The 247,670-nt window shown below is 48.3% G+C and overlaps 4 protein-coding genes and 2 long non-coding RNA genes across 15 annotated transcripts; 3 read left to right on the top strand and 3 right to left on the bottom strand.

Annotated features, from left to right (window-relative positions):
- Positions 1-36,733: 36,733 nt before the first annotated feature.
- LOC309634070 lies at positions 36,734-44,971 on the bottom strand. The gene is made up of 2 exons (XR_014247832.1): positions 37,525-44,971; positions 36,734-36,950 (listed from the first exon to the last, which is right to left on the bottom strand). It is a non-coding gene; the product is annotated as an uncharacterized lncRNA (long non-coding RNA).
- Positions 44,972-79,782: 34,811 nt separating this feature from the next.
- On the top strand, positions 79,783-164,962 carry GATA4 (GATA binding protein 4). Of its 5 annotated transcripts, none has more exons than XM_082403584.1 (7): positions 79,783-81,958; positions 112,108-113,207; positions 147,725-147,894; positions 148,911-149,036; positions 155,530-155,617; positions 157,183-157,310; positions 158,380-164,962. In XM_082403584.1, the coding sequence occupies exons 2-7, from the start codon at positions 112,592-112,594 to the stop codon at positions 158,560-158,562; spliced, it is 1,311 nt and encodes a 436-aa protein (XP_082259710.1). In that variant the 5' UTR covers positions 79,783-81,958; positions 112,108-112,591; the 3' UTR covers positions 158,563-164,962. The 5 variants fall into 5 exon arrangements, with proteins under 5 accessions (XP_082259710.1, XP_082259711.1, XP_082259712.1 ...); XM_082403585.1 differs by lacking the exon at positions 79,783-81,958 and adding an exon at positions 96,876-96,917; XM_082403586.1 differs by lacking the exon at positions 79,783-81,958 and adding an exon at positions 106,416-106,928.
- Positions 164,963-168,571: 3,609 nt separating this feature from the next.
- NEIL2 (nei like DNA glycosylase 2) lies at positions 168,572-183,170 on the top strand. 2 transcript variants are annotated; one of them, XM_082403598.1, is made up of 7 exons: positions 168,572-168,723; positions 170,620-170,759; positions 176,081-176,415; positions 180,464-180,663; positions 182,121-182,419; positions 182,678-182,782; positions 183,066-183,170. In XM_082403598.1, exons 2-7 carry the CDS (start codon positions 170,622-170,624, stop codon positions 183,078-183,080), a joined length of 1,092 nt encoding a protein of 363 aa, XP_082259724.1. In that variant the 5' UTR covers positions 168,572-168,723; positions 170,620-170,621; the 3' UTR covers positions 183,081-183,170. The 2 variants fall into 2 exon arrangements, with proteins under 2 accessions (XP_082259724.1, XP_082259723.1); XM_082403597.1 differs by having other exon boundaries at positions 168,574-168,723; positions 182,678-183,170.
- Positions 170,866-176,071, bottom strand: LOC309634074. The gene is made up of 2 exons (XR_014247836.1): positions 172,251-176,071; positions 170,866-172,195 (listed from the first exon to the last, which is right to left on the bottom strand). It is a non-coding gene; the product is annotated as an uncharacterized lncRNA (long non-coding RNA).
- A 5,274-nt stretch (positions 183,171-188,444) lies between the features above and the next one.
- On the top strand, positions 188,445-224,362 carry FDFT1 (farnesyl-diphosphate farnesyltransferase 1). Of its 5 annotated transcripts, XM_082403578.1 has the most exons (8): positions 188,446-188,638; positions 199,251-199,348; positions 200,157-200,340; positions 206,004-206,132; positions 210,191-210,382; positions 215,334-215,510; positions 216,630-216,782; positions 223,470-224,362. In XM_082403578.1, exons 1-8 carry the CDS (start codon positions 188,540-188,542, stop codon positions 223,689-223,691), a joined length of 1,254 nt encoding a protein of 417 aa, XP_082259704.1. In that variant the 5' UTR covers positions 188,446-188,539; the 3' UTR covers positions 223,692-224,362. The 5 variants fall into 5 exon arrangements, with proteins under 5 accessions (XP_082259707.1, XP_082259704.1, XP_082259703.1 ...); XM_082403577.1 differs by lacking the exon at positions 188,446-188,638 and having other exon boundaries at positions 198,850-199,348; XM_082403581.1 differs by lacking the exons at positions 199,251-199,348; positions 200,157-200,340 and having other exon boundaries at positions 188,445-188,638.
- Positions 224,363-227,623: 3,261 nt separating this feature from the next.
- Positions 227,624-247,280, bottom strand: CTSB (cathepsin B). Its single transcript, XM_082403599.1, has 10 exons — positions 247,129-247,280; positions 235,937-236,087; positions 234,870-234,955; positions 233,825-233,939; positions 232,096-232,214; positions 231,264-231,349; positions 230,812-230,955; positions 230,320-230,436; positions 229,043-229,171; positions 227,624-228,716 (listed from the first exon to the last, which is right to left on the bottom strand). Exons 2-10 carry the CDS (start codon positions 236,060-236,062, stop codon positions 228,631-228,633), a joined length of 1,008 nt encoding a protein of 335 aa, XP_082259725.1. The 5' UTR covers positions 236,063-236,087; positions 247,129-247,280; the 3' UTR covers positions 227,624-228,630.
- Between the last annotated feature and the right edge of the window lie 390 nt (positions 247,281-247,670).

Below are 247,670 nucleotides of genomic sequence, written 5' to 3'. Positions count from 1 at the left end.
GGGAAAAGGGGAATTCATGTTTAGTGGACACAGAGTTCCAGTTTGGAATGATGGGCAAGTTCTGGAGATGGATGGCAGTGATGGTTGCACAACATTGTGACTGTTCTGAATACCATTGAATTGTATGCCCCAAAACAGTTAAAATGGGAACTGTTCTGTTATGCATATTTTACCACAATTAAAAACCAAAAGGATAGGTATATTTGGAGGCTGGCAGGGACAGCATTGCAGAAGGTGGGGCAGCTGGAGTAGTGGCGTGGAGGGGCTCTATTCAGGATCGGAAGTAGAGTTTGAACTCCTCAGCACAGTCATTTATCTGGAAAAAGTCACCCTCCATCTCTGAGCCTGTCTCCTCCTCGAAGGAAGTGTGACAGTACTAACCCCAGCCCAGTCTCTCTCATAAAGGATGGATGAGGAACAGCCTCTGTCAAATCCTTTATAAACCACAGGAGCATCGAGATTTTTAACTGGGCACTTCAGGCCTAAACGTATTGAGGCAATGGATCTCCACTTTAGTCAAAGATGGGGTAGAATCTCCTTGAAGAAAGATCTGGAGACCCAGGTACTACAGGCATCCTTCAGCATCTCGAGGACCCTTACCCACAAACACTCACTCAGACCTGGCTGAATCTGCTTTCTTGGTTGCCTGGATTCCCCAGTACTAACTGGGACCATACCATCTGCCCCCTCCCCGCTCTGCCCTCATCATTCCCTCTCGGGACCAATCACGCTCCCAGGAACCCCTTCCCTCCCTGCACTGGGAGCGTCCTTCCCCCACCACGATGGCTCGCCAGGCTGAGATGTGCTCCAAGTGGGAATTTGAACTGAGCCGTCTGTCCCCTGGAAGCTGCACCCACGTCCATCGTTGGGGACCACCAGGCCACCCCAGGCATCTGCCTGTGCGGCTCCTCTGTGGGGTGGACTGCTTTGGAGGCCAGCCCCCGGATTCAGAACTAGAAGACCTGGATTTGAGTCCCAGCTGCAAAGCTGGGTGTTCTTAGAATGTCACCAACTTCTTGGAGCTGGGGTTTCCTCGTATGTGACCTGTGACGTGGGAAGGTGTACCTGTCTTGCCTTTTTCACCAGATTGTTTCAGAGACCCAAAGGGGATAATAAATGCAACAGGGCATTGCTGATTATAAGTGGACTGGCAAATATGAGGGGATACATTACGGTCCTGAGTGCTTGAGCAGTGTCTATACTGTCCTCAGTAAAGGAAAGTTCAAGTTCCAGACAAACACCTCACAACTCTCCCTCCCCGTAGACACCTCTAGGCCTAGCTGGTTGACAGTCTCCATCCACAGGCACAGGAATGAATTAGGAGGGGCCTTCAGATGCCACGGATTCTTTAAAAGATGTCTATTTCAGTGGCTGAATTACTGTTTCAAATTTCTGAAATGCCGGAGAAGCAAAAGCTGCCTCTGACCACGTGTTGCTGCCTCCCAGCCTGTCTCCCGAGCCGTCCTCCCCAGGGGCCCCTCCCGGGTGAAGGGCAGAGCACAGTCTCCCCCTGAAGCCCCACACTGCACAGCTCCAGCTCCTCGGGCTGGAGCTTGGACCTGGTCCAGCCCCGGAGCCAGGATAAAACCTCCACTCTCCTCCGAGCATTTGAGCCAATTAAAAAGACAAACGACCACTGGCTTATCTTTCCTTCTTCTCTGCCCCTCCATCCCTTTCCACCCCCATGGCCCCCTCCCCTCCAGGGAATGGGGCTAGGGACCTCCGGGCTGTGCTTCCCTTCTGTAACAAGGCTCCCCCATCCCTCTCTGCTGCCCCCCAAACCTGCCCTGGGCCTTTCAAGGTCTTGAGGGATGGATCAGCTCTGGGCTCCTCCTGGACCTTCTGAGTGTCCCCAGGCCCTCGGGCTGGAGGATGGACAGTGGAGGCATAGGAGTGAACTAGGAGAAAGTAAAGCAGAAAGGCCACAGGCTCAGATGACTTTTTTTTTTTTTTAAATGAGAAGGCCTTAGAGTTTAGTTTCAAGCTCTTGCCTTGGAGCCTGGAGCTTTAACAGAAGGCTCTATTTCTGGAGGGGCATTTAATTCATTTGTTTTATGGTTAAGATGACCGGGTCCCCTGCCTTGAAGGAGGGCCAGCCTGCCCAGGAAATAACAGTAGCTTTGGAGGTGGAAAGCCCTAGGTCTATTCCAGTCTCCAACCCCAGCAAGCTCTGAGACCCAGAGCAACTTACTGAAGCCTCTAAACCTGCACGCCCATTTGTCAAATGCCTCTCTGATAGGAGGGTTAGAAGGAATAAGATATCATGCATTAAGTGCCTGGCACAGCATCAGGCACACACAAGGCATGCCATTAATATCCATCAATTCTCTTCCCTGCTGTGGAAACCTCAAGACATTTATTCTTCCTCTGTGACTCATACCTTCACCTCCTATCATAGCTTATTTAAGGTCTCATAAGTATCATCAACAGAAAGTTTATCTTGAAATCTAACTGAAGAAAAAAAGAATCTTTGATACAGTCTCTCCCTGATGAACTCCTATTCATCCTTCAAAACCCAGTCCAATTGTCACCACTCTGGCATTAACCTTCTCCACCATTCTCCCAGCACCTTGATTACACTTCCATCTTTACTCTGCAATATTGCAATTGTTCCACTAAGTTAATGAGTATTTATTGAGTGTCTGCCACACGTGAGGCACACTTGCCAGTTCCAGGGACACCTTGGTGAACAGGATGAAGGAAATCCCCGCTGTCCTGCAGCTTATATTCCAGTTAGAAGAAACAGACATTTTTTTTTTTTTAATTCTAAAAAATAAGCAACTTGTCTGTCTCCTAGACAGTGGACTCTTTGTCTTCTTCCCCTTTGTATCCTGAGAAACTGCACAGTGCCGACAGAGTGGGAAGCTCGGCAAATGTCCATTCTCTTCTCCAGCTTCATTTTCGATGTTTCTCTCCTCTGGGAAGATGACTAAGGCCTGTTCACAGGCCCTTTTGGAGGTCAAGGTCCATTGCTCCTTAGGTCTGAGCAGCTATGAGCACCCCCATTTCACGGCCACACCAGCAGACTCAACAGCCCGCCTGATATGGACAAAGTTCCCTCAGACTCGCTGCTGCGAGACAGAGTGCGTGGCAGAGAGGCTGGACCTGCCTGTCACCACCAGGCTGGACCTGCCTGTCACCACCAGGCTGGGCCCAGGAGGGCTGCGTGTGCAGGCTGGGGGCGGCCCGGCTGACGACCAGGCACCGTCTGCTGAGTCCTGGAGCCGCTTCTGAGAAGCCCCCAAGAGGCAGGGACCAGCAGAGGCTGAACTCCTTCCTGTTCCCTGCTGCAGCCAACTCTCCGGAGAGGAGCATTTTGGATAATGTTTGGCTCAGCCAAGGCAGAGAGTCACTGGGGTCCTAGAATAATGGCGCCAAAAAGGAATTCAGAGATCAGCCAGCCCAAGTCCCTCACTGATGGAGAAGACAACTAAGACCCAAAGTAGGAAAGAGTCATGCTTTAGATGAACAGGATCGTGGCGACCATCTGCTTCAGGAAGGGAAACTTGTGGATTTTATGCTCCTCATCCACTTTTAGCACACATCACTGACCAGTTATGGCACTCTCTCTGTTAAGTGAGACAAAGCCCCCCAGTCCTTTCAACATGGACCTCCAGGCACAGACGGCTGAGCTGGCACACGGAACAATGAAGACGATAGTGATAATTCTATGATATATAGGAAGCCTGTTCTGTGTCGAGTCTCCACATGCATGGCCTCATTTGACTCTTATAAGCCTGTGAGGAAGGCACTTTTATTATTATTCCCATCTTGCCGACGGAGTAAAGGAGACTTAGCTGAAGTAATCGGTCCAAGATTTCACAGCTAGTGACCCTCACGCTTGCGCAGCCCTGGGTCCAAGGTCCGCAGGCAGGGAGGATAGATGTGCAGAGACACACACGTCACCCCAAGAGCTTGTTCTGAGCCTCAGGACTGTCCATGGGGCTGCCTGACCTCACATGCTGGTCATCGTCACGTTAGCCGCCACTTACTAAGCGTCTCCCCGGCCTCAGGGACAGTGCCGGACGACCGACATGCATTGTCTCACTTTCATCTCGAAAGCAGTCCTACAAGGTAGGCATCACCGCCCTCATCACGCAGGTGGGAAGGCTGAGGCTCACGCAGGTGGGAAGGCTGAGGCTCACGCAGGTGGGAAGGCTGAGGCTCAGGGGAACTAACCGGTGCGTGCAAGGTCGTGCGGTTCATCCACGGCAACGTCTGCATTTGAACTCAGGTTGTCTGACTCCCGGCCCAAGCTCTCTTTTTCCGTGACACCGTGCCTCCCCCCAGAGGTGTTGGTGGAAGGCAAGATGCTCTATGTTTGTGGGCCAGGAACTGATGCCAGCACGGTCCCCTGGCTCATCGAGGAGATGCAACACCCGACGCAAAGGATGCACGACCCCGTCCCGCAGCCAGTGGGTACGCTCCCACCTGCACCCCCGTCCTTCCAGCCGCCACTCGTCTCAAGCAGCCAGAGCACATGGAGGGCAGGGCTCGGTCCCCCAACCTACTGGGCCCCACCTGTCCAGGTATGGTGCTGTGGTGGAGAAGAAAGTACCCAAGATCAGAAGTCATCAGCGTTGGCTCTGGCTCCATGACCTTGGGCACTTACGTAACCCCCAAGCATCTTCTCCACCAGGGAAATGAGGAGCCCCAGCCCTTCCCGTCGGGATTGTCGAGGGAGTCAAATGAGCTCACACAGGCAGAGGACCAGTCACAGGAGCCGGGGGGGGCTTGTTCCCAGAGACGAACACCAGCCCCTCCCAGCTGGGCAACCCTAAGCCAGTCACGCCACTTTGCTGAGCCCTAAGTTTCCTGTCCTGCACGATGGGAATGGGGACAGTCAGACCTGTGCAGATCAAACGGAGAGCTCTCTGTGAGGCCACTCGGTCGACAGGTAAGCACCGTGCAGATGGTATTTGCCACATACTCAAAAAATAGCCACCGCCTGACAAAACAAACCCTTACTCCCCAAGTAGCAACGTTGATGGCACAGAACCAGCAGTTACGAAACGTTGCCAGCTGCCCCTGTCCTTGTGCATTCCCAAGGTCTTAGATGACTGGGACCTCAGGGACGGGGCTCGCAGGACCCTCCCCAGAGCGGGCTGTCCGTCAGGACGACCCCCTTCAATGCATGAGAAGCCACTGACGCTTCCTGGCTCTCCCTGGGCAGCTGCAGCTGCTGCCTGAGACATCACGTGCCCTTGAGAAGGTAGCTCACCAGCACAAGTTTAGTCTGAGATTCCATTCCGGGCCTCCCCCAGCCCGGAGCACAAGGCCTTGAAGATGTTGCGTGCTGTGTGGTCGGACCGGGCGAAAGGAACAGCGCGAGAGAAAGAGGAGCGAGAGGGAGACCGTGAGCACAGCGATAGCGGGGTCAAGGCCAGAAAGCACAGTGCAGACCAAAGCCTTTGGATCCTCTTTCAGCTGAAGCAGTTGTTAGTGGTGATGCATAAAAACGAGCATCTTCGTAGCTCCTTCATCTCACAACCTCAGATCATTTTCCAAATACAAGTCCCTCCCACATCCTTTGTCCTGGAACAGCAGCAATGCCCTCGTGACCCCAGCCTAGAAATGTTCAGGCCTTTGCCCACATGTCACCTGCGTCTTTTAAATGGCGGACCCTTGCGGCGGCTTCCCCGCCACCCTCCAACCCCGCAGCCTGCCCGGGCTTCCTTATGGACAGAGTTGTGTCCCCTCCAAATCCCAATGGTGAAGTCCTCATTCCAGGATCCCAGAATGTGACTGTGTTTGGAGACAGGGTCTTTAATGAGGAAATTAAGTTACATGAGGTCGTTAGGCTGGGCCTTAATCCGATACGACTGGTGTCCTTATAAGGAGAGGAGATTAGGACACAGACACACACAGAGGGACAACCGTGTGAGGACACAGGGAGAAGACGGCCATCTACAAGCCAAGGAGAGAGGCCTCAGGAGAAACCAACCCTGGCCACACCTTGATCTCAGACTCCCAGCCTCCAGAACTGTGTGAGGATAAATTTCGGTTGTTTAAGCCTCCAGTCTGTGGTACTTTGTCAGCCCGAGAAGATTAACACTATTTCATATTAGCTTCAGTTCAATTCAAGAGATTGCCCAGCCGGGGCTGGCCAGGCACCGGGCCAGACTACAGATTCAAAGAGGAAAAAGACACCAACCCAGCCCTCAAGTTGCTCACGGTCCAATGTGAGGTCAGATAAGTCAAGGAGAGAATTCATTCTGGGAGGTTCAGAAAGAGCACTGAGTATGGGGTGATTAATTACATGAGAACATCCAGGAAGACTTCTCAGAGGAGGTGAAATCTGAGGACATTCTCAAAGGATGGAAAAGGCTGGCCAATTTATCAGGCAGAAAAGAAGAGGGAGTGAGTGCTTGGCAAAGACACTGACGCACAAAGAGACAAGGCAAGTTTGGGAAATTACCAGATTACAGGAGCAAATAAAGCACCAACTTGGGCGGGTGGTGGGAAGTCATGTAACCTCGGGAAGCCATGTAACCTCTCTGAGCTTGGTTTCTCCATCTGTAAAATGGGAATAATAATATCTCACGCAGTTGACATAAAGGTCAACTCTTACAGTGGGGAAGAACGTTTATGGCAAAGTACTCATAAACCTTACTTCAAATAAACTCATCATAAACCCCCTAAACTTTGAATTCTACTCACCCCCCCCCCCCACCGCCCACTACCACTTGTAACCTTCATTTGGCATGGGCACCGGTTAAACCAGGCCAGGCCTGATTTTTTTATAATTTTTTAATTTATTTTTTGGCTGCAGTGGGTCTTTGTTGCTGCGCATGGGCTTTCTCTAGTTGCAGCGAGCGGGGCTACTCTTCATTGCGGTGCGCGGGCTTCTCGTTGCGTTGGCTTCTCTTGTTGCAGAGCACGGGCTCTGGGTGTGCGGGCTTCAGTAGTTGTGGCACACGGGCTTAGTTGCTCTGCAGCATGTGGGATCTTCCCGGACCAGGGCTCGAACCCGTGTTCCCTGCACTGACAGGCAGATTCTTAACCACTGGGCCACCAGTGAAGTCCCTCTGATTTTTTTTTAACAAAAAAATAAATTAAAATTTTAGAATAGATTCAGATTTGCAGAAAGGTTGCTAAGATAGTACAGAGAGTTCCCACATACCCCCTCCCAGTTTCCCCTATTGTTAACATCTTACATTAATATGACACACTTGGTACAATTAAAGAACCAATACTGGTGCATTATTATTCACTGAAGTCCACAGTTTATTCAGATTTCCTCAGTTTTCACCTAATGTCCTTTTTCTGTTCCAGGATCCCATCCAAGATACCACATTACATTTAGTCATCAGGTTTCCTTAGGCTCCTCTTGGCTGGGACAGTTCTGGACTGATTTTTTTTTTTTTTTTTTTTTTTTTTTTTTTTTTTATTCTGAGGATGCAGCATTTGCTGGGAAAAGTACTAATGCACAGAAGTAGGAAGGGTGGCAAGGAATGTGATTTTCTCAGCATTGTATCATTTGGCTTACCAACAATATTGGTTACAAATGAGATTTACCTGTTCCCTGAGGAGCCCTAAAGAGTCTGTGTTTTGTGTTTTTTTAACATCTTTATTGGAGTAGAGCCTGTGTTTTATAGTCTCAGTTCATTTTGTCCTTTGCATTAAAAAATAACTAATTTACATGAGTAAACACACAGTTTTAGGATTATCCCCCTGTGCGACAGCCCGGGCCCTTTTTCCCTTCCCAGTAGGCGTCTTCTGGTCCCAGGTGTCCTGGGCTCTTGGAACCACCTGAGTCCCCAAGGTCCTGTCTCTCAGAGAGGTGAAAGGCTGCCTCCTTTCCTGGGCCCTGGGGCTGGGGCTGGGGGAGGGACAAGGACGGCGCATGCCCAGTGGCGTCTGTTCCCTCCGAGGACGTCTGCAGCGGCTCTGGCGTCCACGTCCACCAGCGCACGGTCGGACGGGAGGCTTCCGCGCGGCACCCGCATGGCCTGGGAGGTGGGCTGGGCCGCGTGGGGCTGTTACTGGCTGGGACAAGCTGGAGGAAGGCACCGCAGGCTCTGCCTCTGGTCTGCGGGAGTGGCGATAAAGGCACACGTGCCACTGCTCTGCCAGCCCAGCGCTCTCTGTCTGGAACCCTAGGTTGGAGGGCTGTGTCTGTTCACAGATTTCACATCAAGGCCCCGTCAGGATGACGAGGAACCAAAGAGAAACACTCGCAGTCGAAGCAGCGTGTACGCACCTGGAGCGGCAGAGAACCGCAGACCCCACCCCCTCCGCCCGCGGGCTGCAAGGCCCCAGTGACCCCAAAGTCACACTCACAGCTGAGCTCGTTCCTTCTCATCTTTTTTTACGTAAAGAAAAGAACTTTTTAAATGGCTCAAGTCACTGTAAAAAGAGTGAAACAAGCAGATGGAGTGAAAATCCCCCAGAACACCACTCAATCAAGTGTCCTCCCCAAGGGTAACCAAGGCCAGCAGCTGAGCTTGTGTCCTGAGAGGTCTTTTCAGCGGATTTCCATGCTTCTATGGGTACATCTAGAAATGAGTAGGTTCTAATATACTGCACTAATCCAGTAGATGGGCTCACATACTATCCTCATACACTAGAGGATTTACATAGGGCTTCTACAAGTAAGGAGGTAGTGTGGTTTATATAACAATTTACTTACAGAAATTTGGACCCCTTGTTCTTTTCTGTTCCAAACCATGCTGTAATTAAAATGCATCCCCTTTTTTATTTTGCAGGCAAAGCTGGTAGGCGTCCATATCCCACTGGGACCAGATGGTCACACGTCTTCCTCTTCATCCTGGGAAGAGACCACCCCCTTGCTCTGCACATTTGCCCTGCACGGTGTATAAGGAGTGATCTACAGCACCCAATGTCCTTCCCAAGTTGTGTCTATTTCCACAAATACAGCTGATGAATCTTTGAAAATGTTGGCATTGTTGAATGATATTCTCAGCCCTAACTCTTCTTTAGGTTTCAGACTGTTTGGCCTGAAGATGACCAGAGGAACAATATAGAGATTGCATCGTGTGCTGTGGCTGCCATAACACATGATCACAAATGTGGTGGCTTAAAACAACAGAAACTTATTCTCTCAGGGTTGTAGAGGCCAGAAGTCTGAAATCAAGGTGTTGGCAGGGCCCTGCTCCCTCCGAAGTCTCTAGGAGAGCGGCCTTCCCAGCCTCTTCCAGCTTCCTTGGCTGGTGTCTGCATCACTCCGGTCTCTGCCCCCGTCTTCAAGTGGCCTTCTCCTCTGTGTGTCTGTGTCTCCTCTTCTGTCTCTTATAAGGACACTTGTCATTAAATTTAGAGTCCTCCCAGGTAATCCAGGATAACCTCCTCTCAAGATCCTTAACTTAAGTACGTCTGCAAAGACCCTTTTTCCAAATAAGGTCACGTTCGCAGGTTCTGGGGCTAGGATATGAACATATGTTTTGGGACCACCATTCAACTCACTACTGGGATCATTAGTGCAATCCTCCACTTCACAGATGGGCGTATTCTTCCCAGCCAGGGAATGATAAGTACTATGGAAAAAAAAACAAAGCAGAAGAGAGACACTGGGAGGTGCCAGGCCAGGGGCGGGCTTCCTATTTCAAATAGGGTGGTCAGGGAAGGCCTCCCTGATAACATGACATGGACCAAAGAACTACAGAACTGAGGATGTGAGTCATATGAGTGTCTGGGGGAAAAGCCTTCCAAGCAGAGGGAACGGCAAGGGCAGATCCGGCCTCTGTGTACCCTCGGCACTTTGCTCCTATTGTTGTAATAATTTACTGCACTACTTTTATTTTAACCATGTGCATATTGGTCTCCTGGATTAGACTGTAAGTTCCTTGAAGACAGAAACTGTATCTTTCTCCTTGGAACCTCCCCAGCACCTAGCCTAAGGCATGATGCCTGATGCACGGTAAGTAAATACTTGACGAGAAAGCAAATGAATGACAGCAGATATGAAGGGATGCATGGCTTAAATGATTTGCCCAAGGTCATACAGCTGGTCAAGGGCAGTGCTGAGAACACCAGAGCTCTGGTTCTCATGAGAAAGCAAAGTGGCACATTTCAATGGAAGCTCATTCTCTAGTCAATTCTCTCTAAAGAATCCATTTGCTGTATTGAGATACATAGAGTAGATGTAACCACATCGTAAGACAGAGCCACAGGTCTCCTCAAGTCATGGGCCTTATTGAATGAGAATATCCCCACTGCTTTAAGCCCAGGAAACATTTCATGAATGTCTGGTTATGGGGCCAGGAAAGCAGAATGGGCAAAATCAATAAATTGAGTATCTCTTGGAAGTAGACCAGATTCCAAGGAACAACCACCCAAGAAACCAAGTGGCTATGGGAAGAGGTAAGGGACAGAGTGACATGCAGTGCTGGACAGTTGGGTCAGCTGATTATCAGCAGGGACAGTGGTAGTTAAGGGGGAGCCCTGGACTGACTTCGAGGCTGACCCTCAAGGCCATCATGGACTGGGTCCAGTGAGCTGAGGTCAGCAGGACCTAGAAAGTGAGGGAAAGGGCACGGCACTGTAAATCAGACAGGCAAAGTCTGGTGGGGTCCAGAGCCAGGGAAGGCCAGAGGCCAAGGCCCCAGGTAGAAAGATGCGGGGGGGGGGGGGTCAGTTGATTACAGGGAACACAGGGCAAAGCACTTGCAGGACCTTGGATAGCTCCACAGGAGGCTCTGCTGAGGGGACTGAGGGTCTTTCCAGCTCCAAGTCCCAAGGGTGAACAATTGGATCCACCTCTCAGACGAAACTCTGAGATTTAAAGACCTCCTACGGTCACAGTGGCTCTCACCCTCTGGCTGTGAGGAACAAAAGGGCTTCTACACTCTGAGCACATTTCCCGAAAGTAGTGGCTCTTTCAGCATTTTTAAGGTGTTGTGTTGATGTGACCGATGGTTGCCAAAGCCACAATGAAGCAGGAGAGATCGGTGTTCAAAGGAGGAGCCTTAGCTGTGTTCCAGATCTCCCACCCCCAGTGCAGACCCCATCCCTGGCCTGGCTTGCCTGCTCCAGATAGCGGACCCTGGCTATGCCTTGGGCAAGGGGTAATCGTCACCTATGCAGGAATCCCCAGGCATCTCCAGGCCATGCCAGTGCATCTGTGATGTGTCAGAACAAGCATGCAGTTTGGAGGCATTTTAGCAGCACAGCAAGGTATTTCACTTCTTTGAGCCTCCATTTTGTCACCTGTAAAGTGGGGACAAAGGATACCTTTCAGAATGATTGTAAAGACTAGTCAAGCTACGCAAAGCACCTGGCACACAGCACAGGTTCCATGAGTGACTGCTGTTAGGATTGAGACCACTCCCTGTTAGGATTGAGACCACTCCCCGTCCTCCTTAGGGTCACGCTGGGGGTCTAGTGCACACCCCTCAGAGGTGGCATTGTCCCTCTCCCAGAATGTTTAATCCCCTGCCACATCCCAACCAAGTTTGAAGCTTGTGTCCAGGCAGGATCTTAAGACACGGTAGAAACAGACAGCCAGGAGATTGGAGAAGGATTTTCAAAAGCCAGTGGAAGAAGAACTCAGCAGCTTAAGAATTGCTTCACATACTAATAAAACATAACATTTTTGGCCTGGTCAGACTTTCTGCCCACAGAATCAGGCCAGTACAGTGGGCGCCTACTTCTGACCAACATAAAAATGCTTGTGGAATTATTTATGACAAGGAAGAGAAGCCAGGACTGGATCATACAGATCTGGATTCAAACCCTCTGTCTAGCTCTCACTAACTCCTTGGCCTTGGGCAAGTTACATATCCTCACGAGCCTTGGTTTCCTCATCTGCGAAGTGGGGGGCTAACATCTCCCTCAAAGAGCTGGTGAAAAATAAATGAGGAAACACGTCTACAATTCCTGACAGACAGTAAGCACCCAACAACCATTAACTCCCTACCCTTCCTCCCATAGGAGTGAATATCAAGATCTTGAGGGGAAAAAAGTCTAGCTTTTAGGTTTTGTTGTAAGATTTCCTTTTTTTCTTTAATTTTTGAATTAAAAATTTTTTTAATTGTTGTAAGTTTTCTAAGTGAGCTGGACCACGTTTCCTTGCTTCTCATAGGCATAAATAGACTCACAGAGCTGGGAGAGCTTTAGCAATCACCTATTCCAATATCTTCATTTTAATGAATAAAATGAGTCAGTGAGGCCCTAGAAGTGAAGTGGCCTTCTGTATTGCAATTCCTTTCGTTGCAAGTGAGCAAAATCCAACTCAGACCAGGTTAAGAATCAGTGAAATGTTTGGGACATCAGACACTGCTGGGTCCTGAGACTCAAAGGACGTTACCAAAGCTTCTCTCTCTCCTTTCCCATGTCTTAGTTCTCATTCTGCTTGAGGCTTGCCCTCATTGTCTCTACAGCTGGCAAACTTTCTCCATACAGAGGGGAAAGGGGATTGATAACAGCTCTAGACTTGTAATGTCAGTTCAGCAACCTCAATAAGAACTTCAGTCTCCCAATAGCCTATATACATCCCAGGGAAGGACACAAATGGTCCTATTTGCATCATGTGCCAACCACTGTATCAGAGGGTAGAGGTCAATGATTGGCTAAGCATGTGATGGGGTGGGTGATACAAGACCTTATGGGGGGAGGCTGGGCAGAGAACACCCTTCTATCCACTCTGTCTGCCGAGTCATCCAGCTGATTAGTGGCACTGCCGGGGTGAGCACTCAAGTTTTCTGATTCCTAATCCAGTGTTTCTTCCCCTCTATCAGCTCACATTCCTAGACCCAATGGTAGACCTTATTTACCCAGTGGTGGGAATGGATTTGTGCTATTTCAATCCTTTAGGAAATGTGAGGGCCCACAGCTCACATCTGGGGACCAGTCAACCAGAGTTTGTGATGAGATCAGGCTGCAGCCACGGTCAAGACTGTAAGGATCTGGGAACACTCGCCCGTGACCGGCTAGGGCAGTACTGTTTTCAGTCTCCTGGTTAGCAGAGGTGTCAACACTAGGCTACATCGCCTGTCAGGAATTCAGGGGCCTCTAACATACACTCCCACTGTCAGAAAAAGGTTTCTTAACTGCTGCGAATCTGGCTGTACTGCTCTAAGAAAATATATCAGGTTGCTTCTTCTTCTTTTTTTTTTTTTTTTTTTTTGGCCTCGCCATGGGGGCTCTTAGTTCCCCTACCAGGGATGGAACCCGTGCCCCCTGCAGTGGAAGCAGTGTCTTAACCACTGGACCGCCAGGGAAGTCCCTCAGGTTGCTTCTTTAAAGCAATTGTTCATGCATCTGGTGCTATCTGCACGGTTTATAGACATTCCAGAAGGGTCTATCCAATCCACCACTCCAACTGAAACAGCCAAAAAAACCTTAGCACCAGCTGATTTCACCGTGCATGCAATCCACGTGGAGCATGGTATGTTAGTGTCACGGAATGTTAGAGCTAGAGATGGCCCAGGCTTTCTTCCACTTTACAGATGAGGAAGTTGGGGAATAGAGAGACCCATGTTACTTCAAGGCAGAGTTTTACAACATTTATCTAAGAAATCTTGAGCCTGGGCATGGCCAAGTGCTGACCTAAGGGCAGATCAGCCGCCACAAACAGGCCATGGAGGCCACAGCCCACTCTTGGGCTCCCCAGGTCCCCCTCCACAGCCATCCAAGTCCTCAGGGACGCGGGGCCTGGAGTCCTGCTGTCTCACAGGGACCAGCAGTGGGGGAGTTGCTGGCCCTGGAGGGAAGTCTGGGCAGAGTCCTGGCATCTGGGTCCCCTGTCCTCTGGGGCATCCCCTCCTGCTTCCCAGAACAAACTGCTGGAGCCCTCGGGAGACCCAGCTCGGCCAGCTGTTCCATGTCTAATCTGAGGAGCCGAAATTCTAATAGGGATGATTAATGCGTTTCTGGGCGAGGGGAATGGGAGCCGCACTTTCCTCTGACACAGAGCCTGGTCCCGCGGGTGCCGGGATGAGTGATGCTCTTCCGTGGGGCAAAGGGCTGTTGTCTGAGTCAAGGGATGATTTAACTCCTCAGGGAGCCAGCAATCCCTCCAATAACTCACCCTCCTTGAGAAAGGGAGTGGCGTCCCCCGTCCTGTCGGCGTCTCTGCCCACTCAGGGGCAGGAGGGGCCCCAGGAGCAGTCAGCAAGGAAACCCCATGTCAGCATCCGGCAGGGCAAGGTGGGAGCCAACAGGCACGGGAGTGGGTCAATGTACTGACCGCTGGGCAGGGGCTGCCCCAGGCTGCCGAAGGGACCCCCCAGGGAAGAAGGGACAGACTTAGACAGGCTGGGTCCCAGGGCCAGCCCAGGACAGGTGTAAAGGGTACTAGAGGGTTTGAACTTGGGATAAAAAGAACTTCCCACCAATCAGATTTACACCCACACCCGTAAGGAATACGCTGTTTCCTGAGGTGTTTGCTGAGGATGGGGAGAAATCGGGACCCTTGTGCGTTGCTGGTAGAGTGTGAAATGGTGGAAACCAGTATGGCGGTTCCTCAAAAAATTAAACCTAAAATTACCATTTGACCCAGCAACAGATATTTGTATACCATGTTTATAGCAGCATTATTCACAGGAGCCAAAAGGTGGAAACAGCCCAATTGTCCATCAGCAGATGAATGGATAAACAAAATGCGGTCTGTGCATACAGTGGAATAGTATTCAGTCTCAAGAAGGAAGGGAATTCTGACATATGTGACAACATGGATGAACCTTGAGGACATTATGCTGAGTGAAACAAGCCAGACATAAAAGGACAAATACTTTATGATTCCACTTATATGAGGCACTTTGAGTTTCCAAATTCATAGAGACAGAAAGGAGAGCGCCAGGGGTCAGGGGGCTGGAGGGAGGAGGAGATAATATTTAATGGAGACAGACTTTCAGTATGTGATGATGAAAAAGTTCTGGAGATGGATGGTGGTGACGGTTGCACAGCAATGTGAATGTATAAAATGCCACTGAGCTGTACACTTAAAAATGGTTAAAACGGTAAATTTTTTGTTATGTATATTTTACCATAATAAAAAAAAGAAAAAATGAAGCTCAGTAAACACAAGAGAAGGGGCTCAGGCTTTTGAAGGACCCGGATGATTTTGAAATTAACAGGTTGTTTGAGCATCAGGGAGACTTAGGGTAAACTTGAGAGAAAATGGGAAACTCTGGACAAACCCTGGGGCTCTGTCCAGTCCAGATCCTCTCAGTCTGAGATAATGATGCCCAGGGCATCTGCCCTTGGAAAACAGATGCAAAATTTATCTCAACCCTGACAATCCACTTTCTAAGTCAGTCTCCTGCCTCTCCTGGTACCTTTTCTGTATTAGCAATAAGAATTACCAAACACAGATCAGCGTGCCAGTGCCTGTGATAAGCGCACTATACACACTGCTCCTCTAAAACCCACAGCAAACCTAACAGGCGGGTACTGTCATCACCCCTTTTTGCAGATGAGGAAAACTGAGCCTTGACGCTATTTAATATCTTGACCAGAGATTTCTCCAGCACTCACTCTCCCACCAGCATGTGCTGTAGACCAAGGGGCATGAGAAGCAGGATGAAGATGGTACAAAGCTCTGTCTTCAAGGAAGACGGGGCTCTAGCTGTGAACCTGGCTGTTGCACTCACTAGCCATGGTTTAGCCAGCTAAGCCTCAGTCTCTCGTCTGCAGATCGCGGATGATCATCACACCTGCCCCAGGGGTTTGTCACGAGGACGAGGGTGCAACCAGTCAACAACGCAAGAGCTTAGCGCAGCGCCTGGTGCGGGAGAGGCGCCGGCAAGCATCTACTCTCCTTGTTAGCGTCCATCTCTCCCCCTCTGAACTTTCCGAGTGCTCGGCTGCACTTGGCAACTTCTACCAGGCATTGGATGGAGCACTTTAACTCAGTCCAGCAACCTCCCTGCTCTCCACCCTATTTGAGGGCAGAGGTCTCATCTTGCACCTCTCTGGGTGTCCAACAGCAGCCTAGGAAGTGGGCAGTGAATGTCTGAGTGAATGGTGACATAATAAGCAGATTCATGATGCTCTTTGTCCAAAAAAAAAAAATCCTCCTGTGGCTACAATCAGAGCCACAGTCACGCGGTCCATGAGGCAGGCCAGAGCACCGTCCCGCCCCATCCTCGCAGACGGCCAGTCAGCCACTTCGACTGATCTCAGAAAGGATCAGGGGAGCGGGCGGCTTTGGGAGGGGACAGCCCTGGGCCGGCCGTGCGCCTCCCGGCAGACAGGCGGGAGGGAGTGACAGCCCTGGGGCTGCGGTAGAAAGTCGAGGCTGTGAAAAAATGAGTGGGAAATGAAGTCAAGGAGCCGAGGGAAATGGCAGATCTGTTAACAGGCTGTTTTTGCTTTTGTCTCTGGAGGAGGAAGAGGATGGAAAGTAGAGAGGACAGTCACAGCCGGCTTCCTGCCCTGCCCGCCGGGTGGGATTGTGCTAGATAGCCGCTGATAGCGGTGGAAACCGGGGAAGACAAGATAAAGGGGCGGCACACAGGCAGCAGACCCTCGGAGCCAGAGCCGGGGAGGCGCAGGAGGGGAGAGAAAGAGGGTGAGGAAGCTGGGAGGACGGCCTCACCAAAAAGGACCCGGCAGAGCTGCCCCACGGGCCAGGGCCTCTGTCTGGGGAGGAGATGCTGCGCTCTCGCTCAGGCCCGGGGCAAATCCCACCTTCTCCAGGATTCCTACCCGTCCTGAGCGCTGGGGCTGCAGAGGGCGGCCACGTGGAAACCCAGCTCCCTCCAGGGGTGTTTGCCGCAGGTTGGATGGCTGTTACAAGTGGCAACTCAGCTAAAAGGCTGATTCCTCATCTGCCCGGTCCATGGAGGCTTCGGTTCCTCCCTGTGACCCCCGGCCTCTGGGGCGGCCGCAGGGGGTCTCTGGTGACTAGGGCAGCAGCCACTCTGCCGAGAAGGCTTGGGTGGTACGCGCTTGGTTCCAGGGCCTCTTCTGGCTTCGGGCATCAGAGGGCACGTGGGGAGCCTGCGTGAGCAGCGCTTGTGTGTGTGTGTGTGTGTGTGTGTGTGTCCACAGCGCTGCGCACACGGCTCCGCCCTCTGCTCTCCCTGCCGACGAGGAGCCCGGAGCTGCCATCCACGCAGGGCGCAGTCTTTGTGCAGACGCCTGGGCCGTCTGACCTGGTCACCCTGCGGCCTGACACTCCCGCCACTGCTTCCTCACAGGGCCAGGCGAGGCACGGACCCAAGAGACGGCGCGGAGCTGGCGTCAGGAAGAGCCCGGAGGCGGCTGCCCATGTCCCCGCGGCTGACCCTGGACGGTCATCTTCCCTCTGAACCTCCGCTTCCTGCTCTGTCCTCAGCCTCCAGCGTCGCTCCTGGCTCCTGCTCTAGGAGGCTGAGGTCTGGGATGGCCTTGCCGTCACTCACCCACGCGGCCGTCCTGCCTCGGAAGCTCAGGACACAGCCCATCCCCCCTTCCCCCCCCCCCACAGAATCCTGCTCTCTGCACAGCACCCCTTCCTCAGCTCGTTCACTGACTCGGCCCGTATTTCCTGAACACCTTCTGTGTGCCAGCCCCGGGCTGAGGCTTGGGGACACAGTGGGGACAGGAGCGACCTGCTCCCACCCCCATGGGGCTCTCGGTTGAGAGGTGATGACGAGAAATGAACGGCTGATCATTGCCAAGCACAGGGAGTGCTGTTAAGGGTTCTGTGAGAGATAAAGGTTGGGGAAGAGGTATGTGTCAAGGAAGAATACATCACTTCCTCATCCAGGCCACGGACTTCTTGTGTGAGTAGGTATTTCAATGGCAAAGTTGCAGATCTCACGGGAGAAAGGACAGAAAGGTGAAAGGCGAAGGACAGAGGCAGAAGGCAGAAAAGAGAAAGGGACTAGCTTACAGAGATGAGCCGGGCATTGTGTGCTAACACGGTATTTATAGAGCTCTGATAACTCCCTAAACTTGATTATTTATCTGGGCAGGGAGGAGGCACTTCGATGTCTGTAAGAATCTTCCAAGAAACCCAGCCAGGCCTCCTAACTTCTAGAAAATTACACTCTGAGATCATCAAAGCTTAAGGAGCATAAGTGCTTGGTTGAGCAAAGGGACACCCAGGAAATGCTGCCTTGAACCAAAGGAACATGTGTTCCAAATGTGAAACTGGAAGGGAAAAGATATCCTACTCCATGCAATAATATCAATAATAATAAAAGCCAAGTCTGGATAAACTGTGCAGCAGATGCTTGTCTTCTGTTTCCATGCCCCTTTCCTCCTGCACTGGCCCTTCTCCCCTCAGTGTTTTCCGCGGGCACCCAGCACTCTCAGAAGACAGCATGTGAGTTACTCATTCACACTAAGGTGTTCATGACTTACTCGCACCTTAAAATGGGACAGATGGAAGAATTGTTGGTGCAATTTTACCCAGTCCATGGAGGAGAAATTTGAGACCTGTAGGAATCCTACAAAGCCCTCACAGAAAGAGAATTTACTTTGCCTAAAGCTGCCCTTGAAAACACCACCTCCTATCCACGTGGTACTTTATTTCTGCCTCCGTCTCATTCTAGTATTCAACTTTTGGAACTTCCAAAAGAAAGTCCTATCAAGAAAGAAGTGGATCCCATGTGGCCTGGAATTGGGCCCAAGGAAGTACAACCCTGTCCTGGACTTCTGGTCCCCTTGGTCCCCTTAGCCCTGGCCTCTGGGCCAAGATCCCCAGGGATGGCAGAGAATGTGGCAAGATGAAAGAAGATCACCCAGTAAACACCATGACAAAGCAGACAGTCCCTGCCCCTATTCTCTAAGCTTCTTTTTGTCCCAGGAATGTGTGTTTGACAGGCAAAGCCAAGGGCTTTATCTGCTGCCACTGGATGTCCTGGAAAAGGCCTGGATTTGGACTCGGAAGACCCAGGTTTGACTTCCGGCTCTCCGTGATCCTGGAGTCCTCATGGTATGGAGACTAACATGGGTGTAGAGACTCGCCAGCGTGCCTCACTGGGTCTGGTGAGAACCTATTGGGATGGGGTTCCCGTGTGGACCCCGGCCTTTAGAGGCTGTGCTTATTATCAGCCTGGAGGTCTGGACCCCCAGGGAGGGGGACAGATGGATGGCAAGGGTCTCCGCCGTTCTCGGTGTCATCCGCAGGCCTCGAGCCCCTCACCCTCTTGAAGGAGCAAGACCCGCCTGCGGGGTTTGTGTGTGTGTTAAGTTAGGTTCACGAGGCCACTTTGCACGGTAAAAACTGCCTTCAAATGGAGTTTGAAATTAAATTTCGCCAGGAGCACTACAAAACAGACCCATGAGATATTAAGTTTGACTCCATAGAGAAGTCTCCAAATGCTCACCGTATGCATTTATTTTCTTTTTAAAGTTGAGGCAAAAACTTGAGGCCTGATGGTCTCATTTTCCCTCTGGCAGCCAACACAGGCTGGCCTAGCCCACCACGGCCCACCTCCTCCCCTCTGCCCCAGCTCTCCGAGGAGGGGGCCCGGAGGACGAGCTCTAAGCCCCACTGGCACCTCTCCTCTGCCCTGCTCACCAGGGGCCCAGACCAGGCTCTGTGCCAAGCCACAAACAGCTATACCCACAGCAGGCACGCCTTACTGCGTGGGACTACAGGCCACGCATCCAGCCGGCCACCTTAATTGTTTCAATTCTGGCCTCAGGACAATCCCTTGAGAAGCTCCCTTATTGGACCTGTTTAATGAATGAGGAAGCTGAGTCTTGGAAAGGTTAAGTAATTCATCCAAGCAAATGGCAGGGGGGCAACGCACCACTTGCTTTCTTAAGCACATTCTCTGAGGGGCTTTATAACAATGGCAGCTGCACAACACACACACACACACACACACACTCTCCTGTACTCAGACCTCCACTATGAGCAAACAGCATCCGTGAAGGACTGAGCACGGGAAGGACTGAGCACCATAGGGAGAGCACAGGCCATATTTTTAAGACTTTCCTTAGGGGCTGGCACAGTTTGGGTGCGGGGCGTTCAGGGGTGCGGTGTAACAGAAATGAAGGTGGGTCTTCGAGTCTTCTACCTGCTCTCGGGCTGGACCTTCCCAGCTGGTTGCCCTTGGGTTTCATCCCTTATATTCTTACTGAGCTCCTACCAAGAACAGGCTCTGGTGAGGCCTTCCGGGGCTGCAAGAGAGTCAGAGAAGGAAGAGCCCGTGCCCTCCCCAGCCAGAGCTCACCAGAGGGACGACAGGTCTCCAAAAGCCCAGAGCCCAGGGGGGCAACCCCCCCCCCCCCAGTATCCTCCACCCTCCCCGGCATTTCAGCTCCGAGGCAGGCCAGCAGCGTTGAGAGCCAGGGACAGAGAGAAAGGCCAGGAATGGTGGCGGGGAACCACCCCACTGCGGCGCCCTCGGCGGCCCCGCTGAGGGGAGGAAAGGGGTGCATTCTCGTGAGAATTCTGATAAATGGGCTCCTCCACCCCTCCCCCTCCCCCAATTAAAGCGAAGCCGTCCGAGCGGAGATGCAGAAACCACTTCCAAGCCAGGCATGACATCAACATTTCAGCGATAAGCGGTGGACAATGGGGTGTTAGACTAATAGAAAAACACCGCTGGATAAGGCCGGCTCCTGATACCCAGGCTGATGGGAAATACCATTGTCTGTCCGCTGTCAGCTGAGTCCCGGGGCGACAGGGATTCCAGCGGCCGCAGGCAGCAGCCGGGGGAGGGGCGGCGGCCGGTGGGGCTGGGGGAGGGCGCCCCGGGGGGGTGGGGGGGAGCGGGTGGGGGGAGGGGCGGGGGAGCGGGTGGGGGGAGGGGCGGGGGAGCGGGTGGGGGGAGGGGCGGGGGAGGGGGGAGGGGCGGAGGCGGGGGGAGAGGGTGCTCAGAGGCTCCAGGACGGGAGGCGGACGGTGCTCTGGGCGTGGCAAATAGAGGACGCCCTGCTCTGTCCCCGCCTAGTCTGTTGGGGAAAGTGTCTCCCTCGCCCGGCCTCCTAGAAGCCTGCGACAGCGACGTGGAGACAGCTGTTCCCAAGCTCGGGGGCCCGCGGCAGCCCGGAGAAACCCGAGGGCTGGGCAGAAACGGAAGAACCGCACTTCTCTCCACGCCCCTGGGACTGTGCTGCTTGACCGTGTTCCTTGCTCACACGTGAACTTGATGCTTTGAGTCTCCGAATTTTTGAAAATTTTTATTAAAGTAATATGTGCACAGTTTTTATATTTTAAATCAATTAGTAATAAAAGAAGGTTTAACAACAAAACTGGTTTCCTGCAGTCCGCCTCCCCATCGCCCTTCCCATCCTGTCCCCTGCCCTGTTCTGCTCCCCAGGGGCGACCAAACCACTGTCAACCTCTGGTGCTGCTTCTGGTAGTTGCCTCTCTGTTTCCGCATAATGTACTTATGTTGCCATGTCTTTGTTTATCAGTTTTAGACATCATCTAATGGCTTCTTCATATGGCACGTGAGAACTTAGTAACTTTACACTACTCCCCTTTTTACTTTTTCTCTCTCATCCTTCCAATATAATTATAATACTTGAGTAAAATAATAATAGGTGACTATTTCTGACAATAAAAATATTGCTGTAACCCTGTTTCATAGATCCTGTGTTCTCTACTTTCTTGATTTATTTTGTCTTACTGGAACACCTCCTTCAGTACCTTCCCAAGAAATGGTACATTTTTCATTTGCTAAGTTACTGAATTCTAAATTGGAAGGTTTTTTGTGGGTTTTTTTAAGGATTTTAAAACAATTTAAAAAGTATTTTAAAAAGATTGCTCCTTTGTCTTCTAGAAGCTGTCAGACTTCTCAAGACACCATTCTGATTCCTGAGTCTTTGTATGGGACCTTGTCTTATTGTTTTGGACAATCAATCAATAGGCTATCGATCTGGAAACTCACCTCCTTTAATTCTGGGGGAAAATTGTGTATTATTTCTTGGCTAATTTCCACCCTTTCCCATTTTCTCTATTCCCTTCTTCTAGAACTTCTATTAATTGGGCATTAGATATCCTAAATTGACAGTCTAAATGTCTCATCTCTTATCTCGCATCTTCTATTTCTTTATCTTTTTGTTCTACTTCTGGGAAGATGTCTTCAACTTTATCTTCACACCCTCTTATAAAATCCTTTTTTTCCTATTATATTTTGATTTTCAAGAGATCTTTCTTGCTTTTTGATTGTTGCTTTTTCATAACTTCTTGTCTTATTCCATTAAGGCAAAATCTTATCGTCCAAAATATTTTAATTACGATTAATTATTTTTAAGTTTTCTTCTGCTCCTTGCATTGTGTGTTACCTTCAGGTTCCTTTTATCTGTTTGTCTTGATTTCTCTCTTTGATATATTTTCCTCAAATGCGTGGTGACCTTTTGGCTGTGTCACTAAAGGGCCCACTGGAAGTTCTGTGTGCACGAGGGGCTTGTGCCCGGTGGGGCTTCACTCTGGTGATGGGGCGGGGGAGAGAACTTGGTCATTTACTTGGACTGGTTGGTTTCTAGAGTTCCTATCTTGGGGACAAGCACAAGGTCCCCTGCATTCTGCGATCAAGGCAGGGGAAGGTGCTGGTGTAGGTCTGATGGTTCCATTTACCAACTGTTCCTTATCCTCATGGTCAAGGTCATGCCTCAGCCCCACTCTCCACTCTGCCAGATGCTCCTGGGTCAGGAGCCTCCCCAGTTCAGGTTCCATCCGAAGACAGTTTACTTAGCACCTACCACCTGCCAAGCCCTAGGATTATGCTGGAGAGCTCATGGAACCCCTTCCTTTGGCAGAGAAGAATGGTGAACTCAGTGAGAAACGACTTGCCCTACATCCTATGGGAGATGAGAGCAGTGCTGGACCAGGCAAGCCCAGCCCATGACCTCGACCTCGACCTCCACCACCACAGAGGACACAACTGACAGGTGGCCAGGTCTCCCTCCCTGCTCACCTCTCTGTGTACCCCTTCCTCTCCCTCCCTCTGTTTTTCTTTGCCCCTCCGATGACAGATCACGATAGGGTAAAGACATTTAGTATGAATTGCACAAATGGCACAAAAGAGAGCCTTGGATATTCTATGCATAATTTTTAAGTGAAGAAACAGACATTTAAAAATTTTATATAAATAGGTCTGTCAAGTATCCAACTAAATGGAAAACAAAAACAAAATGTGATACTAGCGATAAGAGGGGTTAGGTCTCAGGAACTTAATTTGGATGAGACAAGAAGCTGCCAGAGCGGCCAATCTTTGGCTTTGGGCTGAAGCGTGTTGAATGAACCTGGCTGGTGTTTAGTTGTGAAGGAATATGGCATAGCTAGAGAACAAGGTTTCATTGGAGAGTTTACAGTCTTTTTTAGATCTCTGCCGGAGACCATGTGTCAGATCTCGTGAGAGGATTCTGATTGGTTCTGCTCAGGTCACGCATCTGAACCAATCACTATGGGGAAGGGAGTAAACGATTAGAATTGGACCAGGCCAGGTCATAGGCCACCCATGGGGCCTCTGTGTTTGATACCCCGTCAGACCCATGTGAGGTTCATGTCATGCTCCCCCAGTGAAAGCTTCCTGTCCCTTAAAATCCTCCACACGATAGACATCTCATCAGTGCCCTCTCAGAATAAAGCACTGTATTAGGCTTTGTGGGAGAAAACAAAGATTAGTCAGGCTCATCTGGCCAAAAGGGGCTTAGAGCCAGTAAGAGATTTAGTTATGTCCGTAAACATCTACAAGAGAATGCAGTTGGGCCCTAAAGGCACAAACAGAGTGCTCTTAGAAGCCACAGAAGGGAGATATCTGAGGGGTCACCCGTGGGAACCAGGGCGGAAGAATAATCCTATAACCTTGGTGGTTCGTTGGATGGAAGCACCAAGGTGAGGGAACGTCAGTCCTGTTTACCCAGAGCTGGCGGGATGCCTGGGCACAGCTTCTTGACGTCTTTCCAGGCATTCAAGGTGCTGTTTTCTCTTTCAGGTCCAACCTCCCATTCTTCCGCTCTCTGTCTCAGCTCACGCCAGGACCCTGATTCCTCCCTTTCTCATCTACCGGGCTGGTCCATCCGGTGTTTACCTGCATCCTGCCAGCATTTCTACTTCTGATTCCTGAGCTCCATCAAGGAACCTGGCTGGTGATGGCTTTAGGTCAGATTTGGCCCCAGACTTTGTTCTAAGGGTCTCTTTAACCAAATGCTTCAGCCTCTAACCCCTGGACTTCTAAGTGATCCTCAGTCAGTTGACAAGAACCCTCTCTCCAATCACAGCCAACCTGCTACATGGGGAAGCTCAGTCTTTTAGACTATCCCCCTTTTCATCCCATCATACCCCCCCACCCAGGATCCCATTGGAAGGTTGAATTTTCATAAAAGAGGGAAAGTGGATGCGGCTAGATGGAAAGGAGGCAATGCTGCTTGGAGGTAGGGACACGTCTGGTTAGAAGGGAAATCTCAGCCAGCCAGCTAGATTGGCCTCTGGGGTCCCATCAGTTCATAATTTCAGTTTACTCAGTACGTGGGTTTCACAATTTTACATGCTCCAGAAAATACATGCGGTTTTTTTCCCCACACTGGCTAGAATGTGAAAAGTTGTCAGTCACATAGTTATTTGCTGCATGAGAAGCACACAGTGAGTTAAATATTTTCCTTTCTTAATGACTCTCTGAGTGAATTAACTCCTTTTTTAAAAAAATTGAGGTAAAGTTCACATAACATAAAATTAATCATTTTAAGGTGTATATTTGGTACCATTTAGTACGTTCACAATGTGCTGCAACCACAGCTATCACTACTATCAAGTTCCAAAACATGTTCATCACCCTAAAAGAAAACCCCATATCCATTAAGCAGTCACTTCCCATTCCCCCCTTGCCTAAAGTCCTGGCAAACACCAGCCTGCTTTCTGTCTTTATAGATTTACCTGTTCTGGATATTTCATATAATTGGAATCATACAGTATGTGATTTTTTTGTGCCTGGCTTGTTTCACCCAGCATAATGTTTTCAAGGTTCATCCACATTGTAGCGTGTGTCAACACGTCATTCCTTTTTTTATAACTGAATAAATTTCAGTTGTCTGTATAACCACATTTGTTTAGCCATTCATCTGTTGATGGATATTTGGGTTGTTCTCACCTTTTGTCTATTGTGAATATGCTGCTGTGGATGTTCATGTATAAGTGTTTTGTGTACCTGTTTTCTATTATTTTGGGCACAGACCTAGAAGTGGAATTTCTGGATCATATGGCAATTCTATGTTTAATTTTTTGAGAAACCACCATACTATCTTCCACAGCAACTGAACTATTTTACATTCCCACCAGTGATGTATAATGGATCCAATTTCTCCACATCCTCTCCAACACTTGCTATTTTCAGAGTTTTTGTTTTTTCTTAATAGCCATCCTAGTGGGTGTAAAGTGGTAGCTCATTGTGGTTTTTATTCGCATTTCCCTAAGCACTAATGATGTAGAGAGTATTTTCATGTGCTTTTTAGCCATTTGTATATCTTCTTTGGAGAAATGTCTTTTAGACATTTGCCCGTTTTTAAATTGAGATTTCTGTCATTTTGTTGTTGAGTTGTAAGAGTTTTTTTGTATATATTCTGGATATTAGATGTTTATCAGATATATGATTTACAAATACTTTCTACCATTCTGCAAGTTCTCTTTTCACTTGCTTAATGCATGAAAGTTTTTAATAAGCCCAACTTATCTATTTTTTTGCCACTCATGCTTTTGGTGTAATCGCTAAGAAAACATTGCTAAATCCAAGTTCATTATGATTTATCCCTATCTTTTCTTCTGAGTTTTATAGTTTTAGCTCTTATATATAGGTTGTAGATCCCTTTTGACTTATTATTGTATATGGTGTGAGGAAGGGGTCCAACTTCATTTTTTGGCATGTAGATATCCAGTTGCCCCAGCACCATTGTTGAAGAGACTATTCTTTCCCCATTGAATGTTCTTGGCCCCGTTGTTGAAAATCAATTGGCCATGGATGTATGAATTTATTTCTGGGTTATTTTAGTTAAATTCTATTCCATTGGTCTATATGTTTATGCTTATACCAATACCACACTGTTTTGATTACTGTGAGTTTGGAGTAAGTTTTAAAATTGGGAAGTGTGAGCTCTCCAATTCTGCTCTTCTATTTTGATATTGCTTTGGTGAATTAAAAGCAATTTTAATTACATGAAGGTCTCCTGTGATTGGTGAAACTCACCCAAGTCATCCCAGGAGGCAACTTGTTATAGTAGAGGGATCCTTGGAGACCTGAGTTCTGGTTCTGACTTTGCCACCAACTCTCTAGGTGTCCTTTGTAAACCACACCTCCTCTTTAGGTTTTTACTCCTTTGCAAAATGGAGACAAGGGGTCTCAAACTTACATTTTCTCCTTGGAGTGGGACCTGCAGCTTTTTAATAAGCTCACCCTGAAAAATGCTTGGAATTCTCAAATTGAGGAGCCAGGTACCAGAGAAGTGAATGTCAGCCAGCTCCCCTCCCACAAACCCCACAACTATAGCTACCTGGCTTCTGCCTGCTCCTTCCTGGGTCATCAGTAAAGGTGTTATTCTAGCAAGCACTAAACTGGCAGAGGGGTGAGAAGTCTGGGCCAAGGAGAAAGTCAGATTTTGGGTCACCTTTAGTTCTTCCTCTAACTGTCACTGAATTATGCTTGATATTCTCTAGAACTTGACTGATGAATAAAGAGTGAAGTCTCATATATTTTAGATGGCACACACTCATTCATTGTTTCAAAAACATTTATAGGGAACTATTATGTACGAGGCAAGTTGGGTACTATGGGCTATACAAGGATAAATTAGCTATGAGTCCCACCCTCTGGTTTCACATTTGAATAATATCAAGGGGAATTTTAATTGTTTTGAAAGTCCCTAATTTTTTCATTGATTTGGGTATTGCTTTCAATTTTTTAAATTGCTACTGCACGTATTAATGACCTTACAGGAAATCAAAGCCCCAGGCATAAAAGGTCAACTACAACACACCTGAAGCCACTTTCCATACCAAGCAGTTTAGTACAGTTGGGGTTACATGCTGAAATCAGGGTGCACTTTCTACCACAGCTGGCTTTCTTAACTTGATCTAATTTCACTGAATTATTTTCTTGCAGAGATATAGTCCAAATTGCAGAATGTGTGCTAGAATGCCACCATCTCAATAGTCAGTTTGCTTTTGCCTCTCGTCCCCATTTCTGCATCAACTGCCCCCTATCTCATGTTCTAATGTTGGAGTGTGGACGAATCATCAGGAGGCTACTACAGAGGTGACAGTGGCTTGTACAAGGTGGTGGACTACACACGGCGGGGGAGAGAGAGAAACAGGTATCAAGAATGACTCCTAGATTCTGGCTTGCAACACTGTCTGGCTGGCCCTATTCACTGCGTTCAGGAGCACAAAGAGGACTAAGTCTGGAGAGATGAACAGGACACCGCTTTGCTCAATGGTGCCCAGCAGGGTTGAACAACACAGAAGTCTTGGGAAGATCACGGGTTCAGTTTTAGACAAGTTTGAGGTAGCTCTGAGGCACCCAAATGACATCAGTGAGGAGACAGACGGAGCACAAAGAAGAGGTCAGGGCTGGAGACGAGCGGGTGGTGGGAGAAACAGGGGGTCTGGATGCGACTGCAGAGTGGGGAGGAAACCTAGACCCTGAGGGGCACCAACTTTATAGGCTGGAGGGACGGTTTCCTGCAATGGACACTAAGAAGTGACCAGAGTAGTCAGAGGAGACAAGGAGCTGCAGAAGCACCAGAATCAAAGGAACCGAGGGCTTCAAGGTGGAGGAGGGAATCGTCGACAAAGTCAAATGCTGCTGAAAGGTCAAGATGAATAGAGAAAACGTTCATCGGATTTAGTGACACTGAGATCACTCGTGACCCTAGAGCTGTTCCAGTGGCCTCATGGGGGTGGCGTGGTTGAAGTGGACCATGGAGCAAGTGAGGAAGCAGAGAAAGTAGAGGCAGCTCCTTTGGGAAGCTTGGTTTCCAAACAGTCTATTCCAGCCCTTCCCCATCCCCACTGAGTGCTGTGTGACTTTAGGAAAATCTCCTTACCTCTCTGGATCTCATTCCTGAAGGAAGCCGGAGGGAGTGATACTGTATCTCCAAGCACATGCATAATCTCCTGCACCAAAGTCAGCATATATAACCTGAAAAAGAAAACAGGGCACGTGCGAGGACAATGAATCGAAAGAGAGTTGGGTAGTGTCACTTTTCTAGGGTCCCCGTTTTCCTTAAGAGGGGCACGGAGCCCTTTAGGGAATGGAGGGTCCTGAACTACCTCCAGGGTCTAGTGGGGCCTGAGTCTGCCCAAGGACGACGCAAGAAGGGGGCAGAGGGGGCGACAGGAGGAGAGAGTGGCCTGATTCAGGGCCAGTTTATTCTTCCCAGAAGGTGCATCCACTGCGGCCTGGGGGTGGGGCAGGGATGAGGAGGGCAGAGAGGAAGGACGGCAGGAATAATTGCTTGCACTGGCAGCCGCCAGCTGGAGGGACCCCCTGGGACCCCAGGGTAGAAAAGACTGTGGTTCCTCTAATGGCCACAGGTGTTGGAGTAGAAAATTTTTCATGAAAAGGGGGCTGTTCCACATGATTAAAATAACCACTTGGCCCGCTTGGCAAGCGTGGGCCTTGTTTTTTTCACACTTCACAGCGTGTCCTTCAACTCCCTTTGGAGACTGTTCCAAGGATAAATGGCTAAAGGAATTCCTTTTCTTTTTACTCACTAATAAGGAAGGAGTGGGAGAAACCGGGCCCCCAAGGGCAGGCTGGGCAGGCAGAGGCAGGGCGCTGGGTCTTGCTGAAGACGGAGCAGACCGAGGCGGGGGACGCGGATGAGCTGACTGGGCAACTGGGAAACCTTGCGGCGGGGGGAGCTCTGCAGAGACATTGTCTGGTTGGAGGCTGCTTGGCAGGAAAAGCTGGCGGCACAGTGACAGGGACTGAAGTCCCATCCAAGACAGAGAGCTCAGGACCTGGTGCTCGCGGTGGTCGCAGCGGGGAGTGTTGTGAGCGAGGCCGGGGAGAAAGATACGCGTGCACGCCCTGGGGTGTTTCGAGGCTGCGCCTCGGCAGGGAGAAGCCAAGACCCGAGGCAGCCTGAGCGCATGCGTGCGCTCCACTGCCGCTTTCCCTCACGGTTACTGGGTGGCTCGTCGAGTCGCCGGCCTCTCTGTAAAATGGGGCTGCTTGAGGATTGAATAGGGCTCATTTCGAGGACAGCACGTGAACAGCAGATAGTGTTAGTGATGGTGGGGATCCTTTCTCAGTCCCCACCCAACCTGAGTCTCCAGGGTTCTCACCCATTCTCTCCACCCGGGTTCTAATTGCACTTGTGTTTTCTTTGTTTCCCTGTCCTGGATCAGGTGGCAGATACCACCTCCCTCGCCTTCATAATGTCCACTTTACCCCTGGGAATGAACCCCTGGGGTTATCCCCTTCCACTGAAGCAAAGGAGGTGACACTTTTCTTGTTGTTGCCATTGTGACATTACCATTATTGGGTGAAAGCTAACCATGGTGTTTTCCTACCACCTTGCTTCCTGCAAACGCCCTCTGTCCCCCGTGGGCATGGCCCTCACTATCACGGGAAAGTGCTGGGCCCCCACCCGGGCTGCCCCCCACCCTGGGCTGTTCTCCCCCATCCCACCCCATCTCCTAAGGTTCCCCCGGCCCTCTCAGAGGATGTCGGAGTGCCCGGCCTTGACCCCAGATGTCCTTCCTTCACCATCTCAGGCCTCACTGACACTCCCCTCTTCTGAACAACACTCTCCAAACAGCTGGTTTCCAGCGTGCAATCTGAGAGTCACCTACATCAGACTTTCCTGGAGAACTTAGAAAAGCAGATTCCTGAGCCCCTCCCCCATTCTGAATTATAATAGCATTCCTGAGCCAGGGCTGAGGAATCCGCATTTGTAATGACGCCTACAGGGGAATCTTAAGAGACACACACAGTGTGACATCCCATCATCTGCCATCCCTCATCATCTGCGCCAAACTAGCAGGCCTGAAACACTGCAGTGCTTGTCCTAGTGCCCTGCACGTGGCAGGGCTCAATAAACTGTGTGTGAGAGAGAGAGAGATAGACAGACAATGGATGAATAGATAGATGATGGATGGATAGATAGATGATAGATGGATAGATAAATGATGGATAGGTAGATAGATAGATGCTGGATGGATAGGTAGGGAGATGACGGATGGATAGATAGATAGACAGACAGATAGATAGATAGATAGATAGATGATAGAGCAAAACCTTGTTACTGTTTTGATCCCAGTTACGGTATCTCCCGGAACTGAAGTGTGGGATGTAGAGCAAGGGCTCACAAAAGACAGGGCCTGGATCTACGAAGCTGTTTAGAGCAAAGATAGCTAGAGGGTTACGCTTGGATTCGGTAGCCTGGCAGGACAGCGTTCAAGTCTGCTCCTTACTGGCTGAGTGTGGCTGGAAGAGTCGCTGGCTCTCCAGGCCTGACTCGCCCCATCAGTAACGGGCTCTCGGGAGCGCTTGAGCGCTGACTTACGCGGTGCAGGCAGCACACACGTGCTCCCAGTCCTGGCCTCTCCCTTCCTTCTCTCTCTCGCTACCTCGCTTCCCGGCTCCCCCCTGCAAACAGCCAGCTCTTAGCTGCTTTACACCTCCTCAGAGGCAACACTGCAGAGAAGAGGCGCATATCTCTCAGTCTTGAACCCAGGTCTCCAGAGAAGAGACTCCGGAGGGCCCTTCAGGCTCCATCGCAACCTTAACCCCCTCCAATGAGGGCTCCAGTCATGCAAATGAAGATGCAGCTCCATCCCCTCAGCTTCCACCAAGAAAAGGAACAGTTCTCTGGTTTCCCTGGTGGTGCAGTGGTTGAGAATTCGCCTGCCAATGCAGGGGACACGGGTTCGAGCCCGGGTCTGGGAAGATCCCACATGCCGCGGAGCAGCTGGGCCCGTGAGCCACAACTACTGAGCCTGCGCGTCTGGAGCCTGTGCTCCGCAACAAGAGAGGCCATGATAGTGAGAGGCCCGCACGCCGTGATGAAGAGTGGCCCCTGCTTGCCACAACTGGAGAAAGCCCTCGCACAGAAACGAAGACCCAACACAGCCAAAAATAAAGAAAGAAAGAAAGAATTATTAAAAAAAAAAAAAAGAAATGTTGATGTATGAATATTTTTTTTAAAAAAAGAACAAGAAACAGTTCTCAGTGGAGGCTGGTGACGGGCTGGGCAGCTACACCACCCCCAGGTATTCACTGTGGCTCCCCAGAAATGAGCACCCTCCCCAGCCCTAACCCCGTGCTGTCTTTCATCTCCAAGAGCCTGCCCTCCGCAGCTTCCTGGCAATGAGTCCTTCAGCCTCAGAGCTCCTCACCTCTACCCTGATCCATCCCCTATCCCCTCAAGCCCTCCCCGCTGGTATGATCTTCCCAAAGCTTCCAGTGTGCCCTCCACTGGGGGGTGGGGAGTGGTCCCAGAATGTGAGTCCTACCCTCAGGGTGCTGACAGTCCAGCTGATGACAGCAAGGCAACACACGCAAACTGATTGGAGAAGCATCGGATACTAAGCCATGAGCCGTGACTCTGAGGGCTCCAGGGGTCCAGAGAAGGGAGAGTCCCATGTCGGCTGCAGTGATCAGGGAAAACTTCCTGGAGGAGGAGGAACCAGGGCAGGCGTTTGAAGACTCTGGGGGTTGGGAAGAATGTTCTAGGCAGGCACTAGAGGAATGGAGAGAGCCCTACGGATAAGCTGCCCAGGTGGGAATAAAGGCAGGGGAAGGAGAGGAGGAGAAGGCCAGCTCTGCAGGAGCTGTAACTGGGGTGGGCCTCGTTGGCCAAGCATGGGCCTTCAGACTGGGTGCTGGAGGCCGGTGAGCCACGGCCTCCCTCCCACCCCGCCCAGGCAGGCTGGCTGTTGGGCCTCCCAGGCCCAGGGGCTGCCCCATTGATTGGCCTGTGAAAGGCCACTTGGTGGGCTGGTTGCCGAGAGACGGCCCCAGAGGCCAGGGCTAGGATTAGTGAGTGGCCCTGTTTGCTCTCATTGCTGGGAGGAAAGAGGACTTTGGTCTCAGCTTATCAAACTGCCCTGGGTTTGAAAGCCCAGGAATGCAGCCTTGGGCAAATGTGCAGGTTCACAGGACACCCATTAATCAAACAGTTCCCTTCCCTCTACCCCAATAACCTGGGCCCCACTCCACACACACACACACACACACACACACACACACACACTCTGCCACTGCACTTTCATATGGGCCGGGCCCCACTGGAGGTGTGTCAGGCTGGCCCGCAAGTTGTGTCTTTCCCCTAGTTTGCCTGGGAGACCGAGCAGAGGCAGGTGAGCTCCACGAAGGAGAAGAAGCCAGCCCACCACCCAGCTGCCTCTTGGCACCATTCAGGTGGCAACACGTTGTTCCCTCAAGATGGAAAGAAAAATATTCTGAGTAGTAACTTTGTAAAGTTTTTAAAGTTTTTAAAAGTTTTAAGTAGTAAGCTTTTTAGAGCAAACTTTTTTAAAAACCATAAACTTCTTCTTACACAGTGGAGGAAAGTCATATATCAACCCAGAGGCCAAGCTTTGCAGCTTCTAACCCAGGGCTTCTGCCTCTTGGGGGCAAAGGGGTGGAGGTGGAAGCACTGAATCTAAGAAAATTGAATTTCTTGGGAATAAATGTAAATAAAAACAATAAATGTGTGTTCCTGTTAATAGGTTCTAGAAACCAGCTGCCCAAGTTCCAAATGGGGGAGCGTAGCTTGGAGCTATCCAGAGCGAAGGTTAACGGCCGTGAGAAGACAGTGTGAGTTTCGATGAGCAACCGTGCGCTCCAGCTACCAGACCTCGGAGGTCAACCTTGGTGGCAGAAAGGACAGAGACTACCAGGAGGGAGATAAAGGGCTGAGATATTCCACACTGCCCAGACGGCAGCTGGAATCCTGTGTTCCGCCCTGGGTACCACGCTTGAAGTTTACCTAAATTGTAAATGGGGGCCCAACGCGAGGGGCTGAGCGCTTCAAAATTATGTCCAGTGAGTTCGTGCAGACTCTGGAGATGCACGTGCAGGGAAGGTTGCCAGCCCCGCCTTGGACCCACATGCTACCATCTCTCAACTCTGCCCACTGCCCTCCACCCACGGCTGCCACCTTAGCCCAAGCAACCCGCGCCTCCAGCCAGGCTTCCTCCAGGGGCCCCTCCTGGACTCTCTCTGCTCCAGCCAGAGGACACCCTGGAAACGCCTTCTCCACCTGGCAGCTGGCTCAGCCTCGCTGAAATCCACACCTGATCCTGCCGTGCCCACTTAAAACTCTGTGGTCTGCACCCACCCTCACCCCTGCCAGGGCCTCAGTATGAGGTCCGGCTGATGCCCTGCCTGGGTTAAGCTGTCTGTGACCCGCACATTCTGAGTCACCTGCAGTGCAAGCGTCATGCTGCACCCCCCGCCTCCCTTGTCGCAGCTCCTCTGTCTGGAGCACATATAGTCCTGGCACCCCAACTGAGTAACCCTCGTGTGCCCTCCAGCACGTGGCTTGCTGCCCTCTCCTCCGGGCAGTGCAGCCCCCCCAGGCTCCCCCAGCCTGCAGGCCATCACCCTACGGGGCCACCTCTCCTCTCCTGTCTGCCCCTCCACCAGACCACCAAGCACACGTCTGTCCTCGGCTCCCAGCCCTGGGCCCGGCACCCAGCAGGAACCCTATCAGTATTTGCCAAATGCATGAGCGCCAGCTGTTTTCAAATATTGAAAGGCTGCTGTGCCGAAGAAGGGTTAGTCCTAACCCGAGTGGCACAGTCAGGACGAGCGAGTGGAAGTGACAGAGGGACAGGAACCTGGTGGGCTTCCCCTCTGCCATAGGCTGCTCTCAGAGGCAGTGAAGTCCCTGTCACCTGTGGTCACCGAACGTGACAGGCTGGCCCCTTGAAGGCGTGGCCATAGAGGGGATTCCGTTTAGATGAGATGACCTCCACGGCCTCCCGCTACACACCGCTCATGCTGAGACCCGAGCTGCCCCCGTCGGGCCCAGCCGGGCTGTGCCTCGGAGCTGCTGAGGAGCGGGACGCAGCCCCGCTGTCACCATGCTGGAGAGGTGTGTTTGGTGCCTTTGGGAGGGCCAGCAGCTTGACCTTTGACCATCAGCCTGCGGACCCCCAGGGGAGAGATGGACTTTCCTCCCCCAAACCTGCAGGGCCAGCGCTTAGCGCTCATCCCTCCTTGAGAGCAAGAAGATGTCTTCCTGCCCAGGGCTGCCGCGGGGTCTTTACCACCAGAGCAAACCCAGGTGCAGCGGGGGAGGGGAAGTGACCTCCGCTCAGCCAGCGCGGCTCCTTGGCCTCAGCTGGGCTGTCCTCCCTCACCAGCAAGGTCACTGTTATCTACTCCGTGAGCGCGCTCGCAGGGCCTGGACGCCCTCCAAATATGCAGAGGGAGTTTTAACCTAACCCAAGACTAAAAGGCCTCCCACACTTGACATTTTCCAAGTGCTGTAAGCTCCAGGCAAGGACAAGAAAGAAAGGCGCCAGGAAGCACCTCTGCAGCCACAGGCTGTGGATTTTACCTGCACGAGTGCACTGGTGTGTATGTCGATGCGTGTGTCTGTGTGGGTCAGTGTACATGCATCTGTGCCAACGTGTGTGCATGTGTGTGCGCACATGCCATTGTGTGTCTTGTGCATGTATTATTACACGTGCACGTGCCTATGTGTTCACGAGGGTGCAGAGAAGCTATTTTCTCTGATTGCAAGGCTGGATTTATAGAAACATTTTGTCCAGAACCCTCTCCCGGGCTGGGAAGCCAGGGTAAAGTGGTTCCAATTCTCAGCCTCTAGCTGCTTGATGGATGTGGCCATGGGCAATGCCCTCAGCCCTTTTGAAATTTTTAACTGTGAACCGTCTTCATCCTCCACAGAAAATTCTGCTCCCCTGTTGCTGTCAGAGGTGCCAGCACTTTCCGGCGTTGAGGTTCTAATCCTCAAAGCCACAGGGAGAGAGAGGAAGGTAACGTGGACAGTCCTGAGTCCCCACCGTCCCATCACCGGCTGTGTGACTCAGGTGAGTTCGCCTCTCAGCCGTCAAATCCGAAAGCACCTGAATGTACTATCACACATGTGCTCCTCTCTCCACGTTTCTGTAGTTCCCCGCATTGTAAATCCACTTTCCCAATGTAGAATCAAAAAGCAGAACAAAAACAACAAAGCTATCTCCCAGCCTCCCCTACTGCGGGGACGCTGAGATGTCACCCAGAGAGGCACCTGCGTGAGGCTTCGAGTCGTTGACAGGGAAGCAGGCCGGCGGGACGTGTGCCGGAAGGATGAGGGGCAGCGGAGGATGCTGAGTGGCGCTCCCGTCCCTGCCCAGCTCTGCGTGGCCCTGGGAGTCATTCCTAGAAGGTCGACCTAGCGCCTGGAGCTCACCCACAGCCTCTAATAAAGTCTCTCCTGCCTTAACTACCAGCTAACACTGATTCTGTGGTCGGCAACTAAGAGCCCGCCAAGTCCCGAGACATCGCCCCCACCAGCAGGTGTTAAAAACTGGGAGGAATCGTGACTGTGTTAAACGAGGTGAGATGACAGCGCCAAGCACGGTCTGCTCCTGCCAGAAAAGTCCGTGGCATCCGGCCCTCAGAAGAGAGCCAGGCTCCTTCTTTAAGCCCGTGCCCTGCTCGCAGGCTGGCAATAAATCCTGAAGGCCAAGCCTCCAGCTCTGTGCAGCTGGGTCTCCTGTGGCTGGCGTGGGACCTGGCCCCGCCCGCATCTCCCGCTGTCCGAGTTTGGGAAGAGAGTGGGGAGGTGGTGTGTTACAGAAGTGGAGCTGGATTCAAGGCCCCCTGGAAACCAGCCCAATGTCCTCACTGTCTTACTTGGAGATTTTCCTCTGTGACTAATGAACACCCACTGGGTGCCAGGTCCTGCCTGGAGCTAACTAGTTTGGGGGGGGTGTGAAAAAAAAGGTATTGCAGTGACTTCTCTTGTTGCAGAGCACAGGCTCTAAGCGCACGGGCTTCACTAGTTGTAGCGCACAGGCTCAGTAGTTGTGGCATGCAGGCTCAGTAGTTGTGGCTCACGGGCTTAGTTGCTCAGTGGCATGTGGGATCTTCCCGGACCAGGGAATGAACCCATGTCCCCTGCATTGGCAGGCAGATTCTTAACCACTGTGCCACCAGGGAAGTCCCCCAACATTTGCCTTCTTTCTCTGAGAAAATCTTCTGAAATCAGGAGGGATCCCTGAGGTAGATGATAAGGCAGGTTGAGAGTCAGATAGACTTCCCTATGCTCCCTGGGACTACTTCTCACCTGGGTCCTCTTGCCCTTCAAGGAGCCTTAGGTCAGAACACAAGGTCAGTGCAGGGGGAGGCATCTGGAGCCCTTGGGCCACAGGGAGTCCTACTTACAGGATAAACAGGGGACAGAGCTACAAGCTAAAAGGCACCACGAGGGAAGCAATGAGACAGACCCAGAAGGTGGGACACCGTGCACAATACAGTAAGTCATACGAACTTTCGAGTTGTGAACTTTCAAAGATGCGAACGTGCCCTTGTATGCCAGCTGTTGTGCTGTACTACTGTACTTTTCAAGATACTGTACTGTAAGATTAAAAATGTTTTCTTTATTTTTTGTGTTTTTTTTTTTTTTTTAAAGAAATTCACGTTCTTTTATTTATTTATTTATGACTGTGTTGAGTCTTCGTTTCTGTGTGAGGGCTTTCTCTAGTTGCGGCAAGTGGGGACCACTCTTCATCGCGGTGCGCGGGCCTCTCACCATCGCGGCCTCTCTTGTTGCGGAGCACAGGCTCCAGACGCGCAGGCTCAGTAATTGTGGCTCACGGGCCCAGTTGCTCCGTGGCATGTGGGATCTTCCCAGACCAGGGCTCGAACCCGTGTCCCCTGCATTGGCAGGCAGATTCTCAACCACTGCGCCACCAGGGAAGCCCTATTTTTTGTGTTTTTTTAATGTATTATTTGTGTGAAAAGTATTATAAACCTATTACAGTACAGTACAGTATAGCCGATTGTGTTAGTTGGGTACCTAGGCTAACTTTGTTGGACTTACCAACAAATTGGACTTACAAATGCACTCTCAGAACAGAACTCATTTGTATGTAGGGCACTTGTTGCTCTGGCTCTAGTGTCTTCAGCAAGTCAGTGCTACTGGATTAAAAGAGACCAAAGGTATTTAACAACCAGGTGCAACACATGATCACAGATTAGATTCTAGTTAGGACATCTAGAAAAATTTGAATACAGAATGGGTATTAAAGGATACTAAGTGACTATTATTAACTTTTTTGTATTTTAATGTTTATTTTGACTATGTAAAGAAAATGGTCTTATTTTTTAGAGACACATTCTGAAACACTTAGGGGTGATATGCTATGATATTTGTGATTTACTTTAAAATACTTCAGCATAAAATATAATAAGTTTAGAGGGGAAAAATGATATCATGAGAAACTGAAAGTTAGAGACACTATGAGTTAATAGCAATTATCTTATGAAAGTAATTACAACTGTTGAGTTTGTGCTGATAGTACAAAAAAATCATATGTTGAACTCAAATCCCCAGTGTGAGGGTATTTGGATGTGGGGCCTTTGGGAGGTAATTAGGGATAGATTAGGTCATTAGGGTGAGGCCCTCATGATGGGATTAGTGACCTTACAAGAAGAGGAAGAAGCACAAAATCCTCTCTCTGAACCATGTGAAAATGAGAAATAGGGCTCTCACCAGCACCTGACCGTGTTGGCACCGTGATCTCCGACTTCCCAGCCTCCAGAACTGTCAGATATAATTGTTGTTTACAGCACCCAGTCTGTGGTATTCTTGTTATAGCAGCCTGAGCTGAGACAGTGTGAATGAAGTCAGTGTAGCCAGTCAAAATTATTTTAAAGAATTAAATTTTAAAAATAAAATAAAATAAACAACAAAGTCCTACTGTATAGCACAGGGAACTATATTCAATATCCTGGGGTAAACCATAATGGAAAAATATATAAAAAGGAGTGTATATATGTATATAACTGAATCACTTTGCTGTACAGCAGAAATTAACACAACAGTGTAAATCAAGTATACTTCAATAAAAAAATAAATAAAATAAACAAAAAATAAAAAGTAAATTGTACTTGGATATCTGTAAAAACACAAAAAACTTATAATAGCCCCATCATTTTTCATGTCTTCACTTTCAAGCAATATGAAAAAAGTCACAGTGATTAAAAAAGCAAAACATAACACCTGACCGTCACTTATTAAAAGGAAAGTAAATCCTTGAATTAGAAAAAAGCAGGAATTAAAGATACTGGTTTTAAAATATAAATAATATAATTTATCTTGAATCACAATTGAAAATAAATGCTACCTGTAACGATATTTTTGACTGTTAGGTTTTGGCTAGTTTCTATTTTAAGGCATTATTCAATATGTAAAAAATCGGATTGAGAGTTTGGAGTTAGTAGATGCAAACTATTATATATAGAATGGATAAACAACAAGGTCCTACTGTATAGCACAGGGAACTATATTCAATAGCCTATGATAAAGCACAATGGAAAGGAATATAAAGAAGAATGTACATATATATATAACTGAATCTCTTTGCTGTACAGCAGAAATGAACACATTGTAAATCAACTATACTTCAATAAAAAATAAACAAATAAAAAAATAAAATAAAAATAAAAATTTGAAAATTTAATAAAATAAAAATAAATTTTTAAATTTAAAATTAAAAAATTAAAAAATAGAATAAAAATAATTTTTTATTTTAAAAATTAAAAAATAAAATAAACCATGTCAACCAAAAAAATCATTTTAATGACAAAAGGAGATCCTTGGATGCTTGGGACCATGCGTAAGTAGTAAAGGGGAATCTGAGAGTTAGCAGGGTGGGAGGGAGGGAGGGGAGTAGGGGATCAAATGCCTGAGAAGTGACTGTGAGAGTGAATGAAAACAGTACTTGGCAAAGGCCAAGACCATGCAGATCCAAAGCCCACTTCCCTGAAGAGCAACTCAAGAAGCAGAACCAGGGTTTGGGCCATGCTGGAAATTCAGGAGCCAGAACCAAGGGAAGTTTGAGCAGCCTGTGGGGAAGCAAAGAGGGTGGGCTTGGGGATAGACACCAGACAGAAACGCTGCTCGGTGTACACTGTGGTGCTCCCTTCCATGTGGCCCGCATGACACCATCCGATTAGGGTCACGGGCATAAAGCCAGCTCTACAACCTAAGGGTGGTCGTGCTGGAGGCAGCACATGCGGGTGTGAGTGCGCGTGCACACGCATGTGCGTTTGTCTTGGTGTCAGCAAAGTGGATGGGGTCCTTGGAGAGACAACACACCAATATTAGTGGAAACAGAGAGCTGACCATCTAAAAGTGAGTTCAGTAAAACTTAACCCATGAAAAGCAGACCCATATGGTAATTTAACTTAAGGGCATAAAGCTGTACCTCTCAATGGTCTTGGAGGACATCACTGTGTTATTTACTACAAAGTACAAGACACGATACTTAGGAGGACTCTTTATCATCAAGAGAAAGTTATATAGTACCCTTTATTCAGGGAACCAAGGAACTATGTGCCAGTTTTAGGGTCATCAAACATTATTAACTTTTTTAAAGTTATGTTTTCCAGGAGTGTCACTGATTAGTATATTAGTGCTACAAAGATCCCATGTACAAACAAATGTACAAAGTCTATAATAGAATAGACTGAATGAGTTTATTCCCAGGGTAAATCAAAGCTGTTAAAATATATATTTTGTTTATTTTTCTCCATTTCAAAAACTCGGCAATTCTTGGGTCCAAAGAAAACCAGGGAAAGCATGAAGAAATGTTTTTGATCATTGTCAAAAATTATTAATGACTACTTAAGTCCTTAGAGGGGTATTTAGTTGGCATCCAAAAGAGCCACTAAGAGACACATTTGAAAAATGACTTCTGTGTATGGACTGAAATATATTTTTCTTGCAAAGAACATATGTGTGTACTATACATGTTATTCTTAGAATAAGGAGTGGGTGAAGATAGGATGCCATCTATTTCATTTTATTGAATGAGCTTTTGTGTCTATCCTGCCATCTCCAAACACCTGATGCATCTGAAAGCAGTCCTTTCTGGATTTGCAGTGCCATCTTTAACACTTCTTCTCTAGGTTATGGTGTGATGCATCTCCCTGGACATCCACCTGTAATCCTAGCTTGACCTCTGAGAAAGTTAGGACTTTAGGTTGCACGTTACAGAAATCAGCTGAAGTTAGCTTAAGCCATAAGGAGAATTTATGATAAGAGTACAGAGTCTCTCCCATGATCTCAGGACAGAAATGCAGAGAAAACACAGCTGAGCTTAAGAAAGGCCCTGGGGCTCTCTCCATCTCACCACTGAGCTTTACTGGATGAGTCCAGTTCACTCTTCTTTCTCAGCAGAACACCTTTCTGGGCTATAATGTCCCAAAGAAGGATGAGATAGGAAAGATGGCTGCCACAGTCACAGTTCCAGATATACAGAAAAACAGACACCCGATCTCACAAAACTAAAGGTGTCCCCTGCAAAGTCTAGCCCTCCTTCTTCATAGCAGCCCTTCAAATGCCCCAAGTTCAAGGTCATGCCACCTTTGAATTCAGCCAACAATTCTTCAGTCATCTGTCACCTGATCTGGCTGTGTGCCCCCTCCCCATCCCAACAATTATCCAAAAGAACTAGTGCCTCGATGATTGGCAATGTAGGTATTTGTAGATACTTGACAAAATCTCCAACATAATGACTATTCTCACATGGCCCTAACTAGGGAGCTGGTCTGTGGGTTTCCACACCACCTAAGAGACACCTCTCACCCAGGTGATATGAGCCTTGGGAGTAAAGGTACACACAAGTGATAGGAACCAATACAAGTGGTTCAAATGTTCACACTGGGAGGTCTCCTGGAGAATAATTTGTTCCAACATTCTCATATTACAGGAAGGAAACATGACAGCCAGAAATAAGAAAAGATTTGCCATGTACACAGGTTAATTGAGAGATAAACAAGGGTTGTTCCCTGATTCTCACTCTTCTGGCTCACATCATGTCCAGGGTCTGGGGTCTCAGCTTCTCACAAAACTATGTTAATTTGTACAATCAAATTGGGTCCCCCATGATATTTATCCCAGCTACACCTTCATGAGACAAACAGGCTTCACATGCCTGCTTCCTCATCTGTAGCATGAGGATAATGACAGATTTCAGAGTTGTTGCAAGGGTAAAATGAAAGATTATACGTATTCTCACACTGTATGTGATCAATGAATGAATCATTATCATCACCATCATCCTTATTACTACTGTCATTATGAAACCCAACTTCATAGAATAGAAGAGATTCAAGGCCACAAAGCAACAGGGTCATCACTTATTCAACAACTGAGCATCTTCCAGGCACAAGTTCCCGTCAACCTGCTCTCCTTCAGGGACTCCAGTTAGATGTATGTTAGACCACTTGACATTGTCCCACAGTTCATTGATATTCTGGAAGATTTTCTAGTCTTTTTCTCTGTGTTTCATATCCAATAGTTTCTATTGCTATTTCTTCAAGTTTACTAATATTTTCTTCTGTAATGTTTAATCTGCTGTTAATCTTATCCAGTCTAGATTTTATCTCAGACACTGGTTTTTTTCCATCTCTAGAAGTTATGTTTGAATATTTTTTATGTCTTCCATGCCATGGTCATGTTTTTCTCTATCTTCTTCAACTATAGAATATACTTATAATGACTATTTAATGTCATTGTCTCCTAATTCTATCACCCATATCATTTCTGGGTCTGTTTCTATTGATTGATATTTCTCTTCATTGTGGGTCATATTTTCCTGCTTCTTTGCATGTTTGGTGATTTTTAATTGGCTAAAAGACATTGTGAATTTTGCCTTCTCAAGTGTTGGATATTTTTGAATTCCTTTCAGTGTTCTTGAGTTTTGTCCTGAGATTCAGTTAAGTTGCTTGGGAACAATTTGTTCCTTTCAAGGCATATGTGTAAGATTTGTTAATTAGGACCAGAGCAGTCTTAAGTCTAGGGCTATTCAGACTTATTGCCACTATAGAGGCTATAACCTTCTAAGTACTTGACCCAATGCCACAGGTATTATTAGATTTTTCACTCTGCCTTGTGGGGACATGAACTATCCCTGATCTGTGTGAGTTCTGGGGATGGTTATGTCTATTCCTTTAAGAGATTCTTCCCCCAACTCCAGTAGTTCCCTTACGTGAATGCATCCATCCACTGCTCTGCTGGATACCTGAGGGGGACCCTCTGCAGGTCTCCAAAGCCCTCTCTCTGGCCAGCTCTCTCCTCTCCATTAGTCTGTCCTGTGAACTCTAGCTGCGTGGCCTCCCCTTGGACACTGCCAGGCTCTACCTGGGTCTCCCCTGCGGTGCTTCAGCCTAGAAACTCGCTCCTGTTTCTCTTCTCTCAGGAATCCCTGTTTTGCACTGCCTGTTATTCATTGTCTAAAGGCCATTGTTTCATACAGTGTGTCCTGTTTTTAGTTGTTTAAGGTGGAGTTGAATCTGGTCCCTGTCACTCCATCTTGATTAGAAATGGAAGCTTCTTCAGCTCTTAGAAAGTTATTCCTCCTCGCTGAGCTTGAACCTCAGAGCACCAGGGATTGGTCCTGCTGCTGCCATTTTACCTTTCCAAGGAGCCTGAGCCCAAAGCCAACACAGTGGAAGGCAGAGCCAAGAGATGGAGAGAAACAGGATCCCAGTGACATCATCTGAGCCCTGAATCAAGCTGCTCTGTTAGACATCTTTGTTGCATGAGAAAAAAAAAAAATCCCTTTGCTCAGGCCAGTTGGGGTCAGGGTTTTCTAGCATTTGAAGTGAATGAGTCTTAAGTGATTTGCTTCTCTGTTTAAAAGTACATATGAATAACCACACATGCCTTTTAGAACCAAGACAAAGGATAAGAAAATATCCTGTATAAAAGGGCCTGTCACCCCTGTATATAGTAGGTGCCCAGTAAATGCTGTTCCTGTCCTGTCCTTGGATATCTGCTTTGAGCTATTGATCTGACTTTCAAAATGGACCCAGTTCTCTCTCCTGCCACCCCTTAATTCCCCTTTCTTTCCAGTGAGTAGCAGGTCTGTTCCTCGGTTTCCCTCCGAGCAGAAAGAGGGCTTTACAGTTAATATCCTGCCACCTCTGATTGCAGCTTTAAGAGGTGTAACATTTGATAAGCTCCATTTAGCTTGGCTGGGCTGCATTGTTTAAATTATTCAAAGACAGATTGCTCCCCTGCCCTCCCCCACCCTCCACCCTGAGAATTTCTGCTCTACTGAGCCTGCCGCCTGCAACTTACCAGGAAGTAAGGAAGGGGAATCAGCAGGGCGGTTTCTCACCGTAGGGCTGAAAATCAGTTCCAGCCGTTGTTCGACACCCATCACACCCCATTATTCCTTGCTAATTGCAAGCCTGGTATGCGGGTTAACTCTTTGAGAACAATGCCGGCTTTGATTGCTAAGGAGACGCAGGGTTGCCCCTCTGTCCCTCTCCCTCCATCCTCAGCTGACTGGGCCTGTCTGGGATTCCAAAGGTCTCACTTTGTGGAAGAGGAAATGTGAAGAACAGCTCGTTGCCCAGGCATTCTGACTGAGGGGCGGGAAGGGGGGAGCGGAGCATCTGGGGACAGAGCCTGTACCTAAATGATGACGGAGAGCAGACAGCCCAGACTCAGCACCTGCCCCCCTGCCTAGGCTGCCAGCTCCTCCTGGCCCAAAACAAGGATGGAGAGCACTCAGGCATCTCCCATGGACATATCATTCACTGGGACAGTTTGCTTAAAAGACACTGAATAAATGCAGATGATTGGCAGGCACTGTGAATGGGGAAATGTACTGGGGGGACTATTTATTTCCATCTACAGAATCCATTGGCCTAGATTTGACAGCCATTCACTTAGAACAAATACAAATAATTGTAAGGGAGGGCACACGGCCTGCAAAGACTAAAATATCTACTCTCTGGTCCTTTACAGAAAAAGTTTGCCGCCCCCTGACCTTGAATCTGGATTAAAAGACACTAAGGCCACAAGGCCACTAAATATAGCTCGTGAGCCTGTCTTGAATCGGATCTTGGACCAGAAAAATGTCCATTAGTGGAATAGTTGGAAAATTTGAATAAGACCTGCAGATTAGATAAGAAAGTTCATCCATGTCCATTTCTTCATTTTGATCATTGTACTGTGGTTCTGTAAGATGTTAACATTTGGGGAATCTCAGTATGTGGGAGTTCTTTGTACTATTTTTGCAACTCTTTTGTAAGTTTAAAATTATTTTGAGGAAAAAAAAAACTTCTACAGGAAATGATTTCAAGGAGATGGAGAGTCTTCCTCTCCAGAATCCAGGGACTGGGAGAAGACAGCCTTAGGGTAGGGGGGCATCCGGGAGAGGAATACTTAGAGCTCAGGAGGCTACCCTCCACAGAGGGCCTGAGTGTAAGCTGAGCGACCTAGATGCTGCAGAGAACACAGGTTTGGGGAATGGATGGGAAGTGAGGGGGGGAGGGGAAGTAAGACAGTGAAAGGATGTCCATGTGGTGAGCCCTCCCCATAAAACCTAAAGCCTCAGGCAATTTACTAACCTTACGAAATATAAGCGTGATTAGATTTCTCATGTAAGTGAAGGGCCCAAAGTGGTGCCAGCTGGCAGGAGGGTGAATGGAGCTGGCACACCAGGATGCAGGGGCAGAGACGAGGGCCATAAGGAAGTGAGGCTGGCCATTCACAGAAATCTCAGGAGGCCTCAGGGTTTACCCAGGCTGGGAAACAGGATGGGAGCCAAATGCACTTAAATTGCCAAGGCGCAGAGAGATCCCAAGCGCTGGGTTACCCTCTCAGGCACCATGGAACACAAAATGTGCATACATCCTTGCAAGTGGTAACCCAGATCTCCCTTAAGATGCCACAATGGATTCAGGACGATAAGCGGGGCACTGGCGAAATCACCCCATCAGACTGGATAATGCCCGAGTCGCTCACAGCCACTCCCGGTGCTGTTTGCTTTCTCCAGCCCTCAGAACCTGGGAACCAAACTCTGGAGGAGGTCCATTTGCTGTGCTATAAGCAGCACAATTGATCTCTGGATTCCACAGCTAGTAACTAGCAACAAAACAGAAAGTCCTGCCCCTGTAAAAGCATCTTTAAAAAAAGAGGGCGTAAAGAGAGCAGGAGATTCTGTTCAGGTAGGTACAAAAATGGCCAGATTGGCAGTGTGGCCGTGAGAATGCGCCTTGCAGACCAGCCAATGGTTGAATGATGTGGTGCACTAGGCAAGGTCCCTCGGACGCCCAGACGCCTCTGATGGCCAGCTGAGCTCGAAGACCCCACTACTGCCCCTCTAAACCTGCCTTCAACGGCCTCCGAGTCTAGAAACTCCCACCCAGTTTCCCTCCCTCTCCTCCACTCCATCTAGACTTGCTTTGCAGACTGACAACTCTCCCAGCTTTCCCAAACCTCTCCGCATTTTCTCTCCCCCAGGCAAAAATTCCCTTTTGGTATCTGCTTCTTGGAGGATCAGGGCCAACCCAGGAGGCTTTGGCATGCCCCACTCTGTTTCATGAATGCCTTTCCCCAGATGCCACCTCTGAGACACCAACCTCACCCAACACAGAAGGAGGGGAGGGGCCAGGGTGCAACAGACTTTGGGCAGGAAGGTATTTTTGTTAATAAAGTACAAAATTTCAAGGATAGAATCTTTACTGGGATTATAAGAAAGGATGGTAAAGTATTCCCTCTAGAAAAAACCCATCAAGCTATTGATTTCTGATGACTACCGTTTGAGGTGGTTATCACTTTTGTGCTACTAGTGGTTATGTCTTCAAATGTTTTGTTAAACAATTACTGAAGGCGATTTCTAAGGAAAAGCATCATCCCCACCCCTCTCTTCAAGAGAAGTGAGAAACTATTCCAGATGAACAAGCCTCAGATTTAGGAATCATAAGGGGTTCGAAAACACAGGGTAAGAACATCAGGCTGATGTAATCTCTGTTTCAACAATTACAAAACATTCACAACACACAACTGTCAAAGCGATACAGTTTTTTAGTTTGTCTTTACTTACCTCTCTGCAAACATTTTCTCCAAAATAAAAATATACCACCTGCTAAGTCTATTTATGAAGCAGGAAGCTGCTTCAGAAACAGCATGTTTAAATGGAAAGTAAAGGGAAGAGTAGGAAGGAAAGTGAGAGACGAAGACAGAGAGGAGGGAATGGAGGAAGAGCTCCTGCCCAGCGCCCGGGCGTGGGTGAACATGGGTGCCTTGCATCTGGGTGCTGGAAGGGCCGTTGACATTGCAGCTGGACAGCCCCTCCAGAAGACAAAGCCGGGGGACGTCTGGCATTGTCAATCTGGCTGCTGACCAGAGTGCCAGCCAAAGCGTCCATGATGTTCCCCACATTACCTGAATGGGTGAAAGCTGTCAGCATACAGGGAGAAACTTATTTCCCGGAGAAGCAAAGGGAAATGTCTGGAAAACACCTCCATCTCCGCACACTCCAAGGATGCTGAAGTCACTCGTGGGAACCCAGGAGGAGGGAGTGGCGAGTGGCGATGTGGGTGGAGTCATCCCCAGAGCAGTGGTCCCAAAGTGCCAGAAGTGCCAGAAGACAGCGTGGCCTTGGGCCCAGCTCCTCCCACACCCAGGAAGCCCAAACGGTTCCCTAAGAAAAGCCAAGGAGGTAATGAACCCCAGAATGTCAGCACTGGGAGAGCCCTTGGACCCCAGCGGAGCCAGCCCACTGCGTTGGGCGTTAGAAAGTGAGGCTCAGAGATACTAAGTCGAGAGCTGGGATTCGAACCTGTCTGATGGTACAGTGTTGATGTCATGACACCCGTCATGTGACTCAAGAAGGCATTTCTGCGCTCCTCGCCTTGGCGACTCGGTCAGCACTCACTTCCTTGGCTGGACTCAAAGCTGCCCGAGTGATGAAATCACGTTTGCCTTTACCTAAAGCAGTACTTTTGATTTTTTTTTTAAAGCACCACTCACGGTAAGAAACATCTTTTTCATTGCAGTCCAATACACCTACACATGCTGAAGTGTATAACATATCTGAAACAAAAGTCACACAAACTGATACTCACCCTATTTGCCACGCACTCTAGTATTTCCTCTTCCTGTCTCTTCTTTTCTCTATCATGAAAAGAAATGCTACTTGTAGTCAAACACTGGCCAATGGGAGGACCGTGGTGACCTGAGAGGCCCCCGAAGAGACGGCAGGTAACCAATGAGGCTGCAGTCAGGTGTGGCTGGAGGTCATCCTCAGGAAGCTGGAATTATGACCCCAAGAGGTCCCCATAGCCTCCATGGGTCATCCCACTGCCTTAGGTCCAAGGAACATGCCTCAACTCAGACGCTCATACAGGCTTTGACTACAACAGCAACAATTTATACTTAACTCACATACATTCTCTCACTAGAAATCCCTCAGAACAGCCCAGCAGAATAGGTGATGTTATTCCCTTGTTTAACTGATGAGAAAAGTAAAAATCTGACTGTCTAGGAGACTTGCCCAAGGTCACCTGCGGCCAGGGCTGAGACCTGGGTCTTCCGATGCTCTTTCCAACACGGCCCTCCCCCAATATTTTGATGATTCTCTGTTAACACTGGGGGAATCCTCCCTCTACCTTTAGAAATCGCTCCTGGTTCTCAGGCTCGGGGAGGTCCTTGAGTAGGAGAAATTTCTTTAATCATCTTGCATCAGTCTATCCAACTGATAGCCCCCCAGCAGGGGCTTCCACCAAGCACATGAGCACATGCTGAGGATTTATAGAGATGGTGGATCGCTCAACAGGAAATATGGGAGCTCTGCCTGGGAGCTCTTTTAAGCTGCTGAGGTCAGAAGGGATTTGCAGAGCCCTCCAAGAAACCTGACCGAAAGACGCCGTGTGCTGGGGGTTAATGTTTTTATTAATTGGTTGTGTTTGCAGCTTCTTGAAAATATTGTCTACCCACTGGCATCCGCCCCCAGTCCCACTGTAATAGCCTCCACCCAGCCCTCCATTTATCAACACAACTGCATCAAGGGATCACCTCCTGGCCTCATCCATCAAACAGGCCACTGTCCGCAGACATTCCGGGATTTGTTGTATTTGGGATTAAATGTGAGGCTGGGGGGGGTGGTAAAATTAACAGGGTTTCTATAAATATAACTTCTCTGGCTCTTGTTAAAACTCTGGGGGTCACAGGAAATCTCTGGTTTCAAACAACTCCATGTGCAGTGATCCTGTTTACTTGAAATGTCTAGCCAAGATCTAACTTTGCCCTATTAATACTAAATAAATAATTTCTGCAGAAGCTATTTTTTGGTCATCTTTGCCAAAAATTTTGAGAAAAGGGGCCAGCACAGAAGCCTTACACGCATGTTTCATGTAAAAGCCACAAGATCAGTGGGAACTAGGCTTCCTTATTTTTTTAAGCTGTTTTGTGACAGATAAAACTCAGCTGGTGAACCAATCCATACAAAATGACCCATCAGAGCTACCTTACTGCTATGAAAGAAAAAAAATAATCAATGACCCTTGTTAAAGATGGGCATGCCGACTTTATTCAAGACCATCACAACAGGTGTAAGGACCAATGCAATGGGATTTCACAGTGGGCTAGAGAGATGGGGTCAACTCTGAGCACAGCACCAGCAAGTGGGAATTTATAGCCAAGGAGCCTGGTGGGGGTCAGTGGCTGGAAAATTACTGGGAGGAAACATCAGGGCTGAGGGAGGTTCTTGATAAATTGATGTAACAGGGGACCTCCCTGGTGGTCCAGTGGATAAGACTCTGTGCTTCCAACGCAGGGAGCCCAGGTTCGATCCCTGGTCGGGGAACTAGATCCCACATGCGTGCCACCACTAAGAGTCCGCATGCCGCAACTAAGGGGCCTGCGTGCCACAACTAAGGAGGCAGTGCAGCCAAAAGAAAGAAAGAAATATTTAAATTGACGTAATAGAATTCTTGATGAACGCGAGACAGGGCAATCAGACATCACCTGGGGGATGGTGGGGGATGAGGAACCTGATCAGATGTCAAGGGTGAGCAGATAGTGAAGTTGGGGGATTTGGTTAAACTGACTTAGCAGGGTTCTGGATAAAACTAGATTTTACAAGGAAGCGCACAGATAGGCCTGGGAGAAGGTTCAGGAGCCTGACTAAAGTTTGGTCAAGCAAAGAGTCTTTGTCACTGGTTTCCACCAAGAGCTCGTTCCATGAGCTCTACATTCTCCTCCTATCCAAGCAGCTCCCTGAAAAGAGCCTAACAAACATATCAGTATTTACTTAAGATGTCAAATGGCTGTTAAGTTGGGTGGCCAGATGGAGCACGTAAAAATACAGAACGTCTGGTTAGATTTTGGATTTCAGATGAACAACGAATAAGTTTTAGTATAAGTCTGTTCTGTGCAGTATTGAGAGCACACTTATGCTGAATTATTTGTTGTTGATCTGAAATTCAAATTTAATTGGGCATCTTGTATTTTATCTTGCAACTCTACTTGGTAAAGCCCAATATGCTACCTTTTCAAGGGTATTTGATTTTTAAGAGGACAAGAGTAGACAGTAAGGCAGCTAGAAGGGGGTCTCTGTGGGCCTGTGTTGGTTTGCCAGGTAAGAGGGCTTTCTTGCCCAAGAACTTGCTTTGATTCAGAAACAGCAGCTTGTCCCCTGTCGTCTGCCTTGTGGCTGAATAACCAAGTTCTGCGCCTTGGCCCCTAGGACGGATAAGAGCTGACATTCCTGAGCACCTGGCACTTGACATTCACAGTGAGGTAGATATTCTGACCCCATTTTCACAAAAGAGGAAACTGAGGGCAGGAAGATGAGAAAACAGCCCCAGTTCAACCCCAAGAAATAGACCCCCAGAGCCAGTCGGGGTTAGCTTGGGAGGGAACCTGTTCTTCCTTGAGCCCCCAGGCTGGACCTGTGAGGGACAGAGGTGGACAGTAATGATGCAGAGGGATGCAGAGGGATGCAGAGGGATGCCCAGATGCTTAGCGGACGAATCTAATAAAATGAGGTCTCCACAAAGTGCTCCGAGGGCACTGATACTTACTGGGGGGATTGATGGAGCCTCAGGGCCAAAGTGATTTTGGGGAAAATCTGTAAAGGAAAAGAGAAGATTGAATTTGGAGGTGAAACGGGTGCCAATCCAATTTCTGAAAATCATAATCCCGACTGCCGTCAGAGCCTCTGCTTGGTAAAACTGTGTCCTCTCCCACTGGGTGTGTACCCAATTCAATAGGAAACTCCAGCCAAAATTTCAGAAAAAAAGAGTTTCGTCAACTTTATCCCTAGGAAAGGACCCCTTGCCTGGCTGCCACTTTCTCACGGGGCCCCCTGCAGCACATAGTCTCCAACATTGCTATTTTTCTCTGATTCATCCTCTAAAAAAATCAGCTTCAGTGTCATTCCAACCTTGGATATGCCGACAGTGTTCCTCTCAAGAGGTTCAGAGATCACAGCAGGCCTCACAGTGGTTCTCCACTGGGGCGATTCTGTGCCCTGGGAGATTCAACCGTGACTGGAGATGTATGAGTTGCTACAACCTGAGAGCAGTGGGGCTGCTCTCTCCAGCGGGCAGAGGCCAGGGATGCTGCTAGAAGTCCTACAACGTCTAAGACTCCCCACAAGAAGGAACTCTGTGGCCCCAAACCCTGGCCTAAACTGCTCAACTAACCCCTGCATTTGAGAAGCAGCTCCTGGACACCAATCAGGCCAGATGTGGGACCAGATGCTTGGAATGTGAGCTAAATCAGGCCTGGTCCTTGATCTCATTCACTCACACTCTGGGTGGGAAGGAAGACAGAGCATCTCAAAACTGTGTGTAGGAGGCTGTGCACAGATCCACGTGGGCAGAGAGAAGAGGAAGGGGTGATCCTGATCTCCGAAGGTCCAGGAAGGCTTCCAAGAAAGGAACATTAGAAGAGGGCTGTGATGAATGAATAGGAGTTTGACGGCAGGGAAGGGAGGAAGAGTACTCAGGCAGTGGGCCAGAGTTCAGAGGCCTGGGGGTATAAGAGTAACACGGTGTGTTCCAGAAACCATGGAGGGTCTGTGCAGCTAGAGCATAGCTGCCATGAAGGAGGTAGGAGGGGCCCGGCAGGTGGGGAGGAGCCCAGTCATGGGATCACATTGGAACTTGAAGAATGACCTGTGTGTGGAGGATGGTCTGGAGCAGGCAGACAGTGAGAGAGGATGCAGTGGCCATAAAGCAGAGGGTGAAGCTGGCTGAGGGGCTGACAGTGATGGGAAAAGCTGGGACATTTTAGGTCTTAGGGACTGATTCTACAGGGGCGGGGGGTGACGCGGAGGTCAAGGATTTAGAAGTTGCAGGAGGAGGGAGCACGGCAATGTGGTTGATGTGGAGTGGTGTCTGGAGCGGGTTTACTATGGGGACTTGTATTAGTTTGCTTGGGCTGCCGTAACAAAGTTCCGCAGCCTGGGCGCTTCAACAACAGAAATTTATCCTCTCACGGTTCTCGAAGCTGGAGGTCTGAGATCAAGGTGTCAGCAGGGTTGGTTTCTCCTGAGGCCTCTCTCCCTGGCTTGTAGATGGCCGTCTTCTCCCTGGGTCCTCACATGGTCGTCCCTCTGTGTGTCTGTGTCCTCATCTCTTCTTATAAGGACCCCAGTCATACTGGATTAGGGCCCACCCATATGACCTCATTTTCATGTAATTGCCTCTCTAAAGACCCGATCTTCAAATACAGTCACGTTCTGAAGTCCTGAGAGGTAGGACTTCAACATCGGAACCTGGGGGCAGGGACCACATCAGCCCCTAACAGGAAAGGACTGAGCTCTGTCTCCTCCAACCATTCCCCGGGAGCCATCAACGTCCCACTGTTAACAGACACTGACTCAACAGCCGGGAGAGTGGAGCGACGTCCCAGGGACCAGGCGGCCAACAGTTTCTCTGGTCCGGAAAACAAGAAATGCCCGTTTATCGAGCAACTGCCGTGTGATGGGTACATTCCATGGGTACGTTCCATCCTCAGAGGAGGATGCAGGCAGCTGCTGTCATCCTTGTCCTAGAGACTAGGAGACCGAGGTCCAGAGAGCTCAAAACACTTGCCCGGGTTCCCACGGCTCACGGGAGCGAGTTAGCCTGCACATCTGCCCAGCTGCCCGCCAGGCCCGGACTCCACTCAGGACCTCGCACCGTATCCTTTAGGGGGACCCTTTGCCTCTGTGTCACCCATCTCTTGGCTGGCAGAGCCCAGGCCAGACAAAGGTGCCCCTACATCACCAGAGATGTGCCCGTGGAAACAACAGGTAGCTCCCGGGCCATCGGAGCCTCCGGTCAATATTTACCCAGTAATTCAAGCAAGCAATAAACAGCTTACAGGTAGCTTCCTTCACACACACCACGCAAGCTTCCTCAGCCCTGGACTGGGCCCAGCCCCTGTGAGTCTGGACCGGGGCGCCTCTCCTCGGACCTAGGGGAGCAGCGGCTCCGGCCCTGCTGTGCAGGAAAGCCCCCAGGGGAGCTTTGGAAAATCCTCGTGCCCAGACCACCCTAGACCAGTGAAATCAGAGCCTCGGGGGTGGGACTCAGGCCTCAGGCTCCAGGATTCTTATAAGGCTCCCCGGTGTGCAGCCAAGGCAGAAAAGATGCAGTAACACTCCTTACTGTCCCTGCCCCCGAGGGGTGTGACACTCAGCACAGCGCCCCCTCCCCTGCACATTCCCACCTCCAGCCACCCCCACACAGACGGACACAGTCACTCGTGGGTGTACACACACAGTCAGGCACACGCACGCACACGCCGGGACCGTCCCTCCTAAGCCCGCAGGAGACCAGTCTGTCAAACGCCAGAGTTAGGCTTCTCTGGGTGACAGAGCACGAGTCACTCACCCTAGTTCACCCTCCAGCACCCCAGCACGGACGATCCTAGCAGGCGGGCTCAGCCCTCCGTGCCGGCAGAATAAAGGTGCCAGGCCCGGCCCCCCGAGATGCCCATTCCAGGAAGGGATATTCCGACAGGAAGCCAGCACGGAGCACCAGAGTTGGGGAGTGAGAGGGGACTTGGCAATGGTGCCAGCCCCTCTTTTCTGTGGCCCAGAGAGGTGCAGCGATGTGCCTGGGGCCACACAGGAAAGGGCCGGCAGAATGACACTGACGGCCATCGCAGCTGTCAGCCGCCACCCTGGACCAACCGCTTCTCTCTGGGGATGGCTCTGTTCACACATCCAGCCCTCACAACCTCAGAAGTAGGGGAGGCTGTCTTCCCCATTTTAGAAATGGGGAAACTGAAACTGAGGACTTTTTTCCCTCTCTCTTTTTTTTCAATTGATACACGTAACATAAAATTTACCATGTTAACTATTTTTAAGTCTACAACTCAGTGGCATTAAGTACATTTACACTGTTGTACAGCTATCACCACCATCCATCTCCAGAACTTCTTCTTCTTCCCAAACTGGCATTAAACACTAGCTCCCCCTCCCCCTCCCCCCAGCCCCTGGCAGCCACCATTCTACTTTCTGTCTCTGTGAGTTTGTCTACTCTAGTTACCTCATATAAGTGGAACCAAACAGGATTTGTTTTTTGTGACTGGATTATCTCACTTAGCATAACTTTCTCAAGGTCCATCTATGTTGTAGCATGTCCGAATTTCCTTCCTTTTGTGTTGGGTCTTCGTTGCTGCACACGGGCTTTCTCTAGTTGCAGTGAGCAGGGGCTACTCTTCTTTGCGGTGCACGGGCTTCTCATTGCAGTGGCTTCTTTTATTGCAGAGCACAGGCTCTAGGTGTGTGGGCTTCAGCAGTTGTGGCACACGGGCTCTAGAGCGCAGGCTCAGTAGTTGTGGCGCACGGGCTTAGTTGCTCCGCGGCATGTGGGATCTTCCCGGACCAGGGTTCAAACCCGTGTCCCCTGCATTGGCAGGCGGATTCTTAACCACTGTGCCATCAGGGAAGCCCTCCTTCCTTTCTAAAGTTGAATAATATTGCATTGTATGGATATACAATTTGTTTATCCATCTTTTCATTGGTGGGCATTTGGGTTGTTTCCACGTTTTGACTATTGTGAATCATGCTGCTATGACACGGGTGTACAAGCATCTGTTCAAGTCTCTGCTTTCAGTTCTTTTGTGTATATACCCAGAGTGGAATTGCTGAATCAAATGGTAATTTTATGTTTAAATTTTTAGAGGAACCGCCATACAGGCAGACCTCAGAGATATGGCAGGTTCGGTTCCAGACCACCACAGTAAAGTGAATTTCACAATAAAATGATTCACATGAATATTTTTGTTTCCAAATGCATATAAAAGTTATGTTTACACTGTGTTCATCAGTGATATTGGCCTATAATTTTCTTTTTTGTGATATCTTTGTGTGTTTTGGGTATCAGGGTAATGCTGGCCTTATAGAATGAGTTTGGAAGTGTTCCTTCCTCTGTAATTTTTTGGAATAGTTTCAGAAAGATAGGTGTTTGTTCCTCTCTAAATGTTTGGTAGAATTCACCTGTGAAGCTGTCTGGTCCTGGACTTTTGTTTGTTGGGAGTTTTTAAATTACTGATTCAATTTCATTACTGGTATTAGGTCTGTTCGTTTTCTATTTCTTCCTGGTTCAGTCTTGGGAGATTGTACCCTTCTAAGAATTTGTCCATTTCTTCTAGGTTGTCCATTTTACTGGCATATATTGTTCCTAGTAGTCTCTTATGATCCTTTGTGTTTCTGTGGTGTTGGCTGTAACTTCTCTTTTTTCATTTGTGATTTTATTGATTTAAGCCCTCTCCCTTTTTTTCTTGATGAGTCCATTAAGTATGCAATAGCATTATCTCTTTAAAAAAAAAAGTTATATCTTCATTAAGAAATACTTTATTGCTAAAGAATTCTAACCATCATCTGACAATGCAGGGTTGCCACAAACCTTCAACCTTTAAACAAAAAAACTCAGTATCTGTGAAGCGCAATAAAATGAGGTCTGCCTGTACTGTTTTCCACAGCAGCTGCATTATTCCCACCAACAGTGCATAAGGGTTCCAATTTCTCCACATCTTCATCAGCATTGGAAGGGTGAAGTTCACACCCAAACATCTAAGTGCAAGAACTTGCTTTTAACCATTGAAATAACACATGTGGAGCTCTTGAAACAGTGGCTTAGGTGGATTAAGTGCTCAGCTATTACTGCCATTAACAGTGCTGCTACTATTAACAGTACTACTACCATTACTACCATTAATATTACCTTTACTATTGCTCTCATTACTGTTACTACTATTAACAGTATTACTACCACTACTACCACTAACATTACCACTACTCTTACTACCATTAACGTTACCACTGCTATCACTATGACTACTGTTGCTGCTGCTACCACAAGGCTTCCAAGACGGGAATCAGCCGGATCTGTCTCACCACACAGCTGTGACCCCATCCCTGTATCTGGGGGATTATTATTATCATGGTTGGGGCTGAAGGAGAAAAGATCAAGGACCACCAGGGCTTTGTGATTGACTCTCTATTTTAGTATTTCTCAGCAAGTAGACTGTTGCCCACCTGGATCAGAGTAACCTGTGATGCTGGCTTTAAATTCAGATTCTGGGTCTCCCTCTCAGACTGACTGGGGCTGGAGGGGAGCAGGTGAACACTTGCTGGATGCAAGTCCCCCAGGGATTCTCCACTCAGTAGGACTGGGCAACCTGGCCCACTGGTGCTGGGGCAGGAGCCCCATGCATAGCTTTTTGGTTTTGGTAACAATGATCCCTCACCAAAAAGAACAAAGAAGAAGAAGAACAAGAACAAGAAGAAGAACAGAACAAGAACAAGAACAAGAACAAGAAGAACAAGAAGAAGAAGGTGTGATTTACTTTCTTTTCCCTGCACTTGTGAATTTCTGAATTTCTCTGGTGATCCTGTATTAGTTTTATACTGAAAAGTAAACATTTTTTAAAAGCAACTAGAAATTCTGAGGCACTTATACTCTTTTTAGTAGCTTTATGGAAATATAACCCATACACAATAACTGCACTTATGTAAGTGTACAATTTGATACATTTTGACACATGTATATACCCATGAACCCACTTCCATATTCACAATAGTGAATATATTCATATCCCAAAAAAGTCTGTCGTGTCTCTTTGTGTAGGCACCGTTTGTAGTGTCCTCTGGCCACTGCCTTCTGCCCATGTACTCTCCACCTCTCCCCAAGACCTCCAGCATCAGAATTGGTAGGTTTTTAGGAAAAAAAGGTGTCTGTACCCTTTGCCAATGAGCACTGCTGTCAAAACAACCCTGGTGACTACCTGGAATTGCAGACCAAGTCTCAGCCACTGGGAACAAACTAAGCAGGAAGCAGCCCAGGGGAGCGTGGGCTGAAGCAAACAGCGAGGCGCCACAAGGAGCAGAGAGATGGGATAGGTCACCAAGTGCATTGGCAGGCACCGGTCTCTGTGTCTGGAATGCCTTCCTCTGGCATCATCCAACTTTCAAACTCTTATTCATCCTTTAGAATCCACTTCTCCTTCTGAGAAGGCTCACTTGGTCTATATCCCCCCAGTGGCCTTTTCTCAGGGATGGTGTCCAATGGCAGGGAGCATCTTCTGCTGAGCATTAAACAGGATCGGGGGACTTGGGACATCATCCCGGCCACCTCCCAACATCAGGAACTGTGATTTCTAAACCTGCCCCAAAAGACAGACATCCCTCTCCTTTTCTGGAGACCTTCCAAGGGAGGTTCACAAATGCCCATGGCAGTGCCTAACAGCCTCCTCAGTTATGTCCTTGGCTACTCCAGCCTGACACTTGGCCCTGCCCACCCTCCCAAAATCACCTGTCGGAGTCTCCCTGGCTGGCCCTGCTCCCAGCACCCCGCCAGCTCCTGAGCGTAGGGTCACTGGAACCAGACCTGTAGCCCCTCCAGCCACCTGTAGGGAGAGGGCCAAGGGGAGGAAGGGAGGCAAGCAGGACTGCGGAGAAGTCAGACCTGCGTCCTGCACTCTCAGGGTCAGGACAGCTGTGGTGCAGTGCGCATGGGCTGACTTCCCTGGGGACCGCGCACATCTGTCCTCCCTACCAGACTGCGCACTCCTCCACCCAGGGACTTTGACAGAAGCACCGCGATAACCACCACGCCAGCAGCTGAGGTCTGCTGAGCTCTTGCTATGTACCAAATTCTCCTGCACACAGTATCTCACTGACTCCTTGCAGAAGCCCCATGAGATGGGCCGTTATTCTCGCTACTCCTCATAGAAGGCATAGAGGGCCAGCTTGCCCAGTCACACAGCTGAGGTGGGTCAGAACCAGGATTCGTGGGCCTCCCTGAGAGCTCCCCTCCCCCGGAATCCCAGACTCAGTGTGTAACAAATGCAAAATCAGTCTGCACACCTGACCGTGGAGCTCTCCATCTGGGGTCAGCCTCCAGCCTGGGCACACCATCCCCAAGGCTTTGGGACAGAGCTGTGTCCTGTGCTGTTGCAGAGCCGAGGCCAGACGGCCACAGCCTGCTGGAGCCCCTCGTCCCCGGAGCCGACCCGCAGGTCAGGGTAAGTGTTGGGGGTTGTGACGGTCGCTGAGCCCTCGTCTGCACTCTCCAGGCTGCACGACTTTCTCTCCGTTTGTTTACAGGAGAAACCTTTACTGGGTCTTCTCAGAAGAGAAGTTGGCTTCCCACCTCCCCAAGCAGCCAGACACAGAGCTGCCTTGTCGTGCGTAATAAACTGAAAGGAGTTTTGAGTTTCTGGGCAACCAGACAAGGAGGAAACGGAGAGTCTGGGAGGAGGAAGGTGAGACCAGGAGGAGGGTCCGGGGAGAGGGGACAGCATGGCAGCTGGTGCCCTGCACGTGGGAGCTGCCACCGCAAAATCCTCCTGCGCGGTGGCCACAGAGCCCCGGACAATATGCCCCATGTCACATTTAAACGTGTCTGCTGTGTTGTCCCAAGAGGTGAATGTCCCCTCCCTGTTATCCAAGCCTTGAGCAAAGGTCAACCTCCCCCAAAAGTGGTACATCTTTGGTGCTTTGGGACGTGAAGGAAGAAGAACGTCATCCAGCGGGTCTGAGAGAAGACCCTTCTGTCAGTCATTCCCAACCCCCGAGTCAATTCCACCTATACCCGTGTCCTCAGCTCTTTTTAAAAATTAACTACAGTAACTGAAACTGAAACTCTGTATCCATTAAACACTAACTCTCCATCTCCCCTCCTCTCAGCCCCTGGCAACCTCCATTCTACTTTCTGTCTCTATGAGTTTGACCTCTCTGGGTACCTCATGTAAGTGGAATCTACAGTATTTGTCCTTTGTGACTGGATTCCTCACTTACCATAATGTCCTCAAGGCTCATCCATGTTGTAGCTTGTGTCAGTATTTCCTTCATTTTGAAGGCTGAAGCGTATTCCTTTGTATGGATGGACCACATTTGGTTTATCCATTCATCCGCTGATGGACACTTGAGTTTTTTCCACCTTTTGGCTTCTGTGAATAACGCTGCCATGAACATGGATGTCAAAATATTTTTTCAAAATCTTGTTTTCAATTATTTTAGGTTTATACTCAAAAGAGGAATGGCTGGATTCTATGTTTAATTTTTTGAAGAACCGCCATACTGTTCGCCACAGAGGCTGCCCCATCTTACATTCCCACCAGCAGTGTACAAGGGTTCCAGTTTCTCCACATCCTCCCCACACTTGTTACTTTCTGTTTCCTCAGCTCTTTTTACCTCACTACAGCTCTCAACCTCTCTCTACTTACTGCCAGTGAAAAGTGGAAATATTCACTCTTCCAATGTATTTTTCCTCCAGAACTCCCAATTTCTGTACAGTTCCTCGTGTTCAATGTTTTACTTAATATAAAATAAAATCCAGATGACAATACTTCCTGCCTCATCTTGCTTGGCTCTGGTCCGGATCTGGAAGGAGGTTACTTTGACCTGTATGCGGGCGTCCTGATGGCCACTGACCCTGGGTCTCAACTCTGCAAAGGGCTGGCTGTGAGCTGAGGTCTATTAAGAGGTCTTCACCTCTGTCGCTGATTGGGTAAAAAAACCTCTCCGTTCATTGGTGGAATGTGGAGTTTTTACAGAGATATTCGTAAGCTTAATCAGAAAAAGACAGTCCCAAAGAGGCTGCCACACATAAAAGGGCCACCCTGGTGAGAACCAGCATTTTAAGATTAAAGGACCTTCAGAAGATTTTATGTCCTTGTCCTCTCTCAGAAACTCCATGGCAGAAGAATGTCTGCCCTCTTCTTACAAATCTCAAAGGAGAGAAAAGAGCTTTCTGTGTATTTCTTAAATTATACTGCTATGGTCTGAAAGTTTGTGTCCCCACCAAATTCATATGTTAAAAATCCTAACCCCCAAAGTGATAGTATTTGGAGTTGGGGCCTTTGGGAGGTGATTAGGTCATGAGGATAGAGCCCTCATGAATGGGATTAGTGCCCTTATAAAGGAGACACCACAGAACTTCCTAACCCTTCAGTCATATGAGGACACAGACATCTATGAGGAAGCTGGCTCTCAGCAGACACCGAGTCTGCTGGCACCTTGATCTTGGACATGCCAGCCTCCAGAACTGTGAGAAATAAATGTCTGTTGTTTAAGCACCACCCGCCCCGCCCCCCAGTCTATGATACTCTGTTATAGCAGCCTGAATGCACTAAGACACATAACACTGGGGGAAAAAAAAAAAGCAGAGATAGTGGGAGGCTAGGGAAGGTAACAGCAGCTGTTGAATAGCTACTCTGTGCAAACACCATGCTCAGTGTTTTATATATTCTACATCATAGAACTCTCACACTGCTGAGGGATATGTAGTATTCGCCCATTTTACAGATTAGGAAGCCGAGGCTTACAAGGAGTTAGCAGCTTGCTCATTAATGATGGTGATGCAAGCCCAGAGGTATCCGCCCCCCAAAATTATGCTTCTTCCAAACAGCCACCTGCTGCCAACCAATACAAGCTACTTCTGTTTCCCCCGCTCTCTGCTGTGATGGGAAGAGGGGAGGTGGGCGTTGGTGCTGAGGCTTCAGCCCCTGGACCTCTGCTCCTCAGGCTCAGGGCTGGACATTCACTTTTCCCCCCAAGTGAGCAGTCGCCGGAGGTCTGGCCTCCACTCAGAGAAGACTGACTTGAAAACTGGGTAGTGTTTATCCACTTATTATGACCAGATGGTGACAGGATGCCTGGCTCCCAATCCGCGACCATCTCCTGGCTCAGGAGGTCAAATCAAGGTCAGAGCCAGACTGATACGCAGAGAGTCCATGCAAAGTGAAATCAGGATTTTTAATGCATTTCTCGTTGTGGTAAAACACACATAAGATGTACCATCTTAACTATTTTCAAGTGTACAGCTCAGTGGCATTAAGTACACACACACTGGTGTGCTACCATCACCACCATCCATCTCCAGGACTTTGTCATTTTTTCAAACTGAAACTCCGTCGCCATTAAACACTAACTCCCCCTCCCCCTCCCCCAGCCCCTGGCACCCACCCTTCTACTTTCTGTCGGTGTGAATCTGACTACGCTAGGACCTCATAGAAGTGGAATCATGCAGCGTTCGTCCCTTTGTGGCTGGCTTATTTCACTTACCATAACGACCTCAAGGTGGAATTTAGGAATTTTAAGAATCCTTTGCACAAAGTGCTGTGGCCTGGTGAATCACCCGCTCTGCTGAGGGATTCCACGCCCTTCGGCCTGCACTGGATAAACACCCAGCAACCCACGCTGGCCTCTCCCCGTGGACCACACCTTCAGCAGAGCCGTGTCACGAGAGCAGCTCTCCTCTTCACTTCTGCACACTTCCAGACCTTGCAAAAGCTCCCAGGTGTCCGGATTACTTTTCACTAACTGGTTTTAGAGGATTCTTCCCGGTGAGAGCTGCACAGGCCCCTTAATCTCATCAAGATTAAATGCATTCCCAACCACACAGGGGAGGGGGTGGTTCCCTGAGGCAGGCACCCTGAATCAGCGACCGCCTCCTGGAGCTGGAGGCTCTTGGTCGCTTCCTGTAGGGCCGGACACTTGCCTACCTTATCTTCTGCCCACTTGCGCCATCCACTCAACTACAAACCCCTTCCTAGAATTCTCCAAAATGAAGACGACCCCTGAGACCCTCCCCACCCTGCCTCACTCCAGCTGCCCCACCAGCCGGCTGCCTGCCTGTGCCCACCTCACTGCTCCGGGGGCAGACTCTCCATCAGTCATTCCTTGGGGGTCAAGGTCACTCATCCCTCCCACCTACCGCCCCACCGCGGCTGCCCAAACTACCCAGGCAGCTGTGCCCCACACTCCCGGGAGCACAGACCCAGGGTTGCATCACCCACACCTTTAGACCGCCAGTGCCACATGGGCAAGGACTCTGTTATTTGTCTTGGCTACACCTTTTTCATTAATTCCCTGCTGCCCTCGTTTACGGCCCCATAAAACGACAGGATTAGAGAGAAATAAATAACCAATTGGCCGTTGGCGCTCCCTTTACAGGGAAGAGGTTGGGAGGGCCCTCCTTTCCAAGTTCAAAAGTAAAAATGTCATCTTTCACCTCAATAAGGAGAGGAGTCTAGGAGGCCTTGCGGAGCTCGCCAGGCTTCCCTCCGAGCCCAGACCCGTCTCCCTCCAAAAGGCCTTCTGCCCCAAGCGAAGTCGCCCGCAGGACCCCTCTACAACTCTCGTCTCATCCCATCTCCCACCTTCCGACTCCCCACTGCCTTGTTACTCGTAACTGTCCAGAGCTGCTCCCTTTTCTCCCCCCCACCGTAGCCTTCACCACCACCCCATTTTCCTTCCCGGATCCCAGACTGATGAAGTCCTCCCCTTTTCCTGCCTTCCCAAGAAATCTGCTCTACGGGGCGTCTCTCATCTTGTTAGTAACTGATGGAGAACAAAGCCAAAGGATCTTCCCCCTAAGTATCCTCCTTGTCTTGTCCCAAGCATAGGGCAGTGTGGACCACCCGCCCCAGGGGGGTGCAGGGGGACAGCCAGGGCCAGCCTGCCCTAGCTTCCAGGGAGCCTTGGACCTCTCGGGCCCCCATCCGTTATCCTGGGCGACTCTCTGGAAGACCCAGGTGACAAACCTCATCACCTCTCTCTGCGGCAGAAGCCTCACTTCCAGAGCAACTTCCCACCTCTGCATTGTAGAAGCCACCTGCCTTTTCATCTTACTCTCCGGCTCCTTTGTAAAAAGTGAGGGAACCCCCTTTTCATAGACACTCAGACGCACTGCTGTCGTCCCCTCCCATGTGGGCTGGGACGCTGACCCCCCCAGCAGCTCGCCCCACGCCTCCTCAGTGCTGCCAGAGTAACGTCAGCCAGGCAACGCCGGGAGCCAGAAACCCTAAATGATTCCCTGTCTCACACAGAATGACGTACTCGGAGCCCTGAGCACTCTGACCCCAGCTGCCCTTTCCAGAACTGCCTCCGTGACCTCAGTATAAGTATCTCACCCTACAGCCGAGAGTACCTACTCATCCTTCCAAGAATGGGTATGGTCTTCCCTTCTTTCAGGGAAATGTGCACTTAAGCAAGGGAGAATTTAAAGAAGGAAGCTATCATATTGTGTCTGATGGTGGTGGGAATGATCCAGGAGAGAAAGAACTGGTGAGTCTAAAGAGGGAGGGGAGGTTTGCTAAAGCCACGTCCTTGAGCATCAGGAAGGAATGGGGTCCAGTCCACAAGGCAAGGAGGGAGTGGCCTCATATAAGAGCAAGGACAGCGTGGCCATGCCCAGGCAGGAAGGAAGGGACAGATGCAGGGCTGGGAGCACATGGGGGGCTTCTGTTTTCTCAGTGACGTAAGAAGCTGAGACAGAGTGGGTGGGTAGGGGTGTTGGAGGTCTAGGGAGAGAGAAGGAACGAAATACAGGATGAGGTCAACTATGAAAACATACATCTACACATGTGTAGCTCTGTTTCTCTGTCTACTTAACTATCTGTCTACATACCAGCCCCCTCTCCTCCTACCAAGCCTGGAGAGAAATACATCAGAAGGTAATGTGAGGCTACATCTGTTTTATGGGGGTGGGGCTCCTGTTTCCATCTTTGCATATGTTTATATTTTCCAAAATTTATCCAGTGAGTGTGAATTAATTTCATGGTTAAAATAGAATTTTTCACAATAAAAATAAAGTTAATTACAAGTTGGTATCTGAAGTAGAACAAAATGGTCACCTTAGAGAGCAAGTTAGGAGAATCTTAAACCAGAGTCAGCCTTGAAGGGAAAAGGCAGATTCTAACCCAAATATGAACAGAGTGGGCTCTGCTTCCTCCGTGGGGGAAGAGGCTAAGTAGTCATAATCAATCTCAATCCCTCTCTCTCCACACACACACGCACGCACACGTACGCACACACACGCACACACATACACACCAGGAGATGTGGGGCCGGGGAGAAGACAGGGCCAAAATGCTGGGCTCGTCCCTCTGTTTGGAGCCCCGCATGCATGGAAATCCCATGTCCCTGCCTCTCCAAGACCAGCCCAAGTCTCACAGTCTGTCCAGTTGACGCCATAAGGACCCTGAAGCTGTCCACACGTGTGGTCTCTGCACGTGTACCTCTCAGGAAGGCAGGAGGGCACACAATGTAGGAAATTGCAACCTGCGGAAGAAAGATGACAGCACACCATTGAAATAAGGCTGGGCTGGCTGAGCTTCCGGAAGAAACAAACACCAAGAATGAGCCTCAAATTTTGCCCATGACTGCTGGGAGAGGACGGTCCTGGGCCTTTGAGGTTGTCGCCATCTGGACCCTGAGTGTACACGGCAGTAAACGTCACGAAGATACATGACAGGAGGCCTCTCTCTAAGCTGGGCTAATGTTCCAAGCCCTGGTTGCCTTACAGACCAACAAGAATGGGTTAAAACTAAGACAGGGTGACACTAAAGCACAGGCAGCAAAAGAAAAATAATCAGTTGGATGACAGCAAACCTAGGTGCATCTAAAGACTGGGATTCCAGGCTTTCACTCCCGTGTGGCGGATTCAATCCCTGTTCCGGGAACTGAGATCCCGCAAGCCACACAGCGCAGCCAAAAAGAAAAAAAGACACAATCAACAGAGTGAAAAGGGCATGCTACAGAATGGCAGGAAATATTTGCAAATTCTATTTCTGATTAGGGGTTAACACCCAGACTCTATCAAGAACTCCTACAACTCGACAACAACAACAAAACCAAACAACCCCATTAAAAATGAGCAAAGGACTTGAGTACACATTTCTCCAAAGAAGACACACAAAGGGCCAATAAGTGTATGAAAGTAGCTTCACATCACTCATCATTAGGGAAATGCAGATCAGAACTAAGAAAGGAAAATAAATTTAGGTTAAATAGCTGGAGGGAAGATGCGGGCAGGCCTGTGCAATTCTGAAACGCTCTATCCTGGAAGAGTGAGGCGTCTCTTTCATTGGAGTGTTTGAAGCATGAGATTAGACTCTCTGCTCACCCCGTGTGAGTTCCGGGGCCATGAACTCGAACGCCGGCAGAGCATGCGCTGTTGCTGCCCTCCTGCACCCCTGGGCACGCTCGCCAAGGACCAGCTGTGAAGCCAGGGAGGGACCTCGCAGCAGGTAAGAGGCGGAGCCCCGCCCAGGTCTCTGACCCCACCTCCCGCCGTCCACTCAGCACCGCCAGCTGCCACCTGCCTGACACCAACCGTCTTGAGAGGCCACCAAAATCTCAGCCACCTCTTCATGTCTAATTGCAGCCACTCTCCCTCCTCCGGTCCTCTTCACCTCTCTGCCTCAGTCCCCATTCCTATTTCTTTATTATCAAAATCAGACTCCCTGCTCACCCGAGGCCCCATCTTCCGTGGCTGTTACGGGTGTTCTCTTTTCTGCACAAGTTTACTGCCCACATGACCCAGCCGCTTCCCCCTTCCAGTTTGTTCTTTCCCACCAGGGCCCTTGAACCTCACGCAGCAAAGGGACCAGTTTTTTGCTTTTTTTTTTTTTAACATCTTTATTGGCGTATAATTGCTTTACAATGGTGGGTTAGTTTCTGCTGTATAACAAAGTGAATCAGCTATACGTATACATATATCCCCATATATCCTCCCTCTTGCCTCTCCCTCCCATCCTCCCTATCCCACTCCTCTAGGTGGTCACAAAGCACCGAGCTGATCTCCCTGTGCTATGCGGCTGCTTCCCACTAGCTATCTATCTGGGACCAGTTTTTAAGTCCCTCAAATCCACAAGACTTCTCCCATCAAGCGAGATGGTACCTGTCCTCTCCCCTGGGGTAGTCTAAACACACATCTCAAGAAAAAGACATTTATTGCCTAGACAATTGGAGATAAGGAAAGATCGTCTGTCTGTCCAAATGGCTTGGGCTGGGCCAGAGTTGCGGCATTGTCAGAGTGATTTTAGTACAGACCCTGCTAGACATTAGGCTCTTGCAAACTCTAGATAAGGACCTGGTCTTTATAAGGCTTGGAGGAGTGGAAGGGAGGCCGGGAGTTGCATGAGAGTTGCCACTGTAGATAAGGAGAATATATATTTTGTTTAACCAGACCTGTCCTTTGGCTGGAAACCCCAATGAAGTAGCATCCATCAAATCCTTTTCTGATTTACACGAATCCCTGATTCCCCTGATAAGGAAAAGTGTAAGTCAACACAGCTCTGTTGTAATTGGGTGTTACCTGCCCAGATACCAGACTTTTTATCTACAGATTCTTTTGCAGGCTCCCTTCAGCTTTATCTGCCTTGTAGGTGCGACCAAATTATCGTGTGTGTGTGTGTGTGTGTGTGTGTGTGTGTGTGTGTGTGTGTGTGTGTGTTCCAAGGACCCATTCATGAATATGTCCCAAAGAAATGCCACAGAGAATTAGTGACTTGGAATCCAATGAGGAAAAAAAAGGGAGGTGGCAGGAAGATGATGGAGCTATTTAATAATCATACCTAAGCCTTCCCATATTGCCTGCTCCATGGAGATATCTGCAATCCATCACCCGTAACACGGGGAAGCCAACCCCAGGGCTGCCCTGATAAGAGGCCAAGGCTGTGGTAAATCACCCCACACCTCTGGACTCAGTTTCTCCATCTATGAAAGGGAAAATTGTATCTACCACCATGTAGCTATCATGAGGATAAATGAGCTGCGTTACACCAAGTGATCTTAAAACAGGAAGGCTGGTGGATTAAATAAAGATTTACAAAGAATTATGTCTAAATGATCATTATGTATGATGTGCTTCATGACGCTGATAAATGATGCCTGGAGGGGACCCCAGAAAGAACCTACTTCCAGTGTCTCATTTTCCAGATGAAAAAAAAAAGCACACCACCTCCACCCCCGCTTTTCCTCTGCTGGTCAGGTCAGTACCCAGGGAAGATAAGTTCAAGCTGCAAGTCACTGGTAGCTCAAAGTCCATCCTGCTACCCTGAAGAGTGATACTTAGAATTTTTAGCAAGGCAGAGAAACAGCTATGACACAACGTTAAGCAACATAGCAGAATACAAACCAGTACACATCCGGTTGCTGCAACTGTGCTGTGTGTGTGTGCCTGGGAGAAGCAGTATTTCAAAATGAAAGAAAATAGTTGTGTTTGAGAGTGGGTTTTAGTTTAAAATTTCGTCTCCAATGTTACTGCTTTGGTACTAGTCTCTTAACAAGTTGGGACACTCTCTTTGCCAAAGTGTTTGTTTGTTTTATTTTTGGCTGCATTGGGTCTTTGTTGCTGCACACGGGCTTTCTCTAGTTGCAGCGAGCAGGGGCTGCTCTTCATTGTGGTGCACAGGCTTCTCATTGCAGTGGCTTCTCTTGTTGCAGAGCACGGGCTCTAGGCACGCGGGCTTCAGTAGTTGTGGCATGTGGGCTCAGTAGTTGCTACACACGGGCTCTAGAGCGCAGGCTCAGTAGTTGTGGCACACGGGCTTAATTGCTCCGCAGCATGTGAGATCTTCCCGGACCAGGGCTCGAACCCGTGTCCTCTGCATTGGCAGGCAGATTCTTAACCACTGCGCCAGCAGGGAAGCCCCTGCCAAAGTGTTTTTATACAGAAGTGTAAAAAGTACAAAAGTGCCCCCGCTCTGACTCCCCAATCCTGTTCTCCCCTTGGGTAACTAGCTTTAAGTTGGCAGTGTCTTTCCAGACATTTCTTAGATACAAACCTAGCTCTAAATGTTTGTATCGATGTGCTTTTTCATTGAAAAGCAGGTGAGCCTCTCTGGTCTTGGTGTTGCTACTCAACAACCAGGAACAACCCGTCCTGGGACAACAGCGGAGGGGGGTGTTGTGCAGGATGCACTCTCCACCCAGAGACCAGGAAAATGTGACTGTGCACCAGGGTGAGGACAGTTCATTCACCTTTCTAAGGGGAGACTTTACTCCCACAAAACACTGACTCAGCCGGGCTCCTCCCGGCCCAGCTCCTTCCCCTTCAGCCCGGAAGCACCCAAGTGTGTTGGCCTGTGGACTCAGACCCCACTGCTGAGTCAGACGCCAGCTTGAAGGAGGGAGGCTCTGAGGCAGCAGTGAGTCAGTGTGCGTGAGTGACTTGAGAAAAACCATTCAACAAGAACTGTGGGGACAGCAGGTAGAGTGGGAGGGCACTATGTGTGACATAGTATGTTCTGCGTGTGGATAATATTCCTGGGAAATCCAGCATCCTCCAGGACCCAATTCAAACACCATCGTCATAAAATATTCATTTATTCTCGACTCTGGATGCTCATAATAACTCATCCAAACGTTGGAATAGGGGACTTTCAGGATGCGGTGCCCCAGCACCCTGAAGTATAAGGACCACCCTCATTCATGTGCCATCCCCATCAACACACACCCCCCCATCCATTGACCCCAAAACAATTGTTGCAGGTTCTCCATATTTAGAGTTGCCACATTTAGCCAATAAAAGCACAAGACACCCAGTTAAATTTTAATTTCAGATAAACAACTAATCCTGTTTTAGTGTAAGTACGTCCCATACAATATCTGGAATATACTTAGACTAAAACAGGATTTGTTGTTTATCTGAAATTAAAATTTAACTGGGTATCTTGAATTTTATCTGGCGACTCTATCCAAATTCTATATTCTCCACTGTCCAGACTACTTAATAATTTTATCTGATAATTTTATTTGTTCAAAAAGCGTAGTCTAAAGACCGGGTAGTGCCCTCTCAGAAATGGAAGCTTCCTTAGGAATATTTGCTACAATGACAAATAATCGTGTTTGAAACCTCCGAAAATTTGTTATAATCTTGACATTACCTACTTCTCCCCAAGCATCCAATAAATCCTGGTCAAAATGTACACACTCAAAATAATTCCTTTGTACATTTAGTCAGAAAGGTGCAGTGGTACCTCATTTAGTCCTTGAAATAAATTACACAGATATCTTAACATATATCTCTGTTTAGATATCTCAACCATGTGTTATATAACTGTGGACAAAACTAATCTTCATCATCTCAGCTAACATTTATATAGTTTATAGTTTATACAATACTTTCTAATTATGTTGTGCAATTGAATACAATCTATATGAAAACCCTGTAAGGTAAGCATTTACTATCATCACCATTTTCAACTGGGAAAACCTTATTTTATTTTTATTTTTATTTTTACTTTTACTCACAGGGACATTTTGCCAAAGAGGGGGGGTTCAGAGGAACTAGGTATCTTGTTCGACAGCAACACAAAGGGTAAATGAGAAAACTAGGTCTTAAGCCAGGGTCTTCCGATTCTAAATCCTATTCTTTTTCATCTCCACACATCCCTGATGTAAAAATAAAAAGGTTAGTAGTACATAATCTTTGCAGAAAAATTGGAAAATATGGAAAAAGAAAAAATGTAAATCACTAGATGTGTCATCACCCAAAACAACCACTGTTAAAATGTTAGAATTAACTGTATCTCCTTCCAGACATTTTCCAACACAAACAGATCATCTAAGTATGTAGATATATAGATATAGATATAGATATAGATAGATACGTAACTGGTCTTTCTGCATACTCTATATTCACCACACCTTACTAAAGTGAGCTTTTCAAAATATCTACCTGATCATGTAATTCTCTTGATTAAAACCCTTCAAAGACGTCCCTTTTTTCTAGAGATAAAACCCAGAATCCTTACCATGGTTTACATGGCCATGAACTGGCCCAAGTCTATCTCTCCAGGCTCATCTTGATTCAATCCTCTCCCACCTTACTCTGCTCTCCAGCCACACTGACCATCTTTCATCCTTGTTAATCCAATTCACAAAAATGCTATCTCACTTATGTTTTAATTTGCATTTATATAAATTATTAGTGAAGCTTAACTTTTTTCACAGGTTACTCGGAAATTTTCATTTCTTTTTTGTGTGAAATGTCTATTCATGTCCTTCATCTAATTTTCTATTGAAGCCTTGTCTTGTTCTTATTGATTTGTAAGAGCTTTTTATATATTAAAAATGTTGACCCTTGTCTAACAGGTAAGTTGAAAACAACTTCTTCCCATGTCTTCTTTTTTTTTTTTTAACATCTTTATTGGAGTATAGTTGCTTTACCTTCCCATGTCTTATAGTAATATTTTGCCATACAGAGCTTTAAATTTTTATCTATTTAAACCTCTAAATATTTTCCTTTATAGTTTCTATCTTTGATGTCATGCATAGAATTGTGTTTCCTACCCTGAGATTATAAAAATGTTTGGTATATTTTTTTCTACAATTTTTGTGGTTTTATTTTTTTAATTATATATTTGATCCAACTGAAATTTATTTATGTATACAGTATGAGATAACATTTGTCATTATACTTTGTTTACAAATGGTTACCCAGTTGTTCAAATGCCATTTATTGAATTATCTGTTTTTTTCTGAAATGCCACACTTATGTAGTAAACCCCTATGTATATTTCTGAACTACCTATTCCTGTTCCATTGATCTGTCTACATATTATTAAGTCAATGCCACACTGCTTTGATTACAGCTCTATAATGCTTTTTAATATTTGGTGGTCAAGTCCTCTGTGATTACTCTTCTTTCATGGTTATTCTCATCCTTTTATCTTTTCAAATAAACTTTAGGGTAAATTTGTAAAGTTCCAAAAAATATTAGTGTATCTTTCAACATTGAGTCTTCCCATCTAAGAGAACAGTATATTTCTCCATTTATGCCACCTCTTTTTCCCTCCCTCAATAGAGTTTTAAATTTTTTATGATGCTCCCATCTCTGCATTGTCAACGAAGACCACATAGGAAGCCTCACAGCCCCACCTAGTAGTAGTGAGGCAACCACACTCTCTACTGGGATGGTGTCAGAAGAAGCATAATGGACTTTCACCACCACACACGGATGAGGAGGCTACCCTTCTTCTTGTGGTGTGAGTAGAGGGCACATGGATGAAAGTAACACGACACCTCTGATGACCTCAGACAGAATGGCATCAATAGAGGCTCAGTGGGGAGCCTGAACTCCCCATAGTGTCAAAGACCTACTGTAACAGAAGATCTAAATAAAATCCAGTTTTGTAATGTAATAGGAAAAATGTCCAAGTTTCAACTGACAATCATTCATTATACCAAGAAACGGAAAAAATTCAACTTGATAAGGAGAGCCAATCAACCAAGATGACACAGATGTTAGAATTATCTGACAAAGATTTTATAGCAGCCAGAATAGAAATGCTTCAACAAGTGATTACGAAGACACTTGAAATGAATGAAAAAGCAAAAACTCTTAGTAAGGAAAGAGAAGATAAAGAAGAATCAAATGGAAATTTTAGAACTGAACAACACATTAACCAACAGAAAAATGTCGGTAGATGGACTCACTAGCAGGATGGAGGGGACTGAGGTAAGAATCAGAGAACTTGAGAACAGAGCAATAGAAATTATCACCCAATCTGAACAATAGAGAGAAAATAGACTTAAAAATGAGCAGAAGGGACTTCCCTGGTGGCGCAGTGGTTAAGAATCGGCCTGCCAATGCAGGGGACACAGGTTCGAGCCCTGGTCCGGGAAGATCCCACATGCCTCGGAGCAACTAAGCCCGTGCGCCACAACTACTGAGCCTGTGCTCTAGAGCCCGCGAGCCACAACTACTGACCCCATGTGCCACAACTACTGAAGCCCACGCGCCTAGAGCCCGTGCTCCGCAACAAGATAAGCCACCACAATGAGAAGCCTGCACACCGCAACAAAGAGTAGCCCCCGCTCGCCACAACTAGAGAAAGCCCATGTGCAACAATGAAAACCCAACGCAGCCAAAAAAATCAAATTAATTAATTAATTAATTTTTTAAAAATGAACAAATTCATAGACAATGGGATGATAACAAAAAAAAAATTTAACATTCAATTCATTGGTGTCCCAGAAGAGAGAAGAAAGGGGCAAAGCAGAAAAAGAATTCAAAAAAGACTGAAAATTTCCAAATTTGGCAAAAGATATAAACTTAGAGATTCAAAAAGTTGAGTGAACCTCAAACAGGATAAATCTAAAGAAATCCATGCCAAAACTCATCACAGTCAAACTTTGAAAAAATAAAGACAAAGTCTTGAAAGCAGTGAGAGGAAAATGATATCCTATCTATGGGGGAAAACTACTGGAATGACAGCAGACTTCTCAGTGGAAACCATAGAGGCCAGAAGAAGTGGCATAATATTTTCTAAGTGCAAAAAGAAAAGAATTGTCAACCCAGAATTCTATATTTGGCAAAAATATCCATCAAGAATGAGGGTAAATCAAGGCATTCTCAGATGAAGGAAAACTAAGAGGATTTGTTTCCAAAGACATGTATTAAAAGAATGGCTTTCAATAAAGATGTTTAAAAAAAAAAAAAAAAAAAAAAAAAAAGAATGGCTAAAGGAAGTTGTCTAAACAGGAAAGGAATGATAAAAGAAGGAAACTTGGAAGAAAGAAAGAACAACATAAATAGAAAAATATGACTAAACACAATAGATTTTCCTTCTCTTCTTGGTTTTTTAAAATTATATTTGGCAGTTGAAGCAACAATTATAACACTGATGTGGTTCTCACTGTATGTAGGCAATTATAAATGCAAGAGAGTAAAGGAACATAAAGGGAAGTCAGTTTTCTACACTTCACTCAAGCTGGTAAAATCCTGATACCGGTAGACAGTGATAAGTTCCATACGTATAATGTAATACCTATGCACCCACTAAAAGTGCTGTATGAAGAAATATATTCAAAAGCACCATAGGAACACCATCAACCAACAGGATATAATCAACATTTATGCCACATTCCACCCAACAACAGCAAATACATATTTTTTTCGAATGTCCATGGAACCAATATAGACCATATCCTGGGTCATAAGACAAACTACAACAAATTTAAAAGAATTGAAGGACTTCCCTGGTGGTCCAGTGGATAAGACTCCACGCTCCCAATGCAGGGGGCCTGGGTTCGATCCCTGGTCGGGGAACTAGATCCCGCATGCATGCCACAACTAAGATGTCCACATGCCGCAACTGAAAGATCCCACGTGCCGCAATGAAGACTGGGCACAGCCAAAATAAATAAATGAATAAAAATTTAAAAAGAAAATAAAAGAATTGAAATCATACAGTGTGTGTTCTCTCCCACAATGAAATCAAACAAGAAATCGGTAGCAGAAAAATAATGGGAAATCTCTATACATTTAGAAACTAAACAAGACACTTCTAAATAATCCATCGTTCAAAGAGGGCATCTCAAAGAAAATCACAAAACACGTTGAACTGAATGAAAATGAAAACACAACGTTAAAAAATTTGAGAGACACAGCTAAAGCAGTGCTGAGAAGGAAATTTATAACACTAAATGCTTATATTAGAAAAAGAGGAAAAGTCTCAAATCAGTCATCTAAGCTCCCACCTCTAGAAGCTAGAAAAATAAGAGCAAAACAAATCCAAAGCAAGTAGGAGGAAGAAAATAATAAAGGCAAGGTTAAATATCAATGAAATTGAAAACAGGAAAAAAAATAGAGAAAAATCAATGAAACGAAAATCTGGCTCTTTGAAAAGATCGGTAAAATTGGCAAAACTCTAGAAACACTGAAAATTTTAAAAAGAGAGAGAAGATGCAAGCTACCAAGATCAGGAATGAAACGGGGGACATCATTTCAGACCCTGCAGACATCAAAGAATAATACGGGAATAATGTGACTAATTCTACACACATACGGCTGATAACTTAGATAAGATGGACCAATTCCTCAAAAACTACAAACTACCACAACTTACTTAATATGAAATAGACCATTTGAATAGCCCTATAACTCTTAAGAAAATTGAATTTATAATTTAATTCCCCCCAAAAGAAATATCCAGACCCAGATGATTTTACTGGAGAATTCTACCAAATGTTATGAATATGAAGAAATATCACCAGTTCTACACAATATCACCTCCAGAAAATATAAATGGAAGAAACATTTCCCAATGCATTTTATGAGGCTAGTGTTACCAAAACAAGACTAAGGAATACACAAAAAAAGAACACAACAGACCAATATCTCTCATTTATATAGACGCAAAAACCTTAACATAATGTTAGCAAATAGAATGCAGCAATATATAAAAAGAATTATATACCACCACTAGTGAGATTTATTCCAGGGATGCAAAGTTGGTTCAATATTTGAAAATATTGATTGGTACGTATCGATTGGTACAGAAAAAAGCTTTTGATAAAATTTGACACCCATTCATGACAAAATCTCTCTGAAAAGCAGAAATAGAGGAAAATTTTCTCGACTTGATAGAGAGCATTTACAAAAGACCTACTGCTAACATTATACTTAATGGTGAAAGACTGAATGTTTTCTCCCTAAGACTGAGACTAAGACAAGGGTTTCCACTCTTACCACTTTGTTCAACATAGTACTAGAAGTTCTAGCCAAAACAATAAGGCAAGTAAAGGAAATAAAAGGAATACAGATCAGAAAGGAAAAATTAAAAGCATTCCTATTTGCAGATGACATGATCATCTAAAGAGAAAACCCTAAAGAATCTACCAAAAACACATCTCTAGAACGAATAAATAAGTTCAGTAAGGTTGCAGGATACAAGATCAACAATTCATTACATTTCCACATACTAGCAATGAACATGTGGAAATTGAAATTAAAAGTACAATACTGTTTACAATTGCTGAAAAAATTAAATAATTAAGAGTAAGTCTAACGAAACATGTTGTTTTGTTACATAGAACTGTATATGAAAAATTATAAAACACTGGTAGAAGAAATCAAAGAAGATCTAAATAAACGGAGAGACATACCATGTTTGTGGATTGGAAGACTCAACAGAGTAAAGATGTCAATTCTCCCAAAATTCATATATAGTTTTAATGCAATTCTTGTGAAAATATCAGTAAGACTTTTTGTAGCTACAAACAAGATTATTTATGTAATAAATAGAAAGAAACATTTATGTAGAAATACAAAAGAATTAGAATGGCTAAAATAATTTTGAAAAAGTAGAATAAAGTGGGAGGGATCATTCTACCTGATTTCAAGACTTACTATATAGCTATAGTAACCAAGACTGTATAACACTGGTAGAGAAATAGATTCAGTGATCAATGGAACAGAATGGAGAATGCAGAAACAGACTCATACAAGTACAGCCAGCTGATTTTTGACAAAGGAGCAAAAACAACTCAATGGAAGAAGGATAGTCTTTTCAACAAACGACACTGAAAAAAAGAAAAAACAAACAAACAAATGGCACTGGACCAACTGGATAGCCACAGGTAAAACAAATAAATAAATCTTGAGCTAAACATACACCTTATACAAAACTAACTTAAAATGGGTCATGGATTTAAATGTAAAATGTATTGGTAGAAAACTTTTAGAAGAAAACATCAGAGAAAATCTTCAGAACACAAGGCTTGGTGAAGGTTTCTTAGACCTGACACCAAAACTACAATCTATAAAAGAAAAATCAGTAAATTGGACTTCATAAAAATTAAAAACTTTTCTCAGTGAAAGACCCTCTTAAGAATAAAGACAAGTTAGAGACAGGGAGAAGATATTTGCAAAGCACGTATCTGGCAAAGGGTTCATATCTAGACTACATAAAGAACTCTCAAAGCTCAACAGTGAAAAAGTAAACAACCCAGTTAGAAAATGGGCAAAAGACATGAAGAGACATTTCACTGAAGAGGATATACAAATGGCAAATAAACATATGGAAAGATTTTCAACATCACTCGCCAGTGGGAAAATGCAAATTAAGACCGTGATAAATATCACTACACACCTATCAGAAGAGCTAAAATTAAAAATAATGATGATACCAAATGCTGTCAGGGATGCAGAAAAACTGGTTGTCTCATACGTTGCTGGTGGAATGTAAAATGGTACGCCCACTCTGGAAGACAATTTGGTGGTTTCTTACAAAACTAAATGTACACTTTACCATATGACCCAGCAATCACACTCCTGGGCATTTGTCCCAGAGCAATGAGAACCATGTCCACATCAAAACCTATTTGCAATTACTTTTAGCTGCTTCATTTACAATAGCCAAGAGCTGGAAACAACCAAAATGTCCCTCAGTAGGTTAATGGTTAAAGAAACAGTGGTGCATCCATAGCATGGGGTTCCACTCAGCAGGACATTATGCTGATTAAAAAAGCCAATCTCACAAGGCCACATACTGTATGACTTCATTTATATAACATGCTCAAAATAACTAAGTTACAGAGATGGAGAAAATTGGTGGTTGCCAGGGATCTGGGATGTTGGGAGGGAGGGGGATGAGTGTGACTATGAAGGAGTAGCACGAGGGGGGTCTTTGTGGCGATGGAAGAGTTCTGTATCTTGATTGCAGCAGTGGTTACATGAATCTACATGTGAGAAAATGACACAGAACTATACACACTGCACCATGTCAATTTCCTGGTTTTGCTATTGTACTCTAACTATGTCAGATGTAATCACTGAGGGAAACTGGGTAAAGAGCACATGTACTCTGTGATTTTATATACGTATGCAAATCAGTGGTGTATCAGCCAGCAGTCAAGGGACTTTCCTATGAGAAAAGCCCGTAAAGGGAAGAGCATTGGTAATGGGTCTTCTCCTCACACTTTAGTAGCACGTTATCTCTTTTAATTAAACATGGCTGCTGGTCTGGGATGAGAACAATGACTGCACCTTCTTCCTTTTAAAACATGGAATGTCAAAGGAAGGCTAGAATGTGATATAAATTGCTTGTCACACCATAAGAAGAAAGGAGATTTCGTTCATTTGATCCCACAGTCTCCTCGTTTATAAGGACCCAGCAGTCAATAAGATTATGGATTATTCTGTGTGTGCAGTCCTGTGTCAGGACTTTTTCAGCTCCAAGTGCCTAAAACAATTCAGATTAGTTTAATAAAGGCAGAGTTGAATCTAGGGGATTAAAATATGTCATAAGGGCCCTCATGGCCCAGCAGGCTCTCTTCCATGAGTGGAGCCTGAAGATGCACATCCCGCCAACTTTGGAACCCAGCTGGGATAGACAGATAGCTTTCTCACCATTGCCTCCAGCTAGAAAGTCTCGGGAAAATGCTGAGTACATCTTCAAATTGGCCAGCTTTGGACATTTGCTCCAACTAAGCCTAAGTGTCCCATAGAAAAGAGGATTCTGCCACTTGAAGAAGGTATGAGAGAGGCCAAGACCTGGGACCAGCCCTCCAAAGGAGTCCTCTCTGCCCTTGAAAAGGAAATTATCAGCTGGTCCCCACCCCTGCAGGCTTGGTGTCCCAAAGAAGAAACAAGATGAACTCAAATGCACAATTTACATATAAACATGAGAGGTAGGAGACGGCAAATATGCACACATAGAACCTCAGTTTTATGGAGACATTGATCTGAGAGGATGCCAGTGAAGTGTGAATAAGGAAATGCTGAACTGGTCTCTGAAGTGCCTGGAGGGGCTGGACTCAGATGGCTCTCAAGTGAGGAGACGTCCAGGAGCAGTTTCAAAGGAGGGAAAGCGTTTTGCCTCTTGAGCACACAAGATTAATGGGAGGGTCCAATGAGAAAACACATGTGATCGCTTGGTCACTGTCACCTGCAACCCAATTTGTTGTTGGTGTGATTTAGCAGAGAGCGTGAGGAGGACATCGCCAATCTGAGGAGAGCACAGTGAGGGGTTCAGAGTCGGCGGGCACAGTGAGAAACATGTCAGGGTTCAAGGGCCTTCTGTGAAACGAGGTAAAATAAAAGGATAAGAGAACGTGCACATGAAGAGCTCAGGGTGGTGCGTGGTGCACGGTGAGAACCCAGAGTACTGCCACGGTTCACAGCCATGGTCCTGGTTCAACAAGTCAACATGGGGGAGAGGAGGGAGCGGGTGTGGTCAGAAATAGGAGGCCAACCCAGAAGATGAAGCCAGAATGGGGTTAGACCAACAAAACCCCGAGGGCCACTCCAACTAGAGAGCCTGGGATTTTCTCTAAGAAACTCTCAGTAAACATTGATTAGATCCAACCGAATTACAGCCCGGGTGAAGGGAACGCTCTGGATTTAGATAGTGGTGATGGTGGCGCAGCCCTGTGAATACAGTAAAAACCACCAAACTCTACATTTTAAAATAAGGAATTTTATGATATGTGAAACATATCTCAATTTTTTAAAAAAACCAAAGCCTGACAGGCTGGAGCAGAGAGCAAAGGTCAGAACAGAGCGGACATGCAGAGTCAAGTCAGAGCCTGGCCCTGAGGCCACTTGTCTTCAAACTGTCACTACCTCTGCCCACGTCGCAGGGACTTCAGGTAATTCTTCAGGCAATGAGGTCTTCTGGAGACCCAGGCCCAAATGGAGTGCCCACCCTGACCAGCATTTAGTCACCTTGCGACCTCCTGGTCCCCAGGGGACATTCTTACCAGCAGTAATGTCACCACAATGGGGGGAGCCACCACCAAGCACAACATAGCCATGAGCTCCTGGGCCTGCAGGAGGGTTCCCGGACAGACAGCCGGAACTTGTCAGACGGCTGTCCACAGATCTCCTGCCTGGACGCAGGTCAGCATAGGTAGCCAGAACAGGATCACTGGGCTGAATGCAAGCCTCCTCTTCTGCCCACAGCTAATAACATTAATAATATTTATTTGTTTGTTTGTTTGTTTATTCATTTATGTGCCAGGCATCACTAAGTGATTCCCATCTCATTTAACTTTCACAGGAACCCTGTGAGAGAAAAATTATTATTATACCCATTTAACAGATTTGAAAATTGAGGCCTAAAGATGTTCATTAGTTTGCTCACACAAGAGTAAGAAATGTGATTTCTGGAGACTGTCTTTTAATTACATGTTCAATATCAAACAGCCCAGAAAAAGGACAGTCTTCAGAAGAAAAGTCAGAATTTTAGAGTGATCTGGTGAAGGGGGAGGGGCTGGTGGTGACAAAGACTGTCCCTTTCTACCTTGTACAGTACTTTTAATTTTAGCAGTGACTATGTAACAGTTCAACAATAAAAACTAATAAAAAGTGTGTGTGTGTGTGTGTGTGTATGTGTTGGAAGACCAGGGACAGTGGACCTAAAACAGGTGATCCTCAGAAAGTCTCTCTCTGGACCTCTCCCTGGGGTGGGTTTTGAGTGGTTTTTAGAGAGTTCTGGCTGGTTTCGTCAGTAGTTACAGCATCTTCATCGTCCCTGGGGTTTACCCTCTGACAGAACAGGACAAGCAGGGGAGTGTATATGACAGTAAGCCAGACCAGCACAGTAAAGAGCAGCTGGCAGGGGGCTTCCTTACCCCTTCCCTAACCTGGGTTCCTGGGCACGTCTCACCACCCCACCCCCCGCGCAGTGAGGGCCCGAGGGCTCCCATCCCTCCCAGGAAAGGCTGGTGGTGGCCTGGGCTGGATAACTAGAGCCCCAAGCTAGGCCTCAGGACGATAGAGTTTCAGGTTCCCCAAAATATACAAAACCTCTGGAAAGTTCGAAACCACAGGGGACAAAAATGGGCTTCCCTCCACCTCACAAAAAAAGTTCAGTAATGTAAGAAGAAACAAAAATACGTGAGGTTTCATTAATGCTCCCATGATTATTTTTACTTTTTAAATTTCTGAACATGAAAATGTGCCGTCTACGACTTGCGTTTCTTTCCTTGACATCGCTGGCTGGGCAGGGATGCTGTGAGGCCCCCGACTTGTGGTCACATGTAGAAGACAGAGGCAAAAGACGGCAGAGCTGAAGTTGGGAACTTCTGAGCAGGCAGGGAGACCTGCCCGGATAGAGCCCCACCTGAGGTAAGTGGGTGTTGCTATCCCAGCTCTTCACTTCTTAGGGGGAGGGAGACCTCCTCTCCCCATTTTAGATCAGAACTCCACAAGGGGTAGAAAAAAACAGTATGGTGGCTTCTCAAAAAATTTAACCTACACTGGTCCATATGATCCAGCAATTCCACTTCTGGGGATATACCCCAAAGGAACTGAAAGCACACCTAGAACAGATGCTTGCACACCCCTATTCATAGCAGCATTCTTTGCAATAGCCAGAATGACCATCCACGGATAAGGGGTAAACAGAAGTGTTAGATACATACAATGGAATATTATTCAGCCTTCAAAAGGAAGGAAATTCTGACACAGGCTACAACATGGATAAACCATGAAGACATTGTGCTGAGTGAAATAAGCCAGTCACAAAAGGACAAATACTGTCTGATTCCACTTACATGCGGTACCCAGAGTAGTCAAATTCATAGAGACAGGAAGTAGAATGACGGGTGCCAGGGGCTGCGGGGAGGAGGGGATGGGGAGTTGTTATCTAATGGGGACAGAGTTTAGGTTGGGAAGATGAAAAAGTTCTGGAGGTGGATGGTGGTGACGGTTGTACAGCAACCTGAATACACTTAGTGTCACTGAACTGAACTTAAAAATGGTTAAGATGGTAAATTTTATGTTATATATATATATATATATATATATATATATATATATATATTTATTACCATAATATTTTTTTAACATCTTTATTGGAGTATAATTGCTTTACAATGTTGTGTTAGTTTCTGCTGTATAACAAAGTGAATCATCTATACGTATACATATATCCCCATATCCCCTCCCTCTTGCGTCTCCCTCCCACTCTCCCTATCCCACCCCTCTAGGTAGTTGCAAAGCACAGAGCTGATCTCCCTGTGCTATGCAGCTGCTTCCCACTAGCTATCGATTTTACATTTGGCAGTGTATATATGTCCATGCCACTCTCTCACTTCGTCCCAGCTTACCCTTCCCCCTCCCCCTGTCCTCAAGTCCATTCTCTACATCTGCGTCTTTATTCCTGTCCTGCCCCTAGGTTCACCAGAACCACTTTTTTTTTTTTGGATTCCATATATATGCATTAGCATACGGTATTTGTTTTTCTCTTTCTGACTTACTTCACTCTGTGTGACAGACTCTATGTCCATCCACCTCACTACAAATAACTCAATTTCGTTCCTTTTTATGGCTGAGTAATATTCCATTGTATATATGTGCCACATCTTCTTTATCCATTCATCTGTCGATGGACACTTAGGTTGCTTCCATGTCCTGGCTGTTGTAAATAGTGCTGCAAAGAACATTGGGGTGCATGTGTCTTTTTGAATTACCATAATAATTTTTTAAACTACATGAAGGGAGGCTACATGGGAACAGTCCTCTGGAAAATATAAGAGACCCCCCTGAAGAAAGCAGGCATGGCTCTGCTTCTGCAGCTCGTCTTGTCCTTCTCAGCCCGCACTTTAGGAATTTTAATGATCTGACACCACAGGGAGTTGTACACTAAAATCTTCCTGTGGCATAGTTTCTACAAGTTATTTGGCAGGAGAAGAGTGTAAAGACAGATAACAGTAATAGACACCTTATTTATCACTTCCAAAAATATTCATAACTAAAAATTCTTGGAAGGGAAAAATATTTATTTTCCCCTATGCTTTCCCTTTTTTCCCAGGCCTTCATCTCTCTAGTTCCTTTTCCACCAAACATTTGTTCTTTGACTTCTGGCAATTCATTTACCTTTTCTGTTTCAGGTTCCTAGTCTACATTTGGAAATCAGTAATAACTTTTATGTTCTCTCCTTTCCTTGCAGAGATTGTTGTAAGAATCCTGGAGACTGGGAAGAGGGAAATATGTAAAAATATAAAGCCATTGTGTTTATTCTTACTATTATTAAGAACTGCCTTTGGGAGATACTGACTCCTCAGGTGAGACTTACCCTAAATTATGCCAGACGCGACCCAAGAGAATTACACAGCAGGCCTGTCAAGAGAGATCTGCTTTGCCTGGTCCCTCAAATCACGCCACAGCTGCTGCTTCCTGTTTCTTTCTGTGTGCCTAGCACAGCCCCGCAATCCTGGGTCATTTGTGGGCAGGGAAATGTGGTAGCCAGTAGCGCTGTACATCCCTGCAGTGTAAAGGGATGAACTCCCCGTCACCAGGAGTATTCAAATAGAGTGCAGATAATCACATCGCAGGGAATTCCTGCTTTGGGCAGGAGGTTGAAATTCTGTGTTCTCTTCCAATGCTTAGAATCCATTGATTTCTTTATTACTGGATTAGGAATCAATTGATCTGAATCCAGTGTGGGCTCCATCCCCTTCCTTGCTGTGTGACTGGACCACAGCCATGTTCCTAACCTCTCTGAGCTCAGTTGTCTCAATTATCTCTTATTATGTAACCTGCCCAACTGCTCCTGTCCTGAGGAGCCCAGGAAATGCTACCGGAGCAAGGGCTTTGAAAATCTGTTATTTTTTATTGCCATGCTAGGAAGAATAGTACTGCTGTTATTATTATTCCTGCCCTCAGAGGATGACTGCATGACCCAAGCAAAGACCACAAAGCAGCCCTCCCTGCTCAGAAGGGAAGGACTAGAGCCTGAGAGGGACCTGGGCTGGAGAAGCCACACTCTGAATCAGCATTTCTCCCCAAGAACAGTGATTCCTTCAGTTTCTTTCCTGTTGATCTCTGGTCCTTCCGAGTGACCTTTCAGAAGCATCTCTGGAACCTTGTGAACATTGACTTTTTTTTTTAATGTCCAACCAGGGCTTCAATCCCTAGCAGGGTTTCCTTCTACTTGTACACATACCAAAAAAGAAAAAAAGGCTTGCTGAATTAATGAACCACTTCCCTTATCTATTTTTCCTGTTATCTAATTCCGAGGGGAAAGCTGGGAGCTCCGAGGGAGCTGGGAGACAGCTCACAACGCCTCCCTCCCACACGCTGAGAACAGCCTGGAGTCCCCGGACTGAGGGACGCTGTGAGGAGCCGCAGGGACACCGCTCCCACCGTGGGTGAGTCCCCTCCTGGCCCCCGTGGTGACCCCTTCATCAGGGCAGAGAGGGAGATGCACCGAGGGAGCCGGGAGGACCAGGAGCAGGGGGGCTGGAGGATAGAAGGTCGGTGGGGGAAGGAGGGCAGGGAGAGGACCAGCCAGTGTGGACTGAGGGTGTGCAGAGGCTCTCAGGCCTTGGGGACAGGAAAGATGAGATTCTTTGCAGGCCAAGCCACAGAGCCAAGGCTTGCTTTCCCACTCTCGCTCTCTGGTTTATTTTCTTGGTTTCTCTTTCTTACAATTGGGTGTCATTTTAGTTTCGCCATTTTCTGGTTCGGCTTCCCACTTGAACAATCAGAAATTGATGGGAATGGGCAGTCTCTCAAGAAACAACAAATAAATACACGCCACACGAAAAATCAAACGATCTGACCAGGTGCCCCTGGGTCCTCTTGCCTTTGCTTCCTCCAACCCTCCCAGATCACATGGCTTTCCCCTGGGGTCCCTGCTGTGGATGCTGTGTCTTGAGAACCGGTTGGAAAGTTTAGGAGAACCCTTCCTGACCCAGGTCAGACCTGCCTGGGATGCTTTCAGGGCAGAAAATCTCGCTGGCGTTTTTTGTTGGTTTCACTGGTGAGTTAGTAAATAGGCCTCGTGGCCTTCAGGATCTGATAATTTTCTTCATCTATTCACAGGTCAAGGGTCAGTCAGGCTTGGTGTCGGTTTAATTTTTCCTTAATTCTGGAGCCAGACATGTGACGGGAAGGAGGGGGTGAAGGTGGGCCTTAACAGGTGTACCTCAATGATTGCATTTCTCTTCCCCGAGCCCACTTTGCGCTTTCAAGAGCTTGGTTGCATATGCTTTTTGCAAACAAATCGAAATTACCTCTGCTACCTATAAACCCATTGTTTGGGCAAATGAGCTTTGCATCTTATTTGTAGCTGAGAAAAGGGCTGAGTCGGAAAGAAAAGGAGATACAGTGGTAAAGACAGAGGGGCAGCTTTGAAAGCACACGGGTAGAGAATGGCCAACCATTGCTTAAAAACGAAGGCTCTGGGAGAGTTTGAAACCACGCAGGTTATCTGAGCTTCGTCCACTTGCCCAAAGGTTGAAAACACACAATGGGGTATTTTAACTCTGTAGCCTCAGGAGGACTAAACAAGCGCTCATCTGGAATTGGGAAGGATTTAGCGCAAAGTTTCTTGGTGTCTGAATAGTTACTACAAATATTAACTCTGCAAAGCAGAGAATGGAAACTTGTTCCTTCTGCTATGTTTCCCTCAAGCCGGCTTCCAGCGGGGTGATTCAAAAGCTGTCTCAAAACTCACCCTGATCTGCCTTACTTATCTTTCCCCTGCCCAACTCTGGTTCCCTTAACCCTCCCCATTTCCCCCCAGGGCTGATATTCTCATTCTTCTGTGTGTTCTCCAAAATTAAGGGAATTTGAGAGGTTTTCAACAGGGCAGGATCAGGGAAGCGCCCCTCTGAATTGAGGGAAAACCTTACTGTGAAAGGCTACTAGAATCCCATCACAAAATTGATTTGGCTTTTTTATTAATAGTAGTAATGTGCTGGATTTTGTTTGTTTCTTTCTGTTATTCTTATTTGATTAAATCAGCCTAGCGTAAAAGGATATTTAAAAGTCCCACTTTATGAACCTTTTTTTTTTTTTTTTACAGAATTCATTAGAGTTCACGTTTAGCAAAATAGACATTTCCTGTTTCCTCTAAAGAATTTGTCTCTGAAAGTGACTGCATTTGTGAATTCGATTGGCAGGGAGGGGGGAAATCTTAGTTTTGTGTGCTTGGTACTGAGGAAATGTTAAGTTGCTCTTTATCCCTGTTCTATTTCTCAAACCCAATAAAATATCCATTTCAAATGACTTTCTAATGCCTTGTTATATTTGCCAAGTGATTTATGGGACGGAAAATTCTAGTTCGGCATGTGTAAGTCCAGAGATGGTTTAGAGCTGGGGCAGCACAGAGACTGAAGCAATTCAAGCGATCAATCTCCAACTGTCTAAACACAGCACCAAGTGGAGATTCGAGACAATTATCCGAATAATTGGGGGGGGAGGCACTTTCACCTGAACTATCTAGATAAAGGGGCGACACGGGAAAATGTGCGTGGCCCTGAGGGCTCTGCCTCGGCTCTCTCCACGATCACGCGAATTCGGGAGATTTTTCTCTAGGTTCTCCGATTAGAGTTGGGCATGGGAAAGGAAGGAGAGGTTTCTAGAAAAGCTTAAAAGGGGCTCCCGCCGCGCCACTGGGAGAGGGGGGCCTGCGCCGCGGGACGCCCCCGCTGGGTCTGATAAAGTCCCGAAGCCGATCTAAGGTCAATAAACCAGGCGGCGTCAGGCTCCGGCGGAGGGTCGGAAAGGACAGGGGCGGGAGGGGAAGAGAGCAATCTCGAGGCTGTCGGCGGAATGAAAAGGAGCCGAGGACCGAGGAGGTCCCAGTCCGGGCGCCGGCGTGGGGCGCTCGGGGCCGAGCCTGGGCCGCCGTGCTGGGCGCGCAGCCCGCGGGAGGGAGTAGGGCGGGCGGACTGGGTGGGGTCCCCGCGGCGTTGACGGCGACCCTGAAAGTGTCCCGGGTCCTGGGCAAACAGACCTAACTCCGCCGAGAGTGTGAAGAAGGGAACGAAAAGTTTGGGGGGAAAAAATTAAGGAACGGAGGAGGGGTGAGATGGAGACTCCCAAATAATGAGGACACTCAAAAAAACTTCTGGGAACCCTCAAAGAGCCAGAGAATTGTCCCAAAATAAGAAAACTTAGGAAAAGGATGACAGTATTAATCACTAGTCATCAATTTGCATCCCTTTTGTATGGCGCTTAAAAGTTTACAAATTCCTTTTACATAGAGTTCTTGTTTCTCCCACTGTTCGCATGGCAAGAAAAGAGACTGCAAGAAGATATTGTGCCCAAAGTTACGGCACATCGCCAGGGTCCCCCGCAAAGGGGCTCGAACCGGTTGCTAAATGACTCGTCCTCATCCGAGAAGAGCTTCCCAGGAGAGAGTCCGGATGAGAAGTACGCAGCTCCGCGGAAACCTGGTGGATGGAAGCCTGGAAAAGCGCTTCGGGGCTGCTACCCTCCCGGATCGGGTCCCTCCGGCCGAGCCGTCTAGGGCAAAGCCCGAGTGCGGGTAGGGGACGAGGTGGTGGTTGTGGAGGGGACTCCCCTGGAGGCTCGCAGGGTCCCCGCTGACACCGCGCCCTAGAACCGCCGGGCCTCTGCAAGTATACACCAGCGCCCTCGAGCTCTTTCCACTCTCCTGCGCTCGGCCCACAAGGCCGCGGAGCTCCCTCTTAGTCCTATTCCTGGCGGGGCCGACGCTGGTTTGGTTTGAACGCATTTCAACTATTGTGGCGCCATGTAGGCCAGGCCACCTCGGACGGGTGTCGCGCCCGCGGTCTCCAGGGTCGGGTCTCAGGCCCCGGGATCCCCGCGCAAGCGAATGTCCCGAGAGCAGAGTTGGTGGGCGAGAAAGCCCAGACCGCAGGCGGCGGGGTCCGGACGCGCTGCGGGCCCGGGTGTGACCTCGGGCCTGGGCCTGGCGCTGATCAGAACGCTGCCCGGGTTGCCCTCTGCACGGGGGACCCATTTGCGGAGCTCAGAGGCGGCGGGACGCTGGACGCAGGACGCACTGATGGCGGGGGACGGGTTGGGGGGCGGGCAGGAGAAGGGGGGCTGGCTTTGCCCGCCGCCTGCGGGCCCCTCTCCGTGTGCAGGGCACTAGCGGCTCCTGGACCCGCTCGCCCCGAGGCCTCTGCCTCCATGGTCGGGGCAGCGAGGCTTGTAGCGAAACCCCGTCCCCCGGTGTCCTTCCGGTCGCGACCGCCCCTGTGAAGTCCCTACACTGGCCAAGAATCACAGATCACAGTAGAAGTTTCATCAAAACGGTTATTCTTACACACACACACACACACACACACACACACACACACAAACACAAACACACTCCATCCCCCAGTTAGGCTGTTCTGCATCTCAACATCCCCGTGCGGAGACACCCCCCCATCCCCAGAGTCGAGGGTCGCAGCGAACCTCCGCAGACTCCAAACCGAAAGGCACTGGATCAGTCATTTCTTGGACCGGTTTTGCAGTGGGGGGGGGGGGCATGAATGGCAGGCCCCCGGGGCTCGCAGGTTTAGTGGCCACGGACACCGGGTTCAGGGAGTCTCCCTGGCCTCGGCTCAAAGAGCCGTTCAGGCACGGCGCCGCGCGGGGGCTGGAGGTAGAGATTTTGCGCAGCTTCTGGACTTGGGGCTTCTGGGGGATCAACGGGTTCCCGGGCCTGGGCACGCTGAGGTTCTGGGGCAGTCTTTTATTCACTTCTCGGCCCGCGCCCCAAACTCGACAATTCCCCAGCAAGCCTCCTCCTGGTCTTGGAAAAACTCCCCGCAGATCCTTCCAATACGTCACGTCGCTAAACCCGGGGACAGTGCCGGCAATGCCCCCCGCAGATGCCCGCACCGGGGGGCCGGGGTCCAGGCGCCGGTGCAGCGTTAGCGAGGGTCAGCGTTGGGCGGGGGTTGGGATGGCTGCTGACTTTTTTTAGATACTGAGAGATGTAGTTTCTCCGTCATCCACCGCACTCGTCGTTCTTAGGGATTTTCATTATTCGTTTAGCATTGTCTTCTTAACTTAGACACGCTCTGCCTTTAAATTTTCCTCTGCGTCTGGCTTGATATTTTCTCATCCCAACCCAAGACCCTTACCCCCTTATAATAAATTCGTTTTTACTAATTCGGGTGTCCAGTTTGCACGCAGAAGTTACCTGATGATGTCTTATGGGATGAATCAGAAGCCTTCCTGTTGGCGAGGTATTTTAATTTCTGAATGTTAAACTACACAGTAGCGGTTTTGCTTGCCCTTAAGGAATTTCTTAAGTCTCCACCTCTAAAGAAGTAGCGCCCTACAAAATTATTTTCCAGCTTCTAGGTGGATGTCTAACAAGATTGATTCTCTCAAAATCATGATGCAGTGTTGTTGTTGTTTAATGTTGTGGAAACATTTAATACTGAGCCAGATGATTTGTCCTGCCACACCATTTATTATGGCTTTCCACTAACTCCAAAGATTTAGCAGGAAATTGATATGGTATAAATAGATAACTTTCAGTTGTTCATCAGCTAAGATTTTGTTTGCTTTTTGTTATATCAGAGTAGTTCTAGCGTAATAATGATAGAACAATTAGTCTCTCCTTGTAGATAAGTCATAATTTTGAGCGTCTATTATTTGTTTTCTGTGGAATTTGTTGTTAGAGCCTATGTGAAAATTTTGTTTCCTATAATAGTGCTGATAGACAGTATATCCTTTTCTTTTTCAGAAAATAACTGGAGACCCAAAAAAAGTAGCTCATGGTGGGGGGAGAAGTGTCAAGGTGTTTTTTTTTGTTTGTTTGTTTGTTTTTTAAGTTTTTGGCCACACCCCACAGCATGTGGAGTCTTAGTTCCCTGACCAGGAATCGAACCCATGCCTCTTGCATGGGAAGGCAGAGTCTTAAGCACTGGACCGCCAGGGAAGTCCCTCAAGGTTTATTTCTTTAAGAAGCTTTAAAAAAGAAACTCTAAAGAAACAAGATCATTAACAGATAAAAACTTGACCATGGGAAATTCAGAACGGAGGTCAGAAAGTTAGCTATGCTTCCTCTGCGATGATTCAAGAACAACAAAAATTAGGAAAGGCAGTACCGTACTGGTCACATGTAATAGTCCCTGTTTGTGCAAAAGCATCTCTCTGGTATTAATGGTGTGGGGGGAGGAGGGTTGTTCAAAGTGTTCCTAGCTTCTGGAAAGTTGACAAGCAGAATCTACGAGTTGTAGAACTACTCCCTAGAATTCAGCAGATAGTAGCTACCGACCACCTCGGATACCTGCTTCCTTAAATACTATGGGAGTAGGGGCAGGATTTAGGGTTCAGGGCAAGTCCTGCGAAGAGGCTCTGGGAGGAAACCGCCTGAGGGCCCCAGAATTTGTCAGCTCTCCCGGGCCCTGTACTTTCCCCAGGCTTGGCGCGGGGCTGCCTTCGAAAACTCTCAGCTTGGTGGCCGCTCGGGTTTGCTCCAGCCGCGATAACGGAGGGGCTCGCTATCTAATCTGGACAGCAGCATGAACAATCCATTAGACCTCGGCATTTATCCGGGGCGGGGGAGGAGGGAGGGACGGGGGCTGGCGTGCCCCACCCGGGCCTAGGAGGCGCTGAGCTGGCCCATTGGAGGCGGCGGGGGGGGGGGGGGGGGGAGGAGGGGGAAGGGGGGAGGGGCGAGGGGCGAGGGGCGGGGGAATTAATGAAACTGAATTCGTGTGGACTCACAAGGTGCCCCTACGTGGTATGCTTACGTTGCTGGTAAATTGTAATTCTACCTATTGTCAGTGTAAGGACGAATTAGGATCCCTTTGGGTTTGGAATATCACATTTTCTTTTAAGAATTTCAGTAGATACTTTACATTGTCTAGTTCAAACTCCACGCCAATCAAGGGGCGCTGTAAGATTCCAATTTTCACCAGTATTCCCTGGGACTTGGGAGACTTAAATCCATCCACCCATTCTTTCGTTCATTCATTCGGCAAACATTTACAAAGCTTTCCTCCGCCAGGCATTGTGCCCTGTACTGACATGTTAAATTATTTGCCCAAGATGAGGACTACGCTGGCGACGTGGGCGGAACCCTAAATCAACTATTCCAGCCCCGTGACTGCTCACTTCTTTCCCCCAAGACATACAAATCAGAGACGTTGGGAGTTAGAAGGGCCTCAGAGGTTATCTGGTCCAGCCTTCAATTCAATGCAGGAATCCCCGCCCCAGAAGGCCGCAACGAGGCCCGCGTGAGCTTGAACGAAGCTCCGTGGATTGGAAAGTCTTTCCCTAGAAGAAGTCGGTCTCCGCCTGCCCACACCTAAACTCAGGTTGCTAAGCCCCTCGTGCCGCTGTGACCCCCCCAGGTGTCCCGCTAACCCTGCGGGGCCACCTTCCCTTCAGACTTCCCCTGGGAATGTAGTCTCCAGGTGCAGGATACTAACCCCCAAAGAAATGTTAGGGTGCCATTGGCCTTAGTCAAGCTGGCCTGCCTCACCTGTCCATAGGGATTATGCGCTGCCAGTCAGAGTATAGGCAGTAGCCAAAGAATCTCCAGAGCCTGGATTCTTGTCTCAACACAACCACCTACAAGCTGGGTGACCTGGACCCAGTTATGCCAGTGGTGACCAAGTTATTCCACTTCTATTTCTGGCATATTCTCCAAATAAGATGTGTGAATGTGCTTCTCAATAGTGAAGGATGTCACCTTATTCAAAGATAAAATTCCCCCTCTATAATCTGAGATTATTCTCATTTGCTGTTTAAAAACTTAAAAGCTACAAAAGGCAACTTCTGGATAATGACCTCATCACAAAGAACGTTCTGGAAACTTTAGTTCTGATGAGATACTAAGGGCACATTGTCCCTGGGTGAATGTGAGAGTTTAGACTGTAGTGTTAGAATAATGTGATTTGAATCCCATGTCCACTACTTACTGGCTATGTTATCTTGGGCAAATTACTTAACATTTTTGTGCTTTGGTGTCTTGTATTTTGAAATCTTCACAAACCTTAGAGGGCAGACAAGACCTCTCCTAGTCCCTAAAATAATCTCCAGAGTGTAATTCATTAGCCGGGCATCAGTGTCCCTCATGGGTTTGTTTGGCTTTGTTTGTTTTGTTCTTAACCTGTAACTTTGAAACACCGCAGTAGTTAAATTTGTCTAACAAGAGGTGTAAATTTACCCCAAAATTCATAAATATGTTTTAAAATTATCTCACCCAAAATTGAGTGTTGCTAGTGGGAATTTTGGATGCAACCTTTCTGGAAGGCAATTTAGCAATATGTATCCCAAACACTACAAGTGTTCATATTTTTTTGACCCACTTTTTCCAGTAATAGCAATTTACCCCAAGGAAATAATCAAGGGTTTACAAGATGCTTTACTTACCAAAATATATGTGGATTTGACAAGGGCACTTCAAACATTTATTTATTTTAAGGAAAAATAGAGAATAACATAAACTCTGAACATAAGAGTTTACTTACATAAACTGCAAAATCCATAATGTAGCCATCAAACTGTTTTCCTTAAAATATTTAATGACATGGGAATATCTCATAATATTTTTTTTAATGAAAAGTAGATTACGAAATACTGTGTGAAACTGGCTGGGTGGGGTGGGGAGGAAGAGAGACAGACAGACAGACAGACAGAAAACACTAATGTTCTCCATGGTTCTTTCTGGGTGATGTGGTTAAGGACAGATTGTGTTTTCCTTGTTATACTCACCTGTACTTTCCAAATGAACTACAATGAGCTCCTGTTTCTTTGAAATTAGGAAAAAATTTTTTGAGAGGGGTGGGGATGATTGATCAGATCCAAGACATGTCTTGCTTCTTAAGATTTCATGACTATGGTACTTATGACAAATATTCATTTTAGAGAATTTAGCTTTAAAGTCCCCAAAACTCAATGGACTCAAACTCCAAAAACAGTCCTGGACTCTAGAGACATTTACATTTGGTGGGAGTGATTTTTTCCACAATGGCGTTCTCCCTCCCCATTTAGAAAATGTTTTCACAGTCATCCAGATTGCCTCAGAATTTCACTTGCAACCTTGACTGTTGCTGAAATTGAAAACAATAGTCTAAGTTCTTGTAAATTTTTCCTCTTCTCAAAACTCCCTTTGCTGGCAGAAGGATGTGGTGGAATGTAAGGCCAGGTGCTCTCGTCCAGCTGCAAATAAAAGCTGATTATTCAGACCCCAGGAGAAGAAGAGGGGAACTTGGGCAGGGGAAGCAGACCTTTAGTGGTGGCCAAAAAGCTGGTGAGGGTGTTCAGAAGGGAAGACCTTTGTGAAAGCAAGAAAGTTAACCACTGAGAACGCGACTGAGGACCACATAAATTACAAGTATTAGTGAATGTCAGGTGCCACTTTCAAAACTGAAATAGTTTTTATTTGTAGAGGAATAAGCAGCAGTTTATAAAGATGAAGGCTGCCTTCCTCCCACTTCATATGTGGAGTGTGCGATGGGGTTGAGGGGAGGGTGGTAACACAAAGCAATAGAAATAAAATCCCACCATAAACTTAGGGAGCCTTCAAAAAATCTTGTACTGAGATTTTTAATTTAAGGTAACACATTCGGGCAACAGAAGATAAAAGTAGCATTGAGATGAAGGTCAATTTCATTGATGTTAATTATCATATAAACATTGAGCAAATAAAAAAAATTGTAGTCTGAGTACAGTAGGGGATATCGACTTAAAATACAGCTCCTATCCTCTCTCTCTAAGATCTATACTTTTTTTTAACTCTGAGGTCAGCCTTTGGATGGTTGGTTGGTTGGTTGGTTGGTAATAAAGGAATATGAAGAGAATTTTGGTAGAACCACAAAATTTTAGTTTTTTGTAGACTGGAGTGAGTTTCTCTCTGCCCTTCTCCATCTATGAGGCAAGCAGGGACCAGTCAGGCACCATATTTATCTTCACGCCACATTTGCCAGCCCCCTGCACCGCACAGGCATGGTGGTAGGTAATGTTTTGAAGAATAATCTCACAGGAGCACATTCTAGACATCTTTGCTGACTGAATTCTCTACAACAAAAATCCCCAGCAACAACTGATTTCTCTGTACTTGTCTCTGAAGGGAACAAACCCAAAGCCTTGAGCCAACCATATGTACCCTGCATCTGGCCAGGATACATCCTGAAGTAAGGGGTATGAGAAGTTAGGGCAACCAGAGCTGGGAAGGGTGCATATTTCCAAAGCCTTCACAGAATGCTTTATTTTCTACTACCTAGGAGTTCCTAGGTCTGTGGGCCAGTAGATTTTTGGCTGATTTTCTTATCACTGTGCCATTTAGCATTCTCAGAAATGTCTCATCAGGCACGGGGTTTTCTTGAACACACACTGACCCCAGGGAAGTATCCTAAGTGCTCAACCTTTATATAATTTTAACATAATTTCCACGTGTAATCAAAATAGAAAGAGAGGTCAAACTATCCTTCCCTTGACCCTACTACGAACTGATTAAACAAACAGTACCTTGATCGATGGCCTCATCTGTAAGTTGCGGACAAGGAATAGCATCTATCAGAGTCCTTTCACATACATATCACATTTGATCCTCACATTTGATTGTTCTTTGGGGTAATCAGTGTGGATATTATTAGAGTATTATGCCCGTTTTATAGATGAGGAAACTGAGACTCAGAGATGTTGCTTTGCCAAAGGGCACACAACTAATAAGTAACAGAATAAAACTCAAAATGCCCTACTCTACCTAGTAAGTGCTGCCTTCCCCACCCTCCAGGAATATGCTGAGGATTCCTGAGATGGTCTATATGAACTGATTTGTAATTGCTCTAATAGGTATTATCAGGATCCCTTAATTCACTCATCTGCAAATCTTGAAATCAAGGAATGACAGAGCTGCAAGGCTCTTAAAGCTGATTTAACACACACACACACACACACACACACACACAACTTTCATTTTACAGGTGAGGCCCGGGGAGGTTAAGTGATTTGCCAAAGGTCACCCCACGAGTTAGTGGGATATGACCAATGTCATTTTTAAAAATTAGGTAAAACAATTGTATACCAAGCCCATTTTTATGGCTTATTTTAAGCAGGTTAATAAGTATACCAGGCACAGCTTTAAACCCAACTGAGTAAATGCTGACACTAGTTTATAGATTCAGCGGATAAGTAGCAATAAGGAATTATTCATCTCTCATTTATCATCCAGCCTCTCCAAGGTGCAAGTTATAAAGTGAAGCAAATAGCAGTTTGAGAGCCTCCACACATGTGAGATCAAAACAGTGAAAATAAAGTGGTTTGCAAAGCCATACATTTACAATGCAGCTGGGCCCCAGGTCTCCTGAAATGTGAAAGAAAGAAAGAAAGAAAGAGAGAGAGAGAGGAAGGAAGGAAGAAAGAAAGAAAGAGAGAGAGGGAGAAAGGAAGGAAGGAAGAAAGAAAGGAAGGAAGGAAGAAAGAAAGAAAGGAAAGAAAGAAAGAAAGGAAAGAAAGAAAGAAAGAAAGAAAGAAAGAAAGAAAGAAAGAAAGAAAAAGAAAGAAAGAAAGAAAGAGAAAGAAAAAAGAAAGAAAGAAATTTTGTATTTCACAAATAGGCACTTTTATTATACAGAACTCCATATTTGGCCTCCAGAGGCATTCAATCATTAATTCATTCTTTTGAGTGTGTATTGAGCACCTACTGTATGCAGGGCACTGTGGGAGGTATGGAGAATGATTAAAGACTACTCCAGCCATCAAGGACCTTTTAAGCTTAATGAAGTGACAAAATAAAGCGCGCGCACACACACACACACACACACACACACACACACACACACACACACTTGAACCTCGGAGTCAGCGGGTAGGAAAGGGAGACTGCCTGACGGCTGGGGTAGCCACAACAAGGAGCACATGGAGAGGGTGTCCTTGCCACGACCTTGTCCCCCAGCAACATTTCTTTATCATGAGAATAGGGCTGGGAACCGTCACAGGCAGAAAAAAAAAAAAAAAAGACAGTGAATTGACTGCCCCAATTAAGAACCCAATCCAAAAACCTCGTTTCCTCCACTCAGTTACATGTTAAATACAAACTGGTGAAGAGATGGAGGCGGTCTGCTAGGGTGGGAACAGCAGTTAGAATATTTGTAACATATGTTGAAAATGAATAAAATTAATAGTTGATTTGCTTATTTGGGAGGTGAGCACTCATGAATGCTCATGTTATTATCCAGAAGTACTGGTTTATTTTATTATTTTTAAAAAATCAATCCCTGTTCCCCAGTGGTACACCTGAGGCCCAAAGGTCAATGTCAATAACAGGGCAGTCACAAATCCAAAGTGACTTTGCTCTCAGCTGCCCAGACAAAAGACGCCGTGAGGCTCCTCTTGGAGCCCCACCTTCATAAAATGAAAGCATTTTCCAAGATATTAACTCAAAACCCTTTAATTTGTAGATGGGGAAACCAAAGCTTAGAGAGTCCAAGTGATGAAGGGTGACCATTAAATGTATGTGAAATTATGAGTGAATTGTGTACTACGAATAATTACGCAGGACATTGGGCATAAACTGGGACATAGGATCACCCCATGAAACAATGAGGGTCATGACAAGGACCAAGTCCAGAACCCTGTCCATTATGCCTGCCCCCCACCCCCACCCCCACCCCATCCACAACTTTGCTGCCTTATTTTTTTTATTTTGAAGGCTGGAATATTTATGAGGATAGTTGAAAGCTATTGTCCTGAAATGTATTATGTGCCAAATGCCCCTTTTGGCTTGGTTTGTCCTCCGTCTAGGAGGGGCACGGAATGACTAGTTTTAAATGTCTATGACTCACTGAGACCCTTTACTGCAGCCTCTTTCCCCCACTCACCCCCATCGGGGCTGAGCCCTGATCACCGTTTCCACCTTCCTGCAAAGATGGAGGTGGCAGCGCTCACCACGTACTCTGGCTACCCCAGAGCTCAGTGTGCCTTATCGCTAATCCTCTCACCCTGGTGATTGCACCAGGGTGAGGAAAGCTTGGCCTTGGGATTCAGATTTATAGAGGGGAGCTATCAGTTCCTAAGGCAGCATATTGAAATGGAAAAACGGGGTATGACCAGGTCTCAAGGCACCTACTACTGGCTCTGCCATTAAATAGCTGTGTGACTCTGGATAAGCCTGTAGCCCTTTCTGGGTCCTAATCACCTCATCTATTAAATGAGTGGCTTGGACCAGAATCGCCAAGCCCCCTTGCAACTCCAGCTCTCCATATCAGTGTCAGTGTCAAAAAGAGGCCGAAGGTACCTGGACCCATAGTCACCCCCCCAAACAGGGGCACTCGGGCTGAGGTGCTGGTGAGGCATCACGTGGCATCTTCTGCACATGAGCTTCTCTATGTTTGCACAGTGGAAGGGACCATGGCACATGTGTTTCCGCCACATCCCTGGTACTACACCTTCAGTCATAAAGGACAGAGATTTACACTGTGTAAGGACAAGCTGGAAAGTCCAATTTTCTGAACTCAATTCAACAAACTTTTAGAAACATCTACTACATGTTAGAAACTATGGGAAATACAAAGCTATCGAATAAGATTTCTGCCCTCGAGAAGACTGAAATTTGGAAGAGAGAGTTATGGAGACAGGCGGACGTGTCGAGCGATTAAAGTGAAATACAATGTGTTAAAGCCTGTGGAAAAGATGGGGGGGCGGAGAGGAAGGGATTGATTCCAGGAATTGAAGTCTTTTTTTTAAATGTGTTTTAATTGAAAGGAGGACATGTGAGAAGAAAGCCCTTGCTTTTTCCCTTTTCTATCCCTCATAGTACCAATGCTTTGCTCATAGTGGCAGTATTTGGGTTCTGGAATCAAACTACTTGCCTGTAAATCTTGGCTCTGCCACATATTAAGCTCAGCAAGTTACTTAATAGTGCTGTGCCTCAGTTTCTTCATCTGTAAAATGGGGGAATAGAGTGATTGTGTAGATAAATGAGATAGTCAATCCATGCAATGTACTTGGCACTGTGCCTGCATATTGTAAGTGCCCAGTGGTAGCTGTTACTCAGTAAACGTTTGCCTAGTGAATGGATTGAAGTTTTATCTGCAGTCCAAGCCTTTTATCATAGACATGCAGATGGGCCTCACATTTTGTGTTTCTCACTGAACACGCTCATTATCTGTGGCTAAGACTGAGTTCAGACTTAGAGGTCTGGTGTTCCCACCCTTCCACTGTGTGGGACCAGCAGTGAGCCCCTTGTTATAGAACCTTTTGAGGAACAGAATGGCACGGTTTGGAGACATCCACTTGGGGAGATTTAATGTCACAAAATGTTGGTGTAGGAAAGCACCCAGCCTCTGCCACTTACAGACAGGAAACTAAAGCGCAGACAGATGTTAAGCAATTTACCTGTGGTCCTGCCACTCACCTGGTGGCGGGTTCAGGATTAGAACCCAAGACTCCCGACTCCAGATCAATGAGCTTCCACCAGTCACCTGCTCCCTAGATCCCAACCGCCTGGCCTGAGCTGCTTTCTGCAGGGAGTCTCTTGGGCCACACCTACCTGGGATCCCTCCCTCGGCTCTCCGTCCTGTGCCCCAGAGAAAAGACTACCTGTTTCCCAGTTCTTAGGTCACATCTAAGAATGAGGGCCCTTTACCTGTCAGAGCTAGCCCTTGACTCAGACTGGGTGGGCGGGGGTGGGGAGAATGGAGAAAGGAAAAATCTGAGCCCTTTAGCACTTCGTGTTAAGTTGTCTCCAGGGCTGACTGACTTCTTTAATTCTCACTAAGCGAAAGTGCTTTGCAGGTACTATGTTCACGATCCCCACATGAGTGTCACCCACAGAGAAGGTGGCCCTGGGGGCTTTCATTAGAAAGGCAGAGGGGTAAGGCCACCTGCCCTAGTTCTGCAGTCCGTCAGGCGCTCAGATAGCTGCTCTTCTAAAACGGGGCAAAGACAAGATGGAGGAGCGTGGAACTGGGAGAAAGTGAGCGGGAGGTTGAGCATGAACTAAGCTGGATTGTATCTTTTCAAGCCGAGCAAGTGAAGTGTTTTCGCTATTATAAAAGCGAAGTTGGAACCTCAGAAACGTACAAAAATGGAGGGGGGGGGGATTCCACGCTGGAACCTTACCGTCTTTACATGTAGGTGCATTGACTTTTATTCATCTACCTGTCTTGTTTTCTATCACGATATAAAAATTCGAACGAACCCAAATGGAATGTTCGCCGGGGTCCTGATTTTGCTCCCCTCACGCGGGCGTGAGTGATGCCCGGGAAACTGACGACTCCCCTCCTAAGCTGTGTTGCACGAGACACTCCGGGCGGCGGCGGAGTCCCGCCTCGCGGGGCGCGGCCCCTCGGCCGGAGCAGGCGCTCCTCTCCCGGGCGCGCGGCCGGAGGGCGGGCGCCGAGCTCGGACGTCGGCACGGACCGCGGCCGCCGGGTAAGAGCGGAGGTCCGGGCGCGGGCCGAGCGAGCGCGGGGGCTCCGCCGGGGAGGCTGCGGCCGCGGCCCCCGGGGATCCGGCGCGGGCGAGCGGGGGCGGGAAGCCGGGCGGCGGCGGGGAGGGAGTGGGGCCGCGCACCGGGCGCCGGGCCGGGGAGGCCCTTCCGCGCCCGCCGCCCCCTCCGCGGAGCCGGGTCGGGGCGCGCCGGGGGGCGGGGGCGGCCGGCCGGGGGCTGACCCCGAGCGCCGCCGAGTCTGCGTCCGCCCGCCGCCCGGCGCTCGCCGCCCGCCGCCTCGGGTTACGCGGCGGCCGTCGGCGCGCACCTCATCAATAAGGCCTGACAGGCCGCCGGCTCCGCTGCCATCCATCACCCGGCCCGCGCGGCCAGAGGCGCAGAGCACCCCTCGCGGGGGACGGGCGCGGGCCACGGGAGCCGGCGGCCCCTCGGGTGAGCGGGACCCAGGAGAGGCCAGCGGTCACCAGGGAGCCGGGCGGACTCCACGTAAGCCCGAAAACAGACCCGCGCTACTCGGAGGCAGCGTTTTCTATCCATCAACAAATATTTGACTTTATTCCACCTCTTAATCCCAGTGTCTTTTAAGAACGTGTTCATTTGTTTCTAAAGAGCCGCAAGGGAGCTTAGAAATGATCTAGCACAATCCGCACATTTCACAGATGAGGAAACTGAGACAGAGTGGGGACTGGGCATGCCTGAGGTCACGCAACCTGGTGGCGATGCAAACGAGAGGCCAGGTCTCCTGACCCCCCGATTCCCAGCCCACGCGCCGGCCACATGGGCACTGGGTAGGACCCACGACGCATATGCGTGTTTGGCATCAGATGTGTGAAATGGACGAAGTCGTGCGTGTTGTAGGTTCTCGGTGTGCCTAATAGTCGAACCAAGTCGCCGCCTGCGTGTGTACACGCGCGTGCGCGCGCATGCTGAGGTCTAGAAAGGGAACAGTAAATGAGGCAAAAGTATGGGGGGGGACACCTACATATAAAAATAATATAGTTCCTTGAGTTCATTTACTTCCTCTTCCCCTCCCCCCACCCCAAGGAATTAACATGGTTTCTCTTCTAACTTATCTGTTGCAGCACTTTCTCCCGTTGCCTGTTTGCAGGGCTCTTTTTCTCACTGGTCTGAACCAGTTTGGAGGTAGCGACTTATGTTCATCCCTAGATCTCCAAAGTTTGCATGGTGCCTGGCACACAGCGAGCATTCAATACGTGTTTGCTGCGGTGAATTGCAATACTTACTTGTAAGGGAATCCAAATAATTAAGGTTCAGAGGACATCGAGACTGAAAGAACTCTCAGATCATGGTGTTTAGTCTCATTTCGTGAGAGACTGGCCCTTGATTTACCTCTGGCCCCCAGAGTTCCCTCTTTTTTTCCCCCGGAACGCTACCTGCCACAAGCTCTCCTAGTTGTGGCTTCCTGCATGCTTTTTACTTCTTCCCTTCCCTTCCCACCTTTTGGTTCTTCCACTGCTTCATTAGCAAGCTTTGGAAGGATGAGGAGGAGAGTAAGAGGGAAATAGACAAAGCCAATCTGTTTGCTTTATTTCTGACAGGAAACAGTATTTTGTAGGGTTTTGTTCTGTTTTCGTTGATGGTGGTGTTTTGTGTTTGTTAGTGCTGTTGGTTTTTTCATTCAAGTGAACAGGATGAGATTAAAGCCAAAAACCAATGGGTGTCTGTTAACATTAACATTCATTTTTCCTCCATGACCACAGTGGTTTGATGAGAGTTAAAAACAATGATATTATCACCAACTCTTGGAAGGGGTAGAAATGAACACACACACACACACACACCACTTTTATTGAGCAGGAAAGGTAGCAGAGCCATCCTATGGCCCTGGTAGTCAGTGGCTTTGGGCTCGCTTGCGCTGTCTACTAGACCATGACTTCTGTAAATACAGGTACAAAGTGTAGTTTTATCTGGCATAAAACACACTTTTTTTCTGGTTACCATCTATCTGCATGGTAGCCCTTCCGCGTGCAGGTCACGAACTGCAGCTGAGTGTAATGAAAATTGATGTAAGAATCAGAGTCAAAACAACTTATCCTGCAGAACTGTTGCGGGGTTGAATATGATCATGCGCAGGAAAGGCCACGTTTCACCAAATGGACTAAAGGAAGTATAGTTCTACTCTCAGGGGCAAGCTCATTCTCTCAAGGCCAGGCCTTGGCTTATTCTTGCCTCATGGGACCAGCTGGACAAAACCCAGTCTCCTCTGACTGACTAGCTTCTGGCCAGCTGGGTCTCCCCGCTGTCCATCTGCTGCCAGCCAGTTGCCTGGGGGAGCAGCAGTGTGGTTGAAAGTGACTTAGCAATTTCTGAGCTTCTGCTACCTGGTTCCAGGACTCTCAGGATGAGACAACAGTCACCTTCCCTGGGAAGTCACCCTCCCTGCAATAGGGAGGACCAACCTCGGACACTGGATCCTTTTAGAAGAGATGCAAGGCTTTCTTTTATATAGAAATCACTTTTCTGAAGTATTTTAGGGGGGAGTGAATCATGTACCAGGGATGTGAAGTCTCACTAAAGACTGGAGACGGGAGTGTGTGTGTGGAGAGAGAGAGAGAGAATAGGGGCTGAAGAATTTTCTCCTGTCCCAGAAATACTCTTAACCCCCTGCTTTTTTTAAAGTCTGATTTATTGAGGTGAAATTTACATACAGTAAATTCACCCTTTTTAGGGTACAGTTCTATGCGTTTTGACAAACACACAAATGGTATAACCACCACCACAATCAAGATATAGACTAGTTCCATATTTTTTCACTTGACGTCTCCAGCAAGGCTCCTGACTGACAGCAGCAGAGGCTTCTTCACAAGGTAAGGAAGTGCCTCTGGCAATAGGAGGAAAACCGTGAAAACAGTGGCGCTGCACCCAAGTAGAAGTGTTGGAGTGAAGCAGCGGAGAGTTCTTGCCGAGAGTGAGGATATCTCTGTGGTCCTGATACTAGGAGCTTGCTGTGTAATCTTGGGCAGAACATTTACCCTCTCTGAACCTCAGTTTTTTCATCTGTATGTTGGAGATAGTTATGGTTGGTGGTTAGAATTCTCTCTGCCCCTTGAAAATCTATGATATAATTGTATTGGGTGTAGATCACAGCAAGATGGATTTGATAACCAAATATTGACACACTCCTTATAATGGAAACTGCCAAAATCATTTGAACTATTGATTTATAAAGATGGTTTTGTCAAAGAGCCTGAGAAGGAGAATCAAACTGAAAAAGACAAGTAATTACAGTGTATTGCATTTCAAAAATGTTATATATGTGGAATAATAATACAACATATAACCTTTGGGGACTGGCTTTTTTCACTAAGCACAATGCCCTGGAGGTTCACGCAAGACGTTGTATGTATTGCTGACTGGCATTCCATGGTATGCATGTGCCACAGTTTGCTTGTCTATTCATTTGGTGGAGGGTATTTGGGTTTTCAGTTTGGGATTTTACAAATAAAGCTGCTGTGAACATCTGCAAAAAAAGAAAAAAGCTATAGGCTAGCTCCAACACACCCCACCAAATTTCCTCCTCCCCCTCTGCAGTCACCTCTCCCTCAAACCCCTGCCCCTGGCAACCTCTGTTTTCTATCCCTATGGTCTCGCCTTTGTGAAAATGTCATATAAATGGGTTCATTTAGTCTTTTGAGTCCAACCTCTTTCATGCAGCCCTAGCGCACTTGACATTCACTCATGTCGCTGGGTGTATTTGTAGTTCATTCTTTTTTGTTCCTGAGTAGTATTCCCTTGCGTGGCCTTCCCTCCATTTATTTATCCATTTCCCAGTTGAGGATCATTTGTGTGGCTTCCAGTTTGGGGCTATTAGGAGGAAAAACTGTAAGTGTGAAGATACCAGCAATCCTCTTTTATAGATTAACACACAGCTTACATTTAGCTTTTCTTATCCTGAGGCCAATCGCAAATAATTCATATGCTGAGCAGCCATGTTCAGAGAGTTTGGGACGGGGACGTCACAGTCGCTGACAATCATATGTAGGGGTGGGGGGGGCGGGGAGGAAGAGGCGGAGAGAGAGAGTGAGAAGCCAGGGCTTTTGGAGTGGAATACACACCAACTTCTCACATAGTGATTAAGAAATTGATCACTCTTGACAGATAAGGCTGTGTCTTGTTCTATCTGCTCCGAGCCCTCCACCCCACCCCTACCCCACCCCCAAGCAGAGTGTGGGCTCTGGGAACAGGACATCTCCAGAGACTTCCTGGGCTGGGGGCGGAAGGATTCTTCCCCTCACAGGGGAAAGGTTCCAGCCCCAGTGAGAGGTGGTATGAGACGGGAGAGGGAGAACGGGCGGGCGCAGCGAGCTGAGGCTCCTGGGGTCAGCTCTGCCCCTCCGCGGATTAGCACCTCTGCTAAAGAGGGCCTGGGGCTGTGGAAGAAAGCAGACTTTAAAGGCAGAACACGCTTGTCTTTCAGTCAAACACGCAGACACAGGAGCATGTATGGGAAAGTTGAAACTAGCGAAGAGAAATGGAATGTCAGGGATCTTGCAGTCTTTTTCTTTACTCAGGTCAAAATACAGCAAATAGCCTTTTGACAGAAATAGGTAGGTCAAGCTGTTGGAAGCTCCATGCCTCCCATTTTCTTCTGCTGTTGCAAGAAACCAATCATTTCCAAATAAGTAATAAATACCTCCAAGCGCCCAGGGGTGTGTGAGAGAAGGCAGCCCACTCTCTTTGGGCACCTGCTGCCACTGAGCGGTGGTGGCCTGTAAGCGACCCTACTGTCCAATACAGGGACGCCCAGGCCTGTGGGGAGAGGGTCCTCCCCCACGTGCAGGACCGCAGGGCCTAGAGCCCTCAGCCCCGCCGCCGCGGCTTTGGGAGATGCCCCGGGCGGGCTCTGCTTCCAGGGCTGGGGGGTGGAGGCGAGGCAGGAGATGCTGTTTTCGCACTTGGGCTTCGCGCTTCCTTGACACTTTCCTGTCTCTCGCTCCGCCGCCAGGTCGCGGCGCCTGCCTGGGCGTCTTCTCCAACTCCGGGTCACCTCGGGCTCGGTGGCGCGGGGAAGGGTGCCGGGGGCGGCCTGTGCGGAAACCGGCCCAAGCTGGCGCTAGGAACACCGCGTCTCCGGTGGCTCCACAAGTCCCGACATGAGCGTCGGGGTCTTGGACTGGCAGCGCTCCAGCCGCTGGGTCCCCGTCAACACCGCAGCCCTCCCGGGAGCGGGGCGCGATTCGGGACTGACCTCGCCCCGTCTGGTCTCCTCGCCTCCATCCGGCCCAGGCCTTTCCTTCCCAGTTCTCTCGCTGGCCTCCCCTCTCCCTGGGGGTCTCGATCTCTATTTCTGTCACCTGGTCTCTTGACTCCTATCTCTTCTTCTTTCTCTGGGTCTGTGTTTCCCTCTCCGACCCCGCCCCCCCTTTTCCCTGGTCTCTGTTCCTCTCTGCTCTCTGCCTGTCCTTTCCCTGCTCTGTTTTTTCCATAACACTTCACACCACCTAAAAGTCTATACTGACTTATTCATTCTCCGTCTTCCTCTTATAGAATGTAAGCTCCACAGGCAGAATTTTTCTCTGTTTTGTTCTATGCTGAATCCCAGCGCCTCGGACAGTCCCTGGCACTGAGTAGGTGCTCAGTAAAAATAGGATGAATGACTGGATGAATGAGTTAATTGATGAATGAACAAATCCTGTCCCTCTGGGTTCTCAAGCCAGTCTTTTCTCTGTCCTTTCTGCCTGCCTTCTTCTGTCTCTCCCCCTTTTCTCTGCTTTCTCTTGTTTCTGTCTCTCTCCATCCCTCCCTCACTTTTTTTCTCGGTCCTGCTGTCGGACAGCGTCCCTCCAGCTTTCCAAAAGGTATGGGTTTGGGCCATCCGCACCGGGAGATGGTACACCTGGCGTCTCTTGTCGGCCTTTGTCCTAGGGAACCGGGCAGCCTCCCTGTCCAATCGTCGCAGCCTAAGCGCCTAACCAGGTCCCTAGCTGAACTCGACCTCCAAAATCCTGACTGTACGCCTGGAAATCCCTTCTTCCTGCAGACCCCAGAGTCCTGGGACTCCCGGTTTCCTTAGAGGCAGCCTAGATTTGGGCGAGAGATTTGTAGGTGGCGGTGCAGATAAACACCCTGCAACGACTCAGACTGGGCCTCTCTCTCCATGTCTGGTCTGGGCCTCAGGGTCCTACTTTGAGAAATGGTGGTGACTCTAAGCACCTACTGTGTGCCAGGGGATGCATTCCCCTTTGAAGGGAGTGTTGTTTCTCCAACTCCCAGCAACCCTGAGAGATGCTATTAGCAACTCCTTTTGTAATTGTAATCATTCAACAAACATTTATTGGGCACCTATGTGCCAGCCCTGGCTGCTGCCCTCATAGAGCCTACATTCTGGGGTGTGTGTGGGGAGGAAGGGGTGTGTATAAGCAACCACAGATAAACGAATTTGTAACTCCGTGGAACAGAAGGCCTAGGAATTAAGCAAAGTCACATTTTATGTATTCCAAGAACATTTATTGTGCTCTTTCTCTGTACTGGGCGCAGCCAGTGCTGCAGCTTCAAAAGTCCCTAACAGGGTAGGAGGGAGGGAGAACCCACAAGGGAAAGAATGGGGCCCACGTCACCAAGAGAGATCCTGGAGGTGACAGCTTCGGTCCCCAAGAGTAGGGCCCCTCCGGACAGCTCAAAGATTCTGCAGGCCCAGAGCGGGTCTCGGTGCAGCCTGGGCAGTGGGTGCCGGAAGCTCCCGCTTGCTGCTGTTCCCCCACCCCCATCCGAAGTCCTCGGATTTGGAAGGGGAGAGGATGCCAGGCTGGGAGAGGGTAGAGGGGCGAACGCTAGGGCGTCAGCCTGGCCGCAGGGCGCCCGGTGCTCGGCGACCCGCTGGCGGCAGAGCCCGGACTTGCGGGCGCCTGGACTGGGTTTCAGTTCTCGCCTCCGCTGCCCCGGGACCTGAGGAGCGCCCTCCCCATTCAAAAAGCTTTTGGCATCCTTCCCGAACTTGGTGAAAACGTGGAGAATCCTTTTCACTTTTCTTTCCCTTCCCACGGGCTCTTAGATTATGAGACACGAACTGTTTTATTTAAACTTGATTTTAATTTTTAAATGTCAGACGTCCTCATTAAATGAAATTTAGAAATATTTGAAAAGCAAAACGAGGGCTTTAAAAAGCGTTTCGTTATAGAAACTCGATAATAAGTAGAATGGATGAAAGAACTAAGACTCAGAAATCTAGATTCGAGACCTATTGCAGAGCGCCCCGACTTTGCCACCTCCAACAAATGTCTTAACCTGTCTGGGTCTCCTAGTTCCCGTTTGTATGAGGATGGGAACATCTTCTCTCCCTCCCTCTAGCGCGGCGATGTTGTTGTTTCCTCGAAAAATAAATGGAATTTGAAAGTGTTCTGTAATCTGGAAATATGGTAGGGTGTGCCAGAAACTCTAGTCCTCAGGGCCGGAAGCAGCAGGAAGCGTTTGCGGTCTCTGAGACAGAGCATGGCTTCGCCTTGCAGCACTGAGTAGTATTTTTACAAGCAAGACAGAATTAAGAAGCGTGGCCGACTTCTCTCCTCACGTCCACCGGCAGGAGGCTGATGAGCGCTTCCTGGGGGGCAGAGCTCGGTTCCCGGGGCGGGGGTCTCTAGCCCCCCTCCCCAAGAATTCCCGCTGCCAAGGCACGGGGGCTCGGGAGGGAAAGAAGGTCTACTAGCCTCACAGCTTAATTCGTTCTCCGTTTTTCCGTCCGCGGGCGACGGCCCTGCTCCGCACCCGGACCCTCCGTGCTCCACCCGCGGGGTGGGGTGTGGGGGTGACGCTGGGCGCAGTGTGGGCCCCGCGAGTGAGGACCGGCTGTCGCAGAGGGAGAGGGAATCGTGCCGGCAGCGCCAGGCCCGGCGGAGGAATTGAAGGGCCGCGTGGGGACAGGAGCCGGCAAACGTTCAGCGCGGGTCCCTTTGCCTGTCTGTCCCGGAGCCCTTAGGTACAAGCTCGCAGAGACGCGTCTACATCTCGGAGGAATTCGTTACACAGGACGAGGGGTGACTTTTCCAGTGCCCTCCCCGGTCCTGTCTCTCTGCGGGTTTCTTGCTCCCGATTAGAAGACTTTGGGGGCCTGCTGTTCTTTCAGGCGTCGTTGGTTTCCAGGGCTGGCGGCCGCCGAGGCTGATTTCCGCAGGGTGCCCGGCGGCCGCACCAGCCAGAACTGAGACTGTGGTCCCGGCGTTGCGCTCGGCTTAAAGCAAGCCCGCTCGGGTCCCGCCAGGAACTCCGGAGAACCCCGCCCGGGGAGACCGTCGCTGTTGTCGCTGTGAATCCTATCGTCCACTGTTTATTAACTTTTTTTTTCAGGGAACTAGAGTTCCGATTCCTCTGTACTCCATGTCCTGCCTACAAATACGTCTCTAAGGTATGGACCGGCTGAAGTCCCAGAGGCCTTAATGGAGCAAAAAAATCCGGCAACTTATTCTTGTGTCCTGGAGAGATTTTTTTTGTTTAATCGTATAGCACATCTTAGTAATTCTTATTTGTCTAAATTTCACGACTTGACTCTTCATTAGACCCAGGCCCTTAGTAAAAAGAGGTCAAAGACTTTCACAGTATTACATTTTCCTTGCAGATTATGGGAAAGAAAAGTGGAAAGAGGGCATGAATGGGGTTGGGCCATATCCCAGGCCAGCCCAGAGACATCTCCTTAAAAATAGCCAGGAGTCCGAACCTCAAAGCACACCACACACACACACCCCCAACTCCATTCCCAGCGGCCTCCTGAGTGAGGGAGAAGCCTGGGAACTTAGCGGCAGCCGATAAACCTCCTCCAGCCGGCGGGCCAGTGAGGCCTTGAAATGCTCTCTGCTCCTGGCAACGGCGCGGCGGCCGCGGCGGCTCCCGCCTCGCCCAAGGGAGGGAGGGGGTGAGCGAAGGAAGGAGGGAGGGAGCGAAGGAAAACGAAACACCCTAAAAGAGCGGGCCGCTGGCCAACCACCCTCTGGACCGTCCTTGAGCTGAGCCCTCGGGGGAGAAAGTTGGGGCGCTGGGCCCAAAGGGAGGGGAAAACGCAGAACACAGACACAAAATTCTCGGTTCCAGGAGCCTTCCTAGAAGCAAGGAATCTTTGACGGACTCCCAGGCTTCAGCCCACCAGGAGAGCGCGGACGGGGCTGGGGGGGCTGGGGGGTCGGTGGAGGTGGTAAAGGAGCTCAGTCGCAGGCCTGGCCAAGAGCGGCCCCCTGGTGAATCCGGGCTTCCTCGAAAGGAAGCGCTTAGAAAGAACAGTCTCTTCCATCAGGGGTCTCACAACAGCCACACAGAGCAGGGCCTGCTATTGCCCCCACCACTGTACGGGAGGCTGGGGGTGGGAGTGGGGCGAGGCTGGCCGCTGGTCACCCAGCTACTGCGACCCTCAGCACACGCGCTCTGGCGCCGCGGTCGACGCGGCACTGCGAAGGTAGCAGCCCGCGTGGGAGCGGCCCGCGTCCTTGGCTTTGGTGAGGACGCTCAGATGGCCGCTCCGCCAGATGCTAAGTCCCAAGGCCCAGTCTCCAGGTTCAGCCCCTTTCGCCCTCTGGGGGTCGCGCGCGGGAGGCAGCTCTGAGACATGGGGCATCGCTGGGGCCACAAATTCCCAGGGAGAAGAGAGATGCCGGGGCAGCTTCCTGCTCCGCCGAGCTCAGCCTTGCAACTCCTCAGAAAGCCCTCATAGGCCCCTGGCGCAGGCCTTCGGCTTCGTGGCTCTCTCGCTCACCCCAGGGGGAAGGAGGACCCGTTTCAAAGAGCACAGGGGTCGCGTGCCCTTCTCGGCTGCATCTGAAAGTGCGCCGGCCGGCGTGTCCCCGCGAAACCGCCTTTCCCCAGGTCCAGCCTCTGGGATCCCCAGGACCCCCTCCCTCTTAAGTTCCCAGGCCCGGGATCTGCAGCCCCAAATTCTGCAAGGCGCTGGCGAGGAGCTGGAGGAAGCTGGAGAAGGGACCCCCTAGCACGCCACCCTCAGCTTCCCGGGCGCGAAGGGGCCCAGGCGGGCAGCGGCCCAGGGAGCGGCGTCGGTGAGTCCAGCGGGCGCTCAGCCCTTCCGCCGCTCTGCCGGGCGCCTCAGTTTTCTCTCTTCGGCCTGAGCCCCTCTGGACCTCCGCACCTTCAGCTCAGGGAAGAGAATTCCCCGCGCAGCCGCTCTCAGTCTTTCCTCCGGGATTTTCCTGAGAATCCCCACGAGTTGGCCACGATCCCTTTGGGGGGTTTCCTTCCAATCAGCCCCGCGTCCTAGCCTCGGCCTCAGTGCCCGGATTGCCCTCGCGCAGGCCGGGAATCCACGACCGATTACAGACTGCGGAAGCGGGTCTCGCCCGTACCCTTACTTCGGAGGCGCACAGGTTTCTTTCAGGGTGGTATCCCGGCCCCCTCCAGACCCCTCCAATCTGGTATGAGAAACCTGCGCAAGGGAGAGAAACGCGACCTTATGGGGGGTGGGGGGGAAGTTTAACCGAAAGCTTGAGAGCCACCGGCCGGCTGTTATCTGGAGCTGAAGGCTGCGGTAATCGATGGGTTATTTTTACGCGGTAATAGGGCCCTGTGATTGCTCTATTAACCTTTAGACCTGTCTGAGGGACTCTCCGGCTCGCAGCCCCGCTGCGCTGCGGCCTCTAGGCACTGACGCCGACTCCAAACTCAGGCCTGCCACCCTCCCCGCCCCCGCTCTAGGGAGGGGGGCTGAGGCCGCTGGAAGAGTCCTCTCGACCGAGAAACTCCGCTGGACTGCCGAGCTCCCCAAGTCCCTGCTAAGTCCCTTGGATTGGAGCGGCGGCGCCGCAGGCGGCAGAGAAAAACGCAAAGATCTGAAGGGAGGAGGCCGCAGGGGCTGGGAAGCTTCGCCATGAAAGCGTGCACTTTTATCTGCATGAACATAAAACTGTGCGCAGGAGCCTGGCGGACTCCCCGGGCTACTGCGAAGGTGAAAGGGAGGCTTAGGTGTCCGCGCTCTGATTGAGGGGGGCAATCTCAAGTTTGGCGTCTCTTCCTCCTCCCCAGAATCTGGGGCTAGGAGAATCCCAGTACCCACTATCACCCGGAGCTCTGCAACCAGTCGGGCACCCCCGGTGACCCAGGGCCCCACACCCGAGCCGGGGTCGCGCCCAAGAGGTCACCTTCCCCTCTATCAGCCCCGCCCCTCGCCCCCCGCGTCCGGGGCCGCGGCTGGAACCGGACCACCAGGAAGCGTGGGGAGGAGGGAGGAGGTGGAAGGCAGGGGAGGAGGTGGGAGAGAGACGACTCATTAATAAAGCTGACCCTGGGCAAAACCGCAAACCGAATCGACCTCAGGCAGGGCGGTGGATGAAGCCCGCGCGCCCCGGCAGTCGCACTTTGGCGTCTTCCGAGGAGATCCCTGCGCCTGGACTTTGCCTGCTAGGGGAGTTTTTTGAACAGCCCCGCAGCCAGGCGCCCGGCGGAGGTGTAGCCCGCCGCGGCGCACCCCCGCCCCCTGTCCTTGCACGTGACTCCCGCGGGCCAGTCAGCGCCGGCGAGCGGGAGCGCAGGGAAGAGGGGATCCGCGACGCGAGCTGGGGGACTCTGAGGCGGCCGGCAGGGAGGCTGCGAGAGCTCAGCCGCCGCCGAAGCTCCCGCGGCGCCCAGGGGAGCGCGCGCCGGCCTCCAGGAAGCTCGAGCCGCGGCAGGTACGGCTTCTCCCGCGCTTCTCCTTGCTCTTTCCCGTCTCCTCCGCGCTTGTTTGCTTGGGAGTAGAGAGGTAACCAGCGGATGGAAGGGAGACGTTGGTCATCCCCCTCTCCCTAACCTTTCCCAAAGCCGGCTCTGCTTTGGCTTAGCAGCTTCTTTAAAAAAAGAGTAAGATTTGAGGGGAAAGCGGACAGGGATACTCGAAGTGCTTCTGGATTCTTTTTGTGTGAACTTGAACGTTTTTAATCCCCGCCCCCGCGTGCAGATTTCCCAGCCCTTGTTTGCATCTCGCAGGCCTGGGCCTGGGTGGCGATGGTGGCCGCGAGAAATCCCCCTGACCGACTACCCTAGATAGGCCGCACGGCGGCTCGAACACGGAGGGAGTCAGACGGAGGAGTGTCGCCCGTGGGTGACAGAGAGGCGGTGGGAGGCGGCGCAACTGGGCCTCGGGCCCCAGGGAGGCGCTCCGAAGTCGGGAATGGCTGCTGAGCGCCCGCACTTTTCATGCCTCCCAGTCTTCCTATCTGGGGTCCAGGGGATTAAACCCACACTGCTTCTGGGTGGGATTAGCTGAGGGCGGGAACCCGGCGGAGAGCAGTGAGGTCCCTCAGCTGGCCACGGCTAGCTACCCCGGTCCACGAAATTATGTCTCTTGGCTTTGGGCTGGGGGGGGGGAGTCACCCAGGGGAGAGGAGGATGCCCAGGTGGTACACTGCCACCAGGTTGAAAGAATGAGGGGCCTTGCGGTTGGGGGAACAGGGTGGTGAGGGGCCCAGGGCCGGTGGGAGTCGGGGCCAGCGCCGCCGGGAAGGTTGGGAAAGCGCCTCGGGGAAGGATTTCCTGTGTTTCTCAGAAAAGGAACTGCAGCCAAGAGCAGGTTTCAGGCTTTTAAAGAGAGAAAGGTTTTATTGGGGTGACGGGGTGATACCCCACTTCTCCACTTCTGGATCTCCACGTCCCCCGCAGCGACCAGGTCCGTTATCGCCGACTCGGGTGTGCGTTCGGGTGTGACAGTTTTCTGCGCAGCAGGCCGAGGGCGAAGGCGCCAGCTGAACCGAAGGAGCAGGAGTGACCTGTAAATGCACGGGAACGTTAGGACGCTCTCGATCTTCTCGGCGCTCAGAAGTAGATCAGAAAAGGGCTCTGAGCTCACTCAGCAAGGAAGAAAGCTTTCCTGTCTGGCCTGTGAATTTGGGGTGAACTGGGATGGGTGATCAGCGGGAGAGGGAAAACTGGGGCACAAGCCCGGATCCCCACAGCAAGGCCAGACCTCTTCTGCCGTTCTCAGGAGCTCGTTCCGCTCCCTCCCGGGATGGCCTTCGAGGAGGCTCAGTTACAGAAACAAGCAAGAGTCTTTTAAAGGGAGTAGTTCATTTCTTGTCTTAACAGAAAGGTATAGAGCGGTATTTTCTCCCCCTCCTATTGTTCAGTAATCCAACTCTGAGGTAATGTATCAGCCATTTAAAAAGGCAGAGAACGTAATAAAGACAAATGTTAGATTTATGGCATTTTCAGCGTTTCCATTTTAAAGCTTAAGTTAGCATCTGTATGTATATTGGAAGTTGGATTACAAAATTATAAATCTTCCTTTCCTGCAACTTTCTGAGAAAAGAAACTTATGACATTTGTTTAGAACTGCAGGAGTATTCCAGAAAATGCAATGAAGTAGGTCAATTATTTGATTTTAAAATCAAATACCAAATATTTTATTAAGGTAAACCTATGTATTTACTTACTGAAGCCCAGACATTCCTATAGGTATTAATTTTTTGTCTTCATTTTCAAAGGGGAAAGTTGGTGATCTCGGTCAAATTTTTTAATATCCATCCTCTAACTAAACTTCTTATTGGAAGGAAATGTTCCCCAAACCAATAACTTATTGTATAGTTTTGAAAGCAAATAATAAACCACTTAAGAGTTAACATATGACTGTATAATACAGTGCTATAACATTATTATTATTAGTGATGTTGCAAAAGTGATTAAAAGCATTATATAGTGTGTATTAGACATTCCTTTTCCAGAATATTTTTACAAGAATAAAGATGACCATTTATTATAGTACATAATACGTCTGAAGCATTTTCTCATGGTACATTGTAGTAAAAATAATAGTCAATTGTATAGAATTTTCTTTGTGCCTGTTATAAAAGTTTTATAAGACCCTGTTATAAGTGCTTTCCATATACTAATTTATAATCCTCAGAATGACCATACCAGATAGTTACCTTTAATATTTGAATTTTTGCAAATGAGGAAACTGAGACACAGAAAGGTTAAGTAATGTGTCTACAGTCATTCATTCAGTAAGTGGCAGAGCCTGGATTTAGTACATAGTTCTGTTAATATATCTGTAAGTCTACTACTGCAATTAAAGAAAAAAATGTTAAGGGTAGCTGCCTCTCCTAAGGAGAAAAGTGGGCATGGACTGGACAGCCGTAAACCCCTGGAGTCCTACAGATCCTGTCCTCTACCCCCTTTAATTGTACTTTGATCTTAAAGGAGTTTCAAAACTTTTCGATGCTTCAGTCCCCTCTTGTAAAATGAGGAGAGACACTTTTACTTAGCGGAATTGTGGAGAAAATGACCTGGAACTAAGCAGGTGCTTCAGAACGTGGAGCGCTTAGTTTTATCAGAAAAATTGCCTGGTGAAATCAAAACACAGGATACAAGGATATAATCAAGTCCTACAAACTGTTCTTTCCCCCAAGCGGTCTCATTGGTGTTCTGATTCCATATGTGGGTGGATCAGTGATTCCATATGAAAAACCCATTCGATGAATTGGAATGGTTCAGTGAGTACTGTAGTTCTGTAAAGTGACTTTGTACATTCCTCTTACTTTTCTTAATATCAGTCTGCAAAATCTCCAAAATAAAACTATTTGCGACAAACGTGTATCTTGTCTGATTTGATGTCCACGTGATACAGCGTATGGATAAGAGATTCCACAAGCTTTTTCACCGAGATTTAGCAGACACTGTGCTCACTTATAAATATTTAGACTCTGCCTCTAGTTAAAAAAACAAAAAAAGATTGCAAACAAAAACTTCTTAGGCTGCTGGTTTTTATAAAGTTTGTCCTTGTCTTCCATGGGCAATCTAAAGTTCTTTCATGGCCAAGATCAGTTGGGGATAGGTGGGGGGACAGAGGAGATGGGACGAGATTTCTTAGGTCTAGGTTCTGCGCGGAAACCGGAAACCCTTGGACTTTTAAAATATTGTGACAAGAATATGCTAGAAATAAGGTAAAATTAAAGTCCTTCCTGACAAGCAATACAAAAAACAAAAAATTGAGCGTGAGCATAACCAGTAATTTCATGTCCAATAACTAGGAATCCCCGGGTCTCTAAATCGCCCCTCCCCGAGGCTTCCCTCCGGCAGCCGGACCCCACGGCCTCTGCAGAACAGCTTCCCGCGGAGTCGGGTGGCCTCCGAAGCCGGGCCCCCGAGAGTGGCGATTTTGTTTGCAGGGCGGGAGAAGCAACCAAGCTTAGGGGAAATGGGCTCTGAAAGCTCTGGATGAACTTATTTCCCTCTTTGTCATTCCCTCTTTAGACTCGGCTGCATCTCGGAGGAAAGGAGCCCGCCCGGCCCTCGGCCTTGGAGCCAGCCTCCCGCACCCTGCACCGCAGGCCGGGGTGTCCTGAAGACGGCGGTGCCGCGCAGCGACAGGCCAGGCCCGCGTGACCCCGGCTGGAGCCCCGTGCCCGCGCCCGGGCGCCACCCCGCGTCTTCGCGACCTCCAGCCCCTGCAGTGGATTCGGCCCCTCCTCCACCACCTCCGGGAACAACCGCAAATTCAATTTGGGATTTTCCTGAGTAAACCAGAGCCTAGAGTCTTTGGCTCAATGCTGGATTTAATACGTATATATTTTTGAAGGATTCGTGTTTTTTTTTTTTAAACCTTTGATTTTTGATCTTCATTTTTGTGACAGCCCCTCACTTGTACATTAGTCGTCTTTTTATTTTTGTATTATTATTTTCTCTCCCCGCACTGCTCCTTGTTCTGAGGACTCGGACGCTGCGAGCGCGCGTGGCGATGTACCAGAGCCTGGCCATGGCCGCCAACCACGGTCCCCCTCCGGGGCCCTACGAGGCGGGCGGCCCGGGCGCCTTCATGCACGGCGCGGGCGCCGCGTCCTCGCCGGTCTACGTGCCCACGCCGCGGGTGCCCTCCTCCGTGCTCGGCCTGTCCTACCTCCAGGGCGGAGGCGGGGGCACCGTGTCCGGGGCCGCCTCGGGCGGCAGCTCAGGGGCCGCGCCGTCGGGCGCAGGGCCCGGGACCCAGCAGGGCAGCCCGGGCTGGAGCCAGGCGGGAGCCGAGGGAGCCGCCTACACCCCGCCGCCCGTGTCGCCGCGCTTCTCCTTCCCGGGCACCACCGGGTCCCTGGCCGCTGCCGCCGCCGCCGCTGCGGCCCGGGAAGCCGCGGCCTACAGCAGTGGCGGCGGGGCGGCGGGCGCCGGCCTGGCGGGCCGCGAGCAGTACGGGCGAGCCGGCTTCGCGGGCTCCTACTCCAGCCCCTACCCCGCCTACATGGCCGACGTGGGCGCGTCCTGGGCCGCGGCCGCCGCCGCCTCCGCCGGTCCCTTCGATAGCCCGGTTCTGCACAGCCTGCCCGGCCGGGCCAACCCTGCGGCCCGACACCCCAATCTCGGTGAGTGCTGAGCGCGCGTCCCCGGGCGGTCCGGGGCCGGGACAGAGGTAGTCCTGAGCCTTGTTTGGGGCATTTAATTTTACACAGGCATGCGGGGGCGGGGGCAGGGGATAGAGCGGCTACGTGAGTTTCCAAGGAAAGCAAACTGGGAGACAGAACCTGGCGGGCGGTAGTGGCGGTGAAGGTCACAGCCCCACGGAACCCAGATTCTGTTTAGTGAGGGCGGGCCTGCCCTCTAGATCCTTTTCTGAAAGGGAGAGACGTCTGCAGGCTGGCCCCGGGCGTCGGGTGTGTCTGGGTCTACGTGCGCCCGGGCAGCGCCCGTGTGTAGGTGACTGCGGCGCCGCCGGGCGACCCGGCTGCACAGCGCTGGGAACACCGGGTTTCTGCTCCCAACTCCTCTCGGCCGTTGCTCAGAATCCTCTGCAGGGAACTGATTACATGGCTTGCGCCCAAGATCTTCTGGGCCATTTGGCGGGCCAGTTGGAGGATCCCTCGGGGGTGGCAGAAGACTTTCCTGTCGGGGAGTTCACACCGGGAACAAATGAGGGACCCTAGCAATGGAGATGGGTTGACCTGGGATCAGTGCCAGGTGGGTGCCTCGGGGCCAGAGCGTGTCGTGACCGTGTGCTGGTCGGCGGGGCATAGGTGCCCAGGGCTGCGTTGGAAGCGCACCCCAGGTCGGTGTCCGGGAACGCGGGGAGCCCAGAGGTGCATCTTTATAATGCCCGACGGAAGTGGAGACTTTGCCGCAGGTCCAAGTGTTCAGCCTCGTCCGGTCCCGAGGGCTGGGGTTAGAAATTACAATCGTAATGGGCACAGTTTTATAGCTTCTTTGAATGTCAGACTTGGCAAGGACGTCAAACGTGTGCCCCTTGCTCCCATTTACAGATGAACAAAATGAAGTCCGAGGCAGGGCTTCGGCGCTTCAGGCTGAGAGAGAAAGGAAGTGGCAACGCTAGTTCAAAATGCAAATGACCTCTGGTCCTGTGGAATTTCAGGAAGGGACGGGATCCGGCTTGGATGGAGACGACTCCTGTAGGGGAGGGGAAGCCCAGACTTGAGCAACAAAGTTAACATTTACTGACTACCTACTAAGTGCTAAATCCTTTCGCATTTGTTCTCACTTTGAAGAGTAAAGCCTGTTCCTCCCCTCAGGTTTCCAGTCTTGGGCTGGCTCCGAGAAGGGTTCAGGCTTTGAAGAGCTTTTAATTTATCCTCAGACCCTGGGTGGCCTGGGGAAGATCCCCAGGGGTGTCCGCCCAAATACACATCTCAGGTAAACTGATTAACCGTGGATGTGGCGCCGGGGCTAGGAGCTGTGGCTCCCAGTTTCCCCCTCCCCGTCACGGGGGAGCCAGACGGCACCCCCAGAGAGGAGGGCCCGCCCCTCCCCAGGCTCCGGAGACTCTCGGGAGGACCTTGAGAGATAGCTGGGCAACATCTCCATACAATGGCAGCTCGAGGTGGGCGTGCTGGGCGCGGGCCCCTCGGGCCCCGCGTTCTCAGAACTCTCCTGAGTTCTCTCTAGAACTCCCTCTAGAACTCCTATTTTAAAATAGCGAGGAATGGTCCACGCAGTTTCACTTCTTCGAACTTGGGGGTGGGGTGGGGTGGGGTGGGGTGGGGAGGTTGCTTCCTAACCCTTGTGATCCTGGACTGAGAATTTGGTGCTTGGTTAGGGCAAAAAGAGAAGTCTGAAATCCAAAGATGGGGGGAGGATTCTTTGTGGTCATGAGAGTTACAGCCACAACAATGTAAAAAAAAAAAAAAAAAAGATACTGTGTGAGGAGTGCACACAGTGAGTATTTAGATTCTCAAATGTAACCCATACCAGGCCGGAGGGTGTTGAAGTAAGTAATGTTTCCCACACTCCAGTGTCAACAGATGGCAAGCCGACCTTTAAGGAGGGCCCCCTTGCTGACAAGTGTGGCCTGTCTTCCGGGTGCGTTGTGCTCTGTCCCCACTACTTCAGGAAGTCCCACCTGAAGACAGCCCTGGGGTCCGGCCAAGCAGTTGGATTTTCTCTTCTGTACACAGCCAAGTGTTTTAAGTGGTCAGGTGATGAATGGTTCCACATTACCTATGTGAGGGGACAGGAGGCATGTTGAATTTGTTGGCATTCACATCTCCAGCATGTTCTGCAGGTGGCACTTGCATAACAGCCAGTTAAAAGCAGCATATGTACATGTGCTTTTTATATGTTCCTCCTATCACATGGATCCTCCTGTTAATGCCTGGTAGCTCTATCGAGGACCATCACTGACATGTTAACTGATGCTGAGTGACGGAAGGATGATGACGAGTGATTACTGAGTCCGTGGTGTTTATTGAGAGCTTGCTGTGTGGAGTTGCCACCGGGTCCTAAGATGGCAGTACAGGGTGGAGGTATGACCAAGGCAAACCTAGATTCAATTTCGGGTGCCCCTGTGATCTCGGGCAAGGTACTTACCTCTCTCAGTCTCCTCTCTTTTCCTGTAAAATGGGATGGTTGTAACTACTTTTAGTGTTGTTTTAAATTAGAAAAATAAGGTTTGTGAAGTTCTTGGCTTTGGCACATAAATGATGGCTATTTGAGTAAATAGTCACTATCATGCAGAGTGACCAATTTTTCTGATTTTCTCAAGACTGAGGAGCTTTTTAGGATTGGGGATTTTTAGTGCTAAACCTAGGATAGGCCCCTAACAAACAGGGATAATTGGTCACCCTAAACAGACTTGAAGGCAGGTGAGTGACCCAGCAATGGGCTATGGCCATGAGCTGAGAGCAGAGGAGAGAGGACAGAGGTGTACCTCCCTCTGTCTACGAATCTGGAAGTCTTCACCTAAGTGGTGCCGTCTGCACTTGGTGTTGAAGGGTAAATAGAAGTTTGTCAGGAAAAGTACCTGCAATTTGGAAAGAAAAAAAAAAGAAAGAAAGAAAATGCATGCCCTCATTTCCTGTCACACTGTCTGGTACCATGAAATAATAGAACCCAGCTTGGCTTTGTTTAAATGATGTATTTATCACCATAGGTGAAACCACACAGACTAACTCATTCTTCACTCAGAAACTGTCTTTAATCTCAAAGAGGAGAAAGAAGAGACCACCTTTATTTCTCTATGAAGTATTAAGCGTTAGTATTAATAGTAGTTCATATCTTGCCAGAGTTCTTTTGTTGGTTATTGGAATAAGGCAAAAAGCAAAGCAATAAAAGCAAACAGGGGCGTCTGTAGAGCTCTGGACTTAGGGTGGAAGGAATGTCTCTGCCTTGACTGCCATGTATATAAACTTTAATTCATTCCAAGTTCAATACGAGCCCCGACACAACCATTGAATTCATGAATTAGGCTGCACTGATGGAATTATGTGACCTTACCGAGACCAGGTACAGAGTCTCACTCATGTGTAAGTGCCTGGCACATGCTGGGCACTGAGCAAATATTTCAGTGGAGATCCAGGAGGGAGTTGCTGCAGTCCTCTGCCCAGGTCAAACCACACACCACGGCTGCTGAAGAGACCCACGAAGAGACCCACCGGAGGGCTCTGGGGAGGAGTGAGCCGGATGGGAGAGGGTTCCTGAAGCCTTGGGAAACCACTGGAGCAGTTTCCGTTGGAGAAGTCCCAGGGTGGGTAAGAGAGGGAGAGTGTGTCTGTGTATAAATATCTAAAAGGCAAAAGTCTATGTCCTTTTAACTTTGTGTTGCTCTAAGTGAGCAGATATTACGTTTGAGAAGAACACTTTTGCACACAGGATTGTAGTTGTTGAAATGGAATGTGGGCTATGGCTTGTCTTATTCATGAACCCCTGGGCACTGAAAGTGCTTAAGGAGACACCGCGTGGCCATCTGCCAGTGGAGCTGTGCTGGGGACTCTTGCATTTCAAGGGCTCGGGTCTGCGTTGGTGTGCCTGTGAGTTAGCTGTGGCAGGATGATATAGCTGTCTCCTTTTAGAGATCACAATCACAGTTGTTAACGTAGGCATATCCATTTGTCAGAACTCATGGACGTATACTATTAAAATAGGAGTGTTTTATTGTGTGTACATTACACCACAATAAAGTTGATTTTTGTACCAATTAATGCTTGTAAATACTTAAGGCTGAAAAGGAAACTGGAAATTATATGAGAATATGCCTTAAAGAAAATAACATTGTGGTAGATGTTACTGGAAAAGCTATGAAAATATAGTTTATGATGGAATAACAATTCTTTTGTGTAATAGAACAAGCAGTTATATTTTCAAAGGAGTGCAACAATTTTGAATCATTTTAAGGGTTGATTAAAAAAAAATAACACAACGAAATGCATGTATATCACTCAGTGTTAGCCAAATGGTTTCTTTGAAAGCTTTGTCTCATTCACGGTGTTCTAAGAGTTTGTTTAAGGTATAGGTTGGTGGAAAACTCTGAAGTGTTTTCTGGATCTTATGGGGACTGCTTATCAATTAAGCCACTTGCTTTCAGTGCCAGTGCATTTATGTAGGGAACTTTGTGAGATCAACTCATTGTAGGTAGCTTGTTTGGCTAGAGAATGATTCGTCAGTCTTTGAGAAACCAAAGTTGTTTACCTTTCCGTTACCACCCTGAGCAGGTCAGTCAGAGCTGGGGCTGGTCTGTGGTGTTGCCCTGAGAACCACTTAAATGGGGAAGGTGTGTGTGTGGCTGGGGACGGGGGCGTAGCCAGGGATATGTCACTGCTTCTAGTGAGATCTGTCACCTGCCCGGGGTGTCCCATTGAAAGGTCAAGCCACATTTGTTAGGTACTTTCTAAGCGCTCAGGTGAAATGATGCACAGGAGACAGCTTTAGATAACACTTTCTTCAGTATCCCTCCCTATTTTTTTTTTTTTTTTTTTACTTAAATGAGCTAAGAAAACAAACATACTCCGAGGTGTGGGGAAACAGGAACTCTGATACCTGTGGATGGGAGTGTAAATTGGTACAACCTTTATGGAGAGCCCTTTGTGATATCTGACAAATTACAGAGTTGATACCCTTGACCTAGAAATTTAACTTCAAGGAATTTATTCTACAAATATAGAATATATTCTGTGGGCACATGTTAGTTGCAGCACTGTTGTGTCGTTGGAAATAATTATTCCAACCAAAATTGGAAATAATCTATATGCGCATTAGGGGACTGTTTGTGTTCACATGGTACATACAAACAATATGATATCTTGCCAGCATAAAAAATTAGGAAGTTCATTATGTAATGGTATGGTATCCTCTTCAAGACATTTATAAGTGCAGGATGTGTGTGTAGCACTGTATTTGTGTAAAAAAAGAGAAGAAAAGATTATATGCATTTGGAAATATTTAATTTCTCTCTGGAAGTATTCACAAGGAATTTGTAGCATTGATTGCCTGTCGGGAATAACTGGAGAAGTGAGGGGAAAGGGTGAGAAAAGGACTTTCACCATCTATGCCTTGGAACTTTTTGAATTTTGAACCACCTTAACCATTTTTCATTGTCCTTTCTGTGCTTCTTTATTAATCCATTAAATAACAAGAAAATACATTTAAAATACAGGGAGGTTAAAGTTAAGATTTACTTTGTTTTGTTTTTACTGCCTTAATTTTTAAGTGTACAGTTCAGTAGTGTTAAGTTGTTGTTTACATTCTTGTGAAACAGATTTTCAGAATTTTTTTGTCTTGCAAAACTGAAAGTCTATACCCATTAAACAACACTCCAAACTTCACCCTCCCCCAGCCCTTGGTAACCGCCGTTCTGTCTCTATGAATCTGACTACTTTATTATTTTTTTAAATAAGTTTATTTATTCATTTATTTTTGGCTGCATTGGGTCTTCGTTGCTGCGCACGGGCTTTTCTCTAGTTGTGGCGAGCGGGGACTACTCTTCGTTGCGGTGCGCGGAGCTTCTCATTGCGGTGGCTTCTCTTGTTGCGGAGCACGGGCTCTAGGCGCGCGGGCTTCAGTAGTCGTGGTTTGCGGGCTCTAGAGCGCAGGCTCAGTAGTTGTGGCTCGCAGGCTTAGTTGCTCCGCGGCATGTGGGATCTTCCCAGACCAGGGCTCGAACCCGTGTCTCCTGCACTGGCAGGCAGATTCTTAACCACTGCGCCACCAGGGAAGCTCAATCTGACTACTTCAGATCTGTCTCTATGAATGTGACTACTTCAGATCCCTCATATAAGTGGAAATCATGCCGTACTCCTCTCTTTGTGACTGCCTAATTTCACTTAGCACAATGTCCTCCAGGTTCATCCATGTTGTAGCCTGTGATATGACTTCTTCCTTCTTAATGCTGAATAATGTTCCATTGTATGTGTGTACTACATTTTGTTTATTCATCCGTCATGGACACTTGAGTTGTTTCCTCCTCTTGACTTGTGAATAGTGCTGCTGTGGACATGGGTGTACAAATGGAACCTTTTTAATTTTGAGCCATGTGACTATATTACCAATTAAAAAAACATTAAACCAATTAAATTTTTAAAAAGACATAAGTATTCATGAATTAACTTCCTGAAAGTCTCCCGCCTTTTAAAAAAAAGAGTTCTATATTTAGAGTTTATAGATGTACCGGAAAAGTACTTTAAAACATAAATTGTTATTTACTGAATTCGGCTTTTGATTTTTGCTTATCCAACAGGAGATTCCTTTACCGAGGGGTCAAAAAACCCTTATCCTACTCTCAGTAATGCCTTCTGGGAGCAGATCTCCGTCCACAGTTGTCAGATGTCCCCCCCCTCCCCGAACCCAACCCCACTGACATGACTTCCTAAGATCCCCTCATGGGCACATACACTGGTGACCTTTCCTGGTGTGGGCACTTCTCCCTCAGGTTATATTGGGGCCAGAATGGAAAACCACTAACCTAGGACAGTGATGGGATTGTGTTAGAAAACCAAATTACCTTCTCCCGAGGCAAGGTAAGTCTTTTAACCAATTCTTTTCAACCTGTCCTTTTAAGACCTTTGAGTTGTACTGAATTTAGAGCTGAAGCAGGTTGCACACATTGCTGCTTCTGTTTGCATAAGAAAGAGGAAGGACCACTGGTTTTTCCATTGCCTTGCTCTAGAAGTGGGCAGTTCTTGCAGGTCCAGGGCTGCTGCTGTTTTAAGATCTTGAAGGGGCCTTTTTGACATCTGAAAGTATCTGTCTGCTGGTGACTTCTCTGACCTACAGTCCTGCATGAGGTGCAGTTGATAAGGCTCTCTCATGGCTTGGGAATGAGTATCACTCTGTTATATTGACCTTCTGTGGCCCATGACATGGTCTCATGTAACACACTCCAGGGAGGATTATTTAAACGTTTTATTGGCTACTATAGAGCTACTCTTTTGTCTCCTTCTAAAGAAGGTAAGGGAAGATAATATGAGTGGGGTTACACTAGGAATAACCTCTGACCTGTTTTAATTTATACAAAATAAGTTTACAAGTTTGGGTACATTGATGTTTGGAAACCAACTAACAACTTTCAACTTTTTAGGGATAGGAACCTATATCTTGTACCATATATGCATATATATATGTATATATATACACACACACATATATATATATGTATTGTGTACTGTGCATACAAGCAAGTAAGTTGGATCCTTTCTCAAGGGTCAATGAGGAAGTTGTCAGGTAACAGGAACTTTTAAGTCCTTCTTGAGAATTAGATATTGTGATCTCCATTTTGCAGAAGAGGAAACTGATGCTCAGAATGATTAATCTGCCCCAATTCCTGCTGGTAGTAAACAACAGCTCTGGCTTAGAACCCAGGTAAGTCCCACTTCCAGGACCATGCTTTTTCCCTGTTTGCCACACTTTGCATTTGCCAAGCTTAAGGGCCCTCCACTCTTCAGATCCAGGAGGTACGTGGTGTTTGAAGGACTCAAGTAAACTTCAGGAGTTTCTATTACTTTGCTCACTACCTGCTCCCTCTCCCCAGTGTGGTTTCTCTTCTGTGTTGTCCTGTTTCCCACCAATGTCTCTCCATCTCATTCTGATACTACAGAACTTGCAATGCCAGGAATCCCTGCCTCACACAAGCTTCCTTTCAGCATCCTGATGTGGGTGTGCGGAGAATTAAAGAGAGATTGCCCAGAATTCAGACCCTCCAAACTAGAAGATTCTTCTTCCTCTGGGGGGACTGTTGGCTGCAGGAGAAGAGCAAAGCCGTGTGGCTCTCTCAAAAGTCCCTTTTCTTAAGGAAACTAGAACCATCTTCTCCGTATTCCCTTTTCTCCGAAGGTCGGAGCTAAGAAAGGAGGAGAGGAATCACAGCGATTATATTTTTTAATGAAGATGAGAATAGGGGCATGGATCAAGACAGTGGATAAAACCCCAGGCTGGAAGAGCCCATGGAATTGGTCTGAGCTGATCACAGAAGCCATGAGTGGAAGCTTTCTCGTTTCTGGCAGGGGGCCTAGGGTTTTATCTATTGCTACTCTGTAATCAGAACTGAGCCAGGATATTTAAGCCTCTTATCTGAATGAAGGGAATTTGGTTTTCTGGCCTTCAGTACTTTGCAGGAGCCCCCAAATTGCCTTCATGTCTTTAAATATCTTTTTTTTTTTTTTTTTTTTGCCAAAGGAGGAATATAATCCAGACAGGTAAGCCATGGCATGTGGTTCACCCTCTGCAAATGGAATGAACGTGAGGATGTCTTTCACTCTGTGTTGAATCATCATAGATGGACTTTATTTTGGAGGATGAGAAATCAAGGAGTTACCACCAGAATACGGTGGGAAGTTTTGAGGATTATTAAGCCACAGGCTTTGGGATTCGTCAGTCACAGATCCAGTTTTGCTTCTTAAAATTGAATTAAATCCTTAAAGTATTTTTTAAATCCTTTTTTTCTTCCTAGTTTATATCTCCATTTCTACTTCTAGAAATCCAGTCAAACTTTATCAGCTCCATTCAGTATTGATCGATAGCAACTGGTGAGCAAGTTAATTATAATCGCAGAATAAACGCTGAAGTCTCAAAGTTCACCACTTTTGCAATGTTTCCAAACCCCTCCGGGACCATGCCAAGAGACTCTCATTGACACATTCAGAGCAGGTGTGGGAGTTTGAACCCAGGCAGACAATCGGATCTGATTCAAGACAACTCAATTTGGCTTCTTATCTGCAGCTTTTCCTATCTTATGATGTCTGTCATTTCAGATAAAAAAAAGTTCAGTCAACTGAGCTGGGAAATGGCAAGTTACATTTTCTTCTGATAAAAGTTTTCTAGTTGCTGTTTTATCAGATTGGGTTGAAATTGTATGTGTTTCTGTCAAGGTCTGCAATGACCTTTTCAGATATTTTATCAGGTATTAGGTGGGGAAACCTCTTTTTTTTTTTTTTCTTTCTTTCTTCGACCTAGCAGAGAATGACCTGACTTCCAAGATCATAAATCAAACCAGGCAAAGAGAGGCAATAATACAGGTTACCCATCAAAATTGAGTAGGCGGGGGAAAACAAACAACAAATAAAACCTTTCGCTAGCATATAGAGAGAACTTAACTTGACCCGAAATAAAGAATGTGGTTCTCACAGTGTACACTTAATAGGAAAATACTGCTTATTTGAAAAAAGAGAATGTTTTCCAGGTCAAAGATGGCTTCAGAAAAACAAACAGTTTTTTTTTCAAATAGTATCAGTAAAACTTAATTATTTTTCTTTTATTAAACTCAATGTATATTTACTATGGAGAAATGAAAAACTCATATAAACCAATGCACAGAATTTGTAATCTTACCATCCAAAGATAACCACTGTTAGGCATTAATCCTTGGCTTCTTAGTTACCATACATATACAGGCGTGTGTATATCTATATATTTAAACAGTCATAAAAGTTACTGTTTAGTTATTTCAGCACTGAAGAAAGTTTTTTATAAGATTGGTGACCCAGACTGGCTCCTGAAGACTGGTCTCTTAAATAGAGCAAAACTGGGAAATTGACCGAAAGAACTGCCAATAATAAATAGCCAATCAAATGGGAGCGTTGTGTGTAAAAGCATAGTTTTTCAATCTTATAGTATGTTACGTTTAGCCATTTTAAGGCTAGAGCATACTTATAAGTTTTAAGTGGTTGCCCCCTTGAAGTGAGGTGACCAGCTGCAGAATGTGTTGACTTGTGAGGCTCTGATTTGTTGGGAAATGTGAGCAAGTAGCTTTCAACCCACTTTTTAGAAGGGGGGTCAATGAGGTAAATCAGTATCAGTCCAGCACCGAGGGTTCCTGGGATCCTGTCTCCTGCTCTAATCTGCCTGCTGTGTGACTTCGGACAACTTACGAAGCCCCTCTGAGCTTGAGTATCTGCCCTGGTAAGGTTAAGAAATCAGGCCAGGCACAGAAATAGTGAGAAGGGGTATTTAAAATCCAGGGTCTGGGAATTCCCTGGCGGTCCAGTGTTTAGGACTCCGCGCTTTCACTGCCGTGGGCCCAGGTTCAATCCCTGGTCGGGGAACTAAGATCCCTCAAGGCCCACAGTGGAAATAAATAAATAAATAAATAAATAAATAAATAAATAAATAAATAAATAAAATCCAGGGTCTGATGGCAGTGCCCATGACAATAGTTCATGCTGGCTGTTACAGCAAAGCTACCATAGTAACGTGTCACCTTCCTGACCTTGTCTGGCATCCACTTGACTTCATGCAGTGTGTGTAGAGCAGGTTTCCGTGGCTACCTGCCTCATTTTAAGCAATAGGATCTGTGAAATTTCAAGTTTGATGGGCCAATTTTATTTTTTCTTATAAAATACTTAATTAACTACTAAAATGTAAAAACAATGGTGGGAAACCATGGGTTAAGTGACCTCAGAGTTGGTCTCAGTTTGTGGTTCCTTTGGTTTTGTTTTTCTGTTATTAACTAAACCCATTCAGTGTCTAAGGTCCCCGCAGGCCGTGGAGATCCACAGAGGGTAGAGCTCTGTTACAAACACCGGTACCAGACACATCATTTGCCTCATCAGCCAACCAACCAACACATATTTTTTTCCTGCTTCCTGTGAGCTGAGCACTTGTTAGGCTTTGGAGATCGAAAACGAACAAGGTGGTCTCTGCATCCCAGGAGCTTACAGTCTGGCAGGGGAGGTAAAAAAAAAGTGAGAGTCTGAGTGTATGGAGGGCTATAGCGGGGTAAATCTGGGTTCCACGTGCGTCTAGGATGCCAAACCGACAGAGACCAGGCTTCCTGGAGGAGTGGACTCCTATAGGGAGTCTGAAACGATGGTTAGGAGTTCGCTGCATGGGAGGAAGGACATGGTAAGCTGAGGACATCTCTTGAGTTGGCTATTCTGCAGTGTCGGGGGGCGGGGTGAGGGGGCCACGCAGCAAGCAGAGGTATCTGGAGAGTTCGGACTTGGCCTCGGGAAGAGAAGACTTAGACAGTGGAGGGGCAGGATTCAAGTAGCGTTTTGGATATATCATTTTGGTTATAGTGTAGAAAGGCTAAAAATAGTGGCTCTTGTTTGTTTTGCTTTTGCCTCGCTCTTGCAAGGTGATGACCGCCTTCCCGCTGCATTTCTGCACCTGTTCCCACTTAGAGAAAGATGTCTGATGGAAAGGAAGAGACACGCTGTGAAGATGTTGTGCAGGAACTGTGTGTCTGTGCGTGCTTTAGCAGTAGGGCACAGTGAGGCTGGGCGGCTTGTGTCCAGGCTGAGGTAGAAGAAGGGGCAGAAATCCAGGCTGATTCTAGTTCCCAGACCAGATCCCTGCCCTGGGAAGGATGGGGACGTGGCTGATCTGACCTCAGAGGTGGGGTCCCACCCTCTTCTTCTCAGTGATTCTGCCCGTAAAGGTGAGGTGTAAAGGGCCAGGAGTGGCCTGAATAGGAATACAGATAATTACAGGGGAAGATACTGTTTATGCAGGTGTGCAAAGCCAGATGCCACAGCACCTACCTCCCAGGAGGGTTAGAGGTGAAGATGAAGACTTTAAGTTCAATTCCTGCCTTTTAAACAAGTTTTTAAGAATATGTTAAATTTCGGGCTTCCCTGGTGGTGCAGTGGTTGAGAATCCGCCTGCCAATGCAGGGGACATGGGTTTGAGCCCTGGTCCGGGAAGATCCCACATGCCACGGAGCAACTAAGCCCGTGTGCCACAATTTAAAAAAAAAAGAATATGTTAAATTTCAAACATATGCAAAAGTAGAGAGTGTCTACTCATCCCCCAGCTTCAACAAATGTCAACTCTCGGCCAGCTGTATTTCATCTGTGTCCACACCCCCCCCCACCCCCGCATTCCCCTACACTAGGTTATTTTGAAGGAAGTTCCAGACAACTTATCATTTTATCTCTAAATACTTCTGTCTGTATCTCTAAAAGATATAAGGACACTTTTAAAAAAAATATGGCCCCAAGACCAGTATCACTCTGATACAGTTAACCACCACTCCTTAATATCATTAAATATCCAATCGGTGTTCAAATTTCCCATTTGTCTAATTTTCTTTAACAATTTGTTCAAATCGGGATCTAAATAAGGTCCATACGTTGGCTCTGTTGATGTCTCTTAAGTTTCTTTTAACCTATAGTTCCCCTTTTACTCTCTCTTCTTTTTCCTGGAATATGTTTGCTAAAGAAACTAGGCTTTTCCTGTAGGTTTCCCACAGCCTGGATTTTGTTGATTGCATTCCCCTCATTCAACATGTTCCTCTGTCCCCTGTTTTTCGTGTAAATCTGTGATTGGAAAAATAGGCTAGGTAATGTTCAGCGGCCATTGACGGTCATTGCCTAGATCTGTTATTTCATCAGGGGTTGCAAACGGTCGCATTCTAACGCTCTCATTCCTTCTTCATTTATTAGCTGAAATACGTCTGTAACAGTAAAAAAATTTTTTTTTTAGTTTATCAAATATTTGGTTACCCTGAGATACAGTTTGTATAGGAAAGGCAGGATAAATGCTTGCTTCTTTCACTTTACTTCTCAGTGTTCAAAATAATGAATTAGTTCCCTACCATCCTTCCAAGATTACCAGTGAAATAAAAACTTTTTAGTATCATTAAGAACTCATGGATTTAAACAGATATGATGTGTTTTATTCCATGTCCTTATTACCCTGATTGATGTTCACATTGTCCCATCTTTTGCCAGTGGAAACTTGTCCAAATTGGCTCCTGAGTTCTTTTGACAAAATCTTGGTTTGATCCTTTCCTACTTTCCATACTACAAAATGTTCCAAGTGCTTATGCGTTTTCTCCTCCCAGACCTGGGTTTGGCTATCTCTCCAAGAAACCCTGACTCCTTTTAGTGAGAAATGGTATTTGGACACCACTCTTAGAGTTGGCTCTGCTAGTTGTGCTTTTTGCTGTTGGGTTAGTCATTCAGTATAGAGAGTTAGGAAATACTTCCCCCGTCCACCTGAAGATAAGATAAAATACATCATGTGTGGATGCTAATACTTCCAATTCAAATTTAGGACTGAAAGGCTTTCACTTCCCTTTATGCATCCTTTTTTTTAACTGTCGTAAAATTTACACAACATAAAATTGACCATTTTAACAATTTTTCAGTATCATTTCAGTTGGCATTAAGTGCATGTACATTTTTGTGCATCCATCACCACCATCTGTCTCCAGAACTTTTTCATCTCCCCCCCCCAGTGAAACTCTGTATCCATTTCCTCCTCTCAGCCTCTGGCAGCCACCATTCTCTTTTCTGTCTCTAGGAATTTGACTATTGTAGTTACCTCATGTAAGTGGAATCATACAGTGTTTGTCCTTTTGTGTCTGGATTATTTCACTTAGCGTCTGTCCGCAGGTTTCATCCATGTTGTGGCCTGTGTCAGAATTTCCTTCCTTTTAAAGACTGAATACTATTCCATTGTACGGATAGAACACATTTTGTTTATCCAGTCATCTGTTCACGGACACTTGGGTGGCTTCTGCCTTTTGGCTATAGTGAATCATGCTGTTTGTACACCTGTGTACCAATATCTATTCAAGTCCCTTCTTTCATTTCTTTTGGGAATATACCCAGAAGTGGAATTGCTGGATCATGTGGTAATTGTGTGTGGTTTTGAGGTACCACCATACCGTTTACCGTGGCAACTGCACCATTTTACATCTTTCCATCTTTAAATCTTTTCAGCCACACCAAGAATCTCATCCTCAAAAACCCCAACATAATTCCTCGTTTGCTTTATGCCATAACATCCGTAGAGTCTGAGGAAACCAGTACCAACGCTAACCTTGACACTCGGTTACTGAAACCTGCTCTGTCTGTTTTGGTCGTTCCTTGCCTTTTGGCTTCGGCTTTACCTCCAGTGTTTCCAGCTCTTGGCTTTGGGCTCCTCTGCCACTACACGAGCTGGTTGCTACGGCAACTCGCCCGACCTCCTGCTTCTCGATGCAGTGCTCCACCGCAGAGGACCACCTTGGGCATCTTGAATATCATCCGCCACATCTTAGACCTTTTCCCGGTGCTCCAGCGGCCTGGTTGTCCTTTAGGGAGTGGCAGAGTTGACACAGTGGGGACAGATGTGGAGGACCTTGAAAGTCAGGTAGAGGAGTTTAGGACTTTATGAATAGAGGCAAACATAATTGAAGCAGTAAATTGGGAATACATACACGCAGAGGTGTGTGTGTGTGTGTGTGTGTGTGTGTGTGAGAGAGAGAGAGAGAGAGAGAGGGGCTGGCATGGAGACAGAAGGCCTCTGGTTCAGTTAGAGGCTGTCAGAGGCTTTCTCTAGCCTGGATAACGAGTGAGTGATGGCAGAGGACATGGAAGGAAAGGCCTGAGATGTCACCAGGCCAGACTGTTCCAGGAAAGGCATGGGTGAAGACAGTGGTATGTGTCAGACAGCTTCCATGTGCCCCTCGTTCCCCAGTTTACATGGGCTGGGGGTGGTCATCCCCCAGTCGCTGGCCCAGAGGTGGCATCTGAGTTTGCTTCCCTGCTCTGGGAATCTGAGCTGTTCTTCCACCATGCTGCCCTTCCACTTAGCTGATAATCTCCCGGTGGGAGTGGGGGTGAGAAAGAGGGGACACTGGATCGAGGTAGGAATCCTGGATTTGAGGCCTCACATCCCTGACCTGTCGTGTGGACCAGGCCAATGTCACTTCTTCCCTTGTCTGGGATTCCACTTCCCCGTCAGGAACACACACCCCTTACCCACAGTGCCTTGATTTGCTGCATTGAAAAAGTCTGGAGGAACTTGTGAATAGGGAGTTGAGTAAACTGTTAAGTAGAATTTCTCACCCGCACATTCCCATTTAAGGCCTGGGGAATTGGAGGCGTCACTTCCCCCTCTGCCTGGTAACCTCTGACTGCTGGGACAGCCCGGGGAATACATGGCCCTTCTAAGAGAGGGCACCGAGGAGAGCTGGGAGGCTCTTATTTGACTGCTTTCCTGTGGAGAGAAGGGCAAATTGTACTGTATTCCAGAGAATCCCTGGGTTTTACTGCTTAGGCTTGGAGAGTCTTGGCCTTTGATGGCAAGGCCAAGATGGTGGGAGCTTCTGAGCTCAGCTCTGAACTCCAGAGGCCAGACTGTCTGCTGTCTGTCATGGGGAAGAAGCGCCTTGGCAAGCCACCTGGTATCTTATGGTCTCATTTTTCCTTCTACCCTAGTAATTCCACAATGGCTTTTTCATGCAAACAACTTTGGTCTCTTCTTCTCACTCACCTGCCTGTGGAAGAACCGGAAGCAAACAAGGAAGAATCAAAGAAATCAGGTTCACACTGCCTCTTGGCAGCCAAGAGGGAGCAGAGGTGGATCTTGTCGTGAATGCAAGAGAGCTGGGGTGGGCTCGTCTCTCCAGGCAGGCTTTGACTCACCTACAGGCAGAATCCCTGAGAATTGTACACAGCCAGCGTTCTCACCGTTTCCATGGTGCTATCCTTTTATTTGGATTATAGTTCTTCTAGACTGAAAGTGTTTCCAGGGCAAGAATTATACCTCACTCAGTTTGGGGTCCATGATACGATTACATGGTAAATACTAAGTAAACGTTCATTATCTGAAAAGATAAAATCAGGAATTCATCACAAAGTATATGGCCCCTCCGGCTCACATACTCATACCTGCAGTCCGGCCCACTGAGACTGGCTGGGAGGAGGGAACCATCCTTGTAAAAGGAACCTGACGGGGAGGGGTCCAGGGACGAGCATGGCCCCATCATGATCGTTTTACAGGGAGAGGGATCTGGTGAGACTGGGGGGTGGGGAGGGGAGGATACTGAGGAGCTGTAAGAATCATGCTCAGGCAGCCCAAACCTAGGAGGTGGGGGGAGAGAGGAGAGCAGACAAAACTCTAGTGATGTGTTCTCAAAGGTAACAACAAGGAAACAGGGCATCTAAGGGTAGGACAACGTACTGGACATGGTGGGCCAGAGACATGGGGGAGGGACAGTCAGGTGGGATGTCCAGGAGGCAGGTGGCCCGGGCTGGAGTCTGGGATCATCACTCTGTTTGAAGCCATGAGAACAGGAGAGAGCCCCCAGGGTCATGGGGAGAGTGACAGGGGGCTGGGGGGGCAGTGCTGGCCTCTAGCAGAGGTGGGAGGGGTAACAGGTAAGAGATACCTGGCAAGAGGAGCTAAGAAAGGAAGCTGAAAAAATCGACAGTTAACGTGCCCTCCATTTTCACCTTGCAAAACCCACCTGAACTCATTCTTTGATCCTGCGATGCTCTGCTGAGCCCTGATGGTGCCCCCTAAGGCCCCCCAGAGCCTTCACATCCTATCAGAATTCCGGCCCTGGAGCCCATCTCCCCCTGCCAGTGTATGGAGACTTGCAGAATTTCGCTCATCAAGTTTGTCCTTTCCAACCCGTTGAGTGCCTGAATCCACTCTTTTCCCTCCTCCTCACTGTGAATAGATTCCTTGAGGTCCTTCTTAGAGAGCCTCTTAAGGCACCAGGGAGAGTTTTGTATATACGGGTAACCGCCTCTCAACCTCATCATAACAAATGGGCTCAGGAACTCAAAGATTCTCTGTAGAAACAAACTCTCCCGTCAGACTCTGTTTAAAGGGCATAAGTGCCTGTTGATTTGGGAGGCTGGTCTCTGCCTGCCTGAAGTGCTTCACAGAAGTGACAAGACACTCTCCTTCAGGGAATGTTGATATTAAGTTTCCTGCCCTGTGTAAACACATCTCCAGGAATGGCATTAATAAAGGGGACCCTTTTCCCAAGACAAAGCAGAAGGGGCGGCGGGGGCGTGGAGAAGGACCAGGAGGACGGATCTGCCGGGCCAGGGAGAGCTGGCCGAGCGCACCGTCTGACCAGCTGTTCTCGGTGAAGGCAGAGCCCGTTAGCCGGGCTGTTTTTCGTCATAGTCACAACTCTTGCTTATATTTCTTGTTGGGACGTCCATCTTTTTACTGTTTGGCAGCTGATAACAGGGAGACAGAAGAGGCTTGTGGTGGAGGGAGCAAGTCAGGAGTCAGACACTTGATTTAAAATTCTGGCTTTACTACCCATTGCAATGTTCCCCACTTTTCACGTCCGTAAAATTGAATAGAAGCCACTTCATAGGGTCATGGTGAGTAATAGGAATGATGTTTATAATGCATAGTACCTGACATGCGGTAAGCATCCTTAATGTTAGTCACTAGTCACCTGTTAGTAAATGTTCACTGTTATCATTAAACATATTATTTCAAATAGGATTTTTCGGTTCCACTAATGAAAGGTTAGGTTGCCAGGTGGAATTAAATGAGGGTTTTGTATTTGTTCGAAGTTGCCTTCTTTCTCAGTATTAGTCTACATTTAGGGACATAGACCCCATATCCAACTTAATGTCTGTAATTTCTTCTACATACGGGGGCACATGTCCATAAGCAGGGGCACATGGGGCTTGTAGACACCTGAAGAGTGACTTTTGTCATAGCTTTGGAATGTCTTTTAAATCCTTCCGAGGAAGGTGGAGCCAGTTGTCTGCCTCCAGCGAGAGCTGAACAAAAGGGACAAAACGAAGAAACCGCTTGGGTTCCACTTAGAAAGGAAGAAGGGTTGTGTGGTGTGGCTGTGGAGGGTATGTGTCCTGAGGAGGCGTGGCTGGGGTCTGTCGCTGGGAATCTGACAGTAAATGAGAACCCCTTCCGCCTTGAGCTGCTTCAGTGGGGTCTTCCCTGGGGTCCAAGTCCAGCATCACTTGGTTAACATCATCATGGGAATTCAGGGAATTGTGTGTGCTGAGGCCACCGCACATGTGCCTGAACAGCTCTTGAGGCTGGGCTACTTGGGCAGTCTTCCTTCCCTCGGGATCTTGCCGCCACAGGATTTTCCTTTTGTCTTGGCTTTTCTGAAGTTGCTGCTACCTCTGAGTTTCTTTCTGGAAGACAGAGCCATAGGAAGACCCTGCCATGAGGAATCTCCCCAGCTGGGCCAGCAAACAGGAGCCATAGTGGTCAAGATCTCACTGATTTATTTGGCTGTTCAGTGCACGGCTCTGCATTTGTTCCTGATTTTTAGCTTTTGTGTGTTTGTTTTTTTGTAAAGATGAATAAATAATTGATTTAAAAGAGAGAGACACAGTGGCCAAAAGGAGGAAGCAACCCAAGTGTCCATAGACAGATGAGTGGATACACAGAACATGGTGTGTATATGTACAATGTGCAGATTCTGACACAGGCTCCAGCACGGATGAATCTTGAGAACATTATGCAGAGTGAAATAAGCCAAAAAACAGTGCATGATTCCACTTACATGAGGGACCTAGAGTAGTCAGATTCCTAGAGACAGGATGGTGATTGCCAGGGGCTGAGGGGAGAGGGGAGTAGTTATTTAACGGGTACAGAGTTTCAGTTTAGCAAGATGAAAAGAGTTCTGGAGATGGGTTGTACAACAATATGAATATACTTAACACTACTGAATTGTACACTTAAAACGGTTAAATGGTAATTTTATGTTTTGTGTATTTTACCTCTATTAAAAATAAAAAACAGAAAGAGAGACAGTGTAAAAGCTTAGCAAGTCCCCAACACTGCATACTATTTGCCTCCCCAAAGGTATAAGCAGTATTAATCTAAGAGTTGGTAGTACTATCTCTCCTGAACTTGTTCTATGAGATTGCTTTTCTGTAGCAGCTTCACACTTTTCCTGAGATGTCTGCCAAGTTTGTGAAAGTTGTAAAAGGATGGGTTGAACTACTAGACCTTTGTCATCAAAAACGGTCCAGGGGCGCTGGGATTCAGCTGCTGCGCTTCAGGTGGGGGAAAGAAGAGCTGAGAGCTGGGTGCTGTGTGGCCCCCAGTGTGGAGAAACTCCGCTTCTTTATATGTAATTTGTGAATGTCTGCTTGGCCTCAGAGTTCTGAGACTAGAGTGAAAAAAGGAGAAAGAAAGTAAAACTAACCCAATAAACAAGGTATAAAATATACCCTGATCTCCATGTGTTTATAACTTGGTTTAGGAACAAAATATAGTTTGGAAGAAAAGAATGAAATAATACCAAGAGATGTAAATGACACTCCAAGACAAGGATACAAACAGGCAATTGAAGATCAATGTGATTAATTGCCAAATAAACCCATGGAAGCATCGGGTTAGTCTAGGAAGGCTAGTGACAGGAAGAGGAAGAGCAGGTGGCAGGATGTGAGAAGGATGCTTTTACAGTGAAGAAGCGGGTAGAGACTTTCTGTGGAAGACAGCAGAGTAAAGTATGCCTTCTGCCCTTCCTCCCTGAATACTGATGAATCAGATGAAAAGAACCCTCAGAATACAGTAAAAATTTCATCTCCGGTGAAACTAGGAAAATTCCCTCAACGACAGAAATACTCTCAAATATAATGGAAATTCAAACCACATCGAGGGGAAGACTTGGAGAGCTGACCCATACCCCTCAGATTTCCAGCCCATGTAAATTTACCTGGTAAGAAAATAGATGAGATGGGAAAGGAAGAGCCAATGTTTTCATTATTTGCAGATGAAATAGTCAACTTTGGTAAACAAATATGTAAGATCACTGTGGAGAAAGCTATAAAACTTAAAAGACATATTTTTAAAAGACATGGATAAATGGGAAAAGATACTATGTTCTTGGATTGGAAAACTTAGCAGTATTCTTTCTTCCAAATTCCCCCCCAAACAAAATCTGTAAATTTAATGCAGTCCCAGCAAACATCCCAACAGGCTTTCTTAAATACAACTCATCAAGCTGATTATAAAATTTATGTGGAAGAGTTATTGTGCAAGAATAGCCAAGATAGTTTTTATAAAGAAAACGTAGGAAGGGAGAACTTGTCCTATCAGAAATCAAAACAAGTGAAAATAAACAGGTACTGGCACAGAAATTAAGGCAATGACGTTCATTACAGCCCTGCTGTATGTAATGGTGAAAAATTACTTGCTGAAATACAGCCAAGGCATTAGGAAAGGGGAAGCTATGGTACAAAAAGACTGGCATTAAATGATGTGTCCTTTCAGGTATCAAAGTACAGCTAAACAACTGTGGGAATTATGGATTAGAACATAAATGTTTTGTACCTTTACAGTGTAAAACTAATAAATCCTCTTAAAAGAGTGAGATAGATGTGTACTGATATGGGAAAGTATCCAAATACATGCATTTCCGTGAAGAAACTAAACTGTAGAAGAGTCTGTGTGGTATGATCCCATTTGCGTTCAGGGCAGATGGCACTGTTCTTCCAGGTGTCCCTTCCCGGGGCAGAATTATATCCCCCCACCCTGATAACATAGGCTTGCCTATGAGACTTGCTTTGATCAATGACATGTGACTAGAAGTCACTTGTGCAGATTCCAGGCACAGCTTTAAGAGTCATTATGTAGTTCTGACATCACTTTTTGCCCCCGCCATGAGGCTTGTATGACCCAGACGGAGGTTGCACCCTTCAGCCTGGGTCTTGGAGTGAAGCACACATGTATAACAGAACTGCAGCCAACTTGCAACTGACATGTAATGTGAACAGCAGAAAATAAATCTTTAATATAGTAAGCCACTGAGATTCTGGGATTGTTTGGTACAGCATAACCTAGCAAAAGCTGTCTGATACATTGTTAAACAGCACCAAAACCAAACATAAGTGTTTTCTGAATATATATATTTTTTTCTCTTTAATTCATCTATATCTGTTACAAGTTTTAAAGCAGAATGTGACTTGAGCACTGCATTCCAATTCACAAAACTTGGCTCTGAGTTACTTTTCAAGGACTTTACAACATGTCTAGGTAAGCTTATAATTTTGCTACTCTAAACAATACTTTTCTTTGGAAAGCAAGTCCAGTGGATAGTTACTCCCTTCAAGTTGGTTCAGTTTAACATACTAATTTCTAGAAGCCTGGCACATGCAGTCAGTAACTACAGGGGATGGAAGGTTTTGAACATGTCTATTACGTGCCTAATATATCCTAGAGATATGTACAAGGATGCCTGTTGCAGCATTTATTACAGCAAAAATTGAAAACTACCTGAATATACATCAATAATGAAATTGACAAACTAAATATGATATGTGAATATAATGGAAAACTATAAAGCAACTCAAATAAAGTAGCTCCACATGTATCAACATAATTAAAACACAGAAGCATATTAATAAGCAAAAATAAAACTTAAGGATACAAATCATGTTATTTCTATGAAGTTTAAAACATGCAAAAAAATTATATATTGCTTTTAAAAAAGTATGCACATATATTACCAGAGTAAAAACATTCACGTGAATGATAAACCTGTTCAAGATAGAGGTTTTTTTCTACTGAGGGAAGGAGGAGACAGGGATCATGGGATGGATACACAGGAATCAACTATTTGCAGTGCTTTATTTCTTTTAAAAATCAGAAGAAAATATGGTAAAATGTTAAGATTTAACAAAGCTAGGTGCTGGCTTCAGGAGTGTTTTAATATTCTTTTCTTCTCAATTACTGAAATATTCCATGTTTTTTAAAAAGTAAATTTGTAAACATGATGTACAATGTGAGGGCATTCATGTAAATTAAAATTTAAATTTATACAAAGCCATACTTATAATGTTCAGAGGTACGTATATATGTGTGTAAGAGTATAAAAATGAATTGGAAGAATATACACTAAATTCAAAATAGTGGTTGGTTAAGAGATGGTGATAGGGAATAAAAGGGATTGTTATATTATTTTTGGTACTTTTCTGTAATTCTAAATTTCTAAAAATGAAAATTATAATTAATAACAGAAAATGTCTGGAAATAGAAAATTTGTTAGCCACCATTGCCTCTGAGGAGTGGGATAATGGTAATGGTGGAGACTTTTATTTTTCATGTGACATCTTTCTGTACTGTTTGAATTCTTTTTTTTTTTTTAACATCTTTATTGGAGTATTGTTTGAATTCTTATAGCAGTTATGATGTTTACAATTTAAACATAAATTAGGGGGAAATAAATAAATAAATAAATATATGAGAAGAGTTACAATGTAGTGCCAAGTTAGATGATTCAAAAAGTAGGGAGCTAGAAATCATCTTTTCCAAATATTTCATTTTTGAGTTGAGGAGACCAGAGCAAGACAGGTAACATTACTGTTGCTGAACATTTTGGCCTCCAGTTGCTTCTGGAATTGGTTCTCATTACTCCCAGCCTTTAAATCTGGTCAATGTAGTTTGTGATATTGAAGCAAAGGCTGGACCCCATTCACATCATAGGCAGAGGGTCCTGAGAAACACTCCTGCAGCTATACTTCTGTGCCCTCTAGTGGTTGGAGGACTTTCCTCAAGGCCGCTGTGTGTAGATATAGATACGTCCAGGGGGATTTGGGAAGAGTCTGGTTCATCCTTTCACCCAATCAGCTGCACTTCTCTGTCTTCTTACGTCAAGCTTCCTAAATAAGATTCTCTTTGAAGAAATGGATCTGCAGCTTAAAAAAAAACAAGTGACATCAAAATCACTGGTGCAGAGTCATTTATACATTTGATCTGATACTAATCTGGATAATTTTCAAACTAGGAAGGCCCGCGATATGTGGTCTGACACCCCCATTTTACAAAGAAGATCCTGGTCATAGGCGGGTACAATGAGTGCTGCCTGGGTCCACTGCTTAGGGAGGGACACCGACTCCTGGCCCTGCTGTAAGTGATCTTCATCCTTATTTTTTGTTTTGTTTTATGTCAAGTGAACTCAAAGCTAAACAGAGCCCTCCTGACTCTCCTTAGAATCACATTTCATGCAAAAAGCTTGCAGGGTAACTAGGTGGATTAGCAGGAGAAGAAGATATAAAGTGCTGGTGATTGAGTTTAACCTTAGTTTGATTAAATAATCCCCACGAAAGCCCCAGAGGGGGAAATAGTCCCGTGTACACAGTTCTACACCGTAGCGCCGCTCCCCTTCTGAAAGGCGTAAATCTCCCCTGAAATGCCTCCCTAGCCTTCAGAGCAATAAAGAGGTCACATTATATCTCCATAAATCTCCCCCGGCTGGCTGGCTGGCTGCTGCCATTCCAGGAGGTGAAAGGAAAGTTGTTTCCTTTTGACGGCCACTGGGCTGGAAGGAAAAGCCTTTTCCCTCCAGACCCATTGTCTTGATCCCTGAGGGAGCTGGTCTGGCAATTTGTTCAGTATTTCCTTTCCCTCCTGCCAGCTTGTCACAAGCTTAAAGAGGGGTTGCAGAGTCAAACGGGCCCAGACTGCCTTGGTATAAGTCTCTGCCTATGACCCTGATAAAGGGCCTGGCGATAGCTCCCTCTCAGTCTTCCTAATTAATAAAAGGAACAAGGTCTAAACAAGCGGTGTGCATGGGTGTAACTGAGCATTAGAAGCCAAGCCAGATCCGCCGGGGTCTGGGGCCTAAGCCTGCCGAGGAGGCAAGGCTGGGGGGCCCTTGGGACAGGAACCAGTGTGCTCTGAGAGATGACAGCAGGTCGGTTAGACTGAGAACCCGCTTGGAAAATGGTGGGGGATAAGATGCTCTTGTGGGAAATCAAAAAAGGGAAACTTCCCTGCTCTAAATGAAACATATTACTACATGAAACAGTGACGATGCTAGTCAGGGCATATTCATTTACTTTATTACTTTATTTAACCTATAAAAGAATTATTTATTGCAATTAGGAAATAAATTAGCATAGTTCAGTATTCAGAATGTTCACAAGAACATACAGTGAACAGTATCCCTGAGCTACCAGGTTACAGTCTCCCTGGAAGCAGGTCATTATTACCAGTTTCTTGTCTATCCTCCTAGAGGTATTTTTACTGTGCATACAAACAAATCTGTGTATAGATGCCTACCTCTTCTTTCTTTAAGAGAGTGTCATATGCCCTGTTCTGTACCTTCTAATATTTCACAGCATATTTTGGAAAGAATTCCATATCAGTGTATAAAAGATTTTCATTCTTCATGGCTACACAGTGCACCCTAATTGAATTAACAGTAGTTCCATGTTGATGAACATATAAGTTGTTTTCCCAGTCCTCTGCCATTGCAGAAAAAAATGCCACATTGAGTATCCCCGTACGTGAGCCATTTTACGCAAGTGCCAGTGCATCTGCAGGATAAATTCCTGGAAGTGGAATTTCTAGATCAAGTGTGCAAGTGTTTATACTCTTCCTGAGATACTGTCATGTTGCCCACCTCCCTAGCCCCAGGCAGTACCATGTCCTGCTCTCCATCAATATCTGCCTGCTTGTTTCCCCACACCCCCCTCCCAGGGCACAATTAGGTAACTGAGGCAGGCTGGCAGGAGGCCTGGACTCCACGGAGCCAGAACCAGCGCCGGACTTTGTCCACAGCAAGATTGGCAGGCAGCTTTTGGGCTTCCCTGGTGGCGCAGTGGTTGAGAATCCGCCTGCCAATGCAGGGGACACGGGTTCGAGCCCTGGTCTGGGAAGATCCCACATGCAGCGGAGCAACTAAGCCCATGAGCCACAACTACTGAGCCGGCACGTCTGGAGCCTGTGCTCCACAACAAGAGAGGCCGAGACAGTGAGAGGCCCGCACACCATGATGAAGAGTGGCCCCCGCTCGCCGCAACTAGAGAAAGCCCTCGCACAGAAACGAAGACCCAACACAGCCCAAAAAAATAATAAATAAATATTTTTAAAAAAAGTACCAATGACCAATAAATATATTAAAATATATTCACCCTTACTATAAAAAAAAAAAAAGATTGGCAGGCAGCTTTTGATTAGCTTGTCATACACCCCCACACTTTCTGGTCCTGCCCCCTGTGGAAAGGACCTTCGTCTTTCCCTCTGTGGGGTGGAAAGAACAGTCTGTGCCATAGTGGATACCTGAGCCCAGAGAGGGCCATCTTTGTGGGAGGGGAGGCACCTGGGCCCGCGGTGGAGAAGACACTTTGTCATTGGAATGAGAGGATCATGGGAAACTGAAGAAATGAAGCAGACATCTCTAATCCCTCGACTCCTAGGCAGAGATGCTTTTGAAAATTAAATTAAAAATTGTATTAGTGTTTGGGATTCACAGATACGCACTAGAATATGTGAAAAAAAATGGTATTAGTTATTTTGTAACAGCCTTATTAATATGCATTATGCAAGTAATACGTAATTTACATTGTGTAAAGTTCACTCATTTAAAGTGTGCAATTCAGTGGATTTTAGTATATTCAGAGAGTTGTGCATCCGTCTCACAATCAACCTGAGAACATTTTCATCGCTCCAAGAAGAACCCTGAACCTATTAACAGTCACTCCCATTCCCTCTGCCCCAGCCCCTGGCAACCGCTAACCGACTTTCTGTCCCTGTGTATTTGCCCATTCTGGGCATTTCGTATGAATGGAACCGCACACTCAGTGGTCTTTTGTGACCAGCTTCTTTTACGGTACATGATATTATTTTTAACCATCCATTTCCCCCAAGCTCAGGGCTTTTTTTTTTTTTTTTTTTTTTTTTTAAATTTATTTATTTATTTATTTGTGGCTGTGTTGGGTCTTCGTTTCTGTGCGAGGGCTTTCTCTAGTTGCGGCAAGCGGGGGCCACTCTTCATCGCGGTGCGCGGGCCTCTCACTGTTGTGGCCTCTCTTGTTGCGGAGCACAAGCTCCAGACGCGCAGGCTCAGTAGTTGTGGCTCACGGGCCCAGTTGCTCCGCGGCATGTGGGATCTTCCCAGACCAGGGCTCGAACCCGTGTCCCCTGCATTAGCAGGCAGATTCTCAACCACCGCACCACCAGGGAAGCCCCCGATATTATTTTTAACCATCCATTTCCCCCGAGCTCAGGGCTTTTGCACTGCTGTTCCCTCTGCCTCTAGCCCTGTTCCCCAAATACAGAGATGCTTATTTAATTAGCTGCTGATTTAATGAATTTGAGCTGTGTTACAGGAAGAGAAAATCTTAACATAGTCCATGTAATTGTCATTTTAAAAAATCAACTCAAATGTTCATTTTTTTTTTCCTGCAGCTTAGTTTTCTTACTCATTCCCCTATCAGTGGAGATTTGGGTTGTTTCCAGTGTTTTGCCATGAACATCTTAAAAATAAATATTTCTCTCTTCCTCTGTCTCTCTCTGTGGTGGTGGTGGGGTCCTTTTGATGTATTCTCATGAATTATTAGAGCAGTTTTATCACTAGCAAGAGTGGGCTGGTTTTTAATGCATCATGGAGCACTTTTCCACATCCATCCATCTGTATATATAATTATATATACACATATTCTGTTAGCCGAATTATGATGTTTGTCCAGGAACATGCATCTTGGTGGCCAGGCAGGCAGGCCAGGGGCAGAGCCTTCAGATTTACACCATCCTACTGCTGCCTCATTAGACGCTTTAGGATGCTGATTTGTTGAAATCTGATGGGTCAAAATGCACTGAGTTTCTGTTGTGTGCTGAGCACTGCAGATGGAGTGACCCAGCCTGAGAGCAGCATGGTGCTTGGAGGGCGAAGATCATGTCACCAAATGTTCTAGAAGCTTAAGTGAGTGACTCACCATCCCTGGACCTTGGTTTCTTCCACTGCCCATCCACGGAGTCACCCAAACACCTCTTCTAGTTTTCGAGGCTGTGTGCTTGCCCTCCAGAAGCCTTAGAGCCAGCACAGGGCGACCAGGATGAGGGGCCGTTCAAAACTTAACCAGGCCCAGAAAAGGAAGGGTAGGGTTTGGGCTCAGTACCCGGAGTCCAGGAAGTAGCAAACATTTTCAATGGCTGATGGCCACCCAGGGATCCCGTGGCTGTAGCCAAGCCAGAGGCCAAACCCAGCCTGAACCCAGGGACCTGGGAGGTTGTCAGTGGCCAACTAGAGAACCCAGCATTTAGAGCAGTTTTAGGCACCTCTTTCCTTGCATTCTGCATGCACCCTGCCAGGGAGGTAGTGACACTGGGGAGAAATGAGTGTGCAGGGGACCACAGGGGAGTAAGTGTGTCAGGGTTGTAGGTCTCCTACCTGGAGTTTGGCCGCGAGTGGCCATACGTCTGATTTTAAGCCTGTTGTCCCAGAATTATTGGTAATAAGCACCTTTCGAACCGAACACTGTAGAACTCTACATGGCCATGTGGCAGTCTGTATCCATCATGGACTTAACCTTGCACAATGCAGGAGGCTCAGGACGTCATGGTCACTGAGGGTCAACTGTGAATTCTACAGCACCGAGAAATTTCTCCTGGGCCAGTGACTGACCCATCTGTCATGGGGAAATTTTTACGCTGTAATTATATCCCTACCTGTGGGGATTCTTGAAGGCCACAGAGATGCAGGCTAGGAGGCATTTCCCAAGCTGGTGTGCTGGAGAGCACTGAAACACACGTGCCCTGAGACGCTTCTGTGATCAGATGAGCTGGGTAAACAGGGCATACCTGAGTCCTGGACTTCTTGTGGTCCTCGCCACTAACATGTCACGTTGCGACCCTAGACTATCTTTCACGTACTGATTTTCGAACTGTTCGTGTTGATGCTGTCTGCTGCTGGGAAGAGAAGTGAGTCCCCGACAGGATGGTCAAGCCATCTATCTGCCGGCAGGAGCTGGTGGGACTCTGGGCCCACGGTTAAGAGGCTGCCCAGTCAGTCTGGGTTGAAATCCCAGCTCCTCTATTTCCTGGGCAAGACCTAACTTCTCTGAACCCCAGGGACATTCCTCTTTCCAGGCCTCCCTCCCACCCTGCCCCTGCTGTGCACACAGACGAGGTAGGAGTGGAGGTAGATACTTGGGAGCCTGTAGGTCTTCAAGGGAGGAGCAGGGGGTCCACGGAATGGAAAGATAGAGGCTTGGCTCTTCCCACAGCTCCTTCAGTCACAGGCATTGGTTGCCCAGCGAAGTCTTCGCCTCATGTTTCTCTGTGTGATGTGTAATTTCTCTTAGCTTATTAGGAGGCATAAACTCTTGGGAATATGCTGTAAATATTTTCCTCCAGTCTGTCATAACAAGAGTTATTCTTCAACCTCTTCTTTCTTTCCCTCCCTCCCCTTTTTTTCTTTCTCTTTCTTTCTTTCTCCCTTCCTTCCTCCCTGCCTTCCTCTCTCTCCCTTTCTTTCTTTCTTTCTTTTTTGTTTCTTTCTTTCTTTCCTCCTTCCTTCCTTCCTTCCTTCCTCTCTCTCTCTCCCTCCCTCCCTCCCTATCTCTTTCTCTCTCTTTCTTTCTTTCTCTCTCCATCCCTCCCTGTTTTTGGTGATTTTGTTCCTTCCTTTCACAATGTCCTTGCTTCTTTGTGATTTTTTTTTTTAACCTGACTCATTCTTTAACTCTCACCTCAAGCCTGAAGCCAGGGTCCTAGGTAAAATGCTGGAGGGATGTGTGTGTGTGTGTTGGGGGTTGTGGTGGAAATCTATTTCCAGTACAATTACAATATTCACCTGGAGAAAAGTTTAAAGGTCTCTCATATTATTCCGTGGCTATCCAGAAATGCAGTGCGCTAAATGTTTCATATAGATTATACTCAGCTTCCTTGTTTGTAAATTTCTAAAGCTGTCTGCCCCTCGTGGATCGGGGTCGGGATGTAGTGGATGCTCTCTGTGAACCCCAGCGTTTTGCTCTGGGCGCTCAGAGGCAGGGGCCCCGGCTCAGCTCCCCAGGGCAGCTCCAGCCCAGCCCAGCGGGAACCGCTTCTGTTCAGCAGGAGCTTCCAAAATAGGTGCTCTAATCCCACCAGCCGGACGTTGCCTGAGCTGTGTCCGCCCTCCCCGCGGCAGCAGCCTGTCACAGGCTGGGCCTGACAAAGCCCAGAAGACCGAAGCCTCAGGAGCTGCCCCAAAACCTCGAGGTTTGTTTGCTGCTCACCAGGCGCCAGCCCCTGGGACAGAGCCGGGCCTGTCAGGAAATCCAGGCACAATCTCTGCTGAACTTTGGATGGGACTCGGGGCTGGGGTTCAGCCTGGGACGTCTGGGTGGGGCTGGGGACTTTGTTCCTGAAGCCCCTTTGGCTCCGGGAGGTCTCTGGGCGGCCCCTCCCCTCTCTTTGCCGGCCTGGAATCCCCTCTGGCCTTGATTTGCAGCACTGAGTCGCTACCCTGGGCATGGGTAATTTCCGTTGTATTTGTGTGTCTTCCCTCCCCAGATAGATCGCAGAGAGATCTAGGATGGCTGAGGATGTGCTGCTGGGGGGAGGGCGGGGGCCGGGTAGTGATGCATTCAGGCGTCATTGCAGTTTGTCACATTTAATGTAATTATTTGCTTTGAGTTGTGCATCCCCAGCTAGACGGAAACAATTTTGGGCAGAGATTTTTGCCCCAACTTTACCTAGTATATCTCTACGTCCAGCATTTGCTACAAAGGCAAATAGAGCAGACACACACGGCAAATGTTTGGGCTCCCCGCCAGAAACCAGATGGACTCAGCACCTGAGGGCTGAGGGACAGGAGGGTCTCTCCCACCCGGGCTCGGGCTCAAGACCCAGCTCCCCGAGCAAGTGGAAGCCCCTCCGAAGAGGGAAGGTGTGACGGACACCCCTGTGGTGGAGCTCAGAGCAGAGCCAGGCTCTATGGCTCTGACCCAGCGGCTGGCACACGCATGGCCCCGTCCCTCAGCCTGAGTCCTCTCCCTCCTCCCCTCCACCTCCCCTCTCTTCCTCTCCTGCCTTGCCTCCTCCCAGCCCTGACTTGCCCGCTGGCCTGTGGGTGGGTTCCCCCAGATGGATGGAGCCGGGCATGAGAGGTCAGGTCCTTACCAGTGATTGCGTCAGCTCTCCGTGGGGAAGTCAGGGTGGGATCCTTCAACCTCCTGGCCCCCATTTTTCTTTCAGGCACTTGGGTGGGAGTAGTCTGCCTTAATTCCTAGGACTATCGGTACTAAATCAGATGCTGAAGAAATTAGGCTGGGTTTGTTCCCCTCTTTAAAAAGAATTTTTTTAAGTGGGGCATGGATGGAAGTGAGGAGTTAGACCCCCATTCTTGGGGTGAGGGCACAATTCATTGTCTGCTTTTGGTTCCTAAAATGATCATGAATTAATATTTCCCATGAGCAGAGCCCCGAGACCTGTCAGCCTGCCTGCAAGTTCATTCCCTGCCCACAGGTCTCAAACTGGGCCAAGTCTGAGAATGATATACAATTTACAATTCTGAGAAAAGGTCAGATACCCAAATCTCCTGGCTCTTTTATCTGTGCCCCCCCCCAATATCCAGGCACCAAGGTTCTCCCTGGTTGTTCCCACTCCCTCCCAAACCCTCCAACCCTGACAATAACCCATCATTGTTATCTCATGTGGTGTTTGCAAAGCACTTTACAGCCATTGTTGTGAGTTTTTCCTCTTATTTACAAAGTACTTTACAACTATTATTACAAGTCTTTTCTCTGAATGTGGGGTAAAGCTGACCCACTTCCGAGAGAGCTGGATTCCCACTGCCTTCTAAGTGGTTGGTCCAGTTCCCGTGATGCCCAGCACTGGGTGGGTGGGGCTTTTGTAAGGCAAGGCCATGGCTGTGCCCTTCCTTATTCGCGATGGGGCTGCTGCCCACTTGCCCTCGGGAAGTTCCACCGAGTGCCCGTGTGATGCAGTGGTTGTTAGCAGGCTTCACACCATCAGATGATGGTGCTGGTTTGGGGCTCCCAGCCTGTCACCTCCCACCTCCCCCAGAGTGGGTGCTAAACAGCAGGGTTTGAACCTCTTTCTCTCCCTTCTTCAGTTCAAGGGGGGAAATATATGTATGTGTCAGATGTAAGAGAGTAAAACAGTCCCTTCCCCCAGAGTGTACTGGGAGTTGCTTGAAGTGATCAAAAAATTTTTTTTGTTTCGTTCTTATTTTTTTTTCATATTTTAAAAACTAAGCAATTATAACAGTACAGAACGGTGTTTTTAAAAATGAAAAGTCCGGGGACTTCCCTGGTGGCACAGTGGTAAGAATCCACCTGCCAAAGCAGGGGACACGGCTTCGAGCCCTGGTCTGGGAAGATCCCACATGCCGCGGAGCAACTAAGCCCATGCGTCACAACTACTGAAGCCCATGTGCCACAACTACTGAAGCCCACGCGCCTAGAGCCCGTGCTCCGCAACGAAAGAAGACACTGCAATGAGAAGCCCGCGCACTGCAAAGAAGACCCAGTGCAGCCAAAAATAATTAAGTAAATTTAAAAAATAAAAATGAAAAGTCTATACAATTTGATTAGCCTAATAGAAGCCCCTTCCTGGTGGTCTCAGCTGCCATCACCGTGTATTTGGTGTTTTGCGTGATGCATTTTTCATTTAACATGGGAGGTAGGCATTTTTCTTTATTGTTAGATTGTCTTTGTCATCATCATTTACAATTATGTAACGTTCCATTGAGTGGGTCAGATGGCAAGATTTTCTGGTAGAAGATATGGAAACTTTGCCCATTTGGAGGTGTAGTGGGTTGTAAGGAGATGTGGTGCGTCTGACGGATGCTTTTAGGAAGCACGGCCTTCACCTCCCCATCCTTCCTTTGGCTGCTGTTGTGACGCCTGACTCTTCAATCTGGGACTTCTGCACTTCCTACCCTAGGCAAGAAGTCTCTGCCACCATAATGCCCAACTTGTTTAAGATATGTGGCCCAAATGAATTCAGTAATATTTACTCATTATTGATACTCTGGCCCAATCTGCCCAACCAGGTCATTAGCATTCTGAGCTCCTGTGACATCTATCGGAGTGCTGAAATAGCAGACGCTCAGGAAGTATTTGTCGGTGACAGATACACACTTGCCAACCTCCAGTGCCTTTCCCCAGCCTGTAAAATGGTTGCTTGACTGTGTAACCCGTTCCGTGTGGCAAGAAGGCATTTCTAAGGCAAGCCTCGGTGCTGGGTTCTCAAGGTAGTCAGACCAGTAACCGGCAGAGAGACCAGGACTGCTAGGGAGGCTTCTGGGCTGAGACCCTGTCCTGGATGTAAAACAATAAATACGAAGAGAAAAGGGAATCTCCCCTCCAGAGAAGAGGAGTGGATGGAGAAAGACCCTCTCCCTGTGCAGCCTTCTTTAGATGAACTGGAACGTAGGAAAGAGGTTGGTTTGCTTATCTTCAAAAGGAAAAGAGTGTGAATCTTCATCGGTGAGAGGCACGTTCTGAAATATTTATGAGTGAAATGACAGAATGTCTGGGATTTTCTTCAAAAGAAATCAGGATGGGGGAAAGTGGGTGGAGGTATACATGAGACAAGATTGGCCACAAATTGTTGGAAGCTGGATGGTGCTTAAATAAGAGCTCATTTTCCTATTTGGGCCACTTTTTAATATGTTTACATTTTTTTTCATTGTTAAAAAAAAAATAGACTAATTGGGTTGTGCTCGGTTTGGACTGGAAAGGTGACGTAAAAAGCCCTCCATCGTGATTTAGACAGGAATGCAGAGGATTAATTTAGAGGCTGTAGCGCCATCTAGTGTTGATTGCAAACACGCTGCAAAATGAGGACATTGCCAGCGCCCCTCCTTGGTCTGAGGGCCTTTTGTGAGCCCCCCTGGCCTCTCCAGTCCCCTCACCGGAAGGCTGGGCCGAGGGAGCAGGGCCACCGGGCAAGGGCAGGTGGAGGGTGACGGTGCAGGTTGTTCACTCCACGCCTCCCCCCGGGTTTGGGGAAGCAAGCCGAGAACAGGAGTCATCGTGTCATGTGCGGCTCTCAAGGCAAGTGACCTTGCTGGAGGGTTCTCAGTGTGACCCAGGTGCAAAAATAGCCTCTCTTGTGACCGGTGTGTGCTCAGCTCCCCGGCCTGAGCAAACAGCCCCTCACACCTGCACACTGTTTACTCATAGTTACTTGTTTGCAGGTGCAAATGACTGTTTGTGTACCCAGAGCTGAGGAGAGGGCCTCCACCATCCTCTTCTCCAGCCCGAGTTCCCTCAGAGCAGGTAGCGAGGCCACAGAACTAGCAGAATGTGCGGCCTTAAACCCCAGGGTAAGGGGCTAGGCTGGTGGAGGGAGAGCTGTTACCCTCCTCCCCAAGTCTCCCTCGTGAACTAGAGAAAAATCCACTTTTGCCTCTGGTAGTAGGACAAGAACAATCTGAACACCAGGGTGGCTGTATTTAGGGACAGAAAATTTAGAAAGGATATAAACATTTTCAAAATAGTAAGCATTTTGTATACATGGAGTATACTTGGAGTCAGAGAGACTTCTGGAAGTTCTGAGCCAGGCTTTATGTAGATGACAAGGAATAAGGAAACTGGCCCAGCCTGTCTCAGCAGGATGACTGAAATGGCCATGAGCGAGATGAGTCAACTGTTAAATTCTATAGACATGGAAGACAAAGGTGATGGGGAGGGAGGGGCGTGTGAGTGAGTGTAGGGCAATGGCAGGGATGGCCACGTTCCTGTGGACGGGTTCCACTCTAAAGCACCATTGCTCATAATATGCACCTTTATTTTATGTTCCAATAAGCAGGGAAAATGTCAAACTATGACACAGCATATCATACAGATACATTGAAATGAGAAAAATGAATTACAGTCTTTTTCTGCAGGAAAGTTTGAAAATTTCAAGAACTTTCAGAAAAAGATAGTCCCTCTGGCTCAGTAATTCTACGTCTAGGGGAGTATCCTAAGGAATAACCAGAAATGCTAAGATTAGTTTTCAAAATGAGCGGTGTCTACAAAACAAAAGTCAGAAACTGGCTAAGCAGAAGTTCAATGAGAATAGTTAAAGGATGGCGCAGTACTAGCATGGGATAATATACACTAAAATACATTTATGAAGAATTTCTAACATGGGAAAATGCTTTGGTATGAAGTGAAAAAACGGGCTCAAAATGATACAGCTTGACCTCAAGTAGACAAAAATATGTCAATATATAAAACATTGCAAAGGATCTAACAGAACAAAATGTTAATAACATGGTGATCTTTGAGTTACAGGATTATGTATGATTTCTATATTTTTTTTACACATTCCAGCATTTAATTGTCCCGAAGTAAATATTTATTATATTTTTATTGAAAAGGAAATGGAATCTCAATTTTGAAAGGGAAAAAAGAGAGAAAGAAGGTCTTGAGTGGAACTCAGTGTTAGGTGAACCCCCCCCCCCCGCCCCAGGCTCTGAAGGAGAGAGAAATCCAGGCGCTGGTGGTCTCTGCCACACTCCCTTCCCTTTCTCATGACTAGGGAGAGCCTGCTGTGTCTGGGATGCGGGGGGTGAGGTCCGCTTGCCAGGACAGCCCTCTGAGTCGGTTCCCAAGGGTTAGGGCCGAGCGAGGAAAAGCCAGGCAGCCCAAAGCGATCCGTCTTCCACTCCTTGCAAGGAGAGGGCATTATTTCCTTGGTGTCTAGATTCTCCGCTGTGAGATTTCTGGCATAAACAGAGAACTAATCCTCTGTGTTGTTTCCCACCCAGTAGATATGTTTGACGACTTCTCGGAAGGCAGAGAGTGTGTCAACTGCGGGGCCATGTCCACCCCGCTGTGGCGGCGGGATGGGACGGGACACTACCTGTGCAACGCCTGCGGCCTCTACCACAAGATGAACGGCATCAACCGGCCCCTCATCAAGCCCCAGCGCCGCCTGGTAAGCCAGTGCCGGGCGCCCAGCAGCCAGACTTCTCTCCTTCTGTCAGCTCCTGGCTTCAGGGCTCGGCCTTGGTGGGAAATTCCTGGTTTTGAATTTGGGGCTTCAAGTCATGTTTCAGAGAAGGTGAAGGGCTGGGTGAGTGGCACCTAGTAATTTCTTACACCTTCAGAGTTGGCTTGAGCTACGAGGACGGTCCAGACCATTTAGTTCAACCCCTTAATTATGCAGAAGTGAAGAGTGAGGCTCAGAAAAGCTAATGGCCTTGCCCATGGTCACTTAGATACTGAGTCTCCCCTTGGGGACCAGAGTCCAGACTTCCCGCTCCCCGACCCAGCGTTGTCTGGTGTATCTCCTGTGTTCACATCAACTCCACGAGGAAAGCTAATTCATCCTTTCTGTGTTGTGACTTACCCTGTTTTCAGTTGATCCCTTGATAAACCCAAAGACCAGGGAGATTATGGGGGGCGTGCTGGGCCCTGTGGCTGGGGAAGAGTTGGAACCAAGTTTTTGTCTCCTACTTTCCTGGTCTTTTCTACTAAAATTTGATTTTGACCAATTCGAACTAGCTTTCACAGATATTAGGGAAAGAAGAACAGAGGGGATAAACCCTGGTGCTTCCCTTTCCTGAGGTCAGTCTTTGAAGACACTCAGACACAGTAATTCCTCACCCCCACTCACTCCCGGCACCTGAGGCCCGGATTCATTCTACTTTGGGGAGAAGCTTTTCTGCCTACAGCATGCAGGGCTTGCTGGGCTTTTCCCTGACGCGAGTGACTGGTAATGTTGCTGACGCCGCAGTTATGACCAGGATTTGCCATCCCCTGCAGCACAGCCCTTTTGCTCCCGCGCCCCCAGGAGAGGCTTAGGGACGCGGCATCCGAGCATCCGGTGCGGTGGCTGGTCTGAGACTCTCACACAGCCATGCCCCTCGCTCGCTGCCGGTGAAGCAAGATGCTGCGGCGCCTGCTGTGTCCTTGTCCTTGGACCTGAAGGGTCTGTCTCCTGTGTTGCAGTCCGCCTCCCGCCGAGTGGGCCTCTCCTGCGCCAACTGCCAGACTACCACCACCACTCTGTGGCGCCGCAACGCCGAGGGCGAGCCCGTGTGCAACGCCTGCGGCCTCTACATGAAGCTCCACGGCGTAAGCGTCCCCCCGACCGTGTCCCGCGCTTTCCTCCACCGCTCGGGTCTCACCCCTCTTCCTCCCTGCAGATCATAATTCATTTTCTCCTTCTTAACAAAGAAATGTAGATCTGGAAGGGACCTTAGAGACTGTCGTAGTGCGTTAGGGTTGCTATAGCAATACCATAGACTGGGCGGCTTAAACAATAGCAATTAACGTCCATGGTTCTAGAGGCTGGAGCTCCGAGATCAGAGGCCAGCAGGGTCGAGGGAGGACCCCCTGTCCAGTGGCAGGCTTCTCTCACTGTGTCCTCACTCGGTGGAAGGGGCAAAGGAGCACTGTGGGGTCTCTATTATAAGGGCACTAATCCCATTCATGAAGGCTCCATCCTCATGACCTCATCACCTCCCAAAGGCCCCACTTCCTAATACCATCACCTTGCACGTTAGGTTTGTGCACATATGAATTTGAGAGGGACACAAACACTCAGACCTTAACAGAGACATTGCTATGGAACATCATTTCCATCTTTAACATTACATAAGTCTAATTCCCATTTCACAGTTGAAGAGACTAAAAAATAGTCTATATGTGTGGTAGTATGGTATATAACAAAGGTAACAATTCAATGGATAAGGGATAGCTTTTTAAGAATGATTGTATTGACATAATCTGGAAAACAAAAACAAAACTTGACTTCTACCTCCTACCAAAAGCAAAAGTAAACTTGGATGTATTAAAGATATGAAACGTAAAACATCTTTAAATAGAGACAATAAAAATACTAGAAGAAAATGTAGAGGGGGAGTATTTATATAACCTTGGGGATGGGAGGAGAAGTTTTCTTCAGCAAGTTTTCAAAACTCTTAAGCCATAAAAGAAAACTTAGATATATTTGATTGTATAACATTTCATATTAGTGTATGGAAAAAGATACCCCAAGAAAGTAAAACCAATACACACATACATGAGAAAAAGGATTAATATTTCCAGAATACAGAGAGCTTCTACAAGCCTCTTTTTTTTCTGGCCACACGGCTTGTGGGATCTTAGTTCCCCAACCAGGGATCGAACTCAGGCCCTTGGCAGTGAAAGTGCAGAGTCTTAACCACTGGACCGCCAGGGAATCACCAAAGCTGTTTACGTTCTAATTTGGAACAATCTCCATTACATAGTGCTTAAAAATGAAGTCCGTGCAGAACACTGTACATAGCATGGTTCCAGTTTTATAAAGAAAGAGGGAGAACATAATTTATATGTAGTTGCTTATATATACATTGAACACTTTTGGATGGACGAATACACATACATATGTATATAGATATGTACATGTGCACACATGTTTGAGAACTTCTTAAAATGTAAGAAACAGGCTGTTATTCCAATTGCCTCATGGGCAGAGGATTGATAGTAGTAAGATGGGAGGGGTTGTTATTAACTTAATCTCATGCATCTTTTCATGTTTTCTTGTTATAATGAGCTTAAAAATGTCTAAAAATAGAGAAAGCCCACGCACAGCAACAAAGAGCCAACACAGCCAAAAAAAAAAAAAAAAGTCTAAAAATATAGTTAAGAATACTCATAAGAAAACATATTGACCCTTGAACAATGCAGGGGTTAGGGGTGCTGACCTTCTGCAGTCGAAAATCCATGTCTAACCTGTAGTCTGCCCTACATGTACGTGATTTCTCCTTACCTGTGGTTCCACATGTGCAGAGTCAACCAACCACGGATCATGTAGTGCTGTAGTATTTACTATTGAAAAAAAATCCCCATTTAAGTGGACCCATGCAGTTCAAACCCATGTTGTTCAAGGGTCAACTTTTGCAAGAAGTGTATACAAGGATACTTGTTGAATCATTGTAATAATGAAAATGGAGAAAAAAAACCTTTGGGAGGAAAATGGTTAAAGAAACTATTGTTCTTCAATAGGGGAACGATAAAAGGAACTGATAGAGGAATATTATGTAGGTATTAAAAGGATTGTGTCTGTAAAAGATTAGAAATAGAATTACTATATGATACAGCAATCTATTTCTGGTATAGATCCAAAAAGAATTGAAAGCAGAATCTCAAACAAATATTTGTATGCTCATGTTCACAGCAGCATTATTCGCAATAGCCAAAAGGTGGAAGCAACCCATGTGTCCATTGATGGACGGATGGATAAGCAAAATGTGGTCTACACATACAATGGGATATTATTCAGCCTTCAAAAGGAAGGAAGTTCTGACACAGGCTACAACATGGATAGACCTTGAGGACATGGTGCTAAATGAAAGAAGCCAGTCACAAAAGGACAAACACAGTGTGATTCCACTTATATGAGGTCCCAGAGGAGTCAAATTCCTAAAGACAGAAAGTAGAATAGTGGTTGCCAAGGGCTGAGGGGAGGGAGAAGTGAGGAGTGACCATTTAATGAGCACAGAGTTCAGTTCTGCAAAATGAAAAGTGTTCTGGAGATGGATGGTGGTGATGGTTCATAGCAATGCAAGTATACTTTTTTTTTTTTTAAGGAGTCTTGAAATTTTATTCAGTTTCAAGGGTACAGACAAGAAGCAAATTTCACAAAGAAATAATGCAGCAATGTAATTACTGGCTTGGATGGCTGTACTTGAGGTTGTTCAGAGTGCTAAGAACTATCTGGATTATCTGCTATCCAGTTTTCTCCATTCTTCAGCTCTTTGCCACACGAGGATCCATTAGTCCTAACTAGAATGGAAATGAGGTGTACTTACAGAGATAATATTTGATTCTTAGGATGCCAGAAAATGTAGAACATCTTTCTGAAGTAATAGAGGCTTCGGTCTGTAAGTGGGTCACTTATTTCCCCAATAGGTTTACCTCTAAGTCAACTTGAAGCACAGCCTTCAGGATTTCAAGCTTAAAAAAATGGTTTAAACTGTTTTCATCCTAAAATATTTTAAAATGGTTACACTGACTGGAAATTCCCTGAAATGAAACAGCTCAGTTATATTTGATAACTTTGTAGCACCCCAAATTCATTAGATACATTTAATGCATAGTTCCCAGACCTGCAGTAATACAACCATAGCCATTCTAATCATATCATAGTTTAATAAGTTATTGATTGGTCCCTCTAGATAAAGTCTACAAAGCAAAGGACTGAGCAGATCTGTTGCCACGTCTCCTCAACGGCTCTATAGTAGGCACAAGCAGTTGAGCTTTTATTTTAACTAAGGTTATTAAGAGTTACTAAACTGACAGTGATAGAGTGAATTTGTAAAGTATCCTTACCATTTTTTCAATTCATTAAGAAACGATGATCTTAGAATAAGGATAAAGCGATGACAGGTGCATTGGAAAATTAAAATGATTGGATTTGATATGGCTGCTAATAGCCCACAGTTAAATAGAAGGAAAAAAAGTGGGGAGGGAAAGGCTTTCTGATCCATACCAAATTTCATACAATTACGCATAAGATTGTGTTTAGGTACAAATCCACTGCAATTCAAGTTTTTAGACAGAGGCCATTTATAAATTCATTATTTTGAAGTCAAAAGTACTTATCTTCTAGATCCCACTTAAATAAAGTCTTCTTAAAAACTTATTTCTTAATAATCATATTTTAAACCACGAGGTTTCAGTAGGCTGGTGAATAGACATACTCTATATCAATACTAGAGGACTAATACTTTACATGAAAGATCATAGCAAGGCAGTTTACCAGAATTCTCAGAAATGCACATTAGCCTATTTTACATGGCACCTGTAAATAGCATCTGAGGAGATTTTTACAAAGATAATTCAGTAGTCTAGGTAATAATGTACACTAAAACTTTGGCACCTGTGTTACATTTTAAATCAACCAATAGTTCTATCAGTTCCTGCAAGCAGCCTACTTGAATATGACAGTCGACTCATCAGTAAAATTTCAATGCCATTTATCAACGTGTTATGATGAACAACTTTAATTAAAATAAATTCATTCGCCTAGGATTTTAATTGATTTTTATAGATGAGAAGGAACCTGAATGATTCTATTTATGATACATTTATAAATCAAGTAAGAATCTGGCAAGACCTCCAAAGCCAGTGGGAAATGATTTGTCTGATGCCTGTGGTGGGAAGGGTATAAAGCACAGCTGTTAAAAGATGGTGACTGGCAGAAAACAAAGTTCTTCTATCTTCTAGTGACCCTGGCAGAAAAAAATACTGCTTCAAGATTTGGACACACATAAAGAAACATCTGCCAATGCAAATGTCTATCACACTAGGTCCCCTCTCCTTTTAAAAAAGATATATTAGAATACGCATTCTCAAATGGGGGTGGTGTCACCCCCAAGTAGGACCAAAAAAACCCCTACTCTTTTCATGTATAAAGCAGATATAATACATATACAGCATATCTATGATATTAAAATTCATTGGGGGAATTCCCTGGCGGTCCAGTGGTTAGGACTCCACGCTTTCACTGCCAAGGGCTCAGGTTCAATCCCTGGTTGGGGAACTAAGATCCCACAAGCTGTGTGGCATGGCCAAAAAAAATTCATTGGGGCACTATTTAAAAAAAAAAAGTTTAAAAGGCTTTGGGGGTGGGGTTGATGAAAAAACGTTTTAAGAAACACTGAATTAGTAGTGACTCTCTCAGTCACATGCATTTCTTCTCCCCACCATCACTATGCTATGTCAAAATACCCTGTGGCATTTTTGGTATTTGGAATTTTCATAAGAACATAATGTCTCTAGGACAATACTCCCAGAGTAATTAAGATTAAGAAATTTATCATCAGCTCTAAACACATTTAATTATGGCACCTAAGAGGAGACTTATCCTTAGAAACTGACACCAAGTTAGGGAAATCAATTAACATTTATCTGATCATAATTACGAGTACAATCTTAATGTCTATATTAAGAATTACAGGTTTAAGTTTGGCACTGGCAGCTGAAATTCAAAATTGCCACTTAAAATTCAAAATGAAAATCTGCAAAGTCTTTTTAGAAAGCATTCCCGTTCTTTACACTATACTGTCACAGGTGACTTTATCCGTTAATGCAAGTGTACTTGACACTACTGAACTGCACACTTGATAATGCTTAAGATGGTAAATTTTATGTGATGTGCATTTTATGACAATTTTTTTTTTGACGTACTGAGGTGGGTGGGGATAAACATGAGGACAGGATTCTTCTGAAGTCAGGATGGTCTTCAAGAGGAGGGCGCGGGGCGCGGGGCTAGAGGGCGGCAGGGCGGGGAGGGGAGGATACTTTCCTCCACGAGTGGGAGTGCTGTCTCATCTGACTCTCAGTTGACTAGAAGGCAGTTCAAGTTCACGTATGCTACTGCACTTCTCTTTTTTTCTGGCCGCACCATGCGCGGCTTGTGGGATCTTAGTTCCCTGACCAGGGATTGAACCCGGGCCCTCAGCAGTGAGAGTGCGGAGTTCTAACCACTGGACCGCCAGGGAATTCCTTGCACTTCTTTCTTAACAATTCCACGTTCACACCTCCGAAGTGATCATCACTTGTCCTTCTGTATTTGCAGGTGTGGCCTCTATTAGTCCCATATGGGAGACTAGCACAGACCAGGGGCTAAACAATTTGGTTGGCCAGGCCTGAAAGAAGCCAGATGTGGGGCAGGCACACTATTTTAAAATAGTAGAAAGATGACCCTGCAGGCCTGCCCCCGACCCTTGTGGAGGCATCTTGAATGGCTCAGGAGTGTGATGCCTGACAGTCACTGCTTGTTTAGGAGAACTCAGATGCCCTAACGTGCTGTCAGAAAGCACTCAGGCACTGGCCACAGAGCAGTCTCTCCACCATCGTCCCTGCTGCTCCCGACACCCGTGGAAACCACCACTTGCCCCAGCCAGGCTCAGCACGGTGCAGAGCTGCTCCGTGTAGAGTGACTTTACATCTCCACTCTCCAGGCCGCCTCAGGTTGTGCCCATGATCTCGGCATAACTATTAATAGCACCCCCTTTTCACTCGCACAGTGACCCAGTCTGGCTGATCAGTTAGCGGCTTTGGCACATGCTGTTCTTGCTGCTTGAAATGTCTGCCCCTCATCTACTTGACAGTCTCCTACAACCCTGGCATCACCTCCTCAGGGAGGCCTGCCTTGATGTGCCCATGTGCCACTTTCCCTCCCCCAGCCTAGGACACAGTTCAGTGTTTCTTTTCTATTTTCCCTCATCACCTATGAATCTGGTTATCTTCTATTTGTCTGTCTTTCCCAACTGTGAACCTCTGGAGAGAAGGGACTGTGCCTTTAGGTCTTTGTTTCTCCAGAGTTTAGTATAATACCCAGCATGGAATAGACATGCTCAACACATTTTTTTTTTGGTAGAATTGATTTCCTGCTCAGCAGGAGTTCCAGGCCTGATTCACTCAGTCTCAGCTCCAAGGTTTGTAGAGGAATTGCATAGATCTGGCCTTCTCATTGTGTATTTGTGTGTGTGTGTGTGTGTGTGTGTGTGTGTGTGTAAATAATGTCACAGATCAGGTACAAATGGAAAACCACGTATATCGACTTGTGACCCCCTAGGTCCCCAGGCCTCTTGCGATGCGGAAAGAGGGGATTCAAACCAGAAAACGGAAGCCCAAGAACCTTAACAAATCGAAGACGCCAGCAGGTGAGAAAAAGATCGATGTGTAATTATATGGATAACTCAGTAGCTCTCAGAGTGTGTGAGCATCGTGTATGCTCAGGTGGGCCAGCCCAGGCTTCCAGGGTGTAATGATAGCATCGTCCGTCCCCAGCTGTTCAGGACAGAATGAATAACCCAGTGCAAAAGTAACATCACCATGGAACATATTGGGAGCTTTTAAAGCAGGCTCAACTCATGTTGTGGCCTGGTTTTTGCCAGTTGCAAAGACTGCAGAGGTCCAGCTGGACCGGTTGAGGGCCTGGAGGAAAAAGGAACATGAGTCGGTCCCTCCATCTTTGGTGCTCCAGCCACTCAGGAACTCAAGTTCTTTCAATTCGCTTTGGGCTAAGTGGGGTGAAGGAAGACAGGGTCCTGTGAGTCATGTTCAGATTGGTTTGTAACATTAATTTGTAAGCCAGTGTGTAATTAACATCATGTAGTACTCTGTACTTTGCAAAGCTCCTTCACAAATATTATCTCATTGATCTTTACAGACCCCCACGAGAGCCCATTTATGATCTCCATTTTACTAATGAGCAAGCTGAGGCTCAGAGAGGGCAATGACATCACAAGGGTCACACAGCTGTGAATGGGTAGAGCTGGAATTTAAAGCCAAGTGTTTTCACTTCAGGGTCCATATTCTGTTCAATATATACCCTGCCTTCTCAATTTCTAGATTTCAGAATGAGGACTACTCGGGTCCCCTACCAAGAGCACTCCCTCCTCAGTACCGCTGTCAAATTAAAGATTTCACTGGGAAATGTGGCAGTTGTGGAGAAATTAAGTCGGCTGATATGATGGAAAGTTAATCTTCTAATCTAAGGCCTGACAAAGTCAGATGGATTTCCCTGTTGCACTGCTGAGAACATGACCAAAGTTCTCCTTTTCCAGATTCGACAGTGGCTCGCTCCTTCTGGCAGTCACGTCTTAGCAGATCGTTCAGGGGCTCACACCAGGTCCTCGGCCTTTCTCCCTGCTTCCACATTGTTTATACGAACAGCACCTTCCCCTGGGGAACTTCATCTCTTTGCATGGTGGGGTCCCAGTGGGAGCAGGCGTCGGTTGGGGTGTACAATCCCCTATCCGAAATTCCAAATCCAGGGAGCTAGATTTGGCAGGAAAATGTAATCGGAACTGACACAGGCTAGTTACAGTCTTTATTTATCCCATGTGCGAATATTCCCATGTTTTGCTGTAGAACTATTAATGTATTTAATTACGGGGTGTTGTCCCAGACCCCGCTGCAGGTATTCTGTAATATTCAGTCTTTGCCCTTTTTCAAATCCAAAAGTTTGAATCCTGAGACACATGTGGCCCCAAGCATCTGGGTTAAGGGGTGGTGAGCCCGTCATCTGAAACAGTTCCCTTGAAATTCTGCTACTTCTGCTTCATTGTGAGAACCGTTGCCCTGCACTGATGGAAGGACCCTGCTTCTCTCCCCAGCAAATGTAGACAAGCCGTTAGCGCGGATCTGCCCTGGCTGTCTCCAAGGGCCGCCATCCGTTTGTCCCTGCCCCTGGGCTGGGTGTCCTGACTCTGCCTTGTTCCAGGTCCCTCGGGCAGTGAGAGCCTCCCTCCCACCACCAGCGCTTCCAGCAGCAGCGCGGAAGAGATGCGTCCCATCAAGACAGAGCCTGGGCTGTCATCCCACTATGGGCACGGCAGCTCCCTGTCGCAGGTACTGCTCGTTGGGGGGTAGCCTCCAGGCGGCCAGGCCCCCCGCCCGAGGCGAGGGGCTGTCTGTCTGCACGAGGATATGTTTCAGCACTTCTGATCAAGCTACAGCGATTTGGACACACGACCGTGATGCACGCGTTTAGCAGTTTCTCTGTGCCAGGACCCGTGTGCTGGCACACAGCATTGCTACAGCCGGAATCAGAGTGCGGCCGCTGTGTGGGAGGCGGAGCGGGGCTTTCTAGGCCAGTCTGTCTCCTAAGTAAGGGTGGCTTGACCTTGCCCTTGAGGGTGGGTAGATTTTAACAGGAGGAAGGGGAGGAGGAGGCCCCTCCTGGCGTGGGCAAAGGTGTAGAAGCTGCAGAGGGCAGGGCGGGCGGGCTGGGGTTGGTGAGGAGGTCACAGGCAGGATGCCATTGTCATGAGGGCTGGCTGCGGGTCCAGCTTCACACGTGTGTCCAGAAGATGGGCCAGCAGGACCCTCATTTCCCTCTGTCAGATATGATGGCAGTCCTGCTCCTGCAGCCCCTTCCCTGTGTGGTTCCCCCATCCGGGATCAGGATGCCCCCAGGCTTGGTCACGGTCTCCCATTAACTCTGATCTCTTCTCCGCCTGTCCTTGAGGCGGGCGAGTCCTAACGAGCCTTCTGCCGTCAGGGTGAAGAGAAGCTGGTGCCCTGGGGCCAGGAGAGCCAGGAGCCCCTTCTGGGCAAGGGGGGGATGGCTTCCTTCTGAAAATGGAGATTGATGGTGAAAAGACTGTAGAAAATGCCTCGTGTAACCGTCAGAGGCTTCTGAGAAACCAGAATAGTCACAAAGCTACTGGGTCAGTGCTCAGAAGTAGCTGATGAGTCACACAGACCCCCTGCATCCCATAGCACAGGGGTCAGGGGGACAGAGTGCTGCCTGATGCCTCTCCTGCCCTTGTCCTTTGGCCCTGTCCTCTCGTCCCCTTCCTGGGGTGGGAGCCAGCCTGGGCACAGCTGTGGAATGGGGCTCCCCTCTCCAGCCCAGACCCCCTCCTGAGCCCCAGGAGGGATTCCACTGACCGCATCTCATACTTTTCGCTTTCAGACGTTCTCGGTCAGCGCGATGTCTGGCCACGGGTCCTCCATCCACCCGGTCCTCTCGGCCCTGAAGCTCTCTCCGCAAGGTTACGCGTCTTCTGTCAGCCAGTCACCGCAGGCCAGCTCCAAGCAGGACCCTTGGAACAGCCTGGCCTTGGCTGACAGTCACGGGGACATAATCACTGCATAATGTCACCTCCTTCCCTCCTTGGATTCCTGCATGGACTTGGGACTCGGAGGACAGCAGAGATGAGGCGCTGGGCCCCCAGGGGCCGGCCTGCTCTGTCTGGGAATGACTCCAGACAAGAGCTGGGAAGAAACTTGAAGTCAATGATTTGGTTAGGGGAGCGGGCGCTGGGTTTTATTGGATAGCTTTTCAAGGTGGGGGACTGGGGAGAGCGCAGACTCTGATCTGGAAGAGCCCCCCTTCACTAGGAGCATACTTAAGCCCCTTCCGCGGAGTTGCAGACTCCTTCTCATTTTCTGCCTCACCACCCCTGACAAGAGACGAGATGTCCTTCTCCCTTGTCTTTCCACCGCTGTGGCCCGAAATGGTGGTTTTTTCCACGGTGTTCCCGGCACGGGGGATCCGAGGGCAGGGTGCCGGGGCCCCTGCTCCAGCCTGAATCAGGGTATCTGATGGACATGTGCTTGGACGCCTTGGCCCCTCGGCGGGTCCTGCCCTCGCCCAACACTCCCCTTCCGGCTCGGCACACCTGCATCCCTCATACTGAATCTTGACTCCAGAAACACGGGGTAGGGCCAGTGTTACCGGATGCTCCGTGGGGAGATGGAGGAGGGGCCGCTTCTCCCTCCGCAGAGTGGCTTCGGCAAACTCACAATCTGGCAACCTCGCCTCCCCGCAAGTTCCTTCCGCGGCTAAAATCGCTCCTTCTCTTCATCCCCGAGGCCTCTTAAAATAAGCGCCCCTCCACTGCTCTCGGTGATTCAGCTCTGCCCGCAGCTTGAACACGTCCCCAAATCCTTCCACCCCATCACGCTCAGGGGGGTCCTGAGTAAGAACAAAAACGGTTCTGGTGCTGAAGCAAGTTTGACTAGCATTCATCCAAGACTTGAGATCCTTCTGGAGAGGATGTCTAGTGGACACCATCGCCGGGCCTGGGGCTGCGCTGCGTGGGGCGGGCTTGTCAGCCTGGAATTTGCGCATGCGCCATGGTACCGCGGAGACGCGTCTGTTGCCGGGACTGCGGGCCGAGTGCAGCCGAGGGGCGCAGCGCCTGCACGCACGTTCTTTCTCCAGCAGCAATCTTTTGTCCAGGAGGCCAGATGCTAGGGATTTCTCAACATAAATTCAAACCAACACTACACAACTCATGGAAGAAAGACGACGAGTGATGAGAGAAGACACCGGGCGGGCGGCCGTGGCGGGGTGGGGGGGCCCTTCCCACTCTCGCGGGCTGGGAATCGGCCTCCTCTCCACGTTGCTGTCTCTGCCCGTGGCCCTGGGCTCACGAAGACGCTTCCTTCCGTGTCCTGGCTGCCAACAGAATGTAGCTGACTGGCCTTCCTCTGTGCTACTCCAAACACCCAGCCCCCAGCCCAAATCCTCCTGGCGGTAGCAGAGAGTATCTTTAAACCCAGGTTCTGTTTTAATCATCATTTACATCGCTTTCTTCTAAGAAAGCCGCCTTCGTATACCTTCCTTAACCCACAAACCTGCTAACGTTGTCTTAAGGTGAAATGGCTGTAAAATCAGTATTTAACTAATAAATTTATCTGTATTCCTCTTTCCCTTCTCCTCCTCCCTCTGAGGTCTTTCCTGGGAGGTTCGCTGCTGCCGTTTGCAAGGCAGCCCTGAGCCACTGAGGCCCCTTTGCTGATGCGCTCACAGGCTGCGTCTGAATCGTATCTCCCTTCATTCCTTTCGGCAGTTGGCTGAGGCTTCCTCTGTGTGTGACGGGAGCTAGTGACAAGGACTAGCTTCTGACCTTGACAGGTAACCTCTAGGCTTGGTTTCCTAGGAGAGGGTTGGACCAGCCCTTAACTAAATTTCCTGTGGCCCAGAAGTTGCCTCCCAACGAAGGGGGCATTTTTAGACCTCCCCTCGGGTACACCAGTGGCTGGAGCGTGAGGCAGAGCTGCCGGGCCGTGGTCTCTCCAGCCCTCCAGGTTTGAGACGTGCGCAAGACGTGCTCTGCCAGCTTCTCCTTTCTGGTTTGATCCAAGCAAGCCCCTGGAGGGGCTCAGTGGTGCTCCACACCAGTGGCACAGAAGGTGAAAATTTCTCCTTTGTCCATTTTGTCTTCACTTTCTTAGTCTACAGAATTGCTTAATTGCTTCATCTTAAAAGTGAGGTGGGGTTGAAGGGAGTGGCCCTAAGGCCTGTGGAACGGAACCCAGACAGGCAAATCCACCCCCACTGAGAATTGTTGGCAGTAGTTTCCTGCCTCTCAGCTGGCTTATGCCAAACCCAGTGGGCAACTGGCGGCCTTTGACCTTTCACAACACCCTTGTTATTTTTGAGCAGGTAAGGGGAAAAAAAAACTATAACAACCATTCTTCTATGTAAAATCGGAAAAGCCTTTTAAGAAATAGCCAAAGCTATTCAACACAGCTACCATCCAAAGGGATGAGTAACCGATAACTCTAGCAAAGAATAAAAAAAGAGATTCAAAACCAAAAATAAAATCTACCAGGATTTATGTTGGCCTTGGGGAGGACGTGTTTTCTGATGATGAAGTCTTTGCTGAGAACATTTTTGCCACTTCCCGTTAGGAATGGTTTTCAGAAGGATATATATATATATGTATATATATATATATATGTATATATATATATATATGTATATATATATATATATACACACACACACACACACACACAGTACCAGAAGATTGACCTCATTCCTTATATAGTCATAACTTATGCTTCACCCCAGATGGTAAAATCCAGCTTGATTCAGCCTCCTTGCTCACCAGACTTGGTTGCTTTCCCAAATCAAATGCATCCTCAGAGTAAGTCAAGTTGCTACCAATCAGGATACTCAAAAGGATGCAATTCCCAGACGGTTGGGAAGTGGCTGGGGAGGGGGAGGAAGGCCAGCAACGAGAAATGTCTGGCCTAATACGGTGAGTGCAGCAGCCAGTGGCATGTGTTCGGGCTCAGACATCCCTCACATTCCCTTTCAGGCTCACCTCTCACTATGAGAAAAATTTTGAAGCACAGGTCAAATCATTTTAACAGTCAAGAGCATTAATCCTTAATATTTGACTTTTGGATGCCTTTGGGGCGTGAGTAGTAGCAGATTTAGCCATGATTATGTTTGGCTTGGGTTGACAGTAGTGAAAATAAGTTTATATTCACTGAACATGCATCAGATAGAGCTGGGCTGGAGTTTATTTGATGCGCCCCCCCTTCTGAGCCTCCAGAATTTACTGACTTGGATACTAGCACATGAGAAACAGCCATTTGGAAAGCTGCTTTTGGAGTGGAGGTGACTGGCTTTCAGTTTTTTAAATCATTTTCTGACATTGGAAACTACTCTTCAGCTTGCATCCTTGCCTTGCTTGAAGCTGGAACACAAACACGCCACCATCCTTAACAACACAGATATGTATCTTCCCCGAACCAAGGACCAGCCTCAAAGCTTCCAGGTTTAGCCTGGGAAGTGGAATCCATGCTCCTGAGGGCTCCCTGCCCGGGACACTGTTGCTTTCCGTTCAGTTCCTTAGCCTCCTGGGAGCACTGCTGCTCTATTTCACCCTGGCTCCTGTGCAATTTTTATCTCCCCTCCAGTAGCTGCAGCTGTAACGTTTGCAAAAAGACTTCAGTAACAAGGAGAACTAAATAATCCAAGCAAAAATGGCATTAAAACAGACCTAGTTTCTCAAAGTCCAGTTTTCTTTGGGTCTGTGCATGACTAGATCGCTGGTTGAAGCCTGGGAGATTGTGGGTTCGGTTTTACAGAAAGAGGCGATCATACACAGCTGTGCTCTGGGCTAACGGGAACAGTGGAACCAGGAAAAGCCTGCAAGGTACCGGGTGGTACTCTTGGGCCCCAGCTTAGCAGCGGTGGCAGGCCCTGTGCTAGGGGGTTTTCAGACCCAAAGAGGGAGCTTCTCTTCTTGAGTGAAGGGTGATAAATGAGATCCCCACACTCCATCACGCACGCACTCCATCCCCTCCCTGCTCTGCGGCGACTGCCTTCTGTCCTACAGCTGTGGTGGCCTCGCTTCACCTGAGAAATAAACATGTGACTGCATAGGTTTTTAACCAGATGTACTTGAAGTTCAAATCACTGGGCAGTTTGGAAGTTCCAAATCAGTGAATCTCTGATTGCAGGACTCAATTCAGATGAAGTTCAATACTAGTAAACGATACTAGTGAACACTACCAGTAGACCCCTGTTACAACGAAGATATTGTAGTCTCTTGTGCTGCTGCTTCTTTAAGATAGATTTACTCAGATGAATTGGGTTGTAATTAGACATGTGAAACATTTAGCTCTATCATTCCTCCTCTGTCCTTTTCCTTTAGAACTCTTGAAAATAAAAAATTGAAAATGTCCGTTATTTCTAGGGTTCTTGATTATCTTAAGACTTTTGGGCTGGGCTGGGAAACAAAAGAGGTAAGAGTGAAATAACAGAATCCTAAACAGACCTTTGACCAGGACTCTGCTGAACAAAGCAATGAGTGATGCCAGCTAATGTGCTTTACAATGTAAAGCCGTTGCTTTGTACTTATTCAGAGAATCCCCCAGACTTCTCTGTAGTGGTATGGGCTGGAAACACTTTCAGGAAGTCTTCCTGTCCCCCCACCCCTTAACATCCTTGCAGATTTCCTTAATGTGGCTTCCAGCCTTACCACAGCCAAAGTTCCCCCTTTACCCCACCCCACCCCTACCATAGTGTCCATGTTTAGAAATTATTTTGTCTACATAAGTATTTGGGCTTTCCTCACTTTTTATAGATCAAAACCCAAACTGCAAATAAATTACACTTCAGTTTTTAAAAGAACAGAAAGCATAACTTCTCATCTCTGCTAACAAGTACTACCAGATAGTCCGTAACACTAAGCTGATTGAATTCCCGTCTTAGGCAGAGATGCTCGATTTAGGTTGCTCTGCAGTCTTGGTATGGCTATTGGATAGATGGTTACCTTGGGGCTTTTCTGACTATTTGAAAATGGCTCATGGGGTCCTATTGGGTGAATCTCTGGGTCCCGGGGGCTCTCGGAGGGGACCACTACCATACAATCACTTCCTGGAACAGATTCTGTACCCATTTCCACCCGTGCTTCTGCTTCCTTGAAAAGTAAGGGAGGGACTTCCCTGGCGGTCCAGTGGTTAGGACTCCACGCTTTCACTGCCGAGGACGCAGGTTCAATCCCTGGTCGGGGAATTAAGATCCCACAAGCTGTGTGGCATGGCCAAAAAAAAAAAAAAAAAGAAAGAAAGAAAAGAAAAGTAAGGGAGGAGCCCACCAGAAAGAGCCAGACACGGGATTCTGAGGTTTCAGAATTCTAGTCCAGGTTCGGCCAGTGTCTAGCTGTGGGACTCTGGGCATTTCACCAAACTGCTCTTCACCTCAGCAGCTTCATCTGCAAATGTTTTGGAGGAAGAGATCTTTAAGTTCCCTTTAAGCTCTAAGCAGTTGTGAGAGCAGAAATAATCCGAAATTATCCTTGCCATATCTGGTATCACGCAGGGAGCACAAGTCCCATGCCTGGCTGGGGCTGTCATGCTGTGCGGATGGTCAGGAAAAGACATGAAGAAATTCATCCCTGGGGTCACACTGAATTCCATCCAGCATCCAGGACTTTGGACCAGCAGCTCTGAAACCACAAGTTGAGCAAAGTGGCTCATCTCTCTCAGTCTTACATACTCTTGTTGGTCCGGATGAAACCTCAGGGCCCCAAGATTTGAAAATACTCCCTCTGGAGACTCTGGATGGATGTTCTCCAAGGGGAAAATAGTACCTTTATTGTGACCCAAGTAATGAGGTTTTAAAATGTTTCAGAAGCTATTCATCCAAATGAGCATTGCCTCTCAAAGTAGCTGCCTTGGAAACTACTTATTCCACTGTTTCAGCCACGGTGAAAACATAGGTTGGAACTCCCTTTAGAGGCTCTCCAGACCTGCTCAGATCAGCCTAAGAGAACCAAGCTTATTGCTTCTCAGCCACAAACAGAATTTGGGGGTCCCAAATAGAATTACATCACTTGACCAATTTTTGTCACCTGTCCTGATTCTAAACGCCCCTTCAAAGAATAGAAATTTCCCATCATGAAGAACTATTGAAGAAAGGACTGTAGGCTCTGAAAGCTGATTTCAGTGGAGGAAGCAGATCGATGGAAAACATTTTCAGGTCTTTTACCGCTGTGACACTGATGGGGACAGCATGCCATGCTGTAGTTGTGGTGTGTTTTCTTACGTCCATCAAATGACCTTGGTGTCTTCCCTCACTACCCAGCTGCGTTGATGAGGTTTGAGAGGCACTGCAGGTTATGGGACCGGAACAGGGTCCTGCTTGGAGAATGCTTGAAGAAAGTCATTTCTGCAATTTGGGGCAGTGTTTTTTGTTTTTTTTTTTAATTTTTGGAGTCCCAGACCTCTCTGAAAATGTAACAAAATCCATGACCACTTTCCTAGAAAGGTACACATATATGAGTGGTACCCATACACCACTCACAATTTCAGGGGTTCTATGAACTCTGGAAACTTCTCCATATTCCCCAGGTTAAGAACGCCTATACTCAGGCTCCAGTTTAGTCCAGGGCTGCAAGGCTGTGTTGGTCAAACTGATGAGGTCAGCTCCATCTGACCAGGGTGTCCTGGTACTTGGGACCCAGAGCAAACCTTGCCATTTAGCTATGAAGCAAAGCAGTGGGACAGTCCCAGGGCAGTTGTCAAGGCCCCTGGAGCTGCTCTAGGCGCCCCCGGAGGTCCTGCAGCCTAAAATCTAGCAGTTTGCACAAGGACAGGGCTGAGGAATTCCTGGTAGCCCCTTCCTTACAGGAGGGTTTGGGCCTGGGGTCTGTGGGAGTACAGGGGGGGTTACAGGACACGAGCTGCTAAGAACTGGGGGTAGTATTGCTGAGGTTTCCTTCCTCAGCTGACCAGGGCAAGTCGAATTGAAGGGAAATAACCCCACTAGGAAAAAGGATGCCTGGATTGGGATGCCATGCCTGACTCGTTTACAGGTCATGAGGGGTCTCAGAGATGATCGGGTCCAAGCCCTCTTGTCCCACCATCGTCGAGGGAACTTGCCCAAGGCCACAGAGCTGGCATGAGGAAGAGCGGCACTTACTGAGCACCTACCCTCACTAAGGAGGCCGAGAGTGGCATAAAGATACCTCCCTTGCAGTTAATGCGCTCACCATTTGGGGGCGCCGGCGTTCTCTTCCTTGTGGCCTCCAGAATGCAACAGCCTGATTTTCACACATTCCATCTGAGACCACCCCAGAAATTGTGCTAAAAAAAGCACCTGCCACTTACCGAGCACTCCTGCAAATCAGCTGCGCTAGTAGCTTTATACATCCATTAAAACTTTCCTATATCCTCACAACCACGTTTGGCACACGAAGAAGATACAGTCCATGGATTTTAAGTAGCTCCCTTAGGCCACAGAACTAGTACATGCAGAACCAGGATTCAAACCTGACTGCAGAATCTGAGCTTTTACACCACCCCCCTGCCTCTCCCAAAGAGTGGAAACCTAAAAGCTGAAAACCCCGCACAACCTGGAGTCCCACTCCAAGAAGAAGTCTTTCAACGTCTCTCTAGAAGTTGGGGAGAATCCTTGGTTCCGAATTCTCCAGTTTAGACATGATGAAAGAAGGTCCTAGAACCACTGGAAAATAGGGCTCACCGTCCACAGTCACACGTCCAAAAAAGAGGGGCAACTGGAATGGGCCCAGGGGCCTCACTCTCAGCCCTCCAGGTTCCCCAGGGGTTCCTAGAGACACATGAAACCTCCTCCATGTGGTTCAGGACCCCAAGCTCATTCACTGGCAATCTGATTCCCCACCACATCCTACTGCTTTTCTCCATCACATCCTTTCTTGCTTTAATCGATTTTCATGGGCATTGTAACTTTAACCCTGTTTAAGATGTCACGGGCACAAAAGGAGAGGGAGAAATCGGCTCCATGGCCCTTAGAAAACTGGGTGCTGACCCCCATAGTGCTGAGGCCCAGGCTCCTGTGGGCTTTGAGGTTGCCCGCCCCCTCCCCGTCCAGGACGCAACTAACAATAACTAAAAACATATTGATCTGTCACTATATGTCAGGCCCAGCGCTAAGAGATTTAGGTGAATCATCTCAGTAAATCCCACCATAACCCAGTGAGGTAGGCATTTCACTGCATTTTACAGACGAAGAAACTAAGGTATGGAAAGGTTAAATTACTTGCCCAAGCTCTGCCCACAGAGCGGTGGGATTTGGACCCAGGTAGTCTGATGCAGCAACAGTGTTCTTCGCTGCTCTTCTACAGAGTTGCGCTTCTGGAAGCTTGCCCTTTGCCAGGCAGATTCCCCAGCTTTATTGTCTTAGAATGGTGACTGCATACATTTGCACTGCACTTTACAGTTTATGAGTTTCGTATCTAAGATCTAATGTAGCCATTCATTCAAAGAATATTAAGTGCCACCAACTGCCAACCGCTGTGCTCCTAAGTCCTCACTGCTCCACCTTATGTCCCTGGACCACCAGCAGCATCTGGGAGCTTGTGGGAAAGGCAAAATCTTGGGCCCTGCTCCAAACCTGAGTCAGAATCTGCATTTAAACAACATTCCCAGGTGATTCATATAAAGTTTGAGAAGCCTTGCTTTGTGATATTTCCATAATAACACCATGAAATAGCTATCCCACTTCATGCTGAATAGATTCAGAGATACTGTGACTTGCTTTGTCTCCCCATAACTACTACTGAGGCAATATATGTAAGGAGCTTAGAATAGTGCATGTGCTCAGCAAACAACAGCTATACTGTAAATGACAGAGGTAAGCTGTGAACCACGTGGTTGCTCAACTCTACAACCCTTCAGCCTCAGAAGAGCCCTCTTAGGCACCAGGCATTCAGTCCAAGAGGCGAGGCAAGGATTGTGGCTCTGGCTTCCTTCCCAGCTCAGCCAGAGTCTACAGAATGGGGAGTTAGGGGCTCCAGAAGCTACTGTTAGGGTGTGCTTGATCCTACAGCAGGTGGCATCCCGTGGTGGGTATGTTGTTCCCAGAAGAGGCCAGGTATAGAAAGAGGGAGACCAGAAGGCTCGGGGGGGATGGCAACACCATCCCCTCAAACCTCATCCCCCCTCCAGGGCTCCTCTGTGCTGAGCACCCTCAGTAGCCCAGACCTTCCAACCTTCCTCTCCTCACTTCCTGCCCTAGCCGGTTCAGTAGAAGCGCCACCCGTACTGCTCCGGCTGGATCAGCAAGACACAACCTGGGGAGGGACTGGGCCTGTCTCCCTGGGCTGGCCAAGACCTCCCCAGGGCCCTCTCAGCTACAGTCCCTGGTGCCTGCCATCCGGAACAGTTTCCCCAAACTTCCCTGCTGACTTCTTGGAAAGTGCTGGCTCCCCATCCTCTGGAGAATTAACAACAATGGAACATTCTTATTTTAAAAGTCTACTATTTTATCTTTTTTATTGTCTGGAAAATTTTAATATTACCTTTAAAGCAAAATTTGCTTACGGTAAAAATTCAAATAATAATATTCAAATCATATAAAGTAAAAAAAAAAATCCCACCCTTTAAAAACTTCATGAGATTTCTTGACAACCTGTTTCCTTTTCACAATTACCTCGCTGGGCTCGGAGGCTCAGCAAAACCAAAGGCTTGCCTTTGCCTGACCACCTGAAGTTCTCCTATTCAGCAACTTAATTTTCTCTATCTTCGTAAGACAATAAACTTTCCAAAGGCGGTTTGCTTCTTCCCCACCGTCTGCTCTGACTCACTCTCTCTCCACCCGTTACCCGCGACACTCGGCATTGGCCCAGCCTCCAGCGACCTCCTTAGGGGAGGAGCTCCGCACCCTCACCGCCTCTCCCAAGGGCGAAACCCCACTCCCGCCTCCCAGGACAGAGCCCCGCACCTGTTTGGACAACGGAATCCCAAACCCCACCCGCGCAGGGCGAGCCCCGCCTCCTACGCTCACCGGGGGCGGAGCCCCGAGCTACCCCACCCCCCGGGGGAGGAGTCTCGCTCTACCCACTCCCCACCTCCAGTCAGAGCCGCGCTCCCCTCACGCCTCCCCCGCCCGCCTACGACAGAGTGCCGCGCGCATCCCGGGGGCAACCCGCGCGCACGCCGGGCGCCGGGTCTTCCACGGCCCGCGCGGAGGCGGTCTGCGGGCCTCGCAGGCGCTGGGGTCCCGGGGTCTGCGGGCGGGGAGCCGGTAAGTCCCGCCGCGAGTCCCCCTGCCGCGTCGCGGGACCTGCGCGGGTGGGGAGGGGGCGGAGCGGCGCGTCCTCGGCGGTGGCGGGTCCCCCCGCCCCCCGTCGGAAATGCAGGGCTTTCCCCAGCTTTACCCTCGTCACCTTGTTACCGGCGTGAAAACTCAGTTACCGAACGTTTTAGAAGCGTCCCTCATGGAAACCCGCAGCCCGGGTTGAATTTTTCTTTTTATTTTGGCTGTTTACCACTTTTTAACATTACCCCCCCCCCCCCGCCCGACCGAGGCTCCTGCAGTGACCGTCAGTCCCGTCTCTGCGTCCGCTTCTCCCCCCATCACCCCGAGAAGGCGCTGGGCAAAGCAGCCATTTTAGACTCTCCCCGGGGCGGGGGCGGGGGCGGCGGTGACGTGCTGAGAAGAGAGGACGCCGGCGACGCCCCCTCCTCCGTCAGTGTGGTCCGCTAGCCAGCCCCTTACCAGCCTCGCGCGGCTAACGAGCGTGCGCGGGGTGTCCCCTCGGGACCTGTGTCCCTGCGGCTTCTGATCTTTTAAGGCTGTGGTAGAGGCCGCTCGCTGCCCAGCTTTCCATTTCCATAAATAAACCCGAGAAAGAAACATGCCCTTGTGTCGAAAGATTTTAAGCATCAGAGGCATTTCAGAGGGGAGCTTTTCCAGAAACTTCCACGGTTGGAGAGACAGGGCACAGAGCTGGTTGAGGTTCAGGTCGGCTGCACGGTGGCCGGTCTTCCTGCAGCCCCGCAGTTTTGTCAGGAGAGCCTCTCGAGTGACTTGAAGGTCTGATTAGGGGCAGTTGTACTACATTTTAGTGAGTCTAAAGCACCATCAAATTAAAAATACGTATTATGGAACGTGCTGCCAATTAAACTCTGGGAAAGCATGGACTGTAAGAGGCACCGCCATTTCAGAGATTTTAAAATATTACTTAGAATTACTGAAATGCAGTAGCTACCACTGTGCCAGGAAACTGCTTAGTTCTTTGGGTTTTCATCATAACTTGCAGTCTTGCGCAGGTGAGGGAACAGGTGGATAAGTAGGGTAAGGGTGGGGGGAATGCCTTCTGTGTCTTAGAAGCTGGGGTGCCGAGCACTCAGGCTCAAACACATGAATGCCTCCCGCACAAGCTCGCAGTGAACTTGGATGATTTGGGCAGGAGGAGATGGGGGTCACAGGTCACCCTACATCACGGTTAAAATGGAACCCCAGCTGTTTCTCAGTTACCAGGGATAATCTTCCCTAGGTAAGCCAGATGTGGCCTCTCCCTGATCTGACCTGACATGACCCTGTGTCTGCACCTGCCATGATTCTGAGCTCTGCATTGTTGTCACATATGCCGTGCTGCTACTAGCAGGGTGGTCCTGGCAGGGCTGGATCTGCATCTGTGTCTGTGTCCCTTACAGCCTCCTCTACCTCGACCATCTCTCCACGGAAAGAGAGGAGATAAAGCAGCAGCAGTGGGCTGGAATGATTGCTTTGGGGAGGCAGAAGGAGGACAGAGAAAGCCTGGAGATGAGTTAGGGACCACAGTCCAGGAAACGAGTAACAAGGGTGGGCTCCCGTTCAGGCTGCCACGGGATCAAAGCGGAGGGCGCTTGTGGTGTGATGCCTGGCACAGTGTTGGTGCTCCTGAAGAAAGGCGAGAGGGGATGGGATGGGGCAGCCCTCCTCGGGAAGCTGGCTCACAGCCTCCCACACCGGGGCTTTCTCTTTGATCCGACCCCACCTTCCCAGCCACGTTCCCTTTTTGGCCGTATATGCTCTTAAAGTTGATGGCAAAAAAAAAAAAAACCCCAAAAACGGCTGCTTGGAGCTTGGCACCCATCAGAAATTCTAGAGAAACCAGCTAAGTCAGCGGCCTCTTTTCCACGTTTCTGCCTGCAGGGATGCCAGAGGGACCGTCTGTGAGGAAGTTTCACCATCTGGTCTCCCCCTTCGTGGGGCAGCAGGTGGTCAAGACAGGGGGCAGCAGTAAGAAGCTGAACCCTGCCGGCTTCCAATCCCTGTGGCTGCAGGACACCCAGGTGAGTGCAGCGTCTTCTGACGGGCTCATTCCACAGCTCACCCCAGCGGGCCGACTCCGTCAGCACACCCTGTACCGCCCCTAAATTTATCTCAGAACTTTCCATGCTGTCACTTCCTCGAGCCTGAGGCGAGCACGCTGGGACTCCACGCAGCTCCCCTTCTGACATTTCTCAGCCTCAGGTGAGCAGCACAGTGGCCTGCGGAACTATAAAAAATACATGTGCACGAGCTGGGTATTCACGTTCAGCGTCTGGAGCGGTTGTGATGACTCCAGCAGACTCTGATGTGCACCTTTGTTTGGAAACCGTGTTTCATTCTATGGGGCCGGCAGGGAGGTGAGGAAAGAGCATAGCCTTCTGATCTGGGTTTCAGCCTGACTCATCTTTGCTGTGAGCATGAGTCAGAATTCCCTAAGGCAGCGGTCCCCAACCTTTTTGGCACCAGGAACCTGTGGTTTCGTGGAAGACAATTTTTCCACGGATGGCAGGGGCGTCGGGGGGGGGGGGATGGTTCAGGCGGTAATGCGAGCCATGGGGAGCGGCAGATGAAGCTTCGCTCGCTCTTCCGCCCGCCGCGCACCTCCTGCTGTGTGGCCCGGTTCCTAACAGGCCGAGGCCCGGCCAGGGACCGGGGGTTGGGGACCCCTGCCCTAAGGGGCTCGCAGAGCTCTTTGTGGTCTGACTCATGCCTCCCTCTCTGGCCTGCAGTTCACCCTGCCCCAGATCTCTCTCCAATCATTTTGAACTATCTAGAGCTCCTCTCACAGTCCTTCATGGTTGGCGTGCTGCTGCCCTGCGTGGGCAGGTCTTCCTTTTTCTCCCAGCGCCACCCCCATTCCTGTCCCTTCATGTTACCATGGTAATTCCTGGTCTCCTTCTGGATTTAGCCTTGCCATCACATCCTCTGAGAAGCCTGCCCTGCCTTCTCTGGGTTGGAGAAGAGACTCTGCTGTGCTTCCCGGGCGCCCTATACCTCCTTTTGGACGCTCACTGCTGAATTTGTCCTGCCTGTTGAGTGGAGGAGACAAGTAAACAGGGCAGGGGCTGTGACCTCAGCAATATTGTATTCCTGGCACTTAACTGAGTGCCCGGCACTTAGGAGGCATTTGGTAATTGCCGGTAGAAAAACCAAGGATTTCTGCTGCTTCTTAGCAAGTTACATAACCTCTTAGCTCTAGTGTCTGCTAGAATTGTAAAATGGGGATAAACACCTACCAGTTAAAATTGTTGAATTAAGCAGACTTTATGCCTGGCACATAATAGGTGCTCAGTAAATACTAGTTCTCTGTCTTCCACCTTGCCCTTCTCTCTCTCTCTCTCTCTCTCTCTCTCTCTCTCTCTCTCACACACACACACACACACACACACACACACACACACACCAGGCTATAAAACCATTCTTGAACTGGAAGAGGTCTGTGAGAGGTCTGCTACACCTTCATGGGTGTTCCATTCTTGAACTGGAAGAGGTCTGTGAGAGGTCTGCTACACCTTCATGTGTGTTTTCTGCATTTGGAGGTGGGGCTCAGGGAGGGGGAGTGGTTAGCCCAAGCCGACCTAGCTAGCAAGGGACAGAGACTGGAGCACAGGCCCCCTGACCTCCAGGTCTGTGCTGTTCCCGTGAGAGCACCTGGACTCTTTGTCCAGACTGGCCTGCAGAACAGGATTAATGTCCCTTTGTCTCTGGGTCCCAGAGGCCGGGATCTTAGCACCTGCCTTCACAGAGCTGGCTTGCAGAAAATATTTACTCAGTAGCTGAGTGGACAGAAGAATGTGAGGCAGGGGAGCCTTGAGATGGATCTGGGCACTGGTTTCCCAGTAAACCAAGGCAGGGGTCAGTGTTGGGAGCCCAGAAGCCTAAGGGAGGTGGCCTTGGGGAGCTGCCTGGCAAGTGGGTCCCCATCAGTGGGCTCCCTTTTGGTGCCTCTGTCCGTGGGTCTTATTCTCAGGATCTGAGAGTTGAATTTGGAAGTTTGGACCTGTGTTCCTAAATGGGAAGCTGTTAGGTAACAATGAATGGAGGAAGGGAGCGTGTGATAAAGGCCCAGCTGAGGGCCTCGACATAGAAGAGGTCCTGTGGCCTGGAGAAAAAGCCTTCATGACGGAGATGGGACTTGAGCTGGACCTTGAAGGATGGAGGACTTAAGTGGGTCAGAAGGAGAAGAAAGGGCATTTCAGGTTTGAAAATCAGTTACAGATTCAAAAATGGAGGTGGGAGGGCTTCCCTGGTGGCGCAGTGGTTGAGAATCTGCCTGCCAATGCAGGGGACACGGGTTCGAGCCCTGGTCTGGGAAGATCCCACATGCCACGGAGCGGCTGGGCCCGTGAGCCACACTACTGAGCCTGCGCGTCTGGAGCCTGTGCTCCGCAACAAGAGAGGCCGCGATAGTGAGAGGCCCGCGCACCGCGATGAAGAGTGACCCCCGCTCGCCGCAACTAGAGAAAGCCCTTGCACAGAAACGAAGACCCAACACAGTTATAAATTTAAAAAAAAAAAAAAAAAAAAAAAATGGAGGTGGAATGAGCAGGGTGGGCTCGTGAGGCAGAGGAAAATTGGCTCCACTCTGTGCCAGCTGTTTATCTGGCATGGCCCTTCACTGTCCTTCCTTATAAGCTCTCCAGTTTCTATGTCAGGAATTATGTGTAATTGCTCATAACAGACTCAGAAGAGTGGCTTATACAAGTCAGGAGGGTTTTTTTCCGCCTTCCCATAATAGGAAGTCCAGAGGAGGCGGTCCAGGGTGGTGTAGGAGTGACACAATATCACTGGGGCCCAAGCTCCTGCTCTTCTCTCCCTGGGGTGTAGCCCTCATCCTCATGATGATGATGATAACGTGGCAGCTGGGATTCCAGCCATTACATCCACGTTCCAGGCAGGAAGAAAAGGCAGGAGAGAGCTGGAAACTGGTTCATCCATTTTAAAGAGCTTTCCTGGAAACCACATTTGACCATTCCTGCACAATCTCACTGGCTTCCCCATCTGTAAGGGAGGCTGGGAGACGTAGGTTTTTAGCTGAGCATGTTGACGTTCCTGAAATCGGTAGATTTGTTGGTAGGGAAGAGGGGAGTGAGGGATAGTGGGAGGCAGCCAGCAGTCTCTCCACACTTGGTCCCATATCATCTTCTCTTTTGTTTTAGCCTCTCATTTTGCAGAGCACACACTCCAGAGCTGCCTAAGAAAGCATTATGGGTGGGAGGTAAATATTGAGTCCTTTCCGCCTGTTAATGTTTCTGTCCCATCCTAGTCTGGGTGGGTGGGACATCTGGAGATCAAATCCCACTGCGTACTTAGACTTTATACCAGTCCTCCAATTAAAAAATATTTACAGCTTTACTGAGGTGTAATTCACATCCCATCCAGTTCACCCATTTCAAGTGTACAATTCAGTTTCTTGACACAGAGTTGTGCAACCATCACCATAATCAACTTCAGAACATTTCATCACCCCCGAAAGAAGCCTTGTGCCCATTAGTCCTTTCCCTTTCACCCCAACTCTCCACCCCCAGCCCTAAGCGACCATTTTACTCTATTTTCTGTGCTACAGATTTGCCTTTTGTGGGGGCATTTCACATATTTGGAATCATGCCGTGTGTGACTGGCTTCTTTCACTGAGCATAATGTTTCGTAGGTTCATCCCTGTTGTAACCTGGTTCAGAACTTCATTCCTTTTAAATCCTGAATTCCCTGAGGGAAGGAGCAGAGACTCACTCATCTGTGTGGCCCTCAGCACCTAGCACACTGCCTGGCACGTTGTATAAACCCAGTTAACAATTAGAACTGAACTAACCATAGTGTCAGAGGAATTTAAAAGAGGGACGGCGGAAATTGCCGTTGTTGGGAAGGGTGCAAGGGTCTCCCGACCTAGGCCTTTTGACCTGGTAAATGTTTTGACCTTGAGGGTCATCTGACAAATATTTTCATCAGCCTTATACCAACATGGGTGAAGTTGCATCGAGAAAGTGTTGTCTGGAGCAAACTCTCTTATGCCTACTTTATTCCTTGCTCAGGTTTTTATGTAAGCTCAGTTAAACCATTTCTGATGTGTGGCAGCAAACAACTGTGCTCACATTTGCAGTTAAGTTATTCTGGAATTATTTAGAAAGATAATGCCCTCTTTTGGGGAGAGGGCTTCAAAAGACTGCTCCAGTTGTTAGTTTTTATACTAATTGACAAATTGGAGATCTCATCAGAACTGTGATCTTTAAGTATGTACCTTTGGTGGTCAAAGTATCACAGGCATTTCCATTATTAATGCCAGATGTTTCGGTTTTAATTCTTGGAAAGACTGCCTGAATTTCGGGTCTTGCAGAACAGGCTTATCCTGGAATCGGGCCATATACACATTACCTTCCAGGACTAGCAATATGAAAATAGAATACTCAGTAGCTGGAACATTCTTTTACACACATTTTCTGTTTTCATTTTCTTCTACTGAAATCGTACTGATCGTCATTTTTTATCGTGAGGTCTCTTGTGGCCATTCCTTCTATCAAATCCAATTTCAGGGGGGTGGTGAGGGCTACAGAATTTTACAGTGGGTTGTCTTTAGCTGCTGTCAATTTGTGGTGTGTATGTGTATGTATGTTGATTATTTCTAACAAAGAAAAAGTATTATGAATTGAATACAGGAATGACAATTAGTATTTACTTATTAGCTAATTCATGAAAAAATTGGGAGTATTTCCCCTCAGGTATTCTAGGGTGGCCCTGCATCTAGCGTGCATCTATTTCATTGCTGATCTGATACTTCCACTTGCTTCTAATCACTTTGAGAACCATGTACTAAGTGCCCACACGACTGGAGCAAAAAGCAAAAGGCAAGTCCCAAATACTCAAGCTGGGAAAGTTTCATGGAAGAGGCAAGAGGGGAGACATCTGCATTAGGATAAATGTCTATATACATCTCTTCCAGTCTTCCCCTTTCTGGGTAAGACTCAGTCTGTTTTGACTGCAGTAACAGAATACCTCACACCAGGTGGCTTATAAACAACAGAAATTTATTTCTCACAGTCTGGAGCATGGAAAGTCCAAGGTCAAGGTGCCAGCAGATTCAGTGTCTGGTGAGGACCCACTTCCTGGTTTGTAGACAGCCATCTTTTTGCTGTGTCCTCATGTGGAAGAAGGGTTGAGGGAGCCCTCTGAAGTCTCTTTTATAAGGGCACTAATCCCATTCATGAGGGCTCTACCTTCATGACCTAATCACCTCCTGGAGGACCCACCTCCAGACACCATCACACTGGGGGTTGATTTCAACACATGAATTTTGGGAGGACACAAATAAGTCTATAGCAGAGCCTTAGATCATGTTCATCTTTTTTAGGTCCATGGAAAGAAATTATTCCTTAGATTTGATCCAGATGAAGAAATCGTGTGCCCTGGCAACAACCCACTGTCAGCGCCTCTACACAAAGAGTGGAAGGAAGAGGCCGGGCACCACCAGGAAGTCTCTGACCAGTCCTCCGGGTCCCCAGGAGGAGACGATGCTGTCCCCAGTGGAGATGATGGCCTGCAGTGTTTGTGGGGAGACAGCCCTGCAGGAGGTGCCGAGAGGTGGCTGCAGGTCAGCTTTGGTTTGTTTGGCAGCATTTGGGTGAACGAGTTCTCCAGAGCGAAGAAGGCAAACAAGAGGGGTGACTGGAGAGACCCCTCTCCAAGGTAAGGCGTGGTTGAGCAGGCCGTGGGCTGTGAGTGTCGGCGGCTGTGCGGGGTCTGTGGGGTTCACCAGGGCTCCACTGTGCGGGCCTGGGCCGGGCTCTGCGGGCACGCTGGGTGGTCTCCAGCAGCCCGCCGCCTAGGAGAGAGAACCCGCTTCTCTGCCCACTGAGATGGCAGGTCGACTGTGGTCTGCACCCAGAGAGGGATGGGGACCACCTGGCAGCTTAGAGAGCGGGGAGTACTTTCCCAACAAACACAGCCCTTGAGGCTGGGAGGCCTCTGAACAACATTTTATGGCTTGACTAGTGCTCTCTGAATTTAGGGACAGAATTGCCCCAGTTTTCAGTCTGTTAATGTTGAGGAGAATATCAGTGCAGAAACCTCTATCCATGTTCAGGATTCTTTCCTTAGTGTAGATTCCCAGAGGAATCATTGCTGGTCAAAGAGAATGAACGTTCTTATGGTAGCACTGAGTTTTTTGTGTACTTCTTATCAATTTGTAGGGGCTTTCGGATCCTGTGTGTTATCCTCTGTGATGTGTGGTGCTAGTGTTTCCAGCCTGTCTGTGTCCTTTGATGGTGTTTGTGCCTTTAGGCATTCAGGATTTTTAGTTTGTATGTAGTGAGTGGTCGGTATTTTCCTTGATAGCTCTTAAGTTTTATCCTCTCGCTAAAGAAGGCTCCTTCTACCTCCAAATCAAAACACTTTTCTAGTTTCATAATTACATATTTTTTGATGTCCAGAACTACAGTCTTTGTTTATGGTATGATGTAAGGCCAGTAAGATGCTTGGGACTATAAAAATAACTCAGAGAGGGAGTTCCCTGGCAGTCCAGTGGTTAGGACTCAGCGCTTCCACTGCCGAGGGCCTGGGTTTGATCCCGGGTCGGGGAACTAAGATCCCGCAAGCCGCGTGGTGAGGCCAAAAAAAAAGAGAGAGAGAAAAAAAAAAACAACTCAGACTGGCTTGAATGGTGAGATCTTTTTGACTCACAGACAGTTGACCCTTGAACAACACAGGTTTGAACTGCACAGGGCCACTTACACGGGGATTTTTTCAATGGTAATATTACATTGCTACATGACTCACTCTGAGGTTGGTTGACTCCATGGATACGGAACCGTGGATACAGAGGCCGGCTGTAAGTTACGTGCGCGGATTTTCAACTATTCAGAGGGTCAGCTTCCCAACCCCCAAGTTGTTCAGGGGTCAACCATAATTAGAAGTTCAGAGGGAGTGTGGGCTTTGGTGTTGACGCAGGTCCAAGCCTTTGGCTTCACATTCTTGTGATTCTCCTGACTTTGCACTTTGCCACATTGTTGGCTTTGTCCTTAGACCAGCAGCAGGAGACTCCTGCAGTTCCAGGCCTTATATCCACACAAGAAAAGAGGAAGAGAAGAGAGAGAGGGTCATTTCTAAAGTTCAGATGAGCAAGGAGAGCTTTCCCCGAAACCCCCAGGAAACCTCTCATGGCCCGAAGCTGGGCCCGTGGGCTGATTCCAGACTCGGTCACCAGCCGGGGCGATTGGAACGCTCTTCCACTAACAAGGCTGGTCCCGCAGGCCTTCAAATTTATTGCCACATGGTGAACTCATGTCATTCACTTATATTTGAATCTCTTCCTGTCAAGTTATAACTCCTTCCATGTTGCATATTTTGCTTTGGCTGCCGCGCCCCCTTTTTTTCTTTATTAGGCTTGCCTGAGTTTTATCTACTTTGTAGGTCCTTCAAATAAATAATAATAGTTGTGTATACTATCCATATGGAAGAGTATTTCCTAATTTTTCAAGTCTTTGAGTATTTGGGGTCATTTTTTTGGGGTTTTTTTTGTTGTTTTAATTTTTTTATTGGATTATGATCAGGGTGGCAGCCTGTAAATTTTCTACTTTTGGCATCCAGATTTGCAGCCAAACACATAATTGATCTTTGCTTACATTTTGTGTACATAAATGAAGATAGAATGTTCATTAAAAGTAAAACATTCTGACAAAAACCAACCAAACAAAAAAAGAAAAACATTCTGTAAATGTTAAGAGCAGGTTATTGTTTTGATAGCTCAGATTTTCTCTGTTTTTGCTTATTTTTTTTGGTTTAATATGCAAAACTTGGGAAGAGGAGCATTGAAGTCCCCCAGGCTAGTTGTGGTTTTATAGAGTTTCTCCTTGTCTTTCGTGTTTGTTTCTGTGTTTTGCTGCCCTTGCTCCCAGGCATCAGGGTCCCTGACTCTCAAAGGTTCTTTGCAGCTTCATTATTAAACAGTCCTGGACCCTCTCTCTGCCCTTAGCCCTAATTCTGCTTCTCTTGATGTTAACAATGCCGCTCTGTGTTTGGTGGCTCACCCCCTGGTCTTTTTTCCACTTAGTTGTAGGTCTGTTTTTTCACTTAGTTGTAGGTCTGTTTTTTCACTTATTTTAGGTATGCTTGTTATAAACAGTAAATAGCAGGCTTTTGTATCTCTTTAAAGTCAGACGCAAACTCCTTGTTTTGAAATGGGGTAACTGTGCTATTTGGATTTTCTTTCATTTGTAGTTTTATTGTCCCTTGTTTTCTTCTTTTCTGTTGGATTTATCACATTTCTTTTCTTCCTTTTTTTTTTTTTAAATTAATTTTATCTTTGGCTGCGTTGGGTCTTCGTTGCTGCGCGCGGGCTTTCTCTAGTTGTGGCGAGCGAGGGCTACTCTTTGTTGCGGTGCGCGGGCTTCTCATTGTGGTGGCTTCTCTTGTTGTGGCTCGCGGGCTCTAGAGCGCAGGCTCAGTAGTTGTGGCGCACGGGCTTAGTTGCCCCGCAGCATGTGGCATCTTCCCGGACCAGGGCTCGAACCTGTGTCCCCTGCATTGGCAGGCGGATTCTTAACCACTCTGCAACCAGGGAAGTCTCTTTTCTTCCTTTTTTTTTTTTTTTAAACCTCTGTTAATTTGGAAGTACTGCTATTCATCTTTATTCCTTTGGTAATAATATTATCTTTAAATGATATCTGTTTTTTTCCCTGAGTTAATAACTATCAAATTTTTAATAGCATTAAATTAATAATCTTCTCCCTTATTATTAACACTGATATTTTGCTCACTCTCCTTCCCCCCTCCCTCTGAGATGAGACCTTTAAAATATTTCTTCTTCTGTACTTTCCTGTCATTTCTACCCCATCTCTTGTGTCTGCTGAGATAGTTTAGAATTTTAGTTCCAGATTGTTAATTAACTACATTGTTAGTTATGTATAATTAAATTAATTAATATTAAAAACACACTAATGTAGGTGTCTTTTTGTTCTGAGAATCTTTTCCTCACACTTGGATTACAGATGCACTGTTAACGATTGCAGGCCACTCGGATCTCACAATAGACGTGACAGAGTCCAGTGCTAATCTTTCCATCCGTCCTTTCCATCTCCCCTCATCTTGAGATCCTTGCTGATTTAATTTCCGTTGGGATGTACTTTTCCTTGAGTAATTACCTCAGGTACTATGCGTAGGTGTTTTTCTGAGTCCTGTTCCTCTCAAGCTGTCCCTTTACTTTCACATAAGATACCACCCAGGTCAGATACGTGAGTCTTGGAGTCCAGCTGCAGCCCGAGTCTCTCCCCTTACAGAGTAACCCGTTATTGCTTCTCAGGGTTCATGAGGTTTCTCCTGTGTCCCTGGAATTCAGGAAGCCCGGGGAGGGGCGGTGTGTGTATGTGTCTTTCTTGGTAGGTCTTGCCTGGGACTGGGAGAGCTGCCTCCTTAGCGTCGGTTTCTCTGTCCTCCGTCCTTCACAAGCCCTGCTTTGTGCCATAGCCACACCTCCTGAACTTGAGACTTCTCTGTACGTCCCAAGTTGCCTTCTGCCAACACGTATTGTTATGATCAGAAAAAAGGAGAGAGTATACATTTTCTTTTAATTACTCCATTTGGCCGTGAGAGTTTAACAATTCTGGCAGAGCCATCCCTTTTCTCCTCTGGGACCTTAGCTTCCCCAGATTATCCTGAGCGGAGTGGGAGCTGTGTGTGCACGTGAGACCTGATGCTACTGTCATAGCCCTGTGCACTGTGACCTCTCCTCTCTTCCCAGGCTGGTCCTGCACTTCGGCGGGGGCGGCTTCTTGGCCTTCTATAACTGTCAGATGGTGTGGAGCTCCTCTTCCCCGGTGGTCAGACCCACCTCTGACATCTTGTCAGAAAAGTTCCATCGAGGACAGGCCCTGGAAGCTCTGGGCCGGGAACAGCCCGTCTGCTATACGCTGTTGGACCAGAGATACTTCTCAGGCTTAGGTATGGCTGATGGCAGAGGGTGGTCCCACTGACCGACTTAATGAAAAAGTCCCTCGTCCAGGAGGCAGGAAACTGGCACCCACCGCAGGTGTCTGATGCTGGATGATCACCTGGGCTCCTCGGCTCCACTTACCTCGTTTTTAAAATGAGGGAGTAGATCAGGCCATGTCTAACTTCTCTCCGACGCTCATTACATTATCAGTCGTAGTCGGCCTGATAGCCGCACTGGAGCATGACCTTCTAGAGTGCAGGGGTCACGTCCACTCCATCCTTTTTTTTTTTTTAATTTATTTTTTAATTTAAGTATAGTAGGACAAACGCAGACCCTGCACCCAGAGGAGCACAGGCTTCCAGGAGTGGCCTTTGGGGTAAATTAGCAAGAGAAATGCTGTGTAACCGGCTGTTGTTACAAACGATAATCAGAACAGCCGACATTTTTCAGGTGACTCCACTGTGCCAGGTTCGTGGGTTCATCCTTACTGCTCTTCCCCAGGATGGCCACTTACTAGTTTTCCCTTCATTCAGATGAAGAAACAAAAGCAAAAGACACATTGCTCTAAGGGCACAGCTGAGATATGAAGCAGGTAGTCTGCTGGCGAATTGTAGAGAGAAATTTTGTGTGACTGTGAAGCTCTTGGAAAGAGCAGCCTTTTCACCCGTCCGTCCATCTGCTCCACACGTGCCGAACGCCTGGCCTCCACCGAGCCCCTTCTCTCCTGAAGGAGAGTGTTGTTAGTGACCCAGCAAGCATGGACTCAGCCCCCTGGAGCTTAAGATAGACTGTGACAAATGCCTGGTAGAGGTTAAAGAAAGTGCACTGTTGGGACATTTTGAAGAAACTTACTGATTCTGGACGGAGAGGTCGAGGTTGACTTCACAGCAAATGAGGCAGGAGTAGGAAAGTAATATAATAATACCTCCTAAACACTTTCTATATTTCAGGCGTCATGCTTGACATTTTAATTAATCCTAACAGCCAGGATTTATTGATTCCCCTCTACATACCAGCACGGTGCTCAGCATTTGTACGTGTGTGTGAGAATTCTCATTTACTGCCCACGAAAACCAGGGAACCTCCCCTGCGCTTTACAGACCAGGAAACGGAAGCCTCAAGGAGGCAGGGAATTCACCAGGGTCAGGTAGCCGGGACTCACAGCCAGGCACTCGGGTCCAGAGCCCCTCTTGTTAATCTCTTTGCTGTAACATGGGCCACGCGTGAGTTTTACGTCATTTCGTCTTCACAACAACCTAAAGGGTAAGTGTTAGCAAATACTTCGCAGACGGGCCGGCTGATTCAGTACGTGGCTTGCCCGAGAGCTGCTCAGCCGCGCTGGATCTTCGTGAGACGCTCCCCGCTGCCGTCGTATCAGCTGTGCTCTGTTTTGTTAATTTTGTGGCCGGCTTTCCTTATGGACGTGTCCTTTTTCCTTCCCTCGCCCCTCCCTGCCGTCTTCCAGGGAACATCATTAAGAACGAGGCCCTGTTCAGAGCTGGGATCCACCCGCTTTCTCCCGGCTCACTCCTGGGTCTTCCTCGCCTCGAGGCCCTGGTGGACCATGTGGTGGCCTTCAGTGCAGGCTGGCTGCGGGACAAGTTCCAGGGCAGACAGCAGCACACGCAGATCTACCAGAAGGAGCGGTGCCCTGCTGGGCACCAGGTCGTGAAGGAGGCACTGGGGCCTCCGGGGGGCTTGCAGAGGCTCACGTGGTGGTGCCCCCAGTGCCAGCCCAGGTTGTCACCGGATGAGCCAGAGCAGGTGGAGCCCTCCTAGGGCGCTCGGGCCCCTTCTACACAGAGCCTTGCCCTTGAGGGACCGTGATGCCTGAGTGTCGCCAAAGGGGTTGTGGGCAGGGTTTGGGACTGGGGACAGGAATTGGGGGGGTGGGGTCGGGATGCCGGTACTGTTGGTGTTCATCTCACCGGCATTCAGGCTGAGGCAGTTTCCACAGGGTCCGATTTTGTTCTTTTCTAGTTTTGGTTAATTGTTCCTATCTAATTCCACCACTGTTGACAGATGAGGCAAATCGTGATGGCAGTTAAGGGGAAACCTCCCGGAATGACAGTGGGGCAACGAAAACGAGAGCCAGTGGAAGAGAGCTGTGCCAGCATTGCTTTGCAGGTGTTTGGTTTGGTTTGGTTTTGGTTTTGAAACATTGGCTGGTGTTAAGACCCTCCATTTGAGAACCAGGAAAAGGGAATTATCCTTCTTGGTTCCCCAAGAGGGATCCAGGGATGAGGAGGGAGTAACAGGAGAGCAGTGCTCGGATTCAGCCTCCTGCCTGGACCCTTCCCACGGGACGGAGACGCCAGGAGAAGGAGGGGAAACGGGGGGACCAGGGAGCTGGCCACCTTCCCGTTGTGTCCGTGGGCTTTAGGAAAAAGCGACTGGTCTCCTCCCCAAGGTGACGTGTTTGTGACTGTTGACGTGCTCAGCAGTGCAGGAGTCCAGGTGGTTAGCAAAACCTAGAAGAAACCAGGACATGAAAATAAAGCTCTTTGTTACTTTATGTTGTCATCTTTATTTGGCAGTAAAGGTTCTTTCACCGTACGTAACGGAGCTCTTTGTGAAGGTGCCGTTGAGGACTTGGGTTGGTTGGATGGATCCATTTAAAAGGAGCAGGTCAGGGAGAAGGGTGCACATGCGCCCTTACACCTGTCTGTGTGAAGTCACCGGGAGTTGTCCACAGCGGGGAAAGCCACCTTATGGCAGGCATCAGCGCAGGGCCAAGATGGTACCCAGACAGGCCATTTCCCGTAAGTCAGCATCTGCCGGGGTCTGGAGTACAAGAGGGGGAGGGCTGGACAGGCGTCACAGCCTGCGTGCGGGTGGACACCCACTGCGATCGGTAGGAACGGGGAAATGCTGTTGCAGTTGCTGAGAAAAGCAGCGACAGGACTAGAGACAGCCGTGGGTGTGGAAAGAAGAAGAGATGGGAGGGTCACCATGGTGATGGGCTCATACGCATCATCTGACTGGATGTGGGAACGAGGGAGGGAGGGGGCTGAGAGCTGGAGGAAGCTGCCCCCGCCTCGCCATTGAGACAGAGAGTCACGGGAGCTGAGCAGGTTCCGTGAGGAGACAGACCCTGAGTGCTGAGCTTGAGGCACCTGCACCCAAGTGGGGGGACAACACAGCCAGGAAATGGGCCCGGCTCCCCGCAAGTGCAGGCTTGCAGGTATGGATTTGGGAGCTTTCCTCAGAGCTGAGGGTCGGTTCGAGAAGGTTAACAAGGCGATCATGCGGCATGAGAAGGATGGAGATCACAGGGGAACCTTAGAAGGTCTTTTGTTCAAGGGGCAAGAGAAGACAAGCCAATGGAAAATCAGATAAAACAGGAGGAAGGAACTTCGGGGGGCAGCCAGTGGTGCACACGTCGGAGAAGAGGCCTTCGAGTTTGACGGTTGGTCAAATTTGAGGTCATGACCTCAATTTGGTCGAATTTGAGGTCGTGACCTTAAAGAGCCATTTGTGCGGAGTGGCAGCCGGTCTGCAGGGGCTGAGGACTGGGTGGGAGCCCAGGGGGCAGTGAGTGTGCTCTGCTCTTCAAGAAGGTTGTCCTTGAGGGACGTCCCTGGTGGTCCAGTGGTTAAAACTACGAGCTCCCAATGCAGGGGGCCCAGGTTCAATCCCTGGTCAGGGAATTAGATCCCACGTGCATGCTGCAGCTAAGAGCCCACATGCCACAACTTAAAAAAAAAAAAGATCCAGCGTGCCGCAACTAAGACCTGGCGCAGCCAAATAAATAAATATTTATTTTAAAAAAGGTTGTCCTTGAAAGAAATGAGAAAGGGGGTCAGGGAGGGAGAGTGATGAAAGGATGGATGTGATGTGAGGATTCGTGTGTGATCAGGTGAGGGGAAAACCAGGAGGGAGAGAGACACCAGCGCCAGCACTTAGAGATGCCTGGGCTCCGGTGGGGAAAGAAAAGTAGACCCAGAGAAAACCAGCTGGCACAGAGTAGGAGTGGGGAGGTTTGTAACAGCTACGAGGGGAAGTTAGAGCCGCTTAGGGCTCAAGGGAAGGTTATAGAGCCATACTAGAGACCAGAGTAGTCGCTCCGTTTCCCAACTTTGTCCAGCAGTCTCCAGTAGCTTAGGGTCAAAAACAAAGAGGGTTGCTGGATGAACCCACAGTTGAAGGTCGTCAGGGTATGAACAGTAGAAGGCCAAGAGGGCAAAGGAGAATCCTTATTTTATTAAGTTGTTTAAAATTATTTTTAAAAATACATCAAAAGATTCAAGCCATACAAAAGATGATAGAGCAAGACATGGAAGAATAACCCTCAGTCTCCTCTGTCTTCTTGGGAGCTGACTTATCATTTCTCTGACTTCAGTCTGTGTTGGGGAAAACAGCAGCACCTAGCAGTTGAGTTGTAAAGGCAGACGGCCGCACCATGAGTTCCGCATCGGAACTGCACAGACTGGGCTCCGCATGGAAGCAGCGGGGACGCGGAAACGTGGATTGCCAGCGGAAAGCACAGCTGCTGCAGCCCTCTGCGAGGTTATCGTTCGTCCTGGCAGGAGGCTCTTGGCAGAAAGTCTCAAGTTAGTTCTGCAAAGGGGAAAGGCAGGGATAGCAGAGGGACTGAATGAGGGTTAAGAGAAGAGGATGGTGGTACAGAGCCTACAGGGCTGGCGAGGTGAACAGTGGGAATGACTCCTGTGGCCTGCGTCCCTGTTGGACGTAAGGAAAGGCTGCAGTTGAGGGATGGGGTACAGAGTCAGCGAGTCCCGGTTGCACTTAGAAGAGAGAGAGGTGAGGCATTTGGACTCAGCAGATTCCAGGGTAAAGAGTTACTTATGAGCTGGAGTTTCATGATAACTGACGTAAAAAACTTGCAATTTTGTGTGAGGTTTCAGTGGCCTTAGCCATCTAATAAATATTTTTTAATGCCTCCTAAATGCTAGCTCTGGGAATACAATGATAAACAAGACAAGAAAACTTCTGTACTAGTAGGAGGAGGCCGGCTTGTTACAACAGAGTGTTAGAAGCATTTTAGTAGGTTATTGTGAAGTGCTTTTTTGGGGGGGGTGGGCGGGGAGATTGGATAAGTGACTGCCTGTCTGTGTTCTAAAAGTTCCAGTACAGTCCCTATTTCAAGCCCTGATATTTAATAAGAAGTAATGGAGACTTCTTAAGTGGCAAGTACTGTGCCAGGTGCCCTGTTTAGACACGGTCCCTGACCTTGAGGGGTTCAAGGTGAGGTGAAGAGTCAGACAAGGGATGATTAGCGTACAGAAAATTCAGGATGAAAGTGACCACTGAACATCAATGAAGTACTGAGGTTTGTGGAAATACCACCAAAATAAGAATAAGCAAGCGAGGCCCTTTATTCAGAGCTTGCTATAGCAAGGGCATCAGCCCCCATCACTTGCATGTGGCAGAAACTCAGAGGCAGGCAGGGAGTGGGAAGGATTTTATCTTGAAAGGCATTTCCTTCGTGCAATTTAAAATTGAAAGAAGGGATTTTTTTTACGGGGTCCTTTTAACAGGCAGGGGAGTGCTAAAACTCTTAGCTTTATGTCTTCTGGCCAAAAGCAGTATGCAAGTAGAGATATAAAGTTATAACTTGACAGAGTTTTAAAAAGGACCAAACATCAGATACAATGAAAAGAAATTGTAGGTAAATGAGTCAGTTCTCAGTGAAGCTCCCTTCAGTCTGTTTTTCTGTGTTGCCAGACTGGACTCATGGAACCAAAGTCTAGAAGCCCACAGGGCCTCACCTTAAGCTAATTAAAATCATAATACCTTATAAAATAAAATTGAAAGACTGAGATTACTCGAGATTACTCAAACTGTTACACTGGAATGGATGGAGAGAGAGAGATGGGAAACTGACTTTTAACAGTTTGAGAGAGAAGGTGGGGCTTGAACCTCGATGGAGCAGAGAGGAGAGATTAAGAGGAGGGATGTTTGTTTCTTGGATTCCAGAGAATTGATGAATGACTCACAAAGGGCAGGTGTAGGGAGAGCAAGGAGGAGTTAGGGATGACATTTGGATCTTATAATTAGGCAACTGGGAGGCTGTTAACTGCCATTCGCAGGAGAAGCAGTCTCAATGGGAGAGAGATTCCAGTTAGGGCAATGTTCAGTTTGCAATGCTGAAGGGACATCAAAGAGTTGCACTGTTCTGGAGGCTTGGGGGTATGTGAGCAAACAAAACAAAAGGTCTGTCGTCATTGAACTTACATTCTAGCAAGGAGAAACAGACACTAAACATCGTAAGTGAACTATTTTATATCAGAACGTGATCAGTACTGAGACAGGCTGCGACCTGAGACCCTTTACTGTAGTTTTGCACCTGGACAAATGAGCAACAATACAAAGAAACTATAAGGGACTAAAAATAACTGCCTGCGTGGGCAGTTGGGGCAAATTATCAACAATAAGATACAAAAAGACCAAAACCCAACTGGCACTTCTGAGGTGCCAGGAACAAAAGCAGGTACTACATGATCCCTGCACACAGTACCACCAAAGGGGTGGGCAGACCACCGAAGCCACCCCTCCGGCCCCACCCACCACCCACTGATCTGCCTCTACCTTCCCATTTAAGGGACAAGCTCGCCCCCCTTCAGAGAGTGAGCAAGGGAACCTGTTACTTGTCTTCACTCCCTGGAGTCCCAGTAACACCTTGCCTGAATTCCTGATCTGGCTTCATCAATTTCTACTGACTAAAGAGTCCAAAGACCTTAGTAACAATAGGACGGGAAGAACTAGAGCAGGCTGGGGCGTCAGCAGTGCTGAGGGCGGGGCAAGCTGTAGTATAAAACAGTGTGATGGGGCGGGCCTAAATGAGAAGGTGAGAGTTCAGCAAAGACTTGAAGGAGGTGAACGAGTTAGCCAACTGCATATCCGGGGGCAAAAATATTGCAGGAAGAATGAAGTGTAGACAACAAGTCCTGGGGCCAAGGAGGGAGGGATTGAAAATGCAGGTGAGAGAGGTAATGGGGATGGAGGACTATTCGTGCAGAGCTTTTAGACCCTCGTGGGGACTTTGGCTTTTACCGAGTGAAATGGACAGATATTGCAGGGTTTTTAGGCAGTGATCTGAGCTGCCTTTATTTTTAAAAGGATCACTGATTGCGGTGTTAAAGTAGATTTGGGGGTTGGGGTAGCACGTATTTTTCCAGGGCTTGTGAGAGCTCTAGGATCGAGATAAAAATTAACACATCACCCTTTGATAGGCCGTAGAAACGCTTCAGATCCTTTTTTGGGACTAAATTTACGTGCTCGGAAGCCTCAGGCTGATTGCACCCACTGGAGGCGCGGCTGTGAGCCAAGCGCGTCCCGGAAGAGCTAATCTGCCTGGCAAGACAAACACGTGGAGGGCTTAGCGGGCTCTGGCCCGCTGGGCTCTCAGCGAAAGCCGGGCCGGAACGAGCCTCCCACGCACTGAGCTCCGCCTCGGGGGGCCTTCTCAAAGTCTGGGTTCGCTCCTTCAGCCCCACACTGGGAAAGCAGAGGAAAACGAAGGCCCGCCTCCATTAGGAGCACCAATCCCGCTCGCCTGCCTCTTTCTCTTCCTCCAATTAGCTTCTAGAATGTGGTCCTCACGCCAGACACATCCCACCGCCGATTGGCCGGCATCTTGCTGGTGCGAGCGGCCTTGGCCAATCAGCGCCCGTCAGTCCACCCCGCGAGCCCGCGGGCAGCGGCGCGAGCGACTGAGGCCCGTTGAAGTTGGTGGGGAAGTGGGCGTGGCGCCGCAGCGCTGGGCTCGCCTCCGCCGCGCTGGGCCCGCCTCCGCCGCGCTGGGCCCGCCTCCACCCCGCCCCCCCCTCCGCCTAATCTTTCTTTGGTTGCGGGTAGGGGCCAGCCCAAGGTATCCGCGAGGTGAGCTCCGAGGTCCGACGGTTCGCCGCCGCCGCCAGCATGGAGTTCGTGAAGTGCTTGGGGCACCCCGAGGAGTTCTACAACCTGCTGCGCTTCCAGATGGGGGGCCGGCAGAAGGTGATACCCAAGATGGACCAGGTGGGCCGAGCATCCCTGCATTCCGTCGGAGCGGGGAGGCTGCGCGCGAGCGCCGGCTTCTGGGCCTGGCCGGCAGGGCCCAGAATCGCGGGACAGGGTTGCGGCCAGCGGGTGCCAGACGCCTCGGGCTCCCTCCTTCCCTCGGGGGAGCAGACCGCTGACCCCTGTCAGGCGGCCCCACCCTCCCAGCCTGGTTCCCCTCTCCTTAATCAGATGTCGGGCCCGGCTGCCCTTGGTCTCCTAGGCATCCGCCCACATCCGCAAGTTGTCTTGCTGCCTAAAATGTTTCTGTTCGTTCACAACCTTGGTTTTTAAGTAGTTTTGCTTCATATTGCGTTCTGTCCCTGAGATTGATGTTTTTCTGGGTTCTAATATGTGGGTTACAAAACTGAGACTGCATGGGTAGATTAAGTGGGAGAGGACGTGTGAAAGAATTTTGTGAACATAACGAGCTATGCAAATGTTGTCACGAATACCTTTTCCGGAATGAAACCTTATTCATCCTTCCAGTTTTCAGTTACATCACCTCCATAAGCTTCTCCCCCTTTCCTGCAGTCTCATCAGTCCCTTCTTCCTCAGTGCTCCCTGAGGTTTTTAGAACACTTGTCTACTCTTGCAAGTTCTTATTAATTTTCCCTATGTCTGTCGATTAGCTACCCTGTTGGCTGCTTGAAGGCCAGACTTGGTTTTATTTATATTTCATCTTCCTCACTCCTGTATCCTTTGTTAAATGAATGCTTACAAAGGTATTTATTCCAACAAGAAAATCATTAAGTGATTATTGAATGAATGGACACATTCAACTGAATTAGTGGGGTTATATCAAACGTTCTAAATTCTTTTCCCCAATGGAAATAACACAAATACCGTCCTGTGTTTAAATATACTCTTAGTTGTTGTCCTTTATTAAAACACTTTAATTTCCCATCAGAAAGAAAAGTTTTCCCTTTGTCTTATAACTCAGAATCCTTCTCATCGTTCAAGGTCTGGCTTCTGTGAATGCCACCTCTGTTGACCATTCAGCAGATATTTATTAAACATCTGTTCCACTTTAGGCTTTATAATGGGTGCAGAAGGGCAGGATAACATGTATAGACAAATAAGACACCCAAAGAGCTCATTGTCTTGTCAGGTCGATAAAATGTTATAAAATTGTTCATAGAAAGCTTAGGAAGTCACCATAACAAGATGCCCTTTAATGTTAACCTGTGACCCTCCCTCGACCATTTTCTCTAGCACTGTTTTACCTTATATCAGTCCCATAGTCTTGTATTGTGGTTATTTGTCTATGGGTTTTATGTTCCCAAAGTCCCTTTCAGATTTAAAATTCTATGTTTGATTCTGGACTTTAAGCTATTTGAAAATGGGAGTCTTGTTTGATGTACCTTTAGTGAATTAATGAACAAAAGGTGGATGCAGTGCCCTCAAGATACCTCTAGGTTTTTAAACAAGAGAAACTTAAGTATCTGTGGCAGAATATAGTAAATGCCATAAGGAAATTCACAGAAGGGAAAAATCACCTCTGGCTGGGATAGGGGATTAATCTTTTGAGAGATGCCTAAAGGAAATACAGCCTTAAATTTCTCCTGTGCCTTGATCAATAGATATTTGTTTAATTAGGAAATTCTGGCTAAGAGTTCTTACTTGGCCCTTTCCTGAAATTATTTGCAGATATTTATATTACTGTATATTTGTGTGTTTTTGGGGGAAAAGAATTCTGTTCACTGTTATCAGATGCTTCCAGGGATCTGTGACCCAAAACAGAAAAATAGTCACTGCTTTACAATCCAGGATATACAGTTTCCTGAACACCTCCTGTGACAGGTAATTCACTACCTCTGGAGACCGCCCATCTCCAGACAGTTCTGGTTTTTAGGAGGTGTTATCTTACAATGAGGGAGGGAGCCTGATTCCTCCAGCTCCATTTTTCTTTCTCAAGATTGCTTTGGCTATTCAGGGTCTTTTGTGTTTCCATACAAATTGTAAAATTTTTTGTTCTAGTTCTGTGAAAAATGCCATTGGTATTTGATAGGGATTGCATTGAATCTGTCGATTGCTTTGTGTAGTATAGTCATTTTCACAATATTGAGTCTTCCAGTCCAAGAACATGGTATATCTCTTCATCTGTTTATGTCATCTTTGATTTCTTTAATCAGTGTTCTACAGTTTTCTGAGGACAGATCTTTTGCCTCCTTAGGTAGGTTTGTTCCTAGGTATTTTATTCTTTTTGTTGCAGTGGTAAATGGGATTGTTTCCTTAATTTCTCTTTCTGCCCTTTCGTTGTTAGTGTATAGGAATGGAAGAGGTTTCTGTGTATTAATTTTGTATTCTGCAACTTTACCAGATTCATAGATTAGCTCTAGTAGTTTTCTGGTGGTATCTTTAGGATTTTCTCTGGATAGTATCATGTCATCTGCAAACAGTGACAGTTTTACTTCTTTTCCAATTTGTATTCCTTTTATATTTTTTTCTTGTCTGATTGCCGTGGCTAGAACTTCCAAAACTATGTTGAATAATAGTGGCGAGAGTGGACATCCTTGTCTTTTTCCCGATCTTAGAGGAAATGGTTTCAGTTTTTCACCATTGAGAATGATGTTTTCTGTGAGTTTGTCGTATATGGCCTTTATTATGTCGAGGTAAGTTCCATCTGTTCCTACTTTCTGGAAGGTTTTTATCATAAATGGGTGTTGAATTTTGTCGAAAGCTTTTTCTGCATCTATTGAGATGATCAAATGGTTTTTATTCTTCAATCTGTTAATATGGTGTATCACATTGATTGATTTGCATATATTGAAGAATCCTTGCATCCCTGGAATAAATCCCACTTGATCATGGTGTATGATCCTTTTAATCTGTTGTTGGATTCTGTTTGCTAGTATTTTGTTGAGGATTTTTACATCTATTTTCATCAGTGATATTGACCTGTAATTTTCTTTTTTTGTGATATCATTGTCTGGTTTTGGTATCAGGGTGATGGTAGCCTCATAGAATGAGTTTGGGAGGGTTCCACCCTCTGCAATTTTTTGGAAGAGTTTGAGAAGGATAGGTGTTAGCTCTTCTCTAAATGTTTGATAGAATTCACCTGTGAAGCCATCTGGTCCTGGACTTCTATTTGCTGGAAGATTTTTAATCACAGTTTCAATTTCATTACTTGTGATTGGTCTGTTCATATTTTCTATTTCTTCTTGGTTCAGTCTTGAAAGGTTGTACTTGTCTAAGAATTTGTCCATTTCATCCAGGTTGTCCATTTTATTGGCATAGAGTTGCTTGTAGTAGTCTCTTAGAATGCTTTGCATTTCTGTGGTGTCTGTTGTAACTTCTCCTTTTTCATTTCTAATTTTACTGATTTGAGTGCTCTCCCTTTTTTTCTTGATGAGTCTGGCTAAAGGTTTATCAATTTTGTTTATCTTCTCAAAGAACCAGCTTTTAGTTTTATTGATCTTTGCTATTGTTTTCTTTGTTTCTATTTCATTTATTTCTGCTATGATCTTTATGATTTCTTTCCTTCTACTAACTTTGGGTTTTGTTTGTTCTTTCTCTAGCTGCTTTAGGTGTAAGGTTAGGTTGTTTATTTGAGATTTTTCTTGTTTCTTGAGGTAGGATTGTATTGCTATAAACTTCCCTCTTAGAACTGCTTTTCCTGCATCCCATAGGTTTCGGGTTGTCGTGTTTTCATTGTCATTTGTTTCTAGGTATTTTTTTATTTCCTCTTTAATTTCTTCAGTGATCTCTTGGTTATTTAGTAGCATATTGTTTAGCCTCCATGTGTTTGTATTTTTTACAATTTTTTTCCTGTAATTGATTTCTAATCTCATGGTGTTGTGGTTTGAAAAGATACTTGATACGATTCCAGTTTTCTTAAATTTACCGAGGCTTGATTTGTGACCCAAGATGTGATCTATCCTGGAGAATGTTCTGTGAGTACTTGAGAGGAAAGTGTATCCTGCCACTTTAATTATATAAATATCAATTAAGTCTGTTTGGTTCATTGACTTTTTTAGTCAGTCTCACCATGCTGTGGACTTAGAATCGTGGTCAGCCCAGATCCCTTCAAGGTCTGTTCTTCCATCTTGATGCCCTCCTGAAAGACGTTTTAAACGTAGATCTTTACCTTTTAGGTAAAGGATGTCATAATAATGGCTAACATTTATTGCGCTTTTACTGTGTGCCCAGTGCCTCCTAATGTGTATTATTTAAACCTTCCAGTAACCCTGTGAGGAAGCTATTATTATTTTCCCTGTTTTTATAGATGAAGAAACAGGCACAGAGAGGTTAGTTATTGCCTGAGGTCCCACAGCTGTTCACTGGTGGAGACCACCTTTGACCCTGGCAGTCTGAGTCCAGAGCTCACTCTCTTGACCCCATCATGCTGCTGGTCATTAAGGTGATGGGCCAGAGAGTCATATTAAGCAGAGGGTCGTCCAGATTCAGCTAAAAGCTGAACACGCTTTGTATGATGGACACAGACTGGAAACTGTGTATCCTCAGTCGGTTCCCAGCCTGATGGAGAGCAGGTGTACAAAAGATACCTAGGAAGTGCCAAGTCATCTTAAGTACATTGAGATTTCAGGAAATTTTAGTGAAGTAGAACTGTTTTACAGTGAAAAGTTTTTAGGAAACACAGAAGTGCTTTGCAAAGTGTAGGGCCTTGAAAAGAGGTATTAGATTTAGATTAGTGGGGGAGGATCCTCTGTGGGGAATGCCAGTATGAGCCAAGTCATGTAGGTAGGACTAAGCACAGTGTGTGTGGCTGGAATTGAGTGCAAAGTGCAGTGGGTGCACGTGGGAGTCCAGGCACTGAGCTGTATTCCGTGAAGCAGGCCATGGTCAAATGCACCTGTGGCACTATGAAAGCAGTATTTTTGGAACAGTAGTTTGGCAGGTGAATGGAATTAGGGGATTAAACTGTGAGAATAATCAAATTAATAACGATAATAGTAATATTAATAGACAGCATTTATTGAGTTCTGTGTTCCAGGCACTGGCGAAGCTCTTGAAGTCTGTTATCTCAATGTTATCAGTTAGCTTTCGTTGGGTAACCACCCCAAAACTGAGTGGCTTAATTCTGGAGACTGGATGCACAACAGTGTGACTTAACACTCCTGAAGTGCACGCTCACAAATGGTCAAGATGGTCAATTTCATGTTATGTATATTTTACCACAGTTAAAAAACCAAACTCAGTGACTTAAAATAACAATTGTTATTTAGTTCACAGTTCTCTTGGAGAGCTGGGGAGTTCTGGTCTGGGCCAACTTGAGTGATTTCTACTGGGTTTGCTCAGCTGGCTGGTTGGCATGTGGCTGGACCATCTGATTAACAGGCTGTAGGCTGGAGCGTTGAGGGGAGGTTGGGCCCTGTGTGTCTCATCCAGCAGGCTAGCCTGGGGACTCTCCGCTCTTGACTGGAATCATGCAAACCCCAGTGTGCACGCACTCGTCCGCTTTCTGCTTGACTCACAGTTGCTACTGTCTTGTTGTCCAAAAAAAGTCACAAGGGGAGCCCAGATGCGAAGAGGTGGAGATAGACTCCACCTCCTGATGGGAAGAGCCACAAACTTTATGGCCATTTTGTAACTTACCATACTTAGTCGATCTTGACAACAACACTAAAGAGATAAGTGCTATTATTACTGCCATTTTACAGATTAGGAAACTGTAGCATAAAGGAGTTGAATTTGGAAGCTCTCAAGTGGTGGTTCCATGATGCCATCCCTGGCCTGTCTGAAGACCTTCATGCTTCCACTCTGGAGGCCACCCAGAATAAAGAGCACAGGCTTTGACTGGCCCCAGAGAGCGATCACATTCCAGTGCTGTCACGTGTGCACCAGACACATCACAGGCACACAGCAATTTCTGGCTTCTGTCTGCCCTTCCCAATTCTGTTGTGCACTTCCTCCCTCCCTCCCTCCCTCCCTCCTTCCTATCCTTCCTATATTCGTTTAACAAACATCTGGCCACTGGTTGTGTGCTTGATATTGTTCTAGGTGCTGGGATAAAACAGTGAACCAAATAGGTGAAGACCTTGCTTTTGCTAATCGTACATTCTAATAGAAGAGAGAGAGAAGGAAAAAAAAGCAAATATACAGTATTTCAGGTGAGGAGAAGTACTACAAAGAAAATGATAGTAGGGCAAGGGAGCTGAGTTTCTGAGGTCAGGGGACACAATTTATAGGGTTGTGATTTGGGTCCAGAGATTTCTCTGTGTCACATTTTCTTCTCTATGAAATGAGACTTGGAAAAAATGGTAGCTTTGGATACCTCTAGAGAGGCGAATGGGTGGCCACAGTAAGGGGTAGGGGTAAGACTTTTCACAGTATAATCTTTTTAATTTTTTAAGAAGTGAGACCTGGGCTATTCCCTCTCCTAGCTCTAAGAATTGATGAGCAATGCAGTACAGTATTATTTTGTTAGTTGTAGTTTTCCTGAGCCGTTTTTAACCCCCATGAACCATTTTTTAAAAATAGCTGAGTATACCTCTAGTTAGAGGAAACATAGGAAAAACCATTTTCCTTCACTTAACATTATCTTAGTTTCTCTCTTAGAAACAAAGAAGCTGGGGGAATAAATTTACACTTAGCAGACATGGAGGGCTGAGATTATTTCAGTCACTGAAGGATTTGGCTGTAGGAGTTCAGGGTTCCCTAAATTGACTTATCCTGAATTTTTAGGAGTATATCAGTAAATCTGGCATCATACTGCCACCTGCAAGTTGTGTGACATCACTAAGAGAGCACATAATGGAAAAACTCGGTGTTTTGTAATCATGCAGTTCTGGCTTCTATCAAGTCTAAATCCTATTACTTAGACTAATGTCTATGAAGTTTAATCCTGACTCTATTCCTTTTGGTGACTTAACCTCCAGCAACAGGTTCTTCCTCCGTAAAATAGAGACAGTGGATCACAATCTGTCAATCACAATTTCCCAACTCCAAAATGGTCTGAAAACAAAGAGGTTTTTAATAAGTCTGGCTCAAGGTCACTTGGCAGTACAGTGTGCTCTGATATATAATAAAGTGACCCCACTTAGTATAACTATTCAAATGTTTTACTGAAGAAGTGGCGATAATCAGTACAGGGATCCATTCCACAATGACAGGCTGTATGTGCATTTCATTGCCTGTCTTCTAAAACATTACAGATTCTGAATTCTGCTACACATCTGGCCACGGAGACCTTGGGTGGATTGCACGTCTGTATCGTGTCATCTTTAAAAGGTTGCATAATGTTTGTATTGTGCTTGGCATGTAGTAGCGGCCCAGTAAGTGGTAGTTATTACTCTTGCTGTTACGTAACTTCATTTCTCAAGTTTGTGGGGTTTTCCCTCCCTTCTGAGGGAGCCTGTGTTACTTAATCTGAATGGAAGGCCGTGGGGAGGGTTGGTCGCCGTCCACCTGTGGAACTGTCTTTCAGGTGGAGCCCCAGTCGTGGGAGGACAGTCCTGCACTTCTCACCCCTGCACACTCTTCCTCTCAATGCCTTTCATCCCTGTTTTCTCTCACTGGAGAGTTCTTGTGAGCACGCCCATCTCAGACAGCAAAGAAGAACATCAGGAGGCTCTAGGGATGGGCCACAGTAGCTTTAGCTTTTTCTTTTTTTTTTTACTTTTTTCCCCTTAGCTCATGGGAAGCAAGCAGTGGAAATTTAACAGTGGTGTTTTCCATAGTGTGTTTCATAGTTATATCTCCCTGTATCTTCTTGGCAATTTGAGGAAATTATTGTTACAGAATGAGGTATTGACACAAATAGGTGCCAGGAAAAAAGAATGACGGGGTAAGGAGATGCGAAGTGATTTCGTGACCTCGCTCCAGTGGTTAAGAACCCCCCTGCCAATGCAGGGGACATGGGTTCGAGCCCTGGTCCGGGAAGATCCCACATGCCGCAGAGCAACTAAGCCCGTGAGCCACAACTGCTGAGGCTGTGCTCTGGACCCTGTGAGCCACAACTACTGAGTCCACGTGCCACAGCTACTGAAGCCTGCGCACCTAGAGCCCATGCTCCACAACAAGAGAAGCCACCGCAATGAGGAGCCCGTGCACCGCAACAAAGAGTAGCCCCCGCTCTCCACAACTAGAGAAAGCCTGCACGCAGGAATGAAGACCCAACGCAGCCAAAAATAAAATATATAAATTTATATTTTTAAAAAAAAGACAAGGATGACTGCTTTAAAAAAAAAAAAAGTGGAGAAGGTGTGTGGGAAAGGAGGGGGCATGTCCTTCAAGATTGTTGCTCTTCAGAACCAGTGCAATGAACCTTTTTTTTAATATATAAATTTATTTATTTATTTATATTTACTTTTGGCTGTGTTGGGTCTGCGTTGCTTCGCGTGGGCTTTCTCCAGTTGCAGCGAGCAGGGGCTACTCTTTGTTGCGGTACGCGGGCTTCTCACTGCAGTGGCTTCTCTTGTTGCGGAGCATGGGCTCTAGGCGCAGGGGCTTCAGTAGTTGCGGCGTGTGGACTCAGTAGTTGTGTCTTGCAGGCTCTAGAGCGCAGGCTCAGTAGTTGTGGCGCATGGGCTTAGTTGCTCCGTGGCATGTGGGATCTTCCCGGACCAGGGCTCGAACCCGTGTCCCCTGCATTAGCAGGTGGATTCTTAACTACTGCGCCACCAGGGAAGTCCCAATGTATGATGCACCTTTGACATCAGCCCCCAAACCCTTAGTTGTAGCCGGGGATTAAAACATTTGGCAGTGCAGTGAAAGGAATCATTGTGGCCTGATAACAGTTGTATGTGAAGGGTGGCTTAGAGCTCAGAAAAGAGCTGTTATTCTGTTCTTTCTATTTTATTGTGAAGTCTTGCCTCTCCACATTTTGATAGGAAAGGAGTTGGTGAATTGTTTTTAAATACTCTTTGAACTTATTCATTTACGCATCAGACCTTCACTGAGTATTTTTATATGCCAGACTGTATGTACGAAATGATTTTACTAATATATGGTGCTTAGTAAATGTTAATTTTTACTAATTTTTTTTATTGAACTTGGCAATAATTTCTCATGATTATGTGATTTAAAAAGAAAAGCTTTACCCTCTTGACAGAAGAACATGTATCCGTGGTAAGAAATAAACACATATGAAAAGAAGATAGTTCACGTGGACCCCAGCAGGGTCCCAAGGTTCACTGTTAACATTCCAAAGTGACTATGGGATTTCCACATACATACATATATATATGTATATGTGTGTACATATATTTATTTATTTATTTTAAACCATCCCCCCTGTTGTTAGATATTGCAAATGTTTCCCGTTTCCTCTTAAAAAGAGAGTGGGGGAGACTGGGGGGAGGTGGTATATGGGAACTCTGTTTTCCACTCAATTTTCCCTGAACCTAAAACTGCTCTAAAATATAAAGTCTCCATAAAAAAATATACAAAACAGCCAGCAATTCTTTCTGATATGCCTGTATATCAGAACATGGCTTTTTTTTTTTTTTCTGGAAAAACAGTTTTTGTCTTCCTTAGGGAAGAGTAAATAAGGTTCGTAAAGATCGTTACAGCTCACTGATTTGAAAGGGAAAGATGATTAGAAATCTTAAAAGGAATAGCTAGCTTTCCAGAGGATAATAGAGGTTTAACAGGTGTTCAGGTAAAACCAGAATTGGACAGTAGTTAAAGGGGTAAAAACATTTCATTCAGAAAAGCAATTGCAATAGAGGAAAGAGACCTCAGTATAGAACTGGGCTCGGTTCCGAATACAACAAGGAGCAGAGTGTAGGTGTGGGTGGATGGAAAAGTACTAAGAGGAAACATCTGGGGTAAGGGGCATTCTGCTGCAACGACTTAACCGGGATTCTTGCTGGAGGCAGTTGAGGGCGCTGGGATGGTGGTGGAAGAGGAACGGGCCAGATGGTGCGGGTGATCATACATGGCGGATGGGGGATTCTGGCTAAACCAATTTAGCAGGGTTCTTGCTAAAGCTGAGCGACGCAAAGATAAACACAGAAGTACAAAGGTGTAGGATTTAGGAGCCTGACTAAAGTTTGGCGAAGGAGAGATTCGGGTTCCGTTAACAGCCTGCGGGTTCTGGGGAGAAGGGGAACAAGGTGAGGAAGGCAAGGGTGGTGAGCCGGAGGCCGGGGGCGGGGCTCGCATCTGGGCAGGGTGGGCGGGGCTGGCCGCGGGGCGGGGCTCGCGTCCGGGCGGGCGGCGGGCCCGCGTGCGGGGTGCGTGGGGCTGGCGGCGGGGCGGTGCTCGGCTCGCATCTGGGCGGGCGGGGCGGCGGACGCCAGCTCCCTGCTCCGCCGCCCCAAGCCTATTGCGGTGGAGCAAGAGCTGGTCCCGCCCCTCGGTGGGCGCCCCTCCGCTCCTCTCGGGTCTATGGAGGAAAAACTGCGCTGGCCCCGCGATTCCCATGGCCGCAGTCGCCTGCGGCACCAAGGCCATGTCCCTTTTCAAGCGGACCTTGGTGCTGAGCCCCGGCGCGGCGCCCAGGGGCGCGGGCACTCCCCCGCGCGGCTGCCCCTTGCCCCCTGCCGCCTGGCCCTCCAAGGACCGGCCGCGGGGAGAGGGCGTGTGCGGCCGGCTGCGGAGCCCCGCGGCAGCCGGCCGCCCGCCCCAGCCCCACTCCAGCTCCTCCGCATCTCCCACCGCCGTGTGTCTCCTCTGCCCGCAGGACTCGCTCAGCAGCAGCTTGAAAACTTGTTACAAGTACTTGAATCAGACCAGTCGCAGTTTCGCAGCTGTTATCCAGGCGCTGGATGGGGAAATGCGGTGAGTGGCGCAGGCAGCTCTTTGTGACCTGGGGGAAGAAAACTTTGCCACGGCTCGTTGGAAGCCACTTTTTGACACAGCCCCTCGCATTGCTGTCTCCGTGCTTGTGGCGTAGCCTGAACAGGCCCCTATGGGTGAAGGAAATGTTCGCGGTTGAAACACGCCTGTGTTTACTTTAGAATGCCCTTCCAGGCACCTAGCCATCTCATAGCGTCCGTGCAGGCCCAGCTCTTTCAGGGAGGGGGAGGGGGTGTTTATTAACTTTTTTTAGTGCTGGCAGCTGAACCTGTCTCTGAGCGGCTCATGCATTTTCCTTGGCTTCACTTATGCTACTTTGCATTTCTAGTATATTGGGTTAATTCTTCTGAAGTTGCCTCTGTGCAGATTATATACGTGATTTAGCCGTTAGGTACGATAGTATTGATAGTGAGAAGTTATTATGTCTTTTGACTTTATTTTATCTGCAAAATAATAGTTCCGTCTAAATGGTCTGCTGGTCTTTCTACAGTTGTGCTGCATTAGTTAAATGTAACTCATTGTGGGAGTAGTAGTGACGTCCAGCTGGCAGGTTATTTATTTATTTATTTATTTTTATAAATAAACTACAGAAGTCCATTGCTCCCATCTCAGAAAGAGAAGCCAAGAAGTTGCGTTAAGTATGAAAAGTTTTGTATATCCTTTCATAGTTCTGTAGAGTTAAGGGTGTAGGAGGGTTTAGAAAATGGCCCAGCAAAAATGAGATGTGATTTTAAAACAAATATCTTTGAATGTTTGTTCCAGTGTATTGATAGTTATTCCTTTCTTACAGCCATGCAGTATGCATATTTTATCTGGTTCTCCGAGCCCTGGACACTCTGGAAGATGACATGACCATCAGTATAGAAAGAAAGGTCCCGCTGTTACACAACTTCCACTCGTACCTTTATGAGCCCGACTGGCGGTTCACGGAGAGCAAGGAGAAGGACCGACAAGTCCTGGAGGACTTTCCAACGGTAGCGGGACTAACGGGACGCAGTCGTGCGCATGATTGGTGGGGTGGCCGTCAGCTGGCCCGTGTGCCTGGAGGGAACTGCAAAACCAGCAGTCTCAGGGCAGTGTAGCATAATGTGGCAATGGTGCGTCTCAAGCCAGACTGCCTGGGTTGGCGGCCCCATGCTCCCACTCATTAACTGGTGCTGCGTTACATAGCCTGCCTGTGCCTCTGTTTCTTCATCGGTAAGACAGAGAGAATAATGGTCCCTGCCTCCTAGTGTGGTTGTGAGGATGGAAAGAGTTAACGTAGGTGGAGCTCTTAGGTGTTAGCCGCTACTGTCATTACCGGGATGTTGTTGGGAAGTCCAGCCTTCCTTCCTGTGGAGAGAGCACTCCAGTGCCAGTGTCGTGAAAGATGGGTTCTCCAGCCAATGCACCCGAGAACGCAGCCTAGGTGTGTCGCGCTGCTGGCCTCTGGGGCACCCTGAACCTGGTGGCGTGCTGTGCAGCTCATGATGGGTGGCAGCTGTGGGGTAGGGCGCGGGCTCTTTGCAGCTGAGCTGAGGACTGAAGCAGGATGATCTCCGCCACCCGCAGCTGTGTGAGCCTGGACACACCCCTTAACTTCCTTGTGCCTCAGTTTCCTCATTTGTAAAGTTAGAGCTGCGAGGCCTGAATGAGTTCATACATGTAGAGTACTTAGAATAGTGTTCTATAAATATTAGGTATTTAGTCCACTCAGTTGGAGTAAAGTGGGTTCTAACTAAAATCTTGAGCTTTAGAAGATCCCACAAATTTCTCTTGTGCATGTGACTAGGTCCTACTCTTCTGGGATTTGCATGTCTTATCACATAAATAAGTGGTTCTTCCGTACCTTATAAATAAAAGTTTGATTTAGCAAAGTCTCATGTTCCCTAAGAGCCCAAAGGAGCCCTTCTTTTTGTACACAGTTGCCAGAATTTGAGGGGAAGAATAGTCCTTAAGTGGCTCCCTTACTATTGAAACAAATCTATATTCTTCAGCGGGGAGGGGAGGAATCCAACCATTACGGAAGAATGTTTGAGAAGGACTCCTTTGGAGCAAGGGCTGTTTCAAATTACTGAGATCACACCTTCAGTGTCAAAGCCAAAAACAAAATACAGTACCATAGAAACCAAGAGAAAAGGGCTCTGAAGAAAAATTAGGTGGAGTTCTTATAGTACAATACAAAAGAAGAAAAGAGAAAAATCTGGAGAAGAGTTAGGGAAGGAAGTAGAGCTCTCACATAGGGAAGGTGCTGGTGATTGGTTCTCACGGGACACCCTCTCACAAGACCAGAGCAGGTGGCGTCTGCCTGGGAATCTGTGGCCATTTACCGGTGAGCTTTTGAAACTCTGCCAATGCAGAGAAAGTGCCGCAAACAGGGTAACATCCCACTTGTAATTGAAGTGTGTTCTCACTTAAAAAAAAAAAATCATACATTGTTCTAGCTGGAGCCTCCGAAAACAAAAGCAGTCTCCCAAACTACTTGAATCTTCATAACAAACAATTTCTGGTCATGGGATAAATGTCACATGTATTTTAAAAATCAAGGCGGCCCTATCCACTCAACAAAAATGAAACAATATGAAAATAAATGCCAAAATAATTTCGGAGGTATAGCTAGTAAATTTTCAGACAGTATTCTAATGTGCGTATGAAACCTGAGTCTATTTCTTTATAAAAATGACACTTTGTTCTGGAAGGGTTCAAGGTGAAGACTAAATCCTTCTTTTGCTGTACTGGATCGTAGGGTCAGCGCACAGGCGCTACGCTCTCAGAAGCAGAGACTTGGTCCTGTGGAGTGAAGGGGACAGAAAGTGCAGGCATTGCTACTTTGCTGTTGTTAACCATTTACATCCTTGTGATTATGAAATACGCGAAGCTGTGTGTTTTGTGAAAGTGTAATTTTAAGACACTTGCATTGGCGGTCCTGTCCGTCTGTGGTTCAGCTTGAGAGCGGAGTGTGTGGAGACGCCTCCTGCCTCCCCTTCAGGAGCGCTTTGTGTGTGTGCTGGCCTGTCCCAGCAGCTCCAGTTTGAAGAGTGAACCGGTTGCCGAGGGTTAGGTGTACTGTGGGTTTGGGGCGAGGGCCTCCCTCACACAGCACTGCTCTCAGATGGGGGCAAGAAGGGCCCTTCCCCCTCCCCTCACTTTACTTATTTATTGTTTTAAGTCCATGTTTTTTTTCTTTTTGTCCGCTCAGTGCGGCATGCAGGATCTTAGTTCCCCAACCAGGGTTCGAACCTGTGCCCCCTGCATTGGGAGCCCAGAGTCGTAACCACTGGACCGCCAGGGAAGTCCCTTCCTGCCCCTCACTTTAGAGGGGCCCCCTCTGGGCCACCTCACCCTCAAGAGGGGCCGTGGGAGCGTGCCTGCCCCGAGCTTGTGCAGCTCCCCTTGTAGACCATCTCCTGGGGGTCTGGGATTGCGTGCCCCCAGTTCCCTGAGACACCCCACACACACCGGCTTGCAGTCCGTTTCCTGGGGCCCGTCTCCTCCAGGGTGGGCTGTGCACCAGTGACCGTGCCCCGTGGCCCGAGGGCGGCTCTTCAGGAGGGTCGTGGGTGAAGCTTGACCCTGCTGTCTGGGGTGTCCTTACACACGAGTGTGAGATTCCTCCTCCTGGCAGTCTCTGCACTATTTAATTTTGGAACAGAAGCCTGAGGGACCAAGAATTTTAAATTCACACCCGAGTCTTCCAGGTGGTTGTGAAGGTATGTTTGTCAGGGCGGGAGAAGAGAACATACTACACTTGGTAAGTTACTAGCTCGCTTGATGGTTTAAGATTTTGAGCCACATGGTGTGTGGCCACCGTTGTGCTCTTGCCCCAGGCCTGGTGGAAGGTGGGGCTGAGCCTCCATGGGGCCTTCTAACCGAGTGAAGCGGCTGAAGCATGCCTCCGGTCAGCGTTGACATGGGACCTGGGGCTGTAATAAGGCTTCAGTGCTCATTAGTTGATACTAAGCTTTCTAGAACACTCACTGTATATTATGGGTTAAATTAGAGTACATCTTTTTCACCTGGTACTAGTGGAGACTGGTAGTCTTAGAACTCTACCTCCAAACACAGCTTGAGAAATAAGAAGGGGTTACTTTTAAATGATAATGGCAATAATAGCGTACATTTATTGAGCTATGAGTTACGAAATGTATTTCATTATTGGTTTATCATGTGCTTTATTTAATATTAATATAGTTTTAACATGTAATGGATGTGATACACTGTTAATCACGTGTGTATAGATAAGGAAATTGAGACAGAGAGATTTAAGCCCCTTGCCTGAAATCACCTGTGAAGTTAAGTGGCAGAACCAGGATTCAAACACAGAAGGCCTACATCCAGAACCCTTGTGCTTAATCCCTGGCACACTCTACTGGCCCTTTAAAAAATGGTTAAAAATAAAATTTTGCATATAGGTGAAGGTAGCATCACCCAGTGTTTTGGTGGTTTTTTTTTTTTTTTGGGTTGTGTTGGGTCTTCATTGCTGCGCGCGGGCTTTCTCTAGCTGTGGCACACGGGGGCTACTCTTCGTTGTGGTTCGCGGGCTTCTCATTGTGTTGGCTTCTCTTGTTGCGGAGCACAGGCTCTAGGCACGCAGGCTCAGTAGTTGTGGCTCGTGGGCTCAGTAGTTGTGGCGCACGGGCTTAGTGGCTCTACAGCCTGTGGGATCTTCCCGGACCAGGGCTCTAACCCGTGTCCCCTGCATTGGCAGGTGGGTTCTTATCCACTGAGCCACCAGGGAAGCCCCACCCAGTGTTTTGATCATAACATCCCAAGGTTTATAATCAGGGAGATTTCTGTGTACATGCTCCCCTTGCCCCTGCTTTGGGGCTGGCCTTTCTCCATTGTACCAGTGGACTCCCCGTGGTGTCCTTCCTTCTCGTACTTGGAATCACTAGAGAGTGACCCCGGGACCTAGAAGTGTACTGTAGCTGGGAAACAGAATTCCGTGGAGGGACAAGGAAAAGCCCCTCCTGGCTGACCTCGCGGGCAGAGCTGCCTGGGGGAGTCGGACCCCTCCCTCCCCACCCTCCCTCAGGTTTCTGGGAGAACGGAGAGCTCTTCATGGTCACTCCTCCCTAGATATTTTTGTTTTCATGTTTTGAATTATATAATGATGTAGTAAGTACCGAAGAGTTGAATTTGGTTCACATCCAGCAGTGAAGTGTTTATTTTGGAGCCTTTGTTTTCAAGCCTAAGCTGCTCCTCCCCCAGCTGGCTGGCCTTTCCCCTCTTATAAATAGAACTGACCCAGCCTGGGATCTGTTGAAAGACCAGGTCCTCGGGAGATTCAGGGATTCAAATGACCTTTGGTAGAGGTGTTCGTTTGCTTCAGTCCACGTGGGAATTACCTTTTGGCTTTGTCTTGGAACAGCTGTTCTGTAGAGAACAGTTCTGGAGAGATCAGATTGGTTTTATGGAATTTGAGGGTTTAACAGTTGATGTTCATCAGAATAATCCTAAAGGATCTTAGGCTTCTGAACCCCTTCAGTGCCTTGCAGCCCTCTGGGTTTCCCTCAGGTCCTTAAATTTAGGTGTTTCCTGAGGGAGTTTTTCTAACCTTTCTGTAAACATAGACCAGGTACTTCTCACACTTCGGAAGCTTAGCAAAGTCTATTCACTGTTTTCAGTATTGTGTGTTGATGGCATATTATTTGAGAAGTTTCATGGTGTTTTATTGGGTTGGCCCAGATGTTCGTTCTGGTTTTTCCGTAAGATGGGATGAAAAACCTGAACGAACTTTTTGGCCAACCCAGTATATTTTATTTTGATAACCTACAGACACTTCTTTGAACTTAAGCAAGATACTTGTACAGTAGCAGTGACTTTTAAAAACATCAGTAGTACTTTTCAACATTAAAGCTTGGACTATGAAAAAAAATGTTGGATAGCCTGCCGCAGATTGAACTGAACTGAGTTGTTTAAGGAATTAGAACGTGTAGCCTTATAGTAGGGAGACACTGTAGCTTCATGGCATGAATTCGGGAACTGGGGATAGACAGTGGTTGGCTGGTCTCCTTGCTAGAACATAGGCTCTGGGGCGGAGTTTCTGGTCATCTCCCGGCTGTGCGTCCCAGTGCCCACAACACTGCTTGTTGCATAGGAAGCACCCAAGACATGTTTGCACAAATGAATCTTCATTATCATGAGGCTTGTCTGAAAATGAGCCATTCTTCCTAAAATGCTTATTACACTTATGTCCAGTTTTATGTTGAAGTATCTCATTTCTCATTAGGTGGGAAGATGAGCGTATGATAAGACTATGAATCTTCTTTTTTTTTTTGGTTTTTTTTTTTGGGCCGCGCCCCAAGGCTTGTGGGATCTTAGTTCCCTGACCAGGCATCGAACCCAGGCCCTCAGCAGTGAGAGCTCGGAGTCCTAACCCCTGGACCGCCAGGGAATTCCCTGAATCTTCTTTTGAGTCTAGAAACTTTAGCATTTCTGTACCCTTCTATTTTAATATTTATGAGATTTGCCGAACTTATTATTCAATATGTAGAAAGCTAGCATAACCTAGATGTTAGACTTATAGCTGGATCGTTTGGGAGTCTTCCCTAATGAGTTCTGTTGTTGCTTTGCTTTATGATCTGTAGGTACCCTGTTGGTTCCCAGTTTTAATAACGTATTTCATATTTTCTGTTTTTTATGACCTCTGTTTCAGATCTCCCTGGAGTTTCGAAATCTGGCTGAGAAATACCAAACAGTGATTGTTGACATTTGCCGGAAGATGGGATTTGGGATGGCAGAGTTTTTGGATAAGCGTGTGACGTCTGAACGGGAGTGGGACAAGGTTAGTGTCCCTGTGGAGCACTGTCGGTGTGAGTGGCACTGATGAACTGGCAGTGCTCACCATGACATTCGGGCCGAGGGACAAGGGGGGGTTTCACAGCCCAGCTGTAGTGCCTCCACATAAACACTTAATAGGGGCTTACGTGTAGTCATACCTGGAATAATCCTTGCTCTGGGGAGCTTATCGTCAAGTTAGGCCAGGGGTCCCCAACCCCTGGGCCGTGGACCGGTATCGGTCCGCAGCCTGTTAGGAACCGGGCCGCACAGCAGAAGGTGAGCGGCGGGCGAGCGAGCCAAACCTCATCTTCTGCTCTCCATCGGTCGCATTACCGCCTGAGCCATCCCCCACAACCCCCCACTCTGTCCGTGGAAAAACTGTCTTCCATGAAACCGGTCCCTGGTGCCAGAAAGGTTGGGGACCACTGAGTTAGGCCAAAGCAGATATAACTCGTCCCAGAGGTGCAAACATCAAGCTGATGAAAGTGTCTCTGACTTGCTGTGAAATTTGAGGTTAGTGACCAAATTATTGCATGTAATATAGAGACATCAGTAGTTTTCACATCTTAAAATGTGTCGGGGCTTCCCTGGCGGCGCAGTGGTTGAGAATCTGCCTGCCAGTGCAAGGGACACGGGTTCGAGCCCTGGTCTGGGAAGATCCCACATGCCGCGGAGCAACTAAGCCCGTGTGCCACAACTACTGAGCCTGCGCGTCTGGAGCCTGTGCTCCACAACGAGAGGCTGCGATAGTGAGAGGCCCGCGCACCGCGATGAAGAGTAGCCCCCGCTTGCCGCAACTAGAGAAAGCCCTCGCACAGAAACAATGACCCAACACAGCCAGAAATAAATAAATAAATAAATAAATAAAGTGAAATTCTTTAAAACAAAATTAAAAAAAAAAAAAAATGTGTCTTCTATTTTTCTTTACTGAGCACGCGTGTGTGTTTCTGAGTCATTTCCAGTTCCTTCATAACACAAGCTTACTTTTTTTTAAATGAAATTTGGGTTTCTTTTTGTTTTTAACATTTCTTTATTTAGGCTGTGCTGGGTCTTACTTGCGGCATGCTGGGTCTTTAGTTGTGGCATGCGGGATCTAGTTCCCCAACCAGGGATCGAGCTCAAGCCCCCTGCATTGGGAGCGCAGAGTCTTAGCCACTGGACCACCAGGGAGTCCCCACGAGCTTACTTTTAAATTCAGTGCCACCTTGGCCCCATTTACTTAGGAGTAGGTATCAGACTGTTAAATTATATTCTGTGTCTGTTTCCTCAGAAACAAAACGAGGATCCCAAGGCACTAACTTGGATCATAGTTGCATTACGCTGAGGAGTGAGTGCCTTTCTAATACCCACTCCTCCTTCCCCGTCATCTTTTCATAGAAATAAGACGATGCAAGAGGTTCCAGGTTTCTTGACATCCGCCTACCTCTTTTTACGGTGCTTGTAGATGCACATACGTGGAGGTACACTGCAGGAGCCCCTGGGGGGCCCAGGTTGTTTTCCTCTAGGGACAGAGCAGCTGGAAAGGGCTGTGAGAGCAGATGATGTGGCAGATAAAATTACACTGGCTTTCATTTGACCAGAGGTTATCCCTGACCAGCAGCTGTGAAGGATGTTGGCCAGGGGTTGGGGAGAGCGTGCTTCTCTGGACAAAGTGACGTAATTGACTATGGGGACTAAACTTGACTCCAAATACAAGATAGGAGGGGAGGGGGTCTTGCCCATTTTCCATAGAAATGGCCTCTGTGAGGCTTACTCGTCACCTCAGTGGAAGCAGAGACATTTTAAACGTCTAAATTATGTACATATTTTGTGTCTCTAATAGTGTTTTAGGTTAGGATCCCAAAAGAGATGCTACAGCATATTCATGGAGTGAGTGTAGGTCCAAGGTCTGGCCCCTTCATTGTTCACGACTCAAAACTTGATGACAGCATCTTTGGAACTGGTGGTTTATGCTCCACAAGTTGGCGTGAGTGGGGCTGCTGCTAGAATATCGGTTTATGAATTTAAAGTTAAAGCCGAAACTCCTGGCCACAAACCAGCGCTCGTTATCAGCACAGTAACTTCCCTTTCTGCTGTGCAGATCTATTCAGGAAACTTAATTATAGGCTGTTGAATAGAAGTTCTGATCAGATAAAACTGAATACTTGTAAAGATTTTTCTTTTCCTTCAACTTTAGAGGAAAATGAATACCTCCATTCTAGGAGTATTTCTACCCAAAGAACTGTTATCTTAACATAAAATATACTTTTCCTTGGACAGCAATGTGGGTGTTGTAATGTAATATGTAATGCTTTTATTAATTTCTAGTAAGTCTTTTAAAAATTTGTTGTCCACAGCTGCTTTCTCTCTGATTTCAGCATATCTTTACTCTTTCCAGATCCTTCCTCTCCTAGAACATATTTCAAGTGCTTTTCCTATCATTTCATCGTACCTCTTGATTAGTCTGTGACTTTGTATTACTTTCCTTTTTTAAAATAATTAATTTATTTTTGGCTGCGTTGGGTCTTTGTTGCTGCACGCGGGCTTTCTCTAGTTGCGGCGAGCGGGGGCTACTCTTCGTTGTGGTGCGCGGGCTTCTCATTGCAGTGGCTTCTTGTTGCACAGCACGGGCTCTAGGTGTGTGGGCTTCAGTAGCCGTAGCACGCAGGCTCAGTAGTTGTGGCGCATGGGCATAGTTGCCCCGCGGCATGTGGGATCTTTCCAGACCAGGGCTCGAACCCTTGTCCCCTGCATTGGAAGGCGGATTCTTAACCACTGCACCACCAGGGAAGCCCTGTATTACTTTCAACCAGAGACACTCTCTACTCTGGTCTTTGCCTAACTCTGCTGCAGAGGGTACCTTCTTTAACTCCTCTTCACTTCTTAAGTTGTCTAATGGACACATTCATTTTATAAACGTATTGCTTTAAGTAATACAGTATTGTAAATCAACTGTATTTCAATTTAAAAACAAAGAGTATTCCATTGAGTTGTCTTGGAATACTCTTCTCCGGGGAGGACAGCTTTGACAAACCACTTGTATAGAAAAAAACTTCTTTGACAATTAAGATTTACATTTACTCAGATTTCATTTGAGAGAAAGGCAGAGTTTTAGCAAAGTTGTTAAACCCTGCCTCTGAAGCCATACGGCTTGGCTGAGAATCCCTGGCCTCTGACTTACCAGATGAGTGATCTTGTGCAAGTTAAGTGACGTCTCTGTGCCTCAGTTTCTGCATCTGCACAATGGTGATAATTATTGAACGTGCCCCAGAAGATGTTTGTGAGGACCGAATATGCAGCATGCTTAAAACACATCCTTGGGGACTTCCCTGGTGGTCCAGTGGGTAAGACTCCACGCTCCCACTGCAGGGGACCCGGGTTGGAACTCTGGTCAGGGAGCTAGATCCCACATGCATGCCGCAACCAAAGATCCTGCGTGCCACAACTGAAGATCCCGAGTGTCGCAACTAAGACCCAGTGCAGCCTAAATAAATTAATTAACTAAAAATTAAAAAAAAAAAAGAGTGAATAACTTAGGAAAGTATATTTAAAAAATAAATAAATAAAACACATCCTTGTTATTTAAAAAAAAACAAGGTACTACCACTACGTTCTTTTACATAATGAGGATTTTGAGACACTGCAAGATCTTAAAATGTCTTCAAGATTAAATTCTACTTAGTATTCTAGTTTCTGTTAGAATATTCCTTATTCCCTCATGGCGTTCACTCCCAATTTGGGATATCAAAAAGTTTACTAGTTTATTTTTTCAATAACCTTTTATTCTAGAAGCAGTGTATGTGCATTGTACAGATATAGAAAATACAGTAAAAAAAAAATAAAATAAAAAAAATAGAAACATCACATGAGCCAGAGATCACTTTTGTTAAGTCTTTTGTGCATATCCTTCTTGGAATGTTTTATACTCCTTACATGTACATGGTGTATAATGTGGTTTTTTTAAGCAAAATGAGATCTTTTACATTCTTTTTGGAACCTGATTTTTTGTAGCTAATGATCTCTGGCATTTCTGTTTTAGTAAAAGTTTCATTATTAAAGTACTTTAAAAATCATCTTTTACAGTACTGTCACTATGTTGCTGGGCTGGTGGGAATTGGCCTTTCTCGTCTGTTCTCGGCCTCAGAGTTAGAAGATCCCTTAATTGGTGAAGACACAGAGCTTGCCAACTCTATGGGCCTGTTTCTGCAGAAAACAAACATCATCCGTGATTATCTGGAAGACCAGCGAGAAGGAAGAGAGTTTTGGCCTCAAGAGGTAATAGGTTCAGGGGATTTGGGGAGAAATAATTTTGAATGCTCTCTGACAACAAAACATTAAACCCTTCTGGTTGCAAGTGACAGAAACACAAATCAGGCTCCCTTAGACAGCATAGGAGACGGTGTAGACGAGGTTAGGATTTAGATTGCTTCAGGGGGACGGGCTGCACCCAGGGATTCAGACTGTGTAATAAGGCTCTGTCCCCTTTCCTCTTGGACAGGCTTTGTCCACTGGTGGGTATAACGTCCCATGACTCACTCACAGGCTTGGTTCCTATGCCCATCCCTTAATCAGTTAGTAGCCAGAGCGTTGAGCACTCAGTCTAGACCTGGAGTATGTCTGCCCACACATGTAGAATGGATTTCCCCCAAGAAAGAAGGACTCGGTGGCAAGAAGGGGCACCAGATGGGCACCCACTACAGATGTTCATTATCAGAGACAAGAGTGGATCTTTGACTTAATTTAAAATGGACAGGGAAAGGAAGGGCTTTGACATTGATTTTTTTTTTAAATTAATTAATTTATTTTTTTATTTTTGGCTGTGTTGGGTCTTCGTTTCTGTGCGAGGGCTTTCTCTAGTCGCGGCGAGCGGGGGCCACTCCTCATCGTGGTGCGCGGGCCTCTCACTATCGCGGCCTCTCTTGTTGCGGGGCACAGGCTCCAGACGCGCAGGCTCAGTAGTTGTGGCTCACGGGCCCAGCTGCTCCGCGGCATGTGGGATCTTCCCAGACCAATGCGTCCCCTGCATTGGCAGGCAGATTCTCAACCACTGTGCCCCCAGGGAAGCCCCTGACATTGATTTTATTCAGAAGGAAAGCTAGGAAATCTTATGACTATCTCCTGATTTTACTCCAGCATTTACCTTTTGTTTTAATCCATAAAATGATATCCTAGGGACTTCCCTGGTGACGCAGTGGTTAAGAATCCGCCTGCCAGTGCAGGGGACACGGGTTTGAGCCCTGGTCTGGGAAGACCCCACATGCCGCGGAGCAACTAAGCCCGTGCGCCACAACTACTGAGCCTGTGCTTTAGAGCCCGTGCTCCGCAACAAGAGAAGCCACCGCAAGGAGAAGCCCACGCACCGCAACCAAGAGTAGCCCCTGCTCGCTGCAACTAGAGAAAGCCCATGCACAACAATGAAGACCCAATGCAGCCAAAAATAAATAAATAAATTTATTTATTTATTTAAAAAAAAATGGTTTCCTAGAACCAAGTGCTTTTAAGGTGAAAAAAGGCAGGTGAGAAGGTGGAAAAAAATATTTGGAATTTATACTGCAGATAAAGAGTTAATATTCCTAATATTAAAAGAACTGCCAAAAGTTAAGTAAAAGACCAACTGCACAGAAAAAATGGCTAAAGGGATAAGAACAGGTAGTTCACAGAAAGAAAGATGCAAATGATCCTTAAACATCTGGGAAGGTGATCAACCTTACTCCTGATAGGTGAAATTCACATTAAACCTCCCCTGACCTCAGACATCACAGGTTTTCAAGCCTCCCAGGTGACTGTGGTGTGCAGTGAGGTCGAGGTCGAGAAACAGCTCTTGACAACCCCGCCTTTGACATCAAGGCTCAGAGAAGGGAAGGGGCTCATCTCAGGACTCCCAGAAGGGAAGCTTCTGTCTCCTGGATTGCAGCCCGGTGCCTGTCCAGGAAACCACACTGCCTTTCAGACGAGGCTCTGCATCCCTGCACGTGCTTCACTCCCCACTCTTCTATACGATAGAATAGTTTATACCACCAGGCAGTGGTGTGAATAAAATGAGAAAAACTCCTAGCACAGAGTGCTTAGTAAATGTCAGTTCAAGCAGCTTAACAACAACAAAAAACGATCCTGAGATACCATTTCCTGCATCAGATTGGCAAAATGTTGGAAGTTTGATAAGCCGTAAGCCATGCTGGGGAAATGGGTGCTCCCATGTGGGGGGTGAGCGTAAGCTTGGCCAGTGACAGCTGTGGGAGGTTACTGACCGCAGCCATTGTTTGTAATAGTTACAGTTTATAAACGACTCAGATGTCCGTCCGTACAGGACGGAGTGAATGAACTATGGTCTATCCACGCGGTGGAGCACCAAAGGAGCGATCGTACTGTGGAGTGAGCTCCAGGTTGTATTACTAAGTGAAAAAAGCAAGGTGTGTAGCAGTATGTGTAGTTCAAATGGAAGGATGAACCAGAAAGGAATAAAGTTTTCAGTAATTATGTTGTGAATAATATTGAAACTATTATAGAAACTTTACAGCATAAAGAGAATAGATAATTTTGTTCATATCATTAGGAAGCAAGATTTTCAGTCTAAAATAAAAGTTGAAAAGATAGAAAACACTGAAGTTAAGCAAAAACTCCAGAGATCCTAAACTGGATTGGAAATACCAGTATGAACTCATGATATCGTTTCTCTTAGAAAATTCTAGCTCCATCTACTAAGAGTTGTAGAAAGAGGTTCAAGTGGCTCCTGAGTCCCCTTGATGGGACCCTAATAGTCTTTGATAGCTGCCTTGCCATTTGGTATGTCAAGATGTTCCAAGCTCATTTTGTACATTTTTTGACTGGGATTTGGGCTCACCCAGCTCTTGAAGAAGCCTGAGCTTTCTGTTAATGGGAAGTGGTGCCTCCAGAGCACACTTGGGCACTCGGGGCGGTCATTGCTCTCGGAGTGGTCGTCGTATGTATTTAGTTTTAAATCTGAAATATTTACCGAGAGCCACAACTACTGAGCCCACATGCCACAACTACTGAAGCCTGCACGCCTAGAGCCTGTGCTCCACAACAAGAGAAGCCACCGCAACGAGAAGCCCACACACTGCAACGAAGAGTAGCCTCCACTCACTGCAACTAGAGAAAGCTGTGGCTCGCGGGCTCTAGAGCACAGGCTCAGTAGTTGTGGCGCACGGGCTTAGTTGCTCCGTGGCATGTGGGGTCTTCTTGGACTAGGGCTTGAACCCGTGTCGCCTGCATTGGCAGGTGGATTCTTAACCACTGCACCACCAGGGTGGTCCATTAATATTTATGAATTTTGAAGAAAAAAAAGAACAATACTTCCCTATGTTTATACATGTTGGTAATAGTTTGTCCTTTATGCTTCAAGGTCACTTCTTCTGGATATAAAGTTTTTAGCTCACATTTTCGAGTTTCTTAAATGTGTTACTCCATGTTCTCCTGCTTTAAGACTGGCTGTTGAAAATCTAATCATAACTTACTTTTCTTTTCCGTATACGTTATGGGTTCTTTTTCTCCTCCTTGGTGGTCACTGCCTAGATCCATTATCAGTGGAGGTGCTAAATAGTGCTATCTTAATTCTGTCATCCTTCCTGCATTTATTAGCTGGAATTTTGGATTTTGCAAAACTGTGATGGTGGCAGCATCATAGTGTTTGGATTTTCCCAGATTCTCACCAAAAAAAAGAAAAAAACTCAACCAAAAAAACTGAAACAGATGTACCCAAAACAATGGATAGCATGTCCAGAAGCACAAGTGACAAAGCATCCCCAGGGACTCCAAAACACAAATGGGCGCAGACAAAACAGCAGCCCCGAAAACAAAACCTGCAAAACCTGTGCAGGACAAAGCCAAGGTGGCTGCAGGGTGTCTCAGACCTGAGAGCAGGAGTAGACTGTGGGATGGACCCACTTGAGAAGAGCAGGTGAAACAGGAATGGGTGTTCCTTCTCCGGCTGTGGGCGAGTCCACGGGGGCCATGGGAAAGCCTGGAGGAGCTGGAGTGCATTGGCCCCCTTGAACTGGACGTGGACACAGACCAGTCAGGATTCTCTTCCAGGATTGGGCCCACATTGAGGGGTGAAATAAAAACTGAGCAGCGAGACCTGTGTGACATCAACCAGATGCAACATTTGAATCTTGTTTAGGTACTTACTGGAAGAAACCAAGTGGGAAAAAAATTAGACAGTGGGCTAATACGACTGCTAATTGGATAATTTGTATTAAATATTTATCATTAACTTTTAGTTGTGATAAGATATATGTACAAGAAAGGTTCCTAGTCTTTTAGATATTAATAATGAAGTATTTGTGGATAAAATGATATATTAGGGCTTTAATTTAAAATAATTTTGGGACTGGGGCCGTATAGCTGGAACAAGATTGGCCAAGTGTCAGTAACTGTTGAAGCTGGTGGATGGAATACGTAGGCGCTCGTTAACGTTTTTCTCCAGGTTCTGCAGGACGATCTAGTACCAGCAGTCTGAGTGGGTTCAGGTGCAAATTAAGAATGGATAACAAATGTGACTTTCCGTAGACTCTCTTAGTCCTTTTAGGCCTAGTCATTTATTTTGGGGAGTGTATAAAGAATACCCAAGGATAAAAGTAAATTATTTGCTAGCTTCAGAGAATCCTCTAAATACTATTAAAGATCATCAAACCAATTCTGTTGTTGGAGTTGAGGCTGTTATTTCATTTTCAGGTCACTAAGGTCAAGGAGGTAATGTTCTTACAGTAGAGACTCAGCTCATTTCCCCAGATACGCTTGTTCAGCAGTGTTCTTATCAGAACTGGGAATGTAATGTTAATCATTAATTATTTTGAGGCCTTGGCCGTCTTGAGAATGTTTAATGTTTAGCTTGCAGTGCCGTTGTAGCTGATTTTGTTATAGCTGGTTATTTTTTCAGGAATAGACCAATGACTTGCAAATAACAGGAGGGCTCTTTTTGGCCTGAGGTCGTCAAAGTATTGCTCAGTACATGCTGCACTAATTGTCCCAAAGGGACACTTGCCCAAATACTTAACTTACTCTTGATTATGATTAGATCTTGATTGTAGTCATAATAGACATTGCATAGAGGTTAAAACGGACTTGGTCTTGGTGAAAGATGAGGCAGCAGCTAAGAAAGGCTTTGTATATCATAGTTCTTACACACAAAGATCCTTTCACGTGACTTGTACACTGTTCCCCTGCGCGTGTGCTGACTTGTCTTTCGATCTTCTTATCTGCCTAGGCTTGGAGCAAGTATGTGAACAAGCTGGGTGACTTTGCCAAGCCAGAGAACGTGGACTTGGCCGTGCAGTGCCTGAATGAGCTCATAGCCAGCACGCTGCACCACATCCCTGACGTCATCACTTACCTTTCACGACTTAGAAACCAGAGCATATTCAACTTCTGTGCTATTCCACAGGTGTGGACCGGGGAGGCCGAGGGGTCGGGGTGCTGTGCTCGGCATGGCCTGCCTGGAACGTGTGGGCTGTTTTGGTCTGTGTATTCAGGAATGTGGTTCCTTAAAAAAATGACTCTAGCGTATTTTCTTCTGCCACGGGCAGGCACGTTCACAACACCTCCCCTCTGCCCCATGGCCATCACACTCAGGTCAACCTTGAGGTTAAGCCTGCTGCTTTCCAGAACCTTCTAGAACCCTTTTTTCCCTGAACAAGTTAGTTTGATGCTTATCCTCACAGTTAAATCTAGGGCTTTGAGTCAGATTTATGAGGAGTGCTGGGTGAAACACAGGTGAAGCTGTTACTAAAAAGTCTTATTTAAGCACCTAATTTTGGCTGTCCTTTTCCCAGATCTTGGGATAACAGAACCTGATCCTGTGGACCTAGGAGCTTACACTTTTTAAATGCCTTTACCAGTTATTTCCGTTTTAACTCAAATAAAATGAAGAAAGTTATAAGATTTAACTGATTTGGAAACTTGGTTTCGTCTTGTTCCAATGACCAATCTGACCAGTTGATGGAACTAAACTCTTTATGCCAGACTTATGTTTCCATCTGTCCTAGAAATAATTTACCTTTGAGCATTGGAAACTACACGGCCCCCTTTCTTTTGTCCCCTGCCACCCCCATGCTACTTTTTTTTTTAATGTATAATGATTATGTTCATTGTAGGAAAAATAGGGAGAAAAAAACAAAATAGAAGAAACTTTCCAGATATTTTTTTGGAATATCTATTTTTCAGATCTAATAACCCATTGCCCCAGCATGGAAAATGTTACATTGGCTTGTGTTTGTTTTTTCCAAATAAAAAGGAAATATCGTGACTAAACTATAGAATTATTCAAGACTGCAAAGGGCAGTTGATTCTGTGTTTTGCTGAGAAAGGGAAACGTGGCAAAGGGAGAAGTCTTGACATGCTTTGTTTATGGGTATTTTCTCTTGGTTAGTTGCATCTTAGCCCTTTGGCACTTTCTCCCGAAGGTTCTCTTCCCTTCTCATGATGATCGCTTACAGTGCAATTTCTCACTTCGTTTCATGAAATGAGATGAATTAGTGTTTTCTCTCTCTCTCATTATCTGTAGGTCATGGCCATTGCCACTTTGGCTGCCTGTTATAATAATCAGCAGGTATTCAAAGGGGTGGTGAAGATACGAAAAGGGCAAGCAGTCACCCTGATGATGGATGCCACCAACATGCCAGCTGTAAAAGCTATAATACACCAGTACATGGAAGAGGTGGGCTTTCATTTAATAATATCACTCTTTAAACGTTTCATATTTGGATATTAGATGATCTTAACAGCTCACAGTGTTAACGGCCTTGGTGTTGGACGGGTTGGTGTCCTTTATTTGGAAGAATAGGCTCAGAGAGCCGACTGTTGGGCGCTGCCCGGTACCCTGGTCAGAGGGGATAGAGGAAGCCAGGCCTTAGGATGGCGCTCCCAGGAGAATCACATTTTCTGAGCTGGAAGATGAAGTTAGAGGCCAGCCAGGCTTCTTCTCTCACGGCTGAGGCGTGTGAAGTCGAGGCTCTGGCTGCTGACGCAGCGTCTGACTGAGTGGATCCGGGACCCCAGGCCACACTCCCGACACCCGGTCCAGTACTTTCCACTGTGGCAGGGACCTCAATTGAGAAACCATCATAGGGAATTTAGCAAAGGAAAACCATCAAGCTGCAACTATTTCTAAATTTTCTAATGCAGATCTCATTTCAGATGCCCAAACCATCCTGTAAAACAGAACGTACTTGTTCTAGTCCAATCTCCCAACTCTGGAGGGTGTAATACATGACTCGGTTCAAAAGAACTTTTTCTTAGAGGCTAGAACTCTACTCGCCAGGCCCTGGAGCAGGGCTTCTCAGATGGAGGTGACTTGGCTTCCCCCTCCCCTGGGGGACACTTGGCAATGTGTGGAGACATTTTTGGTTGTCAGGCTGGGGTGTGAGTGGCTCCTGCCGTCTGGTGTGTAGACACCCGAGATCCTTAGGTTGGTTCTTACTGAAGATTGAAATCCTGCAGAAGTAGATGAAAACACAGGCTCCCCCTCCCACGGGTCACTGCTGCCCCTGGTTTTCTGATGCCTCCAGACCCCGGGTTATGCTTTGACAGGGACGAGATTTGTAACAGCAGTTTCACCTGAACAGAATTCTACAGAACAACTCTTTCCTCTGATTGCCATCGCATATTGCACCTTCTCCTTGTATTTCCTCCCTGTCTTGCACCTGCCAAGTTTTGCACCTCAGCATTTCTGCCTGAGGCACCTATAGAAGGTGTAAGAGAAAAATCAGATTTTTTAAAAATCCTAAACTTCTTTTACTGACTAGATGAATATGTTCAGCCATTGACCAAAAAACTGCTACTGACAAGACTCGGGAAATTGGGGTTCACTGTTTAGCCAGCACTTATTTGGGGCATACTCTGTGCTTGGCATAGCAGCCAAATAGGTGGATACTATTAATATCAGGGAAGTTTGAGGCCCTAACCCCATGGCTGGGGCCAGAGTTTGGACCCAGGTCTGGCTGACTTCAGAGCCTACACTGTTCACCACGATTCTAAGGGCTTGAATTACCCTTTCTAAACAGAACAGTGCCTTTTTTAGGCACTGTTTCTCCATTTTATGTAAATTAGAAACATTCTATATGGTTTGTAGTTCACAGCAATTTTAGTTTTGCAGTTTTATTCTGATCACTGATTTTAGAAAACAATGTTTTAAAAACTGTGGTAGGCAGTTCCATTACTATATTAAACTTCAGACTTTATTAGGTATTTTCCTTCACTACTGGAATTAAATCCTAGTTGTGATTCACAGTTTGATTTAGGGCAGGGCTGGGCAGACTACAGTTGTGATTCACAGTTTGATTTAGGGCAGGGCTGGCTGACCCCCTGATTTTGTAAATGCCTTTTTATTAGGACATAGCCATGCCCATTTGTTTCCGTATTGTCTGTGGCTTCTCAGGGCTCTGCAGCAGCAGAGCTGAGTGGCTGTAACAGAGGGGGCCCACAAAGCTGAAAATACTTTCTTGGACCTTTAAGGAAAAGTTTGCTGACCTCTGATCTAGGGCATGAATTATTTTGTTTAAAATTACTCTAGGGACTTCCCTGGTGGTCCAGTGGTTAAGACTCCACGGTCCCAATCCAGGGAGCCCGGGTTCGATCCCTGGTCAGGGAACTAGATCCCACACGCATGCCGCAACCAAAAGATCCTGCATGCTGCAGCGAAGATCCCACACGTGGCAACGAAGATCCCACACGCCGCAACTAAGACCCGGCGCAGCCAAATAAATGAATGAATATATTTTTTTAAAGTATATAAAGCTACTCTAGTGAAACTCAGGGTATTTTGGAGGAAATACTAATAAGTTGATTTGACTCAAAAAACTGAAAATTTCTAAGTCTCAAGTAATAGAAAGTGATAATGGTTTTAATATCAGCCTTAAAGACTTTTTTTTTTTTTTTTGGCTGCATTGGGTCTTCGTTGCTGCGCGTGGGCTTTCTCTAGTTGCGGCGAGCGGGGGCTACTCTTCGTTGCAGTGCACGGGCTTCTCATTGTGGTGGCTTCTCTTGTTGTGGAGCACAGGCTTCAGTAGTTGTGGCACGCGGGCTCAGTAGTTGTGGCTCTCGGGCTCTAGAGCGCAGGCTCAGTAGTTGTGGCGCACAGGCTTAGTTGCTCCGTGGCATGTGGGATCTTCCCGGACCTGGGCTCGAACCCGTGTCCCTTGCATGGGCAGGCGGATTGTTAACCACTGCGCCACCAGGGGAGCCCAAGGACATTTTGTCAATACAGTTTCAAACGAAGGCTTTTTGTATGAAGTCCCCAGGTTGTCAGGCATTTTGCTGGTGGCCAGAGGTTAACTCTACTCCTGTGTCTCCTCACTGAGCATGTCTGTCCTTTGCAGTAAGACGGGAAGACATTTACCCCTCAGGTCCCTGGTTGTAGCAGTAACGCACCTGCAGGGGACTTCAGAGTTCTCCTCTTGCAACTCTAAGGTGTAAAGGACGAGGTGGAGCGAAGGCCGGATCCTCTGAGCAGGGGGAGCTGCTCCTCAGGCCCTCATCCTCTGGCGCAGCCTCAGCTGGAAACCAGTTTGGCTACCTGGCAGCTGGTGAGAAGCTCAACCAGCTATTCTGGGACAGAAGCAAATGCTCAGGCAAACAGCCAGAAACTTTGATTTCCTTCTCTGCCGAAGATGATTCCTTGGCAAGGGCCAACTTTTTCAAGCGGCTGGAGCTTCCCTTTTGGCTGTGGTCGGTCTAGAACGGCGCCGTACTCTCAGTCCCTGTGGGTCCTTGTGACTCAGAGTGTGGTCCTCCGCCCGGCTTCTGTGTCCCCCTGCCGGCGTGTGAGCGTTTCAGTCCTTGAGTCAGAATGTGCCCATAGCAGGATGCCCAGGTGGCGCCTGTGAACACAGTTTGAAGAGCACGGCTCTAGCTCCCCACCTCGTTCTCAGCCAACTGTGCATTTAACCCTGTGAGCAAGTGCGGAATTGGGTGCTGTGAATTTGGGTTTGGATGCTGTGAACTCAGGATTGGATGCTGTGAACTTGGGATTAGATGTCTGAACTCGCTGCACTTTCGTCTGTGTCCTGACCCCCATCTAAGCACTCTTTCCCTCCTGCCCTCTTGCCTGAGCTCCTCCGCCTTTCTCCCCCGCCCCTGCCTCTCGGTGTATATCTGTGCTCAGGTCAGTCCCTGCAGACAGCGGGCACATCCTAACTCCTCCTGGGCTTCAGCTCTCTCTGCCTCCCCGCTTCTTCTCCTTTCCTCCACAGCTAAGCTTCTTGAAAGGGCAGGTGTTCTTCTTCTTCTTTTTTTTAATATTTATTTATTTATTTAATTGGTTGCGTTGGGTCTTAGTTGCGGCAGGTGGGCTCCTTAATTGGGCTCAAGGGCCCCTTAGTTGTGGCATGCGAACTCTTAGTTGTGGCATGCACGTGGGATCTAGTTCCCAGACCAGGTACTGAACCTGGGCCCCCTGCATTGGGAGCGCTGACTCTTAACCACTGCACCACCAGGGAAGTCCCAGGGCAGGTGTTCTTAATGGTATTGATTCCCCTTTTTTTTTCTCAGCCTACTTCATTGTAACTTTTGTTTCCTACCTTTGTCATTAGAACTTTTCTTACCGAAGTGATTTGATGACCCCCCCAGCACACAAATCTCACGAGCACTTTCTTTACTCTTCACAGATCCCACTGTATCATTTGACACTGTGGGTCTCTCTCCTTGAAGCCCTTTCCTTTTTTGGCTTCTGTGACACTTGACCCCAGTTCAATCTCTTAACCCCTCTGCCCGCTCCTTTGTCCTCTGGCTCCTGGTGCTGGTGTTTGCTGGGGTTCGTTCTTGACTTTCGTGTTTTCTCACCACGTAAGGGCTCTCCGGCTGCCTCATCTGCTGCCGTGGCTTCCTTCTTCCCCCACCACGTGCTCCTCACGCCTGACCTGATGGCTCCAGCTCAGGCCTTGGTCATTAACTTCTTTTTGTTGTCTAATGACATTACCTTTCACCTAATCGTGGAATCCAGGTAATCTGGAGGCTGTTCTCCCTAACCCACCTCCGGGATCTCCACGTCCTGGCTGTTCTCGTTATGCTTTCATACTTGTCACAATTTTGTGTGCATTACCCTCTGACCGAGCACTTCTGGAACTTTACCTACAAAAAATAACCAGAAAATGTGCAGCAGTGCTTATTGGAGCATTTTGTCCTCATGCCTCGTTGGGAGTGAATTGATTAAATTGTAGTACATTCATACTATGCAGCTTGTGTTTAAAAAAAGAATGACATTATTTTGTGGGTTCTAGCATTAAAAAATGTCCATAAAAAATTGTGTGAGCGAAGGAAGTCAAATTATAGAACAATATGTTTGTAACCTAATTTTTAAATAAAATTGTGTGTATAATTTGATATGGATAATATAGAATCATATATAGTTGTACATTATATATAATCATATATAGTACATATAATATATAATACATCTTTATGACATTTTGTGTTTGTATAGAGGCTTATATGGGCGTAGCAAGAGGTATAAAAGGAACTACACCAGTATATCATTATTACATTAATATATGTATTAATATGTGACGGTTTGTACGTTTATATGTATAGGCTTATAAGGACAAAGTGAGGGGGAATAATGTAAGGGAATTTTGATTTTTTTTTTTTTAATTAATTTATTTATTTATTTTTGGCTGTGTTGAGTCTTCGTTTCTATGCGAGGGCTTTCTCTAGTTGCAGTGAGCAGGGGCCGCTCTTCATCGCGGTGCGCGGGCCTCTCACTATCGCGGCCTCTCTTGTTGCGGAGCACAGGCTCCAGACGCGCAGGCTCAGTAGTTGTGGCTCACGGGCCCAGTTGCTCTGCGGCATGTGGGATCTTCCCAGACCAGGGCTCGAACCCGTGTCCCCTGCATTGGTAGGCAGATTCTCAACCACTTCGCCACCAGGGAAGCCCTGATTTCTTTATTTTTGTTTTGCCTATTTTTATAAGCCTAATTCCATCATCTAAAATTTTTGAGAAGAAATTATAGTTTCATCCCCATGTGGTCTTCTCTCTGTAGCTGTGCTTCATCGTGTTAGATGTTAGATGTCATTGGCGTATTCCTGTCAGCGTGTTCTTTTATTTCCTCGCTACATTAAATTGTAGCTGTGCTTTTTAGGGTGAGGGGGGCAAAAATATAAGACAACGTTTGTGGGAAAAACATACCCATTGTGTAATGGAAAATTGAAGATAATAATTTTATAAATGCCTGCTCCGTCCTCTTCATCCGCTTTGCTTCCGTCTGGGCTCAGGTCCCTGTCGCTTCCCTCGTTAGTGACCTCTGGGTCGGTTGGTTTGAGGCAGGAAACGTTGATCGAGGGCCTGCTGTGTGCTGGGCGCAGGGCTGGGCTGGAGATGGAAAGGCAAGGGAGCCGCGGTGCCTTCAGGCCTTTGGTCTATTTAGGGAGACGCGCAGATGGTGGCCCGGCGTGGGCGACGGGGGTAGTATATACCCGAGGGGGCCCTCGGCCCGACCTGGGCATGCGGGCCGGGTGCCGTAGAAGACAGCTGCCTAGGCCGAGACTTGGGTGGAGGTGGGACTCCGCCCGGCGACGGCACGTGGGAGGAGCGTTCCCGGGGGCAGCGGGAACGGTGTGAGCGGGGAGGGAACGGAAGCGGCAGCGTCGCACAGGGAAGACGATCGCAGGCAGCTGTCACTGGCGTGCGCGGGGGCCTGGGCAGGGCCAGGGGCACGCTCGGGAGCTCAGGCCTCGCCCGGCCGGGGGTGGGGAGCCCCCGAGGCTGCCACGCAGAGGGGCTTGTAGGTCTCTTTGGTGACGCGTGGTGGGGCAGATGAGTGGATTTTAGGGTTCAAGCACAGAGGCAGGAGCTCGATTTGGAGGCTGGTAAAGCTCCGATGCGAGGGCCTAACCTAAGCAGGAGCAGGGTTTGCAGGTGTGGGGAGGAGGCCTGGGTTCAGCAGGGATTCTGGAGCTTTGGGAGGGGAGGGTGTGCGGGGACGGGGAGGCCTCCGGGGCGACTCTCGGGGGCCCTGCTTTGTTCTCGCCTGCCGCGCACACCTCTGAGCCCATCTCGTTCTCCCGAGTGCCCATGCCCGGTCTGTGCAGTGTGTTTCCCTCCTCCGTGTGGCTCTGCTGTAGCCTCAGCAAGCAACGTGGACGTCAGTGGCTCTGCGAGGTTCCGAGGGTGGGGCTCTCGGGGGCCACCCTGCTGCTCCGGGATGGCCCGTGGGATCACACAGGCCCCGCTGACATCCTGCCTTATTAGTGGAGTGACTTTGGGTTATTACTTCTGTGTTCTCTGAGCCTCAGTTTTTCTCATTGGTAAAATGGGCATAAAATGCCTAGCTGTTTCAGGTTGTAGTAAGAAGTGAACACAGATGTTTATAAAGTTCCCAGGACTTACTATTTTCTTCTCTTCCTTCCACAGATTTATCACAGAATCCCCAACTCCGACCCATGTTCTGCTAAAACAAGGCAGATCATCTCCACGATCAGGACACAGAATCTTCCCAACTGTCAGCTCATCTCTCGGAGCCACTACTCACCCATTTCCCTGTCGTTTGTCATGCTCCTGGTGGCCCTGAGCTGGCAGTATCTGAGCGCCCTGTCCCAGGTCACAGAGGGCTGTGTTCAGACCGGAGAGCACTGACTGGGCTTGGGCGGGAGACTGGACACCCTGGGAGGTGGGCTGACCTTCTCTTCAGGGACGGATGTGGGCTTCCCCCCTTTTCCCTCCTGCTTTAATCCCTCAAAGAACTCTGTGGGCCTGGACCTTTAGAAACTGTGACATGCGGTGAAGATAAGCTTAAAGGGAAAGGACACTTCAGCCTCGGCCGCCTGTGTTCACCTGTGCCCACCTGGGCAGGGTGACTGAGGGCTGAGCGTCCACTGCTGTGGGTCACAGTCAGGGCTGCATCCGGGCCTGCAGAGAGATCATACTTAGTGTGAATACGGGCTAGAATTATAATTGAATGTATTTAATTTGAAGCAACCTTTGAATACCTATCCTAGTAGAAAGTGAAGTGCATTTTCTTTCTGTTCTGTTCCTGTTTTTCTCATCCTTTTGTTTTCTTCAGTGGACTTGAATGTAGTAGATGCAAATGTTTAGAGTTCTAGGAATATTCCCGTGTTTCCTAAGGATGCAGACTGTCTTCTGCACGTGAAGGCTAGGAAGTAAGTTCTGGGTGGGGTTAGCATTATTTCCTCATTTAAAGGGAGTTTAGGTTTCAGGATTGCCTTTGGCCCCATCGTAGCAGGTTGGTTTCCAGTTAAGGCTGACGTTTCTGAGATTTTTATAATAAAGAACTGAATTACTCGGCATTTGTCAAGGGCAGTTCACTTGAAGCCTGATGAGCGTGGCAGGTGCGGAACTCCAGGCTGGAGTTACTGGTTGAGGGACGGTGGCCACTGCTGCCACCGGGAAGCAGGGACCTGGCATCCCCACCCCGCGCTGTGCCTGCCGGGAAGGGAGCAAGGCCATCACCTCCGCCAGCCTGCTCTACTTCTAGCTAATTCTCTTAGCTGCATTCAGAAATTTTATTGCATTCGGAGGGTATTTTCAGCTTTGGGGTTTTTTTCTGTTTGTTTCTCAAGAAAGGCGGAAGATGTTTTCAGGTGATTGGCTTGAAAGCCAAGTGGCACTCAGCCCAGTTCCCCCAGCACGGTGGTCCACCTTCCTCTTCCCTCCAGCATCCCCGAGGTTTGGGCTGTGCCCTCCCACTGACTCCCTGAGAGTCTCAGCTCAGAGTGGGTGTTTGAAAAAGCCCCTCAGGCTGAGAATCCGTCGCAGGGCGTTAAGTACTTTCCCGAAGCTGTGCTCTTGGTGTGTAGTGTATAGGCAGTCCTCTTTTGCTGCAGCTCTCTGTGTTGTGACTTAGTCACTGAAGGAGCTATGTTCCAGCAGTAACGTTGGGTTTGCACTGTGACACACGTACCTACACTGATTCTTCTCGTGTGGGCCGCTGCTGCCGTCTGACCATGGACTGTTTTGGTTCGAGACTCAGTCCTGGATGAACCAGTCACCAGTGACATTGAAGCCAAAGTCACTTACCACTTAGAGCACAGCTCTAAGCCAGACTCGGCAGTGAGTAATTTAAGCATCAGAACTTGGTTTGCGATTCCAAGGTAGGTGTTAAGATTTGTGTGTTGAAATCTATTCTGCTGAAGTTCACGTAGGACACGGGACAACCGGGCGGAAGGAGCCTTGGTCTGAGGTGGATGCGTTGGAAGCTTCTCTTCTGGCTCAGCCGTGGGCTGTGGGGCTTTCTGCGCTTCTGGTGGTTTGTATGATCTTTTAGGTCCCTCCCAGCTGTAAAGCTTATAAAGGTCTTAGCTCGCATGCCCACTCCTTTGGAAGAACATTTCCCTTCTAAATGTTTTCTATAATGCAATTGCCAGATAATACAGGATACCCAGTTAAACTTGAATTTCGGATAAACTGGTTTTTTAGTATAATTATGTCCCAAATACTGCACAGGACATATTTATACTAAAAAATGACTTCTGAAATTCAGATCTGATTTGGCATCCTGTATTTTTATTTGCTGAATCTGGCAATCCCACCGTCTCCTCCACACTTTGAAGGTAAGTAATTAAATGTACAGCATCCTTGGCATAGTGTACGTGACTCCTGCTCATGGCGGGGGATTTTAAGTCTTCTTCAGAGGAATATCTGACCCATCTGAATCCAGGGCTTTAAATCAAGAAACTTAACAGAGCCTAACCCCGTTTGGGGAACTTTCTGGAGCCCTAGCTGAGACCTGCACACACACCCACACCCTGCCCTGGGAAACAACTACCTGGAAGCCCCACTCTTCTATCTACTGAGCCCCTTCTCTGCGGCTGGGGGTGTAGGGGGAGGAGGAGGGGTGGCTAGACATTTGCTAATTAACAGGCATTCTAGGTTATTCTTTTTTTAAAATTTATTTTTGGCTGCATTGGGTCTTCGTTGCTACGTGTGGGCTTCTCATTGCGTTGGCTTCTCTTGTCGCGGAGCATCGGCTCTAGGGAGCATGGGCTTCAGTACTTGTGACGCACGGGCTTAGTTGCTCCACCGGATGTGGGATCTTCCCGGACCAGGGCTCAAACCCGTGTCCCCTGCATTGGCAGGCGTATTCTTAACCACCAGGGAAGCCCTAGGTTATTCTTAGTTTTGGAAACAGAGCTCTAAGGCTGGTTCTTAAACTTTAGTGAACTGCTTGAAGGTTCCGGATTGCTAGGACCATGCTTTCTCAGTGGATCTGGGGAGGTGCCCCTAAACCTGCATTTTTAACAAGTTCCCTGGTGACACAAATGCTGCTGGTCAGGAGACCAGCTTGGGAACCACTGCTATAAGGCGTTCCTCAAACCACCGTGAACGTAAGTCACCTGGAGTCTTTGTTAACTACAGATGCAGATTCAGGTCTGGCCCCAAATTGTGCATTTCTTGCAAGAACCTCGGAGATGGCAACGCCGCTGGTCCAAGGACCCCTCCTGAGGCTCCGACGTACAGCTTTCTGATGCCTATTGAAGGAATGGGAAGGGTTGGACTACCTTTGCTCACCCCTCTAAATCTGAACAAAAATACGCCTTTCTCCATGTAAAGAACGAAAAGGCGCTGTCACTTCCAACTGTCATCTTGTTTGAAGGCACCCAAGGAAAACTTACCACCTACTGAATTGAGCTGAGGCGATGAGGTGGTGGTAGTAGGGTAATTTGTTTACTAAAGTGACATCAGTCCCAATCATAAACATTGCTTTCTGTTTTCTCACAAAGACTCCTTAGGCCAAGCATGAAGATGCCCTGAGATCCAGTTCAGTTCACTTAGTGCATCTCTGCTGGCTTCCGGGTGAGGATGGGAGATAGTAGTAAACAGAATTACTCAACTCAGTTTGGGAGTGGGTAGTACATGTTAGAACTTCACTGAGCTTATGAATGTATCCTAGTTGGAATTGTACAGATAACGCAATGACGAATTTGTAGCTTTAACCTTTGTTAAACATTCTGTAAGTACTATGAGTTTCACGTTTCTCCTGCAATGTTCACCACGTGTTTAAGAGCGTTTTTGAGGTAGTTCTGATCCTAATTTCTGGGGCACATCGGAAGTTAAACCTCCTGTGCTTCTGGGAAGAGCTGGCCCCACCCCCAGCTGTGGAAGGGAAATGACGGGGTATTGACAGGCCGGGGTGCGGGCAGAGGTGGAGATTCTGACAGTCTCCTGTTCCCTCGAGAACTGGGGTCCTCCCGTTGCGTGTGGGTAATTAGGGTGATGCGAAGCAGCAACTCTTAACCAGCATCCCGAGAGACAGGAGCTCCTGACACCGCGCACGGGCTCTGCCCCGACCCGGGGAGCTGGTCTTCCAGCAGGACTGGCTACACCAGCAGCGCCCCACGCCTGCAGGAACCCGCAGGTCACTGCTGCTGTGCGGGTGGTAAAATAAAAACAAGAGGTAAGCGTTCTTGCCTCTTTAATTAAGCAGGAACAGAGCTCATCGAGGCTTGGGGCAGTGTGGGGTGGTCGATTTACAGAAGAGGGTTGATGAGAATGACTGACGGAAAAGCAAGGAGAGGAGGTGCTGTGGTTTGAAAGTATGGCTGCAGCAGTGAAGTTAAAAAATTAGGTATTTATTTTGTTCCACTCAACCCAGGCAAGATATCCCTGGTTAGAGGTTCAAGGGAACCCAGATCCATGGGAGAACGATTCCTTCTGGGGGAGGAGGAGAGACAGCAGCTGAAAGTCTACAGACAGTGACAAACAATCTTCCAGATGGCACCAGGACGCAGACTTCACATTGAAGGAGAGGCATTTTATTGGCAGTCATTCCTTTCTTTGTTATATTAACAGGGTGAAGCAGTGATTTTAAAACAGTAAAAGCCGGCTTCTCCCCAAACTAGTTTCGCTGTGGTATCAGAGGGCAGCAGGTCAGAGAAACCTCAACCACCGAGTTTGAAGGAGACAATCTGTACAGCTCGTACAGCTCTTCCAACTAGTAGACTCTCAGTCACATGATCAGCCGAGGAGCACGAAACAGAAAACCTAAGAATCATGCCAAGGACAAGCCCAGAGAGGGTCAGCAGCACTGCAGACCTCCACAGATGCAGGGGCCCTGGGAGAGCGTGGCTTTCTCCAAAGGGCTGCCCCACTATCTAGCTCTTCTCAACCTACGCCGGATCTAGAAAGCCGCCTGCTTGGGTGGGACTCCATCGAGCTAGGAGAGCTCTGCTTTCCACTCCTTTGGGAAACTACAATCCCACCATCCCTGGTGGTGCAAAGGCGGGGGCAGCAGGTGCTACACAGCTGGTCTACGGGAGAGGCTTGCTCTGCTGCGGCGGCGATGATATGTGCCTAAGTGCTTGTGTCATGACGGCAGTCCGTCCACTGGGCTGGCCTTGGCTGCGTCTCCTTGGAAGACAGTGCGGATGGCAGACATGAGGCTTGGCCTGACCCAGTCCTTCAGGCCCTGGCTAAAAACCCTTGTATCTCATCCTAACTCAAAGAATAAAAGACAGACATTCCTACCCCCCCATCTCATCCCCAGTCTGAATGGCGGTATTTAGGGAAAAACTGGCCCAGGGCCGGCGGACAGGCCCACAGGAGGCTACATCATCTTCTAGTACTGACGAATGCATGGGATTCCAGCCACAATTTCCGATTCGATTCCACAGTGATCCTGTCCTCTGAGGATTTTAAAGAAGCCTAGAGAGCAGAAGTAAGACGCCCTTAAACTGTGCTTGGCTTTCAACCTTTGCCGACATATCCAGACCCACCCCTGAAAGATGGGGAAGCGGAAGTCACAGACCAGCCCCAAGGCTGTCACCAGCCGGCCCACAAGGTGCTCGGCTGGCTTCCGTTCACCCCGCAGCCCAGCCCCGCATCCGGCCCCTGCACCTGGTGCCCTGGGGGCCCGGGCCGAGCACACACCCTCTCGGGGCCAGAGGCTGCCCTCGTGGAGCCCAGGACAAGACGCCCGCTGTGCCCTGGCTCAGGGGGCCCTGCTCTTAGCAGCAAGGGGCTGCGCTCACCGCTGTCACCCCAGTCGGTGTTCCAGGAGTTGCCGACCAGCCAGTAGGGGGTGCCGTTCTCCACTCCCCAGCCCAGGATGCGGATGGCGTGGCCCCCCATCATCTCTCCTGTGACGTGCTGGTACACCCCTGGGAAAGGAGAAAGCGGTCAGACCGAGACCGGGCGGCCGCCCCATCTGCCACAGCACCCCTGCAGCTCGGCTGGTCACCCCAGGCAGGACAGACAGGGCGGAGGAAAGCGTGGGCCCTGGCGTTCCCCGCGAAGGCTCCGGGGCTTCCCGCAACGTTTGGGAGTTACTTATTTTTGAAAGCCTAACGCACTCGAATATAGGGGGGTAAATATTAAGATGGAGGCCAATCAAATGTGCTGGTTGGTTGCCTTTAAAACTAAAGTTGTAAATTCGAATAAAAATACCAACAGTTAGCTGTGTTACCTACAGGGACTTCACGTAATGATTTGTCGAAAGGGTTCCGTGGCTTAGTTTTAAACTGCTGCTCTGGGGCACACCCTGCAGAGGTGCTGTGAGAGAGGGGCTGGGCTGGCAGCTGCCGGAAAGATGCTGGCTGAGGTGCTCTGAGGGCCCCCAGGCTGCCGCCTCACTGGTGAATCACTCCGTCAAACTGGAAACGCGTCCTCTCATATAATATTGGGGGAGACTGTGTTAAGAACTGCCCAACTTTATCATTTTTTTCTTGCCAGGCACCTTGGTTTTTTTTTCCTATAAGACTGGAGAGCTTGGGAGTTTTCGATCTAGCAGCATATGAAATGAGACAGAAGCCCTCAGCACAGACTGTTCGTCTGGAAAGGGGGATTTCTAAGACAGCTCCCAGGCGGGCGGGCACCACCCTGTCCCCGGCCGTTTGACTCCCCACAGCAAGGTGCTCCCTCTTTCCTCGTCCACTGGGTGCTGGGCATGGTGCTTAGACTCCGCCAGGACAAAGATGGAGGAGGAGACCTACCGTCACAACGTGAACGCGATGAGGAAGCCATGGAGGCGGGTGCAGGCGGGGAGAGAAAGGCTCCCCGAGGAGAGATTTGAGCTGGCCTTTCCGGGAGGAGTAGGGATCGGCCATACAGGAAACCTCCGGAGATGCCAGGGGGAGCCAGAGGACAGGGCAGGCAGGAAGCTGCCGAGAGCTCTACCACCAGCCAAGGAGCGGCCAGGGGCATGTGGCACCGCCTCCCCATGGAGGCCCGCCTCCCACCCAGGAGGTCCCGCCAGCCGGGAACCCAGATCTCCCTCCTCCGCCAGCTGCCACCAGGGGTCGAGACACACCAGACTTGTACAGCAGGAAGTCCGAATACACGGAGAAGGCCCCCTCGACTGGGCCGTTTTTGTAGATCTCTGCCATGATCTCCTTCTCGCTACCGGAGACGCTGTAGGAACTGCATCCTGCAAAGGAACCGGCCAAGTGGGGCAGGGCGCCTCCCACAGAGGGTCGGTCAGTCACTCACTGATGCACGGGGCTGGCCCGGCGCGTGTGCGCAGTGAGCCTGAGGCCCTGGAAGCAGGGCAGGCGGCCCCCAGAAGGATTCTAGGGCAGACGACTCCCCCATGAAGTGAGGGCTTTGGTCTCTTCCTCCCAAGGCTGAAGGTCGAAGGCACCATTCCCGCAGACTTCAGGGTGGAGACGGGCAGAGAAGGCAGTGCGCTGCCCCCTCCCGTAAGACAGGCTCCATCCTGTGTTCCTGACCTAAGACCCCACAGCCCTGGCCCTCCCTCCTCGGCTTCCCCCGGCCGGTGCGCTGGGTCGCCCGCCCCGCTTACCAAAGTGCTTGTCTTCTTTGTAGGACGGGGTGTAGCCGGGCTCACAGATCTTGCTGCACTTGGGGGTGTCGCCCTCCCCCGTGCACGGGGGCCGGGAGCCGTTCACGTGGTGCTCGCAGGGGGGGATGGAGTAGGGCCTACAACCTGGAGGGCCAAGGACAAAGGTAGGTGTCAGGAGAAAGCCCCGCAAAGGCCCCTTGAGGCCCGAGAGAAGAATCGGGGCGACGGCTCGCGGGAACAGAAGTCACCCTCAAGCCTGCGGCACTGACACCTTCGTGCTCCTGTTGCTAACTCCGCCGTACACAAGGCTGCCTTGTCTTTCTACCTGAAGCTTCAGCCCAGCATTCCTGCCCTCAACCCTTAACCTCTACTTTATATGGGAAAGTGAGACCACTATTATTCCTGCATATAAAATCCATCTGGCCAGATGGGGGCTGAGGGCAGACACTCACCCACATGTGAGTTATAGAGGCCCCCAGACACCAGGCCATGTTTCGTCCAGAAGTTCCAGGCTCCAGAGGGGAAGCCGCCATTACAGCTGAGAAAAGAACCACTGGTTAAACTCATGGCGAGTGGTTCTCGCTGCTCCCACACCACAGCCTGGTGCACCACCACCGCCTTCAGCAACTGGCCCAACGGTTCTCCCAGATCCCCAGACGCCCCATTCATCCTCCCGACAGTCACTTCTTGCAGGGACTCCCCCAGGCCTGCCCACAGAGATCCCCCAGGAGACAGAAGTACTTTCATAATCACATCCACACCAGGCTCTGTCTTCTGTCTAGACAGCGTTCTCGAAGGGCAGTACCTTAGAATCCCCTGGGGCTCTTACAAAACACCAATGCCAGGGACTCCCACTTCATTGCCGTGGGGTGAGACCTGGGCACTCTTTTTTTTTTAAACTCCCAGGTATTGCCAATCCGCAGCCGCATCTGAGAACTGCTGTTGCAGAACCAAGGGCAGAGTTGGCAGAAGACAGGGATCTGGTTACTCATGTGGCTTACCTGGGAGCCCATCACCCTGAATTACAGGGAAGGAGACAGGCCCCAGACCACTACATTTCCTCAAGCAGGAAAGGGGAACCAGCACGACAAAACCCAGGAGCCACGCCGCCTGTGCCGAGAACATGTGTCTGGCCTGGACCCACGGCCCACACCCAGCTCTGCGCGGCCGGCCTGGCTTCCGACGCCCCGGGTCCCCATCGTGTCTCAGCAGAGGCGGCGTCCTGCCTGAGGGAGCTCCCCGGCCAGCGCCCACCCGCGGGTCTGCTGAGGGGCTCCGACTCACCCATCCCCACACTCGTCGCCACAGCAGGTCAGCATGTCCTCAGCGGACACCTCCACGCTGACACGCCCGTTGCTGCGGATGCAGAGCCGGTCAGAGATGGCTTCCACAGCCCCGAACGCCTGCAAGAACCGGCGCGCTGAGCCCCATCCTGCACTGCGGGCCCTCCAGCCTCCACCCGGGGGGCGACGTCGGGCACCCCTCGCCCTCCTGGCGGCTGGCCCCTCTCCACGGCAGCGGAGGGGCCTGGTGCTCGAGCTGGGCATTAAAGCAAGAGAGCAATCCACCCCAAACCTCTACCTGGGCATTCAGTTCGCTGCTGAAACATGCGGTCTTTGGTTTCTGACATAAAAATATAGCTTGTACGAAGGACGAATACTGTACGATTCTACTTACGTATGAGGTACCCAGACTAGTTAAAATCGTGAGACAAAAACAAAAAAAAAAGGGCTTCCCTGGTGGCACAGTGGTTGAGAGTCTGCCCGCCAATGCAGGGGACACGGGTTCGAGCCCTGCTCTGGGAGGATCCCACGTGCCGCGGAGCAGCTGGGCCCGTGCGCCACAACTACTGAGCCTGCGCATCTGGAGCCTGTGCTCCGCAACAAGAGAGGCCGCGACGGTGAGAGGCCCGCGCACTGCGATGAAGAGTGGCCCCCGCTTGCCGCAACTAGAGAAAGCCCTAGCACAGAAACGAAGACCCAACACAGCCAAAAATAAAAAAAAACAAAAAAACCCGTCAGGGGTGGAGCACACAGCTGTTAGCGTAACCGATTCCACCGTGGCCCCTGCAGCTCCTCCGGTCCTTCTGCTGACCCCACCCAGGGCTGCACGGCGCAGTCAATCACTTCTGTGTCATCAAAGGCTTTAGTATTCACTAGATTTTAATAATCACTAGGACCTGGTAGCCTCTATGTTCTGTTAGTCCCCAAACAATGATGAAAACCTTCGCTGACATATTCCTGGTACCCGTGAAACAGGCTAGTTACCCATTCATGAATCTTAAGAATGCACTTTCCCTTTCCAAGCACCCACCTACGCCCCATACCCTGGGTGAGCTACGGAACTGTCCCAGGGGCTCCTCAGCAGTGCAGAAGGCGACTGCACGTGCTTCCGGACTGCCGCCCCCACTCACACCCCTCATCCCGATCCCAGCCTGCGAGTTACCCTGGAATACACGGATTCACTGATTTAAAAAAAGAAAAACCACAAGAGACAGAAAGCAGAAGAGTGGTTGCTGAGGGTCAGGGAGAGGGGAATGGGAGTTAGTGTTTCGTGGGGACAGAGTCTCAGTTCTGCACGATGAAGAGCTCTGTGGACGGAGGTGGTGATACCTGCACAGCAACCTGAATGGACCCAACGCCACATGTCATGTGTATTTTACCCAAACAAAACACAATTAAGAGAGCTCATTGATACAGAGGGGATGCTTCTTCAAAGTTAATGGTACTTGCTGATGGCCTGGGACAGTGTGTCAAACAGAAATAAAAACTGCTTCACAACCCATACGTGGGACACGCCCTGTACAGGGCATTCTGCACGTACTGATTCTTCCGCCTGGTCCTGCAATGATTCACGACCTTAGGGATCCTTCTTGTTTTTATACTGGTGGAGACTGAGACTCGGGAACCTTCTGTGACTTGCCTAGTCACAGCTGGTCTAACCTCAACTCCCCTGGTCTCTCCCACCCCACCCGTCCCCTGGCCCCAGCCCTCCCGGCCAGCAGGGGCCTCACCCAGCAGGAGCCGCAGGAACCCTGGTCTCTGATCTCTCTGATGGTCGGGCAGTTTGGCCACTGTTCCCGGGCATCGAAGCTTTCAGGCAGAACCATGCCCTCAGCAAATGCAGCTCTGGAAAAAGGAAGGTCTCCGTCACAAGCTGTCACCTTAAAACCCACTCTCCCATCCCCGCAAAGGCCAGCTGACTGCCATCACCTAGAAGGGAAGAGGCACAAGGATATGCAAAGGAGGGTGTATGCAAGGGTGTCCCCTTGGAATGTTATTTATTTATTTAAACACTTTTTTTTTTTTTTTTGGCTGTGCCGTGCGGCTTGCAGGATCTTAGTTCCCCGACCAGGGATCGAACCCGGGCCCTCAGCAGTGAGAGCGTGGAGTCCTAACCACCGGACCACCAGGGAATTCCCCCCTTGGAATTTTATAAAACAAAATAGGTTCTACTGCTCCACGTAACTTACCATCCTGTACGTTTGTTTCTACACCCATTTTATGGATATTTTTGAGGAGTTTTCGCCACAGGGTCCAGATAATTGTATCTCTTGCTTCCCCAACCCAACCCTGAATCAAACATCTGCCCAGGTTCATCATTTTTTAAATACCTTCGCAACTGTGTAACGGTCCCCATAACGTAACTATCCCATCCTCACCGTTAGATTTTTCTAACGCTTCCTTCAAGAGTAATATCTACATGAAAATAGAAACTGCAGACTTTTCTAGAAAAAATAAACATTAATGGCAGATCATATGGTTTTTCTTAGATTTTCCTTAAATTATTCAAGATTGGGTCCATTCAGATCTTGGAGACCCAGACCTGGGGCCTTTTCCCACTGCGGCGGGGACGCCTGGAGAAGCACCGTAGGAAACCCTGGCATTGGTAGCTAGGCCCTGTACCTCAGGCAGAGTCCCTGCAGCTCTGGGGGCAGTGAGGCCTACGGATGCCAGGGAAGCCTTCTTGCCTCCCCCTTCCCTCTGTGCCAAGCATCTCTGCTCCCATGGCAGTGGTGCTGGTGTAGCCGTGCGTCCTCCCCAGTAGTGGGCACTCACCTCTGGGGCAGCTTGGGCCCGCCCAGGAAGGTGCCACACAGCTTCTTCACGTAGCTCAGGTCCACGTTGTAGAAGTTGTGTCCAGCCTGGAAGACAGCCGCACCCATAGCAGTCACCCACCAACACGGGGCGGCAGGGGGGTGGGGATGTTTCCAGAGACGGGGTGGAGCATGCATACCACCCACACAAGCCCTGGCAAGGCCAGGGGTCCCCTCCACCTCCGCAGAGCAAGGGGGCTGGGGCACTGCTACAGAACAAATGTCTGTGTCCCCCCCCAGAATTCATGTTGCAACCTAACCTCAATGTGATGGTGTTAAGAAGTGGGGCCTTTGGAGGTGCTTAGGTCATGAGGGTGGAGCCCCCATGAATGGGATCAGTGCCCTTTTATAAGGAGACTCCAGAGAGCTAGCTTACCCCTCACAGGCCAAGTGAGGGCACAACAAGAAGTCAGCCACCTGCAACCTGGAAGAGGGCCCCCACCAGAACCTGACCATGCCAACACCCTGATCTTGGACCTCCAGCCTCCAGAACTGCAAGCAATACATTCCTGTTCACAAGCACTGATCCACACACTTTTGTTACAGCGGTCTGAACGGATTAAGACAGGCATCTGCAGAGCAGGCGGGGAGCAGCCCAGAGTGACCGCACGGGCAGTGGGCAGCTCTCAGACCAGTGGGTATCTCCTCCAAGCTGTACCATTTGCTGACGTCACGAGAGACCCTCCACTGCCCTGAACATGGCTTATTCCTCATCCCCCTGTTCCTGTTGCCTCGGGCCTCAGGGCTGGGCAGAATCACGGAGTTGGTGGTACTGATGGGCTGTGACACCTACCACGGTGGGGTTACAGTGTCTACCTGGTGGTGAACTCTTCCAGAGCTGGTTTACCCCCATGCGCCTTCACACACTCTCACACACAGACAACACACACACGAGGGAAGGGGACAGGGCAGTGCGCCAGTGGCCAGGTCTATGAATCAGATCAACTGTCTAGGACACACTGTCCCATGGGCCACAGCTGCAGTCCCTCCCTCGGGAGTCAGAGTATACAGAAGGGGCCCCCAGCCCACCTTCCACGTAGTGTTTTGCTTGTTAACGAAGTTGACCAGCTCATCTGACAGAGGCGGGAAATGCACATTGCTCCGGGCACTGGTCAGCACCACCAGGCAGCTGAGTGTGGCCAAGAGCCACCACATTTTGGAAACTGGATCCTAGATTAACCTGGAAAGGAAAGGACACAAGACATCAGGATGCTTCTTCCCTCAGTTCAGGTGCTTGACACACACAAGATGTCACCTCAAGTAGCCCTGTTCTGGGGCCACAAACAAGCCAGTGGTCAGAGGGATCCCATTCCGTCCTGGCTCTACCATCTGACCCCTTGTGCTCCTCAGTTTCCTCTTCTGGAGATGAGGTGTCAGCAGAGCGCCTTCAAGCCTCGGTACCCATGTGCTCTCAGGCCTTGTCTCAAAGTCCCAGCCCATGCCCACAGCATGCAGGACTGTGAAACGGACTCATGTTTGTGTCCCACACCCCCAAATTCAAGTTGAAATCCTACCCCCCAAGGTGATGGTGTTAGGACGTGGGGCCTTTGGGGAATGATGAGGTCACAAGGGTGGAGCCCTCATGAATGGCATTAGTGCCCTTATTATAAAAGAGACCCTACAGAGCTCCCTGGCCCCTTCCTCCATGTGCGGACACAGGGAAGTCTGACCACGCAGGGGGTCCTCACTGGACGATGCTGGCCCCTGATCTGGGGCTCCCAGTCTCCAGAACCGTGAGCAGTAAGTTTGCTTGGAAGGCACCATCTGTAGCATTCTGTTGTAGCGGCCTGAATGGCTAAGACAGACTGTGTGCTCCCCCTCCAGCTGGCTGGGAGCATGCACGAGAGAGAAAGCCAAGAAAGGGCTGTGCTGTGTGTGTGTGAGGCCCCCTCGGATGCCGGCAGGACACCCTGTCACCCGGTCTCTAGAGCTGCTGCAGGGCCAGGGCAGGGCTCACAGTCTGAAATGATGCTGGTCACTGCATGGTTTGTGGATCAACTATCTTGTGAGCTGTGAGGTCGGGGCCGAGGCCGCTCTGCTATCCGTCAGAACCCACCCCAGGGCCCAGGTGACAAGCAGTTCCAACAAGTCCCTCCCAAACAAATGGACAAACCCGGATCTTCAGGCAAAGTCGAATCCAGTGCCCTCCCCACTATGGCCAACCTGCCTCTCCATGGGTTCCTGGAACAAAGTTTGTGACTTCTCCCAAGTTTGTGCTCCCAAGGAATAAACAGCCTTTTCCTGTGATCATGTCTCAAGTGGAAGACCAGTGGGATAAGAAAAACGCAAGAAAAGATAAATCTCATGAGCCACATTCTGGACACCAGACAAGCAAACACAAGCCCACCTCCAGCCCTGCATGTGCTGTCTCGAGAGCCGGGAAGCAGAGCTGGTTTGGCCGGCGGTACAGGTCTACCGAGACTGTCCGTGGCTTTTCCAGTCAGCCAAGGGCTCTGCTTCCAGTTTCAGAGACGGGGCTCCCGAGAAGGGAAGCCATCCCATCACCACCAAGGCCTCAGCTCTTGGATTGGCCTGCAGGTCAGGAGACTGCCAACTTCCAGCTCAGCCTCTGAGGCACGCTCTTAGGCAAGAAGCTCTGATGAGAGCAAGAAATGTGACCTGGGCGCCACAGCACTGCGGGGCCTCGTGAGATGCCCACTCAGTGAGCGAGCGTGTGTGTGTGTGTGTGTGTGTGTGTGTGTGCGCGAGCGTGTGTGTGTGTGTGTGTGTGTGCGAGCGTGTGCGTGTGCGCGCGCACGCGCGTGTGTGTGTGCTGGGCCCTCCTGTCCCTGACCTCAGGGGCTGGCACAGCAGGGTCACTGGGTCACCTCCTCAGGTCACAGGTTTTTGTGAGGGGTACACGAAGATGACGTAGGTGACAGCACCGAACATGCTGCCTTCCACACAGTGAATTATATTCAAGGGAAAACCTAACTTAACTGTTGCTTAAGCAACAATTCACTTGGAGGAATCCACGTGTGAAGATAGCCAGACGGTTCTGGAAAAGAACAGTGATGGAGGCCTGAAGGTCTGGGGTGGGAAACGTATGATAAACCCTGGGTGACGCCAGCCCAGGAAGAGCTGCATCAACTAAACAGGCCATTCGGAAGCACATCCTACGAGGGAGGAAATGGCACATCTTGGTGGATGGTGCCTGCACAACTGGCTGTGCATTTTGGAAAAAAGAAAAAAAAGACTCAATCTTTACCCTCAAGTCCTTACTATACAAAAAGTGCTACATGGAACAAAGATCTTGAATAAAAACAGAAGTTGTATGAAGAAAATAAGGGCACTTTTAAAAATGTAACATTGGCGTGAGGAATGCCTAAGATTGACATAAAACAGAATCTTAAAGAGGAAAACGATTACATGAAAATAGAGCCTCTCTTCTAGAAAAAACAAAATACAAAGTGACAAATGGACAAAAAACAGTCCTTACAAATACTTAGGGCTCCGTTTCCCTAATACGCAAAGGACTCAGAAAAATGGCCAGAAGATATACACAGTAAATGTACAGAAAAAACTATAGAAGGCCAACAGATACTTAAAGATGCTCAGCAAAGAGGTATGTATCTTCCAGACTGGCGAAGGTTGCAGGGTTGGAGAGTTTTCAGCTGGGGTTAGATGTGCAGGGAAACAGATGCGGACGCTGAGGAACACCCAGTGGCAGGTGTGACCCAACCTCTATCAGTTCTCCTCACTGCATGCCCTTTGACTCAGCAGTTTGACATTTAGAAATTTATCCCACAAGCCTCAAGACCAAAGATACCGGTACACGGGTGTTCACTAAACATTCTCGGTGTTCGCAAGACCGGAAAGAAAGCATCTAATAACATTAACTGTAACAGCTGTGGTAAACGCTTAAATAATAGAATACATAAGCAGCCATTAAGAAATGAACTAGTTGAAGTGAATCACACTGTACTGATAAAAAAGACCAAAATAGACAGTAAGTGAAGGAGAGCAAAGCAGCAGGTGAGTCATGGCAAGTGTGAGCCCATCAAGCCATGTACATGTTTATCCCTGTCACTCGTGGAAAACGTTGAGAAAAACATACACAAGTCCCAAGAAACTGATTTTCACTATATAGCCGCCTTTTTTTTTAAATGAGCATGTTATATATATATATATATTTATATTTTAAATGAGCACGTTATATTTGTGGGGGTTTTTTTTAAGGAAGAATAATAGCTGGTGCTACCAAAGACCCAGAGCCACCCAACTGAAAGAACACTTGTTCTGATGAGCCCCCAAATGCTGCTTCCAATCAGATGCCTTCTCCCCAGTGACTTTCTGCTCAGAATGCTTAACCTTCCCATTTTCAGTGACTCATGGGGAAGCTGGTGCTCAGTGACCCCGTGTCAGGAGCCTCCAGACTGTTAGGAAACGTCTTGCCGTGTCTGCGTGTGGCAGGAGGGGCGCCAGAGCTCTCTGGGGCCTCTTTTAAAAGTCTTCTGGGCAGAGACGCAAAGCAGAGGGTTCCTTTGTATCGACACCCTGACTTACCCCTGGCGTCTTAACACCGCTCCAAGATGGGAGGTGTGTTCCCCACACATGGGCGTCCGGACCCCCCTGGCAGGTGGAGGCCTGGCCGATGGGCCCGTCAGAATCGCACCTGGAAGGGCCGCCACCCTCGGCTCTCACCACTACCTGTCCCGGTGTCAGGAACGTGGCAGGGTCCTCAGGAAACCAGAGGCCATCCGCGCAGAACGTTCCCTGTGTGTCAAACAGGAGCGTCCCCAGGGCCCCTGCGGGCTCAGCCGGCCGCTCACGTGGAGCATGGGGCTCTTCCACGCAAGCGGACTGCACAGATCTGTCTGGGGTCGGGAATTCCCTGGCGGTCCGGTGGTTAGCTCTCGGCACTTTCACTGCCGAGGGCCTGGGTTCGATCCCTGGTCACCCCTGGTCCGGGAACTGGCATCCCGCAAGATGCATGGCGCAGCCAATAAAAAGGGGGAAGGATTCTCTGGTTTCGCGGGGGCGGGGAACGCGGGCAGCTCCCAGGTGGTTCTCAGTTGCCGTGCTGACCACTGCCCCACGCCCCGCCCTCCTTTCCTGCTCCATGGCTCCTGTCACCCGTCCTCCCTGCTCACCCCTGGCCTCGGCGAGCACCGGGCCCACGAGCCTGCGGTCAGGGCGCAGTGTGAACCCCCACTCCAGTCTGGTCACGGGGCCTTCCCTGCGGCCGCAGCCCGCCCGCCGGGGCCGCAGCGTCACAGGAGAGCATCCGGGCTGGAGTGCAAGTGGTCAACAGCCGCGGGAGCCGCTGGAGAGGATGAGAGTGGGGCTTGGAGTCAGGAGACCTGGATTCCACTTACTTCCCAACTGTGTACCCGCCTTCACTGAGCCTCAGTCTCACCACCTGTAAAATGGGGCTAGTGACCACTCGTGTCCCCGGGTGGAAGTCCAGAGTGAAAGGAGGGTGCCTGCCAGTCAGAAGGCAGCAAAGGCCCCACCCTTCTCCTCCTCCCTCTCTCCTCTCCTTTCCCCGCTTGCGGTCCGTGCCAGACAAGTCCAGTTCACTCAAACCCGCCCAAAATACCTCCACGTCACAAAAAGCCCCAATTAAAACTGAGATTTTAACCCCAATCAATCTTCCAATGGACCTCTCCCTTCTGAGGGTCCGGGGGCTGTTGAGATCCCAGAGAATACGGAATCAAATTTCTCCTCCTATGGGGACAGAGAGATGCCCCTGCATTCCAGTGGACACCACCTCTTCCTTTCTGTCCACATCCACATGCATCCTGAAACAGGACAAACTAAGCACAGATGGTTTAAGGCATGAGCTCTGCTGTTACCAAGCCAGTCACGGTCCCACTCGTGGCCTCAGCACGAAAACACCACCAGCTTTCACTTCCCCTCTTTTGAACAAACATTTCCCTTTTCTCAATTCTGTGGGGGGTTTTCCCCCTTAAAAACCAGAGGGAAAGGACAGAAAGTCCTTACTGTGAGGGAAGAGGGCCCCAAACAGGATTAGGACACCTGCAAGTCACCAGATCCCCATCAGGGTGTGGCCGGGAAAAAGGACAGCTGTGGGCAGATGTGACTTGCAGCCCTCAGTCAGCTGACTTCCTGGGAAGACCCTGGGCTCCACTACACCCTCTGGCCCTTTTCCAAGCTACTCTCTGGCTGTAAAAAATGGGCTCTCTCATTTCTTTCCGCTCCAAACCCCCTAGAGCACTTGACTGTTTATATGAAAGCACATTCCGCTCGAGCTCCGCAGAATGTTGTCCTGGGCAAAGTAGGGCCTGCGTCCAGGTGACTCTGTGAGCCTCCCCAAGAGCAGAGCTGCTCCCCACACCACCCTGAAGCCAGTCCTGGGCCCACCATGGGCCTCGGGGCTCTGGAAGGAGGGGAATGAACACAGGTGTCCTGACATCCCAGGGACACACAGCCAAGCTTGATTTTTAAAACAGCTTTCTTAACGTGGTTAAGAGCCCTCTGTAGACTGGATTCTAAATCTGATCTAAGGAGACGGGACATATGTACCTGAAATTTCCAAATCGGCCAGCTGCAGTCTTCTGGCTAACCCAGAAAAAGATGGATGCATGTCCAGCCACAGTCTTTCACCAGGTCCCATGCTCTTCCTTACCCACGGCTGCCGCTTAAATACTGCTGACCCCTTTCACTGTTGGCTCAAAAGAACTGAGTGCCTACATTTTGCCAACAGCCACAAATTAAGGTTGTTTCTTACATGTCAGCAGAGTGGCTCTAGGCGGGGGGAAGGTGGAAGGGCTGGAGGGTTGTGAAGGTTCAGTGGGACCTTTTTGCTACAGCTTGTGCTTCTTTCTCTTCCACAAAGACTACGCTTGCCCCTCGCCGTCACCGCGGCACTTGCTCCCGAAGCTTGGGCCGTTCCAGCGCACCCACACAGAAGCAGGCAGGCCTGTGCTTCTCCTCCGTGTCAGCCGCCCACTGACACCTTGATGTTGGAGTGGCACAAGCGCCCTGACCTCAAATGTGCTCTGATCGACCCGAAGGGCACCCGGGACCTCTCCTCGAGTCTGAAGCACAGCCTTGATGTGGTCTTTCTGTTCTACGTCTTGGTTCCTAATGGAAACATGTGAAGCTGCTTTCCGGCTTATCATCTTTAAATCAAAACCAAAACCAAACAAAGACAGCTGCCAGTCTTCATCCTCACAGCTTTCAGGAGACAGACGGCCGGGCACCAGTTGGCTATCCAGCCCCTAGAGCCGGGACCCCGCAGCTGAACGCGCCCAAGCAAGTGCTGTGTGACCCAGAAGAGGGTCACCGCAGGCTCCAGGAGCTGCGAGAAGGCCCCACCTGCCTCAGCCACCTGAACCCTTTAGGACACGCACAGGGCCTCCCCTGCTCCCCATCTGCCAGTCTGTCTGAAATAAGTGACTGATTCCCACCAGGCTCGGCAGGGAGGCCTCCTCGAGCTGCTCTCCCGTGGTGCCTGGAAACCGTGCGGCTACAGTGCCCACAAATGGAACACTGCTTAAGATCAGTCACAGCAGCTCAAAACCTGCACACACAAGAAAATTACTCCCCTAGGCCTAAAACAACGGACCCCCCCCCCAAGAAGGCCCTCAGCAGTCAAAACATTTTGTATTTTTGAGAAACATGACCATTTGGGCAAAGTTCTGGAAAGTTCTGGAGGCTTTTGCTTGCTGGATTGCTCCCCGACTCCGACCCTGACTTAGTGAGATGCTGAAGGGGTGCTTCATCCCCGTGCCTCAGCTTCTAAAATGGGTGTGCTGCCCGGATTCTGGAGGACCTTGGGGCTGCTTCCTAAACGCTTTCAGAAGTCCCTGGAGGCTCAAATGAGATTAGCGCTCCCTGCCTCTGCAGCCTGCGGGAAGACAGCAGCTCCCTAATTCAGTCCCGGGCTGGAGTGCGTCTCCCTGCTGGCTGGGCACTGGTGGGGGGGACTGGCAGACACGAGAGCAAGCAACAGAAAGGCCTCGCCTCTCCGGCCTGGTCCGGGTTTCCTCCCCTGGGGCCCTGGGAAGATACACTCCCCTCGCGAGCCTGCTGGGAGATGGAAGGAGACGTCTTCCGCGCAGCGCAGCCTGGCTCGGTGTGGACAGCCCTACTGCCCCCAGAAGACCATCCCCCACGCACCAGCACCAGCAGCGCCAACATGCCGCTCGCTGCGCACAGGCCGGGTAACTCCTGCCATCCCAGGGTAATTCTTTCTATTCTCAGCTGTATCCCAGCGTGGAAGAAAAATCATGATCCCCCTACTCAGATGGTGGTTTATCCTGCAATCTTGACCACCAGAACAAAGCACCCCCCAAACAGCTGCAGGGTTAAGTAGATGGAGAAGGCGGGGCTGATGGCCCCCAGCTGATGTGTGACAAGGCCTCTACCCTGGAGCGGCTGAACCCCTCGGGCGGCATCGCCTTCCCAGGTCTTGCGCAAGCCCAGAGGCCATGTGACTGGTTTGTTCCAGTGAGCACATCCTGCCCCAGTCCAGGTCAGCAGGTCCGGGGGTCACGGAGAAGCTCAGCCCCGCTGGGTCCCTCGGCAGAGTAGCTAGTTTCACACTGCTCTATACTGGATCAGTTCATTATCTAGATGGTATCTGTCCCATCCTCCTTGCCGCATCCGTGCTGGTAACTCTAGGTTATCTTGATGACCGGACTAAGTGAGTGATTTGCCTCGTAGAGACAGGTAATACGGTCAAGACTGCAGGCACCATCCTTCCCAGCACCCGGCATTCATAAGATGGTAGTGAAGGAAAAGGGCCTCTGGTCTTGATTAAGGCTTTTGTTTGCCTGGTGAGGGTAACTGAAGCTTGAGAAAAGACCCAAGGCAAGCTCTGGATGGTGTACCTGGGTAGGGACAGAACTGCCAAGAGATCGAATTGTAGAGATTCCTCCACAATTATCTGGGTGACACCTGTCATGTCACAAACGTGCAGGTGCCTCAGTTTTGTCACCTGTGAAGTGGAAGAGTCAGACTTCCAGTACCCAAAACCCACACGCATCCTCAAAGTTAAAAACTCAGAAAATATTATCTAATTGCAGACAAGTCCAGATACCCAGGTTAGAATCAAAAGAAACCTTCTTAAGTTCTAGCTGTGGACAAACACATTAAAACCCATAAACTATCACTGATCAACAACAAAAATAGAAAAACCTCATCAATGATTTCCTAGAGCAAAGAATTAAATTTGACTTCCCAGTCATGCAAATTAAAACAAGGACAGCATTTCAAACGCACCAGACTGGCAGAAATTAAAGTCCGATAATATCTGGTGTTGGTAAATATGAGAGACAAGAACCCTCAAGGCCACTGGGAATATACGTTGGTAAAACCTCATTGGACAGCACTGTCAGTATCTAGAAAAATGGAAGGTGCACACACTTTAGGACCCAGCAACTTACTGACTTCTCCTGCTTCTGCCCTAGAGAAATTCTTGCAAGTGTCTGACAGACACAAGAATACTGCAGCGCTGTGAGAACAGTGAAAAAGCAAAACTGTCCCTCAGGAAATAAATACACCGTGCATTTAAGATGAATGAAATGGATCTGTTATGTATTAACATAAATCAATCTCACAGACACAAGTGGAAAAAGGACACGTGCAGTATAATTAAAGCATGTTAATTTCAATAACATTATTCACAAATTGATACAAAGTATTAAAAGAACAACAAGGAGAAAAAAAACCCAACCAGGCAGGGGAATCACAAAGAGCACAAAGAGCAGACAGGAGTTACAAGGTCCCTCAGGCACCAGTAACAGATTTGCAGAGTGAAGAAGCTGGAAGCTGCTGCCTGCCACCGGGGGCCATGACCAGCAGGGAAGGCACTGACTCTAAGACCCCACCCACCACCCCCGTGACCACACACACACACACACACACACACCCCCCCGAGATAAGAAGCTGTGGGTGCTGCAGAAAGCAGGTGGGGATGAGGCCTGCGCTTTAAAACGGGACTGAAGTCTAAATATTTAATGGTGTTTGATCCCTAGATCCCCCTCCTACCCAAACTAGGGTGGGATGTGAACATACCAGGCATGGAGAGACTTCGGAGTCATCTCCCAGGCACCCTTGCTTAGGCAGCTCTGGAGCGTGCGCTGAGCGAGAACCAAGGAAGATGAAGACATGGGACGAGGGGTGGAATGCCGACGGCCTCCCAAAACCCAGTGAGTCCAACACACACCTGCGTGTGCTTCAACTAGATTCGTCCCACTTACTGTCAATCCTGACCACCTCTACACGTGAGGCTGAACCACATCCAAGTGCCTGACTGCAATCCTCCTTGACCTACAAAAATTACCATTTCATATAGTTCAGCCTCACGTATTTCCAACGCTTTCCTTATGCTAAACTGCCCAAGACAGGCGGCAGACACTGTGGGTCCTCACCCTGAAACGTTTCAGCTCTTCTCTCCCGAGGGCCGGGATATTCAACACAACCCCAACTCATCACCACATTTAAGAAAACCACCCAACAGACATGCCAAGGCTCAGCTGAAAGCACTCTTCCTTCACTTCCCTATCCAGCTGCCAATGGTAACACAAGGTATCTTAGCCCTAAAATGTATGCCACTTTCTACTCCAACTCCCAGGGCCGGCAGCTGGGGAAAGAAAGAGCCCATCTACAAGGAGGGCCGCAGGCTCGAGCTGCTGAATCGGCAGCACACAGGCAGGTGCTTCCTGGAGCTAAAGGGCTTCCACACTCACTGCCTGGCCAGTTCAGAAACAGGCTGTCCTGACCCAGCAGCAGGGGAGCTCAAGGGGAGCCTGGGCTGTGTCTGGCCCAAGTCGCCTTCCCCTGGGCCTGGGAAGCCCCCAGATAAGGGATCTGCACCCTTCCACTTGGCTGCACCCCAGCTCTGGGACAAAAATGCCCCCAAAGGTTTGAGCGAATCCATTCTCCAGGGTGCCTTCAACTCTTTGGGAAAGCCACACAGGTTGGGGGTGGCCCAGCCCCTTTCTTTCTCTACGAAGCTCAAGGGCGCTAGGTCACCATCACCAGTGTCAACAGGAAACAATCCTCCAGGAAATTAAGGATGTTATGAAAGAAAAGGAAAGTAGCATTTACCAAACCAGACGCCCTGCTAAGGCTCTTCCTCCTATCATCCTGCATCTATAGATTCAACTAGATGAACGCACCTCAGCTGCATTCGCCTCTAGTGAGGCCCCTGAGGGTCAGTTTTTCCAGAGGTAACCAAAGGTCCTAGGCCTCCCTTTGAACCCCTCCTCCCCGCACTGGGTACGAGTCTCTCCTGGGTCAGGGGGAGGGAATGTGGAGCCTGGGCTACTGTCCTTCTCCCCGCGCCAGCCTACTGGCTTCCTCAGTGCCTGGGGAAGGGGTTGACCGAGGCCCACGAAGAAGACAAATCCAATTCACATCTACCTGGACAGCCGGCGTACCCCCAAACTCGGTCACCCCACAACGCTCCCTCTCCGAGGCCTCCAGGGTCATCAGCTGAGCGATGGGCGAGGCCCCCGGGGCTCTGCCCTGCCTTCGCCTCTCCCGCAGCACCCTGGGCCCAGGCCGGCTCCCTTCCTTAGCAATCCAGGGGTGGGCCCGGCATCTCTCTCCCCACACTCCCGGGGGGGGGGGGCTGACACCCCGGGTCCTACAGTCTCCTGTCCCCCGCTCTGCTTAGTTTCTCCTCCCATCTGTGGATTTAACTCTTCCTGTGGGTCCCACCCCCCTCCCCCCAGTTCCAGGTTCCTATTTTTCAATTTCTGTCTTCTGGGGGTCCCCGAACTTGGGTGTGACTGTGTGCAAGAAACTGCCCAGGCAAACCTTTTAGAAAAATAATACACCTAAAACTGATGCAGGTAAATACTATCATCTCAGCAATTTGCCGAGGAAACTGAGGCCCAGAGGCTCAAAAGGGGCTGGGGAGCCGGGCTGCCGCCGAAAAGTCGGCAGGGCCCGGGCCAAGCTCTTCCTCGCAGGCTCCTCCCTCGGATCCCACCGCCCGCCCCTCCCCGGCCCTGAAGACGGCGGACCGTGGGGTCTGGATGACCAGGCCTGGGGTCAGAACACGGCCCGGGGACGCGGCGGGAGGGAGAACACGAGCCCCCCAGCCGGAGTGGGAATGTGGGAGGAGCCCGGGCTACCGCGCGGGGGTTGATTTCTGCTTTTCTCACCACAACGACGTCCGGGAGGGCGCCGTGCCGCCCCGGCTCGCCCGGCTGCGACTGCCCGAGGGTCCCCCCTTCCGCCGGCCCGGGACGCCGGTCTCCCCATTCCCCCGACCCGCCCGCACGCACGCACTCACTCACCGCGCTCCGCCGCCGCAGAGGGCCTGGGCCTGCAGCCTGAGACTGCCCTGGCCGGGTCTGGTGCTGCTGCCGGTGCCTGAGCAGCCGCTGTAGCTCCCCAGGGTCGCCCCCGCGCTAAGTACCGCGCCCGGCCCCGCCCCGCGCCCGACGGACTCCTCACGTGACCGCCGGCGCCCCGCCCCGCGCCCGGCTGACTCCCCACGTGACCGCCGGCGCCCCGCCTCGCCCCGCCCCCGCGCCCGCCCGGCTCCCGGCCGCCTGGGAAGAGGGGCTCTGAGCTCTGCCGGCTTCCACCCTGCGTGCTGGGACCCGTGCGGAGCGGAAGGGGGCTGGACGCGGCCCTCGGGGCCTCACCCCGCCTGGAGAGATTCCCCGGGGCCCACCCGGCCGAGACGCAGCGCATCAAAGCCAAAGCCCGGATCCCTCTTGGGGGAGGGGATAGCTGTTCCTTATTTCGTTGATCCAGAAACAACTGCCAGAGATGGGGATATCGAGACAGCGGGCTTCCCAGAAGAGCCTTAAAAGCCTGTTGGCTTTACTGT

This window comes from Balaenoptera borealis (genome assembly GCF_965194805.1).
Source record: "Balaenoptera borealis genome assembly, chromosome: 8".
Lineage (NCBI taxonomy): Eukaryota > Metazoa > Chordata > Mammalia > Artiodactyla > Balaenopteridae > Balaenoptera > Balaenoptera borealis.
This window is presented reverse-complemented; position numbering and strand designations above follow the sequence as displayed.

Coding starts and splice junctions, on each gene's coding strand:
- GATA4 (XM_082403584.1), top strand. CDS start 112,592: ATGTACCAGAGCCTGGCCATGGCCGCCAACCACGGTCCCCCTCCGGGG. Junction 149,037..155,529: donor TCTACATGAAGCTCCACGGC/GTAAGCGTCCCC, acceptor GTGACCCCCTAG/GTCCCCAGGCCTCTTGCGAT. Junction 155,618..157,182: donor CAAATCGAAGACGCCAGCAG/GTGAGAAAAAGA, acceptor GCCTTGTTCCAG/GTCCCTCGGGCAGTGAGAGC.
- FDFT1 (XM_082403577.1), top strand. CDS start 198,990: ATGGCCGCAGTCGCCTGCGGCACCAAGGCCATGTCCCTTTTCAAGCGG. Junction 206,133..210,190: donor CTGAACGGGAGTGGGACAAG/GTTAGTGTCCCT, acceptor CATCTTTTACAG/TACTGTCACTATGTTGCTGG. Junction 216,783..223,469: donor TACACCAGTACATGGAAGAG/GTGGGCTTTCAT, acceptor TTCCTTCCACAG/ATTTATCACAGAATCCCCAA.
- CTSB (XM_082403599.1), bottom strand. CDS start 236,062: ATGTGGTGGCTCTTGGCCACACTCAGCTGCCTGGTGGTGCTGACCAGT. Junction 231,350..232,095: donor GGCGACGAGTGTGGGGATGG/GTGAGTCGGAGC, acceptor TTCTTTTCTCAG/CTGTAATGGCGGCTTCCCCT. Junction 230,437..230,811: donor CAAAGAAGACAAGCACTTTG/GTAAGCGGGGCG, acceptor GTTCCTTTGCAG/GATGCAGTTCCTACAGCGTC.
- NEIL2 (XM_082403597.1), top strand. CDS start 170,622: ATGCCAGAGGGACCGTCTGTGAGGAAGTTTCACCATCTGGTCTCCCCC. Junction 180,664..182,120: donor GAGATACTTCTCAGGCTTAG/GTATGGCTGATG, acceptor GCCGTCTTCCAG/GGAACATCATTAAGAACGAG. Junction 182,420..182,677: donor CACCGGATGAGCCAGAGCAG/GTGGAGCCCTCC, acceptor CACTGTTGACAG/ATGAGGCAAATCGTGATGGC.